Below are 288,358 nucleotides of genomic sequence, written 5' to 3'. Positions count from 1 at the left end.
TTCACAGCAGTGCCTTGTAAGGTACCCCACTATTTAGGTGGCATGTCTGGGTGTGCAGTCCATCACTTTGCAGACCCCTCCCACGTCCAACAGGGCTTGTTCTAGGCGTTTTGGACTTGGACGAAAAATTGGACGAAAATGTGGTATAAAGATGGACGATTTAGCGGCTTGGACGATCATATCAGCAGGACGTATAATTAGACGATTTTCAAAACGAAAAAACATTTGTACGTATTTTTCAAAAATGTGTCTTGAGCTGTTTTTTACTTTGGACGACTTGCGAGTTGGATGTAAACGGACTTAGACGTCCCTTTCGATTATGCCCCTCCACTTATTTAAAATTTCACAATACACTTCCCCCTCGGTATTCGCGGTTTCCGTATCTACGGTTTTGATTATTCGCGATTTTCTGCCAAAAAAATCATTTTCATATTTTGGGCTATTTTAAGCCCTGTGAAATCCCCCCTCCCCCCCCCCCCACCTTAAGCCTTACCTGGTGGTCTAGCGGGTTTTCGGGCAGGAGCGATCTTCCCACGGTCCTGCCTCGTGCAGATCGCTCACAGGAAATGGCTGCCTTGAGCTCCCTTTGTCGTCTTGAGAGACGACGGGAGCTCAAGGCAGCCATTTCCTGTGAGCGATCTGCACGGGGTAGGAGTGTGGGACAATCGCTCCTGCCCGAAAACCCGCTAGACCACCAGGTAAGGCTTAAGGGGGTGTTCACAGGGCTTTTCTTGGTTAGACTTAGATAGATGGAGTTACAATAGTCCAATCTGGAAAGAATGATTATACAAGGACAGCAAAATGTTGTTGGCAGAAGCAGGATCTCACTTTTCTCAACATGTGAAGACTAAAACAAAACATTTTTTTTTTATCAGAGAGTTGAGATGGTCATTAAAGGAAAGTGTAGAGTCAATAATGGTGCCCAAGACTTTGCTTGAGAATTCAATCTGCGGTGAGGGACCAGAAGGTAATGAAATGAGTGTAGGTAGCTGATCTAATTTTGGGCCGAGCCAAAGTAGTTTTGTTTTGGACTCATTCAGTTTCATTTGTACAGGGAGGGCCCAGGATTGGAGTTTCGTTATGCAAGCTGTTATTTTCTCGATGAGGTTAGTGAGGTTTGAATTTATCTCATAGTTACAGTGCAAAATTTTTAATACAAGTTTTTATCCTAACGTGACACATACTGGGATCTGGTACCAGTACACATTTCTTTGTAGTCCATCAGTCAAGGGCAGGAGAGTTAGGTGAAGAGGTCTGTTTTTATTGCTTTCCTAAAGTTGAGGAGCCCTTCAAGGGATCTGATCTGTGGGGGCAGTTGACTCCAATGGCTCGGTATGAAGTTGAAGGACACGAGACGTATTTCATCCTGGGAGCAAAGGGACCCGTTTGGTCATCATGTAGCCCGGCGCCGTGTCATGCAAGGGTTTGAATGCTAGCATCAGGCTCTTGAAGACACAATGTTTGGCTACAGTCAGCCAATGAGCCATCAATAGAGCTTGGGAGACAGGGTGGCGGGCATGGAGGTTTTTTAGTCCAATCGCTGCGTTTTGAATACACTGGAGGTGTCTTTTGTTCTTTGCCGTGAGACCGTTGCAGTAATCCACGCGGGAGAGTACTAAGGCATAGAGAAGTTGGGCGAAGTCAGACTCAGAAAAATAGTTCCTTATTTTTCGGAGCTGTCGCAGGTGGTAAAATGAGGAAGATACCATCTGAGAGAGGTGGTTTGAAAACGATAGGTTGCAGTCAAGGAGTATTCTTGGGTCTTTTGCAGTTATGGTAGTTGAGTCTCAGTGCAGGGAGGGACAGGCTCGGTTGCAGTGTTCATTGCAGATCCAAAGGAATTCCGTTTTGGAGGCATTTAGTTGCAGTTTGTTGACGGACATCCAGTTTTTGAATTCCGAGAGGCAGTTTAGGAGTTTTGTGATCTGGGCGTCCTAGCAGTAGGTAGAGTTGGATCTCAACCGCGAAGGAGTGAACCTGTATTTGATATTTGTGGGCTGTGTCTAGAACAGGTCTGATGTAGAGATTGAATAATAGGGGGATTGTAGAGCCCCCTGCCAAACACCGTATTTGATCGATTTTGGTTCGATAGCGCCTTATTGAGCAGAACGCTTTGGTATCTCATATTCAGGAAGGAGGCAAGCTATCATAGTGCAGTGTTTTGGATTCCAATTTCAGGGAACCATTCAATGAGGAGAGGATGGTCAATAATGTTGAATGCCGCACTGAGATCCAGCAGCACTAGAAGGTCATCATTACTCTTATCCGTGAGTTTCCAGCAGTCGTCGATGATGTCGAGAAGGACAGTTTCAATACTGCGGAATTTGCTGAATCTCGATTGGAAGGTGGATAGGACTCCTTGTTTGTCGATGAAGGAGTGCAATTGGTTTAATACTGGTTGCTTGGTTTGCCCAGGAACTTGGAGAGGAAGGGTAGGTTGGAGCCAGGTCTAAAGTTGCTGGGCCCATTAGAGTCGGGTGTGAGTTTTTTCAAGATCGGTCTGATGACTGCTGACTTCCAGTTTGCGGGCACTATGCCTGTTTCTAGAGAGGTGTTGATGAGGGAAAGGATGGAGTCTGCAAAGGCATCTTTCACAGCCATTAGGAGGTGTGGTGGACAGAGGTCTAGGTTGGAGCCGAAAAGACCAAATAGTTTCTAGTATATGTTCTCATTCTGAGCATTCGCTAACCTCGTCATAAACCCATATAGAAACATAGAAACATAGAAATAGATGGCAGAAAAGGGCCACGGCCCATCCAGTCTGCCCACCCTAATGGCCCACCCCCCCTAACTACCTCCATGAAGAGATCCCACATGCCAAATAGAAACATAGAACATGACGGCAGAAAAGGGCCACGGCCCATCCAGTCTGCCCACCCTAATGGCCCACCCCCTCTAACTACCTCCATGAAGAGATCCCACATGCCAAATAGAAACATAGAACATGACGGCAGAAAAGGGCCACGGCCCATCTAGTCTGCCCACCCTAATGGCCCACCCCTAACTACCTCCATGAAGAGATCCCACATGCCAAATAGAAACATAGAAGATGACGGCAGAAAAGGGCCACGGCCCATCCAGTCTGCCCACCCTAATGGCCCATCCCCTAACTACCTCCATGAAGAGATCCCACATGCCAAATAGAAACATAGAACATGACGGCAGAAAAGGGCCACGGCCCATCTAGTCTGCCCACCCTAATGGCCCACCCCCTAACTACCGCCATGAAGAGATCCCACATGCCAAATAGAAACATAGAACATGACGGCAGAAAAGGGCCACGGCCCATCCAGTCTGCCCACCCTAATGGCCCACCCCCCCTAACTACCTCCATGAAGAGATCCCACATGCCAATCCCATCTTTTCTTAAACTCTGGCACGCTGCTGGCCTCAATTACCTGTTGTGGAAGATTATTCCAGCGATCAACCACCCTTTCGGTGAAGAAATATTTTCTGGTGTCGCCATGAAATTTCCCACCCCTGATTTTCAACGGATACCCTCTTGTTGCCGTATGCAACATTCATGTCATCTATTCTAGAAGCATAGAAATAGACGGCAGATAAGGGCCACGGCCCATCTAGTCTGCCCACCCCAATGACCCTCCCCTACCTTTCTCTGTGAATAGATCCCACGTGTCTATCCCATTTGGCCTTAAAATCAGGCACGCTGCTGGCCTCAATCACCTGAAGTGGAAGACTATTCCAGCGATCAACCACCCTTTCAGTGAAAAAGAATTTCCTGGTGTCCCCGTGCAGTTTCCCGCCTCTGATTTTCCACGGATGACCCCTTGTTGCCGCGGGACCCTTGAAAAAGAAGATATCTTCTTCCGCCTCGATGCGGCCCGTGAGATACTTGAATGTCTCGATCATGTCACCCCTCTCTCTGCGTTCCTCGAGTGAGTACAGCTGCAACTTATCCAGCCGTTCCTGGGACGGGAGATCCTTGAGTCCCGAGACCATCCGGGTGGCCATTCTCTGGACCGACTCCAGTCTCAGCACATCCTTACGGTAATGCGGCCTCCAGAATTGCACACAGTATTCCAGGTGGGGCCTCACCATGGATCTATACAATGGCATAATGACTTCAGGCTTACGTAGTTATTTGAAAAGCTTTCAAAAAAGTTTTCTTTTCTTTTAAAATAGCAATCTATCATAAGTGGTTATCTTTAAATTAGTTTTGACCCGTAGCTGGCGTGCATATTTCACAACAAAATCTGCGTCAGGGCACGGTGTCCTAAAAAACTATAAAAAGTCTGAAATATATCCATCGATATATACATAAATAAAAAAAATTAGTACTCACAATCATTCTCGTAATCACACTCCTCATACCGCCAATCTGTTATAACATGGCGCCATGGTTGAATTTTAAGAATCTCATGTACATCCTTCTGAATATTTTTAATTTGTTTTATTTTGTAAAATATTTCTTGATGATATATTTTTCATTTGGACTGACACTGAAGAGAATTTACAATTATTTTTTATGTGACGTAATTCATTAACTGCCCCCATTTTTTTATCGCCGGCCATGGTTGCAAAAGCTCCGACGCTCATGGAACTCCTATGAGCGTCGGAATTTTTACCGCCGCAGCCAGTAATAAAAAACGTTAATGCCGCTTAATAAAGGGGTGGGGTGTAATACTCAATTGCAATATACTATCACATTTAGGATAGAAATAGGATTGATTTTTTGGGATGTTTATCTGTTTTGTTAGGAAAATAAGTTAGTTTTCACATTATATTAAAAACCGGTAGCATGTAACTCTTCTTTACATTAGGAGAGTTTTCATCCTATCCAATTAAAACAGTCTGCCAATAAGTCAATTTTTGTGAATTAGGTGGATTTGTTCATCCCATATAATTGTAATGTCGGAGTAATTTTTGGAACATAGTTATCCCACCTCAGTAATCAATCAGCCCAATTAGTAACTCATTGGGAAAAATTGGACACACCTTGTCAGATTTCAAATGGCGCATCTTGAAAGAAATTGTAGTTGAGTGGAGTGTTGCTACTCTCTGGGTTTTTGTAAGCTACTGGTGACCTGGATTGGCCACCGTGAGGATGGGCTACTGGGCTTGATGGACCATTGGTCTTGCCCGATAAGGCTATTCTTATGTTCCAACGTGTGCCAGTATAGGACAATCAAGCCATTGTGACATCACTGCTGAGGTTGGCTTTGAGGCACTGTGGAACGAGGCATTATGACATCACAATCTCAGCTCTGGAATGTTGCTCTCATTGGGGTTCCGGAATCTTGCTCTTCTTTGAGATGCTGGAATGTTGCTCTCATTGGGGTTCCGGAATCTTGCTCTTCTTTGAGATGCTGGAATGTTGCTACTCTTTGCATCTTGGCCAGGTACTAGGGACCTGGATTGGCCACCGTCAGAACAGGCTACTGGGCTTGATGGACCATTGGTCTGACCCAGTAAGGCTATTCTTATGTTCTTATGTTTAAACACTACTAAACTATAAAGAACAACACTGGATTTTTTTTGTTGCAGACACTTGAACCAAATGGATTAAATGCTAAACTTGACTGGATGCCCTCAACAGTATTATAGACTAGTGTTTAAGCCCGTTACATTAACGGGTGCTAGAATATATGCCTGTCTGTCTTTCTTTATTTATGTCTTTCTCCCTGCTCCTCTCTTTCTTCCTTTCTTTCTGTCTCTCTCCCTCCTGCTATTTTTCTCTCTCTCTCCCTAGCACCCTTTGTCTGTCTGTCTTTCTTTCTGTCTGTCTCTCTGGTCCCCTGTCTATCTTTATTTCTGTCTGTCTCTCTCCCTGGCCTCCTTTGTCTGTCTGTATTTCTTTCTGTCTCTCTCCCCCCCTTTCCTTTGCAGAAGCAGAAGCAGCAGCGGTATTTCCCTTCCCCTCCAGATCCCTGTGAAGTAGTAGCAGCATTTTCCCCCACCCCCCCCATTCCCTTCTCTCCCCCCCCCCCCCCCCACACTTTCCTTTACAGAAACAGCAGCGGTATTTCCCTTCCCCTCCAGGTCCCTGCTGAAGTAGTAGCAGCATTTTCCCCCACCCCCCCATTCCCTTCTCTCCCCCCCCACTTTCCTTTGCAGAAGCAGCAGTGATATTTCCCTTCCCCTCCAGATCCCTGTGAAGTAGTAGCAGCATTTTCCCCTACCCCCCCATTCCCTTCTCTCCCCCCCCACTTTCCTTTGCAGAAGCAGCAGTGATATTTCCCTTCCCCTCCAGGTCCCTGCTGAAGCAGTAGCAGAATTTTCCTCCACCCCCCATTCCCTTCTCTTACCGTGAGCTGTCCTGCTCCGTTCGGCCCCTCCCCCTTCCCTTCCCTTCCCGCGGGCTGGCCTGCTGCGGCTGAAGTTTTTTTAAAGTTTCAAAGTACCGGCGGCTCCTCTCACGATCCCCGTGGTGGCTGATCCTTCTGTAAAGAGCAGCCTGCGATGATGTCCGGCTTTAGCGAACTTCGCAGGCCGCTCTCCAACTCGGTAGCACGTTCCCTCTGACGCGATCCCGTACGTCAGAGGGAACGTGCTACCGAGGGTGGAGAGCGGCCTGCGAATACGGAGGGAGAAGTGTAAAGATAAGTGCTATGATTGATTGTTATTTTAACCCTTTATTTGTGTTTTCTATGGCTCTTATGGTAGATCTGCATTTCCAAACGCTCGTTACTTGGCAATGTTGATCTCGTTCAACATCAAGTTACATAAAGCAGCCATTTCACCATCTGCCAATTAAAGAGTTAAAAGAAAAGAAAAAGAAAAAACCTTTTTTTTTTAACAGCTTTTCGAATACTCGTCTACTTAAGGAAACACGACCACGTTACTGAAGCATTCATCAACTCACACTGGCTCCCAATCCAAGAAAGAATACTATTTAAAACTATAAATGGAGACAGCCCAACTTACCTGAACAATCAACTCATCCATAATACTTCAACCCATTCACACACCCTCCAATCAAAGAAATGAAATGACGGCCTCCTGGCCACTCAAGCTCCTAATAGCAACCTCAGACTACAAGTTATTCGGAAAATAAATAAAAACCATACTCTTCAAGAAATCCCTGAATAAGTCTTAACATCACGAACTCCTCCTTCCTCCCCGAAACTACCTGCCCTATTCTTTACCTTCTCTAGCCATGTCCAGGGCAGGATTAATTCATCGAGGGCCCCTAGGCACACAAGTACACTGGGCCCCCTGCCACGCCCCACCCCACCATGCGCCCAGGCGGAAACAGGAAGCTGCGTCAGAGGGAAGCTTTGGGCAAGCAACACCGCTTGCACAATTACAGTTCCCGTTGCCTTTCTTACCTGCGTTGCTTGCTTGTTACATTACATTACTGATTTCTTGCAGTTCTGGGCGGATTACAAAAGAGACAACTGGACATTTCCAGGATAATTACAGAGAGAATTCTGGTCATTTCCAGGAGAAGTTACAAGAATAATGGAGCTGTATATTTCAAGAGCTACAAGATGCTGTACAAATAGGAAATAGTGCAGATCCAGTATATATACCGTTAGGGAAGCAGTTGACATGCTTGTCTTACTTTCTGTCGAAGGGGGGGGGGGGCCCGTGTTGCCGATTGGGATGGGGCCCACGTTGCTGATCGGGGGGGGGGGGGGGTCCCGCGTTGCTGATCGATGCTGGAGGGGCCCATCGCCTTTTAGAAAAAACAATGTTGATGCCTTCCTTCATCGGGCCCTCCTGACCATTTCGGGCCCTAGTCACGTGCCTACTTGGCCAATTGGTTAATCCTGCCCTGGCCATGTCCACTGATCTCCTTCTATAACAGACCAATCGTAATTCTTTTGTAATCCGCCTTGAACCGCAAGGTAATGGCGGAATAGAAGTCTCTAATGTAATGTAATGTAAATATATTTGGGCTTATGAAGAAGCTTAGAGGTGAATGTTCAGAATGAGAACTTTTGAATGCCACTTCTGAAGCCTTTATTAAAACAATAGCTAATGAATATTGGATTCATCTAAGTATTTTTATTTGTTAGAGAATTTTCTTAAAGGTGTACCTCTGGCTTATATGTCTGTCCTGGTGACTTATAAGAAGCTGGTAGGAAACGACTTTGACCAAGTTTAAAGGATTTATCGGGATCCAAAAACAAAGACTTAAGACACTGATATGGAATATGATAGAAACATTCAAACCTTTTGAAGACTTTATATTAGGGCACGAAGCTTGATTCTTAATGAATTGCACTGAAGCTTTTGTTGCCTTTACTGTATCCTAGACCTGGCTGTCTTTGTCACCTTCTATCCTGGGAGGGAGGGGGGAATGGGAAGGGAGGGAGAGGAGATGGGGAAGGGAGGGGGGTGAATTAGGATTGGTCATAAAAAATATTTGGAGGAATGACTGTATTTAATAGAATATGTGGATTGAATTTTCAAAATGTATGAAGTCATTTGTAATAAGAAAATAAGAACATAAGAAGTTGCCTCCACTGGGTCAGACCCGATGTCCATCGTGCCCAGCAGTCCACACCCGCGGCGGCCCATCAGACCCATGACCTGTAATGTGATCCTTCTCTAATCCCTTTTTATCCTTCTATCCATACTCTGTCTAAAACCTATCTCTACCTCTATCTGTATCCTTCAATCCCCCTATTGTTCAGGAATTTATCCAATCCTTCCTTGAACCCCCTTAGTGTACTTTGTCCTATCACAACCTCCGGAAGCACATTCCAGGTGTCCACCACCTTCTGCGTAAAAAAGAACTTCCTAGAGGATGAATATAGGCTCCTTTTACTGAGCCACGGGAACTCACGGCAGCCATTTTCTATTGGCGATCTGCACGGGGCAGGCGTGTAGGAAGATCGCTCCTGCCCCGAAAGCCCGCTAGACCACCAGGTAAGGCTGGGATGCCGGGGGAAGGTGGGAGGGAGGCGGGGGTGGGTCAGAGCCTGATATTCGCGGTATTTCCCTATTCGCGGTCCGGCTCTGCCCCTATCCCCGTGAATAACGAGGGAGATGTGTAATCCCCTCATTAAAAATGATTTATTCAAAGAAGGATTCGATCTTTTCTGTTACAGCCCCACAAATTTGGAATTCGCTTCCATACAACATAAGAGAAGAAAAAGTACTTAATAAATTTAAAAGTCTCCTAAAAAGTTGGCTGTTTAAGGACGATTTTAACTGATTCATTTAAATCTTATAATTCTATATTGGACAAGGAGCACCGTCAAATAAAAATGAAGTAGGTAACATTCCCCAACCTTCTGTTTCTCTTATCCATCCCTGTTTTATTTGTTTTGCAATTGTATTTAATCCACTTTCCTTTGCAAATGTATCAGTCTGATATAATTAGTCTTTATTATACCGTTTGTTGGATTTTTTTGATTTTTAACCTAATTTATAACTAACTAGCTGATGCCCCGGCGTTGCACGGGTATTTAATTATAGCAATAACACTGTAAATGGATTCAAATAAAGATACTTTATAGTGGTGAATGAAATTATTTTTTTACAGCTTTATAAAAAGTACAATATTCAAATTATAATGTGAAATATTTGACAAAATGAATACAATACAACTAACACAAAACTTGATTATAAACAACATTTTTAGTTTCACCTCCAGGAGCAAGAGCATATAAATTCTTGGGTGAACCCACCCTTGAGCAAGCAACATAGAGTTGTCCATGGGAAAAACAGGGGGATCTTAAATCCACTCCACAGTATGTAATAGTCTGTCCCTGTGATTTGTTGATTGTGATAGAGAATGCAAGTCTCACTGGAATTTGCAATCTCTTAAACTGAAAAGGAAGATGTGTTGCAAGTTTCGTTCAAATCGGGCAAGCCGTTTTTGCGTTGGCAGCTTTTTACATTTTTTCCATTGACATGAATGGGTGAAATCTGATTTTCAGTTTGTAGCTCCGCCCACGTGTGCAGGTGGGCCGCGAGACCCCCAGAACATATCACCCCAGGTAGTGAGGGATCTGCATACCAAGTTTCGTTCAAATCGGTCAAGCCGTTTTTGCGTGATCGCGGCACATACACACACACATACATACACACATACATACCTCCGATTTTATATATATAGATGTAAATCACATTGGATTTGGATTTTGTGATTCTATCAAATATTTTGAAGAAACTTGAACCTTGAAATACTTGTTTAATGGCAGGTTGGTAGATGCTTGGGGCTCCTTTCACGAAGCCGCTTCGTAAAAAGAGCCCTTGGAATAGCCTATGGACAGTGGCGGCTACAGCCAAAACCTGCTGGTAAGGGAGACAGGAATCAACAGAAGGAATGAGGAAAAGGCCTGAGTCTTGGTATAATTAACTGGAATTTAAGAAGTAAAGCTGTTTCCAAATCGTACTCAGTTGTGACGAGGCGAAGTTTTTAAACTGCTTGTCGTGTCCAGATTCTCGATAAACAAGAAGGGCTCCTTTTACCAAGGTGCGCTAGTGTTTTTAGCACCCGCACCAGATTAGCGCGCTCTACCCAAGAGGAGGTGATAGCGGCTAGCGCGCGCGGTATTTTCGAACACGCTATTCCGCGCGTTAAGGCCCTAACGCACCTTTGTAAAAGGAGCCCTTAACTGAAGGTGTGTTTCAGATAGGGTCGGATTAAGACCCTTCGATGCCTTGAGATCCATAGCATTTGGGATTCTACCAGGACCTGGATGAGTGACCTGGACTTGGCACTGCTCAAAGCAGGATACTGGGCTTGAGGGACCATTGGTCTGACCCACTATCAGTGGGGTCGCAAAGGTGAGAGGCGCCCAGGGCGGTGGCACCTCTGCCCCACCCTCATCTCCGTCCCACCCATTCCTTCCCCGATCCCGCCAGCTGCGCGGCCTCCCCCTGCTCTTCCCCCGTACCTCCAGTTGAGGTGGTTGCTCATGGCGGTCAACAACTTGCTCCTCACGAACCCTGTCGGTTCTCCCTCTCCCTATGCCCGGCACCGGAAGTGACGTCAACGGGAAAGCCAACGGGGTCGCGAAGAGCTTCTTGTTGACCGCCACGAACAACAACTTCAACTAGTGATATGGGGAAGGGAAGGGGGGCGTGTGCGGGGGGGGGGCAGAGCGGAGGAGGGGTGCCGGAGCCCCCCACCCATGTGGCGCCCGGGGCGGACCGCCCCCCCTTGTCTCCCACCCTTACTACAGCACTACCCAGCATGGCTATTCTTATGTTATTTTATGGAATACCACTATTTACACATGTAGAAACTGAGAAACTGTGTGCAAGGCTTCCAAAATGACAACAATTCTCTCTTGAACCATTCAACTACTAGATCTATCATTTAGACTAGTGTATCTCAAACTGTGTGCCAAGACACACTAGCGTACCTCCTGAGATTTCAGGTGTGCTGCGGTACACTGAGGAGGAGGAGAGACGCCAGTGCCAGCTGACTGCCTACAGAACGTGCCTCTCCTGGCGAGAAGCACGACCTGTAGGCAATCAGTGGGCGCCAACACCTATCCTCTCTGGCCCTCTTCCCTTCTGGCACCCCCCCTCCCCCACTGGCATCTCAGGGCCCGCCTGGAGGGCCTTCACACACACGCGGACATCAGTATGATGTCATCACAACGATATCCGTGCACTTCCAGGTGCCTCGAGCCACGGCCACTCGAGCCGCGGCTCGAGAAAGTTTGCGGGACACTGATTTATACAGATGTAAGACAAAATAATGTTTTCCAACTAAAGTTATAGATCTAGTCCAAAATTATTATTATTATTATTATTATTTTTAAGACTTTTCCTATTTATCTCAGTCTATGTTCTTTGTTCCTTGTGCAAGTCCGCCTTACAAACACATCAGGGGTGACTTAATATCTCTTCCTCTTGTTCTCCTCTTTTGGCTGGTCCTCCCAAGATTCTCTCCTTGGTTCATGCATTTAACTAAGCAGGTCTTAGCTTGCCACGCTAAACTCCTGACATCCATCTCTGCTCCTGTTGGAGCAGCTTAGAGAAATATTTGAACATAGACATAAGTCGTTGGTCATGCATGAAACTCTAAAATGAGCACAGATGCAAATATTGGATAGAAAAGTGAATAACACTGCCGCTCAAATTTCAATCCACAATAAACTTTTTGTGCCTTCAGAGAGGTTCATGTTTCTCTCTATGTGCCAGTAAAATGAATGAACTAAGGGGACACAAGGACTTCACCTCTCATTTCGTATGCGACTGTGGGAAAAGGTTTCAGAGAGGCAATAGAGTTCAGCAAATACAAACTTAAGACACAGGCTGCATAGAACACATCTGGAAAATGCTTTAGCTAATACCGTTCCAGTGGTTAAAATTTACAAAACTAGAAATATGATAAACTAAAATCTGTGATTAGAAGGCTTATCTAGGAGCAACAGAACCAAAAAGAGGAAGGTCCAACCTTGTCTGCAGTAAAAAAACCAACCAGGAACAAACAAATCAAAACTGCAGATGTGTACAACGATGTAGGCAAATTTTATTGTGAGAAACAAACTATATATAAAACCTTTTTACCAAACAGGGGACCCAACACGGTCTGTGTTTCGGACAACCTTCATCAGGGGTCCATGGTAAGTAAAGGTAAAAACATACTCTAGCGATTTTTACTGCTTGCAGAAACTCTCGGCGTGACACATCATCTGTTTGGTTTTATATTATCCTTTTCAATATTTGTTGTGACATATGTTTTTACCTTTACTTACCATGGACCCCTGATGAAGGTTGTCCGAAACACGGACCGTGTTGGGTCCCCTGTTTGGTAAAAAGGTTTTATATATAGTTTGTCACAATAAAATTCGCCTACATCGTTGTACACATCTGCAGTTTTGGTTTGTTCCTAGAAGGCTTATCTAGAAATGGTCCTTGCCTTTTGTAACTCATTGAATTTGTAAAGGGCATAGTTACGAGGTCTGTTATAGACAATATTACAACTTATTCCATTAGGTCCCCTTCAAAGTACCCCCCCCCCCCGTCCCTACGTATACACTTTTCCCAACGTCATTTCCACTTCTGGAAACAGTCCTTAAATGCATCTTCAGGAATCGCCAAAAGTTGTTGCATCAAATTTTGCTTTGTGTTCGATGGTGTCAAATCGCTTTCCTTTCAGTGTGGATTTAAGTTTAGGAAACAAGAAGTCGGCAGGGGCCGAGTCAGGAGAGTAAGGAGGGCTGGGGAAGAACTAACATCACGGTTTTACGCATAGTTTGCGAGTTTTGACGCATTCAAAACACCTTCCGTGACCTTTCAACATTTCATACATTTCTGTAGTGGTGTTACCCAGTTTGAAACAGAATTTCACGCCGTAGCGCTGCTCGTTGAGGTTGCGCACGATGAAAAATAGCCGATCATGAAAACACACTTTCACAAAAACTGCTGTATCTCAGAGACGAAAACAGATATCAACAAACAGAAGAAAGGAGGTTACTCGTGAGGTTTCGAGTTACTCAATGCCGCCTAGAGTGTCTCAAAAGAACTTCCTGTTGGCGCACAATTCAAACTGTCCTGGAACATTTTGAACAGATCTCATATTTCCCAGTCAGGCTACAATAATGGGAGCATTGTATAAAATGGTGCCAAGCTGTAGACATAAGAACATAATAGCCTTACTGGGTCAGACCAATGGTCCATCAAGCCCAGTAGTCCGTTCTCACGATGGCCAATCCAGGTCCCTAGTACCTGGCCAAGATGCAAAGAGTAGCAACATTCCAGCATCTCAAAGAAGAGCAAGATTCCGGAACCCCAATGAGAGCAACATTCCAGAGCTGAGATTGTGATGTCATAATGCCTCAGAGCCAACCTCAGCAGTGATGTCACAATGGCTTGATTGCCCTATACTTGGCACACGTTAGAACATAAGAATAGCCTTAGTGGGTCAGACCAATAGCCCATCAAGCCCAGTAGCCCGTTCTCACGGTGGCCAATCCAGGTCCCTAGTACCTGGACAAAACCCAAAGAGTAGCAACATTCCAGCATCTCAAAGAATAGCAAGATTCCGGAACCCCAATGAAAGCAACATTCCAGAGCTGAGATTCTGATGTCATAATGCCTCATTCCACAGTGCCTCAGAGCCAACCTCAGTAGTGATGTTACAATGGCTTGATTGTCCTATACTTGGCACACGTTAGAACATAACAATAGCCTTACTGGGTCAGATCAGTGGCCCATCAAGTCCAGTAGCCCGTTCTCACGGTGACCAATCCAGGTTCCTAGTGCCTGGCCAAAACCCAAAGAGTAGCAACATTCCAGCATCTCAAAGAATAGCAAGATTCCGGAACCCCAATGAGAGCAACATTCCAGAGCTGAGATTGTGATGTCATAATGCCTCAGAGCCAATCTCAGCAGTGATGTCACAATGGCTTGATTGCCCTATACTTGGCACACGTAAGAGCATAAGAACAGCCATACTGGGTCAGACCAATGGTCCATCAAGCCCAGTAGCCCGTTCTCACGGTGGCCAATCCAGGTCACTAGTACCTGGCCAAAACCGATCCAGGGCAAGTAGTGGCTTCCCCCATGTCTTTCTCAGTAACAGACTATGGACTTTTCCTCCAGGAACTTGCCCGAACCTTTCTTAAAACCAGCTACGCTATCTGCTCTTACCACAACCTCTGGCAACACGTTCCAGAGCGTAACTATTCTCTGAGTGAAAAAAAAATTTCCTCCTATTGGTTTTAAAAGTATTTGCCTGTAACTTCATCGAGTGTCCCCTAGTTTTTGTAATGTTTGACGGAGTGAAGAATCAATGCGCTTGAACCCGTTTTACTCCACTCAGGATTTTGTAGACTTCAATCCTATCTCCCCTCAGCCATCTCTTTTCCAAGCTGAAGAGCTCTAACCTTTTTAGTCTTCCCTCATACGAGAGGAGTTCCATTCCTTTTATCATCTTAGTCGCTCTTTGAACCTTTTCTAGTGCCGCTATATCTTTCTTGAGATAAGGAGACCAGAATTGAATGCAATACTCTTTGGGTTTCTGCCAGGTACTTGGAAACTGGGTTGGCCATTGTTCGCTCTGTCCCAGTATGGCAATTCTTATGTTCTCTTTCTCCTTCCATCCCCTTTGCTGATGTCTTTACTAAAAACCCACCCCTGAGAGAAAGTCTGTGACCTTCCCAGAGAGCCTGTATTTTAGTACAATTTTTAATGAACATATTATTAGACCTTAAACTCTGACAAGAAAAAAAAGATATCCTATTGAAAAAAGAAACCTCAGCCAAAGGATATATTTTGATATTTATTCAATAAAAGGAGTCAGCTTTAAGTGTCTTTGTGTGAGAAGGTATGTGAACCCTTCAGTCCACATCACCCTGGAGGAATTTTGGCTCCAATACCAATCAGGGCTGTTTCTGTTCGATGGCAATTGTGGGGTTTCTTGCTTTGACAACTCACTTCATGTATTGCCACAACATTTCAACAGGTCATGACTTTGACATGGTCAGTCAAAAACATGAAATCTTGTCTACCGCAGCCATTCTGTGGTAGATTTACTTGAATGTTTAAGGCTGTTGTCTTTGTTGCATCACCTACATAGACAGATGGCCTGACATTCTCCTTTAGAATTTCTTGATATAAAGCAGAATTCATGATTCCTTCGACACCCTGATGATAACGATCATTTTTATACTGCCACCATAGAAACATAGAAGATGACGGCAGATAAGGGCCCTAGCCCATCAGGTCTGCCCACTCTACTGACCCACCCCCAAGTCTACTATTCTAGGGATCCCACTCCTGGTGACAGGTTCCCTTGGCTTAACCCTCTAAGGGATCCCACATGGGCATCCCATTTGCTCTTAAATTCTTGCACGCTGTTTGCCTCGATCACCTGCACCGGGAGCTCGTTCCAAGGATCAACCACTCTCTCGGTGAAGAAATATTTCCTGGTGTCGCCATGAAATTTCCCGCCCCTATTGCTGTAGAGTGTCAATAAATGTCCCTACCTTGAAGAGCTTACAATCTATCCCCCTCCCCATTTTACAAAACTGCGCAAGAGGTTTCTATCATTGGCCGGTGCGCTGAATGCGCTGCGCTGCTCCAACAGTCATAGAAACTCTATGACCTTTGGAGCAACGTAGCGCATTCAGCGTGCTGGCCAGCACTAAAAACCTCTTCCGCGATTTTGTAAAAGGGGCAGGCAGGAAACAGAGGGTTGGAATAAAAGGCCAATACTCAGACTGGCAATGGGTCACGAGCGGAGTTCCGCAGGGGTCGGTGCTGGGACCTCTACTGTTCAATATATTTATAAACGATCTGGAGACGGGGACAAAATGTGAGATTATCAAATTTGCTGATGACACCAAACTCTGCAGCAGGGTTAGAAACACGGAAGACTGTGAGTGTGAAGACCTGCAAAGGGACCTAACGAGACTGGAAGACTGGGCAAACAAGTGGCAAATGAGTTTTAACGTACAGAAATGCAAGGTCATGCATGTAGGGAAAAAGAACCCGATGTTCAGCTACAAAATGGGGGGAACACTGCTAGGGGTGAGTAACCTTGAAAGGGACCTGGGGGTGATGGTAGACACATCACTGAAACCATCGGCGCAATGTGCGACAGCCTCAAAGAAAGCAAACAGAATGCTGGGCATCATCAAAAAGGGTATCACAACCAGGACGAAAGAAGTCATCATGCCGCTATATCGCGCAATGGTGCGCCCGCACCTGGAGTACTGTGTGCAGTACTGGGCGCCGTACCACAAGAAGGACATGGCGGTACTCGAGGGAGTGCAGAGGAGGGCGACTAAACTGATAAAAGGTATGGAAAATTTTTCATACGCTGACAGGTTAAAAATGCTGGGTCTGTTCTCCCTGGAGAAGAGGAGACTTAGAGGGGACATGATAGAAACCTTCAAAATCCTAAAGGGCATAGAGAAAGTAAATAAGGACAGATTCTTCAAACTGTGGGGAGCCACAAACACTAGGGGTCACTCGAAGAAATTGAAAGGGGACAGGTTTAGAACAAATGCTAGGAAGTTCTTTTTTACCCAGAGGGTGGTGGACACATGGAACGCGCTTCCGGAGGAAGTGATAGGCCAGAACTCGGTACAGGGGTTCAAGGAAGGTTTGGATAGGTTCCTGGAGGATAAGGGGATAGAGGGGTACAGATAGAACTTGAGGTAGGTTGTAGAGGTGTTCAGAAACCACTTCACAGGTCGAGGACCTGATGGGCCGCCGCGGGTGCGGACCGCTGGGCGAGATGGACCTCTGGTCTGACCCAGTGGAGGCAACTTCTTATGTTCTTATTATGTTCTTAAGTGGGTACCTCAGGAAATGGGAGACAAAGACTTGATCAAGTCCACATGGAATATCAGTAGGACAAATAGAAACTACCCTGCCTTCCCTGGTTCTCAGCCCATTGCTCTAACCAAGGGTTTTCAACCCAGTCCTTCAGGTTTGCAGAATATTCCCAATGAATATATATGAGCTAAATTTCCATGCACTGCTTTCATTATATGCAAATCTAGCATATTCATGCAAATTCACTGAGGATATCCTAAAAAACGGCTAAGGAGGACTGCTCTAACCAATAGGCCACTTAGACCTGGATGGACACTAGTAACTCATGTGTCTGAGGAGACAGATGAGACGCTTAGGTATGCGCACGATAGAAGAACGGGACTTGGGCGTGATTGTATGTGATGATCTTAAGGTGGCCAAACAGGTTGAAAAGGTGACGGCGAAAGCTAGAAGGATGCTAAGTTGCATAGGGACAGGTATGTTCAGTAGGAAAAAGGAGATATTGAAGCCTCTGTATAAGACTTTGAGGAGACCTCATTTAGAATATTGTGTACAATTCTGGAGGCTGCACCTTCAAAAAGATATAAAAAGGATGGAGTCGGTCCAGAGGAAGGCTACTAAAATGGTGCGTGGTCTTCGTCATAAGGCGTATGGGGACTGACTTAAAGATCTCAATCTGTATACTTTGGAGGAAAGGCGGGTGAGGGGAGATGTGATAGAGACGTTTAAATACCTACCTAATGTAACTGCGCATGAGTCGAGTCTCATTTGAAAGGAAACTCTGTAATGACAGGGCATAGGATGAAGTTAAGAGGTGATGGGTTTAGGAGTAATCTAAGGAGATACTTTTTTACAGAAAGGGTGGTAGATGCATAGAAAAGTCTCCCAGAAGAGGTGATGGAGACAGAGACTGTGTCTGAATTCAAGAGGACCCGGGATAGGCACGTGGGATCTCTCGGAGAGAGAAAGAGATAATGGTTACTGTGGAAGGGTAGACTAGATGCGCCATTTGGCCTTTATCTGCCATCATATTTCTATGTTAAGCTCGCCTAAGGCCACTTCCTCCTCCTCTCCCTCCGGAACATACCGTGTACTGCACCCGTGGGCGCCCCAGCTGCCCTCTCCCTCCTTTTTACAGACTCAAAACCACATTTGCAGTTTTTCAAAATTCACGGGAGTTCCTGGAATGGAACCCCTGTAAATTTCGGGGGAGTACTGTACTGTAGTTTCTACGTTGCTATATGGCTCCAGAAAAAAGGAGGATGGACTGAGACATCCGGGTTTTACTTCCATCACTTTCAAAGGAAGTGAAAACCTGGATGTCTAAATCCATCCTCCTTTTTCTGGAGCCCCATGGTAACCCTATAACAGGGATCTCAAAGTCCCTCCTTGAGGGTCGCAATCCAGTCGGGTTTTCAGGATTTCCCCAATGAATATGCATTGAAAGCAGTGCATGCACATAGATCTCATGCATATTTATTGGGGAAATCAAGAAAACCCGACTGGATTGCGGCCCTCAAGGAGGGACTTTGAGATCCCTGCCCTATAAGTAGCACATTCACGGGTCTTTGTGTTGCTTCACAGTATCTGGCAGTGAAGGGATTTTGGTTTGCTGTTACTGAGGTGACACTGGAATTTGAATATATATATTTGTTTGGTTGAATAACAAGTAAGAGATGTGGAATTGATGTATTGCATACGGCTTTTTGATATTACATTACATTATTGTTTTGTAACCCGCCTATACCTTTCAGTTTTAGGCGGTTTACAAAAAGAATTGGCCTGGGCATTCCCAAAGTTGAACAGATGGAATGAGCTTACAAGAACTGATGGATTTGGCCCTAAATGTTTTTCATGCACACATGGGGCAGCAAAAATTAGAGAGAATATTGACCCAGGACCCCGTCTCTGGCAGATTTGATGAATCAGCTGTCTATGACTAAACAACTCCCAGAAGACTTCCTTACTGGAACTTTCATCCCAGTTCCAAAATCAACAGTGCTGGCACTGGCAAACACAGATTTCAGCCCAGCAAGTCTGATGTTGCGTACATCTTTATCATAGTTTTCTGGGTCACTGAAAACAGAATCACAGCAGTTGTTGAAAAGCTGTTAAGAACAGAGAAGAGGAAGAAACAGTATTTATTTTGATGAATCACAGGTGACAGAATGATTCCAAAGAAAAAATCATAAGAACACAAGAATTGCCATATTGGGACAGACCGAAGACAGACAGCGTGCCAGACTTTAAGAATAAATGGGATACCCATGTGGGATCCCTACGAGGGTCAAGATAAGGAAATTGGGTCATTAGGGCATAGACAGGGGGTGGGTAAGCAGAGTGGGCAGACTTGATGGGCTGTAGCCCTTTTCTGCCGTCATCTTCTATGTTTCTATGATGGGTCATTTGGACTTTATCTGCCATCATGTTTCTATGTTTCTATAATCAGAAAGTTCTATGACATCACAATGCAGGTGTAAAGAGCCTTAGCCTATAGGAAGAGGAGATGCAAATGTTAAGAGCCTTAGCCAATAGGGAGAGGAGGAGAGAATGGCTGCTGCAGACACCAGAAAGTATTTCTTCACAGAGAGAGTGGTTGATCATTGGAACAAGCTTCCAGTGCAGGTGATCGAGGCAGACAGCGTGCCAGACTTTAAGAATAAATGGGATACCCATGTGGGATCCCTACGAGGGTCAAGATAAGGAAATTGGGTCATTAGGGCATAGACAGGGGGTGGGTAAGCAGAGTGGGCAGACTTGATGGGCTGTAGCCCTTTTCTGCCCTCATCTTCTATGTTTCTATGAAGGTCCATTAAGCCTAGCATCCTGTTTCCATAGAGGCCAACCCAGGTCCCAAGTACCTGGCAGAAACCCCAAAAGTAGTAACATTCCAGAGCAGATATTGTGATGTCATAATGCCTCATTCCACCAATGCCTAAGAGCCAAAATGAGCAGTGATGTCACAATGGCTTGATTGTCCTATACTTGGTTCACATAAGAAACTTAAGGACATAAGAATTGCCATGCTGGGACAGACCAATGGTCCATCGAGCCTGGTATCCTGTTTCCAACAGTGGCCAACCCAGGTCCCAAGTATCTAGCTAGATCTCAAGTGGTAAAACAGGCTTTATGATGCTTATTCTAGGAATAAGCAATGGCTTTCCCCAGATCATCTCAATAATGACCTTTGGACTTCTCCTCCATGCTTCTTTTTTTCCATTCTTCTCATGTTATCATAGTCTCCTTGTTGTATTGGATTTCCTGTGTGAACTTATTCCAGGGATCTTTGTCTTTGGGTTTTTGGGTTTTTTGGTTTTTGGTTTTTTTTTTTTGTAATTTCAATTATACATATCAAGTATAGATATGCAAGAAAAGAATATGGATGACACCCAGGCCCATATGCCACCCTAACTAGCACACTTGGAGGGGAAAGTGTGAGCCTACCCAAAATCTACTGTACCTACATTTAGGTAATGCCTGTAGCCATAAGGGCTATTGGGGTGGTAGACAGATGGGTCCAGTAGGTCCTGTAGCCACCAACGGAGACGGTGACGAACTAACCTCCAAAGAGAAATAGGAGAGTCCAAATCATGCACCTGGGGTGACCACCGCTGAAGCAGAGCATGCTGAAGCGGGCGCAGGTGAGCCCAGACCCACTGAACCACGTCCAGGGCAGCCGCCGTCGACCTCAAGACCTGGAGAAAAACCTGCGCCAGAGGACACCGGGAAGCCATCGGAAGATGAATCTACGACTGCAACTTGACCACTCGGGCCTCTAGCAGGAAGACCTGCAAGGAGGCTCTAGTGAGATGCATATCTGGCATCTGCCCCACTGCTCTTTGTGGCCAGTCTAATATAGATGGTGGCCCCGCCTATAACCAAATGACTTAGTTTTGGACGTTTTGCATTTGGATGTTTTTGTATTCGGAAATGGCCACTGTTGGAAGCAGGATACTGGGCTTGATGGACCTTTGGTCTGTCCCAGTAAGACAGCTCTTATGTTCTTACTAGTCTTTAAGCCCGTTACATTAACGGGTGCTAGAACATATGTGTGTATGTCTGTCTTTCTTTCTTTCTCTCTCTCTCCTTAGCCGCTTTTTTTCTTTCTGCCTTTCTTTTTCCTTGGCTGTCCATCACCACCCTTTGCCTGCTCCCCCTATCCATTTCCCCTTCCTTTTACCTCCCCTGTGTCCACCACCACCCCTTCACTGCTCTCCTTATGTAGCAGCAGCCCTTCTCCCTTTGTTTTACCTCCCCCCTGTCCAGCAGCACCTCTTTCCTTCTCCCCCTGTCCAACATTAGTCCTCCGTTCCTTTTTCTTCACCCTCCCCTGTCCATCAGCATCTCTTTCCTTCTCCCCCTGTCCAACGGGTGCTAGAGTAGATGACTGGTTTTTTTTCCTTTCTCTCTCTGTGCTTGGTTGCTGTCTGTCTGTCTGTCTGCCATTCTTTCTGTCTGTGTCTCTCCCTTGCCCCCTGCCTGCCTGTATTTCTCCATTGCGCCATGCCTGCCTATCTCTCTGTGGCCCCCTTCTCTTCCCCGCCATGATTGGTGTGTGCCCCCAGCACACCCTTCCCCCCAAAGCAACCCCGATTCCCAATGCCCCTACCCCCTTTTGTGCCATGCCTGCCTGCTCCGTGGCCACCTTCTGTTTCCCCCCTATGATTGCTGTCTGGCCAGCAAACCCCTCACCCCAAAGCAGCCCCCTTTCCCTCTCCCCTTGTTGAGACATGCCTGCCTGCTCTGTGATCCCCTGCCCATGATTGCTGTGTGCCCCCAGCACACCCCTATCCCCAAAGCAGCCCCTTTCTATCTCCCCCTGCATGCCTGCCTGCTCCCTGTGCATCAGCATCAGCATTTCCCTCCCCCTCACCTGTTCCTTCGTAGCAGCATGCAGATAAAACGGCTCCCTTAGTTCTTTGTTGGATTTTTTTTTTAAGTTTAAAGATGCTGACGCGGCTCCTCTCACGATCCCGCCTGCCTCGGAAGCCTTCTCCGACACAGGCCAGGATCGTGAGAGGAGGCACGGCGGCAGCTTTAAACTTAAAAAAAAAATCCAGCAAAGAACTAAGGGAGCCGTTTTCAAAGCTGCCGCCGCGGCTCCTCTCATGAGCTGCACTTATATTATGTCGGAAGATGAGAGAGGAGACGTGGCGGCGGTGGCGGCAGATTTCAAATTAAAATAACTTAGGCCAGGTAGTTTAAGGGACAGGATTGTACAGCTGGAGCAAGTCCGTCCTGGGCCCGCGTCTGCCCTCCGCCGACAGCCGGCTCCCTCGAAGCCCTCCTCCCCCCCCCCTTTCCCTTCCCGCGGTCCGTCTGGCTGCGGTCCGGCCTTTGGAGGCGATCGGCTGGTGACGTATTAGCGTGCATGCGCACTCCTTCGGCCACAGACCTACACGCACGGAACACGCAAATAGGAGTGCGCATGCGCGGCTAGCTCTTTATTATATTAGATGTGAGCCAGGTATAGGACAATCAAGCCATTGTGACATCACTGCTGAGGTTGGCTCTTAGGCATTGGTGGAATGAGGCATTATGACATCACAATCTCATCTCAGGAATGTTGCTACTCTGGGTTTCTGCCAAGTAGTTGGGACCTGGGTTGGCCACTATTGGAAGCAGGATACTGGGCTTGATGGACCTTCGGTCTGTTTCAGCATAGCAGTTCTTGTGTTCTTAAGATAGATGCGCTAAGGGCCAAATTATCTAGATAGATCAATTTTGGAAAAAAAAAAAAAAAATGAACATTTTCTCCACCCGATTTTTTGATGTTTTTCTCACAACGTTCAAAGTCGGACTTAGACAATATATCAAAAATGGCCTTCTAAGCTTCTCACACAATCATTTGATCTGACAGAGACCCTGCTGCACCTTTGAGAACAGGCTCAGACTTTCAATAAGCATTACAGGAATCTAGGCGTGGCATTATGACGGCTAGACCACGATGATCAGGCTCCTTAATAGACAGAGAGACATTTCATAATTGCCACAGGTGATAGAAGCAGTTTTTAAAGGTAATAGCCTACAATAACTTAGAATCTGTGTAAGAAGCCTGTATCTGAATTCAAGAAAGCACAGGGTAAGCACGGAGGATCTTGAGGGAGAGGAAGAGATTGCAGAAATGAGCAATTGGTGTGGCCGGGCGGATTGTTTTGTCTATGTAGTTCCTTATAAATGATCCTCTTAATGGTTTATTGCACACTAAAAAGCAGAAATGCAACAGAGGAGTAGCCTGGCGGTTAGTGCAGTGGCCTGGGAACCTGGGGAACTAGATTCATATTCCCACCGCAGCTCCTTGCGACCCTGGGCAAGTCACTTAACCCTCCGTTGGCCAGGGACAAAATAAGTATCTGTATATACTCGAATATAAACCCATCCAAAAATAAACCTAGGTAACCTTTTTCCCCTCAGAAAGGGGGGGGGGGGGAAGGTTGACTTGAATATAAACCGAACTCACAGCAGTCTCACAAGGTTACTGTGGTGTGGAGGGGTGGCCTAGTGGTTAGAGTTGCTGTCTCCGGCACCCTGAGGTTGTGAGTTCAATCCCAGCGTGCTCCGTGTGACTCTGGGCATGTAACTTTACACTCCATTGCCAGAGGTACCAGAGCACACAGGGAGAATGCTTAGGGTTACCAGACGTCTGAATTCCCCCAGACGTGTCCGGGAGTCCGGATGCTTTTCCAGATTTTGTCCAGATTTTGAAAAGCTTTCCTTCAGGCAGGAGGGCATCGCTTATGCGTGGATATAACGCAATGATGTCACGTGCATGCGCCTGACGAGAACAGGCAGCAGGGGGGCGGGTCTAGGGGGGTCCTGATTTTCCAGATGGAAAATCTGGTAACCCTAGGGTTACCCGAGTACTATTTGATGTATTGTAAACTACTTTACTGTGTGAATCTCTTCATTAAAGGGCAGTAAATTAAAAAAAAAGAATTACACTTGTATCATCAGCCATTTTGAGGAGGGAGGATCATTCTTGCCCTGGCTCACCACTGGAGCAGCAGGGCTTAAGGCAGATCTGAGTAGAGGCCTGCGATGGGGTCCATGAGTCGGGTTACCAAACGTCCGGATTTCCCCAGACCGAAGGGTCTGGATGGCTTTTCAAAACCTGGCACTTGGTCTGGGTTTTGAAAAGCCTCCCTCAGAATCGCCGTCGTTCAGGAGGGCAACGCAGTGATGTCGCTCGCAACGCGTGTGCGCGCAACATCATCGCATCATATGCACGGATGCCCTCCTGCCCGACCAGAGCAGGCAGCAGGGGGCTTGGCTAAGGCAGGGCTGGGACGGGCCTGGTGGTGGGTTTAACCCTTTCAGGACCAAGGGACATATTTGTCCCATAACTTTAAAATCCTATAAATTTTGATTGGGATAGTCTACAGTTCTAAATTTGATATGTACGGATTCCATAGGATACTGCCTTTATGTAAACAAACTGGTTCCGACATTCATTCATTAGCGTCGTTGCCAGATTGACGAGAAGATTCACTTGCCACACTGTCCATAAGCCAGAAGTGTGATTTTTTTTAAATAAAAATAATGATATTTCACAAAAAAAATCTATTTCTTGGCATCTGCAAGCCCTTTTTACCATAAAAATGTCGTCAAAACCACAAAAATTGGCCTACGATCCTTATGGTCCTGAAAGGGTTAAAATCTAATAAATTTTGATTGGGATAGTCTAGAGTTCTAAATTTGATATGTACGGATTCCATAGGATACTGCCTTTATGTAAACAAACTGGTTCCGACATTCATTCATTAGCGTCGTTGCCAGATTGACGAGAAGATTCACTTGCCACACTGTCCATAAGCCAGAAGTGTGATTTTTTTTAAATAAAAATAATGATATTTCACCAAAAAAATCAATTTTTTGGCATCTGCAAGCCCTTTTTACCATAAAAATGTCGTCAAAACCACAAAAATTGGCCTACGATCCTTATGGTCCTGAAAGGGTTAAAATCTAATAAATTTTGATTGGGATAGTCTAGAGTTCTAAATTTGATATGTACGGATTCCATAGGATACTGCCTTTATGTAAACAAACTGGTTCCGACATTCATTCATTAGCGTCGTTGCCAGATTGACGAGAAGATTCACTTGCCACACTGTCCATAAGCCAGAAGTGTGATTTTTTTAAATAAAAATAATGATATTTCACCAAAAAAAATCAATTTTTTGGCATCTGCAAGCCCTTTTTACCATAAAAATGTCGTCAAAACCACAAAAATTGGCCTACGATCCTTATGGTCCTGAAAGGGTTAAAATCTAATAAATTTTGATTGGGATAGTCTACAGTTCTAAATTTGATATGTACGGATTCCATAGGATACTGCCTTTATGTAAACAAACTGGTTCCGACATTCATTCATTAGCGTCGTTGCCAGATTGACGAGAAGATTCACTTGCCACACTGTCCATAAGCCAGAAGTGTGATTTTTTTAAATAAAAATAATGATATTTCACCAAAAAAATCAATTTTTTGGCATCTGCAAGCCCTTTTTACCATAAAAATGTCGTCAAAACCACAAAAATTGGCCTACGATCCTTATGGTCCTGAAAGGGTTAAGGGGGTCCAGATTTTCCAAACGGAAAATCTTGTAACCTTATCCATGAGGGGGAGGACTCAAATATAAACCGAGACCCCCGTTTATGGCTCACTTTTTTGACCCCCAAATTTAGGTTTATATTTGAGTATTTACAGTAATATGTAAAGCACTTTGATTGTAGCCACAGAAAGGCAATATTATCAAGTCCCATCCCCCGTCACCCAAATAATTGTAAAAGAAAACCATGAAATGAAATGAAAGCTTTTCCAAAGCTTTATCTGGTGGATTTTGGAAAATATTAATGCCTGTTTGCACAGACCAGCCTCGTGAAAGTTGGCCAATGCAGAGTCAACAAATCCACCTGCGTGACTCATTGCATGTGTGTGGATCCCGACATTTGCCACAGAATGTTGTGATAAAATCAGAATTATAGCGAGACTATACCCATGTTTCTCGGTGAGAGGACTCCTTTAAAGGATGCCCTATTAGAAGGGGTAGTGAAAAGCATGGCACCCACTGGGTGGTAAAAGGCAGAGTACTACCACTCTCACCTTGATTACAAGCTGTAAACTACACTTCCCAGCATTCCTTGGAATTAGTGTGCTTCGCTGTTTACCCTGAGAACACAAGCAGAGCATTTGGTATTAGGGATATGTATTAGTTCGTGTGCATTTACCCCCCGAGTCTATATATGATGCCAGGATTTTGGTGATGGAATTTGCATTCAGATCAAAGATCCAGGTTCCAATTAATTGGGGTTTTTTGAGCCACTTAACTGCATTAAATTAATGTTAACAATTAATGCAGTTAATAGGCAGTAATTAATATTTGCGCATACATCTGTCCACACCCTACTTTATATCCCAGCGTGCCTAAATCTCCTGGCATACAACTCAAAATGGAGCATGGCCAGGGGAATTCCTAAAAATTACATATTACGCTAATACCCCTATTTCCGTACCAAGTGGACGCCAGCATTTACATTAAGTTTCAGCTGCTGTAAAAGCCAATACCCAACCAGACATAGGAGAACCCACAAACCATTCACGCATCCCCCAATCAGAGAAGCCAAACGAAAAAAACTGTACGATGGCCTTCTAGCCATACAAGCAGCAAAACTGGACTCTCCGATTTACTGATAATGACCCCAGACTACAAATCGTTCAGAAAAGAAATAAAAATCACGCTATTCAAGAAATCCTGGAAGACAAACTAACACCGCAAGACTCGTCCCAATTCTCTGAAACAACTTGCTCTTCAATTCCTCTGGAAATGGCCAGATAACTTCTTTTGTAATCCGCCTTGAACCGCAAGGTATTGGCCGAATAGAAATCACTAAAGTAATGTAATGTGAATGGGATCTAAGAGCTATTCTATAAACAGCATACAAACATTTACTGAATTTCCCCCTTAGTTCATTAGGGCTCCATGATAGACTCACTTTGCCTTGGCGATCTACCGGGCCGATCAGCCTTCCTCTCCCCAATGTCAATTCTGCCGTTGGAGAGGAAGTTCGGGCCAGCCAATCGCTGCCTGGCTGAGCTGGAACTTCCTCTCCGACGGCAGAATTGACTTCGGAGAGAGGAATGCTGGTCGGCCCGACGCAGGGAAGCAGGGAGAGCTTGGGGCGGCGGCGGCTTTAGGGTCTGTTACCTGATTGCGGCAGTGGCGGCGGCTTGGTGGCCTGTTCCCCGATGGTGGCAGCAGTGGCTTGGTGGAGGGCAGGGAGAAAGAAAGAAAGGGGCAGGCAGGGAGAAAGAAGGGAAACAGAAAAAAAGAAAGGGGGCATGAAGAGAGAAAAATAGAAAGGGAGTCAGGGAGAAAGAAAGGGCAGGGAGAGAGGAAGAAAAATTTGGGGGAGGGAATGAGGTCTGGAGGAGAGGAAGCATAAAGGCTGAAAGAAGGGAAGAAAGATTGGATGCACAATCAGAAGAAGAAAGTGCAACCAGAGACTCATGAAATCACCAAACAAGGTAGGAAAAATGATTTTATTTTCAATTTAGTGATCAAAATGTGTCTGAATTTATATCTGCTGTCTATATTTTACAATATGGTCCCCTTTTACTAAACCACAATAGCGTTTTTTAGCGCAGGGAGCCTATGAGCATTGAGAGCAGCGCTGGGCATTTAGCGCAGTTCCCTGCGCTAAAAATTGCTATTGTGGTTTAATAAAAAGGAAGGGGGGTATATTTGTCTATTTTTGTATGGTTGTTACTGAGGTGACAACGCATAGAGTCATCTGCCCTGACCTCTTTGAAAAAAACCCAGAATAGGAATGATAATTAACATTTTCTCAGCGTACAATATGCTTTGTGTTTTTTTGTTTAATTTTATTGTTGGTAGATCATTTTGACTTGGTCATTTTAAAAGTAGCTCGCAAGCCCAAAATGTGTGGGCACCCCTGTCCTAAATTATGAGCGCTCTTCTGCCACTGTAGCTGAAAAGAGTGATACAGCTCTCCCTCACTATTCGCAGTTTTCCTGTTCACGAATTCGATTATTCGCGATTTTTTTTTTTTTGCTTCTAAGTTTCTTCTAATTTTCATCTATTTGCAGGCTGCCTGAACTTCTCTGGACCTTACCTGGTGGTCTAGTGGTGACGTGGGGAAGGAGCGATCTTCATACGCTCCTGCCCCGTACAGAGCCATCATCAAAATGGCTGCCCTGAGTTCCCGTTGTAGTCTCGAGACTACAACAGAAACTCACGGCATGTTCTGGTTCAGCAGGAACTTGTCCAACTTTGTCTTGAATCCCTGAAGGGTGTGTTCCCCTATAACAGCCTCCGGAAGAGCGTTCCAGCTTTCTACCACTCTCTGGGTGAAGAAGAACTTCCTTACGTTTGTACGGAATATATCCCCTTTTAACTTTGGAGAGTGCCCTCTCGTTCTCTCTACCTTGGAGAGGGTGAACAACCTGTCCTTATCTACTAAGTCAATTCCCTTCAGTACCTTGAATGTTTTGATCATGTCCCCTCTCAATCTCCTCTGTTTGAGGGAGAAGAGGCCCAGTTTCTCTAATCTTTCACTGTACGGCAACTCCTCCAGCCCCTTAACCATCTTACTCGCTGGAACTTATTGCCAGAGGACGTGGTTACAGTGGCTAGGATATCTGGTTTTAAAAAAAGGTTTGGACAAGTTCCTGGAGGAAAAGTCCATGGTCTGCTATCGAGATAGACACGGGGGAAAGCCACTTCTTGCCCTGGAATTGGTAGCATGGAACGTGGCTACTCGTTGGGATTCTGCCGAGTACTTGTGACCTGGATTGACCATTGTTGGAAGCGGGGTTCCAAATTCTTGAGCTAGAATTTGGAAAAAGCGAACAATTAAAATCTAAATTGTTTCCCCCACCTGTCCCCAGCCAAATTTTTTAAATGATCCGCTTGAACCTGGATTATGACTCTTTCCTGGTGTCAGGTGCCATCTGATAATCTTGTGGTTGATACACTGCAGTTATTTCCAGCCATTGCCATCCTCTCTCTCAGGCTCAAGGGCTTGGAGAAATAACTTTTAAGTCTGCTCTACCCAGCAATATTTGGCAAAATGAAGTCATGAAAGTGGATGTTGTGCAAACATTTCCCACACACCGGCAAAGGGCCAAGTTTTGGCTCTTGCTGGGAATGTTTCTGCAGGTTTCTGCTTGTGGCAGCTTCAAGCCTGTGACCGTCTTTCAGTGGCAACCTGGATTCCCACAGGTTATGTCAGATCTCTGCAAGCGGCGAGATAATGCGTGTGTGTGAGTGATTTTTTTTTTTTTTTTTTTCATTTATCCCCCACCCCCCTTTATGAAGCCGCATTAGGCTTTTTTATCGCCGATGTTCCTATAAGCGTCGGAGCTAATACCACTTCTGCCGGTGATTAAAAAAAAAAAGTCTAACACGGCTTCATGAAAGGGGGAGGGGTTAATGTTTATGTGTGTTTTTAATCCCTCCCTCTTATACATAACTGTATGGAAACTATGTGACAGGGAGACTTACATGGCAGAGTACCCTGCAAGGGCTGTTTTGCAGAAAAACATGGTCCCATAGAACTCCTCTCGTATGAGAAAAGACTAAAACAGTTAGGGCTCTTCGACTTGGAAAAGAGACGGCCAATCGAAGTCTACAAAATTCTGAGTGGAGTAGAACGGGTACAAGTGGATCGATTTTTCACTCTGTGAAAAATGGCAAAGACTAGGGGACACTCGATGAAGTCACAGGGAAATACTCTTAAAACCAATAGGAGGACATTTTTTTTCACTCAGAGAATAGTTAAGCTCTGGAACGCGTTGCCAGAGGATGTGGTAAGAGCAGATAGAGTAGCTGGTTTTAAGAAAAGTTTGGACAAGTTCCTGGAGGAAAAGTCCATAGTCTGTTATTGAGAAAAACATGGATGAAGCCACTGCTTGCCCTGGATTGGTAGCATGGAATGTTGCTACTCCTTGGGTTTTGGCCAGGTACTAGTGACCTGGATTGGCCACCGTGAGAACGGGCTCCTGGGCTTGATGGGCCACTGGTCTGACCCAGTAAGGCTATTCTTATGTTCTAACGTGTGCCAAGTATAGGACAATCAAGCCATTGTGACATCACTGCTGAGGTTGGCTCTGAGGCATTGTGGAATGAGGCATTATGACATCACAGTCTCAGCTCTGGAATGTTGCTCTCATTGGGGTTCCGGAATCTTACTATTCTTTGAGTTGCTGGAATGTTGCTACTCTTTGGGTTTTGGCCAGGTACTAGGGACCTGGATTGGCCACCGTGAGAACGGGCTACTGGGTTTGATGGATCATTGTTCTGACCCAGTATGGCTGTTCTTATGTTCTTAAACCTAGAACTTGGATAAGGTAAAAAATAGAAAATGGGATAAGGTAAAAATAAGAATGAAAGAAAACACTACCCAACGGCTGTGAGAAGCCTGAGGGAAACTAAAACCATGGAAGGGGTCCCTATGGGGCACTAAAGAAACTAAATATCGTGAAGGTCACCATGTGTAGTGAACCACATACGTAACCGCTACACCAATGACTACAGAGCTTTCATCATATGCTTCTTGCAGCCAATGGGCAGTGGTCACTCTTACTCTTATTGTAATTTCAATGTTATTCTCATTTTTAGCCTGTCATAGTTCTAGTTTTCCAAACTTTCCAAATTCCGAATAAACTGTAAACCTTTAGTTCTTCTAGAAAGCCTCAGCCCCACCACTCCACCGCTAAAGTGCGTCTTGATAGCGGGAAGTATTACGAGGACTTCATCATAGGCCTTCAACTATTCTAATTTATCTCTAATTTTCTTTCTTCTTTTTTTTTTAATAATTCTTTATTGCTTTTTAAACAAGAACAGTGTTATATATAAAAGAACAGTATATTATTGCATTCAGTCATAACACTAATATCTATATAGATAACAGAACTATCCAATAATTACATTATTTTGCAGATAGTAATAACATAAGAACCAAGCAAATAATATAAAATGAAACCAAGTTACCTAAAATATCATTATCAATATTTCCTCCCAACCCCCCACCCTCCCTGGATGTGTAAAGATAAATAAACCAAGAAAAAAGTAAGACAAAATACAGTATTATATTTGTACAAATGTAGTCAATGGGCACCAAATTTAGTTGAATATTCCACTAAGTCCCCTACACTCTGCATTAATTCGTTCATATTTGTATATAGTACACACATTCACCCACCAGAAAGTATAATTTATTCTATCATGATTCTTCCAATTACTTGTAATCAATTGAATGGCTATACCCGTAAGAATTAAAAATAGACGACTTTTATACTTATCTAAAGTGGGTTTAACATGTAAAAATTGTTCCACAAATTATAGCCTCATATGTTAATGGAATATTTGAATCTAAAACTAGATTAATTTGTCCCCATATGGATTTCCAAAATGTTAATATAAATACAAAAATACAACAGATGATCCAAAGTCCCTATGTCAATATGACAATGACTTATCTCGAATTTTCTATTTATAAATTTTCATTTCTATTGTTATGGTCTTTCTTATTTGACTTCATTGTCATTAGACATGTTTTGCACCAACGTGCTTTATCAAGGGTCTCCCGTAGCCGCCTATGTCATCCGACTCACTGTTAACTTTAAGAGCAAGACCAAGTTCTAGTTTTGGCATGGGACCGAGTTTTTGTAGGGCGTTGTGCCGGGTACGTTTCTTTGCCACATCGTTTCCATGCTTAAGGTCCATACCGCTTTTGCTTTTCCACATTTTCTTGCCACACGGTTATCACATGACTTCAGGCAGCTGTTTCATACAAGAGCCCCATCCGCAATCTAGCATGAGTAGCCTCTACTTCAGAGACGTTTGCCATTTTTTTGATATGTTCTTTTTTTAAAAATTTAAATCTATTAATTTTCAAACTAATACAAAGGCCTCCTTTTACAAAGCCGCGCTAGCGTTTTTTTACACGTGTAATAGCGCGCTAAACCGCCGGCCGCGCTAGCCGCTACCACCTCCTCTTGAGCAGGCGGTAGTTTTTCAGCCACCGTGGGGGTTAGCGCTTGATGAAAAGTCGCCCGCGTTAAACCCGCTAGCGCGGCTTTGTGAAAGGAGCCCAAAGTGCCATGAATTATATATACATTAATAACAATTAAGTTCCATTAATAACAATGCAGAAAATAAATATCCCTCCCCTCCCACCCAACAAATTAATCAAGAAATGAACCAGAAAAATATCCCCCCACCCAATAAACTAAAGTTTTAACCAAGACAACTATGTCGAATTAACAAAGGATGTCAACGGGCCCCAAACCAGTCTAAATAATTTGCTATTCCCTAATATATCTGCATTCATCTTTTCGTATTTGTAACCTAAACATAAACTGTCCCACCAAAACGGAAAGTTGAGGCGGTCCCAATTTGTCCAATTGCTGGTTATCAATTGCATAGCAATTCCTGCCGTTGTAGCGATCCATGGGAGGCGTGATATGCAGCAATGTTCAAAGGGATTTACAGAGTTGTGCGGGGATAGAAATCCCACCCATCTCCGCCTGTCCCCGCCAGGATCCTCTCCGTCCCCGCCAGGATCCTCTCCGTCCCCACCCGTCCCTGCCAGGATCCTCTCCGTCCCCACCCGTTCCCACCAGGATCCTCTCCGTCCCCACCCGTCCCTGCCAGGATCCTCTCCGTCCCCACCCTTTCCCGCCAGGATCCTCTCCGTCCCCATCCGTCCCTGCCAGGATCCTCTCCGTCCCCACCCGTTCCCACCAGGATCCTCTCCGTCCCCACCCGTCCCTGCCAGGATCCTCCTCGTCCCCACCCGTCCCCGCCAGGATCCTCTCCGTCCCCGCCCGTCCCCGCCAGGATCCTCTCCGTCCCCGCTCGTCCCCGCCAGGATCCTCTCCATCCCTGCCCGTCCCCGCCAGGATCCTCTCCGTCCCCACCCGTTCCCGCCAGGATACTCTCCGTCCCCATCCGTCCCTGCCAGGATCCTCTCCGTCCCCACCCGTTCCCACCAAGATCCTCTCCGTCCCCACCCGTCCCTGCCAGGATCCTCTCCGTCCCCACCCGTCCTCGCCAGGATCCTCTCCGTCCCCACCCGTCCCCGCCAGGATCCTCTCCATCCCTGCCCGTCCCCGCCAGGATCCTCTCCATCCCTGCCCGTCTCCGCCAGGATCCTCTCCGTCCCCACCCATCCTCGCCAGGATCCTCTCTGTCCCCACCCATCCCCGCAAGGAAATACCTCCATCCCCGCCCGTCCCCATAAAAAGCAGCAATTACTTCTGACAGGATCATCAATTCCACAGTTTCTTTTGCTGATTTCCTTGTGGAATCTCTTTGGTGGAATCCTTTTTTGTTTTCTGTTCAGGTAATTAACTTATAAACCCCCTTTTTTACTAAGGCTGACGACATTGGAAGAATGGGCGAAAAAGTGGCAAATGAGCTTCAATGTTGGGAAATGCAAGGTCATGCATATAGGGAGAAGGAACCCGATGTTCACTTACAAAATGGGGGGATCAATGCTAGGGGTCAGTAATCTGGAAAGAGACTTGGGAGTGATGGTAGACACGACATTGAAGGCGTCGGCACAATGCGCCACAGCCTCGAAGAAAGCAAACCAAATGTTAGGTATCATTAAGAAGGGTATCTCGACCAGAACGAAGGAAGTCATCCTGCCACTGTACCGGGCTATGGTGCGCCCGCATCTGGAATACTGTGTACAGTACTGGTCACCGTACCTCAAAAAGGACATGGCAATGCTTGAGGGAGTCCAGAGAAGAGCAACTAAACTGATTAAGGGTATGGAAAACCTTACATACACTGACAGACTGAAGAAGCTGGGGTTGTTCTCCCTGGAAAAGCGGAGACTCAGAGGAGATATGATAGAGACCTTCAAGATCCTGAGGGGCATCGAAAAGGTTGACAAAGACAGATTTTTCAATTTGAAAGAAACCACAAGAACAAGGGGTCACTCGATGAAATTGAAGGGGGACAGGTTTAAAACAAACGCAAGGAAGTACTTTTTCACACAGAGGGTGGTGGACACATGGAACACCCTTCCGGAGGCCGTGATAGGAAATAGCACAGTACAGGGTTTCAAGGAAGACCTTGATAGGTTCCTGGATAGGTTCCTGGAAGACAAAGGGATTGAGGGGTACAGATAAGAGCAGTGGAAGGTTTAGAGATAACTGTAGAGGTAGGCAATAAAATTAGTCAGGGACCGCTGACCAGGCAATATGCCTGATGGGCCGCCGCGTGAGCGGACCGCTGGGCTGGATGGACCTCTGGTCTGCCCCGGCGGAGGCGACTACTTATGTACTTATGTACTTATGTATATGGACGAACCCTGCTTCCAAAGCCTTCCATCCCCGTGGGAGTCTCATGGGCCAGAGGGGGGTCCTCGTGGGAGTCCTGTGGGTTAGGGGGAATTCCCGTGGGACCCCCGCAGGACCCACGGGAATCCCGTGATCCCCGTTCCCGTGCAGACCTCTAGGGATTGTTGATTCCAGCATGAGGTTAATCTGTCCCCATATTGACTTCCAAAAACTGAGTAACTTGATACGTTGTTAAAATGCATGTGTGGGTCTTTAGCGCGCACATCCATTATATTCCCATGGGCATCTTGGCATGTGACACGTGCACTACATTGGTTAGCGCTCGTTAATATGAGGACCGCTAAGTGACTTGCCCAGAGTATGCGCATGCAAATAAGAGCCTAAGAATAGCCGCACTGGGTCAGACCAATGGCCCATCTGGCCCAGGATCTTTTGGAGATGTTTTGTATACCTGTTACGTTGCTCGTATCTTCTGGCTGTGTAACCCACGCAGGAGCTCCAGCTGTAAATACGAACTGACGAGTCCTGCAGTCGAGCCTTGGTTATCGACTTGCTGCTTGGACAGAATTCAATCAGGGCATGTTTTCTTATCATAGCCTCGGAGGTTTAGGGAAGCTGTAAAGATTTTACACGAGGTCATCCAGTCCATCCTTGTATTTATGATTCCATAGTCCAGAAAACATTTGGAGAGACTTATTTACGAAAGCCACCTCTCGTGCTGTGTCTGCTGGGGAAATGCTTCATAAATAGTAGCCTAGCGTGCTGTTTTGGAGCCCCTCTATGGCCATGCCATCCCTCAGATGCAGTAGCGGGGGAGGAGGTGTTGCAATCAGCTATGGTTCTCGTATTGCCCTCTCTGTCCTCTCTCTTTCACTGCTTTCAATCTTCCTCTTTCTCTGCCTTCCCTCTCCTCACTTCATCCCTATTGCTGAACTCCTCCTCTATTTCCGTTCCTTTTCTCTCTTTATTCTTTATTCCTTATCTCATGCTTTCATTCCTTCTCCCCTTTCTCTTTGTCCTTCATTCCTCTTCTGTTCTCTCTGCCCCCTTTCTCTTTTTCCTTCTGTCCTTTGTCACTCTCATTTTACTCCTTCCAAGTTCACTCTTTCTGCCTTTCCCTCTCATCCTCCCTTTATCTATCTTTCCACTTTTCTCTCTCTCTCTACCCTCTTTACTTCTTGTTTCTTCTCTTTCTTTCTCTTCCTCTCCCTCTTCCTTTCCTTTTCCATGTATTCCTTTCTTTTTTTCTCCTTTCTTCCTGTTTCTCTTTTCCCTTCTCTCTTTAGCTCTTTGTGTTCTTTTCTTTCTTTTTCTCCCTCTCCCTTCTCTTTCTGTTCTTTTTCGTTTCCCTTTCTCTGCTGTCCCTCTTTTCCTGCCTCTTTCTTTCCCCTTATCTCTCTTCATCACTTTTTCTCTCCTTTATCACTCTCTTTCCCTCCCTCTCCCTTGTTCTCTATTCTTTCCTTCTTCTTTTCCTTTCTTTTCTTCCTCCCTTTCTATCCTCCATCTTCTTTCTTCCTCTCTTTTCTCTCTTCTATATCCTTTTTTCCTTGTCTCTTTATGTCTCTTCCACTTTCTTTTTTACTTTCTGCTCTTATTCTTCCTTTTTTTTCTGTTCTTGCTTGTCTCTTTCCCCTTCTCTCTCTCTCTCTTCTTTCAAACCTTCTTCCTATCTTCTTCTTTTTTTCTCTCTGTCCTCCCTCTTCTCTCTTTCTGCCAGTCTCTACCCCCTTCTCTATCTCCTTCCTCTCATTATGCTTTTTGTCTTCTTTCTTTAACTCTTTTTCCCTCATTTTCTTTCCTTTGCTCATCTTCCATTTCTCTGTCCTTCCTCTCCTCTCTTTCTGCCTTTCTCCCTTCTCTCCTTTCCCTGTCTTTTTTTCTCTCTTCCTCCCTTTCTGCATCCTTTCTTTTCTCTTGAATTCATGTCTCTTTTCCCCTTCTAGATCTCCATTTATCCTTTTCCTATCTCTCTCCCTTTTTTTCTTTCTGCCCTTCCTCTTCTTTCCCACTATTTCTCACTCTCTCTGTCCTTCCTCTTTTCTCCTCCTGTCTCTTTCCTTTGCCACTTTATCCATCTTTTATCCCCTTTTCTTTCTCTCCTTTCTCTCTTCTATCCCTCCCACTCCCTGTTTCTCTCAGCCCTTCTTTTTTCCTTTCCTTTTCTTCCTCCTGTCTCAACTCCTTGTTTTCTGCTCCCCTCTCATTTCCTTTCCTTCTCACTTTGCATTGTTCCTCTTTTTCTCCCTCTTCCCTTTTCCTTTCATTTTCTCCCCCCCTCTCTCTGTTATTCATCTTCTTTCTCTTAATCCATTTCCCCTCTTCTTCTTTTTTCTTTCTCTGCTCTCCCTCTCTCTCTTTCTTTCCCATAATTATGATATTTCTATGGTCATTATTTAAAATAATAGTAATCAAGGTCAACTTTTTTTTGTCCTCATGGTTTGCTTAGATAGAACTGGCCTCTGTTGAGTTGTGAGGTTTGAAACCTTCATACATAGAAGTAAAACCTGGATGTCTCAATCCGTCCTCCTTTTCCTGGAGCCATACGGTAACCCTACATTTTGCTGGGCAGACTGGGTGGACACTAGAGCAGCCCGATTCAGGGAAAAATATTTCAATTCGATTCAGCCAATTGAATCAATTTTTTGATTTGATTTTCCTGCCCAAATGGGTGTTTTTTTCAAACATCCTGGTGGGTTTCTTTTATAGCCTCTTCACCCCTTTTATAGCCTTTTTACCCCCTTTGCCCTCTCCTGGCGCTGTGGGTGTAAACAAAATAAACAAAAAATACTTTTCCTCTCTCTGTTAAATCCTAGCTCACGTTCGCAGTCTAACACCACTTCTGGCAGGATACACATTTCAAATCTGACATATTGTAATCACAAAACAAAAAATAAAATTATTTTTTCTACCTTTTGTTGTCTGGTCTTTATTCAAATCATGTAGGTCCCAGGCTCTTGTTGTCTTCTGATAACTCGCTTTCCAGGGTCTCTTTCTTGGTGCTAACCATCCATCTTCTATCTCTGTCCTCCCCTCCCTCCCCCGGAGGCCTGGCATCTTTCCTTTTTTTGTCTCCATCCCCAGATCCACCTTTTCTCTACCCTTTCATTCAACATCTCTCCCTCCTTCCCCACCACCCCAGGTTCCACCAGCTCTCCCTTTCTCTTCCCAACTACCCTCATATCCAGTATCTCTACCCCCCCCCCGCACCATCCCTTGTGTACAACTTCTCTCCCTTTCTGTTCCTTCCCTCCCTAAATCCCATTGTCCACCATTTCTCTCCCTCTCCTGTTTTTAGATCCATTATTTCTTATATCTCTCCCCCCATTTCCCCTCTCCCTCTCCCTCCCCCATATCCCCTCTCCCCCAAGTTCATCTCTCCCTCCCCCAAGTCCATCCCCCTTCTCCATGATCTCCCCCAAGTCCATCTCCCCTCTCCACCATCCATCTTCCCCCTCCACCAAGTTCATTTCTCCCATCCATCTTCTCCCCATCTCTCCCTTTCCAGTCCACCAACTCCCCCAAGTCCATCTTCCCTCCATGATCTCCCTCAAGTCCATCTCCCCCCTCCACCATCCATCTTCCCCCTCCACCAAGTTCATTTCTCCCATCCATCTTCTCCCCATCTCTCCTCTAGTCCACCATCTCCCCCAAGTCCATCTCCCCTCTCCCTCCATCTACCTTTATTTTGACGTTACAACGTGTTGCTGGTGGTGGTAGTTATTTAACGATCCACTCCTGCCACCACTCCTTGCGTCTTCTCTCCATTGTGGCCTGCCCTCAGTGAAAACTTCCTGTTTCCGCCTGGGCGGCTGAATAGAGAGAAGACGCCCGGAGTAGCGGCAGGGTAGTGAATTGCATTCGCTACCGCCGCTTTTGCCAGGCCAGGGAGGAGAGGAGAAATATTAATGCCCGGGAAGGAGAGAGCTTTGCTGCCGCCGATCTGCACGCAGAGTCCCATTCGGGCTTTCCCTTTGCCACCGGAGTCCTTGCTTCGATGTAACTTCTGGTTTTGCAAAGGACTCCGGCGGCAGAGGGAAAGCCCGAATGGGTCTCTATCAAGGGGGCTGACGAATCGGTAAATCCGATTTTCTTCCAAAACAAATCGATTCTAATCAATTCACCCGAAGTGAATCGGTGAATCGATTCGAATTGTGAATTGGGCAGCACTAGTGGACACATCTTTATCTGTTATCAGCGACTATCTTCTATAATAAAACCCTAAGCGCACATGCGCATTTAGGATGGCGTGATCCCTGCCACCGTGGTCTCTGGGTCCGTACCGAATTCCATTTTCAAACACGAAGGCAGGGAAAACGCCGGCGACTCACCCCTACCGCCCTCACTCACCAACCGCTGCCGACACTGCTCCTCTTCAAAGCAGCCTGCTGAGACAGAAAGAAAGACAGACAGACAGAAAGCGGCCAAGGAGAGAGAGAGAAAGAAAGAAAGAAGGAAAGACACTCACACACATCTATTCTAGCACCCGTTAATGTAACGGGCTTAAAGACTCGTGTTACTATAATACCCAGAAAACCCGGCCAGTCGGGTATGTTCTGAAGACAGGGTAGAGAACCCCTGCCTTGGGGTGTGCTGCAGCCAGTGATATGAACCCTCCACCGGGTTCTCTTGTCAGTTTTAAGAACAGAAGAACATAAGCAATGCCTCCGCTGGGTCAGACCTGGGGTCTATCGTGCCCAGCAGTCCGCTCACGCGGCTCCCCAACAGGTCCAGGACCTGTGCAGTAATCCTCTTATACCCTTCTATCCCCTTTTCCAGCAGGAAATTGTCCAATCCTTTCTTGAACCCCAGTACCGTACCCTGCCCTATTACGTCCTCTGGAAGCGCATTCCAGGTGTCCACCACACGTTGGGTAAAGAAGAACTTCCTAGCGTTCGTTTCGAATCTGTCCCCTTTCAACTTTTCCAAATGCCCTCTTGTTCTTTTATTTTTTGAAAGTTTGAAGAATCTGTCCCTCTCCACTCTCTCTATGCCCTTCATGATCTTATAAGTCTCTATCATATCCCCTCTAAGTCTCCTCTTCTCCAGGGAAAAGAGACCCAGTTTCTCCAATCTCTCAGCGTATGGAAGGTTTTCCATCCCTTTTATCAGACGTGTCGCTCTCCTCTGAACCCTCTCGAGTAACGCCATATCCTTCTTAAGGTACGGCGACCAATATTGGACGCAGTGTTCCAGATGCGGGCGCACCATCGCCCGATACAACGGCAGGATAACTTCTTTCGTCCTGGTTGTAATACCCTTCTTGATTATACCTAGCATTCTATTTGCTTTCTTAGCGGCCTTTTGCTCCTCTCTGGTGAGAGAGACAACAGGCTTTATTCAAAGAGGACTTATTCCCAATCTGTGCAAATGAAAATTAATAGTTTTGGTTTGGTTTGGTTTGGTGTAACTGAAGAAAAGCAAAAAAGCATGGAGCAGATTAGGTTGTTTTTTTGCAGTAATGCATCAAACAGCCCCCGTGAAGCACCCTGCAGCACATCGCAGAATGGAAGGATATAACAGTGAAGTACAGCACAGAAGAAAGGAGTGTAAAATATTTTGCCTCAGGACTGCACCTTTGATAAGACAGTCCAGCTGGGGCAGGAGGTGCGACTCTGTTTGCAAAACAGCTGGCCTTGTAAAACTGCAAACTATAATTACAGGGCCAAAGGCAGAGCGAAAAGAACTGTTTGAAGGCGTGGCGCTTACGTACTTCTGAGCACGCCATGAAGCGAAAGGTGGATAAAACTATGCAGTTCTGGCCTGCCTACTGCAGAGCTGCCAAGCTGTCTGCTCCCAGGAGAGAGACGCTAGGTCCGTTCTGGCATGTCTCTTCTGAGGCGCTAAGCCAGGGCTTTTTAACCCCGTCCTTTGGCATAACCCACCAGTCAGGTTTTTGGGATGTCCACAATGAATATGCTGAGATACGCCCTGTCTCCTTGCTTTGCAAACGTACGAGGGGGTGCTGAAAAGTTCTCAGCCCAACTAAGAAGAGAATGACGCGGATACGGCCCAATCAATTATCTGAAACAATGTCAAAAACATAGCATTTGGTTTCTGCAAATTAGCACTTCATGAAATACGATAACACTCTTTTCAGCTACGGCGGCAAAATAACGCTCAGAATTTAGGAAGTTAGTCGGTTGGGCTGAGAACTTTTTAGCAGCCCCCTCGTATGTAATAAAAGTGAGCCAAGGACAATCAAGCCATTGTGACATCACTGATGAGGTTGGTTCTTATTGGTGGAATGAGGCATTATGACATCACAATCAGCTCTGGTTACCAGAGACTGAAACTCTTCACACTACGAGGGGATGTTGAGAAGTTCTCAGCCCAACCAAAAAGAGAATGATGTGGACGTGGTGTAATCAACGATCTGAAATGATGTCAAAACAGAGAATTTTGCTTCTGCAAATTGGAACTTAACACTCTTTTCAGCTACGGTGGCAAAATAACGCTCAGAATTTAAGAAGTTGGTCGGTTGGGTTGAGAACTTTTTAGCAGCCCTCTCGTATGTAATAAAAGTGAGCCAAGGACAATCAAGCCATTGTGACATCACTGATGAGGTTGGTTCTTATTGGTGGAATGAGGCATTATGACATCACAATCAGCTCTGGTTACCAGAGACTGAAACTCTTCACACTACGAGGGGATGTTGAGAAGTTCTCAGCCCAACCAAAAAGAGAATGATGTGGACGTGGTGTAATCAACGATCTGAAATGATGTCAAAACAGAGAATTTTGCTTCTGCAAATTGGAACTTAACACTCTTTTCAGCTACGGCGGCAAAATAACGCTCAGAATTTAAGAAGTTGGTCGGTTGGGTTGAGAACTTTTTAGCAGCCCTCTCGTATGTAATAAAAGTGAGCCATTGTGACATCACTGATGAGGTTGGTTCTTATTGGTGGAATGAGGCATTATGACATCACAATCAGCTCTGGTTACCAGAGACTGAAACTCTTCACACTACGAGGGGATGTTGAGAAGTTCTCAGCCCAACCAAAAAGAGAACGACGTGGACGTGGTGTAATCAACGATCTGAAACGATGTCAAAACACAGAATTTTGCTTCTGCAAATTGGAACTTAACACTCTTTTCAGCTACGGCGGCAAAATAAGGCTCAGAATTTAGGAAGTTGGTCGGTTGGGCTGAGAACTTTTCATATCACCCCTTCATATCACATGCATATGTTATGCTATGTTAATCAGGTTTTCTATTTCGCCTTTGCCTATCCAGTTGAAGGTCAGATTACATTACAAGAGGTTGGGTTAGTTATCCAGGAAGTTATGCGCTTGTGATATACCACAGAAAGGTGGTATATCAAATCCAGTCCTTGAGGTCCACAACCCAGTCTGGTTTTTAAGATTTCCACAATGAATGTATGAGATCTATTTCTTTCCACTGTGTGCAAATAAATCTCGGACATATTCGTGATGGAAATCCTGAAAACCAGGCTGGGCTGTGGACCTTGAGGACTGGATTTCAGGATCTCTGCTTTATAGAATACCAGTATAACCCAGTATCATTACAGCAAACATTTAGGCAGTGACGTGCGTGCCAGCTATAGAAGTGGCATAATAATAATAATAATAATTTTATTTCTTATATACCGCCAAAGACATAGTAGTTTGAGGCGGTTTACAACGAAGGAGGGCTGGACAATCAGCGAAAATGGTACAATGGTACAAACAGAGAAAATAGGAACAATCAGCGAACAGTGGTAGAATCAGCGAAAATAGGTACAATCAGAGAAAATAGGTGGCAGAGAAAAATGGTACAAACAGAGAAAATAGGAACAATCAGCGAACAGTGGTAGAATCAGCGAAAATAGGTACAATCAGAGAAAATAGGTGGCAGAGAAAAATGGTACAAACAGAGAAAATAGGAACAATCAGCGAACAGTGGTAGAATCAGCGAAAATAAGTACAATCAGAGAAAATAGGTGGTAGAGAAAAATGGTACAAACAGAGAAAATAGGAACAATCAGCGAACAGTGGTAGAATCAGCGAAAATAGGTACAATCAGAGAAAATAGGTGGCAGAGAAAAATGGTACAAACAGAGAAAATAGGAACAATCAGCGAACAGTGGTAGAATCAGCGAAAATAGGTACAATCAGAGAAAATAGGTGGCAGAGAAAAATGGTACAAACAGAGAAAATAGGAACAATCAGCGAACAGTGGTAGAATCAGCGAAAATAAGTACAATCAGAGAAAATAGGTGGTAGAGAAAAATGGTACAAACAGAGAAAATAGGAACAATCAGCGAACAGTGGTAGAATCAGCGAAAATAGGTACAATCAGAGAAAATAGGTGGCAGAGAAAAATGGTACAAACAGAGAAAATAGGAACAATCAGCGAACAGTGGTAGAATCAGCGAAAATAAGTACAATCAGAGAAAATAGGTGGTAGAGAAAAATGGTACAAACAGAGAAAATAGGAACAATCAGCGAACAGTGGTAGAATCGGTGAAAAATGGTACAATCAGCAAAAATAGGTGCAATCAGAGCAAAAAATGGTACAGGGAAGAAGGTCAAGACAATCTGCGTAAAGGATCAATCCAAGAATGTAGGTATAACAAAGGGGTACAGTGGAAGTGGGCATGTAGGTAAAAAAACAGGGGGTGCAGACATAAGAACATAAGAACTGCCATCTCCGGATCAGACCCATGGTCCATCGAGTCCGGCGATCCGCACATGCGGAGGCCCAGTCAGGTATACACCTGATGTAGTTTTAGTCACCCATATCCCTCTATGCCTCTCATAAGGAGATGTGCATCTAATTTGCCTTTGAATCCCAGCACAGTGGATTCCTTAATAACCTCCTTTGGGAGAGAATTCCAGGCGTCTACCACTCGCTGTGTAAAGCAGAACTTCCTGGCATTTGTCCTGGACTTGTCCCCCCTTAGCTTCAAACCATGTCCTCTTGTCCGTGTCGTGTTGGACAATGTAAATAATTTATTTTCCTGCTCTATTTTATCGATGCCTTTCAGCATTTTGAACGTCTCGATCATGTCCCCTCGCAGCCTCCTCTTCTCAAGGGAGAACAGTCCCAGTTTCTTGAGTCGTTCCTCATATTCCAAGCTCTCCATACCTCTTATTAGCTTCGTTGCTCGTCTCTGCACCCTCTCCAGCAGTTTTATATCCTTCTTTAGGTGGGGAGACCAATGTTGGACACAGTATTCCAAGTGTGGTCTGACCATTGCTCTATAAAGCGGCATTATGACTTTCTCCGATCTACTCGTGATTCCTTTCTTTATCATGCCTAACATTCTGTTTGCTTTCTTTGCCGCTGCCGCGCATTGTGCCGACGGCTTCAGGGTCCTATCTATCAGTACACCCAGGTCCTTTTCTTGTTCGCTCTTACCCAGAGTTGCGCCTGACATTCTATACTCGTATTCCTTATTCTTGCTACCTAAATGCATTACTTTGCATTTCTCCACGTTGAACTTCATCTGCCATTGCTCTGCCCATTTCTCTAACTGATACAAGTCGCTCTGGAGTTCCTCGCTATCCTCCTGCGATCTGATTGCCCGGCATAGCTTTGTGTCGTCTGCAAACTTAACGATCTCACTGGATACTCCTTCTTCCAGGTCATTGATGTAAATATTAAATAGGATCGGCCCAAGAACCGAGCCCTGGGGCACACCACTAGTCACTTTCTCCCAGTCTGAGACAGCGGGTGAAGATGCGGTTTAAAGGGAAGCAGTTTAATGGGGAACGGGACATGGTGAGATAGAAGGGGCCAGGGTAGGGCGTAGGGGTCTTGGGGTGTGAATCGGGTGAAAAGATTAGTTTTTAGTAGTTTCCTGAAGTTTAAGTAGGATGAAGTGCGTGAGATGATGTGGGCCAGCCAGTTGTTGAGCTGACCTGCTTGGAAGGCAAGAGTTCGATTTAGATATCTTTTGAAACGGCAGCTTTTAGGGTAGGATAGCTAAACAGGTGGGTTCTGCGTGTGTGTTTGGATGGGCGGTCTAGGATAAAATGGGGTACCAAGTAAAGGGGGGCCGAGCCAAGGATGGATTTGAAACAGAAACAGGCGAACTTGAATTGCACTCTTGCTTCCAGGGGTAGCCAGTGAAGTGGGTTCAAATCCCACGCTGCTCCTTGTGACCCTGGCAAGTCACTTAATCCCCCCATTGCCCCAGGTACATTAGATAGAGTTTGAGCCCACCAGGGCAGACAGGATAAAAGGCTTGAGCACCTGAATAAATTCATATAAACCATTCTGAGCTCCCCTGGGAGAATAGTTTAGAAAATTGAATGAATGAATAAATATTTTTATATCAGGGTACTTATAAAAATGTACTGTGTTATACCTGCTTTTTGAATTTTTGGAAGGAAAGTTTAGTCCTGAGGGAAAGGGGAAGGGTTCCATAGAAAACAGAAAATTCATAAAATTGCATTCATTCAGATATATTTCAACACGATGGAGGGGATTAATTAACACTTCTCTGCTGTATTCATGGACGATTCCACCCCTCCCCCCCACATACACTCCTTTATGGTCTTCTTTAACCCTAAGGTAGGAGCAGTGGCATATAAAAAGGGATTGAAGGAGCACCCCCTAGGAGCTGTACCCAGAGCGAACAGCCCCCCCCCGCCCTGCTCCCCCGCCCCACCCCCCTTGGTACACCACTCTCTGAGGTCTCCAAAAGTTAGTTTAAAAATGTATTAAAATTAGTCCAATAAAAAGATGACCTTATTCCCATTTTCTGTTTATAAATGTTTATCAATACAGCTACAATACTACTTTATTCTAAAGCAACAAAAAATATTTTTTCTACTTTTTGTCATCTCTGGTTTCTGCTTTCAACATCTTCTCTTCACTCTCCATTCCATCCAGCGTCCACCCACTTTCTCTGTCTCTTTTATTTTTCTCTGTCTCCACTCCGTTTGACAAGCTCTGGCATCTCTCTCTTCTTCTTTCCTTCCCTCCTTCCCACTTAATCTCCTTTCCTTCCCTGCCCTCATGCCCTGGCATCTTCCTCCTCTCCTACCTTTCCACCTCACCCTCCCCGTCCATGCTTCGGTATCTCCTCTCTTTCCTTTCCCTCCCACCCTTCTTTCTCCCTGATCTGGCATCTCTGTCACCATCCCTCCCCCCCATGACCTGGCATCTCTTCCTCCCCCTCCGTGGCCTGGCTTCTCCTTTCTTCCCTTCCCTCCCTCTTTCATCTCCTCTCCCTTCCCTGTTCTTCCTTCTCCATCCCTCTCCTCCATTGGGTGCAATATTTTTCTCTCCCTCCCCTCCCCTCCCTTTGTCAAACTGCAGTCATCAGTGCAACATTCACAATTCACTGCCCTTGCCGGCGTTGGGCTTTCCTCTCTGCCGGGTCCTGCCTTCACAGAAACTGGAAGTAGGTGGGCCCCAGCAAAGAGGAAGTCCCGACGCCAAGCATGACCCGGCAGAGAGGAATGCCCAATGCCAGCAAGACCAGCAAATTTTGGATGCTGCTGCTGCTTGGATGAAGTTCTTAATGGGTGCCGGCCCTCAGAGGAGTCGTCATAGCAACCCCTTATGGGGGCGGACCCCCACCCCCACCGCCCCTTGGTATGCCACTGCATAGGACCTTACTTCATGCACCAGTACCTTCCATACTAGAGTGCAATTTGGCCTCATCAATTTTGCTCTCCAAGTGGTCCCTCTACCCTCAACTTCTCCTCTCCTCACTCTCTCTTTGATTAACATTCAATACCTGAACTTTAGTTCTTAATCCCAACGTGTTATTCATCTGTCCTGACTTGGGTTAAATCTGCTGTGTGAGATGCTCTGTGGTCCCGTCTGTGACTATATCGAAATCCGTTTCTAAAATGAGATGAAAACACAGTTACTAAGCAGTGATAGTGGCGTAGGAAGGGGGGGGAGGTCCGCCCTGGGCGCTTTCATGGTGGGGGCACCTGCACCCATCTTCCTCTCCACCCCTCCCGCCCCTTTCCTTCCCCCGCACCCCTTTAACGTTCTGGGCGCCAGCAGCATCCTCAGCCTGCTGCCAGCGTCGGCTCTTACTCTGATGTTGCGTCCTGGACCCGCGCCTAAGAAGTGAAGAAGCTGATGCTGGTGCGAGCAGCAGGTTGGGGTTGCTGCTCGCGCTGGGAATGTTAAAGAGGTACGGGGGGGAAGGGAAAATAGCTTGCGTGCGGCAAGAGGGGACGAGGAAGGAGCGGATGGGGTGGGAGAAAAAAAAGAGGGCAGGGGAGAGGCGCCACCACCCCAGGCGCCTCTCAACCTCGCCACGGCCACTGTTGATAGTGGCTGGGGCCGTGGATCTCCCACATGTGAAATGTGTATGGGAGAAACAGAATAGAGGCCCTGATTCTACAAAAGACAAGTACGGTTAGGCGCCTAGATTGGCACGCCTAACCGATTGAAGCGCCTAACTTAATTTTTTTAATTGGCGTAATCAGCGCTGATAATTGAAAGCGCCATTAAGAAAGCAATTTAAAAAAATGAATTAGTTGGTAGGCGCCTACCACTTCAAGGTAGGTGTCAACACCGAGGCATCTACCAATAAATAAGTGTGGTTAGGAATAGATTTTGGGTGAACTTTGGGGGTGGTTTGACTTAGGCGCACTCATCTAGGCCGAGAAAACCCTGGCCTAAATGGGAGTGCGCCTAAGCTTTTAACACCTAAAAAAGCGATTCTATAAGCGGCGCCTAGTAGATGATTTGCAATCGTACTCAATGGTACCTAGGACCTAGGCGCTATTTATAGGATCAGGGCTGCCCAGTTATAGAATTGCTCCCTAAATAACTTTATTAAAATTACCCCCACGATGTTCAGTATGTTATCTGTTATTTTCGTATGCAAAATTAACGTGTTTTTTTCCCTATTCTTTTAAAGAGAATGACGAACTTCCCCACAACACTCTCATGGATCAGACTCGCACCAAACGCAACAAATTCCACTGACGAAGAGAGTCCCTACAAGTGCATGTTTGATGAAGATTTCAAGTACATTCTTCTTCCTGTGTCCTACGGCATTGTGTTTTGCATTGGACTGATCCTCAATGTCCTGTCTCTTTACCTGTTCATCTTCAGGATTAAACCATGGAATGCCTCCACCACATACATGTTCAACTTGGCCCTATCGGACACGTTGTACGTTGTGTCCCTTCCACTGCTGATCTATTACTACTCTAAGGGAGACCACTGGCCCTTCAGCGTGGCCTTGTGCAAAATAGTTCGGTTCTTATTCTACACCAACCTTTACTGCAGTATATTCTTCCTCCTGAGCATCAGTATTCACCGCTTCCTGGGTGTCTGCTACCCCATTCAGTCACTGCGCTGGGGACTTGTCCGCTACGCGAGGATTGTTTCCGTCATCGTCTGGGTCACCATCGTTGGGTTTCAGTCCCCAATGCTCTACTTTGTCAGGACCAGCACGAATGGCGATGACATCATCTGCCATGACACCTCCAGCAAGGAACTGTTTGACCAATTTGTCGACTACAGCTCGGTTTGCCTGGTTGTGCTGTTTTGCGTCCCCTTCGTTGTCATCATCATTTGCTACAGTTTAATGGCTCGGACACTCATGCGGCCCAGTTCGGCAACCTCGACGCCTTCCAAATCCAAACAAAAGTCCATCAAGATGATCATCATCGTTCTCGTTGTGTTCATCGTCTGCTTCTTACCTTTCCATGTCAACCGCACTCTGTATTATTCCTTCCGGAAACTTGACCTTAGCTGTAGCACTCTAAATGCCGTCAACATTGCCTATAAAGTAACGCGGCCCTTGGCCAGTGCTAACAGCTGCCTGGACCCTATTTTGTACTTTTTGGCGGGGCAAGCCTTTCGGAAGAATCTCCCAGTTAGAAAAAAGGTCAGACACATTACAAATCGCTTTGCCCCACCTGGAAAACTGGGAGTGCAACAGGACAACAACAGACCATCAGTCATAACTAGGATGTGAGAGGAAAGACCCCCTTCCAGTTGCCCTCACTTGCTCGTGACCAACCCTTTGGTTGCACAGTGTGTTGACTTTCAGCCCAAAAGGAAATGGTACTCCTGAGCCTGTGGATAATCCTATGTGTCCGTGGTCACTGGGTTGATGACTAGGGTAGCTGCCCTTGGACCTTTGTATGCATTCATTATTATGTACTAATTGTCTAGCTCCTATGTTCTAACCCTCATCTCTTTTGTCTGAGATGGGAAATGGTTCAAGTTTACTGAAGCTCGTACATGCACATTGCGCCACCATATTGAAATGCAAACATACCGTCCAAGCTCTCGGAAGTGCATGTTCCACACGTTTACTAAGCACATATAAGTGCAAAAGCAAGGTAAATGCACAAGTTCACTTTGCAAACTGGGTCGATAAGCATGTAACATATGGACACGTGAGGTTACCTGGTTCAACATATGGTGCAAAGATACATAGGTAAACAGCAAACCCTGTATGAGGGTAACTTTATATCAGGTCACCTAGGTGGAGAGGGCTCAAAGATACACGCACAGCTTTCTAAGCACATTCTATAAAGTGGTGTGTGTAAATTTTCAAAAGGAGGCGTGGCCAGGGGAGGAGCAAGTATGGATCCTAGGCGCTCCTAAAAGTTTAAGCGCACTGTTATAGAATATGTCCGATCCGCGCACAACTCAGGCAATGGCATTTAGGCCTGCTTTTCATTGGTCTAAATGGGTGTGCCTAAATAGTAGCCATGCGTACGGGCACTACGCATGATTTTATATACGGCGAATGGCTTTTATAGAACTGTGGTCGGTGCTGATTTTTTTTTTTTTTAGGCACCGTATATTGAATTTGGGGGTGAAGGACTGCTTCCGTGACGAATAAATGGCCAAATGAAAATGAATTAAGCAAATCTGTTAAGCTGATTACAAAGTTGTAAGCGTAGCTGGTTTTAAGAAAGGTTTGGACAAGTTCCTGGAGGAAAAGTCCATAGCCTGTTATTGAGGAAGACATGGGGGAAGCCACTGTTTGCCCTCTATTGGTAGCATGGAATATTGCTACACCTTGAGTTTTGGCCAGGTACTAATGACCTGGATTGGCCACCGTGAAAACAGGCTCCTGAGTCCTGAGCTTCATTGACCATTGGTCAGACCCAATATGGCTGTTCTTATGCTCTTATGTGTGCCAAGTATAGGACAATCAAGCCATTGTAACATCACTGATGAGGCTGGCTCTGAGGCATTATGACATCACAATCTCAGCTCTGGAATGTTGCTCTCATTGGGGTTCCGGAATCTTGCTATTCTTTGAGATGCTGGAATGTTGCTACTCCTTGGGTTTTGGCCAGGTACTAGTGACCTGGATTGGCCACCATGAGAATGGGCTTGATGGACCATTGGTATGACCCAGTATGGCTGTTCTTATGCTCTTACGTGTGCCAAGTATAGGACAATCAAGCCATTGTAACATCACTGATGAGGTTGGCTCTGAGGCATTATGACATCACAATCTCAGCTCTGGAATGTTGCTTTCATTGGGGTTCCAGAATCTTGCTAGTCGTTGAGGTTCTGTATGGAATGTTGCTACTCCTTGGGTTTTGGCCAGGTACTAGTGACCTGGATTGGCCACCGGGAGAACGGGCTACTGGGCTTGAAGGTCCATTGATCTGACCCACTGAAGCTAGTCTTATGTTCATGTTGAATCTTGCTTGCTGTACACCACCTTGGGTGAATTAATCTCTTCATGAAGGCGGTTAATAAATCCCAATCAATAAATCCATGTTCCCGGAAATGACTCAGAAAATTATATGAAAGAAAAATTTTCCAGCTGCTCAAACCTGCTTGCAAAAGACTCCGTACCCAGCAGGTGTAGCAGGTGTCCCTCAAACATAGTCAATAACATGAAACATATTTGGTTCTTTGGGTGAGTCCAGGTCAGTTTTACTTTGTCAAATCAGCACCGAGTTCTCTGCATTATATATTTGGTATACAGTGCTCCCCCACGAATTCGCGGTCGATAGTTCACAGTCCCGGTTATTCGCGGTATTTTCCGACCGCGAACTGCCAACCGGGAGAGGACAGCTGGAGAGGCAGGAGAGGGCAGCCGGAGCGCTGGTGAGTGCAGGAAATCACTCGCTGTACGCTCCGACCGCCTCTTCCTGTACTAAAGTCGGGCATTACCCATCAGGAGCTGCTTTGACACGTACCTCCTGATTGGTAAGGCCCGACTTTAGTACAGGAAGAGGTGGTCGGAGCATACAGCGAGTGATTTCCTTCACTCGCCGGAGCTCCGGCTGCTCTCTCCTCCCTCTCCCGCTGCCCTCTCCAGTCTCCCCCACGAAAAACCATATTTGCGGTTTTTAAAGATTCGCGGGGGTTCCTGGAATGGAACCTCCGCGAATATCGGAGGAGTACTGTATAGTTGTTTACCCCCTCTTCTACGAAACCGCGTTAACGTTTTTTAGCGCAGAGAGCCGCGCTAAATGGCCCGCACTGCTCACGACGCTCATTGATTTTCTACGGGATTTAGCGTGGCTACCCACGCTCGAAGCTGCTAGTGCAGTTTCATAGAAGAGGGGGTTAGTCAGTTTTACAGGCTTAGAAGGGCAGTTTATAAATAACTAAATTATTTTTAATATTGTTATTATTTTGCATGATAGAAATATTTTAAAAACTATTGCAATGTCACAATTCTGACATGTAACAGCTCTTCTCTAATATCTGAAAAGGTACCTTTGAATGGATTTGCTCAGTAATTTTACAAAAGAATAGCCATACTGGATTAGACCAATGGTCCATCTAGCCCAGTATCGTGTTTTAAGAGTGGCCAGTCCAGGTCACAAGTACCTGGCATAAACCCAAATGGTAGCAACATTCTAGAACCCCAAAAAGTAGCAGGGTTCCAGAATCCCAAAGAGTGTCAAGATTCCCTATTAGCAACATTCCATGCTATCAACCCCAGGGCAAGCAGTGGCTTCCCCTATGTCTGTCTCAATAGCACATTATGGACTTTTCCTCCAGGAACTTGCCCATACCTTTTTTTAAACCCAGCTATGCTAATCACTGTTACCACATCTTCTGGCAACAAGTTCCAGAGCTTAACTATTCATTGAATATTTCCTCCTATTTGTTCTAAAAGTATTTCCATGTAAATTCATTGAGTGTCCCCTAGTCTTTGTACTTTTTGAAAGAGGAAAACATTGATTCACTTCTACCTATTCAACGCTACTCAGGATGTTGTAGATCTCAATCATATGCTCCTTTAGCTATCTCCTTTCTGAGCTGAAAAGTCCCAGCCTTTCCTCACACGAGAGGCGTTCCATCCCCTTTATCATCTTAGTCGATCCTCTATGAACATTTTCTAATTCCATCATATCTTTTTTGAGATATAGTGACCAGAATTGAATGCAGTACTCAAGGTGAGGTCGCACCATGGAGCGATATAGAGGTATTATAATATTCTCGGTCTTATTTACCATTCCATTCCTAATACAAATAATTCCTAGCATACTGTTTGCTTTTCTGGCCACTGTTGCACTCTGATAGTGCTGGCCCCTGACACTATCTAGATCAGGGGTGTCAAAGTCCCTCCTCGAGGGCCGTAATCCAGTCGGGTTTTCAGGATTTCCCCAATGAATATGCATTGAAAGCAGTGCATGCACATAGATCTCATGCATATTCATTGGGGAAATCATGAAAACCCGACTGGATTCCGGCCCTCGAGGACCGACTTTGACACCTGTGCTCTAGATTGTAGACACCCGCATAGCTAGCAAGATCAGCCAAATCAATTGTGTCAGGGCAGAGCAAGAGCAATATTCAGCTTTTAACTTATGGGGCTCCTCATAAAGACAGGACTGACTTTAATGCAGTCCTGTTTATGTGGTGACTACTGTTCCCTCTAAACCAGGGATCTCAAAGTCCCTCCTTGAGGGCCGCAATCCAGTCGGGTTTTCAGGATTTCCCCAATGAATATGCATTGAAAGCACTGCATGCACATAGATCTCATGCATATTCATTGCGGAAATCCTGAAAACCCGACTGGATTGTGGCCCTCAAGGAGGGACTTTGAGACCCTGCTCTAAACTGAGCGGGGGTCCTCCAACTGCAATGCTGCCAGTAGGTGGTGGTGTTTCAATATTATGTTTTCAATTGCTAGAGAGAGGCAGGTCCCTTGGAGTCCTGCAGAGTTTTTCTGTGCCTCACTATTTAAAAAAAATGATAGTGAAACAGCACCCTCCACTGGCAGGACTGTAGGTGTGGAGTTCTGCTCAGCTTCGAGAGAACAATGGTGGTGGCCTTGGCTGAATATTGGCACGTAAGGGGCTAAATGCTGACTCCGTCCCCAAAGTAGCTGATTTTGCTTTAGGCACTATGTGGTCATTTCAACAGCACTACTAGTTAACCCTTTCAGGACCAAGGGACATATTTGTCCCATAACTTTAAAATCCTATAAATTTTGATTGGGATAGTCTAGAGTTCTAAATTTGATATGTACGGATTCCATAGGATACTGCCTTTATGTAAACAAACTGGTTCCGACATTCATTCATTAGCGTCGTTGCCAGATTGACGAGAAGATTCACTTGCCACACTGTCCATAAGCCAGAAGTGTGATTTTTTTTAAATAAAAATAATGATATTTCACCAAAAAAATCAATTTTTTGGCATCTGCAAGCCCTTTTTACCATAAAAATGTCGTCAAAACCACAAAAATTGGCCTACGATCCTTATGGTCCTGAAAGGGTTAAAATCTAATAAATTTTGATTGGGATAGTCTAGAGTTCTAAATTTGATATGTACGGATTCCATAGGATACTGCCTTTATGTAAACAAACTGGTTCCGACATTCATTCATTAGCGTCGTTGCCAGATTGACGAGAAGATTCACTTGCCACACTGTCCATAAGCCAGAAGTGTGATTTTTTTTAAATAAAAATAATGATATTTCACCAAAAAAATCAATTTTTTGGCATCTGCAAGCCCTTTTTACCATAAAAATGTCGTCAAAACCACAAAAATTGGCCTACGATCCTTATGGTCCTGAAAGGGTTAAAATCTAATAAATTTTGATTGGGATAGTCTAGAGTTCTAAATTTGATATGTACGGATTCCATAGGATACTGCCTTTATGTAAACAAACTGGTTCCGACATTCATTCATTAGCGTCGTTGCCAGATTGACGAGAAGATTCACTTGCCACACTGTCCATAAGCCAGAAGTGTGATTTTTTTAAATAAAAATAATGATATTTCACCAAAAAAAATCAATTTTTTGGCATCTGCAAGCCCTTTTTACCATAAAAATGTCGTCAAAACCACAAAAATTGGCCTACGATCCTTATGGTCCTGAAAGGGTTAAAATCTAATAAATTTTGATTGGGATAGTCTAGAGTTCTAAATTTGATATGTACGGATTCCATAGGATACTGCCTTTATGTAAACAAACTGGTTCCGACATTCATTCATTAGCGTCGTTGCCAGATTGACGAGAAGATTCACTTGCCACACTGTCCATAAGCCAGAAGTGTGATTTTTTTAAAAAAAAATAATGATATTTCACAAAAAAAAATCAATTTTTTGGCATCTGCAAGCCCTTTTTACCATAAAAATGTCGTCAAAACCACACAAAAATTGGCCTACGATCCTTATGGTCCTGAAAGGGTTAAATGCCACTGAAGAATAAGTGGTTAGCCAAAAATAAGTGATTTATCCAGCCAGGAAACCATTTTGAATATCCATCTCCAGGGAATTTCTTGACTCCCCTAGCAGAATCCCTGGCAATTGCTTTTAAAAAAAATTGTTGGCACTTAAAAAGGACCAGATTTAGATTGAGATGGCCCTAATTAGATAATGTTTTGATTTTATTTTGGAGACCGTGCAAGATCTTACTGTAATTTTGACCATTGTGCTTCCTGTGTAAGCCTCCTTGAATGTTAACCTCATCCTGTGCCAAATTAATATTATTTTCTTAATCACGGACATATTATAAAAGCCTATTTTCTGTATATGATGTTTTTAAGTTGTGTACTTTGCGGTCTGTGTTGCTTTGGACCTCAAGAAGAATTTGCCAAAAATGATGCAAATGAATTTTGACACCCCCCCTTCCCTCCTCCACCCCCGCCTATGTCTTTTCTTCTTCTGTTTGATTCTTGTGCAATGATATCTTTGAAATAATCTTATGCTTGGCCAAGAAAAGGTATTATGTCATACAAAGCAGTTTTCCCTGTGGCCAACCTGGCTAGTTAAAACATGTTAAGTCTAAGAAAAAAACAAAAAAACCACCCTACGTGCTCTGGAAGGCATCAACAGTGTTGGCCACAACTCAACCTTGAGCTAGTAATCCTTCTAGATTATAGGAGGACAACCGCCAACTCGCACTGCAATTGGATGCGTTTCAGACCGTATTTGCAGCATGACTAGCCAACCTCCATCTGCCTGACCGGGAGCAAGACATTTTGTTGAATAATCTTGGCATCGGTGGCATGCCCTGGCTCGCCTTCAGTACAAGCCTCTTGGAGAAAGGAGTCGTTTACCGGTTCAGTCTTGCTCTGGTTGTTTCCTCCGAAGCAGTGAACGTGTGCAAGCTTGAGAGAGGAAACAGGACAGTGGCATTGCAACGGGCATGTCCTGAAGTAAAATAGAGAATGCATGCTGTCAAAATGGCATTTTTTTGGTGATACCTAAGTAGAGAATGACACGGGGACAATCTTCCTCATCCCCATGGGATCTCTTTATTTATTTACTCAATTTGATATCCATCCCGCTCTCCTCAACGAGCTCAGAATGGGGTACAGGTTATTTGCGGGGGATAGGGGCAGAGCCGGACCGCGAATGGCGAAAAACCGTGAATATCCGGTGCTGACCCACCCCCGCCTCACCCCGGCATCCCGGCCTTACCTGGTAGTCTAGCGGGTTTTCGAGGCAGGAGCGATCTTCCTACGCTCCTGCCCCATGCAGATCGCCAATAGGAAATGGCTGTGGGGAGTTCCCGTAATCTCTCGAGACTACGACGGGAACTCCCCACAGCCATTTCCTATTGGCGATCTGCACGGGGCAGGAGCGTAGGAAGATCGCTCCTGCCCCGAAAACCCGCTAGACTACCAGGTAAGGTCGGGATGCCAGGGGGGAAGGCAAAAATATGGGTTGTTTTTTTCCCCATCCCCCCCCAAAAAAATTGCGATTATGTGAAATCGCGAGTGTGGAAACTGCGAATGGGGAGGGGGAAGTGTAATATACTGTCAAAACAGGTTAATTTGCCATATTTAATACAATGTTCTTCCTAACTCAGCATATACAGAGAATCTAGTTCCAACATACATTTCTTTTTTTCATTATTATTATTATTACGGTAATCATACGGCAATAGGCAAGGGATTAGGTGAAGCAAGCTCTGTCCCTGTCCCTTTCCTGCAAGCTCGGCCCTCATCTGCACAAGCCCCGAAAACTTTAAAATCATAAGTGATCGAGGCTTGTGCAGTTAAGCAGAGCTTGCAGAGACAGGGCAGGAATGAAACTCGTGGGGACGGGTCGGGGATATTAAGATCCTGGGAGGACAGGGACCAATATGTCCCCGTGTCATTCTCTAATACGTAGTTCCATTCATTATACCTACATGGCGAAAATGCGTATGAGTCGAGCCTCTTTCATTTGAAAGGAAACTTTGCAATGAGAGGTCACAGGATGAAGTTAAGAGGTGACGGGCTCAGGAGTAATCTAAGGAAATACTTTTTTACAGGAAGGGTGGTAGATGCGTGGAACAGTCTCCCGGAAGAGGTGGTGGAGACAGAAACGGTGTCTGAATTCAAGAAAGCCTGAACTTTTCAAACCGATCTTGTGCTTAAGTATACATAGAAACATATAGAAACATAGATGATGGCAGAAAAGGGCTACAGCCCATCAAGTCTGCCCACTCTGCTTACCCACCCCCTGTCTATGCCCTAATGACCCAATTTCCTTATCTTGACCCTCGTAGGGATCCCACTGGGTATCCCATTTATTCTTAAAGTCTGGCACGCTGTCTGCCTCGATCACCTGCACTGGAAGCTTGTTCCAATGATCAACCACTCTCTCTGTGAAGAAATACTTTCTGGTGTCTGCAGCAGCCACTCTCTCCTCCTCTCCCTATTGGCTAAGGCTCTTAACATTTGCATCTCCTCTTCCTATAGGCTAAGGCTCTTTACACCTGCATTGTGATGTCATAGAACTTTCTGATTATAGAAACATAGAAACATGATGGCAGATAAAGGCCAAATGACCCATCATAGAAACATAGAAGATGACGGCAGAAAAGGGCTACAGCCCATCAAGTCTGCCCACTCTGCTTACCCACCCCCTGTCTATGCCCTAATGACCCAATTTCCTTATCTTGACCCTCGTAGGGATCCCACATGGGTATCCCATTTATTCTTAAAGTCTGGCACGCTGTCTGCCTCGATCACCTGCACTGGAAGCTTGTTCCAATGATCAACCACTCTCTCTGAAGAAATACTTTCTGGTGTCGCCATGAAATTTTCCGCCCCTGAGTTTGAGCGGGTGCCCTCTTGTGGCCGAGGGTCCCTTGAGAAAGAAAATATCATCTTCCACTTCGACACGTCCCGTGAGGTACTTAAATGTTTCGATCATGTCTTCCCCTCTCCCTACGTTCCTCGAGAGTGTAGAGCTTCAATTTGTTCAGTCCCTCTTCGTAGGAGAGACCCTTTGAGCCCCGAGATCATCCTGGTGGCCGTCCACTGAACCGATTCAATTCTGCGCACATCTTTACATTTACCCGTGAAAGTGTCAGTATTTGGTACATTTTCATGCACAAGTGATGTGTAAAAGCAGGTGTGCACTTATAGAATTGGACTTCATGTGTGTTTCTTCCATGGCTGGGTGAGTACCTTTTGTTTGGTCTGATTTCTGTATTTTATTGTTGCATGATCTAATTATAATAGAAAGACTCACTACTGAGCTTAATTTCATTTTCTTAAACAAACATAGGCGATAGCATTACAACATGCCATAATATTTTACAGCTTGGGTATTGATCATCAGCAGACACGAATAGAGCGGATTTTTCCTTTGCCGGGGAAAAGGGCACTACATTATTGATACAATGTTCAGTAGTTATTTTGTACACTTAATAAAATGACAAAAAAATAAAGCAGACTGCTACGATGTAAACTGATGGGATCCACAGAGAAAAATATTGAAACTAAAGACAGAAGCATCAGTGAGCAGGGTCAGCCTTGACTTGGTTCCTACACTTTGGCTTAGAAGCAGGTGGAAGTCCTCTGAAAGAAGCGGTCCCAGCCCTGAGAGGAGAGGGCCCCCTAGCGATCAAATAACAGCGACATCTACTGGTCAGGACAGGGAGTTTGTAAAGAAGCCATCTCTAAGCAACATTTTGCTGTATTGGTTCAAGCCATCATCATGGCTCAGTTAGATTATTGCAATTCTATTTACATGTGCTTGAGTAAAGGAAACCGGTTACAATTGATTCAAAATATAGCGGCCAAAATGTTTTTTGGAAAAAGGAAATTTGAACATGTATTTCCATTACTGAGGATCTTCACTGGCTCCCTGTTCATCTTAGAATTTGATTTAAATGTGCTTGTATGAAGTTCAAAATTATCCATGGTCTATTTTTGCCTATAGTCCCTCTAACATGGAATTCTCTTCGGTCTTTTGTTTCAAGGAATTCTCAGAAGTACAAACTTTCATTTCCTTCAGTGAAAGGGATAAAGCTTGTTGGTAATATCTCTCGCTCCTTTTCCTATAGGTTTACAGTGATTTGGAATGAAATTCCTAGTTATATTAGAAGAACTCTTTTCTTTGTCCAGATTTTTCGTAAATCGATGAAAACAAAAGTGGTACTAAGGAGTGTTAATTGTCTTTTGTTTAGTAATTCACATGTTAGTTAAACTGAAGTCCTATGATACGGTATATAAATCTAAGGCTTAGATTAGATTATACTTTTACTTAAAGAGTTCGGTAGCCACCAAGGTTGGATTATCCCTTTGGGAGACCCTAAGCAAAATGTGCTGGGGTTCTCATCATTATATAAATACATTTTTATACCTACACAAATATGAATGCCAATATGTTAGCATTTTCATCTAATTACATCCCATTAATGTAGGCATTTAAAATATCCCTAGATGCCAACAAGCACATTCGTAACATGTTGGCTGTGACGGGTAGGATTGCAAAGAGAAGGTGGTTCAAACACAACCATGATGCCCTTTAAAGTCTCCTGTTAGCTCACAGGTTCACATTTGCCTGACACACAAGTTTAACATAGTCTGCCCAGCACAGGGTCTAGCTCTAGCCAGAGCTGGAATAAGAGTGCACACTTCAATATATCAATGGCTTACCTCAGCCATGCAAAAACCACTCAGTCTGCTTCCCAGGGCTCTGCTTGCCCATTGCTAGGAAACTGGAAGTCTCTCTATCTGGGACCTCTCTCTCGGGAGCTCTCTTCCCCTGGGATCTTTTTTACTCACTGCACTCTGGGGCATTTACACTCCTCCCTACCTGAGGCCCACCCCTGTGACTCCGCAGAATTACCCTTCCTCCACTATGATGGCTTATTATTAGACCAAAGCCTTCTGCTGTCCAGTGGCCTATCTGCAGCCTCAGTGAGAACATGTCTGGATTTTCCTAGACGTCTGGTAATACTAAGCAGCACCAACCTATCAGTAACTACTGTATATGGATTTCATTCTCTTTTCCTTTACCACCACTCAGAACTGGGAAGGAGTGACTAACAAGACCCTGCCACACAATTGAGGGGTCTGCCGGGTAGCGGGGAGAGGCGGAGCAGAGAAAAGGATCCAATGAGCGAGGAAAGGGAGTGGTGGGTCTCTTTAAATGGGGTCATTACCTGGCATGGCCATTTTCATTGGTGCACCAGGAGGAGAGGCCACCCGCCCTCCCACCTGCCGCGCTAGCTGCCGGCGCAAACACCAGGGCTCGTCGCAGCAGGCAGGACTTGCAGGAGTAGGATTGGTGACCCAGGGGGCCATGAGATGAATGGGGGTGGGCCCATGTAGGAGGAAGGGGACTAGGATTTGTTCCACTTTAAAGTGAGGGCTCCTACCCTCGATGGCTAATGAGAAACCCCTCTTTGATGGAGGGGCACACCAGAGAAGTGACCAACGGCTTCTCCTCACTTGAATGGTGAAAGAGAGACAGGGACAGTCAACGGGGCCCGAGAAGCTTGGACGGCGGCTCGGACCAACTGGAAGTAGAGCATGGTTTGAATGACAGTGCCTACTCGTAGGCAATCAGCTATGCACTCAAAGAGTGATTAGTGATATGGGCAGAGGCCCCGTCTTTGCCCGTTCGGTGTGATAGTATGGCCCCCAGGGTATAGATTAGGACAGCTATTAGCCACTGTAGGTATTAGGACAAGAGATAAGGGCTGTGGCCCACGGGTAGAGGTTGTGAGATTAAATCCTGGCGCTGCTCCCTGTGACCCTGGACAAGTCACTTAATCCTCCAGTGCCCCCCGCTTTGAATGTCGGCTTTGAAATGCCAAAGCAACAAAAAGGCAGCATACAAGTCCCCTTCCCCTTTCATCAAGCCCAGTATCCTGTTTCCAAGTACCTGGCAAAAACCCAGAGTAGCAGCATTGCAGAGCTGAGATTGTGATGTCATAATGCCTCATTCCACCAATGCCTAAGAGCCAACCTCAGCAGTGATGTCACAATGTCCTATGCTCAGCTCATATAAGAATTACCGTACTAAGACAGACTGAAAGTGAGGCTCGCTGGTAAAGCTGTTGCTTCTGCACCCGGAGTTTGTGAGATCAAATCCCAGTGCTGCTCCCTGTGACCCTGGGCAAGTCACTTAGTCCTCCAGTGCCCACTGTTTAGAAATGCCAAAGCTATAAAAAAAAAAAAAAAAAGCAGTATACAAGTCCCCTTCTACCTAAGTAGGGGATAAGTTGCATGTTAGCGATATTTGCTGTATTGCAATCAGCCTGTCATAAACTTCTCTTAGCGGAATTACCATGGACTTGGACTGTGTTCTTCTCAGGCATGGGAAAGGAGAGGGCAGGGGGGAGAGACCCAGCTGAGGCCTCCTAAATTAGCGTCTTCTGCCGCAGACCCTGGTTTCTGAGCCGTCAAAGCAGCCGACTGTATATGTAATCTTGTATCTTAATGTTCTTTTCCTAATACCTCTTTGACAATCAGTTTAGTTGAGCAAGCATGTCATAAATTACAAGAGAATAAAAATAAACCAGGCCACGAAGGGATGGAGGATGTAAAAATAGGAAAAGAAGAGACACAATGAATAGCAAGAGAAAACCCACAAACATCATAAAAACAAGTGTAGCCCCCCCCCCCCCCTTTCTCTCTTGATCTGGCACACCACAGGCATAGTTTTATTTGAAGGCAAGGGGGGTGGCACCTTTTAGGGGCTGCCACAATTATGCATTTCTGCTGTATCTGGAATGTGTCTTTTGGGATGGGACCAGAAATGCTGGGAGGCTTTACTGCTCTCGGAGAACTCTTCGTTCTTCACGTCGACCTTTGCTGATTGCGATTTCATTCAGACAGTTATTTTTGTTCATAGAAATTCGTCTTTTTTTAAATTATGGTACCAAAAGATTGATTGAAGATAGAATTAATTGGATTAAAAAATACAAAGGTTTTTTTTTCTTTTTGCCAAAGTGATTTGTCACGCTTTAAACCCCGATTGGGTAAACAGCGGGAAGGGGTAAAACGCGGACCTCACGGACCTCGAGGATCTAAAACCGCATGTCCTTAAAAGTCCGAGGTCCGTGCATTGACAAGTCCGCCTTCGCTCTCCCTGCAGCTCAGCTCAGGCCCCCGGCTCCCTCGCGGACCTCACGGATCTGAACTGCACGTCACATCCTTAAAAATCCGAGGTCGGCGCCACTTTTAGTCTGGCTCTGACAGAGCTCTATGACGATTTAACTCTGACGGATCCTAATGCTTTTCCCTCCCTATGCTAGGATCCGTCACAGTTAAATGGTCATAGAGCTCTGTCAGAGCCAGAGAACTAAAAGTGGCGCGGACCTCAAAAGTGGCGCGGACCTCGGATTTTTAAGGACGTGCAGTTTTAGATCCGCGAGGTCCATAAGGTCTGTGAGGTCAGCGTTTTACCCCTTCCGGTAAACAGCTCCAGGTTCTGAGGCTTTTTTCCCCTTACGGCAGTTCTTAAGATGAACGAGGTAGTAGGAAAATAAATTTACCCTCAACATATCACGATTTACTAGTGGGATATATTTAATGGTGTGCTACCTGGATTAGAACCACAAGACTGGATTACTGCTTTTTGTTAAGCGAAAGGCAGACAAATCTTGAAACACCGATTCAAAAAAAAATTTTTTCTATGTAGCAGAACAGAGTGGAAGATTTTGGTCTTGTAACCAAATTTAGGGACTGTTCTTCCGAAGGCAGAAAACTAAGTCACCTCCATTCCCTATTTTGCTTCATTAACTCCCTCCTTTACAAAGCCGTGCTAGCATTTTTAGCGCAGGCCGCAGCGGTAAGAATTCCTATGAACGTCGGAGTTTTTACTAGAGAATGACACAAGGACAAATTTTTCCTCGTCCCCACAAGAATGTAATCCCAATCCCGTCCCCGCGAGTTTGGTCACTCCCTGTCCCTGCCCCATTCCTGTAAGTTTCAAGTTTCAAGTTTCAAGTTTAATATTTATTTGATTAATCGCCTTGTCAGTATTCAAGGCGATTTACACATGAATAAAAGTTACAGAATAAAAAGAATTTTAAAACAATTTAAAAACTGACTAGACACAGACGATAACTAGACTAACTGGAAACAAAAGGAAGGTAGGGGAAGAAGTTACAATGTAATTGAGCAGAGTGGGAAGCCAAAAATGGAAAACACAAAAGGATGGGATGAAAAATAGTTGAATGCGTGGAATGTGTGGAGAAAAAACAGTTAGGTCCAAAATTTTATTGAATATTGATTAAAAGGAACCAATGATATTAGATTACAAAAGCATCGTTAAATAAGAAAGTTTTCAGTTTATTTTTAAATTTTTCTAAATTGATTTCTTCACGTAAATAGATGGGGAGAGAGTTCCAAGTTTGGGGTGCTGTCACTGAGAAAATATACTGCCGGCGTGTATTTATTATTTTTAATGAGGGAATCATTAGTAAATGCTGCTGGTCTGATCTTAGGGTTTTATTGGAGGAATAAGGGATTAATAATTTATGAATAAAGGCCGGAGTTTTAAACAGAAGAGATTTAAATGTGAGCAAACAAAGTTTGTACGTTATTCTGTGGGCTACTGGAAGCCAGTGAGCTTCCTTAAGAAGAGGAGTTATATGGTCGAATTTTTTAGCTTTTGTAATAAGTCTGATGGCTGTATTCTCTACCTTAACCGCACAAACCTCGAACACTTATGATTTTAAAGTGTTCGAGGCTTGTGCAGGTGAGGATGAAGCTTAAGCATTGGTGGAATGAGGCATTATGACATCACAATCTGAGCTCTAGAATGTTGCTACTTAGGATTTGAAAGCGTTTGAGGCTTGTGCAGATGAGGACGGAGCTTAGGCATTGGTGGAATGAGGCATTTTGACATCACAATCTGAGCTCTAGAATGTTGCTACTTAGGATTTGAAAGCGTTTGAGGCTTGTGCAGATGAGGACGGAGCTTGCAGGAATGGGGCAGGGACAGGAAAAGAACTCATGGAGACGGGATGGGAAAATGAGTTCCCGCAGGGACAGGGAAAAATATGTCCCTGTGTTATTCTTTAGTTCTTACCATCGCGGCTGGCGCTAAAAACGCTGATATTGAATGTGTATTAATTTGTCATCAAGGCACAACATTCTCACTTGCTCTGGTGAAATTTTCATGGAACATTGCTATTCCACTAGGTGGCAGCAGAAGTGAAGCAATCTCCAAGACCAGGAACTAGCAACCGACTGCAACCCACCATTTCTGCTTTCTCCAATCTATTTTTTTTCCATCATAATCAATGATCTTCTGCAACCTCTTACCTTTCATTTTTCCCTTTAATTGTTCTTCTTTCCTAGCACAAATTCTATTTCTTCCCTTATCTCTTTCGTGTCATGTTAGTCCGTCTGTTTTCATTTATGACTTTTTTTAAAAAAAATTGATGTTTACTACCCCCCCTTTTTTTTTTTACTTGTAACTCACTTAGAAGTCCAGATAAGCGATTGTATCACATTTTTTAAATAAAACTTGAAACATTAATAGGAACATAGTAAATGACGGCAGATAAAGAGCTGTGTGGTCCAATCCAGTCTGCCCAACGGCTACATGCGTTTTTGAGGCAATGTTAAACCAGTAATTATTCATTTTATATCCTAAGTTCCACTATTAGATGTCATTCTGCTCTTCCCTGAGATAGTCAAGACCTCTGGCTATAATAAAAATAGAATTGGAATCACAACAAGCATAGAAACAAACCACATTGTCAGTTTATAGCAGTGGTCTCAAACTCAAACCCTTTGGAGGGCCACATTTTGGATTTGTAGGTACTTGGAGGGCCGCAGAAAAAATAGGTAATGTCTTATTACAGAAATGACTCTTCACAGTTTCTAAATCTTTCCTTTTGGCTACGTCTTAATAATAATATTGCAATTTATAGCTAAAGAGACATAAGATCAAGAAACTGTTTTATTTTACTTTTGTGATTATGATAAACAGACCGAGGGCCTCAAAATAGGACCTGGCGGGACGCATGTGGCTCCCGGGCCGCGAGTTTGAGACCACTGGTTTATAGGGTTGATTTTGTAGAGCATCTAATGAGACATTGAGACATCCAGGCTGGCAGGTGCATAATTCCCCCAGTACTTCACAAAACGTTTGCTGAATGCAGAATCTTTTTCAAATACGTACGAGGAAACTGGGAACAGTTGTGCGCATGTCCAAAAACAGAAAGCGCAGTGTCACCTGGGCCTTTAAACAGGGATGGGCAGATTTTTACAACCTGCGAGGGTAATTATCTAAAGGAGAGGAGCTCCATCCCCTTTATCATCTTGGTCGCTCTTCTTTGAACCTTTTCTAGAGCCACTATATCTTTTTTGAGATAAGGAGACCAGAATTGAACGCAATACTCCAGACGAGGTCGCACCATGGAGCGATACATGGGCATTATAATATTCTTAGTCTTGTTAACCATCCCTTTTTTAATTATTCCTAGCATCCTGTTTGCTTTTTTGGCCGCCGCCACCCATTGGGCGGAAGGTTTCATCGTACTGTCTACGATGATACCCAGTCCCAGATCCTTTTCTTGGGCGCTAATCCCCAAGGCGGGCCCCAGCATCCGGTAACTGTGATTCAGGTTATTCTTCCCAATGTGCATCACTTTGTATTTGTCCACATTCAATTTCATCTGCCACTTCGACGCCCAGTCTTCCAATCTCCTAAAGTCCACCTGCAAGTTTTCACAATCCGCAAGCGTTTTCACAACTTTGAACAGTTTAGCGTCATCGGCAAATTGAATCACCCCGCTCGTCGTTCCAATGTCGCAAGGAACACGTTGGAAGTTGTTTATCGCGGCGGTGAACAACTAGAGCAGGGGTGTCAAAGTCCCTCCTCGAGGGCCGCCATCCAGTCGGGTTTTCAGGATTTCCCCAATGAATATGCATGAGATCCATTTGCATGCACTACTTTCATTGTACGCTAATGGATCTCATGCATGTTCACTGGGGAAATCCTGAAAACCAGACTGGATTGTGGCCCTCGATGAGGGACTTTGACACCCCTGAACTAGAGGCACGGGAAAGAGAAGGGGAGGCTCGCTATTCCCCCTCCCCCCTCCCCCGCTCTCCCTTATTATGCCACTGAGTGGAACTCAATTCAGTATTATAGCCAGAATATAAACTTTCTTAAGGCTATGAAAACACCTTGTACAATTTTACCCAACCCTCAGTGGCACCACTCAGGACTCAAACTTCTCATTGTCCTAAGCTTGTCTCATTGTCACAGCGTGGAGTGGACACCTAGGCATCTTTACTATTTCCATCAACCCAGCAGGATAGCAATACAGAAGACAGACTATAAAAACACTGCCACAGATCTCTACGATAATTCAGGGATTGAGCCTTGAAAAAGCAAGCGAGGTGAAACATGGCGGCTTTGACATCCCTTACTAGTGCTGACATCTCTAACCAAGAAGACAGCCATATTTTAAGCTAAGTATTTTCCTTTATAAGAAAATATTAAATAGAAATACAAATAAGATTGAGCTCTACTAAACAGTAAACAGACCCGATGACGAGCTGACACATAAAGCTTAGGACAATGAGAAGTTTGAGTCCTGAGTGGTGCCACTGAGGGTTGGGTAAAATTGTACAAGGTGTTTTCATAGCCTTAAGAAAGTTTATATTCTGGCTATAATATTGAATTGAATGAATTGGCACCTTGGTAAAAATCAAAAATTAGTGCATTGACTTGATTTACTGAGTGGAACTCATGCACAGACAAATGCAGTCACTTAAACTGCTCAAATGCAGCCTATCCAGTAATGAGTTCCACAAGCTTGAACCTCGTACAGAGAAGGCAGCTTGGCTGGTTGTTGCATAATGTCCTGTATCTACCTTGAGTCTCACAGCTCTTTCTGACTAGAGGTCTGCACAGGAATGGGGATCGTGGGAATCCCGCAACCCAAGGGACTTCCAAGGGGACCTCCCCTCTGGCCCACAGGACTCCCATGGGGACCCCCCTCTAGCCAACAGGATTCCCACAGGGATGGAAGGCTTTGGAAGCAGGGTTCGTCCATATAATATAATGGACACGTCAGCCTTAGTAAAAGAGGGGGTTTATAAGTTAATTACCTGAACAGAAAACAAAAAAAAGGGTTCCACCAAAGAGATTCCACAAGGAAAACAGCAGCGCAAACACAAAAGAAACTGTGGAATTGATGATCCTGTCAGAAGTAATTGCTGCTTTTTTATGGGGACGGGCGGGGATGGAGGCAATTCCTTGCGGGGATGGGTGGGGACAGAGAGGATCCTGACGGGGATGGCTGGGGATGGAGAGGATCCTGGTGGGGACGGGTGGAGATGGAGAGGATTCTGGCGGGGACGAGTGGGGACAGAGAGGATCCTGGCAGGGACGGGTGGGGACGGAGTGGATCCTGACGGGAAGGGTGAGGACGGAGAGGATCCTGACGGGGACGAGTGGGGACGGAGAGGATCCTGACGGGGACGAGTGGGGACGGGGAGGATCTTGGCGGGGACAGGTGGGGATGGAGAGGATCCTGGCGGGGACGGGTGGGGACGGAGAGGATCCTGGCAGGGATGGAGAGGATCCTGATGGGGTCGAGTGGGGACGGAGAGGGTCCTGATGGGGATGGGTGGGATTTCTGTCCCCACGCTGATCTGCTGAGCATGTACAGTATATAGAAGAAATATAACACAGGAGAGTCAAATCCACAAACACAAGATCGCAAGCCAAGGAGTGGAAATGTCCAAAACAGACTGGTGGACTCAAAGATTATCAAACAGGTAACTCAGTGTCTCGACATGTACGTTTCGGCCAAGATGGCCTGCCTCAGGAGTCTTTTGTTTGGGGAAGGGGTAAAATGCGGACCTGATGGACCTCGCGGATCTAAACCTGCACGGTCTTAAAAATCTGAGGTCCGTGTCCGTGCCACTTGTAGTTTCTGTCTCTGACGGACCTCGATGAGATTTTAGCGCTGACGGATCCATCTCAGCATAGGGAGGGAAAACTATTAGGATCCGTCAGCGCTAAAATCTCATCGAGGTCTGTCAGAGCCAGAGACTAGTGCTGGAGCGGCGGAGCAGAAGCCAAGAGAGCGGGGACATAGGTTTGGGATGTGCGTTATGGAAAAGAAGTCTCCAAACGTAGCTGGGTGCTGCCGGGGGTCAGTCTGAGGATCGCAGGCATGAGGCAGAGCCTCGGCTGCTTTCCTTCCTCTGAATTGCTCGATGTACCCCTCTGCTCTGCCTTTCTTGGGGAAGGGGTAAAACGCGGGCCTCGATGTCTGACAGACCTCTATGAGAGTTTAGCACTGACGGATCCTAATACTTTTCCCTTCCTATGCTGAGACGGACCCGTCAGCGCTAAAATCTCATAGAGGTCTGTCAGAGACTGAAACTACAAGTGGCACAGACACGGACCTCAGATTTTTAAGGCCATGCAAGTTTAGATCCGCGAGGTCTGTCAGGTCCGCGTTTTACCCCTTCCCTTTTGTTTGTTTAAGAGGTCCTCTGAAATACTTTAAATCTTCGGTTTTGAAAAGTATTCTTACTGTTTATGATTTATGATCTCTCTCTCACTTTTCCAACAAGACAATTGAAGAGGAAAAATAAAGCACAATTTCTTCTCTGGCTTTTGCTTTTCTCCTCCCACTTTCCAAATATTTGTGACTCTGCAGAGGTTCCAAAATTTCCACTCCTTGGCTTGCGAGCATGTATTTAGACAATACCTAACTGACTGAGCCGTGCCATCAAATAATTTTCATACTGCAGTAGCTTTACTGGGGGGAGGATTCTCCAAACTTGCCGATTGTCAGGACGGCTCACCGGGGTCTTTCCTGAGCTTCCTGGTAGACTCCGACTCTGCCGTGCAAATGCATTACAGCGAGCTCATAAATATTAAATTGGTAGTACAATGGGCTCATCAATATTTAAAAGAGCACTCCAAGTGATTTTCTAATGATTAATCTTTGGACTAAAGAAATTCGATTATGTATCACCCTACTACCGGCAGTTACATTGACTACCGATGGAAGCACGCATAAAGTTTAAATTCGCCTGCTTCTGCTTTAAAGCGCTAAACGGACTTGCCCCTAAATACATAATTGACCTTTTCTCCTTCTCTGCCAACAGACACAAGAGAAGCTCTCATTCCTACTTCGTTTCCCCCCCCCCCCAGTTAGAGGTTATAAACTGAAAAAACACCATGAACACCTTCTCTCACATCAAGCAGCATCGTGGGTTAAAGACCTAGATCAACTGCTTTCGCCCACTACTTATGAGGAATTCAGAAAATGTCCAAAAACTCAACTGTTTCTAAAGTATCTGGACAACTGACCCACTAATCTTCTTTCTCCTCCATAGTGATTCCTCTGTCCTATTAATCTCTTTCTCCTCAACAACGCTTTTCCGGTCCTATTAACTCTCCTCTTCCCCCCTCTTAAATTCAATCAATTTGTACCTCGCTTAATCTATTGTAAACCGCATAGAACTTAACGGTATTACAGTATATAAACTGTTATTATTAATATGATAAGAATAGTCTTACTGGGTCAGACCAATGATCCATCAGCTCACGGTGGCCAATCCAGGTCACTAGTACCTGGCCAAAACTCAAAGAGTAGCAACATTCCAGCATCTCAAAGAATAACAAGATTCCGGAACCCCAATGAGAGCAACATTCCAGAGCTGAGATTGTGATGTCATAATGCCTCAGTCCAGAGAGCCTCAGAGCCAACCTCAGCAGTGATGTCACAATGGCATCATTGTCCTATACTTGGCACAGATAAGAACATAAGAACTCAATTGTTCCTAAAGTATCTGGACAACTGACCCACTCATCTTCTTTCTCCTCCATAGTGATTCCTCTGTCCTATTAATCTCTTTCTCCTCAACAACGCTTTTCCGGTCCTATTAACTCTCCTCTTCCCCCCTCTTAAATTCAATCAATTTGTACCTCGCTTAATCTATTGTAAACTGCATAGAACTTAATGGTATTACGGTATATAAACTGTTATTATTATTATTATTATTATAAGAATAGTCTTACTGGGTCAGACCAATGATCCATCAGCTCACGGTGGCCAATCCAGGTCATTAGTACCTGGCCAAAACTCAAAGAGTAGCAACATTCCAGCATCTCAAAGAATAACAAGATTCCGGAACCCCAATGAGAGCAACATTCCAGAGCTGAGATTGTGATGTCATAATGCCTCAGTCCAGAGAGCCTCAGAGCCAACCTCAGCAGTGATGTCACAATGGCATCATTGTCCTATACTTGGCACAGATAAGAACATAAGAACTCAATTGTTCCTAAAGTATCTGGACAACTGACCCACTCATCTTCTTTCTCCTCCATAGTGATTCCTCTGTCCTATTAATCTCTTTCTCCTCAACAACGCTTTTCCGGTCCTATTAACTCTCCTCTTCCCCCCTCTTAAATTCAATCAATTTGTACCTCGCTTAATCTATTGTAAACTGCATAGAACTTAATGGTATTACGGTATATAAACTGTTATTATTATTATTATTATTATAAGAATAGTCTTACTGGGTCAGACCAATGATCCATCAGCTCACGGTGGCCAATCCAGGTCACTAGTACCTGGCCAAAACTCAAAGAGTAGCAACATTCCAGCATCTCAAAGAATAACAAGATTCCGGAACCCCAATGAGAGCAACATTCCAGAGCTGAGATTGTGATGTCATAATGCCTCATTCCAGAGTACCTCAGAGCCAACCTCAGCAGTGATGTCACAATGGCTTCATTGTCCTATACTTGGCACAGATAAGAACATAAGAACTCAATTGTTCCTAAAGTATCTGGACAACTGACCCACTCATCTTCTTTCTCCTCCATAGTGATTCCTCTGTCCTATTAATCTCTTTCTCCTCAACAACGCTTTTCCGGTCCTATTAACTCTCCTCTTCCCCCCTCTTAAATTCAATCAATTTGTACCTCGCTTAATCTATTGTAAACCGCATAGAACTTAACAGTATTGCGGTATATAAACTGTTATTATTATTATTATTCCCCGAGTGCAGCACCGGCTGGTCTAGGGGTGCCGGTACTGTGCAAAGCGCATTTCAGGCATGTGTTTCTGGCTCATTGTAAAAAAATTTTTAAATACACCATTCACAGAAATTATAGTAGTTTTGGAGGGGGGGGGGAAGACCTCAAAAGCACACTTCTGTAATGTAATGTAATGTAATGTAATTTATTTCTTATATACCGCTACATCCGTTAGGTTCTAAGCGGTTTACAGAAAATATACATTAAGATTAGAAATAAGAAAGGTACTTGAAAAATTCCCTTACTGTCCCGAAGGCTCACAATCTAACTAAAGTACCTGGAGGGTAATAGAGAAGTGAAAAGTAGAGTTAGAGGAAAAATAAAAATAAAATAAACATTTTAACAAGACAGCATTGATCTAAATACTTTGGAAGGTAGAAGAGAGGAGAGAAAGGAATAGAAGCAGAAGGGGGAGCCGTTGAACAGTAGAATTCTGGAGAAATTTAAATGATAGAAATAGAACAAAACAAAGACAAAAGGCAAAACAATAGATAAGATTAAAGATAAATCATAAGCTGGAAAGAAAAATAAAATAAAACTTTGTCTTCAATCCACGGTTTCAGCGTCAGTGATGAAGTGGAGCAAGTAAGTTTAGGAGGAGCGATTGACGTTTCCAGAAAGGGCTTCTGGAGTGTTTGTATTAAAAGCGTGTCTTATGCGCGCTTGTTGGAATCAACCGCCAAACAATCTCGTTCTTCAACTCCAGGAGCCAGAAGTCAACATGAAAAGGAAACCGCTGTAAAAGGGATGGGCTTTTATCTCTTTTGTGACACGAGCGCCTAAAGGCTACAGCCGCGTGTCTCGCGCACCTATGACGCGACATGTGCATATGTTATGCCCCAATAAGGCACGCACATGATATGTGTGCGCGCATGTACACCTCTCACCGTGGTCTATTCTATACATGTGCCGATCGCTTTCACCAGAGAGTCTTCTCATGCAGATTGGGTGACCTTCCATGAACCTCATTTGCATGTGCAGATTTTTGAGAATAATCTAATCTAGTCATCAATTTATATAGCGGGTCATCTCCCAACGGAGCTCGACTCGGTTCACGTGTAATTAAGACTAGAAGCACATAAGAAAGAGAGCGTAAAAGAAAAACAAAACAAAACCTGGATTATCGTCAATTCTTTGATACTATAGTTAAGCCATTTACATTTTGGGTAAACAGCAGAGTTTTCAGGGCTTTACGAAATTGTTGTAGCCTTGTCTATCAGTCTAATGGAGTCAGGAAGTCCATTCCACATCTCTACCAGCTTGGAGGCAAAGGATTGACTAAGCTTTCCTATAGATTTAATACCCTTAAAAGAAGGGAAAGATAGTCTTTTTGAAATTGTTTCACTTACGGCCGTGACAGCGGCCTGTTGGATTTTACCACCAATATTAGAGAAGTTTCAAGTTTCAAGTTTATTAGGTTGCTTGTTGAATCGCTTAATCAGATTTCTAAGCGATGTACAATAAAATATACACATAAGAAAACGAAAACATTACATACAATTTATCAATTATAACAAAAACAAAGGGAAAGAGGAAGAGAAATACATTTTTTATAGTAAAGAAAGAACATAAAGGGAAAACACATAAGGAAATTAAAAAATGAGTAAAAAATAATTAACTAGAGTAACACTGTATAATAAAATTTAATTAATTTGCAAATGCATCTTTAAACAAGAAGGTTTTTAATTCGCTTTTAAATTTCCCAAACACTTTCTCCTCCCGTAAAAACATAGGAAGCGCATTCCAGATCTGGGGAGCTGTACATGAGAAGATAAATTGTCTTCTTGTGCCGATTACTTTTAACGTAGGAATTGATAAAAGATTCCGTTCACTAGATCTTAAAGTTCTTTTAACAGAATATGGAATAAGTAGTCTGAATAAAAATGCTGGAGTCTTATTTTCTAATGTTTTAAAGATAATAGTACATAATTTGTGTGTAATTCTGTGTATGACTGGAAGCCAATGAGCCTTTTTAAGGAGTGGTGTCACATGATCGAATTTTTTAGATTTTGTTATTAATTTAATAGAAGCATTTTGAATAATTTGTAAACGTTTAATTTCTTGTAACGTAATTCCTGTAAATAATGAATCCTCCCCTGAAACTGGCTGGTTGTTTCAATGTGTATATAACACATAAGAACATAAGAACATAAGCAATGTCTCTGCTGGGTCAGACCTGGGCTTCATCGTGCCCAGCAGTCCGCTCACGCGGTGGCCCAACAGGTCCAGGACCTGTGCAGTAATCCTCTGTCTATACCCCTCTATCCCCTTTTCCAGCAGGAAATTGTCCAATCCTTTCTTGAACCCCAGTACCGTACTCTGCCCTATTACGCCCTCTGGAAGCGCATTCCAGGTGTCCACCACACGCTGGGTAAAGAAGAACTTCCTAGCATTCGTTTTGAATCTGTCCCCTTTCAGTTTTTCCAAATGCCCTCTTGTTCTTTTATTTTTTCAAAAGTTTGAAGAATTTGTCCCTCTCTACTCTCTCTATGCCCTTCATGATCTTGTAAGTCTCTATCATATCCCCTCTAAGTCTCCTCTTCTCCAGGGAAAAGAGCCCCAGTTTCTCCAATCTTTCTCTATCTGTCTCTCTCTATTTCTGTCTCTCTCTCTCTTTCTTTCTATCTCTCTCTCTATATATTTCTCTCTGTCTCCATTTCTCTCTCTCTTTCTGTCCCTCTCTACTCTCTCTATGCCCTTCATGATCTTATAAGTCTCTATCATATCCCCTCTAAGTCTCCTCTTCTCCAGGGAAAAGAGCCCCAGTTTCTCCAATCTTTCTCTATCTCTCTCTGTCTCCCTTTCTCTCTCTCTCTTTCTGTCCCTCTACACTCTCTCTATGCCCTTCATGATCTTGTAAGTCTCTATCATATCCCCTCTAAGTCTCCTCTTCTCCAGGGAAAAGAGCCCCAGTTTCTCCAATCTTTCTCTATCTGTCTCTCTCTATTTCTGTCTCTCTCTCTCTTTCTTTCTATCTCTCTCTATATATATTTCTCTCTGTCTCCATTTCTCTCTCTCTTTCTGTCCCTCTCTACTCTCTCTATGCCCTTCATGATCTTATAAGTCTCTATCATATCCCCTCTAAGTCTCCTCTTCTCCAGGGAAAAGAGCCCCAGTTTCTCCAATCTTTCTCTATCTCTCTCTGTCTCCCTTTCTCTCTCTCTCTTTCTGTCCCTCTCCACTCTCTCTATGCCCTTCATGATCTTGTAAGTCTCTATCATATCCCCTCTAAATCTCCTCTTCTCCAGGGAAAAGAGTCCCAGTTTCTCCAATCTTTCTCTATCTGTCTCTCTCTATTTCTGTCTCTCTCTCTTTCTTTCCATCTCTCTCTCTCTCTCTATTTCTCTCTGTCTCCATTTCTCTCTCTCTTTCTGTCCCTCTCCACTCTCTCTATGCCCTTCATGATCTTATAAGTCTCTATCATATCCCCTCTAAGTCTCCTCTTCTCCAGGGAAAAGAGTCCCAGTTTCTCCAATCTTTCTCTATCTGTCTCTCTCTATTTCTGTCTCTCTCTCTTTCTTTCCATCTCTCTCTCTCTCTCTATTTCTCTCTGTCTCCATTTCTCTCTCTCTTTCTGTCCCTCTCTACTCTCTCTATGCCCTTCATGATCTTATAAGTCTCTATCATATCCCCTCTAAGTCTCCTCTTCTCCAGGGAAAAGAGCCCCAGTTTCTCCAATCTTTCTCTATCTCTCTCTGTCTCCCTTTCTCTCTCTCTCTTTCTGTCCCTCTACACTCTCTCTATGCCCTTCATGATCTTGTAAGTCTCTATCATATCCCCTCTAAGTCTCCTCTTCTCCAGGGAAAAGAGTCCCAGTTCCTCCAGTCTTTCTCTGTCTTATCTCTCTCTATTTCTGTGTCTCTTCCTTTCTCTCTCTCTTTCTTTCTTTCCATCTCTCTCTCTCTCTCTATTTCTCTCTGTCTCCATTTCTCTCTCTCTTTCTGTCCCTCTCTACGCCCTTCATGATCTTGTAAGTCTCTATCATATCCCCTCTAAGTCTCCTCTTCTCCAGGGAAAAGAGCCCCAGTTTCTCCAATCTTTCTCTATCTGTCTCTCTCTATTTCTGTCTCTCTCTCTCTCTTTCTTTCTATCTCTCTCTATATATATTTCTCTCTGTCTCCATTTCTCTCTCTCTTTCTGTCCCTCTCTACTCTCTCTATGCCCTTCATGATCTTATAAGTCTCTATCATATCCCCTCTAAGTCTCCTCTTCTCCCTGAGATATTTCCTCAAAATATCTTTATATCCGCTTTCTTAAAAGTGACATACAGGGCTCCTTTTACTAAGCTGCGTTAGCGTTTTTAGCGCACGCAGCATTTTAGTGCACACTAAACCCATGCTACGCGGCTAGAACAAACGCCAGCTCAATGCTGGCGTTAGTGTCTAGCGCGCGGGGCAATTTAGCACGTGCTATTCCGCGCATTAATGCCCTAACGCGGCTTAGTAAAAAGAGCCCATAAATGTGGTATATAAATAGAGTGCTCCCCTTGCCCCTCCACCCATGTCAATCTGACCTCCCTACTGCTCCTCCCAAATTAAAGCCCCACCCTTCTTATCAAGCTGCGCTGCTGAGCGGCACAGGCTAAATGCTGAGTCACCCATTCTAATCCTATGGGTGGCGCAGCATTTAGCTTATACCGCTCAGCAACGCAGCTTGCTAAAAGGTGGGGGGGGGAGGTTAAAAGTTAAACTATGTTTATATTTTCAAAATAAATGTTTTATTTGCCGTTTTGAGGCTTGTCTCCAGTACATGCAGCTGTGGATCAAATCAGACCCAAGAAGTCTGGATAACGTTTGTTAAAATGATGCACCAAAGTTAACAACATCTTTTCCAGACTGTCAATCAAGGTGAAAGAATCCAGAGATCTCAGGAGTATGGATTTTTTTATTTTTTTTTTTTACAGCAAAGCTTGATAAAAATGTAAAAGAAATAAAAATTGTGTCCAGTAACCTAGCAACTACAGCGAGTGATACGTTCTGTTGGCGCTATCTTCCAACTCGTGACAACAAACAGAAAAAAGTAGATGAATCCCAGATGCAGACATTAAGCTAACGGCAGACTTGAAGTTTGTGTTTTTCATGGTATGAGTTTGTATATATTGTCTGAGATATAATGGGCTGAAATTGTGCAATATTAGAGCAATCTTTCCTGTTTTTGATACAGAAATGCCCGTTTGAGCAGGTAAGTAGCTGATCCAAATGGTGGCACCAGGGACAGTAGTTGTCATCCTGCGGGACGAAGACATGGCCGCTTGACACTACACTTCTCCCGCAGTATTCGCTGTGATAGGGGATTAACAGAACCGCAAATAACTTTTTCATATGTTATTCTCTGTTTTCTATTAAAAACCATCGTGAATAGGGTGAAACCGCAAATAACATGGTGGGGAACATAAGAACATAAGAACTGCCATCTCCGGATCAGACCCATGGTCCATCGAGTCCGGCGATCCGCACACGCGGAGGCCCAGTCAGGTATACACCTGATGTAGTTTTAGTCACCCATATCCCTCTATGCCTCTCATAAGGAGATGTGCATCTAATTTGCCTTTGAATCCCAGCACAGTGGATTCCTTAATAACCTCCTTTGGGAGAGCATTCCAGGCGTCTACCACTCGCTGCGTAAAACAGTACTTCCTGACATTTGTCCTGGACTTGTCCCCCCTTAGCTTCAAACCATGTCCTCTTGTCCTTGTCGCGTTGGACAATGTAAATAATTTATTTTCCTGCTCTATTTTATCGATGCCTTTCAGCATTTTGAACGTCTCGATCATGTCCCCTCGCAGCCTCCTCTTCTCAAGGGAGAACAGTCCCAGTTTCTTGAGTCGTTCCTCATATTCCAAGCTCTCCATACCTCTTATTAGCTTTGTTGCTCGTCTCTGCACCCTCTCCAGCAGTTTTATATTCTTCTTTAGGTTGGGAGACCAATGTTGGACACAGTATTCCAAGTGTGGTCTGACCATTGCTCTATAAAGCGGCATTATGACTTTCTCCGATCTACTCGTGATTCCTTTCTTTATCATGCCCAACATTCTGTTTGCTTTCTTTGCCGCTGCCGCGCATTGTGCCGACGGCTTCAGGGTCCTATCTATCAGTACACCCAGGTCCTTTTCTTGTTCGCTCTTACCCAGAGTTGCGCCTGACATTCTATACTCATGTTCCTTATTCTTGCTACCTAAATGCATTACTTTGCATTTCTCCACGTTGAACTTCATCTGCCATTGCTCTGCCCATTTCTCTAACTGATACAAGTCGCTCTGGAGTTCCTCGCTATCCTCCTGCGATCTGATTGCCCGGCATAGCTTTGTGTCGTCTGCAAACTTAATGATCTCACTGGATACTCCTTCTTCCAGGTCATTGATGTAAATATTAAATAGGATCGGCCCAAGAACCGAGCCCTGGGGCACACCACTAGTCACTTTCTCCCAGTCTGAGAACTTCCCATTTATGCCCACTCTCTGCTTTCTGTTTTCCAGCCATTTGCCTATCCACCTGTGTATATCTCCCTCTATACCATGGTTTTGTAGTTTCCTGAGAAGTCTTTCATGTGGAACTTTGTCGAACGCCTTCTGGAAGTCCAAATATATTATGTCCACCGGCATTCCACTATCAATTTGCTTGTTCACGGTCTCAAAAAATTGAAGTAAATTCGTTAAACATGATTTCCCTTTCCTGAACCCATGTTGACTGGGTTTCATCAAGTCGTGTGTATCTAGGTGCCGGACTATGCTATCCTTGATCAGTGCTTCAACCATCTTTCCAGGGACAGACGTAAGGCTCACAGGTCTGTAGTTGCCCGGTTCCCCTCTCGATCCTTTTTTGAAAATTGGCGTGACGTTCGCTATCTTCCAGTCTTCTGGTATCTGTCCAGTTCTGATTGTCAGATTGGCAAGTTTTTGCAATAGCTCTCCGATTTCAACCTTCAGTTCCTTTAAAACTCTCGGGTGAATTCGGGAGACATGGCCTGTTCCTGAAGGAGAGGCAAAACACGGTGAAGAAAGTGCCGGGAATCAGAGATTTTTCTCTGTAAACGCTTGGAATCAGCGATTTCTCTATGCAAGCTGAGGTAATTTGGGGGGAGGAGCCAGCAAGCTAAAAAACCGTGAATAATCGAAACCGCGATTGCTGAAACCGCAAATACGGAGGGAGAAGTGTATAAATAATGCACAAGAAACAGACATGCGTGGCGAGAAAATTCTGGAGCAAGAAATCATGGTAAGTGAGTAGATATGGAATTAACTTCAGAAAATATTCCTTCACAGAAAGCGTACTGCCAGCACAGAGGAGAGGAATCGATGTAGGTCAGGCACTGAATCCTGAAGGAGACAGAACTACAGGTCCTGACAAAAAATCCTTTATTGACTAACCTGACCCAGCCGTGTTTCAGCAGAATGCCTGCATCTGATCTCAGTGGGAAACAAATGTCTGTGTGTGATCACTTGAGCGACTGGAGGGACGGATGCTTCATAAAATGCAGAGCGGTTAGTGAAAAGATTGAAAGAAAATCTTGTTTCTTCACCTAAACATAGTAACATAGTAGATGACGGCAGATAAAGACCCGAATGGTCCATCCAGTCTGCCCAACCTGATTCAATTTAAATTATTATTATTATTATTTTTTTTTTCTTCTTAGCTATTTCTGGGCGAGAATCCAAAGCTTTTCCCGGTACTGTGCTTGGGTTCCAACTGCCGAAATCTCTGTTAAGACTTACTCCAGCCCATCTACACCCTCTACACCTATTCTGCACTCTCAATCAAATCTCTCAACTCTTTGTACTCTGTCCCTGAAAGGTTCCTCGCTTCGTTCTACACTGCTTTTCCCTCATGAATCAGAGATCCCTGTAGATCGCACAGGATAAGATAGTCACTTCTTGGTCTCTCCACTCCCCTTTCCATTGCAAATGCAAGCAGTGTCTCACTTCCGGCTCACCACACAATTGTTTCCGACGTATTCACCTTTATAGGACCCCCAGGGACCCCTGAAGAAGACTTTTTGTCGAAACGCGGACCGTGTTGGGTCCTGTATCCCTAGCGGACTAGGTCCTTTAAGGCTCTTATGTGGATGGAATTATTTTATGTGGATGATTTTAGTGTACCTTTGGAACTTTGACACTTTCAAATAAAGTCCATTTAGGAACATCGTCACTCCACAGAGTTTTTTTTTGTTTTCTCCACTCTCTCGGGGCATTTTAAGTTGCGTTCCCTCTCATGAACTGAGCATGTGCAAAACGTGAGCACACACGCAAGGTTGCCAGGGTCAGCAGCTGGATCTTTGGACACCCAATGCCACAAAGTTCAGGTCTTCCACAGAGGATCTGCCAGCAAGGCTTGGAGATCCCTCCCAACTGAAAAAAAAAGATGTGTGGGCTGGGCCTCTGCCCACCCAGGCCCACTCTTGGCTACACCGCTGATATATAGAACAGTGTTTAGAAAGATTTTCAGCATTTATGTGTGTTCCGCCACTAATTTCTGTCAAGTGGGATGATCAGTGACACTCAGAAAAGCACACAGACAATATGAAGCATAAACAATAACACTTTATTATACATATATAAAAATTAAATATAAAATATCATCACCTTGACCCCATATAACGACCATCTTCACCATTGGGAATCCGTGCAATAGATAGATGGGTGGACCAAAGGACTGTCCCTTTAGACGTTGTGGCTTCTCCCTACAGACATCATGGATTCTGATGTCAGGGTCAGAATCCCGGTCTTATATAGGATGCACACTGCGGAGTTCATAGTAAAAGCATAAACAGCTGGTCCTGCTGTTACAATTAGTCCTACTCTTTTGTTCTGTGTTTTGACAACACCCAGGTCAGGATGTCAGAAGGAGGTGTTTGCAGAAAACCGGCTTTCCATCTGGTTTCACTCTCCCTTTGATGTGGTTTTGTCAACATTCAGGTCCCATCTGGCGTTACTGTCCTTTTGAGGTTATGAATGAGGTGTTTGCAGAGATTGTTTTCCCATGAGACTGGTTTCACTGTCCCTTTGAAGATCAAGGAGGTTAGGATGTTTACTGTCCCTTTGAGGCTGTTTGGGCAATTCCTAGGTCAAAAAGGTCAAGTTAGCAGATACTTGTCAGTGTTCCCTCTAAGCGGGCGGGTGTTGTGAGCAAACTTTTTTCACTGTGAGCTAAAAATATCGGGCGCCAGCAAGTTATGAGCCAAATAAATATGTTGCTTTCTACCACAGAACTTCCTTACGTTTGTATGGAATCTATCCCCTTTCAACTTTAGAGAGTGCCCTCTCGTTCTCCCTGCCTTAGCTACTAAGTCTATTCCCTTCAGTACCTTGAATGTTTCTATCATGTCCCCTCTCAATCTCCTCTGCTCAAGGGAGAAGAGGCCCAGTTTCTCTAATCTTTCGCTGTACGGCAACTCCTCCAGCCCCTTAACCATTTTAGTTGCTCTTCTCTGGATCCTTTCGAGTAGTACCGTGTCCTTCTTAAAGTACCAGTGCTGGACGCAGTACTCCAGGTGAGGGCGTACCATGGCCCGGTACAGCAGCATGATAACCTTCTCTGTCTCTTCAGTCCAGCATCTGCCCCTTCCATTCACTGTCTGTCTTTCCCTGCCATCTCTCCTCCTGCCCCCCCCCCCCACCCCCCAATTTGGTCTAGCATCCATCATCTTCCTTCTGTTCCCCTCATGGTCTGGCATCTCTATCCTTCCCTCCCCCCTGTGGTTTTTAGCATATCTCTCTTCTCATTTCCTCCACTCAGATCTGATCATTCTCTGCTCTCTCTTCCCTTTTCTTCTCTGGTCTTCCTTCTCTATTTTCTGCCTCCATCTAAATTAAATTCTTTCTTACTATTTAGTCCCGTTTCCCTCTTTTCACTGTGTCTACACACAGCTTGTCACCCCTTTCCCTCACCCCTCCATTATCTTACTATTTTCTTCCCCCTTTATTTATCTCCTCCTTCCATCCAGTATGTGTTCTTTCCCCACTTCCATTCAGCATCTGCTCTCCCTTCTCAACTGACATCCATCTGCCTTCTGCTCTCTCTCCCTTCTTCTCACTTCCATCTTCTGTCCCCTTCTCTCTCTCTCTCATCTCCTCCCTTCCATCATCTGCCCCTTCTCTCTCTCTCTCTCTCCCCCCCCCCAACTTCCATCATCTGCCCCCCTTCCCCTCACCTTTGTGGGTCACTTTCTTTCCCCTGAGGGTGGCTCATGTCACAGGGGAAGCTTTGGCCGAGCAGAACCGCTTGATTGACAGTGGAACTTACTTGATTGATGTCGATGCTGGGGCCCGTTGCCGTTTGAAGGAAAAAAAAAAAGGTGGAAAAAAGGAACCTGTAAAGGCGAGAGGAAGGGAAACCTCCAGGACAGCTGCTTTTTGCCCTCCTTCAGCGGCCCAAGAGTTCAGACCAGCAGCGGCAGCTCTGTATGCTTTTAACTTCGGCACAGAGCTGCCCCTAATCAATAGTTTAGCGCGGTTTCATGAGGCAGCCTCGGGGCCTTTGATAGCCGGCCCGCTTCGATGATGCGATGTGGGCCGGCCTAGCAAAGGCCCCGAGGCTGCCTTATGAAACCGCGCTAAACTATTGATTAGGGGCAGCTCTGTGCCGAAGTTAAAAGCATACAGAACTGCCGCTGCTGGTCTGGAGGTGCGGAGACAAGGCAGGAGGCAAACGCGGTGGAAGGCAGGAGTCCCGGCACAGCGACTGCAACAGGAAGTTGCAAGTCAGCTGACGCCGGCCTTTCGTTGCGGCGGGGACCGAATCCTTCGCGGACCGGCAAGATTTTGTTTGCGGACCGGCGGTTGAAGAACTGTGCTCTACACTGTGTGCGCTGTGATGAGAAACTTGTGCGCTGCGAGGTAATATTTTGTGCGCCAGCGCACCCCAGCGCAGCTTAGCGGGAACACTGCGGACTGTCCCCTTCCTTTTGATATAGTCTTTAGTTATTTGAGCAGCTTGCCTGCAAAGGAAGTCAGGTTCATGTGCATATGTGGAAGATACACTGGTAGATGCTGGTGTGTCTATGTTAGTATCCACAATGCCACAAGACAAAGACCATAACTAGCAGTGGAGGAGAAGGGCTCAGATGAGAGGTCAAGTGAAATACGAGTTTGAACTAGCTGTGGAAGCCGAGTGGAAAAGGGAGGGGGCGGAGGTAACATGATTGTAATGATGAAGGAAGCTGAATTTTGAACAGACTGTGCAGTAGGGGGAGAGTTTTGGTAACGCATTCAAAAAGAAAAACTCCTGAGGAACACGAACCCTTTCATATCGATAGCAGATTCCGGTGTGAAGCAACATAGCGAAGGGTCCAGATAAAACCCAGAAATGATGTCAAATGCATCTGGCATCCTTTTCTTTATAAAGCCCATAATCATGGCTATCGTATCATTATAACAGCAAGCCTTTGTGCTTAATGGCACAACTTACTAGAGAATGACACAGAGACAAAATTCATCACCGTTCCCGTCCCCGCGGATAACCACATGTCATTCTTTAAGGAGAGAGGGAAGAATCAGAGCATGAATGGCCACAATTACTGACCCTCAAGCTTTGCGTTGAAGAATGCTGGTGTAGAAGGACTGAGGTTGAAACAGACACTGAAGAATGACAGTCTCTGGTATCCAGAGCAGATATTGTGATGTCATAATGCCACCAGTGCCTAAGAGCCAGTCACATCAGTGATGTCATAATGGCTTCATTATCCTTGGCTCACATAAGAATCAGAGTATGAATGGCCACAACTATTACCCTCAAGCTTTGCGTTGAAGAATGCTGGGGTAGAAGGACTGAGGTTGAAATAGACACTACAAAATTACATGGGATTATTTCCCGCAGTTATCCACGGGGACGGGAATGGTGATGAATTTTGTCTCCGTGTCATTCTCTACAACTTACGTCTTCCAAAGGGAAGTTCCTCTCAGATTAGGCATAAACATATCTTCTTTACCACCTGATTATAAGTGCAAATATAAAATCTACATTTAAATCAGCTATTTTCTGAGGCTATGGTCAATATGTCAAATTAATTGTAACCCTTTCCTGTCCAGATTAGTATTAGCCAGGACACTTACAGATAATACAGGGTGTCCCAAAAGTCTCTACACACTTTTTTTTTCCTATTTCGTTCCAGGTATCTTTCGGAGAGACTTCAGGCCATCGGCAAAAGAATAAGCCCCGTAACCTGTCACAGCTTGAGGAAAGAACACGCACGGCCTGCAGCGAGGTTGGGGATGTCGGAGAGGCTCGCATCCGAAGGTGGCTGAAAGTTATCGAAAATGGAGGCGCTCATGTGGAAGTATACAGCTAGTCTTCGAGGCGTTGGAACGCGATGGCAAGTCTAGCAAGTAAAATCGCGACGACTCTTTTGTTGATGCTAAGAATATGAATAAATTCAGTTACTTGCGTAACTTTTAAGAATTTATTAAAAGTGTGTAGTGCCTTTTGGGACACCCTGTATATTTGTTTTTGTTGGTGGGTCTAGGTCAGGAACGCTATCTGCTGAGAGGCCATTGGCAAAACCATTCATAGCCTCCTCATTCCACAGGCACGATGCTTCAGTCCCGACTAGAATTGGGGTTCTGAACCAAAAACGTTTCCTTAAAATGAGTGTTTAAGAAAAGGGACAAAAATCAAGACAAGCAGAAGAAAACAAAATACGCATCAATTTGTTTTTTCTGGACTTTAAACTCTCTTTATCCCTTCATCCCAGATGGGGGCAGTCGCTTTTTCTTTATAGATCCTCAGGATCTTCGTCCCCCCTCCTGTTTCTCAGGTAAGCGCTTCAGACGTGTACAATATGTATAATATTCAGCGGAAGACGGCTGATTATCTCCGCTGTATATTCGTGACTTAGCCACGTGACTTAGCCAGCTAGCCATGAATATTCAAACTCTAAGGTAGCCCGCCTACCTTTGGCCACTATTGACTTGGCCAGTTAAGTTAACGCTGGCCAAAAACCTTGGATATTCAGCGCCAGTCACCAGAAACATCTCAACATTAAATATCTAGGCTCACCACCACCCATGGGACTTAGCCGAACTACCTCTTGCGGTCTGAATATCAGTCCCTTACCCTCTTAGGGCTTGGGAAAGTCCCTTCTCTTCAGCTTAGAAATGAATTCTCATTCTTTAACACATTTTCCTCATGTTCAGTCTCTATGGACAAGAAAGCGGTAAGGACCCAGGACTTGGGTCTCATGTCCAATCACTTGGGCGTCCAACCCTTTCCCTGATTTGAATGTGGAACTAGTTGCAGCTTTTCTCTCTTCTTTCTGAGGACAGGAAGTGATCTCCGGGATGATTGTTCCTTTCTCCTCCTTAAGGCATCTTGTGCTTCTGGATTCAACTGGTTTTCAGATTTACAACAAGTCTCCACTCTTTACTTACGGGAAGAGGCCCCACTCATGGCCTTTCCCTTCTCCTCCTTAGTTCTTGCAAAAAAGACTAAGGTCCTAATAGACTCCAGAGCAGGAAACCACTACTATGTGGACCACTTTGTGCCTCCTTACTCAACTCCTATAGTTCTCGAAAAACACAAAACCCCAACCATAACAAACGTAGTAATAAACTCAATCACATACCCCATTCAACCCAGCCTAAAACTACTAGGAGTGGTGATAGACAGATGCTGTACCATGCAACCACAAATCCACAACACAATCCAGAAATCATTCGTGGTCATACAAAACTTAAGGCAAATCCAAAAATTCTTCGACAGAAAACAATTCCAGCTCATGGTCCAATCCCTAGACCTAGGACTTCTAGACTACTGCAACATCCTCTATCTTCCCTGCCCTGCAGTCATGATAAAACAACTACAAACAGTACAAAACATAGCCCTGAGACCGATCTATTCACTGAAGAAATACAACCTCATCACCACCGCATATCTCGACTCACACTGGCTCCCAATACAAGCAAGAATACTATTCAAATTTTACTGTCTACTATTTAAAGTCATGAATGGAGACAGTCCTCCCTACTTGAACAACTGCCTTATCCGAACTACCACAACCAGGCAAAGGAGAACTCAGACACCATCCAGTCACCCCCCAATCAGAGGCATCAAAAGCAAGAAAATGTACGATGGCCTACTGGCCACACAGGCAGCAAAGTAGACCATCAACTCTCCAATCTACTGATCACGACACCAGACTACAAAACTTTCAGAAGAGAAATAAAATCCCTGCTATTCAAGAAATCCATCAAGACAAACTAACACTGCAGGAAGCATTTCAATCTTCCCCAGACCCCACAACCTTCTAACTAAATTATCTATCTTGTAATGACCCTGGTACAATGTCCAGATCTCCCCCAAAGTAACCCGCTCTACTTTGTAACTCTCCTGGAAATGTCCAGATAACCTCTTGTGTCATCTGCCTTGAACCGCAAGGTAATGGCGGAATAAAAGTCACTAATGCAATGTAAAGATAAACAAAGGTTCCTTCCAAAACAGACCACACTTTAGTTTGAGTGGCAGGACTCCGAAGCAGGCATCCAGAATATTCCTCTTTCCATTGTGACAACCTGTTACACAAACCTTTGAGTAATGTCTCATGGTCATTTCCCAGTATGGGGGGTAGCTTAGGAAGCAGGAGACCTGGTTTTCACATACAGAATGACATGGGGGACAAATTTTCACCGTCCCTACGGGATCTCTCTCTATCCCTGTCCCATCCCCCACGAGTTCTGTCCCTGTCTCTGCCCCATTCCTGCAAGCTCTTGTCCTCATCTGCACAAGCCTCAAACACTTTAAAATCATTAGTGTTCAAGGCTTATGCAGTTAAAGCAGTGGTCTCAAACTCGTGGTACACCAGGTACTATTTTGGGTTCATAGACAACGGCGCGAAAGACAAAGGCGCGCCCAGACAATTGAGCGCAGCGCGGAGGTGCGCGCCGCTCAAAATTACTGTTTTTAGGGGCTCCGACAGGGGGTTTTGTTGAGGACCCCCCCACACTTTACTTAATAGACATCGCGCTGGCGTTATGGGGGGTTTGGGGGGTTGTAACCCTCCACATTTTACTGTAAACTTAACTTTTTCCCTAAAAACAGGGAAAAAGTGAAGTTTTCAGTAAAATGTGGGAGGTTACAACCCCCTACACCCCCCACAATGCCCTCACAATGCGGTGCGATGTCTATTAAGTAAAGTGGGGGGGGTTCCCCCCCACACCCCCCCGGTCGGAGCCCTAAAAACAGTAATTTTGAGCGGCGCACACCTCTGCGCTGCGCTCAATTATCTGGGCGCGCCTTTGTCCCAGCGTGCTTTTGACCTGACACCACTATTTTGAGGCCCTCGGTATGTGTATCATAATCACAAAAGTAAAATGAAACAGTTTCTTGATCATATGTCTCTTTAGCTATATTAGCCAAAAGGAAAGATTTATAAACTATAAAGAGTTTTACCTCATGCAAAATTGTCATTTCTTTAATAAGACATTACATTTTTTTTCTGCGGCCCTCCAAGTATCTACAAATCCAAAATGTGGCCCTGAAAAGAGTTTGAGTTTGAGACCACTGGGTTAAGAAGAGCTTGCCAGAAATGAGACAGGGACAGAACTCGTGGGGATAGGACGGGGATATTGAGATCCCACAGGGCCAAAGTTGTCCCCGTGTCATTCTCTGTGGCCTGCAAAAGGGCAGAGATGCTTCCAACCGTCTAGCTGAAGACGGCTGGGGCCAGAACAGGATTTCAGTCTTTTGGCTGGAGCCGACTCCAGCCAGGTAAGTGAGAGGTAGCGGCTCCAATGGCATAAAAACTGTTGACGAGGGGGGTGGGGGGGGGGGGGCACTGCAGAAGCCATAGTCCCGCTGGAGCTCTGAACCCAGAGGTAAGGAACTTTTTTTCATGGCGCTCTCACTATTTATTTGGGAATTTCTGTTGTTAATGTTTTGGTTTTCTAGTGCTATGAAAGTGCCAAAATAAATGCTGTTTGAACTGCTTGGTATTTCACCCTCCCCAGTCTCCCACTGATGCTTTTCGATCATTTTATGTGGTCAATGATGGGGGCCGGTGTGCTGAGTGAACACAGTGTCATGACCTGTGTCGCGGAGTCCAGCGTCCAGTACAAACAGATGATGAGCTGGACATGGTCCCATCCCAGCCTGTGGTCACTAACACTTGTCTCAGATTCGGAGCCAACATTTAATCATTCTCATCTCTTGTTTACTCCAAATTCTTGGTCTGTGAGTCAAATTGCCTTGAAACAGTGGTGTAGTAAGGCCCGGGAGGGGGGAAGGGGGCAAGGGAGCGGATTGCCCCGGGCGCTGTCTTGGTGGGGGTGCCGGCACCTCCCAGCCCCCTCGTGGCACGCTTGTGCCCTCCCTTCCCCCTACCCCCAATCTCTTTAAATCTTCACCAGTGTGAGCAGCTTCTCAGGTCTGCTGCGCGCGTCAGCCTAGCTCCTCTCTGAAATCACTTCCGGGTCGTGGAGCCACTTCAGTCTGGCACAGAGTAAACATGGCCTGTTCGGTGCTACCTGAATTCAATTTTAAATCCATTTGTTGACAGGTCAGGAAATGCTTCCTGTCACTGTAGCAACGACCTGCAAACGGTGCCATAACTTCTAAGATGTCAACTGCTGGAAAACGCAGGCGTGAAAAGGTGGCAATGAGTACAGGGTTGCCAGACGTCCTCCTTTTCGAGGACGTGTCCGGCAGTTCGGACGGCTTTACAAAATCCGGCATTTTGTCTGGGTTTTGATAAGCTTCCCATCAAAATCGCATCGGGAAAGGGCATGCGCGGATGCTTCTGGGGTGTGGTTGGGGGTGTGGCCATGGTTCCATAACTGGGCGGGCCTAGGGACGTGCATGTGACATCATTATGTTGCGTCCACGCATGTGTGGATGCCGGCTGGGGGCGGAGCCAGGAGGGCCTGGGGCGTGGCCATGGTTCCGGATTTTCCTTTGGGAAAATCTGGTAACCCTAAATGAGTAGTTTGAGGACATGAGAGCCGGGAGACTCTGTCATGTTCTTTCAAGCATGCTCTAATCTCATGGAGCTTAGTCCATTACTTTCCCTTTCATTATTGTTAAAATCCTCTTATTGCGACAGACTTTTCCACGCTGTTACTGCATCGCAGATCCATCTGCTGCCTGCTAATGGGGATGGCTTGAGAGTCGCATGCCTTAAAAAAAGAAATCACAGGCGGTTATGGAGTTTTGCAGAACTGGGTATGCCATGTCCTCCTGGTGACGCATGCATCTTTAGGAATTTCAGGCAGATGAAAGGTATATTTGGAAATGGAAGAGCTGTGAAAGGTGTAGAGATTAATAAATTAAGAAACGTAGGTTGTCATTCCCTAGGCTTGAATGTGGAAGGTTTGAAGATTAACACATTCATTCCTGGAAATTGTCATTCACTGGCCTTGAACATTAATTTAACATAAGCAAAAGCGCACCAGGTCGCAGGGCTGTTGATGGGGAAAGGTTAAAAACAAAAACACGAGGAAATCCCGAATTTGATTTGACAGGTTGGGTTTATTAGTCCAGGATAATAACATATGAACTGCCTGGTACGTAGACCAAGTGCTGCTTGCCAGGATGAGAAGAAATAAGTTCTTGTGAAGATATCTACAAAAACACCCTGCCACCCATGGTGCCAGGGCATGAAACCTCAAGGGTTCCAAAAGCCTGCCTCACATACTCCCCTGCCATGAGCAAAACTTGCTCCTATGACTCATGCAATTTAACCCACACCTCCAGCTTATTTCTCTCCATCCCTAGGTCATTAAAAAAAGACTTGGATAATTTCCGAAAAGTCCATAAGCTATTATTAAGATGGAGTGAGAATGACCCGTGACAAAATTCATCACCTTTCCCGTCCCGGCAGATAACCGCGGGAAACCATCCCTTATCATTCTTTAGTGTCTATCTCAACCTCAGTCCTTCTACACCAGCATTCTTGAATGCAAGGCTTGAAGGTCAGTGGCTGGGCCCGTTCATACTCTGATTCTTATGTGAGCCAAATATAGGATAATCAAGCCATTGTGACATCACTGATGAGGCTGGCTCTTAGACATTGGTGGAATGAGGCATTATGACATCACAATCTCAGCTCTGGAATGTTGCTATTCTTTGAGTTTCTCCCAGGGTTGGCCACTGTTGGAAACAGGATATTGGACTAGATGGACCTTCAGTCTATCCTAGTTTGACAGCTTGTATGTTCTTATGTTAGCCAAGTATAGGACAATCAAGCCATTGTGACATCACTGCTGAGGTTGGCTCTTAGGCATTGGTGGAATGAGGCATTATGACATCACAATCTCAGCTCTGGAATGTTGCTATTCTTTGAGTTTCTCCCAGGGTTGGCCACAGTTGGAAACAGGATTTGTTCTGTCCCAGTATGGCAACTCTTATGTTCTAACAACCCCCCGAACCCCGTTTCACCTAATGCTACCTGCTCCAGTCCCAGTGTCTTCCCTTTTCTATGTCCCTGAAGAAAGAAGTTATGTCACAGGGATCATTAAGCAAAACAATGCAGAGCTTGGGAAAGAGAAACTGTCTTTAAACAGACTGGGGGAGAGTGATCTGAGAGAGAAGGGGGGGAGGTGTACATTGATGGGAGGTGCCAAACCAACAGTGGCTCTGGGTTCTTAGTCCCTTGAGCTGGCCCTACGTGGTGCAAATGCATTTTCATCAGCTTTACTTATAACTGCGCCAGCCAGTTAAATGGAGTAAGTGGAGCCTCTGCGAGAATACCCTAGTTCCAATGGCAAGCGGTGCGGTCCTTGCAGACGCTACAGTATATTATTTGTATAATTTCAATGCCGGGTTAAGTCAATGTTGACATATATTTGTCATGTTGATCTCATAAAAAAGGATTATAATCTGCAAACAATTTAGTATGTGGAAGGAAAAGTCACATATTTTGGAAATTTCTAGGAGTCTGTATATAAACCATGATGTGGCAGGATTAGTCTGCGTGTTTTCGCTTCGCCACCGTGGCTTGGTCTCCTGGCTGAAGAGTTTGGTGAGTTAAGGTGTGTGGTTGAGATGATTCACAGAGGAGAAGGAAGGCTTACCAGCAGAAAAGAGGCCTGAAACGGTTCACCCTGGATGAGGAAGCTCGATTTCCGTCTTCGATCCCTCAGATAGAGGCATGAGCCCGAGATAGCAGTAAGCTCAGGAAAAGAGCTGTTAAGTTGCTAGAAGGCACCACCGTTAACAGCAGTTGAATGCGCTGGGATCACGCGCTGTTATGTACAGCCTACGAATCCCAGGAGGCTGTGCGGCTCTTTCAGCCGTGAAGTACAAAGCAACCAAAAGCGACTCCGTGACGTCAGATGCACGCGACAATCTAGCTGGAAGGAAGGGGGGGGGAGCGATAACCTTAAAAGTTATTTTTTATTTATTTATTTTAATTTGGCATTGATATATGAAATGTACAATACGCATGGAGAGCGCGGGGTTAATCCGTTATTTTCTCTCCATGCGCATTACAAATCCAAGATTCACTCCCGCGCATGCTAATAGCATTCCAAAAAAATATTTCTAACGCTTATGTACATGAAAGTTTACATATATTTAAAGTTTAGATATATTTTGAATTTTTTGCGGGGTAGATATATATTTTTAATGGGGTTCTTAACATGCACGCGGCAGTTGCTAGGCAGGAATAGAGAGGCGGCTTTTAGCGCTGATTCTGATGCTGTAGATGTGGAGGACCCGGTGGGGCAGGTAAATAGCTGAGCGTGGGGGCGGGGAGGTGCCAGACCTCAGCGTGTGGAAAGGAGGGTTCAGCTGCAGGTGGCCCCCTATCTTTGGGCAACCTAGGGCATTTTACCAGGCTCGCTCAACGGTAACTACGCCCCTGCCCCAGGTCCGCTGTTGTTTCATGTCCAGCGTTTCTTCCGTGTATTGTATAGTACCATTTCTTTGCATTTCTGCAGGCAACATTTTTCACCCTGAATTTCCTTACATTAAAACTTAGCTTTACGTTACTCAAACTCAATTGTAAAAAAAAAAAAATATTCAATTAGACCAATTAAAACATAAGAGCAACATATAAAACACTTTTTATGGCACCTCTTGGTTGATGTGGTCCACCAGGGCCCTGCAGTGACTAATGTTGGCCCCGACCTGCTGCATGAGCCAGAGGTCTATAATTGACCCTATTGGCCCTGTGTGTTAAAGTTGTGAGACAAAAGATGCAGTGCAGGGAAAAGCCTCTCTCAAAATCATTTTCAAGAACGCTAAAATAAATGTATTATCAAATTAGACCATCTAAGCTCTTTATAAGAATAGCCTTAGTGGGTCAGACCAATGGTCCATCAACCTCAGCAGCCCGTTCTCATGGTGGCCAATCCAGGTCCCTAGTACCTGGCCAAAACCCCAAAAGTAGCAACATTCCAGCATCTCAAAGAATAGCAAGATTCCGGAACCCCAATGAGAGCAACATTCCAGAGCTGAGATTGTGATGTCATAATGCCTCATTCCTCAGCAGTGATGTCACAATGGATTTATTGTCTTATACTTGGCACACGTAAGAACATAAGAATAGCCTTATTGGGTCAGACCATTGGTCCATCAAACCCAGCAGCCTGTCCTCATGGTGGCCAATCCAGGTCCCTAGTACCTGGCAAAAACCCAAAGAGTAGCAACATTCTAGAACCCCCAAAGAATAGCAGGGTTCCGGAATCCCAGAGAGTAACAAGATTCTAGAATCCCAAAGAGTAGCAACATTCCATGCTACCGATCCTGGTCAAGCAGTGGCATCCCCCATGTCTTTCTCAATAACAGACTATGGACTTTTCCTCCAGGAACTTGTCCAAACCTTGCTTAAAACCAGCTACGCTGTCCGCTCTTACCACAAAGCAACATCATCAAAGTGTGACATCAAATGAATAGAATCTTGTTCTAAGAACTAGTTACTATTCTTTCTGCTCAGCTAAAATAATCATGTGCTTCAACACCGTAAGACTCGTGGGAGAGATTAGCATTTATTAGCATATTTATTTAATCACATTCTGGTCTGTTGGCTCGCCCTCCTTGTGCTCGTTTGAAACATCTGTATGATCTCAGTTCAGAATCACTTTACACAATCAATAGAAGCTTGCGTATTTTGCTGGAAATGGTCCCATTTGATTTATAGCTTGCTCGGCTCAATTATTTTTGGCACTGCACTTGGGTACCTTCCAGATGACAAATGCTCTCTGCTCCACTCAGCGCTTCCTGCTCTCACTGCTGGACGCGGGAGTTAATCCAACACTCGGCCATTAGAGCCTGGCAACAGCCTGCGTTATAACAGAAGAATGCGACAAAAGACGCAGACAAAATACAGAAAGTACGGCTGTCTTCTAAGGATATATAGAAAGGGAAAATGTTAAAGTTTCTTTGCAGTTCTTTTGGCCTGGTGGGTGGAAACATTTTCAGTGCGTTCCACACACATTCCTTGTTAATTTATGGGTTACTGCGCATTAATCCACTAATTCTGGGAACGCGTGCACCCAACTGCACGCTAAGCGCTAGATTCGCTAAAGTCCACAAATCGCTCCGATTCGTGTCCTATCCATTTCCGAGTCATTCAGGCCGATCGAGTCAGTAAAAAAGCTTGTTCATGCAAATGGTCAAATCGTAAACACGGCCCCCCCCCCCATTCGCGCACACGTCTCGCTGTATCATCGATCGACCCGCGTGCGCACTGTATCCTTGTTGGTTTTGAAGCACATAACGCACGTGCTAGCTCTTTAGAACGGCACTGCGTAGATGTGGGGCGGGGTTTAATCGCAGACGTCATTGGCGGGCTCCGAATGCGCCTGCCGCAAAGCATTGTTGTCGTAAAAAAATGCAATATAAGAACTAGTTTTTACCAACCTCTCCTCGGCATACTCGTGTTCCAAAAGAAGCAGATAGCGTAGCCGACGAGCGCCGTCCATTTCTCTCAGGAAAAGAGCTGTTAAGTTGCTAGAAGGCACAACCGTTAACAGCAGTTGAATGCGCTGGAATCACGCGCTGTTATGTACAGCCTACGAATCCCAGGAGGCTGTGCGGCTCTTTCAGCCTTGAAGTACAAAGCAGCCAAAGGCGACCCCGTGACGTCAGATGCACGCAACAATCTAGCTGGAAGGAAGGGGGGGAGCGATAGCTGGCCCTTAAAAGTTATTTTTTATTTATTTATTTTAATTTGGCATTGATATATGAAATGTACAATGCGCAAGGAGAGCACAGGGTTAATCCGTTATTTTCTCTCCATGCGCATTACAAATCCAAGATTCACTCCCGCGCTTGCTAAGCGCATTCCAAAAGATATTTCTAACGCTTATGTACACGAAAGTTTACATATATTTAAAGTTTAGATATAATTTTGATTTTTTGCAGGGTAGATATATATTTTTAATGGGGTTCTTAACATGCACGCGGCAGTTGCTAGGCGGGAATAGTCGGCGAGGATGTAAAGCGACTGGTCCTCAGAAGTCGAAACTTTTTGGAACGGAAAGGCCAGTCGGTTTGGACGAAAATGGTTTCATGAATCGATGCCTTAAGAAATTCACATGCCTTTTTACTCATTTGCATGCGCAGATCGGATCGGGTGCGGATGGGGTCTGGAGGAAGGTTAGTGAAGCGAGCCCTAAGTTGTGCACACACGTCGTAGAATACTATCGGTGGCATGTGAGAATTTACACCGGCCACTGAATTGGCTCATGCCTAAAGTCAGACACACAACTGTGGACTGTTTGTATAATTGCATGAACAGAATATTATAATGCCCGTGTATTGCTCCACGGTGCGGCCACATTTCGAATACTGTGTGCAATTCTGCTCACCGTATCTAATATATATATATATATATATATATATACAGTGGTGCCTCGCATAACGAACGCTTCGCACAGCGAACGCTGCGCACAACGAACTTCATGTCTTGCTTCCCACAACGAACTTCGTTTCACACAACGAAGTCGCCCGAGCTGCATCCTCTCTCCGCCTGGCTCCCTGTGCAGTGGCGGACCGTCGGCTCGCAGGGGCCCGGCGCCTACTGCTGATGCGTTGGGGGGGGGCGGAGCTACTCTCGCCACTTCCCCGCCAGTAGAGCAGAGATCTGCCTTGCAGAAACAACTGCCCTCTGACCGGCCTTTATCGCTGAAACAAGCACTGGCGCTACAGCCGACACCCCGCCGAGAAGAGAAAGTGATGTCGGCAGGGAAAGAAGCACGGTATCAAGCAGCTGTGGGTCCTGCACCGCCGATGCGGCTGCATCCACTGAGAGAGCCAGCGAAACTGAATGCGCATCATTCGGGCGGGAAAATGCCAACTCAACCGGCGCCATTACTACATCTTCCCCCCGAAGCGTCCACATACCCTGCAGCGCATAACCCCGATGGTGTTTGCCGCTTCCCACACCGGAAACAACTTTTAACCACCTCTGCTGCCATGTTACTGCACCGAAAAAGAGAAAAAACTAACACCACAGAACATGAAAACCACCGGGCCAACCAAAAATAAGCCAAGAAAAAAAAAATGAACAGTTAAGTCCCAGTTTTTGCCGCTGAGACTCTGCCCTCTCTAAAATTAGACTCTACTTAGTCTGTCTTTAAATTTAAAAACAATTATAACAAAAAATGTATCTTTTTTTATGTCATCTTAGCATATTTTATGCTACAGAACGAATTATTTTTTTTAACATGTATTGTTATGGGAAAACGCGTTTCACATAACGAACTTTTCGCATAACAAACTTGCTCCTGGAACCAATTAAGTTCGTTGTGTGAGGCACCACTGTATAGCGGAAATAGAAAAGGTACAGAGAAGGGCGATGAAAATGATAAAAAGGATGGGACGACTCCCCTATGAGGAAAAGCTAAAGCAGCTAGGGCTCTTGGCTAAGGGGTGATATGATAGAGGTCTATAAAATACTGAGTGAAGTAGAATAGGTAAATTTGAAGCGTATAAGTAGCAGATCTAAAACAAACTGGAGAAATATTTCTTCACTCAACCTATAATTAAACACTGGAATTCTTTGCCGGAGAATGTGGTGAATGCAGTTAGCTTAACAGGGTTTAAAAAAAGGTTCGGCTAGATTTCCATAAGCCATTATTGAGACGGCTTGGGGAAATCCACTGCTTCTTCCTAAGATAAGCAGCATAAAACCTGTTTTACTCTTTGGGATCTTGGCAAGTCCTTCTGACTTGAGTTGGCCACTGTTGGAAACAAGACACCGGGCTTTGGTCTGTCCCAATATGGCAACTCTTATGTTCCAATAAGGAATTTGCGCTTAGTGTACATCATCCCAGCACCTAACTTTAGGCAAGATATAGAGAATTACCCTCTAAATCACCCCTATTCCCTGTCCACCCATCATACTCCTCCTGCTTTATAGCCTTCTAATTCAGTCAGAACGGAACTTTACCGGACCTTTGGCCGCAGGAGTCTTCATCCACAACTACACCTAGATTTTGTCTGTGTTCAGTTCTTTTCTCCTCCTCTCTAGCCCAGCTGTTGCAGCTGTAGCACTGGATAGAGGCCAGAAACAGCAGCTCCTTCTGCAACCCAGTATACATGTGCCAAGAATCATAGAGACACAGAACATGACGGCAGATAAAGGCCTTGCGGCCTATTTGTTCTGATCATCCACACCAGCTGCTAAGCTCTACAATCCCTTCCTTTCTCTTTGAGATCTTTCAGGCTTGTCTGATGCTTTCTTAAATTCATATACAGTGCTCATCTCAGCCACCTGGGCCGTGAGGGAATTCTACACATCTTCTGTAAAAGAAATACTTCCTTAAATTAACTCTAGGATCAATATTTAAAGTGATTGAAGCCAGCTTTAGACCTCACCAACTTGTCCAGAACTAAAATTCCAGTAGTTGCCTCCATCTTCCAGGTCTACCTTAACTTTTGTGATGATCCAGTGAGTAAATGGGACAGGAACAAAACCTACTCGCTCCTGCCCCTGGTGGCACTGGCTAAATTGCCATCACAGCCTCTAGTGGTCGTCTCTCAGTACTACCTCCAGGGGCTGACCCTAAAATAGTACTGCCATTTTTAAGCTGGAGCTGCCAGGAACAGAAGCGAGTGGGGTTCACTCCTGCCCTACTTACCCACTGGATCTTCATGGAATTTAAGGCAAGCCCAGTGGAAAATACTGGGACTCTAGGTGGTCCAGGAATGTTTGCAATAGCAACAAAGGTCAATGAGAGAATGAAAAAAAAATAAGAAGGACAATGGGAAAAATATAACCTGCCCTTCCCCAAAAGAAATCAATTAATGAGAGGGAAGGAGAGTTATCCGTTGAAGGCCTGATGGAAAGAGTAGGCTTGAAGTTGTGCTTTGAATTTTGAGAAAGAACCCTCGACCTGGCGATAGAAAGGAAGAAAGTTCCACAGGGTGGGGGCCACAACTGAAAATTATGAAGTCCTGGGAATGTCAAGAAAATACAGCAGTAGTCTTAAGGAGGGCACGGTCAGTAAATGCTGCTGGGACGAATGTGGTGAATATTGAACCAGAAGGTTGAACAAAAAAAGATGGAAGACCGTAAGACTGAATTTGATAAGAATATTACATTTGAAAGGAATTCAGTATGTGTTCATCTTTCAGACCAGGTGTAACGATCAAATTTAGAGCGATGATAAAGGAATCTGACCGCTGTGTTTTGCATTAGAGAATGACACAGGGACAAATTTCTCCCCGTCCCCGTGGGAACTCTTTTTCTGTCCCTGCCCCATTCGTGCAAGCTCCGTCCTCATCTGCACAAGCCTCAAACACTTTAAGATCATACGTAGCAACATTCTAGAGCTCAGATTGTGATGTCATAATGGCTCATTCCACCAATGCCTCAGCTCCGTCCTCATCTGCACGAGCCTCAAACGCTTTAAAATCCTAAGTAGCAACATTCTAGAGCTCAGATCGTGATGTCATAATGCCTCATTCCACCAATGCCTAAGCTCTGTCCTCATCTGCACGAGTCTCAAACACTTTAAAATCCTAAGTAGCAACATTCTAGAGCTCAGCTTGTGATGTCATAATGCCTCATTCCACCAATGCTTAAGCTCTGTCCTCCTCTGCACGGGTCTCAAACACTTTAAAATCCTAAGTAGCAACATTCTAGAGCTCAGATTGTGATGTCATAATGCCTCATTCCACCAATGCCTAAGCTCCGTCCTCATCTGCACGAGTCTCAAACACTTTAAAATCCTAAGTAGCAACATTCTAGAGCTCAGATTGTGATGTCATAATGGCTCATTCCACCAATGCCTCAGCTCCGTCCTCATCTGCACGAGCCTCAAACGCTTTAAAATCCTAAGTAGCAACATTCTAGAGCTCAGATCGTGATGTCATAATGCCTCATTCCACCAATACCTAAGCTCTGTCCTCATCTGCACAAGCCTCAAACACTTTCAAATCCTAAGTAGCGACATTCTAGGGCTCAGATTGTGATGTCATAATGCCTCATTCCACCAATGCCTAAGGTCCGTCCTCATCTGCACAAGCCTCAAACGCTTTAAAATCCTAAGTGTTCGAGACTTGGGCAGAGCTTACAGGAATGGGACAGGGACAGGGGCAGCAGCAAAAGTTGCAGGTTCAGGATGAGGAAACAGTTCCTGCGGGGACGGGGAAAAATTTGTCTCCATGTCATTCTCTATTTTGCATGAGCTGGAGTGGTTGGAGCTGATAGTTTGGAAGACCGATGAGACGAGATTTATAGTAGTCGAGCTTAGAGAAGACTGAAGAATGTAGGAGAATACGAAGAGATCCAGTGTGGCGTAACGGACGGACAGAACGGATACGACGGAGGGCAAGAAAAGAGGAGGATATACAGTGGTGCCTCGCATAACGGACGCCTCGCACAGCGAACGCCGCGCACAACGAACTTCAGGTCTTGCTTCCCACAACGAACTTCGTTTCACACAACGAAGTCGCCCGAGCTGCATCCTTCCGCGCAGGCACCGCGCTTAACTGCCCTCTCTCCGCCTGGCTCCCTGTGCAGTGGCGGACCGTCGGCTCGCAGGGGCCCGGCGCCTACTGCTGATGCGTTGGGGGGGGCGGAGCTACTCTCGCCGCTTCCCCGATGCTAGAAAAAAAAAAATGTGTGGGATCGGGAAGTGATGGATGTATTAGCAGATGGCTACAATTTGCACTATGGAGCCCGATCCATAAAACATGAGGTTGAACGCCGGGTTGTGAACCAGTTAGCTGCAGCCTATGAGCAGAACCTCTTGCCCTGGGGATGCACGCTGCGTATCGCTGTGGACGATTCAGACAAAAATCTCCTGAAGACCAAAGACAATCTCCCTCTGGGGCTAGAATCAAAGAAAGCCCCAACACTGCGACTGGAAATTGTGGACAAAGACAGTAAAGGCAGGAAACTGAACATCCAGACCCCTTTACAACCTGAGAATTTGAGCTTCTTCTAAATACAAGAACAATCAGCAGAACCTTATCCATCCAAAAGATAGACTATTCCATCTGTCGCCTTGTTTACCAGAGAGAGGATTTTGAGAAACAGCAGAACGACATGGACAAGGGAGAGAGAAACAGCAAAGTTGTCCTTGATTTCTGAGCTCATAATTTGATTTCATAATAAAATATTCTCCCTTCCCTCCCATTCATACAAAAAAAAAATAAAAAATAAACAGTTAAGTCCCAGTTTTTGCCGCTGAGACTCTGCCCTCTCTCACTGTATACAGTCGTCCTTTTAAGATAAACTCAATATTTTTTATATATCATGGCTTCTAAAAAAAGCAGGAAGGTGATTTCTGTTGAAATGAAACGGGAAATAATTAGAAGGAGTGAATGTGGGGTAAAACAGTGTGACCTCGTCAAAGAGTTTGGCCTCAGCAAGACCACCATTTTCACCATTTTGACAAATAAGGATGCAATCAAATCAGCCAAAGTAGCCAAAGGAGTATCAAAACTATTTCATGAAAAACATAGGTCTTCAATCCACGAGGAAATGGAGAGGCTATTAGCAATTTGGATTAAGGACAGGCAGGTGAAAGGTGATGTGTTGTTTTAAAAAACAAAAATAATAACCAAAAATGTATCTTTTTTTATGTCATCTTAGCATATTTTATGCTACAGAACGAATTCTTTTTTTTAACATGTATTGTTATGGGAAAACGCGTCTCACATAACGAACTTTTCGCATAACAAACTTGCTCCTGGAACCAATTAAGTTTGTTGTGTGAGGCACCACTGTACTTCATTTGAAACGTGAGCATGGAAAGATAAGGCGTTATCCAACAGTACTCCTAGAATCTTAGTTGATGTTTCAACCGAGAGGATACGCCTTTCATTGTAAAGCAGGGTGGATTCTTGGGGGGGGGGGGAGAGGAATGAAAGAAAAGACAATGACCGCTGTTTTTGATGGATTGATAATTAATCTGTTTGGTTTTATCCGGTCAGCAATTCTGTCAAATTTTTCTGAAATAGATGATTAACTGGAGGGGTTACGTGAGTCAAGCAGAAGAAGCTGAACATCGTTACATAAATGAAAAAATGGAACCCAAGAAAACATAGGTACGACGAGCAAGGTGATTTAATTTGTGGATGATATGAAGTTATTCAGTGTAGTAAGGATGCAGGGGGATTGCGAAGATCTGCAATGTGATATAATCAAGCTCGAGGAATGGGCATCGACATGGCAGATGAGGTTCAACGTGGATAAGTGTAAAGTGATGCATGTCGGGAACAAAAATCTCATGCACGAACACAGGATGTCCGGGGCGGTACTTGGAGAGACCTCCCAGGAAAGGGACTTGGGAGCTATGATCGACAAGTCGATGAAGCCGTCCACGCAATGTGCGGCGGCAGCAAAAAGGGCAAACAGAATGCTAGGAAGGATAAAGAAGGGGATCACGAACAGATCGGAGAAGGTTATCATGCTGCTGTACCGGGCCATGGTACGCCCTCACCTGGAGTACTGCGTCCAGCACTGGTCGCCGTACATGAAGAAGGACACGGTACTACTCGAAAGGGTCCAGAGAAGAGCGACTAAGATGGTTAAGGGGCTGGAGGAGCTGCCGTACAGCGAAAGATTAGAGAAACTGGGCCTCTTCTCCCTCAAACAGAGTAGATTGAGAGGGGACATGATCGAAACATTCAAAATACTGAAGGGAATAGACTTAGTAGATAAGGACAGGTTGTTCACCCTCTCCAAGGTAGGGAGAACGAGAGGGCACTCTCTAAAGTTGAAAAGGGATAGATTCTGTACAAACATAAGGAAGTTTTTCTTCACCCAGAGAGTGGTAGGAAACTGGAATGCTCTTCCGGAGGCTATTAAAGGGGAAAACACCCTCCAGGGATTCAAGACAAAGTAGATAAAGACAGGTTGTTCACCCTCTCCAAGGTAGAGAGAACGAGAGGGCACTCGCTAAAGTTGAAAGGGGATAGATTCCGAATAAACGTAAGGAAGTTCTTCTTCACCCAGAGAGTGGTAGAAACCTGGAACGCTCTTCCGGAGTCTGTCATAGGGGAAAACACCCTCCAAGGATTCAAGACAAGTTTCTGCTGAACCAGAACGTGCGCTGGTAGGGCTAGTCTCAGTTAGGGTGCTGGTCTTAGACCAGAGGGCCGCCGCGTGAGCGGACTGCTGGGCATGATGGACCACTGGTCTGACTCAACAGTGGCGGTTCTTATGACTACACTGGCAACTGTTGAAACAGTCAAGGATACTGAAAACTTCACAATGGATCTGCAATTATAGGAGAAAAGAATGACAACGAGAAACATGTTAACTATAGAAACCCCCCCAAAAGTGACTTGATTTCTGAACATCTTTTAGAGTCCAACTGAATGAGCGCACATCTCCGCACTGAAGATCGACATACTTCCTGTGAGACTTCACAATGAATTTCGCATCTGGATGATTCAGTTTCACTGTCTATTGTTTGCCATTTTTTATTTTTTTTTTGTAATCTTTGCAGCCTTCCCACACGTGCATTTCCACAAATACTGTATGTCTAAATTAAAATAGTAGATTTTAGACCCATGTGTCAGAGCAGTTTCCACATTGCCTGCCAAGACAGGATTCTCAATTGTTTCCTGACCATTGTCTAATGTTCCATCAACAAGTAACAAATTAACTTTCTTTGACTAAATTACCATAGAAACGTGGCATAGAGATGGGTCAATTTCCCAAATAAAGTTGTGCGTCCTTGAAACTAGGACCAGAATGTTAGCCTGAGAGGAGGAGTTAGTGACTAAGTCTTGCCAGCAGATGGCAGAGCATGATACAAAAATTGAACTGAAAGAGAGTCGTTCTCAGGGTAGGTGATTCCAGTCCATGAGGGCATCGGGCAGGTCAGGTTTTCAGGATATCCACAATGAATATGCAGAAAATGGATCTGCATGCACTGACTTCCTGGTAGAGAGTGACACAGGGACAAAGATTCATCCCCATTCCCTGCCCGCAACCAAAGATTTTTTTTCCCATTCCCACCCCATCCCGCAGTGAAGAGCGTTTTTCATCTTTCCCGTGCCTTCACCATCCCCACAGTCTTAATTTTTTCCCTCGCATCAACCACTCAAAGCAGAAAGATGATTTTATGCAATTTTATGGGCCTATGGCAGGGGTGTCAAACTGAAATCACATAAGAGACCGAAATCTAAAACACAGGCTAAGTCGCAGGCCAGATATTTTATTATGATACTTACCCCCTCCTTTGCTGACGTATTGTAATCACAAAATAGAAAATACAATTATTTTTTCTACCTTTTGTTGTCTGATCATTTTGCTTTTGGTCCCAGTTTCTCTTTCTGATTTTGTCTATCTTCTAATTTTCTTTCCAGCGTCTGCTGTCCATTTTTTTCTCCTCTTCTCTCTTGCTCCAGTCCCTGTCTCCAACATATCAATTTTTCCCTTTCAACTTTTCTCCGTTTTTCTTTTCTGCTTCTGTCCTCTCTCTCTCATCCTTCTTCTTTTTAAATTTTCAGCTACCTATCAATTCTCCAACTTCTCTTATTATGTAGCTCTCCCATTTCCCATCCCACTCCTTTCCCAGCATCCTAATTCCTTCTATCTCTCCTCCTCTCTCCTCTTGGTCCAACATTTTGCTCCATCTCTTTTCTGTTCTTCTTCTTCTTTCCCCCCTTGATGCTGAACTTCGTATACTTGAATATAACGTGTCTTGAGCTAAAAAAAAAAAAAAATGCCATTCAAATGAACAGGTCCTTACCTGAATATGTCAATTCCTTCAACCTTGCAAGAGCAAAGTGGAAATGTCCAATCAGAATGGTGCACAAAAAAGTGTCTTTCATCTCATCTGATAAATCCAAATGTCTTTATTCATCCAAAGTAACTCAATCACTCGACATGATCATGTTTCGGCCACCCAGCCTGCATCAGGAATCTTAAGAGTCTTTGGGTGTCAAATGGATAAATATGATCTATAACAAAACGATCAAACCGTTGCTCCGAATCTTGTGACACTACAAAACACAAGCAAGGCCGTGTTGTTTTGTAGCGTCACAAGATTCGGAGCAACGGTTTGATCGTTTTGTTATAGATCATATTTATCCATTTGACACCCAAAGACTCTTAAGACTCCTGATGCAGGCCGGGTGGCCAAAACATGATCATGTCGAGTCATTGAGTTACTTTGGATGAATGAGTTATTTTGGATGAATAAAGACATTTGGATTTATCAGATGAGTTGAAAGACACTTTTTTGTGCACCATTCTGATTGGACATTTCCACTTTGCTCTTGCCTGTTTGATTCTTGTGGATTTGTTTCCCCTGTTGTAGAATTCCTTCAACCTTGACACATTCACGAAATCTTCAACACCACTGAGCCGTTGGCTTAATGAATTCTGGGTTTTCATGAATTAAGAGCTAAATTGTTTTGCGAGCTCAATGCGCTGGAGCTCCTTCCTGTTGAAAAATAAACTTCAGTGTAAAAGAGGGTTTCACATATGCCAAGGGGAATGACTGCTAACAGTCACGGAGGAATCTACTGCTTGCCCTGGATCGGTAGCTTGGAATGTTCCTACTCCTTGGGTTTTGGCCAGGTACTAGGGTCCTGGATTGGCCACCGTGAGAACGGGCTACTGGGCTTGATGGACTATTGGTATGACCCAGTATGAGTGTTCTTATGTGAGCCCATAGGATAATCAAAATCATTGTGACATCACTGATGAGGTTGGCTCTTAGGCATTGGTGGAATGAGGCATTATGACATCACAATCTCAGCTCTGGAATGTTGCTCTCATTGGGGTTCCGGAATCATGCTATTCTTTGAGATGCTGGAATGTTGCTACTCTTTGGATTTTAGCCAGGTACTAGGGACCTGGATTGGCTACCGTGAGAACGGGCTACTGGGCTTGATGGACTATTGATATGACCCAGTATGGCTGTTCTTACGCTCTTACGTGTGCCAAGTATAGGACAATCAAGCCATTGTGACATCACTGATGAGGTTGGCTCTGAGGCATTATGACATCACAATCTCAGCTACTGGGCTTGATGGACCATTGGCCTGACCCACTAGGCTATATTTATGTTCTTATGTAAAGTGAAGGGTCAGCTTGAGGCACATATTGTGGAAACACCTATCATGCTGCTATTTAAGAACATAGGTTGCCAAGTAATTCTCTTTTCCGTTTTCGCTGTTTGCTTCTGCACTGTGTTATTAAATGTTGTTCAGAATACCACTGGGAAATACTCAATTAGTTCCAAGGTTTAATCAAAGAGATCATTTGGCTAAGAGCTTTGCTGCGATGACCTTTGTGGTGTGGTTTTAATGGTCCCGCTGTGAGCAGAAGCAAGGAGCACGGAGCATAATTTAATCAAATCAAAATAAACGCCATTTGGTAGATAGATGTGGAATGCCTGTTTCCAGCGCTGTTAATTAAGCTGCTAAGTCCCTTAAACTGGTCGCAAAAATTCAATCTGGTTTATCTGTATAGTTTGAACCAGAGAACAATCTAATGGAGCAGTATATGCTTGTAACAGATGACTTTATTCTTCCAGATATAACACACCATGCAAATTTGCAGAGCCCTCAGAAGCGGCACTCAGCCCCTCTTCTACGAAACTGCGCTAGCGGTTTCTAGCGCAGACAGCCGCGCTGAATGGCCCGCGCTGCTCCCGACCCTCATAGAGTTAAGGTTGGTACAGCCCAGACACTAGGGCAGTGGTTCCCAAACCTGTCCTGGAGGAGTCCCGGCCAGTCAGGTTTTCAAGATAGATTTGAATGCATTACCTCGGCTTCTAACTCATGTATGTTCACTACAGATAATCTTCACCCAGAGAGTGGTGGAAAACTGGAACGCTCTTCCGGAGTCTGTCATAGGGGAAAACACCCTCCAGGGATTCAAGACAAAGTTAGACAAGTTCCTGCTGAACCAGAACGTACGCAGGTAGGGCTGGTCTTTGACCTAAGGACCGCCGTGTGAGCGGACTGCTGGGCAGGATGGACCACTGATCTGACCCAGCAGCGGCAATTCTTATGCTCTTAAGTCTAAAAAGGACCGATTTGGGAATCACTGCACTAAGGAAAAACAGTCTCACCTGAACCAGCAGAAGGCGCTTCCTTTCTGTTCAGAATAGCTCGCTACGCTCATGGTGAAACCTGGACTGCCCCAAACTGCTATACAGGCAATCTTAAAATAGCTCCCAACAGAATGAAAACATAGAGCGTCGGGAGCAGCGCGGGACATTCAGCGCGGCTCCCCACGCTAGAAACTGCTAGATAGAAGAGGCCCTCTGATTTGAAAATTTTTTTAGAGTTATCGCCGCTATGCTTCAAGTTTAAAGTTTGATATACCGCTTTGGTACCAAAGCGATTGACATGATAAAACAATTTTATAAAATAAACAAGCACGGATAATTTAAAACAAGGGAAAGGACACACGTATGAAAATTTGAAATGTTCAAGACCTGGCACGGACATGGGGAAAGTTTACAATTAATCTAATAAAAAATTGAGAAAGTAATGAGTAGAACGACATCGAGATGGGGAAGACTTAGGTGATCCATTGATCTGAATCTCAAAAGCTCGATGTTTTGCTCATTATAGGGATATCTTTGAAATACTTTTATACAATTGTAGTCACTTATCGGCGAGCACAGTGTATACTCCAGTTGAACGTCAACATGCATATTTTGCCAATGAATGTCCGCTTCAGGGTGCGTTATTCTCACTTGTTCACATTCTTTTCATAGCAAATGCAACAGCGTCGTTACTGTAACGTCACCAGAAAAACATATCTGGTTAGAATAGTTAGATCATCGACTTGCTCGGGGTCATCGTAGCTTAATTTGATTTGGTTTGATTTTAATACAGTGTCTGGTTAGAACTCCTTAAGAGTAAACAAGCGATTCACGTCTACCCTTTCCACTCCACTCAGTTTTTTATTGACCTTTGTCATATCACCCCTGAGCCGTCTCTACTCCAAGCTGAAGAGCCCTAGCCTCCCCTCATAGCGAAGTCGCCCTATCCCCCTTTGCCATTTTTCATCACTCTCCTCTATACCTTTTCTAATTCTGCTGTATCTTTTTTGAGATATGGTGACCAGAATTGCACACAGGATTCGAGGTGCGGTCGAATCATAGAGCAATATAAGGGCATTAGAACATTTTCATTGAGCTGAGGGTTTCAACGTATCCTCAACGATGACACCTAGATCCTTTTCCTGGGTGGTGACGCCATCGCGTAGCTGTACTTCGGGATCCTCTTTCCCACATGCATCACTTTGCACTTGCTCACATTAAACGTCATCTGCCATTTTGACGCCCAGTCTCCCAGTCTCACAAGGTATAGTGCTGGTGACATCTGTTAATGGCAGTATATCAAGTGTGCAAATAAATAAATAAATCCTTCAAAACATAGCTATTTAATCAAGCATTTGAAACATCCATTTGCTAACATAAGAATTGCCGCTGCTGGGTCAGACCAGTGGTCCATCGTGCCCAGCAGTCCACTCCTGCAGTGGCCCTCTGGTTCAGCAGGAACTTGTCTAACTTTGTCTTGAATCCCTGGAGGGTGTTTTCCCCTATAACAGACTCCAGAAGAGCGTTCCAGTTTTCTACAACTCTCTGGGTGAAGAAGAACTTCCTTACGTTTGTACGGAATCTATCCCATTTCAATTTTAGAGAGTGCCCTCTTGTTCTCTCTACCTTGGAGAGGGTGAACAACCTGTCTTTATCTACTTTGTCTTGAATCCCTGGAGGGTGTTTTCCCCTATAACAGCCTCCGGAAGAGCGTTCCAGTTCTTCACCACTCTCTGGGTGAAGAAGAACTTCCTTACATTTGTACGGAATCTATCCCCTTTTAACTTTAGAGAGTGGCCTCTCGTTCTCCCTACCTTGGAGAAGGTGAAGAACCTGTCCTTATCTACTAAGTCTATTCCCTTCAATACCTTGAATGTTTCGATCATGTCCCCTCTCAGTCTCCTCTTTTCAAGGGAGAAGAGGCCCAGTTTCTCTAATCTCTCACTGTACGGCAATTCCTCCAGCCCCTTAACCATTTTAGTCGCTCTTCTCTGGACCCTTTCGAGTAGTACCGTGTCCTTCTTCAAGTACAGCGACCAGTGCTGGACTCAGTACTCCAGGTGAAGGCGCACCATGGCTCAGTACAGCGGCATGATAACCTTCTCCGATCTGTTCGTGATCCCCTTCTTTATCCTTCCTACCATTCTGTTCGCCCTATTCGCCGCTGCCGCGCATTGCGCGGACGGCTTCATCGACTTGTCGATCAGAACTGATATTCTGCGCTCCTAACACCCTACTCCCCCCTCCCACCCAATCCAACCTACAACCCATTCAGTTCTTCTCTTATATATAGTGCCTCACTTAATAGGGTGGTTTCAAGAGATGTCACCACAGTCCATTAAGTCATCGATGCCGTCAATGAGTATTTTGCAGAGTTTGGCAAAATCTATTTTTCCGACGGAACAAAAAACAAACAAACTAGAAACTCCTGGACTAAGAGACTACAACTAGCTCCCAATTGCCTAAGTTAAGTGAAAAATGCCATTTTAAATGATATTTCGCTACACTTTCAAAGTGCCTCCTGGCGCCTAAACAAAAAGGGCTGGAATTGCGCCTCTGGAGGTGCTTACCAGCGTCTGATGCCACTTTAGGCATGGTTAATGCCGGAAGTGGTGTTAGGCGCCTCTGGAGGCACGATGATGTCAACGATAGGCGCTGGAAATGTAGGCATGGAAATCCGGGGCCTATCTTTGCCGGGGTATCCTGACAATTGGTAGGATGACAATTGGAAGAATTTTCCTACCAATTTTCATCCTACCAATTTTCCTACCCAATTGTCCTACATCTACTAATCGCCCTACCCTGTCAGAAATGTCAAAATTAAAAATCTAAATAGTCCACGACTTGCCATCAACCAATCACAGCGAATCATCTAAGCCAACAGGACTCCCTGAAACCACAGTTTAGGGGAGTCCTGCCAGCTCAGCTGTTCAAGGATTCCCTTGCCACGGTCAGCTGATGGCATGGCATGGACTATTTAGATTTTTTATTTTGACATTTCGGACAGGGTAGGACAATTAGTAGATGTAGGACAATTGGGTGCATCAATTGGTAGGAAGATCCTACCAATTGTTGTCCTACCAGTTGTCATAGACCCCTTTGCTGGAGGCACGACTCTCTAACCAGCACTGTCGCGTGATTTACACATGATTCGCAGCTGCTTTTAAGGCAGCTGCCGACATCAGCACTGGTTAGAGAACCTGGGTAGAAGTGTCTAGCCCTCGATGGGGATGACGTTGTTTAACATGCTTCTTTACCAAACTTCTCAAACCACCCTTGTACTTGCCTTCCCCTTAGTCCTTTTGCAATTGTCAGTTCTCTTTGAGATCAGTTCCCCTCTTCCTTCCTTTCTCGTTCAAAACTGTTGCACAGGGGATCCTCAACACCAGTCCTTGAGGTCCACAACCCCGCCTGGTTTCCAGAGTTTCCACAATGAATATGTTTGAGATCTATTTGCCTGCAAGGGAAGCAGCAAATGCCTGGGATAGGCACATGGGATCTCTCGGAGAGAGGAAGAGATAATGGTTACTGCGGATGGGCAGACTAGATGGGCCATTTGCCCTTTATCTGCTGTCATGTTTCTATGGGCCTTTTATTAAGGTGCGCGAACCGATTTTGTGCGTACTAAATGCTAAGGCGCCCATAGAATATAACATTTAGGGCTCCATATAGGAAGGTGCGCTAAGCGTTTTAGCGCACGCACCGGATTAGCACATGCTATAGCACGCGCTAGCCGAAAATCTACCGCCTGCTCAAAAGGAGGCGGTAGCGGCTAGTGCACGTGACAATTTAGCGTGCGCTATTCCGCGCATTTAGGCCCTAACGCGCCTTCGTAAAAGGAGCCCTTAAAGCAGTGACTTATATACCGCTAAGTCTCCCAAAGGATTTGAAGAGGTTTACAAAACAATTAAATTGCCTGAACTAATGGCCACAATTCTAATCAGGTACTTTGAATTTCCCTCTCTGCCCCATAATATAGCTATAGGGCTCCTTTTACGAAAGGTGCGCTAGCGTTTTTAGCGCACGCATGAAATTACCGCGCGATACGCTTTTAGAATAACGCCAGCTCAATGCTGGCGTTAAGGTCTAGCGCACACGGCAATTTAGTGCGTGCTATTCCGCACATTAAGGCCCTAACGCACCTTAGTAAAAGGAGCCCATAGTACCTATGAAAGAAAGAATTACTTACATTTACCTATATAAAGAGAAGGAAGAGGGATAATCCAATGAACTCAATACTATAGGTGTGTAAAAGGCTCAACAGAAGGGAAAACTTTAATATCAAAGAACCCCTAAAGAAAAATCCTAAAAATAGAAGCAGGGAAAAAAAAAATAGCAAAACGAAACAAGCCCCAACAAAAGAAAAGCAAAAAATAAACCCCGCGTCATAGCTCTCAAACATCTTCATCGTGGAAATCCTGAAAACCAACCCGGGGGACGGATCTCGAGGGCTGGATTTGAGGACCCAGGTCGTAGCATTCTAAACTGCTGAAAGATGCTATTGACATCATCACAAAGGTGTAACAAACTCCCCCCGTTTACTAATCCGCGATAGCATTTTATTTTTTTTTAGCGCAGGGAGCCACGCTGAATGCTGTGCGCTGCTCCCAACGCTCATAGTGCTCCTATGAGTGTTGGGAGCAGTGCACTGCATTCCGCACGGCTCTCTGTGCTAAAAAACGCTATTGCAATTTAGTAAAAGGGGGTGAGTTTTTAAAGCATTTAATAGAAATTATAGAATAAATTACAGAATGACTTCTTTCAAGTATTACCCTTTAGACGTTACAATTTAATTCCTGAGAAAGAACAAATTCTGCCGACTTTGCCATTAGGGCACCAGGTGATATGAATCCAATCATGCTGAATATAAGTCATCTACCTAGAGGCAACTTCTTTTAAATGGAGCTTAATGTAATAAGGAAACCGGATGGTATATTAGTTAGGGAGGATAATCTTATTGTGCAACTCTATGGCACTTTACAGGAAATTGTGTAACACGCATCCTTCTTTCCTCCATCTCTTTACAGACTGACCCTCTCTACAAGGCTAGGTCACTTATAGGTCACAGTGCCTTTCACTGGATTGTGGGCGGCTGTAGAAATGTGGGGAATGTGCCAGCTGGTCAGTTTATCAAGAAAATGCAATCTTAACCAAGGTGCGCTAATCGATTAGCCTGCGCTACACGCCAACGCGTGCATGTTAGTCTACGGATGCGTTAGCGCACCTTAGTAGAAGATCTGGCTTCCGAACAAATGACAGCACTGAAACAGTTTTGGCCTCCATGACCGACCATCTTTTCCATTTGTTTTCCCGGGAAAAAAGCGCACTGGTACTGCAGTTCGACCTGAGCAGTGCCTTCGACCTTGTTGATCATGACCTTCTGCTTAGGTGTCTTGATTCCATCGGCATTTCCAGACAGGTACTAAGTTGGTTCACGTACTTACCAGGTCTACAGCAAAGGCACCTACTCTCAAGCTTGGTCCAATCCCTGCAGAGTGCCACGGGGCTCCCCACTCTCCCCCTCACTTTTACATTACATTACATTATATTACATTAGTGATTTCTATTCCGCCAATACCTTGCGGTTCAAGGCGGATTACATAAAAGTTTTCAGAAATTGCATAAAAGTGTACAGGAATAGTATAAGAGATGTCATAAGAGTTACATATGAATTACCAAAGAGTTGTCGAGATCTTAAGGTGATAAATGTTGGGTAATAAGAATTACCAAAGATTTGTCGAGATCTTAAGGTGATAAATGTTGGATAATAAGAATTACCAAAGAGTTGTCGAGATCTTAAGGTGGTAAGCGTTGGGTAAATAGAGGCATTTTAGCATTAGTTGGGTAGTTGGGGCATATTAGAGTATATTAAGGGTATAGAGTGGATAGGTGGGGTTTGGGTAGGAACTGGTTGTGTTAGATAGGTTTTATGTATTTTATGAAGAGTAGGGTTTTAGTATCTTTCTTGAAGGTTTTGTAGTCTGTGGTCGATGACAACAGAGTGGTGATTTGTCTGTCCAGTTTAGCTGCTTTGATGGCTATTAGGTTGTCATATAATTTTCCTCGTTTAACATTTTTGGTTGCTGAGTGTATGAATAGTGAGTGGGTTCTCCTCTACCTGGTTGAGGTGGATTGGGTTAGTCGGTTATTCCAGTATGTTGGGCTTTCTCTGTTAATAGCTTTTAATAGTAGGCAGTAGAATTTGAAGTGTACTCTTGCTTGTATTGGGAGCCAATGAGAGTCATCATGGTATGCTTCTGTGATGTGGTCATATTTTTTCAATGAGTAGATGAGTCTTAGGGCTGTATTTTGTATAGTTTGTAATTGTTTTATCATGGTCGCTGTACATGGGAGGTATAGTATGTTGCAGTAGTCTATTAATCCAAGGATAAGGGATTGTACCAGAAGTAGGAATTGTTTCCTGTCGAAGAATTTTCGGATTTGTCTTAGATTTCTCATGGTCACAAATGATGTTTTAATTACTTTGTTGATTTGTGGTTGCATGGTATAGCCTCTGTCAATAAGTATTCCCAGAAGTTTTAGTGTGGGTTGAATAGGGTATGAGATCGAGTTTATTACTAGATTTGTTAAGGTAGGAGTTTTATTGTTTTCTATATGCGAATGATATAACAATTATTATTCCCATAACCTCATTGACCCAAGAGACAGAACAATAAGAACATAAGAACATAAGAAATGCCTTCACCGGATCAGACCGAGGTCCATCTTGTCCGGCGATCCGCGCACGCGGTGGCCCATTTAAGTACTCCTTTTAGGAGACCCGGATTTCCCATGTCCCTCAATATGGTTTTCAAGAAGATGTGCATCCAACTTGCGCTTGAAACCCGGAACAGTAGTCTCCGCCACAACCTCCTCCGGGAGAGCATTCCAAGCGCCAACCACTCGCTGTGTGAAACAGAACTTCCTAACATTTGTCCTAAACCTGCTGCTACTCAGTTTCAGGCTATGACCCCGTGTCCGTGTCACCTCCGAAAATGTTAGTAATGCTGTTTCCTGGTCTATTTTATCAAATCCTTTTAATATTTTAAAAGTCTCTATCAAATCCCCTCGCAATCTTCTCTTTTCGAGGGTGAATAGTCCCAGTTTTCTGAGGCGTTCTTTGTAGCTCAAATTCTCCATACCTTTGACTAGTTTCGTGGCTCGCCTCTGCACCCTCTCCAGCAGAGTTATATCCTTCTTAAGGTATGGAGACCAGTGTTGGACATAGTATTCCACGTGAGGTCTGACCATTGCTCTGTAAAGTGGCATTATGACCTCTTCCGATCTGCTCGTGATCCCCTTCTTAATCATGCCCAACATCCTGTTTGCTTTCTTCGCCGCCGCCACACATTGAGCCGAAGGCTTTAGGGTTCTGTCTATCAGTACCCCCAAATCCCTTTCTTGTTCGCATTTGGCTAATGTCACCCCCAACATCTTATACTCATGTTCTTTGTTTTTCTTTCCTAGATGCATCACCTTGCTTATGTTCTTGTGAAAATAACCTGCACTGTGCAGAGGATAGAACCCCCCCCATAAAAAAATAAAACACAGGCATAGGGAAAGTCACATGCATTACACCAGTGATCTCAAACTCGCGGCCCGGGGGCCACATACGACCCGCCAGGCCCTAGGTATGTTACCATTGTTCTGGAACGTTGCTCGCCTACAAGCGCTTTCCTGCGTCTGTACACGATTGTGAGATGGAGAGGAGAGGACAGTTGCAGGAAAGCGCGTGAGCGAGGTTACAGCAGTGAGGCGGGCAATGCTCCAGAGCGTAAGGTAACCATTGGAGGCAGTGCAGCTTGTGTGTGTGTACGTAATCTCGTGAACTCCTGGCGGTGACTGCTTGATGCAAGATGGCGGTTGTGTCCGGTGCTGGAGGAGGTGAGAGCTGAAGGCGGTTGCGGACGCGACCACCGCACACTTAAGGCACAGGTTTTCCAGGCACAAGTCGGATATTGATTCTCCCCCAGAGCACTCCACCAAAATCTTGTCTCTTGCAGTTGATACTTTAGAATCTAAATCACAATTTTGCATGAGGTAAAACTCTTTATCTATATATATAAAATCGGAGGTATGTATGTGTGTGTGTATGTGCTGCGATCATGCAAAAACGGCTTGCCCGATTTGAACGAAACTTGGTATGCAGATCCCTCACTACCTGGGGTGATATGTTCTGGGGGTCTCGCGGCCCACCTGCACACGTGGGCGGAGCTACAAACAGAAAATCAGATTTCACCCATTCATGTCAATGGAAAAAATGTAAAAAGCTGCCAACGCAAAAACGGCTTGCCCGATTTGAACGAAACTTGCAACACATCTTCCTTTTCAGTTTAAGAGATTGCAAATTCCAGTGAGACTTGCATTCTCTACCACAATCAACAAATCACAGGGACAGACTATTACATACTGTGGAGTGGATTTAAGATCCCCCTGTTTTTCCCATGGACAACTCTATGTTGCTTGCTCAAGGGTGGGTTCACCCAAGAATTTATATGTTCTTGCTCCAGGAGGCGAAACTAAAATTGTTGTTTATAATCAAGTTTTGTGTTAGTTGTATTGTATTCATTTTGTCAAATATTTCACATTATAATTTGAATATTGTACTTTTTATAAAGCTGTAAAAAAATAATTTCATTCACCACTATAAAGTATCTTTATTTGAATCCATTTACAGTGTTATTGCTATAATTAAATACCCGTGCAACGCCGGGGCATCAGCTAGTAGTTTATAAATCTTTCCTTAATTGCTTCTGATCATTTCAGCTATACACAGCTGAAAGCAATGAAAAACTATCTAAACTTCACTTTCTGCATGTTGCACTGCTTTCAGCTGTGTAAAGCTGAAATGATCAGAAGCAATTAAGGAAAGATTTATAAACTATAAAGAGTTTTACCTCATGCAAAGTTGTCATTTCTTTCATAAGACATTAACTATTTTTTCTGCGGCCCTCCAAGTACCTACAAATCCAAAATGTGGCCCTGCAAAGGGTTGGAGTTGGAGACCGCTGCATTACATAGTGTGTAAAACTCTTCCCTCCCCCCCAAATAAAAATAGGCATGGAGAAAACATCATGCACTGCATAGCAGGCAGACCCCCCCAAAAAAAATCCCATGAAAAGTAATATGCACCATGCAGCAGATAGAAACTCCTCCCCCACCAATAAAAGCAGGCATTGCAGATAGACGCCCCCCCCCCCAAAAGAAAATAATCATGGAGAAAGTAACATCCAGGTCTGTTTCTTCCGCATTGTCATAAGCCTCTTTGCAACTAAAGATCCAAGCCCAAGTCATTACAAGGCTGCGCACGTATCAGCCGCTGTTCTGTAACTTGCCCAGTGCCCAGTGACGTGTTGCCAATTTGAAATTAAAATGCTGCCCCTCCGCTCCGTTTCAGAACGTTGGGAACTCGTTGCTCTCGCAAAGTAATTTAGCAAAGAGCTCTCAGAACACCTCTGTCGGCCCCAATTAGGACAAGTCCGGCAGACAGACTTAGAGACAGGTTTCATCAGGAACTCAGCCGTGCGTTGCAAAATCCCAAGTGGCATAGAAAAGGCCACAAACAGATACGGATTCAAAATTCTTTGGGGCGGGGGTTTATAAAGGGATTTTAATATTACAGTTTGAAGAACAACAAAAAAATACATCAATAAATTTACAAGTTCAAGACAAATAAGAGTAAAGCTTCCAGCCCACATTAAGGAGACTTTTTACCAAACAGAGGGACAACGTGGCCTTAGCACACCCTTAGGCAGGTCTTTCTCACACATTCTGGGCTAGATTCACTAAGCTCACCGATCGTGTCCCGACCAGTTTGCGAGCCTTCTCCGACCCGATTCACTAACCTTCCGCCCGATCCGATCCGCACATGCAAATGAGGGGAAATGGCATGTGTTCAGTTTTGGAGACCGTATCTGGCGAAAGACGTAAGAAGACTTGAGGCGGTCCAGAGGAGGGCGACGAAAATGATAGGAGGCTTGCGCCAGAAGATGTATGAGGAGAGACTGGAAGCCCTGAATATGTATACCCTAGAGGAAAGGAGAGACAGGGGAGATATGATTCAGACGTTCAAATACTTGAAGGGTATTAACGTAGAACAAAATCTTTTTCAGAGAAAGGAAAATGGTAAAACCAGAGGACATAATTTGAGGTTGAGGGGTGGTAGATTCAAAGGCAATGTTAGGAAATTCTACTTTACGGAGAGGGTGGTGGATGCCTGGAATGCGCTCCCGAGAGAGGTGGTGGAGAGGAAAACTGTGACTGAGTTCAAAGAAGCGTGGGATGAACACAGAAGATCTAGAATCAGAAAATAATATTAAATATTGAACTAGGCCAGTTACTGGGCAGACTTGCATGGTCTGTGTCTGTGTATGGCCGTTTGGAGGAGGATGGGCAGGGGAGGGCTTCAATGGCTGGGAGGGTGTAGATGGGCTGGAGTAAGTCTTAACAGAGATTTCGGCATTTGGAACCCAAGCACAGTACCGGGTAAAGCTTTGGATTCTTGCCCAGAAATAGCTAAGAAGAAAAAAAAAAAATAATAATAATAATAATAATTTAAATTGAATCAGGTTGGGCAGACTGGATGGACATTCGGGTCTTTATCTGCCGTCATCTACTATGTTACTATGTTTAAAGTAGGAAGGCAGCGATTCACTAAACAGAAGAAGGAACACCGACTGGGCTGGCTGATCCGAAAAGAAACGACTGCTGAGGACCCGTCGCTCACGTCCTTGACGACTGTCCTGCTCTCTGAAATCCCAATATCAAAACAAAAATAAAACCAACAAAAATAAAACATTTTAAACACATCTCCCTTGTGCAAAAAAGCACAAGAAGGCAAGCTCTGCCGACTCTCTTGCTCTGTGCTGCCCTGTCCCTGCAGTGCGAGCCCGCGCTTTTAACCCGCAGCTTAAAAGCGTGTTCTGTTCTTCCATTAAAGCTCCCCCTCTCCTTGTTTTTAACCTCGCTTGTGCGGAGAGCAAGCGCATGCACGGACCGCATCTACAGGCAAAGAAGATGGTCTGCGCATGCGTCAGTATAGCTCTGCAGCGATCCATGGGGTTGCCGTGGGACGTGCCTCCGAGCGCATTAATTTGGATTTTCTGAGTGGAAAATCTGGCAACCCTAGGAGCACCACCACCCCCGGGTACCTCCTACCCTCACTAAGTCACTGTCTGGGCTTAGTTCTCGGCAGGGCAGGATTAATGAATAGGCCTAGTTGGCATGTGCCTAGGGCCTGAAACAGACAGGGGGGTCCCCTGAAGGACTTACCAATATGCCAATTTTTTTTTTCAGATGGCAATGGGCCCCCCTCCACAGCAACAGGACCCCACCCAACAACGACGACAACACCGCCCCCCCCCCCCAAGAATCAACGGACAGCAACGCAGCCTTCCGCCGGCATCAAAGGCAACGTGGCCAACGCAGCTCCAAGAAGGTCCCGCAATGACTGCGTCTGCCGGTCCATCCCCCTCCTACGTCACTTACTTCTTCCAGCAGACGCAGTCATCGCGGGATCTTCATGGAGCTGAGCTGGCCGCGTTGCTGTTGATGCCGGTGGAAGGCCGCATTGCTGTCCGTCGATGCTGAGGGGCCCCGTTGGCATTGCTGGGGGAGGGGCGTTTCCGTTGCCATGTGGAAAGGGTGGTGGAGGGAGAGAATTGGTATGCAGGGAAAGGAGGAAAACATAAGGGGGAAGGATACTGAATGGATTTAGGTTGGAGGGAAAGAAAGGGGGCAGATGCTGATGAAAGTGGGGGGGGGAAGGGAGAGGAGAATGAAATGCCAGACCATGGGTGTGTGGGTGTGAGAGAGGGAAGGGAAGAAGAGTAGAGGAGAGAGATGCCAGACCATTGGAGGAGGGAATGGAAGACGATGGATGCCAGACCAATGGGGGTGAAGGGAAAGATGGAAGGGGGAGGCATACAGTTTCTGGAAGTGGCACAGAAGGACAGAAGATGAAAGGAAAAGAGAGACAAGAAGATGAGGAGAGCTGAAACCAGACAAGACAAAGGTAGAAAAAAAATTTCTATTTATTTATTTTTTTGCTTTAGGGGACATGGGCAGGGCGGGGCAGGGGCCCAGTGTACTTGTGTGCCTAGGGGCCCTCGAAGAATTAATCCTGCCCTGGTGCTCAGTAAAATTCTATGTTACCGTTCATTAGGATTTTAGCGCATTTTTGTAAATGGCCCCTGTGAGTAAAAAAAAACTTGATGAAACAGGCCCAAAATGACACTGCATTTCTCAGTTTCATTCAAAGCGCCTACAAATTGTCAGTGAGCAGACACCCTCCTCCTTGGCTGCCACTTCTCTGGGATAAATCACTTCTCGTTCATTTTGCGCTGTTCTCTCTGACTCATTGGCCTCTATCACTCGTTTCTTAGGAAAACAGACTTCTTTTGGGGGGGCTTTGTAGTACTTTCTGTGGAGCAGTATCTCCAGTGAAGCAAGCGGCTGGTATCAGATAGGAAAAGGGCCCAAAGCAACGCTCCGTGACACCAGCCCACTGTTTATGACTGGGAAAGCTACATTGTCCCCTGGCAAGGAAAGAAAGAAGTCTTTATGCAGAGATTGGGAAATGCTAGGGATAAAGGGATGATTATACAGTATTTCACACAGGGCGATAACAAGGAAAGCGTCTCCTGTTCCACTTTAGGTAATATTTAATCCTGAAATGTTTGAAAGAGGAGAAACTTTTCTAACAGCAAAGTGTTGGCCTCCTTGTGCGCGTGTTTGTTTCACGAAGAACGTTTTCAAATTGCGAGTGCATGTCAGAGAGAGGGGTTAGACCTGGGTAACGTTTCCAGATCTTTCTATTCCTTGAAGATGTGCATAAATTGTAACCCCACATCGAGGATTTTCAAAAGGCAGAGTGGTCCACGAGGATTACGCAGCCACCTAATAACTATGACTATTATACAACCCCATATGTTGTTTTTTTTTTGTTTTTTGAAGCTATATGAGGGAGGAGGATCTGAGAATTCTGGCCAGTGTATTTTATTTTGGAGGCACCCGTGCCACAAATTCAAGAACTTATAATTGTACCATCCAAAGGATCCATGGGGATCATGGGGATCGCTTGGAGACCCAAGTTTCAAGTTTTATTAAAATTTTATTTGATCGCTTATCACGTATTGCTAAACAAAGTGCAAAAAAAATTTTTTAAAAAAAATTTTTTTTTGTAAAAATAGTCATACAACTTAAAAATTATTCTCACTAAACTATTGTAGACAATACGAGTACATGAAGGCAGCGGGGGAAAAACTACAATTTGTTTATAGAAAAGAGAAAGGTAACACATATATGGAGGAGTTATAGGCTGAAGGCGTCTATAAACAGAAAGCTTTTCAGGGAATTTTAAAAATGCGTTATCTTCCTCTCTCAAGTATGTTAGCGTGTGCGTTCCAGAGTCTAGGTGCGTTCACGGAAAAGATATCTAGCCTTCGGGTTCCTATTATTTTCCATTAACAGCTTTTGGTCCAAAGATCGGAGAGTACGTGACGTAGAATAAGAAATGAGTAATTTATTGATGAATTGCAGCTTTTTTTATACAACACAAATAGGTGTGTAAAATTTTACTGACAGATAACTTCCTTGCAGTTACACTTCCCAGCATCATTTTGCGTTTTCCATCTGTCCCACATCAACGTTTTAGGACATGAAAGGGGGTTCGCAAGGATCATGACAGGACTATATTTCAGGGATCCACTTATTTCATGACTTCATGCTACAATGAGACCAATTAATAGCTCGTGGACTTGGCATCTCATCCAGGCCAGGTTTTCAGCAGATGTGATGTATCTGCATGGATCGTATCCACAGAATACCCCCAAGAGGAAGCAAAGGAGCAGAGAAGGTCAAAGAGTGGAAGCGCTGACACAGGTCAAAATGCAAAACACCTATAATGACGAGATAACCTAAGTTAGGGTTACCAGATTTTACTTTAGTAAAATCCGGTCCCCTAGACCCGCCCCCCTGGTCTGCCCAGGTCCACCCATCCCCGTCCCATCCGGCCACAATTCTGCCCCCCCCCCCCCCCCCGCTGTCTGCTCTTGTCAGATAAGAGGGCATCTGTGCATGCACATGACATCATTCCGTGGCATCCACACTGGCGTAGATGCCCTCCTGCCCGACATGATTTTGAGGAAGCTTTTCAAAACCCGGAAAAAGTGCTTTTTTTAGGCCTTGTATTTCCACATGAGGCAGCTCCCCTAATAGCAAGCACAAACTAAGAAAGAAACTGCAGGCAATTTGTACAAGATGCAGGCTGGGTTTATTCTACCCAATATTAAAAGCGGTAACTAATACCACCTTTTTACAAACCAAGATATCCAACACAGTCCGTGTTTCGGAAAACACGCCTTCTTCAGGGGTCCATGGTTAGTAAGATAAAAAAAACAAACCGCAATTTAAATGGATAATGAACTCCTGGGTATGCAATAAGCCGACAGTACAGTGCAAAATGAATGCCGGAGTAAAAGCTCCCCCAATAACCGCATTTTTAAGCACAGTGTTATTTTTTGAACTACCTCCTTCACAGAAGTTAAAAAGATTGATCGATGGTAATGCAGTTGGTTTTTTATAGCAATTCACGAAAAATGGCAAACTATTTGTAAAGAGCACTTGTGAAGTTAAAGCAATTTTTCATATGTTCACTTTTAAGATTGGTAGCTCTTCGGTGAAGCTTGGCACTACCCAAATATTTGCAGGGTGCCTCTTGTTGAAAAAGCGGGGTACAGTATTTCCATGTGATGCAACTTTTCTCTACTGAACACAGTACTCCAGATGTGGGCGCACCATCGCACGATACAGCGGCATGACGAAGGAAGTCATCATGCCGCTGTATCGTGCAATGGTGCGCCCGCATCTGGAATACTGTGTCCAGTATTGGTCGCCGTACCTCAAGAAGGACATGGCGATACTTGAAAGGGTCCAGAGAAGAGCGACGAAATTGATAAAAGGTACGGAAAACCTTTCATACGCAGACAGGTTAGAAAGGCTGGGGCTCTTCTCCCTGGAAAAGCGGAGACTCCGAGGAGACATGATAGAGACTTTCAAGATCATGAAAGGCATAGAGAAGGTGGAAAGGGACAGATTCTTCAGACCATTGGGTACCGCAAGTACAAGGGGGCACTCGGAGAAACTGAAAGGGGACAATTTTAGAACCAATGCTAGGAAGTTCTTTTTCACCCAGAGGGTGGTGGACACCTGGAATGCGCTTCGGAGGTTGTGATAGGACATAGTACACTACGGGGGTTCAAATAAGGATTGGATAAATTCCTGAAGGATAGGGGGATTGAGGGATACAGATAGGGGTAGAGATATGTTATAGAAAGAGTATAGACAGAAGATAGGAGGGATTAAAGGGCTTAGGAAAGGATCACCATACAGGTCATGGGCCGCCGCGGGTGCAGACTGCTGGGCGCGATGGACCTCTGGTCTGACCCAGCGGAGGCAATTTCTTATGTTCTTATGAATAATTAGGGATATCTTGAAAACCTGACTGGCTGATGGGTCCCTTAGGACAGGGTTGCAGCTCTACACTCTCGAAGAGCGTAGGGAGAGGGGAGACATGATTGAGACATTTAAGTACATCACGGGACGGGTCGAGGTGGAAAATGATATCTTTCTTCTCAAGGGACCCTCGACCACAAGAGGACATCCGCTCAAACTCAAGGGAGGGAAGTTTCGTGGAGACGCCAGGAAGTACTTCTTCACGGAGAGAGTGATTGAGCATTGGAACAAGCTTCCAGTACAGGTGGTCGAGGCACGCAGCATCCCAGACTTCAAGAACAAATGGGATACCTATGTGGGATCCCTACGAGGTCATGCCAAGGGATAGGGTCACTAGGACTTGAATGAGCGGGTCAGTAGAGTGACAGTATAATTAAATTGTACTTTAGGGGGTCAGTAGACTTAAGAGGGCGGGTAAATGGTGTGGGCAGACTTGATGGGCTATAGCCCTTATCTGCCATCAACTTTCTATGTTTCTATGTTTTTATGTTTCTAGGGTTGAGAACCACTATTCTAGGCAACGGGTAGGCAATTCCGCTCCTAGAGAGCCGGAGCCAGGTCAGGTTTTCAGGATCTCTACCAAGAATATGCATGAGATAGGTTTGCATCTCAAGGAGGCAGTGCATGCCAATCCATCTCATACATATTCATGGTGGAGATTCTGAAAACCTGACCTGGCTCTGGCTCTCGAGGAGCGGAATTGCCTCCCCCTACACTAGGCTAGTTCAATCACTAATCTAGATATTAACTCAAGTAAAGTTTATCTGCTAGGAAAACCAGAAGTTGTCAATTATGGAGGGAGCAAAATTTAAACTAAGAATTTTGTATATTCTCACTGTTCACGTCTTGTTCTCTGCATTGAACGCCTTAAGATAAATGCAGGACAAGGCAAGACAAATCATGGGCTGCATACGAAGGGTTTTCGTCAGTCGTAAGGCGGAAGTCATTATGCCATTGTATAGATCCATGGTGAGGCCCCACCTGGAATACTGTGTGCAATTCTGGAGGCTGCATGATCGCAAGGATGTGCTGAGACTGGAGTCGGTGCAGAGAATGGCCACCCGGATGGTCTCGGGACTCAAGGATCTACCATACGAAAAACGGCTTGACAAATTACAGCTATACTCGCTCGAGGAGCGCAGAGAGAGGGGGGACATGATCGAGACGTTCAAGTATCTTACGGGCCGCATCGAGGCGGAGGAAGATATCTTCTTTTTCAAGGGTCCCACGACAACAAGAGGGCATCCGTGGAAAATCAGGGGCGGGAAACTACGAGGTGACACCAGGAAATTCTTTTTCACTGAAAGAGTGGTTGATCGCTGGAATAGTCTTCCACTACAGGTGATTGAGGCCAGCAGCGTGCCTGATTTTAAGGCCAAATGGGATCGGCACATGGGATCTATTCACAGGGCAAAGGTAGGGGAGGGACATTAGGGTGGGCAGACTGGATGGGCCGTGGGCCCTTATCTGCCATCTATTTCTATGTTTCTATGTTTCTATGACAGAAGTGTAGTGTTGATGCTGTTGCACTCTGAACATAATTTGCACATTCCTCTCAGGTACTATTCAAGGACTGCTTATCGCAGCCTGAAACTTAGTGGCAGCAGGTTCAGGATAAATGTCAGGAAATTTTGTTTCACACAACAAGTGGTGGGCGCTTGGAATTCTCTTCCGGAGGATGTTGTAGCGGAGACTACTGTTCTGGGTTTCAATCGCAAGTTGGATTCACATCTTCTTGCAAATCATATTGAGGGATACGGTAATTTCAGGTCTCCAAAAAGGGAGTACTTATTTGCCTGATAAAGAACAAAATCAACAACTAAAAGAAAAACCTTCAGATCAAGAACTTCCAAATATATCGCAGATCTTAGAAACATCTGAGAAGGATTTAGCATCACCAGCCACCATGATTATTACTTTAGCTTTGCCAATTGATAAAACATGGTTGTTAAAACTTTTCTTTAAAAATAGACAAAAAAAGTTTTCTTGGTTATAAAATACAAATGTTCCCAGATTTGGCACGGGAGACGCAAAGGCGTCGCCGTGAATTTCTTCTTTTGAAACCTGGGGTTTTATCTTTGGGAGCAACTTTTTATTTGAGACATCCGTGTAAATGTATTGTATATCACCGTACTCTTAAATATGTGTTTTTTGAACCATCACAATTGACAAACTTTGTGGCTATGTCTCGCCTAAATGTTAACAATCTTTGAGCCCTATATTTAGGATATTGTGACCTCATCTCAGTGCTATAGTTCTCAGCTTCTTTTACAATTTTCTTTTTAGATAATTTCGCCAATTTTCAATAATTCTTGGATCCTAATTGTGGACTTGAGCATAAATAGTATATTTGTTTAATTTAAGATTTATATTGCTTTGTATTTAATATCTATCCTATTCTTGCTTTCTGTACAAGTGTAATACTTGAAATTTAAGTTGAAAATAATAAATAAATAATAATAAAAAAAAAAAGGAGTACCTAAATGGGCCTCCGCATGTGCGGATCGCCGGACTTGATGGACCTCGGTCTGATCCGGTGAAGGCATTTCTTATGTTCTTACTGGCTCCAGTTCTTAAGCCGCTGTTTTGAAGAATTTGTCTGAGCTGTGTTTAAGTCACTTCAATACAGCTCTCCTCAAAACTCTACCTCCTTTCTTGCAGACAGAATGATTTATTGATTTATTCATTCATTCCATTTTCTATACTGTTCTCCCAGTGCTTTACATGAGTTTATTCAGGTAATCAAGCATTCTTCCCTGTCTGTCCCGGTGGGATTACAATCTATCTAATGTGCCTGGAGCAATGGGGGATTAAGTGGCTTACCCAGGGTCACAAGGAGCAGCACAAGTTTGAACCCATAACCTCAGTGGTCCAAGGCTGTAGCTTTAACCACTGCACCATTCTAGAAATCAAAATGTAGTAGAAGAGAGCCAAGTAAAGAACAATGAAGCCATTGTGACATCACTGATGAGGTTGGCTCTTATTGGTGGAGTGAGGCATTATGACATCACAACACCTGCTCTGGTTATCAGAGGCTGAAACACTTCACACTATTTCCTCAATTTTCTATACCATTCTCCCAGGAGAGCTCAGAACGGTTTACCTGAATTTATTCAGGTACTCAAGCATTTTTTCCCGTCTGTCCTGGCGGGCTCACAATCTGGGGCAATGGGGGGATTAAGTGACTTGCCCAGGGTCACAAGGAGCAGCGTGGGTTTGAACCCACAACCTCAGGGGGCTGAGGCTGTCGCTTTAACCACTGCACCACTCTAGAAATCAAAATGTAGTAGAGGTGAGCCAAGTATAGGACAATGAAGCCATTGTGACATCACTGATGAGGTTGGCTCTTATTGGTGGAATGAGGCATTATGACATCACAATACCAGCTCTGGTTATCAGAGGCTGAAACTTTTCACACTATTTATTCACTCAAATTTCTATACTGTTCTCTCCCAGGGGAGCTCAAAACGGTTTACATGAATTTATTCAGGTACTCAAGCATTTTTCCTTGTCTGTCCTGGCTCACAATCTATCTTATGTACCTAGGGAAATGGAGGGATTAAATGATTTGCCCAGGGTCACAAGGAGCAACGTGGATTTGAACCCACAACCTCAGGGTGCTGAGGCTGTAGCTTTAACCACTGCGCCACACTCTTATCAAAGAAGCTGCTCCATCAGATCAGCACATTCAAAGTACATAAATCTTTCTCTACGGAAAAGGAGGCAAATGTTTTTAAGTGCTAACTCCAACAATTAGTAGGTTTTTTGTTTGTTTATTCGTTTATATCCCGCCCTTACCCATGGTGGGTTACAAACATAGAAACATAGAAACATAGAAATAGACGGCAGATAAGGGCCCACGGCCCAGCCAGTCTGCCCACCTTAATGTCCCTCCCCTACCTTTGCCCTGTGAATAGATCCCATGTGCCGATCCCATTTGGCCTTAAAATCAGGCACGCTGCTGGCCTCAATCACCTGTGGTGGAAGACTATTCCAGCGATCAACCACCCTTTCAGTGAAAAAGAATTTCCTGGTGTCACTTCGTAGTTTCCCGCCCCTGATTTTCAACGGATGCCCTCTTGTTGTCGTGGGACCCTTGAAAAAGAAGATATCTTCCTCCGCCTCGATGCGGCCCGTAAGATACTTGAACGTCTCGATCATGTCCCCCCTCTCTCTGCGCTCCTCGAGCGAGTATAGCTGTAATTTGTCAAGCCGTTTTTCGTATGGTAGATCCTTGAGTCCCGAGACCATCCGGGTGGCCATTCTTTGCACCGACTCCAGTCTCAGCACATCCTTGCGATAATGCGGCCTCCAGAATTGCACACAGTATTCCAGGTGGGGCCTCACCATGGATCTATACAATGGCATAATGACTTCCGCCTTACGACTGACGAAACCCCTTCGTATGCAGCCCATGATTTGTCTTGCCTTGGACATAACTATAACATTGCATACACCATCGACAATACCCCCCCCCAATACAAAACCCCCATGCAAAACTCCCATTATACAAGAAGTACAAACCTTATTATCTTCTTCTCCTTTTCATTACTAATACAGTCTCAAACCTTATCTTTCATCTGGCAAAAAAGGTGTCACTTCAACAGTTTTTTTTAAAGTTCTGTATATTCTGCTGCCGTTGAATACACTCGAGAAGCTTGTTCCATTCCTTAGGCCCTGTCAGCCTGACGGATGGAATTTGCAACTCCAATTAGGTTTGTTTCCTTTAGTAAGGCTATAGTTTCCTGTCTGTCAGACAGCCACTTTTTTTCCCTCCATAAATCAGTTTCTGAGAATTAAATCACTGTCTCACGCACCCTACAATCAAGTACTCATTTTCTGATTACACTCTTTCTCGGTGCAAGGAAAAAGCCTTTGAGTGTCCTGCCATCAGTCTTCAACTCATTCAGCAGATGTTCTCACAGAGGTACAACTTCAGCACGTTCCAATAACACTTCATCTTCTCTAAAGCTCTCACACTCTCCAGCTGTTGTAATTTATTAAAAAATAATAATTTATTACTTTTATCAGGCATCCTTAATAATAAAACCCTTACCGCACATGCGCAGTAGAAAATCTGTGATCCCTGCATCCGTGAGATCTGACGCTGTGCTGAATTCAATTTCCGGTGCATGGGGCGGCTTGCGGCGCATGCGGGTGGAGTCTGGCGGTTTGATTTGCTGACGTCGCTTCCAGCCTAAGGCCTTCCTTGCTGCCGGGTCCTGCTCCTGCCTTCCCCCAAAAAGAAAGTAGGACTGAATCGAGCAGGAGCAGTGACCTACCGCTGCCAACCGCTGTGTGAGACCCAGAAGGAGAGAGGAGGGAGGGGATGAGAAATGCTACTGATGGCTGGCCTACTACAGGACAGGGGGAGCAGTGAAAGGGTGCTGCTGGACAGAGGGGAGGTAAAACGAAGGGAGAAGGGCTACTGCAGGACAGGGGTAGCAGGCAAGGGGTGCTGCTGCTGCTGCACATGGAAGTGGAGGGGGGAGAGAGAAAGGGGGTCAGGGAGCAAACTTGCTATGCTTTGGAGGGGAGGGGATGTGCTGGGGGGCAGGCAGCAATCTTGGTTTGCTCTGGGGGGGAGACAGAAGGGGGCCATGGAGAGAGACAGAAAGAAAAGCAGGCAGGCAGGCAGGGGGCCAAAGAGAGAAACAGAAAGACAGGCAGGTAGCGCACGAGAACGAAAGACAGACGCACACAGAAAGACAGTGGGCAGGGAGAAAGACAGAAAGCAAGAAAGACAGACAGGCAGGGGGCCAGGGAGAGAGACAACAGAAAGAATGACAGACAGACAGGGGGCCAGAGAGACAGACAGACAGTCAGCGGCCAAGGAGAGAGAGACAAAGAAAAAAAGACAGACAGCCAGCGGCCAAGGAGAGAGAGGGAGAGAAAGAAAAAAAAAAAACCAGACAGCGGCTAAGGAGAGAGAGAGAGAGAGAGAGAGAGAGAGAGAGAAAAGACAGACAGACAGTAGCCAAGGAGAGAAAGACAAAGAAAAAAAAAATCCAGACAGACAGACAGACAGCGGCCAAGGAGAGAGAGAAAAAAAAAAGACAGACAGACAGCAGCCAAGGAAAGAGAGAGACAAAGAAAAAAAACAGACAGACAGACAGCAGCCAAGGAGAGAGAGAAAGAAAAAAAAAAAAAGACAGACAGCTCACACAGTAAGTTTTCATTAAATTTTGTGATCTGTTAAGCCTACACATCTGTTCTAGCACCCGTTAATCTAAAGGGCTTAAACACTAGTTCAGACATAACAGAGAATCTCCATGAGTACTTTCAGTTCAACTGCATTCTTCCAACTGAACTTCTGACTGCCTTTTTTTTATTATTCATTTTTTTGGGGGTGATGATAAAGCAGTCATGCTGGGACATGAGCACAAAAATGTTTCCAAGCTTAGTACTGTTATCTGCTCAACGGGAATACCTCATTGGGCCAGAAAACCTGGACTGGAACATATATGTTGAGATAGTTATGTATAAGTTAAACTGAAGAGTATTAGGATAATAAGTAGATGGACCTATCGAAATTTATTGCAGAGGTGAAATAACTCGGTGAAAACCTGAAGCGGTCGTGGCTCCTGAAGACGGTGATCCAGCGAAACACATCCCTGTGTTAAAAATGGTTTCAGTTCAAGTTTTCTGGCCCAACGGGGTATTCCCGTTGAGCTATTTTATAAAGAAAACAGTTGTGTAGTGTGATTTGGTCACAGAGAGTGTGGTTTGGTGATTTGTTGTTCAAATCAGTGTGATATAAATATATTTATTATGTGGTAATTAAATAAAAAATGATAAGTCCAATAGAAGGCTTCTAAAAGTTAGTAGGTATTTTATTCTTGAGTTAGCTGAAGCCATTTTAAGTGATTTAAAGCCCTGGTTGTACTAATTGGTCATCTTTCATTTCCTGTCGCGAGCAGTATCACGAACTTGCATTGATGTCAGCTCTCCGTGACATCACTTCTGGGTCCCACGCCTAGGAAGGAGCAGGGGCAGAGAAGAGGGTGGGAAGGATGCTACCGCTCCGGGCACCATTCACCCTCACTACGCCACTGCCCCCATGATATATCAGTCTTTCAGCTGTGAGTGTTATACTTTATTCAAAATTCAATTCTTTTTTCTACCTTTGTTGTCCAGCCATCTAATTTTTCTAATCATGTTGGTCCCAATCTCCGCTTTCTGCTCTCCTCTGTCTTCTCAACTCTCACAGCAGGATTTTTGTCATTTTTCTCTTGTCTCCTATCTTCTTCATATCCTCCACTACTACATCCATCGCTATCATTAAGAACATAGGAATAGCCTTACTGGGTCAGGCCAACGGTCCATCAAGCCCAGTAGCCCGTTCTCACGGAGGACAATCCAGGTCCCTATTACTTGGCCCAAACTCAAAGAGTAGCAACATTCCAGCATCTCAAAGAATAGCAAGATTCCGGAACCCCAATGAGAGCAACATTCCAGAGCTGAGATTGTGATGTCATAATGCCTCATTCCACAGTGGCTCAGAGCCACCTCAGCAGTGATGTCACAATGGCTTGATTGTCTTATACTTGGCATATGTAAGAGCATAAGAACAGCCATACTGGGTCAGATCAATGGTCCATCAAGCCCAGTAGCCCGTTTTCACGGTGGCCAATCCAGGTCTCTAGTAGGCCAAAACCCAAGGAGTAGCAACATTCCAGCATCTCAAAGAACAGCAAGCCCAGTAGCCCGTTCTCACGGAGGCCAATCCAGGTCCCTATTACTTGGCCCAAACTCAAAGAGTAGCAACATTCCAGCATCTCAAAGAATAGCAAGATTCCGGAACCCCAATGAGAACAACATTCCAGAGCTGAGATTGTGATGTCATAATGCTTCATTCCACAGTGTCTCAGAGCCAACCTCAGCAGTGATGTTACAATGGCTTAATTGTCCTATACTTGGCTCATGTAAGAACATAAGATTAGCCTTACTGGGTCAGACCAATGGTCCATCAAGTCCAGTAGCCCTTTCTCACGGTGGCCAACCCAGGTCACTAGTACCTGGCCAAAACCCAAGGAGTAGCAGGGTTCTAGAATTCCAAAGAGTAGTCACATTCCATGCTACCAATCCAGGGCAAGCAGTGGCTTCCCCCATGTCTTTCTCAATAATAGACAATGGACTTTTCCTCCAGGAAAATGTCCAAACCTTTCGTAAAACCAGCTACGCTACCTGCTCTTACCACAACCTCTGGTAACGCGTTCCAGAGCTTAATGTTGCCATCGGCACTCTCTCTGATGTCACGTTCGGGATCCACGCCTAGGAAGTGACGTCAAAGGGTGAGCTGGCACCGATGTGGGTATGCTGCTCACACCGGAAAAGTTAAAAAGGTATGGGGAAAGGGAAGAGGAGCGCGCGGTGGGGGGGGGGAGGGGCACCACTGCCCTGGGCGCTGCTCACCCTAACTATGCACCGTATTTGTGCCAGGGTTTTCTTGGCCTAAATACCGGCGCCTAAGTCCAACACAGGCATCTATAGGTTAAACACGCCTACAAGCTGCTTGCTAACCATGTCTACTTCAACGCCTACTTGATCTAGGGGGCAGAGTCCTGTTATACCCCAATATTCAGACCTAACTGGCCATGTTTAGTGCCTTAATAGGACCACATAGGGTTACCGGATTTTCTTTCAGGAAAATCCCAGTTTTGCCTCTTTCCCGCCCATTTTCGCCCTGCCCTAGACGGCATCCGTGCATGTGCGGACATGATACAACGATGTCACGCGTGCGTGAGTGCGTGATGTCACTGCGTTGCGCATGCGCAGATGCCCCTGCCCGACACGATTATGTTGGGACAAAGTGCTGGGGTTTGAAAAGCCGTCCAGACCCCCGGACGTGTCCTCAAAAGGAGGGCATGTCCGGGGGAATCCGGGGGTCCTATCTTTATGCACAAACCCATGGCTGGTTAAGCCTGAATTGTAACTGGTCATGCATTAGCCGCTTTTTATAAAAACACAGGAATTCAAAGCCCACACAGGGTCTGGAATCAACTTTAGCTCCAGCAGTGGACAAAAAACCACTGTTTGCTGTCGACTGAATATCAGCTGGTTTGGAGTTTTTTTTACTGTGTTTCACGGGAATGACTAATTACCAAATCCACAGTGAAAGCTGAAAAGTTAATCTGCTCTTTCCAAGCATCCTTAGAGAATAGAATCAGTCAGGCTTGGAACACATGCAGGACATGCAGAGAGTGACCTCATGGTATTCTGCCGGGAAGCCAGCTGGAGATGACATCAGAAATAGAAGACTTTTCTACAAGCAATGAAATATTGAAGCCGCTGCTGGGTCAGACCAGTGGTCCATCGTGCCCAGCCGTCCGCTCATGGTCAAAGACCAGCGCCCTAACTAAGACTAGCCCTACCTGCGTATGTTCTGGTTCAGCAGAAACTTGTCTAACTTTGTCTTGAATCCCTGGAGGGTGTTTTCCCCTACGACAGACTCCGGAAGAACGTTCCAGTTTTCTACCACTCTCTGGGTGAAGAAGAACTTCCTTACGTTCGTACGGAATCTATCCCCTTTTAACTTTAGAGAGTGCCTTCTCGTTCTCTCTACCTTGGAGAGGGTGAACAACCAGTCTTTATCTACTTTGTCTTGAATCCCTGGAGGGTGTTTCCCCTATAACAGCCTCCGGAAGAGCGTTCCAGTTCTCTACCACTCTCTGGGTGAAGAACTTCCTTACGTTTGTACGGAATCTATCCCTTTTCAACTTTAGAGAGTGCCCTCTCGTTCTCTCTACCTTGGAGAGGGTGAACAACCAGTCTTTATCTACTTTGTCTTGAATCCCTGGAGGGTGTTTCCCCTATAACAGCCTCCGGAAGAGTGTTCCAGTTCTCTACCACTCTCTGGGTGAAGAACTTCCTTACGTTTGTACGGAATCTATCCCTTTTCAACTTTAGAGAGTGCCCTCTCGTTCTCTCTACCTTGGAGAGGGTGAACAACCAGTCTTTATCTACTTTGTCTTGAATCCCTGGAGGGTGTTTTCCCCTATAACAGCCTCCGGAAGAGCGTTCCAGTTCTCTACCACTCTCTGGGTGAAGAACTTCCTTACGTTTGTACGGAATCTATCCCTTTTCAACTTTAGAGAGTGCCCTCTCGTTCTCTCTACCTTGGAGAGGGTGAACAATCTGTCTTTATCTGCTGTCTATTCCCTTCAGTATTTTGAATGTTTCAATCATGTCCCCTCTCAATCTCCTCTGTTCGAGGGAGAAGAGGCCCAGTTTCTCTAATCTACGGCAGCTCCTCCAACCCCTTAACCATCTTAGTTGCCCTTCTCTGGACCCTCTCAAGTAGTAACCCATCAAGCACGTTGGTCATACATTCTAGATTGATACTATAACAGGGCAGCCGTTTTATATCTTAATATAACATGACTATCCACATTTTAAGGGCCAGGGTCAGGACATGCAAACTCTACTGTACCATCCCACTACATTCAATCATCTGATCATTGTCTGATCCTGAAGGGAATTGGAACTTATATTGCTAAGTAAACAGGACCGTCGGATGTGAAACAGAGCCAGTGCATGGCAGTATGTCATCAGCTCATTAAACATGGATTTTGCAATGCATATGTAACTCATTATTTAATCCTGGTGGTTTATTTTACAGAATATGCAGCCCCGTCCATCATTCTCAGAGCCAAACGGACTGCGCCCTCTGCCAAGTACACAGCGCAATCATCTGCTACTTGTAATTTCAGTCAGGCCCTCGGCCTTGCTGTGTGGTCTAGAGAGCAAGACTTTCAGCCCATTGTAGCTCTGAATTGAAACCACCAGGGGTGACTGTAAAAAATGTTATAGAGAGCAACCAAAGGATTTTCCGTTCTGTTTACCTAACGTTATGGCTTAATGGCTGTCGGCTAGATTTGTCTTAATGACCCACAGGTGCTACATTTCCTCCAGAAACAATTGTTCCATGGTAGTATTGCCACATTGTGCTGACTACATCATACTATGCAGCTACAGCTCACTGTATACTTAGGTTTTTGTGCTGAAAGCAAGGACCTCGCTGAGCTATATTAACCACTGAAAGAGGTTCCTATTCAGCCAACCCCTAATAAGAGGACATAGGATGAAGTTAAGAGGTGATAGGCTCAGGAGTAATCTAAGGAAATACTTTTTTACAGAAAGGGTAGTAGATGCGTGGAACCGTCTCCCGGAAGAAGTGATGGAGACAGAGACTGTGTCTGATTTCAAGAAGGCCTGGGATAGGCATGTGGGATCACTTAGAGATATGGTTACTGCGGATGGGCCATTTGGCCTTTATCTGCCATCATGTTACGTTTCTCTAACCATAAAGCTCTATGACCTCACAATACAGGTGTAAAGAGCCTTAGCCTATAGGAAGAGGAGATGCAAATGTTAAGAGCCTTAGCCAATAGGGAGAGGAGGAGATAGTGGATGCTCTGGATGGGCCATTTGGCCTTTATCTGCCATCATGTTTCTCTAACTATAAAGCTCTATGACCTCACAATGCAGGTGCAAAGAGCCTTAGCCTATAGGAAGATGAGATGCAAATGTTAAGAGCCTTAGCCAATAGGGAGAGGAGGAGATAGTGGATGCTGTGGATGGGCCATTTGGCCTTTATCTGCCATCATGTTTCTCTAACCATAAAGCTCTATGACCTCACAATGCAGGTGTAAAGAGCCTTAGCCTATAGGAAGAGGAGATGCAAATGTTAAGAGCCTTAGCCAATAGGGAGAGGAGGAGCTAATGGTTTCTGCGGATGGACCATTTGGCCTTTATCTGCTGTCATGTTTAGGGTTACTACAGAATAAAGCCTTTAAAACATCAGACCCTTGTCTAGAACTTTTATAGCAAAAAATGGGCCACCAAGATGATTAATTAAAATTTTTTATGATGAATTTTCAATCATCTGATTGTCATCATAACTAATAGACTGTGATAACTGTTTCCTGACACCAATTTCTACTACAACTTCCCCCTCCGTATTCGCAAATTCCGTATCTACGGATTCGCTTATTCGCGGTTTTAAACCAAAAAATGCATTTTCGTTTTTCAGGCTATTTTAAGCCCTGAAAGCCCCCCCCCCCTTAAGCCTTACCTGGTGGTCTAGCGGGTTTTCGGGGCAGGAGCGATCTTCCCACGCTCCTGCCCCGTGCAGATCACTCACAGGAAATGGCTGTCTTGAGCTCCTGTCATCTTTCAAGCCATTTCCTGTGAGCGATCTGCACGGGGCAGGAGCGTGGGAAGATCGCTCTTGGCCCGAAAACCCGCTAGACCACCAGGTAAGGCATAAGGGGGGGCTTGCAGGGCTTAACGCAATCAGAGTCCCCTTCCTCTACCAATTTTATATCCCAGAAAGCCCTTTCTCTCCCCCCCACCCTTCCCCCATTACATGTATATTGCTGTAAACCTCTCTTATTCTCATTGCAAGTATCTTCCTGTAAACCGCTTTGAACTCTTGTATCCTGTTGTAAACCACTTTGTACTTCAGTATCCTGATCTAAACATTTGCTTCGTGCTGCAAACATCTCATTTTCTCAATGCATGTATCTTCTCACAGGCCACCCTGAACTTATGTATTCTGTTCCAAACATATGTATCTTGTTGTAAACTTATGTTCCTTGCTGTAAACATCGCAGACTCTCATTGCACGATTCTTGTTGTAAACCGCTTTGAACTTATGGTATAGCGGTATATAAGAAATAAAATTATTATTATTATTATTATTAAAATAGCTGGGGGGAAGCAGGGATTAGGGGCAGAACCGGCCCAAATATTATTCACGGTTTTTTAATATTCACGGGCCGGCTCTGCCCCTAACCATCGCAAATACGGAGGGGAAAGTGTATTTGTTTTCACCAATGCTCCTTTTATTTCCCCTTTTGAGTAATTAAGCTGGTGGCAGGCACATCATAACTATACAGACGTCGATTTTCAGAACCTCTAATTATATATTTGGTGACGGGACTAAATCGCGCGAGACAACGGCACGCCGACAACTGAGCGCAGACAACTGAGCGCAAGGTTGACGGCGCGCCGAAGAAAAGCACTATTTTAAAGGGCTCCGACGGAGGGTGTGAACAGACACTGCGCTGGCGTTGTGGGGGGTTTGGGGGGTTGTAACCCCCCACATTATACTTAAAACTGAACTTTTTCACTAAAAAACAGGCAAAAAGTTTGGTTTCAACTATAATGAGGGGGGTTACAACCCCCCAAACCCCCCACAACGCCAGCGCGATGTCTGTTAAGTAAAATAGGGGGGTTCCCCCCCAACACTCCCCATAGGAACCCTTTAAAATAGTGCTTTTTTCGGCGCACCATCAACCTTGCGCTCAGTTGTCGGAGCGCCGTTGTCTCGCGCGATTTTGTCTATGAACCGATATATTTATATCATTTCAAGTCCCCATCTTGTAGGTCTTTGTAATCATTCCCTATTTTGTCTTTATTTTTAATGACTAAACTTTTAATTTATAATACCCATAAATAATATCTCTAAAAACCATTTAAAAATTTAAATTAATCATCTTGGTGGCCCATCACGTTTAGGGTTATCAGGCTTGCAGATTTACCCAGACACGTCCTCTTTTTAGAGGGCATGTCCGGGAGTCCAAACGTCTTTTCAAAACCCGACATTTTGTTCGGGTTAACAAAAAGCTTCTTCTTTGGGACAAGAACAGGTTGAGGGGGTGGGGCTACAGATCCGGATTTTATTTAACAACAAATCTGCTAACCCTAATCATGTTTCTACGACATCAATTAAAGCAAAAACCAGGTTAAAATCTCACACATCGTCCCTTAGAATTAAACTCTTCCAATATCGGCGGGTGCGGTAAATTTTCCAAATTTTTGTAGGTATCATCAAGCCTTCATTCTGCGTCAGGGTATGTATTGGATCCTTCCTGAACTCATGGAACATCTTCCGGACGGTGGCGGGATAATCACGCGTCAGACGCCAGCGCGCTGACAATCCAGCGCCGACAATTCGGCGCAAGACAGAAGCGCGCGGGGGAAAAAATAATTTTTAAAGAGCTCCGACTGGGGGTTTGGGGTGGCAACCCCCCACTTTATTGGTTAGTGTTCGTGCTGCCGTTGGGGGTGGGTGAAACCCCCCCACATTAAAGAGAAAATGGAACTTTTCCTGAAAAAAATCAGAAAAGTTCCGTTTTTGCTATAATGGAGGTTTCCAACCCCCCCCAACCCCCCTCCAACAGCAGCGCGAACACTAACCAATAAAGTGGGGGAGTTACCACCCCCAAACCCCCTGTAGGAGCTCTTTAAAAATTACTTTTTTCCCCGCGCGCTTCTGTCTTGCGCTCCACTGTCTATGAACCCTTCCGGACTGGCTGATATTAGAAAGTCAACTTATGTCCCCATTACGATTGTGCCATATTTTGAGTATCAAGCTGCCTAGGAATTCTAAGGACAATAGTATTTTATTTTCCACCTGGAATACATTCAAATTTATTAATAATTGAACACCTATTCCGATTCAGCAATCCACGTGTCAATCTCTATGGTTAAACTCCAGGATTCAAATTGGCGAGTCTAAAATCCTCTGGAAACATTGGTTGCAGGCAGGCGTACGTACTTTAGATGATGTGATCTCTAATGGGAAAATGCTAAATTTATTACAACTGCAACAATCATTCGGCATGACAAAGTCTCAAGCTTATAAATGGTTGCAGTTGAAACAGGCCATTCAGAAGGGGCTTCCTGGTTGGCGCAACTTAAAAAATCAGTACAGCTTGCCGGGCCTATATTTCCAGACAGATTAGCAAGGGCATCAGGCTGCCAAGTGGTACAAATTAATATCTGAATATCTGAACAAAAACCCCAAAACAAGCTGAAAAGATATTTGGAGCATTGAGACAAAGCAGCAGATTTCTGCGTCTCAATGGCCACGGGTTTGGACTTGGAGGATGAGATGTACAGCGTCAGCATCTATGAGACAAACCTGGTTCTTTTTGTTACATAGAATTTTTTGGACCCCAGTTCGTTTGCAAAAGTTAGATAGTTCAAAATCTAGTAGATGCTGGCACTGTCATCTTGAAGTAGGGACACTGGATCACCTGTTGTTCTATTGTCCCTTGAAACTCAACTTCTGGAAGTCTATCTGGGGAAAAATTAATAGGATACTGAAAACTTTTATCCTAATGTCATATGACATTGTTTTATTCGGTACCTTGTTACAAACTAAGGGGCTCATAATCGAAAAAGAAAAACGTCCAAAAACCGGCCAAAGTCGGCACTTGGACGAACATTTCTCAAAAACGTTCAAGTGCCGATAATAAAAATGGGTTTTGGACGTATTTCTAAATGACCTAGGCCTTCATAGTGCCGCTGAACGACCAAAGCTAAACGGGGTGTTTCGGGAGGTGTGTCAATGGCGGGAGTTGAGCGGGACGTGGGCATGTATAGCCAAAAGCTTTACAACAGAGCCTAGACGGAACTTGGATGTTGTGACTTAGACCATGTAAAACATGGTCTAAGTCACAAAAAAAAACATAAAGTCACCAGATAAGCATTGCAAACACATAAAACAGACCTCCACACACTACCCCAGTGATCACCAACCCCCCTCTACCCCCATAAAAATTTTAATCCTAACTTTAAAATTCAGCCTCCAGACCATCATCACCTGTCCGAGTGGCATAGGAAAGCCTAGTCGTCCAGGACAGAGGCAGCTTAAGTCATCTTGGGGGTGGGTTAGAGACCCATAGAGAGGAAGACCCATGCCCATAAGCCCCTGTAATCACTGCATTGATACTTAAACATGTACACTCCCCTATACACCCCCAAAACCCTTTTTTACTGGCATATAAGTGGCTCCTGCAGCCATAAGGGCTATTGGGATGGTAGATAAGTGGGTCTAGGGGATTCTGGAGGTGGTTTGGGGGCTCACCATGACCTATAAGGGAGCTGTAGTGAGGAGAAGACATGGCACCCTTTTTGTGAAGTTCATAGCAGTGTCCTGTAAGGTACCCCACTATTTAGGTGGCATGTCTGGGTATTCAGTCCATCACTTTGCAGACCCCTCCCACGTCCAACAGGGCTCGTTCTAGGCGTTTTGGACTTGGACGGAAAGTTGGATGAAAATGTGATATAAAGATGGACGATTTAGTGGCTTGGACGAGCAGATCGGCAGGACGTATAATTAGACGATTTTTGAAACGAAAAAAAAGTTGGATGTATCTTTCGAAAATGTGTCTTAAGCTGTTTATTACTTTGGACGACTTGCGAGATGGACGTAAACGGACTTAGACGTATATATATAAATTTTATTCTTATATACTGCCATACTGAAAAAGTTCTAGGCGGTTCACAACAAGGTGACCTAATACATGGGATACAGATAAAATACAAATTAGAATAATGGACTTAAAAACAGATAAAGACAGAAAGCATTTACAATATAATGGCAGGGAAAGAAGTAATACATAGAACAGATCAAAATCATCAAGTTGAATCTAAGGAACTTGATTGAAAAACTGAAGCAGAATGCATTAAGATACCAGCCTATCAAAGAGTGCAAGCCAGAATAGATTACGTCATATTATGACAGGGATAGTGATGCGGTTATTTACAAAAAATTGGATAGACTAAATTTTAACTTCTGGCGGGAAACCCTGTGCCAGTTTTATAGATATGAGCGAAAGAATTCGGAACAACTGGGACATTGCAAAAAATTTAATGAGACTTGGGGACTATTGGCGACATCTGTAAAAACTGATCACTAGTATAAGCCTTTGATTTCTAAAAGGAGGTTCACATACATCCAGGGAGGGTGGGGGGGAAATATATATTGTATTATTCCTTGATGGAAGGGAGGAGGGGAGAAAATATATTTTGTATAGTTATTGATTGATTGTAAGTGCTGTCTATGATAATAACTGTATGTAAAATTTAATGCACTTTGTTCTTGTTTTGAAAATTAATGAAGAAGTTTAAAAAAAAGAACAAAAAAAGAATTAAACTCTTCCAAAGATTCTCCACTTGAGTCCATACTGTAAAGCACATTTCTGCAGGCTGATGTCCCTTATAAAATTCCTTCTAGCCCATGTGGACAAATAGCCCCGGAGCTTAAGAATGACCTGCTCAGTTGCTTTGGAAGCCAGAGACCAGTAAGATTTGTAAAACAAAGACTCCCCCAACCCCCACCCAATTGTCCTTTTCTGATCTTCCTTCTCAGGGAGGTTTTATGTTTTGTTGGGGTTTTTTTTTTTTTTAGCAATGTAAGTTCTGAGGTTTCCTTTATGTGGGTTTTTTAAATGGTGGAAACCCTAAACGTAGCTTTTACAGAGAATAAGGCTGTGTTTTGCAAGTGAAATGTGTTTGGAAACAACCAGTCATGCAGAAACTTTACTAAAAGTAAAAAAAATTAAAATATAGGGGAAAAGGCAACATAAATTACAACTATAACTGACGATACATGGGAAATGGATGGGATGCATTTCATAAAAATAAAAAGGAGGGGGGATGGGAAAACCAAAAGGGGAGAGTGTGGTGCAGTGGTTAAAGCTATAGCCTCAGCACCCTGAGGTTGTGGGTTAAACCCACGCTGCTCCTTGTGACCCTGGGCAAGTCACTTAATCCCCCCATTGGCCCAGGTAGATTAGATAGATTGTGAGCCCACCAGGATAGACAGGGAGAAATGCTTGAGTATCTGAGCTCCCATGGGAGAACAGTATAGAAAATTGAGTAAATAAATAGTGTGAAAAAATTCAGCTGGTATTGTGACGTCATAATGCCTCATTCCACCAATAAGAGCCAACCTCATCAGTGATGTCACAATGGCTCCATTGTCCTATACTTGGCTCACTTCTGCTACATTTTGATTTCTAGAGTGGTGCAGTGGTTAAAGCTACAGCCTCAGCACCCTGAGGTTGTGTGTTCAAACCCACGCTGCTCCTTGTGACCCTGGGCAAGTCACTTAATCCCCCCATTGGCCCAGGTAGATTAGATAGATTGTGAGCCCACCAGGATAGACAGGGAGAAATGCTTGAGTATCTGAGCTCCCATGGGAGAACAGTATAGAAAATTGAGTAAATAAATAGTGTGAAAAAATTCAGCTGGTATTGTGACGTCATAATGCCTCATTCCACCAATAAGAGCCAACCTCATCAGTGATGTCACAATGGCTTGATTGTCCTATACTTGGCTCACTTTTACTACATTTCGATTTCTAGAGTGGCGCAGTGGTTAAAGCTGAGGTTGTGGGTTCAAACCCAAACTGCTCCTTGTGATGCTGGGCAAGTCATTAAATCCCTCCCCCCCCCCCCCCCCCCAATTGCCCCGGTTACATTAGATAGACTGGGACAGACAGGGGAAAATGCTTGAGTACCTGAATAAATTCATGTAAATCGTTCTGAGCTCCCCTGGGAGAACGGTATGGAAAATTGAATTCATAGTAGTAGGGAACAAATTGGGATCAAACTCACAACCTCAGGGTGCTGAGATAAGAGCTCTAACCAATAATATTGCAGGCTGCCCAGGGAAAGAGGTGCATCTGGAAAGCTTCCTTGCTTTACAAAAAAGAAAGTCTCACAGCATCTAAAACAGGGGTCTCCAACTCCGACCCTTTGCAGGGCCACATTTGGGATTTGTAGGGACTTGAAGGGCCTCAGAAAAAATAGTTAATGTCTTCATAAAGAAATGACAATTTTGCATGAGGTAAAACGCTTTATAGTTTATAAAGCTTGCCTTTTGGCTACGGGCTGCTTTTACAAAGCTGCGCTAGCGGTTTTAGCGCACGCTAGACGCTAACGCCAACATTGAGCCGACATTAGTTCTAGCCACGTAGCGCGGGTTTAGCGCAAGCTAAAATGCTGCATGCGCTAAAAATGCTATCGCAACTTTGTAAAAGGAGCCCTAAGTCTTAATAATATTGTCATTTATAGTTAGAGACATATGATGAAGAAACTGCTTTATTTTACTTTTGTGTTTATGCTAAACATACCGAGGGCCTCAAAATAGTACCTGGCGGGCTGCATGTGACCCCCGGGCCGCAAGTTTGAGACCGCTGACCTACGCTATCCGCTCTTACCACATCCCCTGGCAATGCGTTCCAGAGCTTAACTATGCTCTGAGTGAAAAAAAAATGTCCTTTGACGTGTTCCACAATTTTATTTTTTAGAATTATATATTAAAAGGAAATGAAATGGCATAAAATGAAAAATTGTCTTTATAGTTTATAAAGCTTTCCTTTTGGCTAAGGGCTCCTTTTACAAAGCAGCGCACGCGCTATACGTTGACGCCAGCATTGAGCTGGCGTTAGTTCTAGCCGCGTAGCGTGTGCTAAAATGCTGCGTGTGCTGAAAACGATATCGCAGCTTTGTAAAACATTGGTCTCCCTACCTAAAGAAGGATATAAAACTGCTGGAGAGGGTGCAGAGACGAGCAACTAAACTGGTGAAGGGTATGGAGAAACTGGAATATGAGGATCGACTTAAAACACTGGGATTGTTCTCCCTTGAGAAAAGGAGACTGCGTGGGGATATGATCGAGACCTTCAAAATACTGAAAGGAATCGACAAAATAGAGCAGAGAAGATTATTTACAATGTCCAATTTGACACGGACAAGAGGACATAAAATGAAGCTAAGGGGGGGCAAGTTCAGGACTAATGTCAGGAAGTTCTGCTTCACTCAGAGAGTGGTTGACACCTGGAATGCCCTCCCAGATGAGATTATTGCGGAATCGACCGTCCTAGGCTTCAAGAGCAAACTAGATGCATATCTCCTTGAGAAAGGCATATAAAGATATGGTGGCTATAAAATAAACCAGGTGTATACCTGGCGGGGCCTCCGCGTGTGCGGATCGCCGGACTTGATGGACCGAAGGTCTGATCCGGAGATGGCGCTTCTTATGTTCTTAAGTCTTAATAATAATATTATTGTCATTTATAGCTAAAGAGACTGTTTTATTTTACTTTTGTGACTATGATAAACAGACCGAGGGCCTCAAAATAGTACCTGGCGGGCCGCGAGTTTGAGACCGCTGCTCTAAATAGTCGTCTGCTGAGGCCCCTTTTCAGCTAAAAGTTAAAAAGGAAATAATTTATTCTTAAAGAAAACCCCAAAGAAGTGTGTTTTTCAAGCTCCCTAGCAACCAAACATACACACAGCCACTTAAAGAAGTAACCCCAAGCCGTGTCTTATATCAATATTTGCGTCTCCAAGTTGATTCCAGTGTGATGCAGTTGAAAGTGGTGGCCGAAGTGTTAAAGCCGGTCCCCGTAGTGAGGCGAAACAGAATGCCACAAAAAAAAAAAACCCTTCATTAGAGAGCAGAGCACGGCACAGCTGGATTAATGCCGTCTGGTAGATTTTTGTGTCGCGCCTGCTAGAACTGAAAGGGCTGGATGCCCTGATGAGATTGGAGGGACCCTGTTCAATCTTATTGTAGAAAATACCATTGATGTATTAAGGGTTCAGAAGAGAGCGACACGTTTGATCAAAGGTATGGAAAAACCTTTCATACGCTGAAAGATTAGAGAGACTGGGGCTTTTTTTGCTGGAGAAGCGGAGACTTAGAGGGGACATGATAGAGACTTACAAGATCACGAAGGGCATAGAGAAAGTGGAGAGGGACAGATTCTTCAAACTTTCGAAGACTACAAGAACGAGAGGTCATTCGGAAAAATGAAAAGGAGACAGATTCAGAACCAATGCTAGGAAGTTCTTCTTCACCCAACGGGTGGTGGACACCTGGAACGCGCTTCCAGAGGGAGTGATATTGGAGTTCAAGAAGGGATTGGACAATTTTCTGAAGGAAAAGGGGATAGAGGGGTATAGATAGAGGGCTAGTATACAGGTCCTGACCTGATGGGCCGCCGCATGAGCGGACTGCTGGGCATGATGGACCTCAGGTCTGACCCAGCAGAGGCACGGCTTATGTTCTTATGTGTCATTCCTTCAAAATTTGACTTAAGAACATAAGATTTGCCGCTGCTGGGTCAGACCAGTGGTCCATCGTGCCCAGCAGTCCGCTCACGCGGCAGCCCCTAGGTCAAAGACCAGTGCCCTAACTGAGACTAACTTTACCTGTGTACGTTCCGGTCCAGCAGGAACTTGTCTAACTTTGTCTTGAATCCCTGTAGGATGTTTTCCCCTATAACAGCCTCCGGAAGACTCTCTGGGTGAAGAAGAACTTCCTTATGTTTGTATGGAATCTATCCCCTTTTAACTTTAGAGAGTGTCCTCTCGTTCTCTCTACCTTGGAGAGGGTGAACAACCTGTCTTTATCTACTAAGTCTATTCCCTTCAGTATCAGATGGAATTTTTACTGGATTTATTTAGGTCGATTTAACTGAGACTAGCCTTACCTGTGTACATTCTGGCTCAGCAGGAACTTGTCTAACTTTGTCTTCAATCCCTGGAGGGTGTTTTCCCCTATAACAGACTCTGGAAGAGCGTTCCAGTTTTCTACCACTCTCTGGGTGAAAAGAACTTCCTTACATTAGTACGGAATCTATCCCCTTTCAACTTTAGAGAGTTCCGTCTCGTTCTCTCCACCTTGGAGAGGGTGAACAACCTGTCTTTATCTGCTAAGTCTATTCCCTTCAGTACCTTGAATATTTCGATCATGTCTCCTCTCAATCTCCTCTTTTCAAGGGAGAAGAGGCCCAGTTTCTCTAATCTTTCACTGTACATCATAGAAACATAGAAGATGACGGCAGAAAAGGGCTACAGCCCATCAAGTCTGCCCACTCTGCTTACCCACCCCCTGTCTATGCCCTAATGACCCATTCCTTATCTTGACCCTTGTAGGGATCCCACATGGGTATCCCATTTATTCTTAAAGTCTGGCACGTTGTCTGCCTTGATCACCTCCTCCAGTTCCATAACCATTTTAGTCGCTCTTCTCTGGATCCTTTTGAGTAGTACCGTGTCCTTCTTCAAGTACGGTGACCAGTGTTGGATGCAGTATTCCAGCTAGGGGCGTACCATGGCCCGGTACAGCGGCATGATAACCTTCTCCGATCTCTTTGTGATCTCCTTCTTAATCATTTCAAGCATTCTGTTCATCCTTTTCGCTGCCGCCTCCACTGCTGCGCATTGTGCGGACGACTTCATCAACTTGTCGACCAGTACTCCCAAGTCTCTTTCCTGGGGGGTCTCTCCGAGTACCGCACCAGACATCCTGTATTTGTGTATAAGATTTTTGTTACCGACATGCATCACCTTACACTTATAGTAACATAGTAGATGACGGCAGATAAATATGTTAAACCTCATTTGCCATGTGGCGGCCCATTTCTCGAGCGTGGTTATGTCACGTTGCAGATCTTCGCAGTCCCCCTGTGTTTTCTTTAATCCCTGAAGGGTGCTTTCCCCTATAACAGCCTCCGGAAGAACGTTCCAGACTTGGCTGATTGTTATTACGTGGTGCTTACTGGGGAACCCCTCCTCCCCCCTTCTTTTTTTCTACTACTATTCCTGGTGATATATTTTTTGATAACATTTTAAGCTGGTTTTGTGCTACGCGTTTGACATGTTTAAAACCCTGTTATTTACACAGATTTTAATGTAGCTTGTCTGTAACATGTCCTGCTTCCATTTCTGTACTTTCAGTTTTTGTTATGTTTGGATTTATATCATATCTATGGTATAATGTTATGTTATTTTACTGTTCTGACTTAAAATTTCAATTTTTTTAAAAAAAAGTTAGTTAAAAAAAAAAAAGAAAAGGATGATTCTGCCGGCAAAGGCGAGATTCCTCAGGGACCCTGTTTTCTGCTGACCAAACTCTTTGTTTTGTTTTGAAACTACTTTGGGCTAGATTCACTAACCTTACCGCTCCGTGGATGATCTGATCCGATCCATGGCCGGGCGACTGATTCACAACGAGTCTTCATACAAATTGACTCGATCGGAGGCACGCCCCACACCGACCACACGGATCGCTGAAGAGCGATCCCGACGCATGCGCAGACCATCTTCTTTGCCTATAGATGGCCTGCGCATGCTCTTCGCACAAGGAAAAACTGGAAACTTGTACTTCAATCAAAGCTGGAAACTTTTCTACTTTTTTTCGCGAGCCCGCCGTAGTGCAGCCCCGCTTTAAACCCATGGGTTAAAACCACGGGCTCGCACTGCAGGGAAGGGCGGCAGAGAGCAAGAGAGTCCTTCCCTGCAGTGCGAGCCGGGAGAGTCAGGGAGGCAGAGAGCAGGGTGGTTTTGGGGGGGAAGTATGGTTGGGATTTCAGGGCTGCTGGGCAGAGAGCAGAGAGGCAGAGAGCAGCTGGGATTTCGGGGCGGCAAAGAGCAGGACAGTCGGCAAGGACGTGAGCGACTGATCCTCAGCTGTCGCTTCTTTTTGGATCGGCCATCCCAGTCGGTGTTCCTGAAATTGTTTAGTGAATCGCTGTCTTCCTCCAGTTGGATGATCTGCAGGAACGCATCGCTGAAGCTATAAACGCAATCACGCTGGTCCGAGCTCGATTATCACATCGACGTTTGCCGAGTAACAGATGGGGCACACATCGAGTGTATGTAATCCACAGATGCCATATGAAACTTTATGAGTTGATGAAACTGTAGCCTCAAAGGTGAAAGAATATGCCAAATAAATTTTGGTTTTGTAACCATTTAAAATCAAGGAGTGTTTTCGTGGGCATCCTGTATATTGTTAACCAATTCTGAGTACAGAGAAAGAAGATAAAATTCTTGATCCAGCTATAACCGTTTAAATCTCCAGATCAACTATTTTCCCTCCCCAATGATAACAAAGGATGGAAGGAGGATGCTTTAACTCCTAACCCCCTCCTTATCTTGTTTGCCTGTTTGATTATATTGTAAGCTCTACTGAGCAGGGACTGTGTCTTGAATGTTTTTAATGTACAGCAGTGCTCTGGCTCTGGGGGCTACATTTCTTGTTAAGTATCCTGCAAAATGTTATGTTTCTTATCAGAATAAGAATTTTCTTTTTTTTTTTGGAGCCTCAACAACTCTTGGAATTTGTTGAGCCGAAAGAAGGACTGGTAACTGTGCTTAATGATATCTGACTTGCCATTGGGCTGTAGGAAGGTGTATCTAGTACCGTTTCTCTTGCAATTAGTTATTTGATAATTTCCACTGTGATTAATTTCTTTTCTTGAGTTCCTAAATTGTGGACTAAAGAGTTTACTTTCTTTTTGCTTTGTATGCTTAAATTGTATTTACTCGATCTGTATCAAGTGTTATTGTATACTTGTAAAATTGAAAATCTTATAAATAAAAAAATATATAATAATAATTTTATTCTTATATACCGCCATACCCGGTGAGTTAAATTAGGATCCGCGTTGACAAGCAGATTTACAACAAATTATCAGATATATAACAAATTTTAACCGAACTTGATAGAGGAGGAGGGGAGATTGGGGAAGATCGGGAATAGAGAAGCTATCATGGAGGAGGAGAAGAGTGTGGGGGGGGGGCGAAGTGTAATGAAATCTGGGGGGGACCCTTAGGGGTCTTGTTTGCTGAATAGGTAAGTTTTGAGTGATTTTCTGAAGCCGAGGTAAGTGGGGGCCTCGAGTATCTTTTGGGCAAGCCATGAGTTCAGCTTGGCTGCTTGGAAGGCGAAGGTTTCAAGAATAATGGACGCCTTAGCGTTTAGCGCTCGCTAATCTTTAGCGTGCCTTAATAAAAGGACCCTTAAATTTTTGTGAGTGGACTTCAACATAGCACGCTTACTCTTTTCCATAACAAGCACGGTGGTATAAGTCATCATTAGCCCGTGTGAAATGTTTGTGTTCGTATTTAAACCTTTCAACTTTAAACGGAGACAACCCAACCTATTGGAACAATCGACTAATTCAATCCACCTCAACCAGGCATAGCAGAACCCACGCACCATTCACACGCCCTCCAACCAAAAACGTCAAACGAAAAAAACGGTTCGACAACCTCCTAGCCACTCGAGCTGCTCCACTTGACGTCCAACTCTACAACCTATTGACTACGACCACAGACTACAAAACCTTCAAAAAAGAAATGACCGCGTTTGCATTAAGGATTGTTCCACATCCCAAAGCAGTCTATGAAAATGTGATCACGTCAATGGTGGGGATTCTGTTTATGGGTTTGCTGCTTAAGGACTTACGGTGAAGAACTTTGAAAATTTTTATATGTGAGCATCGATATTTCACGTGAACTAATGATGATATTATGGCACTGTGCTTGTTATGAAAAAAAAAAAAGGTAAGGCATGCCTTGTTGAAGTCCACTCAATGAAGTTACAGAGAAATACTTTTAAAACTAATAGGAGGAAATATTTTTTCACTCAGAGAATAGTTAAGCTCTGCAATGCATTGCCAGAGGATGTGGTAAGAGTGAATAGCATAGTTGGTTTTAAGAAAGGTTTAGACATGGGTCGGTAGCATGGAATGTTGGTACTTCTAAGGGTTTGGCCAGGTACTAGGGACCTGGATTGACCATTGTGAGAACGGGCTACTGGGCTTGATGGACTATTGGTATGACCCAGTATGGCTATTCTTATGCTCTTACGTGTGCCAAGCATAGGACAATGAAGTCATTATAACATCACTGCTGAGGTTGGCTCTGAGGCACTGTGGAATGAGGCATTATGACATCACAATCTCAGCTCTGGAATGTTGCTCTCATTGGGGTTCCTGAATCTTGCTATTCTTTGAGATGCTGGAATGTTGCTACTCCTTGTGTTTTGACCAGGTACTAGTGACCTGGATTGGCCGTGAGAATGGGCTACTGGGCTTGATGGACCATTGGTCTAACCCAGTAAGGCTATTCTTATGCTCTTACATGTGCCAAGCATAGGACAATCAAGTCATTATAACATCACTGATGAGGTTGGCTCTGAGGCACTGTGGAATGAGGCATTATGACATCACAATCTTAGCTCTGGAATGTTGTCCTCATTGGGGTTCCGGAATCTTGCTATTCTTTGAGATACTGGAATGTTGCTACTCTTTGGGTTTTGGTCAGGTACTAGGGACCTGGATTGGCCACCGTGAGAAAGGGCTACTGGGCTTTATGGACCTTTGGTCTGACCCACTAAGGCTATTCTTATGTTCTTATTTAATCATTTAATTCTATTTACATTGTCAGAACAGCATTTTAATGAGATAGGTGTTAGTCTACAGAATAAGATTTGGTAAAGCATGCACATACCTAGAGTTCTTCCAGTTGTGCAACTGAAATCTCGAACACATCCTATTGTAGTCCAGAATACTATATCTTGTCATATGTACCAAAGCTTACAAAGAACTGCATAATACTAATTACACGCAGGGGATATCTCAGAACGCTACTCTGATAAACATATGTCAGTGCAGCAGCAGTACTCACTGACTCCACCCAATGCGTGAAAAATATTTATTTATTTCTATTTTTAAGCTATCTCTTAAATTTCATGTAGACTTATTTCTTTAAAAGTCCATTATTCATTTGCTCATGCTGGGCAGGATGGACCACTGGTCTGACCCAGCAGCGGCAATTCTTATGCTCTTATAGTCCCCAATCCCCAAGATCCCCCCTCCCAAGGGTTACCATATGGCTCAATTGAGCTATTCAGGTTTTACTTTCTTTGAAAGCAATGGAAGTTAAGGAGGCCAGATTGAGACATCTGGACTTTGCATCAACATGCATAACCTCCCAAGTGCCCAAGCTCCCCTTCTACAACATAAATACCCTTCTGCTGGACTCCACTGACCTCCTGAATATCTTTCCCCCAAAACCCTGGACCCCCACCTGGCGCTTACTGGAGGCTCTCCCTGGTGGTCTAGGGGAAGCGGGAGTGATCTGTCAAGCACCTGGGATCCTAATGGCACCCCTGATCCCTAGCAGTAGTCTGACAGTATTTCTGCTAGGACACAGTTCGTCAACCGCCGGTCCGCGGACCGGTGCCGGTCCGCAAAAAAATCTTGCCGGTCCGCGAAGGATTCAGGACCCCGCCGCAACAAAAGGTGCCGGCGTCAGCTGACGTTCAACTTCCTGTTGCCGTCGCTATGCCGGCACTCCTGCCTTCCACCACCGACTTCTCCGCACCCCCGGAAAAGCAGCGGCAGGTCTGTGTGTTTTTAACTACGGCACACAGCTGCCCCTAGGCAGTATTTTAGTGCGGTTTCATGAGGCAGCCTCGGGGCCTTTGGTAGGCCGGCCCACATCGCATCATCGAAGCGGGCTGGCCTACCAAAGGCCCCGAGGCTGCCTCATGAAACCGTGCTAAAATACTGCTTAGGGGCAGCTGTGTGCCGAAGTTAAAAGCACACAGAGCTGCTGCTAGCCTACATAGAGGAAACATTTGCTGGAGAGGGAAGGAGGGAAGGGAGAAGGGGTACTCCTGGACAAGGGAGGGGAAGGGGCTACTGCTGACAGGGGAGAAGGGGAAGGGAAGAGAGTTACTGTTGGATAAGGGGAGGAAGAAAGGGAGAAGGATTGCTGGACAGGGGAGGAGGAGAAGGGAAAGGGAAGGGATGAGAATTACTGTTGGATAAGGGGAGGAGGAAAGGGAGAAGGGGTACTCCTGGACAAGGGAGGGGAAGGGGCTACTGCTGACAGGGGAGAAGGGGAAGGGAAGAGAGTTACTGTTGGATAAGGGGAGGAAGAAAGGGAGAAGGTATTGCTTGACAGGGGAGGAGGAACATTGGAAGGAAACAGCTGGCAGGGAGATTAGAGGAGGGGAAGGAGTCAGGATAGAATGGAGAGATCAGATGAGGGAAAGGGGAGAGACAGAGAAATGACAAGGTAGAGAGAGATTGATGCTGGGAAGGGGGGGTCAGATGAAAAATAAGGAAAGAGGGACAAAGATGCTAGATCTGGTGTAGGAGAGAGGGGCATAGAAAGAACGCAGATACCATATGGGAGGGGGAGGGGTAGAGGGCAGACAGTGGATGGAAGAGGCAGATGCTGGATTGAAGAGACAGAGGGCAGACGCTGGATGGAAGAGAGTGAAAAGACGATGAAAGCAGAAACCAGAGACGACAAAAGGTAGAAAAAAATAATTTTATTTCTATCTTGTGATTAGAATATATCAGATTTAAAATATGTATCCTGCTAGAGCTGATGTTAGACATAACTGGGGAGTGCATAGCCCAGGCAGTGCGTCTTTAGCTTCCAGCTGGCTTAGGGCTCTCTCTGACCAGGAGGCAGTTGCCCTAGTTGCACTCCCCCTAACACCATTCCTGCCATGTGTGACTGTGGTATTCTGTTAGCATGATATTTGTGTAGCATTCTGTAATAATTTGGCTTATTCAGTTTTCTTGATAGTAGAGGGGATATATGTGAAGGGGAGGGGAGACGGGGGTTTTGTTGATCCTTGCCCTGTATTATTTATATTTATAAAATGACAATTGTACAGAATATTGTTTCTTTTTATACTTTAATAAAATATGTTCAATATAAAATCATAACTATTTGAGGCTTGTGCGGATGGGATCAGATGGTTAACGGGACCGAGCTCAGGGGGACAGGGCGGCAATGGGGTTTTTAAAAATTTCAGTCTTATTAGTTTGCCGGTCCACGAAATAATTATTTTATTTCCGCCGGTCCATAGGTGTAAAAAGGTTGAAGAACACTGTGCTAGGAGTCAAGCTCCCAAATTAGGGGCAGGTGCGTTTGGCAGAGCCTTAAGTAAACTGTAGGTGGGGATTAAGCGAGTTCTGACCCGAACAATTCATTTCCATTCTTGCAAATCTATAAAAAATGAGGCTTCTAGCATGGTAAACCAAGCCAAGAGGAAGTCCATGTGTTAATGACCTCTGGTTATGTTTGCTTGTTCTTTACCTCAGCAAAAACACATTACAGCTTATGATTAATACATGCAATTAATTATAATCCCATTAAGGCACTCAATTTCACTGTCAATTCAAATAAACCAATGTTGGAAAAACTGCCTTTGGGTGCAATAGAGCAACCAAGACATCTGGCTGATCTTTTGGTTCGGCAGGTAAGTCTCTAGAGCAGTGGTTCCCAACCCTGTCCTGGAGGAACACCAGGCCAATCGGGTTTTCAGGCTAGCCCTAATGAATATGCATGAAGCAAATTTGCATGCCTATCACTTCCATTATATGCAAATCTCTCTCATGCATATTCATTAGGGCTAGCCTGAAAACCCAATTGGCCTGGTGTTCCTCCAGGACAGGGTTGGGAATCACTGCTCTAGAGCACAAACATTTTGGGAAAAGATATAGCATGAAAAAAAATACTATCGGGAGAAAAATCAAATATAGAATGGATCTTCAAAAAGTTTAATACTCATACTAGGAAGATCCAGCCCTTAATAATATCTCAAACTCATAAAGATAATAGTGAGAAAAGTGTTCGGTTAAGATTTACACCATCCAAAACTGGTGTAATCACACACATCATAGCCCTGAAATAAACCCAAGATGTTACTTATCCTGTTTGATACTGTAGATTGAGTTCCAGCAAGGAGATGAAGGTGTAGATTTCCACTATAGCGTGCTGCCAGTATTTGTGCCTTCTCCAAATTCACGACTCCCAAGTGAAAAATGTGAAAAGATCCAAACAATTACCAAATGGGTCCATAAGGCACCCAGGCTCGGATTCTGTATAGGACACCCAGTCTCAGAAGCCGCCTAAGTGGCTTTTGAGAATCGCACAAGGGTATCCTATAAAGAATCTCTAACCGACGTCCATGTCACAGGTGCCAGTTACAGAATCGGGTTGCCGCTGAGCTTATCGCGGCAAGGAACCCCCCCACCAAACATCGCGCAGCAGACGGGATGCCCAGTCCCTTCTACCAGAACCTCCACCCCCCGCTGTACATCACCGGTAGGAGGGATGCCCAGTCACTCCTGCCGGAACCCTTCCAACCCTACTGAACATAGTGGGCACCCTCCACCAGAACCCTCCACCCCCCCGGACCTCCTTCCACCCCCCAGACCACCCCAGCCCCCTTAGATCTTTGGCTGGCTGGAGGCATCCTTCCTGCCTCCAGCCATCTGGCCTGCCTTCTCAAGAATGGCAGGCCTGCCCCTTCCCAGTGCATCATGAGATGCACCATGGAGGGGCCTTAGGCCCTGATTGGCCCAGGCACTTAAGGCCCATTCCATAGGATGAGCCTTAGGCACCTGGGCCAATCGGAATCTGAGGCCCAATTCGCAGTGCATTCTGGGATGCACTGGGAGTAGCCTAAGATTCTGATTGGCCAGATTCTCACAATGCACCGGGAAGGGGCAGGCATGCCATTCTTGAGAAGGTAGGCCAGCTGGCTGGAGGCAGGAAGGATGCCTCCAGCCGGCCAACAATCTAAGTTAGGGAGGAGTTGAGGGGGCTGGGATGGTCCGGGGAATGGAAGTGGGTCCGGGGAAGGCTGGGGGGGGGGGGGTCTAGTAGGGGGATGTCCGCTATGGTCGGTAGGGGTGGAAGGGTTCTGGCAGGAGGGACTAGGTATCCCTCCTGCCGGTGATGTAAGGGGGAAATGAGCGGCCACAGCCGTTGAACTTATTGCTGCAGGGAGATCCATTTTGCTGGCCTACATGTCTACCGCAGGCCTAGGGAGATGTGTAGGGTCACCTAGGTCCTCCTAAGGCTACTTCCAGGCCAAGCCACGCTCACGCCTAGCCTTAAGCAAGCTTAGGCGGGCTTGTGTGCCTCCCTAGTCTCCTGGAGGCACCTCCAATGTAGGCGGCCTGCCTCAGGTTTGTTGTTTTTTTTTATTTTAGAAAACAAGCATCCTGATTGGCTGGTTAGGCAGCAGTTGGCAGCCTACAATCGGGATGCCGTTTATAGAATCCGGGCCCCAAGGTCCACATTCAACAAGTATATCTCACAAATATAGAAACTCAGTTTTCTTCCTCCATATATATATACTAGTCATATATATATATATACTAGTCTTTAACATTAACGGGTGCTAGAATAGATGTGTGTGTCTGTCTTTCTTTCTTTCTCTCTCTTTCCTTGGCCACTTTCTGTCTGTCTGTCTTTCTGTCTCTCTCTCTCCTTGGCTGCTGTCTGTCTGTCTTTCTTTCTTTCTGTCTCTCTCTCTCTCCTTGGATGTCCACCACCACCCCTTGCCTGCTCCCCCTGTCCAACAGTAGCCCTTCTCCCTTCCTTTTACCTCCCCCCTGTCCAGCAGCACCCCTTCCCTGCTCCCCTGTCCAGCAGCAGCCCTTCTCCCTTCGTTTTACCTCCCCCCCCCCTGTCCAGCAGCACCCCTTACCTGATCCCCCTGTCCAGTAGTACCCCTTCTCCTTTCTCTGCTCCACCTGTCCAGCATCCGCTAGCCCGGGCAGCCTCGGGGCTTTTGCTAGGCCGGCCCACCTCGCATTATCGAAGTGGGCCGGCCTAGCAAATGCCCCGCGGCTGCTGCGTTTGCTGGTCCAGGGCTGAGAAGAGGCGTCCCGGCAGCGCCGCTGAAATCACTGCACGCGCCGCAAATAGAATGCGGCCAAGGAAGCAGACACCACGCTGTCAGAGATCACGGCCTCCTAAGTGTGCATATTCTAGAGGATATATAATGCCACAAATGCACGCTAGAAAAAGAAAGTGATCAATAGCTTCTATTTTTGTAGATCCTGGAAGAATACAGTATATATAAAGTCTATACGGTATATAAATGATATATCTTTTTATTTTTCAGTTAGGCACATTTGGCAAAAGTAAAACACACCAAAACAGAAGGTTCAGTGCAGTGTTTGTGAGAACTAATGAACTTGCTCTGTGATGTATTAAAAGTGGTAAAATCAATATTTAATGGCTTGTAATGGAGAACTCTGCTGGGGTCATGCTGAAGAGAGACTTGGCATGTGCTTTCCAAGCTAATGGCTCCGTTAGGCCACGTGAATATGAGGAAATAAAGGTCAAGCTTTTTAAAGACTCAACTTGATACATTTGCAGCTGGGGGGTGAGAGCGGTGCAGCGGTCACAGCTGACAGTGTGGGCCCAAATCCTGTGCTGCTCCTTGTAACTCAGTCCTCCAATGCCCCAGGTACATTAGATGGACAGACAGGGAAAATGCTTGAGGACCTGATTGTAAACCACTTTGATAACCTTGATAGGAAGTACATAAATGTCTAATATAAATGAAGCTCACTCTGTCCTTGCCTTTCTTTTTGAAGAGTATTTTCACCAGCAGGAGGCGCTGGTGCAAGAGAAACTGTTTGCAAGTGAGCATGAGTTATCTGCTTGGCAGGAAGGTGCATATGTACAAGTATTCCGCTTTTAAAAAAATATATTTTATTGAGTTTTCAAAATATTTAACAGTGCAATGTACAAATTTAGAAGCATACAATAAAACAGGAAAAGCACATACAACTTACCAATGCCCCCAAATCATCTTTTTACCCCACCCACCCTTTCAGTGAATAATCTATAAGACACAAATAAATATATACTTTCAAATCCTTCCCTTATTTAAATAATAAAGTGATCCCTCCTTCCCACCCACCCTGGAAGTGAATAGAATTAAACCAAATTAAAGAGAAAAATCAAATATTGCACCTTAAATAAAACACCATATGATCAAATTTCCCCTTACTCCAGAAGGAAATTTGAGTTTTAATTTGGTGATCGTTTCAAGTTTATTCATGGCTTGATATACCAACCATCACATGTATCTGGGCGGTTTGCGATATTAAAAATGAAAAAGGTCTAATATAATTTTTGATTTAGGCGGGGTAAAAAAAAAGAGGGTAAATCTAAAACTATAACGAATTAGGACTGATTAGAAACGAGAGGTTTTGGGGGATAGGGAAGTTGTAATTACAATGATAAATAAAAGGAAAAGGAAGGGGGAGTAACGAGAGGGAGACAGGGATGTCACTTCTTAAAAGTAAAAAGGTAGGACGACTACCGAGTTCTCAAGAGCTCCGCTTCAAATATTTATAACCTCATAATACTTGTGCGTGCTCCACGCCCTATCCCCTCGAAGGTCAATGAAACGAGAGCAGTGCCAGAAGTCAAGGGCTGCACTGCGGGGCTAGAATCTGAGTGACATATTCCTCAGCTACAGAGGACATGACCACTCCAAGTTGTGGATAGCTCGTCGGCTGGAACAGGCTGGAAACACCGAAGAGCCAAAGCAGAGAGGCTCAGGGTAAGGCCATGCACGGATTGAACATAATACCACAGCATGCAAGAAGCTAACTGCATGCAAATTTCATGCAAATCTGCAGCAAAGGTGGGAGGAGTATTTCAGACACCTACTACTACTACAAACCTTATCATCTCTAGAACACTGCTAGACATATGCAGCACTATACATTAAAACATGCAAGAGACAGTCCCTGCTCAGTAGAGCTTACAATCTAATCAAGGGACAAACAGGACAAGTAGAGGGCTAGGGAGTTTCTCAGGCAGGCATGTGTGCTTTACCATATCTCTCCAGAAAAAGAAGGATGTTTGAGACATCCGGGTTTTACTTCCATTGCCTTCAATGGAACTAAAGCCCAGACGTCTCAATCTGTCCTCCTTACTAATGGCACAGGGACAAATTTGCCCCATCCCTGCAGGAACCCAATTTCCCCATCCCGTCCCCACAAGTTTTGTCGCTGTCCCTGCCCCATTCCTATAAACTCTTAACCACAGAAGCCTCGAACACTTATGATTTGAAAGTGTTTGAGGCTTGTGCAGATGAGGACGGAGCTTAGGCATTGGTGGAATGAGGCATTATGACATCACAATCTGAGCTCTAGAATGTTGCTACTTATGATGTTAAAGCGTTTGAGGTTTGTGCAGATGAGGACAGAGCTGGCAGGAACAGGAAAAAAAACTTGCCGGGACTGGGAAAAATTTGTCCCTGTGTCATTCTCTACTCCTTACTTCCATTGCTTTCAGTGGAAGAAAAACCCAGATGTCTCAATCAATCCTCCTTTTTCTGGAGCCATATGGTAACCCCACTTTACCAGCGAGTGGGGTCAGGAGTTAAAAGCAACTTTTGAAGAAGGTTTTGTGGTAAACGTGGCTTCTTGTGCCTGTGGCCAAACCAAAAAAATGAAAGTGTCGGCACATATCATCGCTTGTTTTTCTGCACCTAAATGTGAGCCTTGTGCAAAGTGGTTGCGTTAGAAATTTCTGAGAGAACAGGTGCTGATGTGAGCTTTCACTCTCAGTTTTGTTCAAGCACGCACACGTGTTTGTTACTTACTCACGTTAAACTTTGCTTGCATAAGAAGACAAAGCCAGCATTTAAGTGTGAGAGATTGAGAAGAAATCCTCTCCACAAAACCGTCTACACCAGCGGTCTCAAACTTGCGGCCCGGGCGCCACATGCGGCCAGCCAGGTACTATTTTGAGGCCCTCGGTATGTTTATCATAACCACAAAAGTAAAATAAAATAGTTTCTTGATCAAATGTCTCTTTAGCTATAAATGACAATATTATTATTAAGACTTAGCCAAAAGGAAAGATTTACCTCATGCAAAATTGTCATTTCTTTAAAAAGACATTAACTATTTTTTCTGCAGCCCTCCAAGTCCCTACAAATCCAAAATGTGGCCCTACAAATGGTTTGAGTTTGAGACCACTGGTCCACACCAACCCAGACCCTCGTAGAAAATTCTCATATTGTGCACACATAAAAAGTGAGCTTTGCACTCTTTGCAATGCACAGAATGCCTTAATTAGCTTGTTGGCATACATTTGAATAGAACATGTGCTCTGTCTTCCCATGCAAGCTAACACCCACACAAATTCCTCTATGCATTGCCCGTTACGTGCCCATGTTAAACCTGCAGAAACCCTACAGATGGGTCTGCGGTTGCTTCCTGCATCGGCCCCTGAATGAACAAGACGAGGAAAATCCTTTGTCACAGTGTGACTGCCTTGCAGTTGAATATATCCTCTGCATTCCTGTTAGATCATCATCCTTTGAAAGGACCGGTTCTGTCACGATTTTCAAGTTTTCTAAAACGCAGAGGTTGCCCTGGGTGCACACAGAAATTTCTCCAATCCAAATTCTTTCTAGCTAGTCCTAATGAAAAAATTACTGAAACAACTTTACTTTTAAACGGTCAATCTTATTCGTTATCTCCTACGCTGAAAATTTTAGGGGTTATTTTAGATCGGTCCTTATCTTTTAAGGCCCATACAGATTCTCTGGTTAAGAGATGATTTATTGTCCTCTGGAAGCTGCGTACTATTAGGAAATATTTTGATTTTATATCATTTAAATTCCTGGTTCTATGTTCAATCCTTTCAGTATTGGATTATTGTAATGTTATTTATCTGGGATCTTATAAAATAACCACTAGCCGACTATTAATCGTACAAAATACAGCTATTCGTTTGTTTTTAATCTGAAAAAACACGATCATGTCAATGTATATTATCAAAAACTTCACTGGCTACGGTTTGAAGGAAAAGGGGATAGAGGGGTATAGATAGAGGATTACTACACAGGTCCTGGACCTGTTGGGCTGAAGTGATGGACCTCTGGTCTGACCCAGCAGAGGCACTGCTTATGTTCTTATGAGTGTTATTTAAATTTGGATGCATTTGTTTTAAAGTTTTCATTGGCTTAGTGCCGGCTTACCTTGTTTCTCATTTTAGTTTTTTTATTTCTAAGAAAAATATTCGTAGATCTGGTTGGTTTTATTTTCCTTCAGCAAATGCATGTCGTTACAAAAAACTTTTGGATAGGACCTTAGCATTCCAAGCAGGATTAATGAATTCATGTTTGAATCTTCTCGTTTCTCCAGTTCTTACTTACTATCTTAAAACCCACTTATTTAAGACATATAATATATTGCATTATTGATTTTCATATTATCATGTAGTTATCATGTACTTTTAATCTTTTTATCTATACTTATTTTAGTTATATTGTGTTTTCCTTATTTATTAGTTATAATGCTTATATTAGTTACTTAGAATTTTATTATATATGATGTTATTATTATATTGCATGCTGAGTACCTATTGTGTAAACCACAATGAACTCCTGGTTAGGCGGGATATAAAAATATATTATGATTATTATTATTATTATTAATCGCTCAGTTGCGGAGTGCCAGAAGGGTCTCCACTTTCTCCAGTTTTCTTTAACATATTCTTCAGCTCTTGGCGGGGAAAGATTTGAGGGACATGTGATTATCATATTTCATTTCTGCAGACGATATTTCATCATCTGTCCCTTTGAATGCTGTTTTCAACTAATTTTAGCCTGGATGAGCTATCACATCTGAAAAGTGGATGCTGGGAAGCCTATTTTGTGCCTTAGGCATGTGCCTACTAGGCCTATTGATTAATCCAGCCCTGATTAGCACGTGCTAATCCTTAGCATGTGCTAAATCAGTTAGTGCACCTACGTCGAAACTGGCTGATTTGTGGATGCTCCGGGAGCAGAGATGGCAGTTATGCGGTTAAGTGGCAAAATTCAGCCCTTTACCACATAAGATACCTGCATAAAAAGATGTCCCCATATAAATGCACATGAGTCGAGTCTCTTTCATTTGAAAGGAAACTCTGCAATGAGAGGGCATAGGATGTAATCAAGAGGTGACAGGCTCAGGAGTAAGTTAAGAAAATACTTTGATAGATGCGTGGAACAGTCTCCCGGAAAAGGTGGTAGAGACAGAGACTGTGCCTGAATTCAAGAGGGCCTGGAATAGGCATGTGGGATCTCTTAGAAAGAGGAAAAGATAGTGGTTACTGCAGATGGGCAGCTCTATGACCTCACAATGCAGGTGCACAGAGCCTTAGCCTATAGGAAGAGGAGATGCAAATGTTAAGAGCCTTAGCCAATAGGGAGAGAAGGAAACAGTGGATGCTGCAGATGGGAGACTGGATGGGCCCATTTGGCCTTTATCTGCCATCATGTTTCTATGTTTCTATAACTATAAAGCTCTATGACCTCACAATGCAGGTGTAAAGAGCCTTAGCCAATAGGAAGAGGAGATGCAAATGTTAAGAGCCTTAGCCAATGGGGAGAGAAGGAAACAGTGGATGCTGCAGATGGGAGACTGGATGGGCCCATTTGGCCTTTATCTGCCATCATGTTTCTATGTTCCTATAACTATAAAGCTCTATGACCTCACAATGCAGGTGCACAGAGCCTTAGCCTATAGGAAGAGGAGATGCAAATGTTAAGAGCCTTAGCCAATAGGAAGAGGAGATGCAAATGTTAAGAGCCTTAGCCAATGGGGAGAGAAGGAAACAGTGGATGCTGCAGATGGGAGACTGGATGGGCCCATTTGGCCTTTATCTGCCATCATGTTTCTATGTTTCTATAACTATAAAGCTCTATGACCTCACAATGCAGGTGTAAAGAGCCTTAGCCAATAGGAAGAGGAGATGCAAATGTTAAGAGCGTTAGCCAATAGGGAGAGGAGGAGATAGTAGATGCTGTGGATGGGCCATTTGGCCTTTATCTGCCATCATGTTTCTATGTTTCTATAAAAATTATTTCAATACAAGCTGAATATCTTCAATAAATATAATCACACCAAAATGATTTTCATCCACACTCTTAATATCAGGAATTATATGCCACGTTTCTTTTAATTTTTAGCCATAAAGCTCTATGACCTCACAATGCAGGTGTAAAGAGCCTTAGCCAATAGGAAGAGGAGATGCAAATGTTAAGAGCCTTAGCCAATAGGGAGAGGAGGAGATAGTGGATGCTGCAGATGGGTCATTTGGCCTTTATCTGCCATCATGTTTCTATAACCATAAAGCTCTATGACATCACAATGCAGGTGTAAATAGCCTTAGCCTATAGGAAGAGGAGATGCAAATGTTAAGAGCCTTAGCCAATAGGGAGAGGAGATGCAAATGTTAAGAGCCTTAGCCAATGGGGAGAGAAGGAAACAGTGGATGCTGCAGATGGGAGACTGGATGGGCCCATTTGGCCTTTATCTGCCATCATGTTTCTATGTTTCTATAACTATAAAGCTCTATGACCTCACAATGCAGGTGTAAAGAGCCTTAGCCAATAGGAAGAGGAGATGCAAATGTTAAGAGCGTTAGCCAATAGGGAGAGGAGGAGATAGTAGATGCTGTGGATGGGCCATTTGGCCTTTATCTGCCATCATGTTTCTATGTTTCTATAAAAATTATTTCAATACAAGCTGAATATCTTCAATAAATATAATCACACCAAAATGATTTTCATCCACACTCTTAATATCAGGAATTATATGCCACGTTTCTTTTAATTTTTAGCCATAAAGCTCTATGACCTCACAATGCAGGTGTAAAGAGCCTTAGCCAATAGGAAGAGGAGATGCAAATGTTAAGAGCCTTAGCCAATAGGGAGAGGAGGAGATAGTGGATGCTGCAGATGGGTCATTTGGCCTTTATCTGCCATCATGTTTCTATAACCATAAAGCTCTATGACATCACAATGCAGGTGTAAATAGCCTTAGCCTATAGGAAGAGGAGATGCAAATGTTAAGAGCCTTAGCCAATAGGGAGAGGGGAAATATGAAAAGAGACATTCAAATACCCTATGTAATGTAAATGCACATGAGTTGAGTCTTTCATTTGAAAGGAAACTCTGCAATGAGAGGGCATAGGATGAAGTTAAGAGGTGACGGGCTCAGGAGTAAGCTAAGGAAATACTTTGATAGATGCGTGGAAGAGGTGGTGGAGACAGAGACTGTGTCTGAATTCAAGAGGGCCTGGGATAGGCATGTGGGATCTCTCGGAGAGAGAAAGAGATAATGGTTACTGCAGATGGGCAGATTAGGTGGGCCATTTGGCCTTTAGCTGCCATCATGTTTCTATGTAAACTTAGAAACTGGCATCTGAATCCCAAAAGGATTTGCATAATAGGAGGAGAGAAAGCGCATAGCCATGAGGGAGACTCAGGGGTCTGGGCCTCCTCACCTCCGGCTCCGACCCACTCTGCTTTAATGGCCGGCGGTGATACCAATCCCCGCCAGCCAAAGACGTCTCCTGCTCGAGTCCCGCCTGTACTGTTTGAGCAGCACTTGTCAGCCGTCGTGTTTCGGCCGCCAATGCCAGCTCTCATGCACACGCTCAGTTCAGCATCTGAACTAATTATAGGTGAGTGCCAACTTTGGCGGCTGAACTGTACCACTGGCATGAGGACAGGATTTGTGTTAGGATACGTCTTCAGCTGGCAGAGGAAGGGAGGAGAGACTACCTGGCCCCCTCAGTCTACCTTTGGGATCCCCCTAGAAATGGACTTCTGGCTATGCCCCTGGTGGCATGCTCAAGGGGATTAGGCCCTGCTATATCGGTGTAGTATAAACCCCGAATTAGACAGAGAGGTTAAATGGCCTTTCTAATCCTACTCCTCTGATTCTAGGCAGGCTCAAATACTGGGGAAATAGTTGGACACCGACAGGAAGACAGCTTGGGAAGTTTTTTTTTCTGTCAGCAAGGGAGAATTTTAATCAGAAGAGATCTGAATTGCCCTGTCACGGAAGTATGTCGAGGAAGCCATGCAGAATTGTTTCCTGGTGGAGATTTAGATTGTTTTCACAGCGCTGGTTGTTCTGGCTGAATTCCTGGACAGTCCAAAAGGAGGTAAATTAAGAAAGCAGGGAGCGAAGGTTTAGGGTCCCATGCTACCAACCATGCGCTTCTTATGCTGGCACAGAGAATATATTAGGAAGTATTCTCCACCTCTTGAAAGTCATCACTTCAGTAAGCTCAAGACGGTACAGGATTTGATGTGAGCGGGACCTTTGGCTGAGCGAGGCAAACCTGGGACTGGGACCTAAATAGGATCTAAACAAACAGTGCAGTGTGTCGTGTGGGAGGAGTTATGTGGCGACAGCTAAGAAAGCGAATAGAATGTTAAGAATTATCAGGAAAGGCGTGGACAGCAAAGAGGAAAATGTTATATTCATTTCGTATCGTTCTAGGGTTTATTGTTTATTGAGAGCTTCTAGACCGCTACTGATGACTAGGGAGTCAATTCAGAGCGGCCTACATGTGGGCTTTTTATTGAAACACACGGAGCTCTGTTGTGGTGTTACAGAGTTATATCCATATGTAATACTAGGTTTACTAATGCAGCCAAATACTCTGGCCCGGATTCTGCAAATGGCTTCGCGATTGTAGGCAGCGGTAGGCGTCCTACCACTGTCTAACCAGCCAATCGGGATGCACATTGGTTTTTAAAAATAAAAAGCTCCCAAGTGAATGTCATTTTCAATCAAAAGAAATAATTAAAAGCTAGAAATTGTCAGTTAAATGAGAATAACAAGAGTATTATAGTTGCAATAAATAAAATAATGTGGCTGAACGGTCAATAGCCAGGCTCCCTTTAGAAAACAACGGGAAGCCATATCAAAAGACTAACACGGGTCAGTGAATGGCCCTCATTGTAAGTAGGCGGGGCCACTAAGCTTATTGCGGCAAGGGATCTCCCTGCTGTGGTAAGATTAGCGCCTTCCTGCCGGCGATCTTCAGGGGGTGTTCCGGCAGGAGGGATTGGCCACCCTCCTGCCGGTGATCTTCAGGGGGGGTGGGGAGGACTGCTGCATTCGTTCAGGGAAGGTGGGGGGACTGGCGGCCGCAGCTGCAACCGCTAAACTTATTGCGACAGGGCGATCCCTTGCCACGATAAGCTTAGCATCCGCATCTACAATAACCCAATTCTCTAACCGGCATCTGTAACATGGACGTCGGTTACAGAATTGGGTTTATTTTAGGCGGCCTTAGGTCCGATTCTATACAGGACGCCCGTTGGCTTCTGAGACCGGGTGTTTTATACAGAATCCGGCCCTCCATATACTTTTTCACACACCTCTTAAGGAGGTTGGCCATTTCAACTAAATATAATCTATGTACATCCCTGAAAGTTCTAGTTTCCTTTTTTCTGTCATAATTTCAGTTGAAGTAGTTTGAGAAAAGGATAGTCTTAATTTTCTGGTGTTCTTTTTGCGCTTTAATTCCTTTGGTAGGGCATTCCACCAGAGGTCGTGGTAAGAGCAGATAGCATGGCTGGTTTTAGGAACGGTTGGAACAAGTTCCTGGAGGAAAAATCCCCACTCTGTTATTGAGAAAGACATGGGGGAAGCCTCTGCTAGCCCTGGATCGGTAGCATGGAATGTTGCTACTGTAGGATTCCGGAAATCTTGCTGTTTCTTTGGGATTCTTTATGGAATGTTGCTACTCTTTGGGTTTTGGCCAGGTACTGGGGTCCTGGATTGGCCACTGTGGGAGCGAGCTGCTGGACTTGAGGAACCATTGGTCTGACCCAGTAGAGTGAAAGTAGAAAGAACACATTTATATTTTTCTCTTGCTCCTCAACATGTTTGACTGGAGCATCCATGTTCTTCCTCTTTTCCAGCCCTGACTGCACAAGCTGCTAAAATCTGTCAAAGTAGATTTTATCACGCTTTCATAATTACTTTGCACATCCTTGGAGACCCCATTCCCTCTGGCACTCTCACTTATCGTAAAACAGAGCTATAATTCTATGTTCATTCTAAATATTAAAGAGCTCTCGAATGACTGTGTGATTCCGTGATAGGAATTATCATTCTGCATATTATTTCTTTCAGCGAAATAATCTAGGCAAATCTCTCTCTCGCTTTGGCTCCAAGTACTGCTGAGTTCAGATTTAAAAGATTTACAAAGAAATTAAAAAGTTGCCTTTTATACCAGCAGAAATTTAGAGCAAATAAAACTGAATCGTTAATTATTAAACTCTGCAAAATAGAAAAAGAAGAATGTGGGGCAAGCAAAATTCACATTTTTTTTTTTTTTTTTGCTATCATGGCAGTTGTTTTTTTTTTTAATATTATTTATTCATTTTCAAAATTACATTAAGTGTAAAATATATTCATTCACAGTAACAATAAATATATCACTTATAAACAATCATTGGTACATTATATAAATTTTTATCCCTTCCCCTTTCCCATCCCTCCCAACCATATATTCCACTATTATATAATATATTTAATAATAAAATACCCCCCTCCCTACATCCTGAACTGATAAATAAAAGGGAAATAATTTTACTTAATCCTGACAATATTTTGTTAATGGTTTCTACACATCCTGAAATTTCTTAAAGTATCCCCTTTGTAAAGCAATAAATCTTTCCATTTTGTAGATATGGCATAAAGAATTCCACCAAAAGTTATAGTTTAATCTCCTCCAATCCTTCCAATTATATGTAATCTGCTGAATGGCAACACCAGTCATTATTAGTAATAATTTATTGTTGTTAGCAGAAATCTGACTTTTTGCTCTCATTTCCACACCAAATATCACAGTATCATAAGATAATGCCACTGGGTTATCTAATAAATTATTAATTTGGTCCCAAATTGATTTCCAAAAATTCATAATATATGGGCAATGAAACAATAAATGATCTAAAGTTCCTAATTCTAGATGACAATGCCAGCTTCTATTAGACAAAGAACTATCTAATTTTTGCAACCTAACAGGGGTCCATAATGCTCTATGTAATTTTTAAATTCTCCTCTACCCTTTCCCTCTTCTTTTACAAAGCCACAATAATGGTTTCTAGCACAGGACGGTGAGCTGAATGCTCTGCGCTGCTCCTGACACTCGTAGAGTTTCTACAAACGTCAGGAGCAGCGCAGAGCATTCAACACACTGGCCTGCACAAAAAAACATTATTGTGGTTTTGTAAAAAGGGAGGGGGGGTTAATGTCTTCATGAACTCTGAAGGAGCTTAGCATAGCTGAGTTCCAAAGCAATGATGGGGGAATGAATCTTTAATTCAGGGGTTCTTTATCTGGGGAGCCATGGATGGGTTTCAGGGGGTCAGATAAAAATGAACATTTATATTCACTATACAGCCAGGTATTGTTGATTTTTCTCGCAGATAACGAGAGAGTCGACATAGTAGTGATAGCACTGTTTCAATTTGCACAAGAGAATTGTAGTTCATAATTATAATGAGTGGCCATTACTTTTTGCATAAAAAAGGAGCCATTTTTCTTAGATTGTTTAAGTTGAAGAATTCGTTGTGTATGTCATACATGTATGAGACAATCAGATCTCGATTAAAAAAAAAAGTATTTTATATTCATTGCATGCAAAGTTGTGTTTATGTGAATATTTCTGGGGGACTGGGTAAAACGAGGACCCCGTGGATTTTAACCGCTCAGCCCCTATTTCTGGGCAAGGGAATCCATAGTTTTCATCAAATTCTTAAGAACATAAGAATTGCCGCTGCTGGGTCAGACCAGTGGTCCATCGTGCTCAGCACATGGCGGCCCCCAGGTCAAAGACCAGTGCTCCAAATGAGTCTAGTCTCACCAGTTTAGCAGGAACTTGTCTAACTTTGTCTTGAATCCCTGGAGGGTGTTTTCCCCTATAACAGCCTCCGGAAGAGCATTCCAGTTTTCTACCATTCTCTGGGTGAAGAAGAACTTCCTTACGTTTGTACGGAATCTATCCCCTTTTAACTTTAGAGAGTGCCCTCTCGTTCTCCCTACCTTGGAGAGGGTGAACAACCTGTCTTTATCTACTAAGTCTATTCCCTTCGTTCTAAGCGGATTACAAAATAGTAGTCTGGACATTTCCAGGAGCGTTACAATACAAAGAATCATGTATATAGCAAGTTACAATTGATAGTCTGGACATTTCCAGGAGAATTACAAAGCAAAGAGTAGTATATAATAGGTTACTGTGATGAATAATAACACATTCGGGATACAGTAGTGAGTTGTACAATGTTGAAGGTGTTGCTGTGGTGGTGGTGGTGGTGTTCATGAGAGTATTTTCTAGTGCTATAGTGAGGTTAGAATGATGGGAAGTGTTTTTTGAAAAGATGAGTTTTGATTTCTTTTCGGAATACTTTAATGTCTGTTGATTTGATCAGTAGATTGGAGATGGTAGGGTCAATCTTTGCTGCCTGTGTCGCCAAAAGGCTGTCGTATAGTTTCTTGCGTCGGGTACCGTTGAGAGGGGGGTAGATGAATAGGCTCTGAGTTCACCTTATTCTGGGTGAGAGGTTACGGTATAGTCGATTGTTTAGGTAGCTGGGTGCAGTTCCATGGGTTACTTTATATAGCAGACAGTAGAATTTGAATTGGGATCTTGCTTTTATCGGTAGCCAGTGTGAGTCTAGGTATGCGTTGGTGATGTGGTCATATTTGCCGAGGGAGTAGATGAGTCTGAGGGCTGTGTTCTGAACGGTCTGTAGTTGTTTTATCATGTAGTTTGGGCATGGTAGGTATAGGCTGTTGCAGTAGTCTACAATACTTAGTACAAGAGATTGTACTAAGATCTTGTATTGGTCTTTGTTGAAGAATTTTCTTATTTTTCTTAGGTTTCGCATGGTGAAGAATGCTTTTTGGATGATTTTGTGGATTTGAGTCTGCATTGTGCAATTTCTGTCTAGTTGTATTCCCAGAATCTTAAGTGTGCTTTGCATTGGGTACTTGATTGTGTTTAATTCAAGTTCGGTGAAGGATGTTTTTTTTTTTCCTTCTCTAGTAGTAGGAATTTGGTTTTATCCGAGTTTAGTTTCAGCTTATGGTTTGACATCCATTTTTCTACCGTTTCCATTGTTATTTTCAGGCGTTCTGTGGATAAGGGGTCTTGAATGTCAAAGGGGAGGAGGATAGTTATATCATCCGTGTAGCTGAATGATACTGTGTTTAGGGCATCTAGGGTTGTGCCAAGGGATGCTATGAAGAGGTTGAATAGTATGGGCGATAGTGGTGATCCTTGTGGTACTCCACATGGGTTTGACCAAGGGTCGGATAGATGATCTTTTGACTTGACTCTGTATGTTCGTGTTTTAAGGAAACCTTGGAACCAGTTGTGAACATTACCTGAGATTCCTATTGCGTCTAGTATCTGGAGTAGTGTGGGATGGTCTACTAGGTCGAATGCAGCAGAAAGATCGAGTTGGATGAGAAGCAACTTGTTTCCTTTGCTGAGGTGTTGTCGGACTATGTCTAATAGTGATACTAGTAGAGTTTCTGTTCTATGGTTAGTTCTGAATCCAGATTGTGATGGATGCAGTATGTGGTGGTCTTCAATGTAGTTGGAGAGATGATGTGCGACAAGACCTTATGTTAGTTTGATGTATAGTGGGATAGAGGCGATTGGTCTATAGTTTGTAGGGAGAAGAGGCCCAGTTTCTCTAATCTCTCAGTGTACGGCAACTCCTCCAGCCTAAAGGGGTCCATGACTCCAAAAAGGTTAAGAATCACTGCTTTAATTGTACATATAAGTTGGGGGGGGGGGGTTAAGTGATTGAATGAATCAAGAGCATTTATGAAAAACACACCACAAGGAACAACAGCCGCTATCAGGGCGGAAGCCTTGATGACAGATGCTTGCTAAACTGCTCAGAAGTTCCAAAACTTGCTTTAATTCAGCCCTAACCTCTGATATGTTCTCTATAGGGATGAATTTTGTTAACAGGGCACTTATGTGAAATAGCCACAAAAATGTCTATTTTATCCTGATATGCTTTTTTAAATAGACTTTTTTTAAAATGACCGCAGCAGCGCTTAAATCTGGGCCCCCCACCAATGTACACCTTCTGCAAAGGTACAACTCATGCGTATACTCTGTGGAAGCTAATTTCTAGAACAGGGCGCCTATGTTTAAAATTCAAGAAAGCTAACATAGGAGTCTGGGCGTCCAGCAAACATCGTACCCACCACATTGCATTTCCATCTACTCGAGAGCAGGCATGAAAATCCCCATGGATTATTGAAATGCGCGTGTAAATGAGTGTCTCTCCCTCAACGATCACCTCAATTCCTTGGCAAAATCATGCTTTTTCAGCCTCCACGTGCTGAGGAAAGTAACATAGAAACATAGAAAGATGACGGCAGATAAGGGCTACAGCCCATCAAGTCTGCCCACACCATTGACCCACCCTTATAAGTCTACTGGCCCCCTTAACTCTACTGACCTGCTCTATTAAGTCAATATCCTAGCGACCCTATTCATTGGTATGACCCTCGCAGTGATCCCACATAGGTATCCCATTTATTCTTGAAGTCTGGGATACTGCGGGCCTCGATCACCTGTACTGGAAGCTTGTTCCGATGCTCTATCACTCGTTCCGTGAAGAAGTACTTCCTGACGTCTCCACAAAACTTCCCTCCCCTGAGTTTGAGCGGATGTCCTCTTGTGTTCGAGGGTCCTTTGAGAAGAAAGATATCATCTTCCACCTTGACCCGTCCCGTGATATACTTAAATGTCTCAATCATGTCTCCCCTCTCCCTACGCTCCTCGAGAGTATAGAGCTGCAATTTGTTCAGTCTTTCTTCGTACGAGAGACCTTTTAGCCCCGAGACCATCCTGGTGGCCATCCGCTGAACCGACTCAATTCTGAGCACATCTTTACGGTAATGTGGCCTCCAGAATTGCACACAGTATTCTAGATGAGGTCTCACCATGGCTCTGTACAATGGCATCATGACCTCAGGCTTCCTGTTGACGAAACTTCTCTTGATACAACCCATCATCTGCCGTGCCTTAGATGAAGCCTTCTCCACTTCATTGGCAGTCTTCATGTCTGCACTGATGAACACTCCCAAGTCTCGTTCTGCCATAGTCTTGGTCAAAGTTTCTCCATTCAAGGTGTAATTTCTGCATGGATTTCCATTTCCGAGATACATAACCTTACATTTCTTGGCGTTGAAGCCCAGCTGCCAGATAGAGGACCAACTTTCTAAAGAACGGAGGTCCTGTTCCATAGTATTCTGTAGATTGTGGCCGTTTACGATATTGCATAGTTTGGCGTCATCAGCGAATAAGGTTACCTTACCTTGAAGCCCTTGAGTCAAATCCCTAATGAATATGTTGAAGAGAAGTGGACCCAGGACAGAGCCCTGCGGCACTCCGCTGGTCACTTCCGACGTTTTAGAGAGGGTACCGTTAACCATCACCCTCTGAAGTCTGCCACTTAGCCAATCTTTAACCCATGTAGTTAGTGTTACTCCTAACCCCATCGATTCCATCTTGTTCAGCAGTCTGCGGTGTGGGACACTGTCAAAAGCTTTGCTGAAGTCAAGGTATACGACGTCCAAGGACTCTCCCGAGTCCAGCCTTCTTGTTACCCAGTCAAAGAAGCTGATAAGATTGGACTGGCAGGACCTACCCTCGGTGAATCCATGTTGACTGGGGTCCCGGAGATTTCCCTCATTCAAGATCGTATCTAATTTATGCTTAATTAGTGTTTCCATGAGTTTACACACTATTAAAGTGAGACTCACCGGTCTATAGTTCGCAGCCTCAGCCTTGCAACCCTTTTTAAGCAGAGGAACAACGTTGGCTGTTTTCCAGTCTAATGGAACTTTCCCCGTGCTTAGTGAGAGATTGAAGAGCACGGCCAACGGTTCCGCCAGAACATCTCTCAATTCTCTAAGCACTCTTGGGTGTAAATTGTCCGGTCCCATGGCCTTGTTCTCCTTGAGCCTTGTCAGCTCGCTGTAGACGTCTTCAGGTGTGAACTCAAAATTCTGAAACGGGTCTATCGCAATTTGTTTTGCCTTCAACTGTGGTCCGTGTCTCGGTGCCTCACAGGTGAAGACTGAGCAGAAATATTCATTTAGTATTTCGGCTTTTTCGGAATCCGCCACCCCGTAGTTTCCGTCCAGTCTCCTAAGGCATACTATGCCGTCTGTGTTCCTTTTCCTATCACTAATATACCTGAAGAAAGACTTGTCCCCTTTTTTAATGTTTTTTGCCAAAGTTTCTTCCACTCAAAGTTTGGCCTCCCTAACTGCTGCTTTGACTGCTGCAGACCTGGTTTTATATTCTACTTTAGTTTCCCTTCTCTGCGTATGTTTGTAGGAAAGAAATGCTGTTTTCTTCTCCTTAATGAGGTGCGAGATCTCCTCAGTGAACCATTGGGGTTTATTGTTTCTTTGCCATTTGTCTACCGATTTTATGTAGCGATTAGTAGCTTTGTGTATTGATGATTTCAGGTACGACCACATAGCTTCCACATTACCGGTCTCTGCTTGGTCCTGCAGCGTCTGATGGACGAAATCTCCCATGCGTGTGAAGTCGGTGCCCCGGAAATTAAGTACCTTTGTTTTTGTGATTGATTTAGGGAATCCTTTCCTAAGGTTGAACCATACCATGTTATGGTCGCTGGAGGCTAGCGAATCCCCTACCGAGACCTCTGAGACGCTTTCACCGTTGGTGAGTACCAGGTCAAGGATCGCCTGGGCCCTAGTGGGCTCCGTTACCATCTGTTTTAGTTGTGCACCATTTATGGAGATCAAAAGCCTCTTGCTGCCACTGGTGGTTGCTGAAAATGTGTTCCAGTCTGCATCAGGCATGTTGAAGTCCCCTAGCAGTACAGTGTCACCCCGTAGAGTGATATTCTCTATGTCTTCAATTAATTCCATGTCCATGTCTTCCAGTTGTCTTGGGGGTCTGTATACCACACCAAGATACAGGCATTTATTGCCACCTCTTGCCAGGTTAACCCAGAAGGACTTCCCGGTATATTTGACATCAGTGATCCTGGTGGTTTTGATGTCTTCTTTAATGTATAGTGCTACCCCACCACCTAACCTGCCCTCTCTGTCACAACGAAGAAGATTGTACCCCGGTATAGCCATATCCCACCCATGTGAGTCCGTAAACCATGTTTCGGTTATTGCTACCACGTCTAGGTTGGCATCCCTTATTTCAGTTTCCAGCTCTAGAATTTTATTGCCTAAACTGTGAGCATTAACATACATGGCCCTCCACACTTTGTGTTTGCTAGGTCGCTGTAAGGCGTTTTCCACCTGAGTCAGTGTGGCACCTAGAGAACTGTTTGCTATGTGGGCCCTTACCTCGGAAGCAGAGTGTCGACTCATCCCATCAGGATAGTTCCTTTCCGCACCAGTACATGAGTAGGTACCCTCCCCCAACTTACCTAGTTTAAAGCCCTACGAAGCAGGCGGGCTAGTCGGTGTCCGAAGATGTTCTTACCTCTGCTGGTCAAGTGGAGTCCGTCTGGTCCCAGAAGTCCTTGTAACGCCTCTCCATGATTCAGGAATCCAAAGTTCATATCCCGACACCATCCTTGTAGCCATTTGTTGGTTCTTAGGATACATTCATCTCTGGCTCTTCCCTTGCCTCTAACTGGGAGGATTGAAGAGAAGACCACCTGCGCACCCGTCTGCTTCAGCCTCACACCCAAGGCTTCGAAGTCTCTGGTGATGGTCTCCTGGGTGTTTCTTGCAGTGTCGTTCGTACCTATGTGGATAAGAAACATAGGAAAATGGTCATTAGGTGTGAGTAGTTTACCCAGGTTGGTGGTGACGTCCCGTATCCTGGCTCCAGGTAGACAGCAAACCTCTCTCTCGAGTGTATCCGGCCTGCAGATTGGTCCCTCGGTGCCCCTCAGCATGGAGTCCCCAATGACTATTACTCTGCGTTTCTTTCGTTGTGGGGGGGGGAGTCGGTCATCAGATGGAGCTGCTTGTTGGGTCTTCTCCTGTTCTTCGTGTCGGGTCTGTTCTTGTTCGTCGTCGGCAGCTTCTTCTTGGAGAATCTGGAATCTGTTCCTCAGGACGAGGTGAGGGGTTGACGTAGGGTTGGCCTGTTGGGAAGAAAAAGAGGAGGATGAAGAGATTGAAAAAGAGGGGGGGGGATCTCCTTTGTTTGCCTTTGCCTGTGGAAGAGGTCACCAGCTGCTAGGTGTCATTGTCGCTGGCCATTGCCTGTATCCCAAATGTTGGTTTCAAAGCTGATGATTTGGGCGTCTCGAGAATGGACTTGTCGTGGGCATGTTCTGTGACTTGAGACAACTCCTGAACGACTCCGTCGATGTAGGCTTCATCCTCACGGATGCTCCTCAGGCGTTCCACCTCCTCCCTGAGGCTCCACAGTTCCTGCATGAGGGCCCCATCCAGCTGAGCGGCCTCCTCTGTCTGCGTGGAGACTGTAGTGTAATGCCGAGGGATGGACTCAGTCTGCACGGAGAACCTCTGTCCATCGTCCTGGATCCTCCTCCCTCCGCACGCCGTCCGTGATCTCCTCCTGGATTCCCATGGTGGCTGGAATGCTGGAATTGATTGTAGCCTTGGCGCTTCTAGTCCTCCCTGCCATTTCCAAGTTGTGATTTAGGTCTGCCTGTCAGTAAAATAGAAAAAAAAAAAAAAAAGAGAGAAAGTTAGAAAAAGCCGACTGAGAGTTAGTGTGAAATTGCGAAAGATATTGATGTCTGAGAGATTAGGGTGTCTGAGAGATTAATGCGAGATTGTGAAGGTATTGATTGTCTGAGAGATTAAGAAGTTAAGAGCTGAGGGTGTATGAAGGGGTGGCTGTCTGTGAGTTAGTGTGAGAGTAGCGAGTTAAGTACGAGGGTTTGTGAGATTAGGGGGAGGGTATAGGGTAAAGGGATAGGTTGCTGTTCTAAGATATCCTAGTTGAGTGTAGTTCGGCTCTCCTCAAGGCTCTTCGCAAAGGCGCTCTCGCTAAGGCGAGCGCCTTTGCCGCTCGCCTTCGCTGCACGCCGAACGGCTGCGCGCCGTTGGCCCCTCCCCTTTTAAGGGGGAGTTTCGGTGGCTGATGTCAGGGGTGGGTGGAGCTAACTCTCGCCGATCCCCTTAGTCTCCTACCTCTTCTCTCCCCTTCTCAGCTTCGGTTTGCCTCCCTTTCTTCTGCTTTTGTCCTTCTAAATCCTCTGTCTCTCTCCTCTGCTTTCTCCTGCTTGCCTGCTTGCCTACTTTCACCAAAAACATTTCACCGTCCTTGTACAATCCATCATCCTCTCCAAACTCGACTACTGCAATGCCATTTATTGATGCCTCACAAAAAAAAGTCTTCACAGACTCCAGCTTATCCAAAATACAGCAGCCAAGCTGATTTTTGCAAAACGCAAATTTGACCATGTCTCCCTTCTCCTTACCAACCTCCATTGGCTCCCAGTGCTTTCCAGAATTCATTTCAAGTGCTCCTGTCAGGCTTTCAAGATCATTCACGGCATCCTCCCTCCCCTAATCCCACTATCCTTTAACGCCTCGAGGCCTGCTACCACCAGAACCGCCCACAGACATAAACTATCCTTCCCCTCTCTACGCGGTATTCTCTACGCAGGCAAACTGGGAAATTCCGTCCTCTCCAAAATCACGGGCCTTTGGAATGATCTCACAATCCCGCTGCGGAATCTGGGCTCCCTCCAATTATTCCGCAAACAACTGAAAACCTGGCTTTTTTCTAACATATAACATTTCTTTCCCTCTGTTCATATGCTTTTGTAAATCTTTCTCCTCTCTCTCCTTATATTTTTAAGCTTTGTAAACCGTGCCGAGCTCCACTTCCGGGGAGATGATGCGGTATATAAACTTAAGGCTTAGTTTAGTTTAGTTTAGTGTATTTTATCGTGCACGTGCACTTTGCCCGTATTTCTACCCCGCACTTCCCTGCTGCCAGAGTGCCAGCGTCAGGACAACGCATGTACATTTTCAACCGTTGTCTGCATACGCACGAAAGTGACTTTGCAAACGTGCCCCCTTTGGTGTCAGTTCTACGTATCAGTGCCGCCTCGGTTGTCGTGGCTATTTGAATATCTTCATACGCATTCATAAGTCAAACATAGACTGGATGGACCGTTCAGGTCTTTATCTGCCGTCATTTACGATGTTACTATGTATAAGAAAAAAAATTCTCGAACATGACAGTACCCTGTATCCCCCTGCGGAGGCAAAAGCATCCACAAAGACTTGCTTTGACAAATTTCAATTTCAATAGGAAAACTGGTTTGTAAGGGGGAAATGACTGTCTTGGAGGGGGGGCTTTGAGAGCAATAAAGTTTACAAGTTTGACAAAGTAGCTGAAGTGCTGATTTGGAAATGGAGGCCAGAATGGCAGAATAAACCAGCAAGAATCGAGGAGCCTGGTAGCTTCTGCCTATATAAATTCCCAGACTTGCTTTGTAAGCTTTTTGAGACTGTGCAATCTTATTAAAAGTACTTCTGGCTCTCTCACAGCCATCTGGATCTCAGCCACTCAGAGGATCAGATCTTTGGGTCTGAACAGCTGGCATTCAATTTTAAGTTTATTGCATAGGCACTTCCAAATGACAAACTAATTTAAATAAAACAGCTTTTGAATCCAATAAGAGGCCGTGACAATTTGTCCTTGGACCACATGCAGTATGGGGGGGGCGCTGAAAAGTTCTCAGCCCAACCAAGAAGGGAATGACCTGACTCCAAATACTCACCCCTAAGTTTAACCCAATTGGCGCATGTGTCTGAAGTTTTCTGTAACCCTTCCAAAACGCACTCTGATATCTGGTCTCTGAAATACTGCTCCGCTGCTGCAATCACCTCTGAATACAGTGGTGTAGTAAGGGGCAGGGGGGCAGTCCGCCCCGGGTGCAGCCTTGGTAGGGACACTGGCACCCAACCGCCTCGCTGCCCCACCCCCAGTTCCTTTCCAACCCCCCTGCCGCGGGTGTGCGCCCCTTCCTTAACCTCCCCTCGTATCTCTTTAATTTCCCCTGCACGAGCGGCATTACGAACGCGCTGCCTGCGTCGGTGTCGCCTCTCTCCAATGTGACATCAGAGGGATAAGGACACGACGCGGGCAGCAAGTTTGTGAGGTTGCTCCTGCCTGGAAGGCTACTAAAATGGCTGGTGGTCTTCGTCATAAGACGTATAGGGACATTCTTAAATATTGCTTTCGCCCACTACTTATGAGGAATTTAGGAAACGTCTGAAAACACACCTGTTCCTAAAGTATCTGGACAACTGATCCTCTCTTCTCTCTCCCCTCAATAGCGATTAACTTGTTCTGTTGATCACTCTCTCCTCAAAAATGGATTTCCTGTCCTATTAACCCTCTCTCTTCCTCCCCTCTTAAAGTCAATCAATTTGTACCTTTGCTTAATCTTTGTAAACCGCATAGAACTTCACGGTACTGCGGTATATAAGCTGTTATTATTATTATTATTATACTTTGGAGGACGGGGGAAATATGATAGAGACGTTTCATTTCTAACATTTTTATTGAAGAAATCAGTAAATATACAATATTATAATACAATAAAATAGTCATTAAATTAAAATTCATCATATTCATTTCCATCAAATATCTCATATTACAGACCTATTCAGGGCGATGGAGATTTTCAACCTGGAATGATGTCTAGAGTTTTTAGAAATTGGGGATTTAAAGATAGAGACGTTTACATGCCTATGTGGCGTACATGCGCACGAGTCGACTCTCTTTCATTTGAAAGGAAGCTTCGGAATGCAAAGGTGATAGATGCGTGAAATAGTCTCCTGATAGAAGTGGTGGAGACAAAGACCGTGTCTGAATTCAAGAAAGGGTCGACAGGCACATGGGATCTCTTAGGGAGAGGAGGAGATATCCACGCTTTCCTCACCTCTTGCGTAGACTACTGCAACATACTTCTCTCAGGTCTTCAGTGCAGCCATCTCTTCAATCCGCTCAAAATGCTGCTGTACGACTCATATTGCGCGAGAGCCGCCACGCTCGCATTATCGCTCTTTTCAAGTCATAAGAACACAAGAACAGCCTTGCTGGATCAGACCAATGGTCCATCATGCCCAGTAGCCCGTTCTCACGGTGGCCAATCCAGGTCCCTAGTACCTAGCCAAAACCCAAAGAGTAGCATCATTCCACCATCTCAAAGAATAGCAAGATTCCGGATCCCAATGAGAGCAACATTCCAGAGCTGAGATTGTGATGTCATGATGCCTCATTCCAGAGCTGAGATTGTGATGTCATAATGCCTCATTCCACAGAGCCTCAGAGCCAACCTCAGCAGTGATGTCACAATGGCTTGATTGTCCTATATCCAAGGAGTAGCAACATTCCATGCTACCGATCCAGGGCAAGCAGTGGCTTCCCCCATGTCTCTCTCAATAGCAGACTGTGGACTTTTCCTCCAGGAACTTGTCCAACCCTTTCTTAAAACCAGTTCCATTCTCTGCTCTTACCGCAACCTCTGGCAACGCGTTCCAGAGCTGAACTATTTCTCTAAGTGAAAAAAAATTTCCTCCTATTGGTTTTAAAAGTATTTCCCTGTAACTTCATCGAGTGTCCCCTAGTCTTTGTCATTTTTCACGGAGCGAAAAATTGATCCACTTGTACCCGTTCTACTGCACTCAGGATTTTGTAGACTTCAATCATATATCCCCTCCGCCGTCTCTTTTCCAAGTCACTTCATTGGCTCTCCATCCATTTCTGAATTCAATTGAAACTCCTCTTACTGACTTACAAGTGAATTCACTCTGTAGCCCCTCACTCTCTTTCCTCACTTGTCTTCCCCTATGCCCCCTCTGTGAACTCAGTTCATTGGGTAAATCCCTCTTATCTGTGCCCTTCTCCTCCACTGCCAACTCCAGACTCCGTCCCTTTTTTCTTGCCCCTCTGTATGCCTGGAACAGGCTGCCTGAATCAACAGGTCATGCTCCGTCTCTAGCAATATTGAAATCCAAGCTAAAAGCCCACTTTTTTTGAAGCTCCTGCTCACCATCAGATACCTTCTTCTAACAGGGGTAGGGAACTCCAGTCCTCGAGAGCCTTATTCCAGTTGGGTTTTCAGGATTTCCCCAATGAACATGCATGAGATCTATGTGCATGCACTGCTTTCAATGCATATTCATTGGGGAAATCCTGAAAACCCGACTGGATTGCGGCCCTCAGGGAGGGACTTTGAGACCCCTGCTTTATGGGAAGTTCACACAGCAGTGTCTTCTAAGGTGTCCCACTGCTCTTTTGGCATGTCTATATGGCAAGAACCAGGGGTCTCAAAGTTCCTCCTTAAGGGCCGCAATCCAGTCGGGTTTTCAGGATTTCCCCAATGAATATGCATGAGATATATGTGCATGCACTGCTTTCAATGCATATTCATTGGGGAAATCCTGAAAACCCGACTGGATTGTGGGCTATTTGGCCTTTTTTTTTTTTTGCCATCCTGTTTCGATGACAATGTTAAGTGAAATAGTGTGGCGACTGTGTTAGTCCACTTTTTACGGTAATATTTAGAAATAAAATAAAAACAAAGGGAATAAGGAAATACCTTTTTTATTGGACTAACTCAACGCATGTTATAATTAGCTTTTAGAACAGGGGTGTCCACAATACGGCCCACAGAATTGTGCGGAAATGCGCCAATTGGACTAATTTTCCAGTGAGAATCCACACCAAAAAAATCCACGGGGTGTTGATAGATTTCAAATGCGTTCATTAAAATTGGGTTCAAAATATATTGCTAGGCCATATTATGTTAATTTTAATGTTCACAACTTTATTTAATAATAAATCGTAACTGTATACTTCGCGCTATTTCTTCCTACTTGTTCGGCCCCGATCGACTGTGTCAATTGGTGGCGTTGCAGGTCGCTCTGGCGCTGCGACTCGTCTTTCAATTGAATCTGGAAGTTCGTTACTAGTCACTACGATTAATTGCCCATAAGAATACTCGCAGTGGTGCGATGTAACACTCAGGTGCGTTAGCATTTTTAGTTTAAAAGGAGGCGTAGCGGCTAGCACGTGGGGCAGTTTAGCACGTGCTATTCTGCGCATTAAGGCCCTAACGCACCTTTGTAAAAGGAGCCCTCAGTTTGTAATTGCATAAATTTATATTAATATAGGATAATTTAATCTCATGTACTTTGTAATTAGTTTATACAATTTTCTGCTTTCAAATTTATTTTTTTTTTACTATGGCCGCTGAAAAGTGCTGAAATACCTAATGTGGCCCTGAAAAGTTTGGAGACTCCCAGATTTAGAAGGTAACCCTTTCTTCTTCAGATCAGAAAAATGTTGAAGAAGAATAAGAATAAAGCTTTGTTTATATCCTGTCATACCTTTTCAGTTCAAGACGAGTGGATAGTTACAAAGTGGGATTGTGGGGACAGTTATCAATACAAGGGGATAGGGGGAAGAGGGAAAGAGAGGGGGGAGGTAGAAGTAGAGGGGGGAAGAGGAAAAGAGAGGGGGAGGTAGAAGTAGAGGGGGAAGGGGAAAAGAGAGGGGGAGGTAGAAGTAGAGGGGGAGGGGAAAAGAGAGGGAGAGGTAGAAGTAGAGGGGGAAGGGGAAAAGAGAGGGGGAGGTAGAAGTAGAGGGGGAAGGGGAAAAGAGAGGGGGAGGTAGAAGTAGAGGGGGAAGGGGAAAAGAGAGGGGGAGGTAGAAGTAGAGGGGGAAGGGGAAAAGAGAGGGGGAGGTAGAAGTAGAGGGGGAAGGGGAAAAGAGAGGGGGAGGTAGAAGTTGAGGGGGGATGGGGAAAAGAGAGGGAGAGGTAGAAGTAGAGGGGGAAGGGGAAAAGAGAGGGGGAGGTAGAAGTAGAGGGGGAAAGGGAAAAGAGAGGGGGAGGTAGAAGTAGAGGGGGAAGGGGAAAAGAGAGGGGGAGGTAGAAGTTGAGGGGGGATGGGGAAAAGAGAGGGAGAGGTAGAAGTAGAGGGGGAAGGGGAAAAGAGAGGGGGAGGTAGAAGTAGAGGGGGAAGGGGAAAAGAGAGGGGGAGGTAGAAGTAGAGGGGGAAGGGGAAAAGAGAGGGGGAGGTAGAAGTAGATGGGGAGGGGAAGAGATGTGGGGAAGAGAGGGGTGGAGAGGCTAAACCCTACCCTCTGTATTTGCAGTGGGAGCAGAATAACTGCACCCCCTCACTGCTGGAAGCTGAGAGTGCTCCGAACCCCTCCCTTCTCCCCATGACATTTGGCTGCATGACTCTGAGAGACAGGGACGCTCGAGAGTGAAAGTGACTGCCCGAGTGTGTATCAGCAGGGGAGGGGAGGGGGGGGGTCTCAGAGTGATAAGCAACGAGGAAGAGGAGGCGCAGGAAGCAATAAAGAAGCACTAAAGCCGGCTGCTACCCCGCCCCGGCACCTGCTGCGGACGGATAATCCGGGAGCGGAGCTGCGCCGACAGCGCCCCCACTGCCCCGCGCGGCGAACTGCAGGTGGCGGAGCGCCTCTCCTCCGCTGAGTCGTATTCAGACGGCAGAGTGAGGGCTGGCCGGGGGTTCGGCCGGGCACCCGACAGAAGATTCGACCAAGCTCTGCTGGCGCGCGAGTGGGGAGATCGCCGAAGTCAAAGTAAGTGGGAATCACGATCAAATCCACGCAAAACGGGGTTTCTATGGTGCATGGTAGCTTAAGTAGGGGGTTTTGCACTTGGGGGGGTGCATTGGATGGCTGATATGGAAGTGACTGCAGAGTTCCAGTTCATTTCAATTTTTCCCTAAATCTTTTAAAAACTACTCTATGTGCCAGACATTTTGAAAATTAATTCTTGTGAAATTTTGCTCTTATCTTCTATTTATCATTTGTAAATCATTCCCTGTTTGTTTAATCGCTGCAAACCGAGTCCAGAATGATAGTTAAGCTTTAGTTTAGTTGGTTTGCGGTTGGACCGCTTTCCTTAAACCAAAAGTCAAGCCCAGACTCTTTAGAACGTTCTCAACTAGGCAGAGTGGTCCTTCTGGCAAGCAACTTCGGGTTGCCCTTTGCCATATTTAGGCTACAATGTGCTTATTGCTCTAACTGGGTCTCCAAACCAGACTGAAATCTTGTTGATATTGGGGGAGCTTAAGGCATTGACAGAGAAAGGTTTGTCCTTTATTGGCCAGCTCCTGAAGATAACTCCTTAGCTCCGGTGGTCCCAAATATTACCCTATCTAGGATGGCATAAGAACATAAGAATTTGCCGCTGCTGGGTCAGACCAGTGGTCCATCGTGTCCAGCGGTTCGCTCCCACGGCGGCCCCCGGGTCAAAGACCAGTGCCCCAACCGAAACCAGCCCTACCTGCGTACGATCCGGTTCAACAGGAATCCGTCCAACTTTGTCTTGAATCCCTGGAGGGTGTTTTCCCCTATAACAGCCTCCGGAAGAGCGTTCCAGTTTTCCACCACTCTCTGGGTGAAGAAGAACTTCCTTACGTTCGTACGGAATCTATCCCCTTTCAACTTTAGAGAGTGCCCTCTCGTTCTCTCTACCTTGGAGAGGGTGAACAACCTGTCCTTATCTACTAAGTCTACTCCCTTCAATACCTTGAATGTTTCGATCATGTCCCCTCTCAGTCTCCTCTTTTCGGGAAAACTGTTTCTGCAAAGCTGACGTTTTTACAATTACAGTATATGTAATTCTGTTGTGGTTTTGGGTTGGGGTTTTTTAAGGGTGTTTATTTTTTTGTCGGCATTATTTTTTTTTGCCTCCAAATTATTTGGCAAATGTAATGGATTAGGCTGCAATCGATGGTCCGTTTCGCATCTCACCCCACCCCCTTCAATTAAGATTCTTTACCACCAGTGTAGAATGCCAGTCCATGAGAAAGGGGGAAGAGGTCACTGCGAGTCAGGCTTAGACTATTGTCAGCTGTGAAAGAGAGGCAGACGTATGAATGGGCATCAGCACAGCAGGGAAGAAAATGGGTAATGCATCAAGATGGCAGATAAAGGAGACAAGAGCTTAGGAATCTCAGTGGGCAAGGGGGTGGGAAGAAAGACTAGCAAAACTCTGAGAGCTCACCTGACACCCTTCTGCAGACAACAAGCTGGTATGCACTTATTTTAAATATATATTTTTTAATGGTTTCTTAACCGGAATTCCAGTGTCATTAGATCAAATCTCAGCTGTGTCCAAATGTGCACTTTTGGTGTTCGAGCAAACTTTCAGGTTTATTGAATCAAAGATGATATTTCCCTGCCCCCTTCTTGGGGGCAGGGAGGGATGTCGCTGGAGCCTGAAAGCCGTTGTCCTCCCTTACAGAAAATCAGGAACTCGGTCTGCGTGCGGGGGTGGGGCAGCGCCACAATTCTGTCATTTACAAAAACTCATGGTAGGGTTGTAGGGTCTCAGAAGTGGAAGTGGCACAGTGGTTAGAGCAGTGATTCCCAACCCTGTCCTGGAGGAACACCAGGCCAATCGGGTTTTCAGGCTAGCCCTAATGAATATGCATGAAGCAAATTTGCATGCCTATCACTTCCATCATATGCAAATCTCTCTCATGCATATTCATTAGGGCTAGCCTGAAAACCCGATTGGCCTGGTGTTCCTCCAGGACAGGGTTGGGAACCACTGCCCTAATGAATATGCATGAGAGAGATTTGCATATGATGGAAGTGATAGGCATGCAAATTTGCTTCATGCATATTCATTAGGACTAGCCTGAAAACCCAATTGGCCTGGTGTTCCTCCAGGACAGGGTTGGGAACCACTGGGTTAGAGCTACAACCTTGACATCCTGAGATGGTGGGTTCAAACCCTGTGCTGCTCCCTGTGACCCTGGGCAAGCCAGTTAATCTTCCACTGCCCCAGGTACATTGTTAAATAATATTTTCATATCTTATCTGAATATAGCCAATCCTACATTAAAGGCTGTGTCTCTGTTATCCTGTATGCAAACTTATCCGTTCCATGTAGCTATTTATTTAAAAATGTATATGCAGGAGGAGAATTTATACGAGGAGGAGAGTGTGGCATAGTGGTTAAAGCTCCAGCCTCAGCACCCTGAAGTTGTGGGTTCAAACCCACGCTGCTCCTTGTGACCCCGGGCAAGTCACTTAATCCCCCCATTGCCCCAGACTGTGACCCCGGGCAAGTCACTTAATCCCCCCATTGCCCCAGACTGTGACCCTGGGCAAGTCACTTAATCCCCCCCATTGCCCCAGACTGTGACCCCGGGCAAGTCACTTAATCCCCCCATTGCCCCAGACTGTGACCCCGGGCAAGTCACTTAATCCCCCCATTGCCCCAGACTGTGAGCCCGCCAGGACAGACGGGGAAAAATGCTTGAGTACCTGAATAAACTCATGTAAACCGTTCTGAGCTCTCCTGGGAAAATGGTATAGAAAATTGAGGAAATAGTGTGATAACAGAGCAGGTGTTGTGATGTCATAATGCCTCATTCCACCAATAAGAGCCATCCTCATCAGTGATGTCACAATAGCTTCATTGTCCTTTACTTGGCTCACTTCTACTACATCTTGATTTCTAGAGTGGCGCAGTGGTTAAAGCTACAGCCTCAGCACCCTGAGGTTGTGGGTTCAAACCCAAACTGCTCCTTTTGACCCTGGGCAAGTCACCTAATCCCCCCCATTGCCCCAGGTACATTAGATAGATTGTGAGCCCACCAGGACAGACAGGGAAAAATGCTTGAGTACCTGAATAAATTAATGTAAACCATTCTGAGCTCCCCTGAGAGAACAGTATAGAAAATTGAATGAATAAATAGTGTGAAAAGCTTCAGCCTCTGATAACTAGAGCAGGTGTTGTGATGTCATAATGCCTCACTCCACCAATAAGAGCCAACCTCATCAGTGATGTCACAATGGCTTCATTGTCCTTTACTTGGCTCTCTTCTACTACATTTTTGATTTCTAGAGTGGCGCAGTGGTGAAATGAGCCCACTGGGACAGACAGGGGAAATGCATGAAGTACCTGTATGTCAACCGCTTTGAGTGGGGTTGTAAAATTAGAAAAAGGCGATATACAAGTCCCAGTTCCTTTCCCTTTGTATGGCAGGACAAGGTTACACAAGAAAACTAAGCGCAGGATTCACTAACCTGCCAGATCGGGCCTGATCCGGGCAGGTCTGACTAATTCAGTAAACTTTAACATGCAGATGAGGGCAGTCGGAGGAACACCCCCATCTGTAGGCATGGATTGCGCTATAGCGATTCCCGTACATGCGCAGACCGTCTGTAGATGGTCTGAGCATGCGCGGGATCTCCGTGCTGTCGGAGTTGGGTTTTTATTTTTTTCTTCTTCTTAGCGCAGCCAGGGCCGCAAGAAAGCCTACAAAAATGCTATTGCTGGACCTCAGGGCCGGCAATAGATTTTATTTTTTATGGCGATCGAGGAGCCCGTGGTTTTGGGTTAAAACCATGGGCTTGCAGTGCAGGGAAGGGTGGGAGAGTTGGGGCAGGCAGGCGTGTTCGGGTTCGGGACAGGCCGGCAGGCACGTTCGGGGGTGCAGGAGGCGTTCGGGGCAGCAAGAGATCGGGGGTGACAGGGCAGAGAGCAGGGCTGCAGAAGGCAGGGCAGTCGCAAAGGGCTTCAGCAACTGGTCCTGAGCAGTCTCTTTTCGCGAGCACAGTCGGATAGGAAAAGAGTTTAGTGAATCGTGTCCCTGCCTACATTTGCATGGCCTTGCCCTCATTTGCATGCGCGGATCGGAGGATGGTCGGAAGACAGGTAAGTGAATCGGGCTGGGGTCGCTAACCGATCGGTTTGCTTTGTGAATCTAGCCCTAAGTTCTTAAAAAAGAAACCTATAAAAATCAAAAGAGGAACATCCTGAAAATCTCAGCTCTTGGTCATAGAGGTTCCGTAGGCATATGACTGTAGTTCCGAGGGAAAAGCCAAAACTGGTAAGTCCCTCCTATCTGTGCCCTTTTCTTCCTCTGCCAACTCCAGACTCCGTCCCTTGTACCTTGCTGCCCAAATCCCTACAGTACATCTCCGGCAGTGCTCAAAGGGCCAGTTAGAAGCCCACCTCTTCGAGAATGCTTTCAACTCCTAACTCCTCTCACCTTGGCTTCTGCATCCGTGTCCAAGGTAGATTGTAAGCTCTTCTGAGCAGGGACCGTCTATTAAGTGTCAAAATGTACAGCCCCGCGAACGTCTTACAGCGCTATATAAGTGATAAATAGTGGTAGTAGTCCTACATTTTGGATGAGCTTTCGAGACCACAAGACCCTTTTCGGGTGGCAGGTCAAAAGCGCGCCGGGACAAAGGCGCGCGCAGACAATTGAGCGCAGCGCGGAGGCGCGCACCGCAGAAAATTACTGTTTTTACGGCTCCAACGGGGGGGGGGGGCGTGGGGGGGAACCCCCCCACTTTACTTAATAGAGATCGCGCCGCGTTGTGGGGGGTTGTAACCCCCCACATTTTACTGAAAACTTTACTTTTTCCCTGTTTTTAAGGAAAAAGTTAAGTTTACAGTAAAATGTGGAGGCTTACAACCCCCCAAACCCCCCACAACGCCGGCGCGATCTCTATTAAGTAAACTGGGGGGGCTCCCCAACAAAAACCCCCGTCGGAGCCCCTAAAAACTGTAATTTTCTTTGGCGTGCGCCTCCGTCTTGCGCTCAGTTGTCGGCGCGCGCCTTTGTCTTTCGCGGGGTTGTCTATGAACCCCCTATTCGAAATGTGACTGCCAGCTCTCTGGGTGCCTAAACATCCCTGATACTGAGCAAAGTGCTTGACAGTGTCCAGGGAAGGGTTTAGCACTCACCCCCCTCCCCCCAGTCTATTCTGCCAAGGCTGAGGGAGTAAACATTTTGCAGTCCCATCTGAAGAAGGGGCCTAAGCCATCTCGGAAACAACCAGTCTTTGCCAGGAGGCAGCTGGCCACCAAAACAAAGCCATACCGAACTTGAAGAGCTAAACACCCTTATTTATTTTGTATTATATTTAGAGATTTTTTATGTCGGAATACAAAAGTCCTCTGGAATTCTTGTCCTGTTTAGCTTAGGTTAGGTTAACCTCCGAATGTATACAAGAACGTATTGAAATCAGTTTTTAGTAGCTGGACATCATTCACACCACATTAACAGAGACTTTGTAACTACACACCATCAATAAAATAACATATGAAAAATAATATAAATATAAGACAACGGAGAAAAATGAACCTCAATTGTGAGAGGCCAGGACTACACAAGTGCCTGAGCCAACTCACATCATCACGGGTTTTTTTTTTTTTTGTTTGTTTTTTTTATGAACCCGTGATGATGTGAGTTGGCTCAGGCACTTGTGTAGTCCTGGCCTCTCACAATTGAGGTTCATTTTTCTCCGTTGTCTTATATTTATATTATTTTTCATATGTTATTTTATTGATGGTGTGTAGTTACAAAGTCTCTGTTAATGTGGTGTGAATGATGTCCAGCTACTAAAAACTGATTTCAATACGTTCTTGTATACATTTTGATTTATTTGATTGAATCCCCTGTTATATCTAGGTTAACCTCCGAAACAGGTTCAGTTAAAAAAATTATATTAAAGACTTATTGGCTTTTGGACAGTTAAATATGTGATTTTTTTTTTTTTTTTTTTTGCCACGTCGCTATTTTGGCTGCTGTGTTTAATTTTGATATTCCATGTTGAGGCGTCTTCTTGATTATTTTTTTTATTTATTCAATTTTCTATACTGTTCTCCCAGGAGAGCTCAGAACGGTTTGCCTGAATTTATTCAGGTACTGAAGCATTTTTCCTTCTCATAATCTATCTAATGTACCTGTGGCAATGGGGGGATTAAGTGACTTACACAGGGTCACAAGGTGCAGCGTGGGTTTGAACCCACAACCTCAGGGTGCTGGGGCTGTAGCTTTCACCACTGCGCCACTCTAGAAATCAAAATGTAGTAGAAGAGAGCCAAGTAAAGGACAATGAAGCCATTGTGACGTCACTGATGAGGTTGGCTCTTATTGGTGGAGTGAGGCATTATGACATCACAACACCTGCTCTGGTTATCAGAGGCTGAAACACTTTGCACTATTTCCTCAATTTTCTATACCATTCTCCCAGGAGAGCTCAGAACGGTTTACATCAGTGGTCTCAAACTCGCGGCCCGGGGGCCACATGCGGCCCTCCAGGTACTGTTTTGCGGCCCGCGGTCTGTACTAGTGCTGCCCGCTCTTTGCAGCGTCCTCCGACTTCCCCCCTGGCCTCCAGCTCTTACCTTCAGATAATTACAGTAGCATGCAGAGAGGATTGCCAGTGCTGTAGCGATCCTCAGCATCATGTTCCCTCTGCTGCGATCCTGCCCCTGACGTTAGAGGAGGAGCAGGACCGCGGCAGAGGGAACATGCGGAGGCTGATGGCAGCATGCAAGGAATGTTACAGCACCAGGGATCCTCTCTGCAGGCATGCTAATTAGCTGAAACTAAGACCGGGAGGCCAGGGGAGAAGCTGGAGGACGCTGCAAAGAAGGGGGGAACATGCAGGCCTTTGGGGGGGGGGAGATTTATTAAATATAAAGAGTTTTACCTCATGCAAAATTGTCATTTCTTTAATAAGACATTAACTTTTTTTCCTGCGGCCCTCCAAGTACCTACAAATCCAAAATGTGGCCCTGCAAAGGATTTGAGTTTGAGACCACTGGTTTACATGAATGTATTCAGGTACTCAAGCATTTTTCCCCATCTGTCCTGGCGGCAATGGGGGGATTAAGTGACTTGCCCGGGGTCACAAGGAGCAGTGTGGGTTTGAACCCACAACTGAGGCTGTAGCTTTAACCACTACGCCATGAATATGGCCGGTGCCTGCGTATCATCTGGGTCCATCACTGCTGTGCCCCTGGACCGGCCCTGCACTGCCCTGAGCGTGCTGGGACAGTCAGTGCCAATATGAATATCAGCAGCCAGCCAGAAGGGCATGGTTTAAGTCGGGGGTGTCCAACCTTTTGGCTTCCCTGGGCCGCATTGGCGGAAAAAAATGTTTCTGGGGGCTGCGCAAACGCTGCTGCAAGACAGAGGAGGGAGCCGGCAAGACGGTAAAAACCCGGGGGCAGCAGAGGAAAACACTGCATCGCCCTTGACCTAGGGCCGCACAAAATACTTCACTGGGCCGCAGGTTGGACACCCCTGGTTTAAGTGATCAGGAACTTCTCCTCAATCTCGACCCCATAGTTTCAAAAATCTAATTAATGAGAAAATTCCTGCCATCTGCAAAGATTTTTCCCAGCCCGAATGACAGTACACATGGATATTTCACTTAGCGCGCATACTAAGAACTTGTTTTCATGCTGCCTGAGAGAAACCGGGGGGGGGGGGGGGCTATTTTAAGAGGGGTTTAAGCAAGTATTTTTAGCAATTTTATAGCTGGTTATATAAGACCGGTGTTAACTGATTACTTGGCACGTACAAGGGAGACAGCCATAGTCCCAAGAATCCCAGTGCTTTACCGCAGAAATACCAGCTGAGCTCTGCGCGGTCTGAAGCTGCGTCTCGCAATCTAGCTATTGCCCTGTTTATGCTATTATCTTCCATTCAGTGACAATATTTTGGGTGTCCTGCCCTGTCCTTTGATCTTTCAGTTCAGTGCCAGTGCACATGAATAAGTTATAGCCCCGATGCGCAGGGCGCTCGTGAAATATGAGTCTATGGAAATGGACAGACTTCTAACTTTACGTTATACAGGTCAGCAGTCTGAATCGGGGTGGGGTTTTTTTTTTTTTTCACAAGCTAAATTAATTTGTTTTAATTCCTCCTACTTGCATCTGTCATTTTTGGATTGAAGGACAATTTTTGATCTGGTGTTTGGCATCAAACACAGAGACTTAATGGTTATGCGGGACAACTGATCCTGCCAGGCAGAGGTGCCAACAGTAGGTACCTGTATACCTCAGCACCCGCTGAAAATCCCATTCAATCGGGTACTGGAAAAGAGTGAATTATTATTTTTGGAATGGTGGCACTTTGGGTGGAATGTAGACTCTAGTAAAAATAGGAGAAGAATCCCTCGATCATAATTCCATCGTTCTTCTGGATTTTAAATCATTTTTTACTTCTTTATAAAGAAATTCAGTTTCAAGTTTATTCAAATTATTTGATGAAACGCTTTTCAAATTACAAAGCGTTTTACAAAAATAAAAATGTAATCACTGATACATAATATTTATAACTAGACCAACAGGGGTAATTAAACTTGAGAAACAATAGGAATGGAGGGCAGAAATACAATTTTTCAAGAAAAGTACATAAAAGGAAAATACATTGGGAGGGTAAAAGAAAGTAGAAAGTGGTTATGAGAGATTGAAAGAGAGAGATACTGGTGAACTGGATACACGAATGAGATAAATCATAAGATGTTGTCTCATGATATACTTAGTAAATTCAATTGAAGGCTTCTTTGAAAAGTAGACACTTTAAACTACTCTTGAATTTCTGCAAATCTTGTTCAAGTCTCATGAACAAAGGGAGAGAATTCCAAATCGTTGGTGCTGTTACTGAAAAAATAGAGGCACGGCGTGTTCCGATAATTTTCAAGGAGGGAACGTTAAGGGTAAACTGAGAGGATGATCTAAGAACTCTCGATGAACTATATGGGATCAGGAGCCTATCAATAAAAGCCGGTGTATTGGTCTTAATTGTTTTAAAGACTAAAAGGGCTATTTTATATGTTATCCTATGTATTATTGGTAACCAGTGAGCTTCCTGTAATAAAGGTGAAACATGGTCAAATTTTTTTGAACCTGAAATTATCTTTATTGCTGTGTTTTGAATCAATTGAAGTCGCTGTATGTCTTTTAAAAATGCCCCTTTTTCAGTGCCAGAATGTAAAGCAATACATGATAACGTGCCTGCCAATGGACTGATTGGGGTGAAAAATGGGAGGGGGGGGCAAAGGTCAACCATGGTTTTGTCACCTGCCTTATTGAAAATGCCTCTAGGTAAAAGTGAGAAAAAGTGTTCCGAGGCCTAGTTCTCCCTTCTTTGAAAAACTTCTTTTTCAGCATGTCCTGGTGTTTCTCATTTGTTGCATTAATATTTATTTATTCAATTTTTCTATACCGCTCTCCCAGGAGAGCTCAGAACGGTTTACATGAGTTTATTCAGGTACTACAAACATTTTTCCCTGTTTGTCCTGGTGGGCTCACAATCTATCTAATGTTCCTGGGGCAATGGGGGGATTAAGTGACGTGCCCAGGGTCACAAGGAACAGCGTGGGTTTGAACCCACAACCTCAGGGTGCTGAGGCTGTAGCTTTTAACCACTGCACCACTCTAGAAATTAAAATGTAGTAGAAGTGAGCCAAGTATAGGACAATCAAGCCATTGTGACATCACTGATGAGGTTGGCTCATATTGGTGGAATGAGGCATTATGACATCACAATACCAGCTCTGGTTATCAGAGGCTGAACCTTTCACACTATTTATTTACTCAATTTTCTATACTGTTCTCCTACCGGCATGGGTGAGTGTGTGTGCAGTCCTTGGCGTACCGAGGGTGAGAGGTGCCTGGGACAGCGGTGCCCCTCCCTCGCTCTTGTCTCTGCCCCCGCTCCCCCCTGCTGCATGCGCACCCCCCTTCCCCGTCCCTCTAGTTGTTCACCGCTGCGAGCAACAAGAACTTCAAATGCTCCTCGCGCCCCCGTCGGCTCTCCCTACGACCTCATTTCCTATGCGTGGCACCCGAAAGGGACATCAGCGGGAGAGACGACATGGTCACGAGGAGCACTTTGAAATTGTTGCTCGCAGCTGTGAACAGCTAGAGGGCAGGATACTGTGTGTGACAAGGGGGGTATGGGAAGAAGCGGGGGCAGAGAGGAGGAGGGCTGCCAGCGCCCCCCACCAACATAGCGCCCGGGGTGGACCACCCCCTGCCCCCTCCCCTTACTACGCCACTGTGTGCAGTTTTTCTTACGAATCCAGAGTAGTTTGGTTTTGGGATGTATTTTGGTTTTTTACAATCATCCAATGCAATTTTTTAAATTTTTTTCCCGGTGCCTAACTTTGGGCGTGATCTACTAAATGCGCATATATTTTGCATTTTTCTTCATAGTGAAATGGGCTGATGTTGTCCAATTGCCTTATCATCGCTACTAAGCAAATGCAGTTCTTCTTATTTGTTCCACAAGGTGTGGAAGCATGTTTGGTTGAGAACTAAATCAACACAGCAGGAATAAGTCGACAGATTGGATAATATTGTATTTCATTGCCAGTCTGGCTGTAAGCACTTGGCAAGCGATGGGAAGAGGGAAACGGCAACAATCCGTTGACCCTACTGTTGCTTAGACACTGTACTAAAGACGCCTTTGAACTCGGTTGGACAGGACTGTGTACGTTCCAGGTTACATCATGCCACGGGGATAAACTAGGTAAATATTTGCTCCACCTCAAACAAATGGAAAATCCCAGGAAGGTCATTTGCTGAAGGCAAGAATAATGGTTTTTTATTGTCTCCGGTGTCAATTTTAGATAATGAATTTATGTAAGAGCAGAAAAGGTAGTATTTAAACGTGTGAGAAGAAAATGCAATCTAGAGCGATAGGGGAAAAAGCATGACCCTACAGAGAGAGAGAGGGAACTTAGAGAATGCATGATGCTAACAGCGGTAGCATACTAAACTAAACTAAACTAAACCTTAAGTTTATATACCGCATCCTCTCCACGGAAGGGGAGCTCGGCACGGTTTACAAGAACTTAAAATATAAGAAGAGAAAGGAAAAGGTTTACATGAGCTTATATATAGAAAGGAAGAGTAAGGGGGAAAATAGAATTACATGTTAGAGAAGAGCCAAGTTTTCAGTTGCTTGTGGAATAGTTAGAGAGAGCCCAGGTTCCGCAATGGGATAGTAAGGTTCCGTAGCGGGATAGTAAAGTTCCGCAGCGGGATAGTAAGGTTCCGCAGCGGGATAGTAAAGTTTCGCAGCGGGATAGTAAGGTTCCGCAGCGGGATAGTAAGGTTCCGTAGCGGGATAGTAAAGTTCCACAGCGGGATAGTAAGGTTCCGCAGCGGGATAGTAAGGTTCCGTAGCGGGATAGTAAAGTTCCGCAGCGGGATAGTAAGGTTCCGCAGCGGGATAGTAAAGTTCCGCAGCGGGATAGTAAGGTTCCGCAGCGGGATAGTAAGGTTCCGCAGAGGGATAGTAAAGTTCCGCAGCGGGATAGTAAGGTTCCGCAGAGGGATAGTAAGGTTCCGCAGCGGGATAGTAAGGTTCCGCAGCGGGATAGTAAAGTTCCGCAGCGGGATAGTAAGGTTCCGCAGCGGGATAGTAAGGTTCCGCAGCGGGATAGTAAGGTTCCGCAGCGGGATAGTAAGGTTCCGCAGCGGGATAGTAAGGTTCCGCAGCGGGATAGTAAGGTTCCGCAGCGGGATAGTAAGGTTCCGCAGCGGGATAGTAAGGTTCCGCAGCGGGATAGTAAAGTTCCGCAGCGGGATAGTAAGGTTTCACAGCGGGATAGTAAGGTTCCGCAGCGGGATAGTAAGGTTCCGCAGCGGGATAGTAAGGTTCCGCAGCGGGATAGTAAGGTTCCGCAGCGGGATAGTAAAGTTCCGCAGCGGGATAGTAAGGTTCCGCAGCGGGATAGTAAGGTTCCGCAGCGGGATAGTAAAGTTCCGCAGCGGGATAGTAAAGTTCCGCAGCGGGATAGTAAAGTTCCGCAGCGGGATAGTAAAGTTCCGCAGCGGGATAGTAAGGTTCCGCAGCGGGATAGTAAGGTTCCGCAGCGGGATAGTAAGGTTCCGCAGCGGGATAGTAAAGTTCCGCAGCGGGATAGTAAGGTTCCGCAGCGGGATAGTAAGGTTCCGCAGCGGGATAGTAAAGTTCCGCAGCGGGATAGTAAGGTTCCGCAGCGGGATAGTAAGGTTCCGCAGCGGGATAGTAAGGTTCCGCAGCGGGATAGTAAAGTTCCGCAGCGGGATAGTAAAGTTCCGCAGCGGGATAGTAAGGTTCCGCAGCGGGATAGTAAGGTTCCGCAGCGGGATAGTAAGGTTCCGCAGCGGGATAGTAAAGTTCCGCAGCGGGATAGTAAGGTTCCGCAGCGGGATAGTAAGGTTCCGCAGCGGGATAGTAAAGTTCCGCAGCGGGATAGTAAAGTTCCGCAGCGGGATAGTAAGGTTCCGCAGCGGGATAGTAAGGTTCCGCAGCGGGATAGTAAGGTTCCGCAGCGGGATAGTAAGGTTCCGCAGCGGGATAGTAAGGTTCCGCAGCGGGATAGTAAGGTTCCGCAGCGGGATAGTAAGGTCGTTCCAAAGACCTGTGATTTTGAAGAGAAGAGATTTTCCCAGTTTACCTGCATAGAGAATACCGCGTAGGGAGGGGAAGGAAAGTTTATATCTTTGGGTGGGTCTGGTAGAGTCAGGACTCGAGGAGCTAAAGGATAGTTAGCGTACCTAACTTAATTAATTAAAAAGCATAATTGGCACTGATAACAAGCAATGAGCACCTCATAATTCGCTTAAATGAAGATTAATTGGTTGGTAGGTGCCTAACTTGGTAAGTGCTTACCATGTTCAGGTAGGCGCCCAGTCCATGACACCTACCAGAAAGTGGACAAGGTTAGGGGTGGATCGTAGGTAGATCCTGAGCATGTTTTGCACGTAGGCACCTACAGTGGACTTAGACGCCAGTGTTTAGATCAAGAAAACCCTGTAATATATAGGGTGTGCCTAAGATTCAGGTGCCTAATGCCACCTACGTGTATTTTAGGTGCTGTTAGGTTTGATTCTGTAAACAGCATCTAATTAAGCTGACATGCACTATGTGCTGCGTTCCAAGTCGACGTTTATAGAATCGGTGCAAATTTTTTTTTTTTTTAAATGGCCTGCAAAGAGCTACATTGGATTTGGGCTTAGGCCTGGATTCTCTATGCGAGGCCAATATCGAAAGTTGCCTAAAAAGCGGCCACCGATCATATGTCAATCCCTCGACATGAGAGTGGTGGAGAAGGAGGAAGGAGAAATGTTACACTGGGAGGGAGGAGAGATGACTCAAAGAAGGGAGAGATGGGTTCTGGAGAAGGGTGATGGAAGGATAGAGAGAGTTGTGAGACCACTGGAAGGGGAAGGAGAGAGATGCCAGACCAGGGAAGGGAAGGAGGGGAGCGAGAGATGCTAGACTGTGGGAAGGTGGGAAGAGAAGGAGAGAGACATTAGATTAGACCATGGGAAGAGGGAGGGAAGAGAGAGATGCCGGACCATGGGAGAGGAGAGAGATGCTAGACCAGGGGTAGGGAACTCCGGTCCTGGAGAGCCGTATTCCAGTTGGGTTTCCAGGATTTCCCCAATGAATATGCATTGAAAGCAGTGCATGCACATAGATCTCATGCATATTCATTGGGGAAATCCTGAAAACCCGACTGGAATACAGCTCTCGAGGACCGGAGTTCCCTACCCCTGTGCTAGACCATGAGAGAGGGAGGAGATGGTGCACAGGGATGGAGGGGAAGGGGAGAGGGAGGGAGGAGATGGTGCACAGCAATCGGTGTGGCAGGGAAGAGAGAGAACAAATGTTTTTTATGGATAGATGGGAAGTAAAAGGAAAACATGGAAAAGTAGATTTTGAGAAGAAAGCAGAAAAATGGAAGAAAGTTGAATGTTAAAAGTTAATGCCAAAGATGGATGTAGTGTGAAGCAAAAAGCACGACCCTCAATTGAACTTCAATTGTTATTCAATGAATGCTATACATATGAAAGATCGGCTCAGAGACGGAGGGGTTTATGGAAGGGAAAAAAAAACCCTTGTACCACCTCGACACCCAATCATTGCTAGATCTTTCATACTTTTAAGCATAACTAAATACCAAATTAGTGCCAAATCAATATTAAGGTTCATAGACAATTGCGCGCAAGACAATTTCACGCAAGACAATCGCGCGCGGACAAAATCGCGCAGACAATCGAGCGCGAGACAACTGAGCGCAAGACAACTGAGCGTGAAGACAAATGAGCGCAAGACAATTGAGCGCAAGACAATTGAGCGCAAGACAATTGAGCGCAAATTATTTTCACAAATGTGCACGAGCGAGACAACTGAGCGCAAGACAACTGAGCGCAAGACAACTGAGCGCAAGACAACTGAGCGCGAGCAACTGAGCGCAAGACAACTGAGCGCAAGACAACTGAGCGCGAGCAACTGAGCTCAAAACAACTGAGCGCAAGACAACTGAGCGCAAGCAACTGAGCGCAAGACAACTGAGCGCGAGCAACTGAGCGCAAGAAATGTGGACGTTCGCTCTCACCAGAGGCGAGAAAAATCCGCGCAAGACAAATATTCGTTATAGATCAAGTACCAGCAAAACCAGATCTTTACCTATAACGGACACGGTCAGGCAGCGAAAGGAAGGCGGGAAAGGAAGGAGGACATATATAATGTAGAAACGTAACCATAGTAACGAAAATGCATTCACGTGACTTGTATTTAAATGCTGTTCGGAGAATATATATCATGAGATAACGTAACCATGGTAACGAAAATGCATTCACGTGATTTATGTTGAAAACGCAAAGAGTCAAGGGAATCATACATAACACATGTTGACGTGATGACGTGTTCACGTGCTGTACGTGCGCGTGTCCTCCGATGGTCAAGCGGCCTCTAGTGGCGCGCTGAGTTGTCTTGCGCTGAGTTGTCTTGCGCTGAGTTGTCTTGCGCTGAGTTGTCGCTGCGCTCAATTGTCTTGCGCTGAATTGTCTTGCGCGCAATTGTCTTTGCGCTTATTTGTCTGCGCTATTTTGTCTGCGCGCAATTGTCTTGCGCGTTTTTGACCTGTCACCAATATTAATTGAATATGAATAATTCAAGAGAATATTTAAGGTTCCTTAATTTAAAGCTTGGTTTCTTGGTTCCAACGTGAACACGTTTCGTGCTCCTGCCTCAGGAAACCAGTGTCAATTTCAGCCACACTGAGTGAAAAGTACTAGGCGGCACAGGTGATTGGAATTTTTCAGATCGTTGAAGTTTGCACCTTAAAGGATCTTATATGCTCAAAAGACGTCTTTCGAGGTGCAAGGGTTTTTTCCCCCCCCTTCCATAAACTCCTCCCTGTCTCTGAGCTGATCTTTCATATATATAACATTCATTGAATAACAATTGAAGTTTAATTGAGGGTAACGCTTTTTGCTTCACACAAAACGTGTTTCGCTACCTGTCTTTCCATATTAATGGTCTATATAAACACCTTTCCCTGAGTAATAATTGACTAAAGATGGATGTAGGTCAGAAAGCGAAGAAGGAAAGAAAACCAGCAAATGGATAGCACAGACAGAAGGAAGTGCAACCAGAGAAAAATAAAATTCCCAGATCACAAAGGTAGGGAATATGATTTTATTTTCAATTTAGTGATTGAAATGTGTCAGTTTTGAGAATTTCTATTTGCTGTCTATTGTATATCTTGCACTGTTCAGGAAGAAATGAATTGCTTTCTATTTCTCTGGTGTTATAATGCATGGAGAGTCTGGCATCTTAGCGCTTCGTTGTGTATATTAGTTCTTTTACAAAACCGTGGTGCGGTTTTTAGCGCTGGCTATGGCGGTAACAGCTCCCACACTATGAGCATTGGAGCTGTTACCACCACAGTCAATACTAAAAACCATGCTATGATTTTGTAAAAAGGGGGGGGGGGGGGGGGAGTTAGTTTGTGGTCCTGTGTTTGCATATGGGTTATCTGTGTTCTGCATGGTAGGAATGAACGTTGACAAACATAGTGTGCTTTGCCTAGATTAATTTTGTGGTTAACCATTATGCTTGATTTCTTTAAAGGTTTAAATAAACATGTGGATAAAGCTTTTCATAAAGTTCCTCACGAGAGGCTCCTGAGAAAATTAAAGAGACATGGGATAGATGGCAAAGTTCAGTTGTGAATTAGGAATTGGTATCGGATAGAAAAAAGAGAGTAGGGTTACATGGTCATTTTTCTAAATGCAGGAGAGTAAACAGTGGAGTGCCGCAGGGGTCTGTACTAGGACCGGTGCTATTTAAGTTATTTATAAATGATCTGGAAATTCGTACGGCGAGTGGGGTGATTAAATTTGCAGATGACACTAAACTGTTCAAAGTTGTTAAAACACATGCGGATTGTGAAAAATTGCAGGCGGACCTTAGGAAATTGGAAGACTGGGCGACCAAATGGCAGATGAAATTTAATGTGGACAAATGTGGGAAGAATAACCCGAATCTCCCAAGAAAAGGATCTGGGTGTCATCATAGACAATACGATGAAATCTTCAGCCCAATATGTGGCGGCGGCGGCCAAAAAAAGCAAATAGGATGCTAGGAATTATTAAAAAAGGGATGGTTAACAAGACTAAGAATGAAGTTGGTTGATTGGGCTGAGAACTTTTCAGCACCCCGTCGTAGAGCAGGGGGCATCCAACCTTGGCCCTTGGCAGATCAGGTTTTCAGGATATCCCAGTGGAAGCAGTGCATGCAAATAGATCTCATGCAAATTCATTGGGGAAATCCTGAAAACCTGACTGGATTGCAGCCCTCGAGAACCAACATTGGACAATCCTGCTCTAGAACATACTCCCTGAAAGGCTTTGCTTAATACAAAACTCGACTTCGGGAAGCGAGTAGAAGCCTGGAAGAAGCAACTGATTGGCTAGTCCCATATAAAAAGGACCTTTATGTGAAGAAAATCAATAAAAACAAGAGAAAAAGGAAGCCGATATGGTTCTCCAACCTAGTGGCTGAGAAAATAAAGGCGAAAGAGTTGGCATTCATGAAATATAAAAAAACCCAAGAAGAGGAGAGCAGAAAGGACTACAGGGTGAAACTGAAAGAAGCCAAGAGAGAGATACGTTTGGCGAAGGCACAGGCGGAAGAACAAATGGCTAAAAATGTAAAAAAGGGAGATAAAAATTTTTTCAGATATATTAGTGAAAGGAGGAAGATAAAAAATGGAATTGCTAGGCTAAAAGATGCTGGGAACAAATATGTGGAGAGTGATGAGGAGAAAGCAAATGTGCTAAACAAATACTTCTGTTCTGTGTTCACAGAAGAAAATCCTGGAGAAGGACCGAGATTGTCCGGCAAAGTTACACGAGAAAATGGAGTAGATTCTGCGCCGTTCACGGAGGAGGGTGTTTATGAGCAACTTGAAAAACTGAAGGTGGACAAAGCGATGGGACCAGACGGGATCCATCCCAGGATACTAAGGGAGCTCAGAGAGGTTCTGGCGAGTCCTATTAAAGACTTGTTCAACAAATCTCTGGAGACGGGAGTGATTCCTGGGGATTGGAGGAGAGCGGATGTGGTCCCTATTCATAAAAGTGGTCACAGGGATGAAGCAGGAAACTACAGGCCGGTGAGCCTCACTTCAGTTGTTGGAAAAATAATGGAAGTGTTGCTGAAAGAAAGGATAGTGTATTTCCTTGAATCTAATGGGTTACAGGATCCGAGGCAACATGGCTTTACAAAAGGTAAATCATGCCAAACGAACCTGAATTTTTTGATTGGGTGACCAGAAAGCTGGATCGAGGACATATGCTAGATGTAATTTACTTGGATTTCAGCAAAGCCTTTGATACAGTTCCTCATAGGAGGCTGTTGAACAAACTTGAAGGGCTGAAGTTAGGACCCAAAGTGGTGAACTGGGTCAGAAACTGGCTGTCGGAGAGACGCCAGAGGGTGGTGGTTAATGGAAGTCGCTCGAAGGAAGGAAAGGTGACTAGTGGAGTCCCTCAGGGTTCGGTGCTGGGGCCAATCCTGTTCAATATGTATGTAAGTGACATTGCTGAAGGGTTAGAAGGAAAAGTGTGCCTTTTTGCAGATGATACCAAGATTTGTAACAGAGTAGACACCGAAGAGGGAGTGGAAAAGATGAAAAAGGATCTGCAAAAGTTAGAGGAATGGTCTAATGCCTGGCAACTAAAATTCAATGCAAAGAAATGCAGAGTAATGCATTTGGGGATTAATAATAGGAAGGAACCGTATATGCTGGGAGGAGAGAAGCTGATATGCACGGATGGGGAGAGGGACCTTGGGGTGATAGTGTCCGAAGATCTAAAGGCGAAAAAACAGTGTGACAAGGCAGTGGCTGCTGCCAGAAGGATGCTGGGCTGTATAAAGAGAGGCGTGGTCAGTAGAAGGAAGAAGGTGTTGATGCCCCTGTACAGGTCATTGGTGAGGCCCCACTTGGAGTATTGTGTTCAGTTTTGGAGACCGTATCTGGCGAAAGACGTAAGAAGACTTGAGGCAGTCCAGAGGAGGGCGACGAAAATGATAGGAGGCTTGCGCCAGAAGACGTATAAGGAGAGACTGGAAGCCCTGAATATGTATACCCTAGAGGAAAGGAGAGACAGGGGAGATATGATTCAGACGTTCAAATACTTGAAGGGTATTAATGTAGAACAAAATCTTTTCCAGAGAAAGGAAAATGGTAAAACCAGAGGACATAATTTGAGGTTGAGGGGTGGTAGATTCAGGGGCAATGTTAGGAAATTCTACTTTACGGAGAGGGTAGTGGATGCCTGGAATGTGCTCCCGAGAGAGGTGGTGGAGAGGAAAACTGTGACTGAGTTCAAAGAAGCGTGGGATGAACACAGAAGATTTAGAATCAGAAAATAATATTAAAGATTGAACTAGGCCAGTTACTGGGCAGACTTGTACGGTCTGTGTCTGTGTATGGCCGTTTGGTGGAGGATGGGCAGGGGAGGGCTTCAATGGCTGGGAGGGTGTAAATGGGCTGGAGTAAGTCTTAACAGAGATTTCGGCAGTTGGAACCCAAGCACAGTACCGGGTAAAGCTTTGGATTCTCACCCAGAAATAGCTAAGAAGAAAAAAAAAAAAATTTAAATTGAATCAGGTTGGGCAGACTGGATGGACCATTCGGGTCTTTATCTGCCGTCATCTACTATGTTACTATGTTACTATGTAACATCAGCTTTACATATGGTCGCAGGAGTTGCTTATCCTCTCCTATTCTAGCTGGGATCGTTTTCCTTTATCTTTACTACGTTCCTGTGCAGCTCTTTCTACTTGTTTAAGAAATTCTTATGCGACTAAGAACTCACGTAACTATATCTGTGCCTATTGCTTACTTGTATTTGCTCACTGATTGTCCAGTTCTTGTCTGTAAACCGCCTAGAACTCTTTGGGTGTTGGCGGTATAGAAACTAAAGTTATTATTATTATTATTATAATGCCTCTGTAACGCTCCATGGTGCGACCCCATCTGGAGTATTGCGTTCAATTCTGGTCTCCTTATCTCAAAAAAGATATAATGGTGTTAGAAAAGGTTCAAAGAAGAGCGACCAAGATGGTAAAGGGGATGGAACTCCTCTCGTATGAGGAAAGACTAAAACGGTTAGTGCTCTTCAGCTTGGAAAAGAGACGGCTGAGGGGAGATAGGATTGAAGTCTACAATATCCTGAGTGGAGTAGAACAGGTACAAGTGGATCGATTTTTCACTCCGTCAAAAATTACAAAGACTCGATGAAGTTACAGGGAAATACTTTTAAAACCAATAGAAGGAAATTATTTTTCACTCAGAGAATAATTAAGCTCTGGAACGCGTTGCCAGAGGTTGTGGTAAGAGCGGATAGCGTAGCTGGTTTTAAGAAAGGTTTGGACAAGTTCCTGGAGGAAAAGTTCATAGTCTGTTATTGAGAAAGACACAGGGCTTGCTCTGGATCGGTAGCATGGAATATTGCTACTCCTTGGGTTTAGGCTAGGCACTAATGACCTGGATTGGCCACCATGAGAACGGGACCATTGGTCTGACCTAGTAAGGCTATTCTTATGTTCTTATCTATTGTTAATAAGATTATATTGTGTGTACTGTATATATGAAAAATGAATGGAAACAATGGCATTACAATTAGTACTATTATTATTGGGGTGGTTTCTGAGGTAGAGCTTAGGTGGGGTCTGGGGTGGAGCTTTGGGCCCATCCCCCCAACAAAAATGTGTTCCACTGCCTATGCTTCCAGGTGAGAAGTCATCTGTGTTACTCTACTTTTTTCTCTTTTTTTTTTTTTTTTTACTTTTTTTGGGGGGAAGGGTTCTCTAATTTTTGTTTTGTTGTGTACTAGCAAATATATGCATAATTATCAGAATTCAGACTATGATTTTATAACTAGGCACCTCCTGATTGGATAAGGCCCGACTTAGTGCTGGAAGAGGCGGTCGGAGCGTACCGCGAGTGATTCCCTGCACTCGCGGCGCTCCGGCTGCTCTCTCCCGCTGCCCTCTTCAGTCTCCCCCATGAAAAGCCGTATTTGCGGTTTTTCGAGATTCACGAGGGTTCCTGGAACAGACCCCCCCCCCCCCCCCGCGAATATCGGGGGAGTACTGTAGGTGCATTGTGTTGGAATTCCTCCCGAACTTTACCACCCAGCCGTAAAAAGGCCCCTAACTTAGTCTTTCTAGGGCTTGGCTGGCTTAGGCATGAGACCTGCCTCACTTTATTTAAAATTGTATTGGGTTTCTTGCATCTAATCGGTTTGGAGGCTAAAACAATGGGGCTAAAGCACCCAGGTCCAAGTTGCCCACCCTGAAACCATTATAGAACTGGCATCAAGTGCGCCCGATTGTGGTGCCTATATCTTGACACCAAGTTATAGAACTGCCCCCATAACTTTCAAAGCTCAGAGCATAGATCATTTGAATAATAGAAACCCCTCCCCCCCAATAAAAAAGACCGAAAGGTAAGCAAGTTCCATGTTCTGTGGGCAAAACAAAGAGGCTTTAACTTGGAATTACAAGCCACAGAAGAAAAAAATCATCTTTGCAAACCATGAGAATGATTCCCAGATAACACTAAGCAGAGCTCCAAAGGCCCTCCCCGTAGGTCGATGGTTCAGAAAACCATAGGAGAGAATCCATGCGTACCCAGGATAAGCTGTAGAATGTCTCGACCACAGTGTGTTTCCTTTTAGGTTTCTGGATTGTTTACAGATATGTTCACTGGCTAAGCAATTAAAGACATCAAAGGCACAGCGGAGGGATGCTCCTGCCAAATCCTGGTTGAGCCCAAATTAAATTTCTTGTCTAAAAATTCTTGAAAATGGATCGCAGCCATTGAACGAAACAAATCGACGAGTGAGTGGATTGGGTATTCCTTCTGACACGGTTCTTCAGTGGATTCAGTTTGCCTGGTATGATTTGCCTGGTGGGGAAATGTTTAATCCAGGCGAATAAAGAACTGGGATAACGAACACTAGGGACATTTTCTCTTTTTTTTTTTTTTTGTCCTTTCCTTTCTCATTGTGATGGTGTCTTCCCTTCAGAGCTGAATTTTGATAGGCAAGCTGGAGCTGCAAAAAAAAAGGAAAATACGCTTCTCCCTCCGTATTTGCGGTTTCAGCAATCGCGGTTTCGATTATTCACGGTTTTTAGCTTGCTGGCTCCTCCCCCCCAAATTACGTCAGCTTGCAAAGAGAAATCGCTGATTCCAAGCGTTTACAGAGAAAATCGCCGATTCCCGGCACTTTCTTCACCGTGTTTTGCCTCTCCTTCAGGAACAGGCCAGGTTTCCCACCATGTTATTCGCGGTTTCACCCTATTCACGATGGTTTTTAATAGAAAACAGCGAATAACATATGAAAAAGTTATTCACGGTTTTTCTGTATTTGCGGTTCTGTTAATCCCCTATCACAGCGAATACGGAGGGAGAAGTGTAAATTAAAGCCAGGAGACTTGCAGGAATATGTTAGCAATACTTATAACCTGCAAATCCACAATTCTAAGCGGGTAACAAAAATTGTATATACTTAATAAAACAGAATAAAAACACAAAAGGTACACACAGATTCGTAAAACACACCCCGCCCCCTTGACAACAAACACAAACAGTCAACAATATAACGCATAGAATACCTTAAAACAACAGCTCAAGAAAAAACCTGATCGCAAACTGCTTGCAGCTCACTTTACGTGACAAAACAACGTTCAAATAAAGCAGTTTGTAATCCCTTGAACTGCCATAAAGTTGACACCTGTCTTAATCCCAAGAAAAGGGATGTCCCTGCACCGAAAACATTATTTTGTGACTAACAGATAGCTTCACAGTGTTCAAGGATGGTACTAGCAACCATTTCATAGAAACATAGAAGATGACGGCAGAAAAGGGCTACAGCCCATCAAGTCTGCCCACTCTGCTTACCCACCCCTTGTCTATGCCCTAATGACCCAATTTCCTTATCTTGACCCTCGTAGGGATCCCACATGGGTATCCCATTTATTCTTAAAGTCTGGCACGCTGTCTGCCTCGATCACCTGCACTGGAAGCTTGTTCCAATGATCAACCACTCTCTCTGTGAAGAAATACTTTCTGGTGTCTGCAGCAGCCACTCTCTCCTCCTCTCCCTATTGGCTAAGGCTCTTAACATTTGCATCTCCTCTTCCTATAGGCTAAGGCTCTTTACACCTGCATTGTGATGTCATAGAACTTTCTGATTATAGAAACATAGAAACATGATGGCAGATAAAGGCCAAATGACCCATCATAGAAACATAGAAGATGACGGCAGAAAAGGGCTACAGCCCATCAAGTCTGCCCACTCTGCTTACCCATCCCCTGTCTATGCCCTAATGACCCAATTTCCTTATCTTGACCCTCGTAGGGATCCCACATGGGTATCCCATTTATTCTTAAAGTCTGGCACGCTGTCTGCCTCGATCACCTGCACTGGAAGCTTGTTCCAATGATCAACCACTCTCTCTGTGAAGAAATACTTTCTGGTGTCGCAGGAGGCGCTCCGGATGATAAAAGTGCAACATAGCATTGGATGCTGGCGCACTTTTCTGGCTCCAGCCCAACCAAAACACGAGTTTTTGGTGTAAGCAGAGCTTCCCAAGGGGGAATTTAGACAGCAGGTCTGTGCTAAGGCAAGCTTTAAGTCAGTAGTCTCAAACTCGCGGCCCGCCAGGTACTATTTTGAGGTCCTCGGTCTCTTTATCATAATCACAAAAGTTTAAAAATAAACAGTTTCTTGATCATACGTCTCTTTAGCTATAAATGGCAATATTATTATTAAGACTTTGGCAAAAGGAAAGATTTATAAACTATAAAGAGTTTTATCTCATGCAAAATTGTCATTTCTTTAATAAGACATGAACTATTTTTTCTGAGGCCCTCCAAGTATCTACAAATCCAAAAGGTTTCTATCATGTCTCCTCAAAAGCAGAGACTTAGAGGAGACATGATAGAAACCTTCAAGATCCTGAAGGGTATAGAAAAGGTAGACAGGGACAGATTTTTCAGATTATGGGGAACCACAAGTACAAGGGGGCACTCGGAGAAATTAAAAGGGGACAGGTTTAGAACAAATGCCAGCAAGTTCTTTTTCACCCAGAGGGTGGTGGATACATGGAATGCTCTTCCGGAGGCTGTGATAGGCCGGAGCACATTACAAGGCTTCAAAGAAGGTTTGGATAGGTTCCTAGAGGACAAAGGGATTGAGGGGTACAGATAGGAGTTGAGGTAGGTTATAGGGATAGTCTGGTACCACTGCTCAGGCAATGGGCCTGATGGGCCGCCGCGGGAGCGGACCGCTGGGCGAGATGGACCTCTGGTCTGCCTCAGCGGAGGCAACTTCTTATGTTCTTATGTGGCCCTGCAAAGGGTTTGAGTTGGAGACCACTGCTTTAAGTGGATCTGGGTCAATGTAATAGGAGTTATTTGTGCTGTGGTCCTGGGCTATCGTTCCTCCTCCTCTGTAGGGATCTCAAAAGTTGTTATGTTCCTAAAGGGACTTTTTTATCCATTCGGAACCCATCTTAACCCTTGAATATTCAGACAACCGCCAGGGGTCTGTGAGTTTGTCGGTTTCTCGTGACCCTAATCACTGGTTTTTTGTGAGCCCATAAACTCTGATGTGAACTTAAAGGATAGCATTGAACCCTCTTGTCTACTAGGACGTGGTTGATCAGAATTGATAGGACAGCTGTTAGAATATCTCTAAACTGCCTTAGGATGGATGCTTAGGACTCCAAATCGAGACGAGGATGGATAAGCTGCAATCTGTAGACTCACATTTAACTTTTACAGATCAGGCAGCAGAAATAACAAAAACAACTTTATTTTTCTATACCGCCATAGTCAAATGACTTCATGGCGGTTCACATTGAAAGAAGGCCGGACAATCAGCGAATTACAGAATGCAAGAAGAGAAATATTACATAAGAAATAGGAATTTGGAATCCTTAGCACTAAAATGCAATTTTTGGACACTTTCTACAGACATCTATTCAATAATAATAGCTTGCGTAGATCGAATCCAATCCATAGTCTTATATACCGAGTCGTTCCCACTAGGGACTCGATCCGGTTCACAAAATTAATTATAAATACAAAGGAAAACAATGATTGGACCAAAAAATTCATCTGTTACAGTCCCTTTTTTATCAGTTAAAAATTTCTGGAAAAGATACGTCTTCAAAGTTACCCTAAAGTATGTCAAAGAAGGAAGAAGTCTAATTTCTGAAGGGAGATCGTTCCAGATTTTTACCAAGGCAAATGACATGGGGTGAGAAAGTCGACCTAAGGTTTTTTAATACCCGTAATGGAAGCAGAATCCACCGTTCTAGGATTTAAAAGCAAACTAGACGCACATCTCCTTACGAGAGGCATAGAGGGATATGGGTGACTAAAATTACGCCAGGTGTACGCCTGGCTGGGCCTCCGCGTGTGCGGATCGCCGGACTTGATTGGCCAAAGGTCTGATCCGGAGATGGCAGTTCTTATGTTCTTATGGAATACGAATTTAAAATTGGTATTCCTCTAGAAGAAAGGGGTTGTTGGGAATTGAAAGGAATGAATTAGAAATGGATGTGAGTGCTCTTAAAATTAATGCATGGGGATAATGAATTTGCTCTGAGGCACCCGTATAATCATTTATCCCTCCAAAGAAGGGAATAAAAACACAAGAAATTGATTTAATAACCCCAAAGAAATGCAAAATAATGTTTATTTATCTTTAAACTTTATAAACCACTTAAAGCTAAGCAGTGTGCGTATCAAATACATAATTATAAAAACAAACAGCTTATTAAGAAGTAGTTGCAGAAATACAAGAGTATTTATAATTGCTGGTGACCACAAATTTAAATCATTCCTCCTCAGCCTTTCTCTACCCGTAAGATTGGAAACCACCCAAACCGGAGAATCAAATCCCACTAGATTTTTTTTAAAAAAGGATCTACAAATAGTTGTGTTTTCAGGATCTCTTTAAAATCATATGATCCCAAGAAGCGAGTTCCATCATTTTTTGTTTCTGCTATAGAAAACATAGCCACCTTTGATCTGACATAATAAACCCCATCTGCCTTCATGCCGATCAATCGCATCCCTCCCTCAGATCTCTGTTTTCTCACTGGTCGGTAAATCTCGGACAGATTTTGAAAACATAAAGGAGCAGATGAATATAGTGCTTGGCGAACCACCGATAGCACCTTCTAGTATATCCGCTGCTGTACTGGTAACCATTTGGGGAGGGGGTTGTTTTTATTCATTTATAACCTGCTTTTTACAGAGCGGCTCACAATAAAACACACAATCGTTAAAGACACCAACATACATAGTGCAAATCTGCATCAACAATTCAGCGACCATCGCTTACATCAGACTCTCTCAAAGTGTGTGCCACGGCTCAGTGGTGTGCCCTGAAGAGATTCTGGGTGTTGTGTTTACTCAGTTATTATCTTTTGCCACAACCCAATGATTTGGGTAGGAACCAATGTTGGTTCTGGCTGGGAAGCCATTAAGATAAGTGTTGCTGTTCTTTGGGTAGTTCATGACCCACCAACATTGGTTCTGGCTGGGAAGCCATTGAGATAAGTGTTGCTGTTCTTCGGGTAGTTCATGACCCACCAACGTTGGTTCTGGCTGGGAAGCCATTAAGATAAATGTTGCTGTTCTTCGGGTAGTTCATGACCCACCAACTTTGGTTGTGGCTGGGAAGCCATTAAGATAAGTGTTGCTGTTCTTCGGGTAGTTCATGACCCACCAACGTTGGTTCTGGCTGGGAAGCCATTAAGATAAGTGTTGCTGTTCTTCGGGTAGTTCATGATCCACCATTGGTTCTGGTTGGGAAGCCATTAAGATAAGTGTTGCTGTTCTTCGGGTAGTTCATGACCCACCAACGTTGGTTCTGGCTGGGAAGTCATTAAGATAAGTGTTGCTGTTCTTCGGGTAGTTCATGACCCACCAATGTTGGTTGTGGCTGGGAAGCCATTAAGATAAGTGTTGCTGTTCTTCGGGTAGTTCATGACCCACCAATGTTGGTTGTGGCTGGGAAGCCATTAAGATAAGTGTTGCTGTTCTTCAATATATGTAAACATATTGAATTGAATGAATCGATTCTAGGTTTGGATACTACAATTAAATTCACCAATATATTGATAAATTGAATAAGGTGACTTTAGGTCTGGATATCATAACTAATTTAAATCAATAACATATTTTTTAATCAATTAAATAAAAGATAGGTTACATTACATTACATTACATTAGGGATTTCTATTCCGCCATTACCTTGCAGTTCAAGGCAGATTACAAAAGAATTATCCAAGATGTATTACAAGAACTTACAAAAAAAAAAAAATTGGTCATTTTCAAAAAGAGTGAGAAATGGGTAAGGTTATTTGTTTGGGGTAGTTGGCTTTAGTGAGAGGTAGAGTTTGAGACTTGCGGTAGGTTTGTAATCTTAGTTAGTTAGTTAATAGTTTCTTAATTAAATTAATAAACAATAATTTGGGTAGGAAGGAGGTTTTGAAATAAATGATTATACCACGTGCATTCAGGATGAAGACTTGAAATAACATCCAAGTTATAAGAGGTCTCTTTACTGAGAACAATGCATCCTTTATGATACTTCAACCTCTCAGTTGACGTGCTGGGGTAAGCTTCTTGTTATGAAAGGGTTTCACTTGTATGATAAGAAGTGGGTTACCAGAAATAATATATTAACAAAACAAAGTTAGACACTAATGTGTAGAAAATGTATTGAAGTAGATTTTGTATAAATTATCCTTTATACCCCCCTTTCTCTTTGATTGACGACATTTTTGTGGGTTGGATAATTTAGGAACTGATCCGTTTTTTGTTAGCAAAACCCAAGGTGTAGCAATATTCCATGCTACCGATCCAGGGCAAGCAGTGGCTTCCCTCATGTCTTTCTCAATAACAGACTATGGACTTTTCCTCCAGGAACTTGTCCAAACCTTTCTTAAAACCAGCTACACTATCCGCTCTTACCACATCCTCTGGCAATGCGTTCCAGAGCTTAACTATTCTCTCAGTGAAAAACTAGTTCCTCCTATTGGTTTTAAAAGTGTTTCCCTGTAACTTCATCGAGTGTCCCCTAGTCTTTGTAATTTTTGACGGAGAGAAAAATCGATCCACTTGTACCCGTTCTACTCCACTCAGGATTTTGTAGACTTCAGTCCTATCTCCCCTCAGCCGTCTCTTTTCCATCCATCGCATTGATTAGCAATTCTATTCTTTCTTAGTTTCACCGTTCTTATAATTACCCATACATAGCTTAAAGAACTTTAAATAAATCGCACTCAAATTTAATTTTTTGCTGGTTTAGCAATTTTATAATTTCAGTTATAATGTGCCGCGTAAAACATTTGCTCCATTTAGTGTGCCAGAGCTAAAAATGTTTGGGAGACACTGGCGTACGTCATTATTCTAAAGCTCTGTGCCCGTAGTTCATGCTGCAAAACGAGTGCATGGAGTAATATGTTCAGTCCTAGGAGTACCCGCAATCAGTAAATATACCCCCTCCCCCCTTTTATCCAGCTGCGCTAGAGGTTTCTAGCGCAGGCCAGCGAGGTAAGTGCTCCGAAGCTCATAGGAATTTACCGCACAGGCTCGCTCTTAAAAACCTATACTGCAGCTTGATAAAAAGCGACCCTTAATGGGGGGGTTTTCCCCAGAAAGGAGGAAATGGCAAAAGATAATAACTGAGTAAACACAAAAGCCGACAGGGCCACAGTTCAAGAACTGGAGAGATTGAATCAATAAACATGTCAGAGATGTAACAGATCAACCAAGATATATGTTTCAATAACACCAGACTCAAAACAAAACTGAAGAAACCTCAGAGGTGAAAAAGAACACTTTAGACTAAGGAATCAAAGTAGCAGAGACACAGTATCTTGTCTAGTGTGACCATATGGCTCCAGAAAAAAGGGGACGGATTGAGACATCCAGGTTTTACTTCCATTGAAAGCAATGGAAGTAAGGAGAACAGATTGAGACATCTTGGTTGCTTTCAATGGAAGTAAAACCCGGATGTCTCAATCCGTCCCCTTTTTTCTGGAGCCATATGGTCACACTATTCCACCCCAACAAGTTTAGAATGGGCTACAGTTTATACACACTTATAATACACTAGTGTTAAAGCCTGTTACATTAACGAGTGCTAGAAAGCAGCCCCCTTTCCCTCTCCCCCTCCAGTTCCTCCCTGACTGTGTCTCCGTGGCCCCCCTTCTGACTTCCCCTCCCCCAAGCAAAGCTGTCTGCCTCCCAGCACACCCCTCCCCCAAAGCAGCCCTCTTTCCCTCTCCCTCTCCAGTTCCTCCCTGACTATGTCTCCGTGGCCCCCTTCTGTCTTCCCTCCCCCAAGCAAAGCTGTCTGTCTCCCAGCATACCCCTCCCCCAAAGCAGCCCCCTTTCCCTTTCCCCCTCCAGTTCCTCCCTGACTGTCTCTCCGTGGCCCCCCCTTCTGTCTTCCCCCCAAGCAAAGGTGTCTGCCTCCCAGCACACCCCTCCCCCAAAGAAGCCCCCTTTCCCTCTCCCTCTCCAGTTCGTCCCTGACTGTGTCTCCGTGGCCCCCCTTTTTTTTTCCCCCCCCAAGCAAAGCTGTCTGCCTCGCAGCACACCCCTCCCCCAAAGCTGCCTCCATATCGGGTCCTGTTCTCACCATTTAAAGATTTTTGAATGAATCTGCTGACCATTTCACTTCTTCATTTGATGATCACCACTGTTTGTTTGCCTTTGGTATCTTCGTGGAGACATTTCTCATGTTGATTCTTCTTGATAGTGCCAGAACAGTCAGTAAAGATTTTCAGCATCATTTCCAGAAAATCAGTGGCTTATCCCAGTAAGTGGCAGTTCATTTTCTATAGAATTACCTGTCGTCAAATGCTAGCTGAAAGAAATACTGTATATTTCAACCCTCTGCTCCCTTAGTCCCTTGCCGCCCCCTCCCGCGGTCCCGACAAACGTCCTTAGTCCAGCAGGGGCCGCAGCACTCTAAATACGCTGCTTCGCGGCCTTCTACTGGTCTGATTTGCTCTGCCGTGTCGGGCAGCGTGTTTAGAGTGCTGCGGCCCCTGCTGGAGTAAGGACGTTTGACGGGACCGCAGGGCGGGAAGAGAAGAGGAGCGGCGCCAAAGGACTAAGGGAGCCGAAGGTAGGGTCGGATGGGAGGCTGAACGGGGGTTCGGGTGTGCCGGGAAGAGAAGCGAAGACGCCGACGACGATCGGCCAGAGAGAGAGATTTGCGCGCATGTGCACTCATACCTGCGGTGCCCTACATCTCACGGAAAACGTACGCACGCAGGTGGGAGTGCGCATGCGCGGCTTAGGGTTTTATTATATTAGATATACATTGACATATACAGAGGATCTAGTTCAACATACATTTAGGAGTCCTTTTATCAAGCCGCGCTAGCAGGGTTAGCGCGTCGGACATTTCATGACGCGCTAACCCCCGTGGCCGGCTAAAAAACTAATGCCTGGCATTAGCGGCTAGCGCGGCAGGTGGTTTAACGCACGATATTACGTGCGTTAAATCCCTACCGCAGCTTGATAAAAGGACCCCTTAGTATACAGTACTCCCCCGAAATTCGGGGGGGTTACATATCTGGAGTGACTATGAATTGCGAAAAAAACGTCGTTCCCTTCCCTCGCTCTGCCGGAAACAGGAAGTCAATACAAGGAGGCAATTTATTTTTTCTTGTACGGCACCGCAAACATGGAACGCCCTCCCTATTACTTTACGGGAGGAGAAAGACCTTGGAAAATTTAAAACTGAGTTAAAAACTTTCCTTTTTAAAGATGCCTTTTCTACATAATTTTATACTTCATGAATTATATCTATTTGGTTAAACCTGTTTTAACTATATCCCTTTTGTATTTTCCCTCAATGTTTCTTCTTTACTTTAAAATTGTATTTCATCCCTCCTTCCCTTTGTTTAACAATGTTCAAATTTAGAGTATTTTAGCCATTATTTAAATTGTATGTATTGTAATGTATAGTATTGTTATTGTTCTTCGTTTTTACATTGTAAATTTTAAATGTAAATCGCTTAGAATATCCGATTAAGCGATTTATCAAGTCCCATAATAAACTTGAAACTTGAAAACTTGAAGTCACAGTAGAGATGGCAGGAGTCACACCAGAGAAGGGCACATGACCAGTCCTTGGAAAATCCTCAGGAGAAAGTCCGTCCCATGCCGCAGTTCATTATAGACCTGACTCGTACCCGGTAAAGAACATCACGAGCCTGTGAAGCATCTTCTAGGAAAGTGTTCCTGCAGCAGGACAATCATACGTGTATTACAAATTCAGACTTTTATTTGTATTTGTGAAGAGTGAATAATTAATCATCCACATCCAAAGTCTTTTGTTTCAGTCCAGTGAATAGTGCATTGCAGTAGTCTATGCGGGAGAAGACGAAGACATAGAGAAGTTGGGTAAAGATAACAAACCTCCAGTTGTGAACCGGGGAAGCCAGGGTTCAAATCCCATTTCTCCCACTGACACTTTTCATGACATTGAACAAGGCACGTTGTCCTCCATTATCTCGGTATAACTTAGATTACAGCACTAGGAGTCATGGTGCTATTTTGAAACCTGGTTCCAAACAAGGAAGGAGCAGAGAAGGATCCCCCCTCCACTCTGTTCCACTAGACAATCAGGGGTACCCTGTATAAATCGTGGGGGAGGGTCCATGAAGAATGGCTGAAGGGAGGATTGGATCAGGGGGTTCTACTCCTAGAGGGCTTGGTCTTGAAGAGGTCTTACTGGGGAATATGTGCCTGGGGGGGACGGGACTTGAATGTGTGAAGAGACCTTGATTGTAGGGCAGACACTCTTTGGGAGGGAAGGGTGCCACTTGGGTATCAGATCTGGAGGAGGCACAATTGGGGAGGAGTGGATCAGGGAAACTGTTTTGGAGATTGAGGCTTGATCATGAGGAAGGGCTTGACCATGGCTTCAATTAACACCACCTTTTTTTTCTTTTTTTGAACAACCATACCAGTTTTCTTGGAATTTTCCTTTTTCTGATTAACTTCATCAAGGCTTGGTGTGTATTGTGAGTTCCACAAAGTGAAAATCCCAGAAAGAATCAATTCAGCAATATCCCCAGAGTCATGGCATGCAACGTGGCCGTCTATATATCCCAAATCCAAAATGATAGTACAGAAGCATGCTCATAAACTAAATTACTCGTATATCAAAGCGAGTTTCCCCATATGAAGTAAGGGAAACTCGCTTGATTGGTTCCACCTCCCCTCCCCCCGGCCACCGACGCTGCTCCACCCCACTACATCCCCAAAAGACCCTCCACCCCCAAGGCCACTAGTGGGATTCTACATCTCCCCCCGCGAACCCCCCTGCCCACAAACACCGCCCCCCATGAACCGGCTTCGCCCCCCCATCGTGAATGCTCGCCCCCCCTGCCCCCCCCCCCATGAGAACCGGCATCCCATGCCTTCCCAAACTGAAGGCTTATCCCCAATCTGGCACCGGCATGCAGCACTAACCCACAGGAGGTGCCGGTGCCCGAAGATCCTGCCTCTTCCCGGACTGGACCTTGAGCATCTGCGCATGCTCAAGGCCTTCTGACTTCCACCTCTCTCCGAGATGTCAGTTCGCGGGCGGGGGGGGGACTCTCAAATCAAGTCAATGCTCGTTTTGCGAGCCACGATTTGCGAAAATGTTTTGCTCGTCTTGTGGTTAATGGAGGTTTCTTGCAGTGAGGCCATTTAGGAGCACATTGCAGTAGTCCATACGGGAGAGGACAAAGGCGTAGAGTAGCTGGAGAAGTCCGGTTCCGAGATGTATCATCTAATTTTCCATAGCTGTCAGAGGTAGTAGAAAGAGGTGAAAACTACTTGGAAGACATGATCAGAGAGTGAAAGGTCATAGTCAAGGATCACCCCTAGGCTGTGTACTTTATCTTTGGCTGTCAGGGTGGTTGAGTCTCAGATCGGTGGGCGTGCGAGTTCGGGGTCACCTCTCTGTATCCAGAGGAGCTCGGTTTTTGCCACATGTAATTGCAGCTTGTTTCGGGTCATCCAACTTTTTATTTCTGAGAGGCAGTCATGCAGTTTGGAGATCTGAGCATCTCAATTTGAGCCTCGTATTAGGTACAGTTATATGTTGTTGGCAAACAAGTGGATTTTTATGTGGTGTTTTAAGGCGATCTCTATCACCTGTCTGATATAGAGGTTGAAAAGGGAGGGAACTGGAGAGCGCCTTGTGGTATTCCATACTTTATTGATTGGGTTGCGATAGAGTGGATTTTAGGATGCTATGGGTCCTAGGGCTCAGGAACGACGAGGACCACCAGAGCGCTCGATTGCCAATTCCAATATTTGTGACCATGCAGTATATCTTCTAAATTGCTTAAATAAAACTTGGAAGAGAAATTGTCTTCCATAAAACTACTTCACAATGTTATAATTTTTATCATATTTCCAATACATTCATTAAGCTTTAAGTTGTCATACACCAAAGGAGAAGTCTCAGAAGTTACTAGAACTTCAGATGCATACTGAAGCCTTACTGGAGAAGGAGTTGAGATGATATAGCACCGTGTAGAAAATCCGGAGTACAATGAAGTCATCTTGCTCTTCCTTCTGTTTTCTACCACTCTCTGGGTGAAGAAGAACTTCCTTGCGATTTCATACAAACGTAAGGAAGTTCTTCTTCACCCAGAGAGTGGTAGAAAATTGGAATGCTCTTCCAGAGTCTGTCATAGGGAAAACACCCTCCAGGGATTCAAGACAAAGTTGAACAGGTTCCTGCTGAACCAGAGCGTACGCAGGTAAGGCTAGTCTCAGTTAGGGCGCTGGTCTTTGACCAGAGGGCCGCCGTGTGAGTGGACTGCTGGGCATGATGAACCACTGGTCTGACCCGGCAATTCTTATGTTCTAAGAGTTACGCTATGAAAATCCCAGATAAATGATCAGGATTCACTGCAATGAGTTCTATAAAATCACTCCCTCCAGCAATGGCTTCAGGGGCAGGGGATTGAACACGGCTGCCTACACTCCCTCCCTATGTCACAGAAAAGAGGCGTCACCCAGATTAACAATATTTTACATGGCTATCACAGAAGAGACTGTCCTGCTCTCAAAAGCCAGTACGAAGGTGGTTTGAAAAGTCTGGTAAAAAAAAAAGCAAGTTACACAACGCAGTCTCCACCGAGGGCTATATACACTTAGGGCTTCTTTTACTAAGCTGCGTTAGGGCAATAACGCGCGGAATAGCGCATTGAGCTGGCGTTCGTTCTAGCCGCGGTAATATCCTGCGTGCGCTAAAAACGCTAGCGCACCTTCGTAAAAGGAGCCCTCAGTCCGGCGAGTTTCCAGGATTTTCGTAAGCTATTTTTCCGACGATACGATAAAACCGGAAACTCGCCGGACTAAGGGCTCCTTTACGAAGGTGCGCTAGCGTTTTTAGCGCACGCACCAGATTAGCGCGCACTAGCCGAAAATCTACCGCCTGCTGAAAAGGAGGCGGTAGCGTCTAGCATGCTGTTCCGCGCGTTAAGCCCCCCGGCGCACCTTCGTAAAAGGAGCCCTAAGGGTTTAGCCCTCAATGGAGAATGCGTTGTTTAACGTGCTTTTTTTTTACCAAACCTTTGAAACCACCCTCATATATAACATCCCCTAATTTTTGCATTGCTTCAGTAAACGGTATCATGACCTGCAAACTTTTCCTTAACACTGATATGACCTCCAGAATTCAGCAGAATTCCCTGTACAGCGCAGGTCACTCTGTAGCATAACCATCCATGACACGTTAATAATAACACTGGCGGCTGCTACACAGGGAAGGGGGGTTAGTCGGTGACAGGTCAAATGCGCGCAAGACAACAGCGCGCTGACAAAAACGCGAAGACAAATCAGCGCAAAGATAATAGCGCGCGAGACAATTGAGCGCCAGGATAACTCAGCGCAATGACAATTCAGCGCGCCTCAAAATGGCGCACGGCGAATGAGATGTCTTGCGCTCAGTTGTCCCGCTCGTGCTTGTTGCTGAAAATGATTGGCGCGGAATTGTCTTGCGCTCAGTTGTCTTGCGCTCACTTGTCATGCGCCCATTTGTCCGCGCGCTGTTGTCTTGCGCGCATTTGACTACGAACCGGGTTAGTCTTCTGAAATGTCATGTCTTGATTACTCCTACACCATAATTAGTAATGGATACAAGTAGACAAAACATTTCAGAGCAAGCACTGATTACAATAACACGCACTTGATCAAGTTTCAAGGACCCCTGGAAGGAATAAACGTCTTTAACATAATTACAATTTCGAGGCAGAGCCATTCAAACTGATAACTTTTATCGTTCAGATCTTTATTGTGCTAAGGTGAAACAACTCGTTAAAATATAAGGGTAAGAGTGAAGGAGAGATTTATGTTTGACGAATAGCCTTAGTGCAGGGGTGTCCAATGTCAATCCTCGAGGGCCGCAATCCAGTTGGGTTTTCAGGATTTCCCCAATGAATATGCATTGAAAGCAGTGCATGCACATAGATCTCATGCATATTCATTGGGGAAATCCTGAAAACCCGACTGGATTGCGGCCCTCGAGGACCGACATTGGACACCCCTGCCTTAGTGGGTCAGATCAATGGTCCATCAAGCCCAGTAGCCCGCTCTCACGGTGGCCAATCCAGGTCCCTAGGACCTGGTCAAAACCCAAGGAGTAGCAACATTCCAGCATCTGAGGAAATACTTTTTTACGGAAAGGGTGGTAGATGCGTGGAACAGTCTCCCGGAAGAGGTGGTGGAAACAGAGACTGTGTCTGAATTCAAGAGGGCCTGGGATAAGCACATGGGATCTCTCTGAGAGAGAAAGAGATAATGGGGACTGTGGATGGGCAGACTGGACGGACGTCATGTTTCTAAAGAATAGCAAGATTCCGGAAGCCCAATGAGAGCAACATTCCAGAGCTGAGATTTTGATGTCATAATGCTTCATTCCACAATGTCTCAGAGCCAACCTCAGCAGTGATGCTACAAAGGCTTGATTGGCGAACATAAGAATAGCCTTACTGGGTCCATCAAGCCCAGTAGTCCATTCTCACGGTGGCCAATCCAGGTCTCTAGCACCTGGCCAAAACCCAAGGAGTAGCAACATTCCATTCTATCGACCCAGGGCAAGCAGTGGCTTCCCCCATGTCTTTCTCAGTAACAGACTGTGGACTTTTCCTCCAGGAACTTGTCCAAACTTTTCTTAAAACCAGCTACACTATTCGCTCTTCCCACAACCTCTGGCAATGCGTTCCCCAGCTTAACTATTCTCTGAGTGAAAGGCTATTCCCTCCTGTTGGTTTTAAAAGTATTTCCCTGTAACTTCATCGATTGTCCACTAGTCTTTGTAATTTCTGACGGAGTTTATTGATCTGCTAGTGGATTTGGATTTCAAGTTTTGGTTGTCAGATTGATTTCAGATACTCTCTTATAGTGAACTATCTGGGCAGTTTACATAAAGGCCCCCTTTTATCAAGCTGCGTTAGGGGTTTTGTATCGCCATCCACTGCAGTTAAAAGCTCCGACGCTCATAGGAATTCTGTGAGCATTGGAGGTTTTTCCGCAGCGATCTGTGATTTAAAAAAAAACCTCAAAAACCCCCCACTGACGCAGCCAAAAGGGGGCCAAAAATAATGTAACATAACATAGTAGATGATGGTAGATAAAGACCCGAATGCTCCATCCAGTCTGCCCAACCTGATTCCATTTAAATTTTTTAAATTTTTTCTTCTTAACTATTTCTGGGAAAGAATCCAAAGCTCTATAAATATATAACAGGAAAAAATGGAAAACAAATGCATATAAAAATATTAAAAAGATATTTAGGGGCCCTTTTTGCTAAAGAGTTTTAAGCTCTAATGCACACTTAGGACAGGACATGCAGGTAACTGGGAAGAGGAAGGCCCGCCATTTTGGACTGGCAGGCCTTGGAGCAGGAAAGACCGAGCATCCCTCCTGCTCTCAACTTCTCACAAAGGTCCGGGGGGGGGGGGGGGTGGGGGCACATGTGGTGGCAGGAGGGAGTGGGAATCCCTCCTGCCTTTTGCGGGGGGAAGTGGAGGGGGAGGGAAGGGGTGCAGCACTCGAGTCGAGGGAAGGCCATTTCCTTTATCCCCCAGCCTGGCTTCTCCTCTGCCGTTTCCCTTTCTCCCACTGGTGCTAGAATATATGTCTGTCTTTCTTTCTGTTTCTCTCCCTACCCCTGTCTTTTTCTTTCTGTCTTTCTTCCTCCCACTGTCTTTCTTTCTGTCTCTCTTCCTCCCTGACCCCCTTTGTCTGTCTGTCTTTCTGTCTCTCTCCCTACCCCTGTCTTTTTCTTTCTGTCTTTCTTCCTCCCGCTGTCTTTCTTTCTGTCTCTCTCCCTCCCTGACCCCCTTTGTCTGTCTGTCTTTCTGTCTCTCTCCCTGCTCCTGTCCCTGTGTCTTTCTTCCTATCTCCTTCCTACTTTTATTGACTGGCTATCCATTAAAACTCCCCATAGGCGTCTTTTAAGTTAAAAAGAAACTTCAGCCCGGCCTGTAGGTCAGGGGTTTCTCGGGCTGACCGCCACCCGCTGCTGGTGGCTCCGTGCCTCGGTTAAAAATCTTCAGTGACAGAATAACTCGAAACCCGTTCTCGCAGACCAATTGTCGCAATAAAGGTTTCATCGAAGACTCTGATTTTCAGCCCACTCCCGAAGAGTCCCGCGAGTTTCCGGTTTTTCATAAGCTATTTTTTTTATGGTATGAAAAAAAAAAAACCTGGAGACTCGCTGGACTAAGGGCTCCTTTTACAAAGGTGATTTAGGGCCCTAACGCGCGGAATAGCGCGGGCTAAAATGCCGCGTGCGCTAGCCGCTACCGCCTCCTTTTAATCGGGCAGTAATTTTTCAGTTAGTGCGCGCTATAGTGTGCGCTAAAAACGCTAACACACCTTAGTGAAAGGAGCACTAAACGACGGCTAACTTTGGGGACTAGTTAATGAATCTAGTCCATAGAGCCTGATTCTATATCCTACGCGTAAAATGTAGGCGCCAGGTTGCGTGGGGCTAAGGTGTGATTCCATAAAATTCTATTCTTATTTATTAACAGCGGGATCTGGATAAGGCCGACTGTCTGCCCACATATTCCCCACCTACCTTCATAACCTTCCTCCACCCCCTCATTATCACAAACACGCTACAATCAATATGATGGTAAAAATTAGCCGCGGCTCAGTTTATTAATCATCAACAGCTTTAACAAACATCTAATATAATAAAACCCTAAGCCGCGCATGCGCACTCCCACCTGCGTGCTCCCGTTTTCCATGCGCTGTAGGGCACCGCAGGTAGGAACGCGCATGGGCGCGAATCTCTCTTTCTCTCTTCCCCCGAGGCAAATGTCGGCCGCGGCAGCTGTCGGTGGCTGCAGACCGCAGTGGCTGTCGGAGGCTGCAGGCCGCGGCGGCTGTCGGCTGCAGAGCACGGAGCACGGAGCCACCAGCAGCGGGTGGCGGTCAGCCCGAGAAACCCCTGACCTACAGGCCGGGCCGAAGTTTCTTTTTAACTTAAAAGACGCCTATGGGGAGTTTTAATGGATAGCCAGTCAGTAAAAGTAGGAAGGAGATAGGAAGAAAGACACAGGGACAGAAGCAGGGAGAGAGACAGGCAGACAAAGGGGGTCAGGGAGGGAGAGAGACAGAAAGAAAGAAAGACAGCGGGAGGAAGAAAGACAGAAAGAAAAAGACAGGGGTAGGGAGAGAAACAGAAAGAAAGACAGACATATATTCTAGCACCAGTGGGAGGAAGGGAAACAGAAAGAAAAGAAGAAAGACACAGGGACAGGGAGAAACACAGAAAGACAGACAGACAAAGGGGGTCAGGGAGGGAGAGAGATAGAAAGAAAGAAAGACAGTGGGAGGAAGAGAGACAGAAAGAAAAGAAGAAAGACACAGGGACAGGGAGAGACACAGAAAGACAGACGGACAACGGGGGCCAGGGAAAGAGACAGACAGAAAGAAAGATAGCGGGACAGACAGAAATAAAGACAGACAGACATATATTCTAGCACCCGTTAATGTAACGGGCTAAAATACTAGTAACTTAATTAAAAGCAAACCAAAGAGCTCCTCCTGAGCTTCCACAATATACATTGTTTCATTGCCCTCGACCCTGCCACCTCAGCAAGGGTCAGAGGGGTGGCATGACCCACATGCTCCTTTACCCGGGTCACCTGACCCACCAGGCATGGCTCCTCGCCGTCCCCAGATGAGCCCCATGGCCCAGTAGCTCAGGAGATCCACACTCCCGAGCCACCATCACCAGCCAAGACAAAAAAGGGCCGGAAAACCGCCCCGGAAGGAGCCGAGTCCTCCCACGTCCTGCCTCTTAACACCTCGTCTCCCCCGCCCCTCACTGCCTCCCCCAATCAGTTTAAACCTGTTATTCCTAACCGGACCCGTGCCCAATCCTCTCCCCTAACTTCTTTCCTTCCTAACCTAACCCCCCCTCCCCCCCCGATTGGCAGCACACGGGCCCTACCAGTGCCGTGTTATATTCCGCCCATCGACACGCGGTCTCGGGCTCCCATTTATATTCTGCACTATTCTCACAATAGATTTTAGGCGGATAACAACAATTTAAAAAAAATGCTATGTCCATACAAAATTATTTATCTAACAATCATTAAAAAATAAAAAGGTTTAAACAATTTTCTACAGATAGCTGCACTTGGCCCCTCAGCTGCATACCAAAACTGTATTGCAGAAAAGCGTTACCTGAAGATACACCCAGCTGCTCAGGTTTTCGTCATACCTTCAATAATCATGCATGAGATATGTTTGCATACAACGGAGGCAGTGCATGGAAATTTACCTCCTATGTATTCCTTGTGGACATCCTGAAAACCAGACCGGCTGTGACTGGGAACCCAGTAATATTTATATTTTTTTTCTGGTGGGATAAACAAAGTCTAAGATAAGATTTCCCTGTCGCAGAGTGAGAAAGAAGGCAGGGGAGGCATGAGTAAATGGCCTTACAGTACATTTTAACATGTAAATTCTCCTTATCTACACTATGATTCACATCCCTTAAACTTTACAAGAGCCAAAACACAAAGTCAGATTGCACTGCGTTGTCCTGTCTAGTCTTTGTGGGTTTCCCCGTAGCTACACCTCTACCACCATAAAAAGGAGGGCCTCAGCCCCTGCACGTCTCAGATCTTGGTTTTAACTTAGGCGGTGGAGCTTGACTTTTGACCGAAAACCTTGGAAACCTCAGTTATCAGAGGAACCTTGAAGGACAGTGGAATAGTGAAAGTTAAGGGGACGCGTTTCACACCGAAGTTCCTTGTTGCACTACTGAGCCCTTGAAGACGTCTGAGAAGAAACTCCATATGCCCTCATTGGAAAACACAGAGAAATATTTGAATACTGAATGGAGCCCAAAGATGAGGGGGGAATGCAGGTAATGATCCCCGGGAAGTTCCAGGCAGCGGCTGGGAACAAGGCAGAGTTACTGGACAAAATCTATGAAATCCTGTGCTTCTCCGTGGAGTTAGACAGACGCGAACAAGCTCTCAAGGTAAGTCAGCCAAGGGATAAGATGGTTCCATTTACATTTTTTTAGGTCTAAAGTCTCTCTATCCTTTTCCGTAAATAACTATATTTCGCTATAGATCACTGAACCAGTTTCTCAGTCATTTTACTGTTGTCTAGCATAGCCGGTGATGCTGAAGGATGCAAGACTGTCCAGTATAATATGAGTGCCAGTGCTGTATGGTGACAGATGAGAGGTCTGGATTAGAAAATGGCATGGGGACAAATTAGCCCCCGTGCCCGCAGAAACTCAATTTCCATGTCCTTGCCCCATCCCTGAAAGCTCTGTCTTAACCACATAAGCCTCGAACACTTATAATTGTAAAGTGTTTGAGGCTTGTGCAGACGAGGACGGAGCTTAGGCATTGGTGGAACGTGGAATTATGACATCACAATCTGAGCTCTAGAATGTTGCTACTTAGGATTGTAAAGTGTTTGAGGCTTGTGCGGATGAGGACGGAGCTTAGGCATTGGTGGAATGAGGCTTTATGACATCATAATCTGAGCTCTAGAATGTTGCTACTTATGATTGTAAAGTGTTTGAGGCTTGTGCGGATGAGGACGGAGCTTAGGCATTGGTGGAATGAGGCATTATGACATCACAATCAGAGCTCTAGAATATTGCTACTTATGATTTTAAAGTGTTTGAGGCTTGTGCAGATGAGGGCGGAGCTTAGGCATTGGTGGAATGAGGCATTATGACATCACAATCTGAGCTCTAGAATGTTGCTACTTAAGATTTTAAAGTGTTTGAGGCTTGTGCAGATGAGGGCAGAGCTTAGGCATTGGTGGAATGAGGCATTAAGACATCACAACCTCAGCTCTAGAATGTTGTTACTTAAGATTTTAAAGTGTTTGAGGCTTGTGCAGATGAGGACGGAGCTTAGGCATTGGTGGAATGAGGCATTAAGACATCACAACCTCAGCTCTAGAATGTTGCTACTTAAGATTTTAAAGTGTTTGAGGCTTGTGCAGATGAGGACGGAGCTTAGGCATTGGTGGAATGAGGCATTATGACATCACAGTCTGAGCTCTAGAATGTTGCTACTTAAGATTTTAAAGTGTTTGAGGCTTGTGCAGATGAGGACGGAGCTTAGGCATTGGTGGAATGAGGCATTATGACATCACAATCTGAGCTCTAGAATGTTGCTACTTAAGATTTTAAAGTGTTTGAGGCTTGTGCAGATGAGGGCAGAGCTTAGGCATTGGTGGAATGAGGCATTAAGACATCACAACCTCAGCTCTAGAATGTTGCTACTTAAGATTTTAAAGTGTTTGAGGCTTGTGCAGATGAGGACGGAGCTTAGGCATTGGTGGAATGAGGCATTATGACATCACAGTCTGAGCTCTAGAATGTTGCTACTTAAGATTTTAAAGTGTTTGAGGCTTGTGCAGATGAGGACGGAGCTTAGGCATTGGTGGAATGAGGCATTATGACATCACAACCTCAGCTCTAGAATGTTGCTACTTAAGATTTTAAAGTGCTTGAGGCTTGTGCAGATGAGGATGGAGTTTGCAGGAATGGGGCAGGGACAGGAAAATAACTCTCTGGAATGGGACGGGAAAATGAGTTCCCGCGGAGATAGGGAAAAATTTGTCCCCCTGTCATTCTCTAGTCTGGATTGAGCTCCTTGCCCTGGCTCCTGTTCCTTTGTCAAGGAGGGCTCAAGGATGCTGTTGAGTCAGTGTTCACAGACTGCTGAGTCCCGAAAGGAGCGCTGGCTTGTGACCCCGCATTGTTAGGGTTAGATTTTAAATTCTGATCTCTTGCTTGGCAGCGTACGGCCGTGACACGGAGCCGCCAATTTGACTTTTGAAAATCTCTTATCCTTAAGCTTTACAGCAATGTTAAAAGGAAAGACATGAACATTTTCATTTAAAGAATACCCAGTGCCGGGAAAATTAAAGCAGGGGCACATGGTCTGGAAGGAGCGGGGGCAGGGAGGAGGACCAGTGCCAGTGCCTCCGCTAATACTGGCACCCAGGGCAGACCGTCCCCTTATTATGCCACGGGGTGTACCCACTTATGCTTGTTATTGACGTGGAATGACTAAGCCTAATTGTAGGTGTGCAAACACTAATTTTGCTCGTATTCTCTAAGTTTAGGCATGCCACATTGCCATTGTAGAGTTTGCCCTCAACGCGCTGCATTTTGGCCAGTGGTGTAGCGAGGGAGGTTGGCACCAGTGGCGTAGCGAGGGTGAGAGGTGCTCAGAGAGGTGGTGCCCCTCCCCCCCCACACACAGGCAGGAGCGTAAATGGATCACTCCTGCACCGCTGGACTACTGAGGATCTAAGGTAGACCTGTAGGGGGACTGGGAGTGGAGGGCAGGGAAGGGCTAGTTGCACAAAGTTGCCGGGCGAGAGGCAATGACCGCAGCTCCGGTTCCCCCCCAGCACTGGACCACCAGGGCAGTACTGGAGGCCTGCGGTAGGTCTGGGAAGGGAGGGGGGCGGTTTGGCTGGCTTTTCGGCGGCAGACAGGACACCAGGGTAGGGAGGAGGGATCGTTTCTGTCCTCTACCGGTGCCAACCTTTTCTCCTCCTTTATTGGGGGTAAAAAGTTACCTGGGTTTATATTTGAGTATATATGGAACATGTTTACCTTAGTCTTCATGTCGTTTCCTTGACAGATCATCATCAGCAAAGCCCATTTATCATATAGAGTTGCTCCAATATAGGATTAATTATGGTATTTGCTTCCTTCTATGCGTTCTTTTGTATAGACAAGGTTCGCTTATCGGCATTTGAGATATTATTAACCAAGCTAGCATCAGATTACTGCAGCTGATTTTGTACACAGGGCTGGCTGTCTAATGTTTGTGGCCTAGAAGGAAACTTTAGTTAAAGGGGGAATAGGACTTGTGGACCACCTCTTTTCTGCTTACGCATTCAAAGCAGTTTAATATATATGCAGGTACTTATTTTGCACCCGGGGCAATGGACTGGTTAGGCAGTAATGATAGGAGTTAGATGACAAGTTGCCAGGCCCTTCTGCCATCTGAAGCATGGGTTTCGTCTGTTTTTACCTGGATGAAACTCTAAATTTGTATTATTCTTCCAATTCAATGGGATTACTTCAATGCCAAGGATAATAATATATGTAATACCTTAATATCAGCCTCTGGTAGTGAACTCAAAATGATAAGAGATTTAAGAAGAATAATCTTTCACTTCAGAAGTTCAGATATCCGTGAAATTATACCTATCCATTGCCAGATCGAGTTTCCAAAGGGTTTGAGATTTTCCTAGTGGAATATCATATGAGCCAATATACTACAGAATTTATTACATGTTCTGCAACCTGCTTTGTGTTGGGGCAACAATGCTCTGTGGGGGTTGTCCCGTGTTTTTCAAATATCCAGCAACACGCTGCTGTACCCAGAAGCCTGCTGCCTCTCGACGCTCCCTTTTCTTGTTGGTCAAAGGTCTCCAGATTCCAGAATCCCAATGGGGGCCTCCTCGACACTTTCATTCATTCCTCTGAATTTGGAGACCCTAGACTCAGGGCTCCTTTTACGCAGCCACGTTAGCGGTAATAGCGTGCGCTAATTTGCCGGCCGCACTAGCCGCTACCGCCTCCTCTTGAGCAGACGGTAGTTTTTCGGCTAGCGCGCGCTAAAAAGCTGCGGGCGATAAAGCCGCCCACGTGGCTTCGTAAAAGGAGCCCTTAGTGTGATTCAGTTCAGGCTGGAGTATAATATTAAACCATACACTATGACCATTAGACCATAAAATTTCCTTCAATGTGGGGTCGATGACACTGTATCAGTTGTCAGTACCAGATCTATCGTAGCCTTCCTTCAAATCCGTTGCCTGAGGAAAATTCCATGTAGGCAACTGGAACTTCTGCACTCCTTCCAGTAGGTGGCATTGCAGCATATAGGCTGTAGTCCATATCTGGTCGATGAAACTCACCTACAAGCAGGTCTCCTCTCTACGTGTCATGCCAGCAATGCCTCTTATGTCCAAATCCATCCTTTCTCTGTGCCTAGCTAGGTACTTGGGACCTGGGTTGGCCACTTACTGGGCTTGATGGACCTTCGGTCTGTCTCAATTCTTAGGTTCTTATGTGAGCCAAGCAAAAGATAATCAAGCCATTGTGACATCACTACTGAGGTTGGCTCTTAGGCATTGGTGGAATGAGGCATTATGACATCAGAATCTCAGCTCTAGAATCGTGCTACTATTTTGGTTTTTGCTAGGTACTTGGGACAATGTTCATGCCCTCCTTCATCGGGCCCCTGTGACCATTTTGGGCCCTAGGTACGTGCCTACTGGGCCTATTGGTTAATCTTGCCCTGCGTTCAGCGCGATTCACTAAACAGAACTCAATTATACTTGAATCACGCTGAACAGTGCCTAATTAGGGACCTAACTTTTGGGCGCTTCTTATAGAATTTGCCCTTTAGTGCCCCGGGGCTGCATCAAAAACCTTTACCGTGGTTTAGAAATGAAAGCCGTCACCAGGCCTGCACTATTAATCCTTTCCTTTCTTTGGCCATTCTGTGCGTCCCTCAACAATACCTGCTTTCACGTTGCAGATTTTGCAGATTTGTCAGTTAGTGGATAAAAAAAATGAGCAGATTAATTGCAGCGAGGGGGCATAATTGAAACGGAAGAATGCGTAACACAAACCCCGTTTTTAATCCGCTGAATCAGAGAACTGGGGTGGTTGGAGCCCTGTCCAGACTTAGAAATGGACTTAGCGAGATACATCAGTTTGGGATTCATGAAAGATGGGAAAACATCCCCACCCCGAACAAGAAAAAATCTCTCTATCAAAGGAAAGGAATAATGCAAAAAAAAAAAAAAAACCCCAACCTGTCTCCGAGGAAGGAGAATGCAAAGCCAAAGTGGCTGCAAAGACAGAGAGAGAGAGAGAGAGAATAAAAAGCCATTCCTCGCCAGACACTGAAAAATATTTTCGCTTGTAAAAGAACCCCCCCATTTGTCAAAGGGTTTTTTCTTGAAAAATCAGGCTAGATGTCTTTTACGGCAAAGAATGGGAATACACTACTCAATGCTGACAAAATGCATAGAAATGCTGGCTTGAGGGGGGGTTATTGTTTATTTTTTGGTGTTGGGGGGAGCTTTTTGGTTCCGTAGCTCATTGGAACCTGTTGCTGGGATTATTTTTATTTATTTGGGTTTTACACCCGTCCTCCTAGAAGGGCTCAAAATGGGCTTCAAGTTTACAAGCATAATAAAGCAACGTGATGGCAAACACGGCATCACAGAACATTGTCTAGCAAAGATGGCAAAATATAATATGAGAAAACATGGTATGGGGAGACATAGCATGGCAAACATAGGGGGGTCCTTTTATCAAGCTGCGGTAGGGGTTTAACGCGCGTAATACCGCCTGCCGAGCAGGCGTTAGTTTTTTAGCCGGCCGCGGGGGTTAGCGCGTGATGAAATGTCCGACGCGCTAACCCCGCTAGCGCAGCTTGATAAAAGGAGCCCTTATTTTTAGGCTCATTATGGGGTTGTTCTGTTGTAGATTCATCAAGGGGAGTAATTTTTGGAAAAGCTGCGGCTTGTGGGGTTTTTGGTAAAAAGAAGTGTCTCTTATTTCAAAAGGTAGGTGTATAATAGGACATAAATGTATTATGCCATTTTGGTTATCAAAAGAAGCTCCTAGTTTTTGGCATTGGAGGAATCAATTTCATCGTCTTTTGTTATTTGAGACTTGGGAAGTTAGGCGTTCGGCTAGGAAAATTCGTATGTTTACGGAAATTTGGGATCCGTATATTCAGAATCTTTCAACTAAGGCAAGAAATTTAATTCTTAATGATTTACATTGAAGCTATGATTATTTATTTAAAATTACCAGTTCTTTACTTTTATTATTCTTTATTTTTGTTAACTTTCATTGGGTTTGGGGGGGTTTAGTAGGATTCTTTCAATAAAAAAGTTATAAACTAAATTTTGGGGGAGGATGGGGGGCGAGTTCAAAAGGGAAAGGGGGTAGGAATTAGGGGGAGGGTATTGAGAGATGGAATGGGTATTTGGGAAATATATTTTGAACAAATGAAAGGTATTTGATGGAAATTAATATGATGAATTTTAATTTAATGACTATTTTATTGTATTATAATATTGTATATTTACTGATTTCTTCAATAAAAATGGTATAAATTAAAAAGGAGCCCTTAGTATGACATGATTGTATGACATGTAGAATGATAAAACCAAATAGAGAATGACACGGGGACAAATTTTCCCCCGTCCCCGTGAGTTCTTTTCCTGTCCCAGCCCCATTCCTGCAAGCTCCGTCCTCATCTGCACAAGCCTCAAACGCTTTAAAATCCTAAGTAGCAACATTCTAGAGCTCAGACTGTGATGTCATAATGCCTCATTCCACCAATGCCTAAGCTCCGTCCTCATCTGCACAAGCCTCAAACACAAGTGTTTGAGGCTTGTGCGGATAAGACAGTGCTTACAGGAATGAGGCAGGGACAGGGATAGTGACAAAACTCATGGGGATGGGATGGAGAAATTGAGTTTCTGCAGGATTGGGGAAACATTTGTCCCTGCGTCATTCTCTAGAACAGGGGTAGGGAACTCCGGTCCTCGAGAGCCGTATTCCAGTCGGTTTTTCAGGATTTCCCCAATGAATATGCATTGAAAGCAGTGCATGTAAATAGATCTCCTGCATATTCATTGTGGAAATCCTGAAAACCCGACTGGAATACGGCTCTCGAGGACCGGAGTTCCCTACCCCTGCTGTAGAACCAAGCACGGCAGACATAGTGCGAGAAATTGTAGCCTGGTGGACACAGTACGCCAAGTAGAGTGTGGAAGACTGTGACACTGAATCCTCATTCCTAGCTTCTCAGTCCCCCCACCCCCCACCCTTTTTAACTGACCCTCAATTCTCACTGCTGCAGAAACACGTAAAGGAGAGACCCAAATTTAATCTACAATAACGCCTGTGTGGAATTCCCAGTCAGAGATAATCAGAACCCGCGGGAAACTACGAGGTGACACCAGGAAATTCTTTTTCACTGAAAGAGTGGTTGATCGCTGGAATAGTCTTCCACTACAGGTGATTGAGGCCAGCAGCGTGCCTGATTTTAAGGCCAAATGGGATCGGCACATGGGATCTATTCACAGGGCAAAGGTAGGGGAGGGACATTAAGGTGGGCAGACTAGATGGGCCGTGGGCCCTTATCTGCCGTCTATTTCTATGTTTCTATGTTTATGTTTCTATTTGGCATGTGGGATCTCTTCATGGAGGTAGTTAGGGGGGGTGGGCCATTAGGGTGGGCAGACTGGATGGGCCGTGGCCCTTTTCTGCCGTCTATTTCTATGTTTCTATGTTTATGTTTCTATTTGGCATGTGGGATCTCTTCATGGAGGTAGTTAGGGGGGGTGGGCCATTAGGGTGGGCAGACTGGATGGGCCGTGGCCCTTTTCTGCCATCTATTTCTATGTTTCTATGTTTATGTTTCTATTTGGCATGTGGGATCTCTTCATGGAGGTAGTTAGGGGGGGTGGGCCATTAGGGTGGGCAGACTGGATGGGCCGTGTCCCTTTTCTGCCGTCTATTTCTATGTTTCTATGTAATATCCTGTTTTCCTTGGGACTAATAGAGCAGTCCGCATTTTAATCCAAATATCAGCTCCCCTAAGAGCTGGTCCCCCTCCCAAAAGACCTCCCCTGCATTCAGCAAGGAACTTATTTAAAAGACAGGGAGCTCAGATATCAAGTTTCAAGTTTCAAGTTTAATATATATTTGATTAATCGCTTTATCAGTATTCAAAGCGATTTACACATAATTAAAATTACAATATAAAAGAAATTTTAAAATAGATAAAGACTAACGAGACACAGACAATTACGACACGAACTGGAAACGAAGGGATAGGTAGGGGAAGAAATTACAATATATTAAAGCCGAGTGGGAGACAAAAATGGAAAACACATATGGAAGGGATAAAAATAGAGATAATTGAATAAAGGTTGTGGAGAGAAGAAAAGATTAGTTCCAAGACTTGTAAAATATTATTAAAAGGAACCAATAGTATTAAATTGCAAAGGCATCGTTAAAAAGGAAAGTTTTCAGTTTACTTTTGAATTTTTCTAAATTGATTTCTTCTCGTAGATAACTGGGGAGAGAATTCCAGGTTTGGGGAGCTGTGACGGAAAAGATATACTGCCGGCGCGTATTTATTATTTTTAGCGAGGGGATCGTTAATAAATGCTGTTCATCTGATCTTAAAGTTCTATTAGAAGAGTAAGGGATTAATAATTTATGAATAAAAGCCGGAGTTTTGAATAGAAGAGATTTAAATGTGAGTAAGCAAAGTTTGTATATTATTCTGTGGGCCACTGGAAGCCAATGGGCTTCCTTAAGAAGAGGAGTTATATGATCGAATTTTTTAGCTTTAGAAATAAGCCTAATGGCTGTGTTTTGTATAATCTGTAGACGTTTGATTTCTTTTTGTGCTATTCCCTTAAACAGAGCGTTACAGTAATCTAATTTCGAAATAACGAGAGAATGAATGAGAATTTTCAGAGAGTCGGTACTGAATAATTGTGAGATAGAGCGTATTTGTCTAAGTCTAAAGAATGAGGACTTAATGACGCTACTAATGTGGTCATGAAAGGAGAGTTTGTGATCCAGAATATCACAGCTTCGAGACTCAGCTACACAAAGGATTGACCTTCCTCTGGAAGGAACATAAAACCGGTCTTAACTCTGCTGTCTTGCCTTGCCTTAAGATATCCGTTGGATCTGCTAAAGCCGTCTTAATTATGCCATTTGCAGACGTAACGGTCTTTTCATATCTTCCTGCTCCTGCGGGCTTTTTGCATTGATTTTCTCTCTCTCGGAGAAGTGTGGCGGCTGTTTATCCTGACACTAGTTTACTGTAAAAAAAAAATATTTTCTCCCGCCTCCATCAAGCTGGAATGATTTATCTGCGCTCAGACTCTCACTGGTGCATTACTGCCTCTCGGATCAAAAAGCCAGAATGATGCTGGCTAACACTTAATGCATTTAAAGAGACTCTTTTATTACAGAAAACCATTTAAGTAAATCTCCCCTGAAGGAGGCAACTGTCCATTTCAATTTTGGCATTAGGAAGGGAAAAACAAGAAATGTGCCAAGCCCTCTTCCTAGGGCTACCATACGGCTCTGGAAAAAGGAGGATGGATTCAGTCGAAGTAAAAGCCGGATCTCTCAAGCCGTCCTCCTTTTTCTGGGGCCATATGGTAACCTTATCTCTTCCACTGTCTCGGCAGGGATGTGAAATCCTCCAAGGCAGCTCGACTGCGGTGAAAAAGCGTGCGTCCATAGCGTTCGCCTTAAGTTCACTTGTCAGGAACTGTTTCTACAGGCTAAGGCTGATTAGATCACTATCCTCATTTCTGGATGAATCATCCCTAAACATCTTAATCCATCCATTAGTTATATCTAAAATTGACTACTGTAACGCTTGGTTCATAGACAAAACCGCCGAAGACAAAGGCACGCGCCGACAACTGAGCGCAAGACAGAAGCGCGCGCCAAAGAAAAAGAGTGTTTTTAGGGGCTCTGACGGGGGGTTTTGTTGGTGAACCCCCCCAACCACTTTATTTAATACAGATCGTGGCGGCGTTGTGGGGGGTTTGGGGGGTTGTAACCCCCCTCATTATACTGGAAACTTAACAGTTTCCTTGTTTTTTAGAGAAAAAGTGAAGTTTTCAGTAAAATGTGGGGGGTTACATCCCCCCAAACCCCCACAACGCCCCCACAACGCGGCGCGATCTGTATAAAGTAAAGTGAGAGGGGTTCCCCCCCATACCCCCCGTCGGAGCCCTTTAAAACAGTCATTTTCTTTGGCGCGCGGCTCCGCGCTGCGCTCAGTTGTCTGCGTTCGCCTTTGTCCCAGCGCGCTTTTGACCAGACACCGTAACGCTTTGTATAAGGTACAACCCTAAAAGAAATACGTAGACTACAAATACTTCTAAACACGGCAATAAAAATAATTACTAAAAGGAAAAAATTTGATCATGTGACTCCCCTCCTGAGGGAAAAATATTTAACCATAGAATCACATATAAAATAGCATTGCTCTCACACAAAATATTAATGAACAAAGACTCGTAATCCCTTATATTCCTACAAAATCTTAAGATCGGAAGAGAAATCGCTCCTCCTAGTCCCCTCATTAAGAGTCATCTATTCTAGGAGAGACACGATCTTCTCCGTCACGGCCCCCCAAATCTGGAATTTGCTTCCAATTAATATAAGGGAAGAAAAACTACTTGGTAAGTTTAAAAGTCTCTTGAAAAGCTGGCTTTTTAAAGATGCTTTTAAATGTCATACATACTTTATACTTTCAGGACGCTCGTTCGAGTAATAGTAGGAGATTAAGCAAAAATTGAGCGGGTAACCTTCCCCCATCCTTTCGTTTCATACCTTGCCCTTTATGATTTCATTTATAAATTGTATTTATTCCTTTTTTTTTTCTTCCCTTCTTGTGTTTGTCTGGTCCACAGTTGTCTTAATTGTCTTGTTTGAGCAATATGATTTTTCTTTTTTACCCCAATTTTACTAGAACTTGTAAATCGCATTGAATTAAGATTTTGCGATCAAATCAAATTTTTATTAATCTTGAAACTTGAAACGCCGCACATCCTTAGTCGTAAACCAAGTATCTCTCAACCCAAACATCTGAGAAAAGTTACGCTAGAAAAGGTTCAAAGAAGAGCGACCAAGATGGTTAAGGGGATGGAACTCCTCTCAAATGAGGAAAGACTAAAACAATTAGGACTCTTCAGTTTGGAAAAGAGACGGCTGAGGGGAGATAGGATTGAAGTCTACAAAATCCTGAGTGGAGTAGAACGGGTACAAGTGGATCGATTTTTCACTCCGTCAAAAATGACAAAGATTAGGGGACATTCGATGAAGTTACAGGGAAATACTTTTAAAACCAATAGGAGGAAATATTTTTTCACTCAGAGAATAGTTAAGCTCTGGAAAGCATTGCCAGGGGTTGTGGTAAGAGCAGATAGCATAGCAGGTTTTAAGAAAGGTTTGGACAAGTTCCTGGAGGAAAAGTCCATAGTCTGTTATTGAGAAAGACATGGGGGAAGTCTCTGCTTGCCCTGGATCGGTAGCATGGAATATTGCTACACCTTGGGTTTTGGCCAAGTACTAGGGACCTGGATTGGCCAAAAAAGTGTGGGCACCCCTGTACTTTAGAATGTACCCACTGGCAGCAGTTCAAATAAAGTCCATTTAGGAACATCGCCACTCCACAGAGGTTTTTTTTTTTGTTTTCTCTGGATTTTCTTCTTTGTGGATATTTTGGGGTCAATTCCTTTTGTTTTTAGCAGTTCAGCAGAACCAAATCTTCTTAAAGGCCATAAGAACATAAAAATAGCCTTACTGGGTCAGACCAATGGTCCATAAAGCCCAGTAGCCTGTTCTCACGGTGGCCAATCCAGGTCACTAGTACCTGGCCAGAACCCAGAGTAGCAACATTCCATGCTACCGATCCAGGGCAAGCAGTGGCTTCTCCCATGTCTTTCTCAATAACAGACTATGGACTTTTCCTGCAGGAACTTGTCCAAACTGTTCTTAAAACCACATAGGTGGTTCGGGATGAACTAAAAACAACACATAAATATCACCTTTAATTAGGGTTACTATATGGCTCCAGAAAAAGGAGGACAGATTGAGACATCTGGGTTTTACTTCCATTGAAAGCAATGGAAGTAAAACCCGGATGTTTCAATCCATCCTCCTTTTTCTGGAGCCTTATGGTAACCTTTATTATTGACTGCAGCTTCTTCTGCAATAGGATGGAGATTGAGCTGTACTGTCATCCTCCTTTAATTCTTATACAGGCAGTCCCCGGGTTAAGAACGAGTTACGTTTACTAGAGAAAACCATTTAAGCTGTTCTTAAGTGGGATTTGTATGTAACTCGGAACTTGTAGATTTTAGGATTCTTGCTGCTTTCCTCTGCTCCCAGCTGACAAAAGGGCCAACCGTCCCTACCAGTGTTCCCTCTAAGGTACAGCACGCACAACCACACACTGCTCTTAATGTGGCCGTGCGTCATTCCTGAATCTGCCGCAGGAGAAGTGGAGGCGTCTAGGCCACTGGAAATACTGCTCAGTGAAATCAAATGAGAACCATGTTCTTAAGTAGCAACATTCCAGAGCTGAGATTGTGATGTCATAATGCCTCATTCCACCAATGCCTAAGAGCCAACTTCAGCAGTGATGTCACAATGGCTTGATGATTCCTATACAGGCAGTCCCCGAGTTAAGAACGAGTTACCCTTTTAAAGCTGTTCTTAAGTCGGATTTGTATGTAACTCAGAACTTGTAGATTTTAAGATTCTGCTCCCAGCTGACAAAAGGGCCAACTGTCCCTAACCAGTGTTCCCTCTAAGGTACAGCACGCACAACCACACACTGCTCTTAATGTGGCCGTGCGTCATTCCTGAATCTGCTGCAGGAGAAGTGGAGGAGTTTATTCCACTGGAAATGCTGCTCAGTATGCCTGAACCAACAATATAGTGGACACAACGATGAAATCAACAGCACAATGTGCAGCAGCCGCGAAGAAAGCAAACAGAATGTTGGGTATTATCAAGGAGTGTGTGGCGCGGTGGTTGAAGCTACAGCCTTAGCACCCTGGGGTTGTGGGTTCAAACCCCGTGCTGCTCCTTGTGACCCTGGGCAAGTCACTCAGTCCTCCATAGCCCCAGGTACATTAGATAGAGTGTGAGCCCACCGGGACAGAGAGGGAAAAATGCTTGAGTACCTGATTGTAAAAACCACTTAGAAAACCTTGATAGGCGGTATATAAAATCCTAATAAACTTAAACTTAAGAAGGGTATTACAACCACAACGAGAGAAGTCATCCTGCCGTTGTATTGGGCAATGGTGCGCCCACACCTGGAGTACTGTGTCCAGTATTGGTCACCGTATCTTAAGAAAGATATGGCAATACTTGAGAGGGTCCAAAGGAGAGCGACATGAATGATTAAGGGCATGGAAAACCTTTCGTACACTGAAAGATTGGAGAGACTGGGGCTCTTCTCCCTGGAAAAGAGGAGACTCAGAGGAGACATGATAGAGACCTACAAGATCATGAAGGGCATAGAGAGGGTAGAGAGGGACAGAAAGAGAGAGAGAAAGGGAGACAGAGAGAAATAGAGAGAGAGAGACAGAGAAAGAAAGAGAGAGAGAAAGAAAGAGAGAGAGAAAGGGAGAGAGACAGAAATAGAGATAGATAGATAAAGAAAGATTGGATGAACTGGGACTCTTTTCCCTGGAGAAGAGGAGACTTAGAGGGGATATGATAGAGACTTATAAGATCATGAAGGGCATAGAGAAAGTAGAGAGGGATAGATTCTTCAAACTTTCAAAACATAAAAGAACAAGAGGGCATTCGGAAAAGTTGGAAGGAGACAGATTCAAAACAATGCTAGGAAGTTCTTCTTTACCCAACGTGTGGTGGACACCTGGAATGCGCTTCCAGAGGACGTAATAGGGCAGAGTACAGTACTGGGGTTCAAGAAGGGATTGGACAATTTCCTGCTGGAAAAAGGGATAGAGGGGTCTAGATAGGGGGCTACTGCGCAGGTCCTGGACCTGTTGGGCCGCCGCGTGAGTGGATTGCTGGGCACGATGGACCTCGGGTCTGACCCAGTGGAGGCATTGCTTATGTTCTTATGTTCTTATCGTAGCGCATGTCGGAGCAGTGAGGGGGCAAAGATGATGGAAGTAGGGGTAAACCGCTGGTGAGAGAGACCACGCAGGCGGGGTAAGGGGGCAGGGGCGTCAGGATGAAAAGTGGAGAGATGTGGGCCCTGGTTCTGGTAGCTGGGGACGACGGGTGTTGGTTGCAGAGCCTGGCTGACCCCAGATAACCAGATCTGCGAAGTGCATAAGGTGACTTGTCATGGAATGGAGCTGTGACGAAATGTCCCGTGATGGAACGGCCGCCATTTTGGGGGGAATAATCTTCCTTCGAGTATTCGGTTAGAACTTTTGTTTCCAAAGTTTAAGGGCTTCTTTTAGTAAGCTGCGAGAGCGTTTTTAGCGCACGCAGAATTTTAACGCGCGCTAAACCCGCGCTGCGTGGCTAGAACTAACGCCAGCTCAATGCTGGCGTTAGCGTCTAGCGCGCAGGGCAATTTAGGGTGCGCTAAAACCGCTAGCACAGCTTTGTAAAAGGAGCCCTAAATCTTTATTAGAAGCATTTTGTTTTTAAAAAGCCTTTAATATTTCTGTTATTTTTGCAAACTGCTGTGAACGTCATGGAGGTATTGGAGGTATATGAATAAAGATTATATTGATTGTATAGTAGCTGGATGACTTCAACTTTACAGTATAATCTCGTTATAACGGACTCGCTTATAACGGAGCCTCGCGTATAGCGGACGAGGTCCACTGGTCCCGGCCGTGCGCCTTTATAAACATGCAGAAAATCATCGCATATAGCGGACTCGCATATAACAGACAAACAATTTGTTCCCCAGAGCTGCTTATAGATGTAGTTTTGTGTGGCTGTAACAGACATGCAGGCTCCGCCTACAAGGTGCGTGGCATGCCGCTGATATAGTATCAAAATGCAGCCCAGAAGAAAATGACAGATTATATTTCTTTCCAGTACAGTGCGACATAATGCTTTAGAACAGTGGTCTCAAACTCAAACCCTTTGCGGGGCCACATTTTGGATTTGCAGGTACTTGGAGGGCCGCAGAAAAAATAGTTAATGTCTTATGAAAGAAATGACAATTTTGCATGAGGTAAAACTCTTTATCTATATATATAAAATCGGAGGTATGTATGTATGTATGTGTGTGTGTGTGTATGTGCCGCGATCACGCAAAAACGGCTTGACCGATTTGAACGAAACTTGGTATGCAGATCCCTCAGTACCTGGGATGATATGTTCTGGGGGTCTCGCGGCCCACCTGCACACGTGGGCGGAGCTACAAACATAAAATCAGATTTCACCCATTCATGTCAATGGAAAAAAATGTAAAAAGCTGCCATTCTCACAGTAATTCAAAAACGGCTTGACCGATTTGAACGAAACTTGGTATGCAGATCCCTCACTACCTGGGGTGATATGTTCTGGGGGTCTCGCGGCCCACCTGCACACGTGGGCGGAGCTACAAACAGAAAATCAGATTACACCCATTCATGTCAATGGAAAAAATGTAAAAAGCTGCCATTCTCACAGTAATTCAAAAACGGCTTGACCGATTTGAACGAAACTTGGTATGCAGATCCCTCACTACCTGGGGTGATATGTTCTGGGGGTCTCGCGGCCCACCTGCACACGTGGGCGGAGCTACAAACAGAAAATCAGATTTCACCCATTCATGTCAATGGAAAAAATGTAAAAAGCTGCCATTCTCACAGTAATTCAAAAACGGCTTGACCGATTTGAACGAAACTTGGTATGCAGATCCCTCACTACCTGGGGTGATATGTTCTGGGGATCTCGCGGCCCACAACTCTATGTTGCTTGCTCAAGGCTGGGTTCACCCAATAATTTATATGTTCTTGCTCCAGGAGGTGAAACTAAAATTGTTGTTTATAATCAAGTTTTGTGTTAGTTGTATTGTATTCATTTTGTCAAATATTTCACATTATAATTTGAATATTGTACTTTTTATTAAGCTGTAAAAAAATAATTTCATTCACCACTATAAAGTATCTTTATTTGAATCCATTTACAGTGTTATTGCTATAATTAAATACCCGTGCAATGCCGGGGCATCAGCTAGTTGAAAATAAAATCATTTTCCTACCTTTGTTTGGTAATTTCATCAGTCTCTGGTTGCACTTTATTCTTCTGACTGTGCATCCAATACTTCTTCCCTTCTTTCAGCCTCCTGTATGCTTCCTCTCCTCCAGACCTCATTCCCTCCCCCAACTTTTTCTTTCTTTCTCTATGTCTGTCTTTCTCTGATTCCGTGCCCCATTTTTTGCTTTGTTTCTGGTTCCCTGTCCCCCCTCCTTCTTTCTTTCTTCCTTCCTTCCTCCGTGCCCCATTTTTTGCTTTTTTTTTCTGGCTCCCTGTCCCCACCCCACCTTCTTTCTTTCTTTCTTCCTTCCTTCCTGCCCTCCCCCATGCCACCGCCGCCGCGGAATAGGCTGCTGCCGCTGCCACTATCAGGAACAGGCTGAGATCTCCCTGCTTCTCTTCTGCACGGGGCCGACCAACTCTCGCTGCCCAACGTCAATTCTAACGTCGGAAAGGACGTTCCGGGCAGCTGGGCAGCAATTGGCTAGCCAGAACGTTCTCTCGACATCAGAATTGACGTCGAGCCGCCAGAGTTGGTCGGCCTCGCAGGGAAGAGAAGCAGGGAGATCAAAGAACACGGTGCCGGCCTGATCCCCGATGGCAGCAGTGAGAAGGGAAGGGAAGCAGGTTGGGCACCACTGCTCTAGACGAGCCGCGAGCCGCACTCTAGGGAGAACAGTGGACCGCCCCCCCCCCTTGGTACGCCACTGGAGCAGCAGTGTGTCTGGCCGGCTCATTCGTTCAAAGCCGCGGGTGGCAGCTCCTTGTGAGATCTGTGCTTGCGTCTGAAGCCTCTCTGATGTTGTGATATCAGAGAGGCTTCCGATGCAGGAGTGGATAGCGCAAGGAGCCGCCAACCCGCGGCTTTGAGCGAATGAGCCGGCTGCTGCTCCAAAAGGAAGAGAATGATGCCTCCAGACCGCGGGCTGCAAATAAAACCTGGAGAGCCACATGTGGCCCGCTGGCCGCGTGTTTGAGACCGCTGCTTTAGAACATCTTGTAATGTTCTGGTTTTGCAATCATTTCGGGCCATACCAATGTTTTGCTGAGTTGTTCATTGATTGTATGTTGTTTCAAATTGACCTAAATAAAGTTTTTTTAAAAATGCAACTCTGGCTATAACGGACTCTGGATATAACGGACCGTTTTTCCAGGTCCCTTGAAGTCTGTTATAACGAGATTATGCTGTATTTGCAAACACGGTTATTTTATTTTTGTGTGTTATCTTAGATTATGTGGCGTTGATTTTGTTCTATAAATTTTTGCGCTTTTACTCGCTATAAAGGCGCTCCTTTCTTTTAATCTGGTTGTTTATTTGTAAGCCGCTGTGACTTTTTGCAATCAGTGGGGAATCAAGTGTTCTTCTTTGGATCGCTATAAAAGCCGGTTTTTCTTAATAATGACGGGAACAGCCATCCAGATGATAACACGCAACTGGAAGAGTTATGATCGACTTAATTATAGTTTCTGGGGGGCAAACCTATGTTCTAGCTGCAAATATGAAAGAATGAACGCTGAAATTTGAGGTTATAGTAGTGCATTTGAAAGGGGGTGGAGCCCATTGACATCATTTATCGAGTCACAATAGTTGTCGTGTACCTTTTCTTTTCATCTCTCCTCGTTACACATCCAGGGTGGGAGGGAGATGGGAAAGCATTATAATTATTATTCATTACAGTGGTACCTTGGATTACGAGCATAGTCCGTTCCAGGAGCACGCTTGTAATCCAAAATGCTCGTTTATCAAAGCGAGTTTCCCCATAGGAAATAATGGAAACTTGCTTTGATATGTTTCCCCCCCCCCGAGGCCAGCAGTGCTGCTCCCCCCTCCCCACTAGATCCGGCATTGCTCCCCGCGAAGGCCCCCCCCCGTGAACCGGTACCCTCCCCCCCGTGATCCGCACACACCCCCCGCCGCCATCGGGCACCCCCCCGCTGCCATCGGGCACCGCACCGCCGCCATCGGGCACCCCCCACCACCACGACCTGAGGTTCCCCCAACCCACCCGAACCCTCTTCTTACTTTGCTGTAGCCTCCGCAGCGGCACCGGCACCAGCATGTCCTGTGCGTGGTGCCGGTGCCTGAAGATCTGCTTCCTGACGTTCGACGTGAGAGTTCACATTCGACGTGAACTCTCAGGCCTTGAGCATGCGCACATGCTCAAGGCCCAGCACAGGAAGCAGATCTTCAGGCACCGGCACCACGCACAGGACATGCTGGTGTCTATTTTATTGAAATTATACGTGTGGTTTTATTTTCATTAGGTAAGGGGAGGAGGAGGGGTGAAAATGTTTGTTGTTGAAATATTTGTATATTTAAAGTGCTTTTGTTTGATTCGTTTATGTTTAAATTCACTGTATTGCACTGTTAATAATTGAAAACTAATAAAGATTAAAAAAAAAAAAAAAAGTGTTTAATAAACATAAACAGATAAGAAATGAAATGCAATCCTCAAGGAGGACAGTCTGTGCATGCTTTAATTTACGTAGACCTTCCTGAAATCCCCTTCAGCGTGCACGTAGACTGGCTCAGGGAGTGTTCTTTCCTGAGGACGATCAGGAAGCGTGCAGGAATAACAGTCGTCCTCTGAGCTCGTGGCATTGCACAGTGCACGCAGAAGCTGCCTTGATTTGAAAAGCTTTTCCAAAAAAACATAACTGTGAGCGAGGGGGGGGGGGGGTCATTCCAGGCATTTTCTCTGTCTTAGGCCACCCATTGATTCAAGCTGTGGTGTGGGCAGGGAAAAGAGGTCAGCTTTTCAATGTGTGTGCCAGATGATCAGAAAACCTCCCCAGTCCGAATCCGTAGCGAATAAATGCAAGATCCAGTGTTATAGCGAACGGGCCCAAGTGAAAGGCGTCTTTTGCTGTGCCTCGCTCTCCTCCTTCCACCCCTCGAGTCAGGTCCTTGCAAAAGACACATAATCAAAAGGGATCCATGCGGGGGAGCCTGGGAGCTCCATTTCACACAAAATGTCGAGATTGGAATTGAGATGTAAAGGGGAAGGGCATTGGAGCGTTGACTTGCCCAGGGTCACAAGGAGCAGCCCCACGATTTGATCTCACGACCCCTGGGTGCAGAGGCAGCAGCTGCACCACTGAGCCACACCTTCAGTCTGTCCCAGTATGGCAATTCTTATGTTCTTAAGTATAGGACAATCAAGCCATTGTGACATCACTGCTGAGGTATTGGTGGAATGAGGCATTATGACATCACAATCTGAGCTCTGGAATGTTGCTACTTAGGATTTTAAAGCGTTTGAGCCTGGTGCAGATGAGGACGGAGCTTAGGCATTGGTGGAATGAGGCATTATGACATCACAATCTCAGCTCTGGAATGTTGCTACTTAGGATTTTAAAGCGTTTGAGCCTGGTGCAGATGAGGACGGAGCTTAGGCATTGGTGGAATGAGGCATTATGACATCACAATCTGAGTTCTAGAATGTTGCTATTTATGAGTTTAACGTCTTTGAGGCTTGTGCAGATGAGGACGGAGCTTAGGCATTGGTGGAATGAGGCATTATGACATCACAATCTCAGCTCTGGAATGTTGCTACTTAGGATTTTAAAGCGTTTGAGCCTGGTGCAGATGAGGACGGAGCTTAGGCATTCGTGGAATGAGGCATTATGACATCACAATCTCAGCTCTGGAATGTTGCTACTTAGGATTTTAAAGCGTTTGAGCCTGGTGCAGATGAGGACGGAGCTTAGGCATTGGTGGAATGAGGCATTATGACATCACAATCTGAGTTCTAGAATGTTGCTATTTATGAGTTTAACGTCTTTGAGGCTTGTGCAGATGAGGACGGAGCTTAGACATTGGTGGAATGAGGCATTATGACATCACAATCTCAGCTCTAGAATGTTGCTACTTAGGATTTTAAAGCGTTTGAGGCTTGTACAGATGAGGACGGAGCTTAGGCATTGGTGGAATGAGGCATTATGACATCACAATCTCAGCTCTGGAATGTTGCTACTTAGGATTTTAAAGCGTTTGAGCCTGGTGCAGATGAGGACGGAGCTTAGGCATTGGTGGAATGAGGCATTATGACATCACAATCTCAGCTCTGGAATGTTGCTACTTAGGATTTTAAAGCGTTTGAGCCTGGTGCAGATGAGGACGGAGCTTAGGCATTGGTGGAATGAGGCATTATGACATCACAATCTGAGTTCTAGAATGTTGCTATTTATGAGTTTAACGTCTTTGAGGCTTGTGCAGATGAGGACGGAGCTTAGGCATTGGTGGAATGAGGCATTATGACATCACAATCTCAGCTCTGGAATGTTGCTACTTAGGATTTTAAAGCGTTTGAGCCTGGTGCAGATGAGGACGGAGCTTAGGCATTCGTGGAATGAGGCATTATGACATCACAATCTCAGCTCTGGAATGTTGCTACTTAGGATTTTAAAGCGTTTGAGCCTGGTGCAGATGAGGACGGAGCTTAGGCATTGGTGGAATGAGGCATTATGACATCACAATCTGAGTTCTAGAATGTTGCTATTTATGAGTTTAACGTCTTTGAGGCTTGTGCAGATGAGGACGGAGCTTAGACATTGGTGGAATGAGGCATTATGACATCACAATCTCAGCTCTAGAATGTTGCTACTTAGGATTTTAAAGCGTTTGAGGCTTGTACAGATGAGGACGGAGCTTAGGCATTGGTGGAATGAGGCATTATGACATCACAATCTCAGCTCTGGAATGTTGCTACTTAGGATTTTAAAGCGTTTGAGCCTGGTGCAGATGAGGACGGAGCTTAGGCATTCGTGGAATGAGGCATTATGACATCACAATCTCAGCTCTGGAATGTTGCTACTTAGGATTTTAAAGCGTTTGAGCCTGGTGCAGATGAGGACGGAGCTTAGGCATTGGTGGAATGAGGCATTATGACATCACAATCTGAGTTCTAGAATGTTGCTATTTATGAGTTTAACGTCTTTGAGGCTTGTGCAGATGAGGACGGAGCTTAGACATTGGTGGAATGAGGCATTATGACATCACAATCTCAGCTCTAGAATGTTGCTACTTAGGATTTTAAAGCGTTTGAGGCTTGTACAGATGAGGACGGAGCTTAGGCATTGGTGGAATGAGGCATTATGACATCACAATCTCAGCTCTGGAATGTTGCTACTTAGGATTTTAAAGCGTTTGAGCCTGGTGCAGATGAGGACGGAGCTTAGGCATTGATGGAATGAGGCATTATGACATCATAATCTCAGCTCTGGAATGTTGCTACTTAGGATTTTAAAGCGTTTGAGCCTGGTGCAGATGAGGACGGAGCTTAGGCATTGGTGGAATGAGGCATTATGACATCACAATCTGAGTTCTAGAATGTTGCTATTTATGAGTTTAACGTCTTTGAGGCTTGTGCAGATGAGGACGGAGCTTAGACATTGGTGGAATGAGGCATTATGACATCACAATCTCAGCTCTAGAATGTTGCTACTTAGGATTTTAAAGCGTTTGAGGCATGTGCAGATGAGGACGGAGCTTAGGCATTGGTGGAATGAGGCATTATGACATCACAATCTGAGTTCTAGAATGTTGCTATTTATGAGTTTAACGTCTTTGAGGCTTGTGCAGATGAGGACGGAGCTTAGACATTGGTGGAATGAGGCATTATGACATCACAATCTCAGCTCTGGAATGTTGCTACTCTTTGGGTAGTTTCTGCCAGGTACTTGGGATCTGGGTTGGCTACTATTGGAAACAGGATACTGGGCTTGATGAAAGGGAATGGGGACTTGTATACTGCCTTTTTGTCACTTTGGCATTTCAAAGCGAAGGGCACTAGAGGATTAAGTGACTTGCCCAGGGCCACAAGGAGCAGCGCCGGGATTTCTGCTGGGTGCAGAGGCAGCAGCTCGACCAGTGAGCTACTCCTCCCTGTGCTCAGCTCTGGTGGTCTTGTAGAAAAGGCTCTGTTGGCAATGCAACGAGAGCAGCCATTTTACAAATATGCACATTGAGAAATGAATGGCATCCTCTGCTTCTGCTCTTTATCACTTCTATGGTGCTGAAAGGTGCACACAGCACTGTACATTTTGACATTTAATAGATGGTCCCTGCTCGGAAGAGCTTACTGTCTAACTTGGACAGACAGACATGGCATGACATATATTGGGCGTGTGTGGTGCAGTGGTTAGAGCCACAGCCTCAACACCCCGAGGTTGTGGGTGCAAATCCCCTGCTGCTCCCTGTGACCCTGGGAAAGTCACTTAATCCCCCATTGCCCCAGATACATTAGAGTGTGAGCCCACCAGGACAAATTGGATTGGGGATGCATAACGTGACCATTTATTTTTTCATCAAAAGGGGACATCTATTAATTGTCAGTACCGCCCCCCAATCCCACCCTAGCCCCGCCCCAACCCTGCCCTAGCCCCGCCCCAATTGCTTTCATGTACACATAATTAATTCATAATGGTAACCATAAAATTTAAAAAAACTACAAAGCACACTATTCGCAGAGAAAATGTTAATTATCATTTATATTTGGGGGGGTTTCAAAGATGTCAAGGCAAATGACTTTAAAATATGCAATGTCACCTCAGTAACTATAGAAAAATAGACAAATATAGTGCAAAATATAGACAGCAGATATAAATTCTCAAAACTGACACGTTTTGATCACTTAATTGAAAATAAAATCATTTTTCCTACCTTTGCTGTCTGGTGATTTCATGAGTCTCTGGTTGCGTTTCCTTCTGACTGTGCATCCTTTCTTTCATTTCTTTCTGCACTCAGGCCCAACAATTGTCCCTTTCTATTCCCTACCTCCTTCCTTCCTATGTCCTTAGTGCCCTCAGTGCCTTCTTTCCATGTCCTTAGTTCCCCTTCCTATGTCCTTAGTGCCCTCAGTTCCTCCTTTCCATGTCCTTAGTGCCCCCAGTGCCTCCTTCCTATGTCCTTAGTGCCCCCAGTGCTTCCTTCCTATGTCCCCCTCACTGCCTTCCAGACTTTGTCCCACCCCCACCCCGGAAGCCAGCCTGCCTGCCTGCCTGCCTACCTACCTCCCTCCCTGCTGCACCAAAGCCAGCCAACTTGCCTGCCTACCTCCTTCCCTCCTTGCTGCACAAAAAAAAAAAAAGCCTCCCTCCAGGCCCGATTTAAAAAAACTCCAGTCCGCTGCTGCTCTGCTTACCTCCCTGCTGCTAATCGCACCCAGAAGCCTAATCTCTGTTTTTGGGCTCATTATGGGGTAGTCTTGTTGTGGATTCTCCAAGGGGAGTAATTTTTGGTAAAGCTGCGGCATGTGGGGGTTTTGGTAAAAAGAAGTGTCTTTTATTTCAGAAGACGTGTATGATTGGACATAAATGTATTATGCAATTTTGGTTATTGAAAGAAGCACCTAGTTTCTGGCATTGGAGGAATCAATTTCATCGTTTATTGTTATTTGAGACTTGGGAGGTTTGGCGTTCGTCTAGGAAAACTCATCTTTTTATGGAAATTTGGGATCCGTATTTTCAAAATCTTTCACCTAAGGCAAGAAATTTAATTCTTAATGATTTACATTGAAGCTATGATTATTTATTTAAAATTACCAGTTCTTTATTTTAATTATTTTTTTATTTTTGTCAACTTCCATTTGGTTTGGGGGGTTTAGTTTATGGGTTATTTTACTTCTTTAATAAAATGTTTATACATAATAAAGGGGGGTAGAGAAGGGAGGAGGAGGGAAGTGAGGAAATGAAAGGGGGGGGTTGAGTTTGGGAATGTATTGAGGTTCACTGTGGATAATATGGAAATATATTTTGGAGGAATAATAGAACTATGTTTGACAAATATTTTTATGAATTTAATTTTTATGAGTTTATTATGTATTATATTTTTGTATACTTGTATATTTACATGATTCCTTCAATAAAATGTTATAAACTAAAGTTCTATTAAAAAACAAACAAACCAATACACAGAGCTTATAAGTTATCCTAGCAGAAATTGGTAACCAGTTGGCGTAATCCTTTCATATTTGGGAAGATGTTGGTCTTCATGAGGGATCTATGATAGTCTAGTCCAGGGATGGGCAACTCCAGTCCTCGAGGGCTGGAATCCAGTCAGGTTTTCAGGATTTCCACAATGAATATGCATTGAAAGCAGTGCGTGCAAATAGATCTCATGCATATTCATTGGGGAAATCCTGAAAACCCGACTGGATTCCGGCCCTCGAGGACCGGAGTACTGGTCTAGTTTCACAACAAGCAGAATGTTTCTGTGTGTGAATACAAGCATTGTCACATTGTATTTTTTATTATACAGTACTCCCCCCGATATTCGCAGGGGTTCCGTTCCAGGAACCCCCGCAAATCTTGAAAAACCGTGAATACGGTTTTTCGTGGGGGAGACTGGAGAGGGCAGCGGGAGAGGCAGGACAGAGCAGCCGGAGCGCCGGCGAGTGAAGGAAATCACTCGCTATATGCTCAGACCGCCTCTTCCTGCACTAAGTCGGGCCTTACCAATCAGGAGCTGCATGTCAAAGCTGGAGAGGCAGGAGAGAGCAGACGGAGCGCAGGCGAGTGAAGGAAATCACTCGCTGTATGCTCAGATCGCCTCTTCCTGCACTAAGTCGGGTCTTACCAATCAGGAGCTGCGTGTCAGAGCATACAGCGGGTGATTTCCTTCACTCACCGGCGGTCCGGCTGCTCTCTCCTGCCTCTCCAGCTCTCCTCTCCTGGTCGGCGGTTCGCGGTCGGAAAATACCGCGAATGACCGGGACCACGAACCGCCAACTGCGAATGACCGGGGGAACACTGTAATTCCATTTTCAAGGCCCAACTTGGCCGCATTGATGACCCTCCTTTTATGATTGTGTCAAGAATTTAAATTTGCGTAAGGGTTTTTGTTTGTAACCAGGATTCAGCATCTGCAGTGTTCACATGTGTGGGCCGCAACAGAACCCGAGAATCATAAAAGCCCAGAGCCCAGGGTTCAGGTACTTGGAGAACTGGAGAGATCTTTCTTTTCGCTCTTGATTTTCCACTGCAGCTTCGACGTGGGACCCAGTCTTAGGCCTTCTGGAGCTCGCCACAGTTCTCTGCATTAGCACAAAGAAACCATTCAGAGTGCGAAACAGCCAAATTCAAATGATCCTCAGGGGGGCTGTGAAACCCCCCCCCCCCTCCCCCTCCCTCCCCCCCTTTCTCTATCTTCAGCTGTAAAAATATTTAGTGTCAGCAGTCTCTTCTGTTTGCCCTGCCTGCTGATTTTAATTACAATTTTCACTAAAAAGAATTTCTAAAACAGCAGAGAATATTACAAAAAAAAAAAAAATGGGGAGGGAAGTTTTGGGTCCTCCCCCCAGCAAACCCAAAGTCCTTGCAGTCCCGCAGGTGCATCTGCAAACTCAGATTCAAAATCTGAATGGTGTATACCACAAGTGTCAAACATAGGCTAAGTCGCGGGCCAAATTTTTTATTAAGATACTTAGGGCTCCTTTTATTAAGGTACGCTAACCGATTTAGCACAAGTTAAATACTCCTTAGTCTTAGTGGAAGTCTAGGGTTACAACCTCTCCAACCCCACGCCGGCTCCGTGATGTAAACAAAATAAATAAAAAAGACTTCCTCTCTCTTTTAGGTCCTAGTTCACGCTTGCTGCCTAACACCAGCTCTGGCAGGATACACGTTTCAAATCTGACATATTGTAATCACAAAACAGAAAATAAAATTATTTTTTCTACCTTTTGCATTATTCAAATCTTGTTGGTCCCAGGCTCTGGTTGTCTTCTGATAATTCGCTTGCCAGGGTCTCCTTCTTTCTCCTTGCTAACCATCTATCTTCCATCTCTGTTCTCCCTTTCTGTTTCCCTTCCCTCCCCCAGAGTCTGGCATCTTTCCTTTTTTTCGTCTCCATCACCGTAGCTGCCGCAATGGATCCCCACCATCCCCAGATCTACCATCTGCCCTTTCATCCAGCATCTCCCCCACCTTCCCCACCACCCCAGGGTCCACCATCTCTCCCTTTCTCTTCCCATCTATCCTCCTATCCAGTATCTCTGTCCCCCATCCACACCATACCTTGTGTCCAACTTCTCTCCCTTTCTGTTCCTTCCCGCCATCCCATTGTCCACTATCACTCTCCCTCTCCTCTGTTTTTAGACCTATTATTTCTTCCCCCCCCCCCCAGTCTGGCATATGCACATCTGTTTGGACCCCTCCTTCCCTCCCTCCGTGTACTTCTATACCAGGGCCTGCTGCCACTGCCTCGAAGACCTACATCTTATTTCTAGCACAGTCTTACCTTCAAACAGCCTGCAGAGAATCGCCAGTACTGTAGTGATCCTAAGTAGGTTGCCATCGACCTCCAAAGCATGTTCCCTCTGCTGCGGTCCCCGCCCCTCTTCTGACGTACGGGATCGTAGCAGAGGGAATGTGCTGTGGAGGTTGATGGTCAAACAGCCTGCTTTGGATCGCTAAAGCACCGGCGATCCTCTGCAGGCTGTTTGAAGGTGAGACCGGGATGGAGGGAGGGAAGGACAGAGGGCCAAATCGCGGACCACATCACGGGCAAAATCTAATTACCCCGCGGGCCAAATTTGACCGCGGGCCTGAGTGTTACACCTATGGTGTACACAAAGCAGGTACAAAGTGTCTGTGCACTTAGGGAGTAGATTCAAGAAACGTGCCACCATTTAGGCATTGGGATGATGTGCGCCAGGCACAGATTAATGGCAGTATCGCCAGCAGCCACAAGAGGATGCCACAGCCATTTTCGGAAGACAGCCACAAGGGTCGGCATTAGGGGGCAAACAGGGCAACTGCCCTCCGTACATAGCTCCATGGGGCCCCCGTGGGCCGAGATGCCCTTCCATTCACCCCACCCTGTTCCAAAGCCCCTCCCCCACCTTTTAAAATGCACAGGTGTTGCCGGCGTGGCAGCAATTCTTTACCACTGCTCGCGGCTTCCCCAGCGCTGTTCCTCTGCCATGGTCTGCCCAAGCAAAAACAGGAAATTGTAACATAGTAACATAGTAGATGACGGCAGATAAAGACCTGAATGGTCCATCCAGTCTGCCCAATCTGATTCAATTTAAATTTTTAAAATATTTTCTTCTTAGCTATTTCTGGGCAAGAATCCAAAGCACTACCTGGTACTGTGCTTGGGCTCCAACTGCCGAAATCTCCGTCAAAACCTACTCTAGCCCATTTAGACCCTCCCAGCCCATTCTCCCCCCAAACAGCCATATACAGACACAGACCGTGCAAGTCTGCTCAGTACTGGCCTTAGTCCTTCACTATTTACTATTATTTTCTGATTCTAGATCCTCTGTGTTCATCCCACGCTTCTTTGAACTCAGTCAGAGTTTTCCTCGCCAGCACCTCTCTCAGGAGCGCATTCCAGGTATCCACCAACTTCTCCGTAAAGTAGAATTTCCTAACATTGCCCCTGAATCTACCACCCCTCAATCTCAAATTATGTCCTCTAGTTTTACCTTTTTCCTTTCTCTGGAAAAGATTTTGTTCTACGTTAATCCCCTTCAAGTATTTGAACGTCTGAATCATATCTCCCCTGTCTCTCCTTTCCTCTAGGGTATACATATTCAGGGCTTCCAGTCTCTCCTCATACGTCTTCTGGCGCAAGCCTCCTATCATTTTCGTCGCCCTCCTCTGGACCGCTTCAAGTCTTCTTACGTCAGAGAAGGACAGACCGCAACAGAGGAATAGCACAGGGGAGGATCAGTGGCACCTCTTTGCGTTTTAAAAGGTGAGGGAGGGCTTTGGAACAGAGTGGGGAGAAGGAAAGGACATCTCGGTCCATAGGCTCCCCCTGATGCAGCTGGTTTTTAAATGAAGGGAGTCATATTGGATGGGAGGGCATGTGGTGGACCTGGGGGGGTGGGAGGGTTGGAAAGAGTAGGGTTATCATTTTCCAGGCTGCAAAAACCCGGACAAATGGCTCCGCCCTGTCCTGCTTCCGGCCCCACCCAGTTCAACTTCTAGCTCTGCTCCCCTCTCTTCCCTCTCTCCCCCCCCCCCACACAAATCTCCTTTCCTTCCTCCCCAACAAGCTCCGTCTGTAGGGCCTGGAGCATGCACAAATGTGTGTGACGTAATCTGTGCACGCTCAGATGCCCTCCAGGTGCGGTTGGAGCTCATCGGGGCTTTCCAAGACCCAGACAAACTGCCAGGTTTTAGAAAGTCCATCCGGGACTCTGGACAGCCCTCAAAAAGAGGAAAGAGGAGATGCCGAATGGTCATTCGGTGGGTGTGGAAATCGGGGGAGGGGGCAGGAAGGAGAGGAATTGGGGGGCCTCCTCCTTAATTTCTAACCTGGGCCCCAACGTGTCTAACACCAACACTTGAAGTGAGTAGGCATCATTCCTGCCTTAATTGCCCCTAATGGACCACTTCCACTTGGGCGCACCGCCCTCCCTCCCTCCCCATGTACCTCGTGAAACATTCACCAACACGAGAAGCATCTTTCACCTGCAGCTCACGCTGCCCTCAGCTCCCTTCTGATGTCATATCCTGGTCCCGTGACCAGGAAGTGATATCAGAAGGGAGATGAGGCTGGCATAAGCAGCAGGTGGAAGATGCAGCATTGCACTGAAGTATATTTCATAGGACTCTTACCGTGTTTCCCTGAAAATAAGACCTATCCCAAAAATAAGCCCTAGTTGAGAACAACCCCTGAAGGTCCCCCCTCCCCAAATGTCCCCGACACTCTCCGACTCCATCCCAGACACTGGTGCTGCCCAATTTGGGAAAAAAAAAAATAAAAATCAAACTCGTCAATTCAGCGATCCCCCACCCCAGTGAGACATGACATACCTCTGCTTCGAAGCCTCCTAAAGCAGCGGCGGCAGCAGCACTCTGAACGGGCTGCTTTGGGGCCTTCCCTCTGCCGTGTCACAGTGGGAGGGTGCTGCACAGGGGAATGGGAGGGATAGAAAGATGCTGCAGAGGGAAGACCCGGCCCCGGCGGGGAAGACCGCAGAGCAGCCCGTTCAGAGCCCTCCCTCCGCTGCTGGTTTTGGAGGTCTCGGTGGGAGGGTCAGTGGGTTCTGCACAGGGGGATGGGAGGGAGGGATAGAAAGATGCTGCACATGGGAGGGGGGAGAAAGGAAAGAGGAAGAATTGGGGTGGAAGAGAGAGATGATTGTTGTACATGAAAAAAAAAATAATAAAGATATCCCTCGAAACCAAAATTAATATAAGACACTGCCTTATTTTCGGGGACAATTATGTGACTTCTTTTCTACGATGGCATGTACAGCTTTCCTGGGGTTAAGATAGAAGCAGGTTTGACCTTATCTGTGAACTGTCCTCTCAGTATATTTAGGGCTGAATGTTAAGAGCCATTTTTTGTCCATTTGGAATATATATTCTATTTCTGTAACACAAAGGGGGGAAGAGAACGTCCCCCCTCTGGATAAGCTTTTGTAAAGGAAAGGGAAATAGGTGAGTAATTGTTCATTTCCTGACATTTCTGGTCTAAAGAAATCAAGGCCAAGCAACAAAAATATATTAGGTGACACCTTTTGATTGGATTAAATGCATTTGACGTTTTGGCTCTGTGTCACTGTAGAGCTTCTGATTTTAGGTTCTGACCAATAAGCACTGAGAAAACAACCCTGATGGGAGGAAAAAATGTTAAATTAGGTTTTCATTGGCTACACGGCAGAAAAGCACCAGTTCCCCTCGAGATCTCTCACTATGCTCAGTATTCGTTAACCTTTTCTGCACTGACTCCTAAGGGACACCCACCGTTTATTTCCACTAGCAGCGATCGTGTAAAAACACTGATAAGAACATAAGAATAACCTTATGGGTCAGACCAATGGTCCATCAAGCCTGTTCTCACGGTGGCCAATCCAGGTCCCTAGTACTTGGCCAAAACCCAAAGAGTAGCAACATTCCAGCATCTCAAAGAAGAGCAAGATTCCGGAACCCCAATGAGAGCAACATTCCAGAGCTGAGATTGTGATGTCATAATGCTTCAGAGCCAACCTCAGCAGTGATGTCACAATGGCTTGATTGTCCTATACTTGGCACATGTTGGAAAATAAGAATACAACAACAATACACTCCGGATTTGCCGAAAAAATCCTAAAATAGTGAGAACAAAAAGGCAACCGAGTCACATCAAGGTTTGTGTGAGGGACGCTCAGGATGCCAAAATTGGCTCACAACTTACAAACCAAAATGGGGAAATTTATATAATGGACGATATATGATTATATATAATACATTATATTATGTTATAGGGTGCTCTCAGTGTGAACCCTCAGTGATAGGAGCGCAGCTCCGACACTTCACCTCTGGGTCAAGGCGGTAAGCCTCCACCCACACACCATCATCGAGCACCCCAGGTGTGCTGAAATCAAACAAATCAACCAATCAAAAGTGAGTAAATCAAACTCAACACAAACAACAAGTGAGTTTGATTTACTCACTTTTGATTGGTTGATTTGTTTGATTTCAGCACACCTGGGGTGCTCAATGATGGTGTGTGGGTGGAGGCTTACCGCCTTGACCCAGAGGTGAAGTGTCGGAGCTGCGCTCCTATCACTGAGGGCTCACACTGAGAGCACCCTATAACATAATATAATGTATTATATATAATCATATATCGTCCATTATATATATTTCCCCATTTTGGTTTGTAAGTTGTGAGCCAATTTTGGTGTCCTGAGCGTCCCTCACACAAACCTTGATGTGACTCGGTTGCCTTTTTGTTCTCACTATTTTAGGAAAATAAGAATAGCCTTACCGGGTCAGACCAATGGTCCATCAAGCCCAGTAGCCCGTTCTCACGGTGGCCAATCCAGGTCCCTAATACCTGGCCAAAACCCAAAGAATAGCAAGATTCCGGAACCCCAATGAGAGCAACATTCCAGAGCTGAGATTGTGAGGTCATAATGCCTCATTCCAGAGCTGAGATTGTGATGTCATAATGCCTCATTCCAGAGCTGAGATTGTGATGTCATAATGCCTCATTCCACAGTGCCTCAGGCTCAGAGCCAGCCTCAGTTACAATGGCTTGATTGGCACACATAAGAGTATAAGAACAGACACACTGGGTCAGACCAATGGTCCATCAAGCCCAGTAGCCCGTTCTCACGGTGGCCAATCTAGGTCCCTAGTACCTGGCCAAAACCCAAGGAGTAGCAACATTCCATGCTACTGATCCAGGGCAAGCAGTGGCTTCCCCCATGTCTTAATAACAGACTAAGGACTTTTCCTCCAGGAATTTGTCCAAACCTTTCTTAAAACCAGCTACGCTATCCGCTTTTACCACAACCTCCAGAGCTTAACTAAATAATCATTCCCTGTACTCGCAATCCCCTTAATTAGCTTTGTGTATGAGATATATTTTATAGCTAGCAAGTTTATCAGCACCTACTTTGCATGTTTGGTTTTGGGGATCTTGATATGCATAAAACCTAACTATTTCATAGTTTACGTGCTCACTGGGTCTCTCGTGTTAGCTTACTTTTTCACCTTTTGATTTTACTCATGGACTGTGAAATCAAGGTCACAGTTAAGTCACTGAATAAGTGTCTTACCGCCCATGAGATGCCCTGTTCACCCCTGAGGAAGGTTCTGTGAATATTCAAGTTGCTTTGGACAAACTTGACGGCACGATAAAGCTATTTTGAAGCTATTTACGCAAGCGAAGCCTCGTCATTTTTACCCTGCTCTGACTTTTCTTATTTATGTTTTTCTCCCCTGCGGCTCCTTTGTGACTCCGGGCAAGTCGCAAGGAGCTGCAGCAGGAAGAAAAATTAATAAATACCATACTTTTCTGCAACGCATCACATGATTAATCGCAGTTACAAATTTTAATCAAAATGCAGCTCTAAAGAAGAAAAAAGTAATGAAAAGATAAGAAGTGCAAATTTTAACCTCCCCCCCCTTGTACGCTGAATGCTTTGTGCTGATCCCGACACTCATAGGCAGGGCAGGATTAATTCGTCGAGGTCCCCTAGGCACACAAGTACACTGGGCCCCCTGCCCCGCCCCAGCCCACCGTGCGCCCAGGCGGAAACAGGAAGCTGCGTCAGAGGGAAGCTTTGGACAAGCAACACCGCTTGCACAATTATAGTTCCCGTTGCCTTTCTTACCCGCTTTGCTTGCTTGGCTTACTTTCCGTCGATGGGGGAGCCGCGTTGCCGATCGGGGTGGGGCCCGCTTTGCCGATTGGGGGGGCCGCGTTGCCGATCGATGCTGGAGGGGCCCATCGCCCCAATGTTGATGCCCTCCTTCATCGGGCCCCCCTGACCATTTCGGGCCCTAGGCAGGTGCCTACTTGGCCTATTGGTTAATCCTGCCCTGCTCATATGGGTCCCTTTTACTAAGGTGGGCTAACCGATTTAGCACACGCCCAATGCTAAGAATATAATGGATGTCTTTAGCATTTACCACGTGCTAAATCATAGGACCCCAATAATAGGACCCCATAGAGTTGAGCATCAGGAGCAGCGCAGAGCAATCGGTGCGCCTGCCTGCGCAAAAAAACCGCTTCCGTAGTTTTGTAAACAGCATCTAGAATAGCCACATCAAAGTTTTCATTCGCCCCTCCCCCCCCCCCCCCCCACGCAGCCTGGTAATTTCAGATCTCAGCTTTCTGTGCATCTGAGTTTACTTTCTGAGGACCGTTTTCAAAGGAATTGAGCTGGGTAATTAAGTCGTTTTTCCGGCTAGATCGTCCTGGTACTAAATTGTCCTGTTCAAAACCAGCTGAAAGTACACACAGGCTTTCACAACATGCATAGATGCTGCCAGATTTTAAAAGAGGTGCTCCCGGGCTTGTGCAGATCGGAAGGGGTAAATGTCGGCACAGATTTTCAAGTGCATGGGAATAGTTTCGTCCCTTCGCCTGCCCGTGCAACGGGCAGAAACTAGGGGGGGCATTTTGCACACACCGGCTTCGTTGCACTGAATTTTCACAGTGACAGTGTCCAGCCGGCTCCACTTTGACAAGTCACTACAAGGGCAGCAGGTCCAAAGGTTAAAAAGAGCCGCGCTTGCCTGGCTGGTTGCCAGGAATTCTTGGGCAACTTAAATAGTGAAGACAAGAGATCAACTGTATAGGCCCGTGGGAAGTTGCCTAGGGCGGGGAGTTTTGACGGAGACTGCTTTAGCTGGATGTTCCCCACTGGCTCAGATTTTGGGATACTTTTATAAAGTTTTCATGCAAATACGTCCGTATAGGGTGGGCATGAGCAGCCTTAAGATTTTTTTTTTTCCTGGCATTTCCTGTGTCATTTCCAGGAAAGTTTATTTTTGCGTAGGAAAGGGGGGTGGTTTCAAATGTCACCCGTGCCTATTCTTTCAAAAGAGTGAACATTAATAACATCATGCAAAAAAAGTCATGCTTTTTTCTACTTCTCTTTGTTTGCCAACGACATGGGTAATGTTGACATTTCCTATGTTGTTTCAAACAAATGCACATCTCTAGTATAAATATGTAAAATTACCAGTCAGAATTCAGCGGCTTTTTTTTTTTTAATACTGGCTGCGAAGGATAGCATTAGGCCCCAGTATTAAATACTGCGTCACGTTTCAGCAGCAGCACTGAATATCGGAGTCCAGTCAGCAGGGTTTAAAAAAGGGTTGCATAATTTCCTAAAATAAAAATGTATATTTCTTCACTCTGTGCAATTAAACTGGAATTGGCTGCCATAGAATGTGTTGAAAAGCAGTTTGCTTAGCAGGGTTTAAAGAAAGGCTTGGCTAACTTCCTAAAAGAAAAGTCCATGAGCCATTATTAAGATGGACTACGCAGCATCAAGGTTTATTAAAAATTTCTTCTACCGCTTAGTCCAAATTCAAAGCGGCGTAAGATAAAATACATAATCAGCGTACAATAATACACAACAAAAGATTAAAAAACAAAAAAGTGTATCATCACTGGGGTTTGATTAGTAAAAAACAGAAACAAAAACGAACATCAGACAAACAAAATGGAAGACGCGAGGAAAAAAGGGAAGAACGACAATATGTCCAGGAAAAAACAAATAAGGAAAAAAAACTATAGGAAAAGGGTTGAATTTAACTTACCCCTTCTTTTACTAAGGGCTCCTTTTATGAAGGTGCGCTAGCGTTTTTAACGCACGCACCGGATTAGCGCGTGCTATAGTACGCACTAGCTGAAAAACTACCGCCTGCTCAAGAGGAGGCGGTAGCAGCTAGCACGCGCAGCAAGGCCCTAACGTGCCTTCGTAAAAGGAGCCCTAAGGTGCGCTAAATCGAATTAGCGCAGGCTAAACACTAACGCGGCCACGGACTAACATGCCCGCGTTAGCGTTTAGCGTGTGCTAAATAGATTAGCGAGCGCTAATGGGTTAGGGCCTTCGAGATTTTGCCCTTACGAGGGCAGTTTATGCATCAAAAGCGTCTAAGAACAGGAACGTTTTCAGCTGTGCCTTAAAAGAACCGAGAGGGGGGAGGGTTCTTCCCTTATATAATTGGGAATGGAGTTCCAAAGGGTCACTGAAAAGTTATTAGATCTGAACGTATTGGTATGTTTTAAGGATGGAATATTGAGGAGATTATGGGCTGCAGAACAGAGAGATCTGGATGGGCTATATGGGATGAGGAGTTTATTGATGAATTCGGGCTGATTACATAAGCGGGTTTTGGAGGTTAAGAGAACGATTTTGTAACCAATTCGGTGTTCGATAGGTAACCAGTGTGCCTTATGCAAGAGGGGGGGGGGGGGGGAGACGTGATCATATTTCTTTGCGTTAAAGTTGATTTTTACTGCAGTATTCTGCACAATTTGAAGTCACCTTAGTTCTTTTTTTGTTATGCCTATAAAAAGGGCATTACAATAATCTATACATGGAATAACAGGGGAATGGATTAGGACTGTGGTCTCAAATAGAGAATGACACGGTGACAAAATTCATCACCGTCCCCGTCCACGCGGATAACCGCGGGAAACCATCTTCATGTCATTCTTTAAGGAGAGAGGGAAGAATCAGAGTATGAATGGCCACAGCCACTGACCCGCAAGCTTTGCTTTGAAGAATGCTGGTGTAGAATAGAGAATGACACGGTGACAAAATTTATCACCGTTCCCGTCCCCGCGGATAACCGCGGGAAATAATCCCATGTCATTTTCTAGTGTCTATTTCAACCTCAGTCCTTCTACACCACCATTCTTAAAAGCAAAGCTTGCGGGTCAGTGGCTGTGGCCATTCATACTCTGATTCTTATGTGAGCCAAGGATAATGAAGCCATTGTGACATCACTGATGTGATTGGCTCTTAGGCACTGGTGGAATGAGGCATTATGACATCACAATATCTGCTCTGGATACCAGAGACTGTCATTCTGTAGTGTCTGTTTCAACCTCAGTCCTTCTACACCAGCATTCTTCAAAGCAAAGCTTGCGGGTCAGTGGTTGTGGCCATTCGTACTCTGATTCTTCCCTCTCTCCTTAAAGAATGACATGAAGATGGTTTCCCGCGGTTATCCGCGGGGACGGGAACGGTGATGAATTTTGTCACTGTGTCATTCTCTAGTCTCAAACTCAAACCCTTTGCAGGGCCACATTTTGGATTTGTTGGTACATTTCTCCCTCCGAATCCACGGTTTCAGTATCTGCGGATTTGGTTATTCACAATTTATTATTATTATTTTTTTTTTAATCGATTTTAATTTTTGGGGCTATTTGTAAGCCCTCTGAGACTCCCCGGAACCTTACCGGGTGGTCTAGCGGACTTTCGGGGCAGGAGCGATCTTCCTGCCCTGCGTGAGTTCCCGTAGTCTCTCGAGACTACGACGGGAGCTCGCGGCAGCCATTTCCTATGAGTGATCTGCACGGGGCAGGTGTGTAGGAAGATCGCTCCTGCCCCGAAAGCCCACTAGACCACCAGGTACGGTTCCAGGGAGTCTCAGAGGGCTTAAGGTAAGGTCCAGAATTCCGGGGGAAGGCGGGGGATGGGTCAGAACCAGCCCGAATAGGGGCGAAATAAAATGTCATGTGAATTAGCAATATATGTCTGAAAAAGCGTAAAAATATAATCATAATAAAAACCATTACGTGAAGCAGAGAAAACGAATAGGAATACGGAAAAACACTAGCACCGGAAAAGGATGAGTACCAGAAAACAAAACGCCAAAATTAGAATGTGATCAAAAGTCTATATACAACAAGGGATTAAAAAGAAGAAAAATTCAATACTTCCAAACAAGCAATTGCAGACGAGTGCAGTGCTACTGCGACGGAGTGTGAGACTGTGAAGAGAGCCGAAGAACGCCGCGGGAACTTGTAAAAACGTCAAACATGATGACGTGCCTAATGGGGACGTGAGCCAGTTGGGTCAAAAAACTGCCTACTGGCGGGCCAGCTTTGGAATTTTCTCCCGGGCCAAATATAATTACACTGCGGGCCTGAGTTTGACCCCCCCTGATCTAGGACAATTCATCGCGACCGTTTCATTGCGGCCAGTTCATCGCGGCTGTTTCAGCACTGAATCGTCCCATGAAACGTCCCGCAATGAAGATGCTATTTTTTTAAAAAAACAGACCCCCCCCCCCCACAACCACCACCAAATAAGCTGCTCTCGCACGTCAAGCACTCATCCTCACACGCATTCAAGGGCAGGGGCTCCGATCTCCCCTCCCCTCCCCATGGTCTCCCTCTGTTTTCCACTCTCCTATACCGCAGCTTTTCTTCTCCAGTGTGCCATCCCCTCTCGGAATGGGACGATTCAGCGTGGCCGTTTCAGCGCAGCGGCGAATAAATGTCCCACGATGACTTGTCCCATTCCACTGTTGGAAACAGAATTCTGGGTTTGATGGACCTTCAATCTGCCCAAGCTCTTATGTTCTTAACATTTCAGGTCCCGGTCTATATTCAGTCAGGCACCCACATTAGGGTATCAATCACGTTTCCCCCCCATTCGGATGCCACTCCCTCCTGACTCCACCCCCCCGAACAGCAAGTCGAGCAAGAGTCCTCCAATTGCATTGCTGCCAGCAGGAGGTGCTGCTTCATTTCCTGAAGTCCTGCAGAGCTTGCCTGTGCCTCACAATTGAAAAATGATAGCAAAACTACATCCCCCACTGGCGGCACAGTGGCTGGCGGACTCCCGAGAGAACAGAAATGGAAATCCCCCCCTCCTCCTTTTTCTTCCACCCATCCCCCGACAGCATTGATTCCACCCTGAACAGACCCTAGCCAGAACTTCTTGTAATTTCTCCCCTCCATGCTTACCTTTATAATTCATATGGTCCCAGGGCCAAAAGTGATGGCCAGCCCGTCACGTTTCCAACCTGAAAATGGCTGACACACCCTCTAGATGCAGTCTTGTGGTAATTCGCTTCACCAAGCTGGTGGAAATGTTTGTTGCCTGCGTTTTAGCCTCAATTTTCACTGCTTTGCTACTAGTATTTTATATATTTTTTATTATTTAATGTTTTTTTATATCCCGCTTATATCTTAAGCAGTTTACAATGAACACTAGAGGTCAGATGGAGCAAACGTGCTCAGATTTAGGCATCTAAGAAATACCGGTGGCAGGAGACTGAAAACAGACTGGTTTATCTGTTTCCATTTCTCTTAAGATCCTAAAACAGGAGCTGGTTTTACTGTTAATAGTTTTTTGGCAGTGTTTTTGTTCTTCTGGAGCCAAAATGCTGTGTTTACCAGAGTGCAAAAAATCCCAAAACCACACACAATGCAGCACTGAACATAAAGTGACCTCAGCTTGACCTTCATGGATCCAAACTATTTTCACTTAAGAACATAAGAATAGCCTTACTGGGTCAGACTAATGGTCCATCAAGCTCTGTAGCCCGTTCTCACGGTGGCCAATCCAGGTCACTAGTAGCTGGCCAAAACCCAAAGAGTAGCAACTGTGATTTGGGTTATTCTTCCCAACGTGCATCACTTTGCATTTGTCCGCATTAAATTCCATCTGCCACTTGGACGCCCAGTCTTCCAATTTCCTAAGGTCCGCCTGCAATGTGTCACAATCCGCATGCGTTTTAACGACTTTAAATTTGCAGATGACACTATACTGGTCAATCACCTCACTCGTCGTTCCAATTTCCAGATCATTTATAAATAAGTTAAATAGCACCGGTTCCAGTACAGACCCCTGTGGCACTCCACTGTTTACTCTCCTCCATTGAGAAAAATGACCATTTAACCCTACCCTCTGTTTTCTATCTGATAACCAATTCCTAATCCACAACTGAACACGACTCTTTAATTTTTTCAGGAGCCTCTCGTGAGGAACTTTGTCAAAAGCTTTCTGAAAATCAACCTGCTCACCTTTATCCACATGTTTATTTACACCTTCAAAGAAGTCAAGCAAATTGGTCAGACAAGATCTCCCTCAGCTGAACCCACGCCCCCACTTTGTGGATGCTCACCCAAACGGATGCGTGCATAGAGCAGCTTTTTCGTTCTCACAGTAGCTATAAATTCTGTCTTGGTTCATCGTGCTTAAACTATCGATGTAAGGTGTGGGGTGGGCAGTGAGCGCAAGGAAATGTGACTCGGATCCGCTGTGGCCAGTCAGTATATTCCCATCTTTGCCACTGACTGCCCATGTTAACTTGTGACCAGCTACAAGTTGCTGATAAAAAGGATCCAGTCAAATTCCAGCTCTGGATATTTAATGCTGAGCCATGTCCAGGCCCCTAGAATTGAATACCTGAGCCTAATGCAGCATATGCTAGCCGCCAAATCTTACGTGGATTCCAGACGATATTCAGCTACATAAGGGTATCTAATCAGGTCATGCCCTCCCCCTCCCCCCATTTCGATCCCACTTCCTACCTCCATACAAGATCAAGAAACACCCCCCCCTTCCGATTCCTCCATCCTCCCCCTCACCACTCTGGAGCATCAATAAACCCCTTCTAATACCTGCCTCCGTCCCACCCCCTGAACATCCCCTTCTGATCCCTCCAAAACATTAAAAACAAAAAACATGTTTGCCTGCCTGCTTGATCTCTGGTGGTCTAGCAAGGAACAGGCAGAAGCATTGCCTTCTTGCTACCACCTTTTGTGGCTTCCCCTTCAAAATGGCCACCACGATAGCCTTGCAGCAGCGGCTTTGCACGGCAGAAGTTCCATGAGTCCACTGATAGAAGTCATGGCAGCCATTTTGAAAGGGTAGGAGCTGGTGAGCATCACTCCGACCTAGGGAAGACAATAAAAAGGATGCTTGACCCCACCCACACCCCACCTCCACCATGCCCTGTCTCCCACTGGTCCCATTCCCAGTTTCACCCCTGCCCTACCCACCCATTTCCTTAGTCCTCCTTCCCATCCTCTTTTGGCCCTCTTCTATCCTCCAATAAATCTCTTCACACTTTCAGTCCCAGCTCCATCCCTCTCTCCTGCCTTCCCCAGCTTCGCTTCCTTCTTTACCCTTTCTCCTCTACCCTCACCTCAGGACCAGTCTCTCTTCTCTCTCCTGTCCCTCCTCATGGTACTGCAGCTCACCCCCTCCCCATTCCAGCATCGTCTGCTCTCTCCCTCTTCATTCATCCGCACCCCGGGATCTGTTACTAATTCCAACCCCAGTGGGATCTGCAGACCTCTCTCTCCAGCTCCCAACTCCTCCTACCTACCTCCTCCCCAGCCGCTGCATTCAATCTTTGGACAGGCTGGCAGCGGCAATGAGGGAAGCTTGCTGCCGCCAGTCTGCCCCAGAAGCCGCCTCTCTGCAAGTCCTGCCTACGTGGGAACAGGAAGTTGCTGCAGAGAGGCGGCTTCCAGGGAAGGTCGGCGGCAGCAGGCTTCTCTCACTGCTGCTGCTGGCCTGCCCGAAGATTCAATGCAGCGGCCGGGGAGGAGGTAGGTGAGGGGAGTCAGGAGAGCTGGCAAAACCAGGACAGACTTCCCCCTTTAAAAAAAAAAAACACAAAAAACTGTCCAGGCACCCGGACATGTCCAGGTTTTCTTGGTCATCAGGTCGCCTCCCATTCCCCACTAGAGCACCAGGTAGGCCCATGTTCAGCCGATGTGTCCATCCTGTTCATATGAAAACAAAGGAAAGGAGCGAGCAGAGTCCTCACGAGTGAAAACAATAACAAATAGTGCAGTCAAACCAAGGGAGCAAAAGAGTCCCAAGAGGTGAAAAAAAACCTCTTGAATTTGTTCTTCATATCATATACAAGAACGATCCATATGTCTGTCGTTGTAGAAACGGCAAAAGGAAAATGACTCGACACGGCCATGTTTCGGCAAACGTACCTGCCGCAAGAGTCAAATATTCTAAACTCACAAAGATAAAACAGATAAATGGATTACAATATAGAAAACATTAGTTTTCTATATTGTTGAGTCCTTTTCTACATTGATTTTGGAATCCCCACTGTCACTGTAATTAGCTTATAGTGATTTACATATTAAAATACCATGGATATGTTTAAGAACGTTGAATTTAAAATATCTAACCTTTTTAAAAAAACATTATATTTACATAAAGTCCCATTTTACATAGAGCATGGTGATCAGAATAAGGTTTCCGGATTTTACAACAGTAAAATCCAGGCACATGGCCCCACCCAGTTCCAGCCAAGCCACGCCCCTTTCTACCCAAGCCCCACCTCAAACCTCTTCTCGAGCTCAGAGTCACATTTGGCGGGCCTCTGAGCATGCACGGGTGTGACGCTAATGATGTCGCACGCATTTGCCCGCACGTGACCTCACCACCTTGCATCCATGCGCAGACGCCCTCCGGACGCGGCCCTGAGTGCAAAGATTTTCAAAACCCGGACAAAGTGCCGGATTTTGAAAAGCCATCCGGACCCCTGGGCAATCCCCTAAGAAGAGGACCTGTCCGGGTAAATCCGGACATCTGGTAACCCTAGATCAGAACCGAGAGGTCAAGGTCGGGATGCCCTTAACTGCAGTAGTATTTTGCAAAAAGATGCGCTGATGCAGAACATTTACAATAAAACCCTGCAAGGGTACGGATGCACTTGCCAGCACATACAGCGTGAGCAGCCATTTTACAAATACACAAATTCCACATGGAGGTGTTGGAATTAATACCAGGAAGTGACATCACTTCCACATGCAGTTGACCTGGGTTACAAACCTAGAAGTAGAAAATGACACGGGGAAAAAAATCTGTCCCCGTCACCGCCCCGTCACCGGCCCACCATCCTCTGCACGCCCCGTCACCGCCGTTCCCTTCACTGCCCCGTCACCGTCACCGCCATCCCTTACACCGCCCCGTCACCGCCACTGCCATCCCATTCACCGCCCCGTCACCGTCCCCGCTGCATCCATATAAGCCTTAGTACTGTAATATTTAGCTTATTCCTTTCTTATAAATCAAAGTTCCTGCTGCTGAACTAGAGAAAGAGATGTTCAGCTGGCAGGGCTTTGTTTATAAATTTTTATCAACACAACTAATATACTACTTTATCCTAAAGCAAAAAATAAATAAATATATAGAATTTTTTTTCTACCTTTGTTGTCTGGTTTCTGCTTTCCACATCTTCTCATTCAATTCCTTCCATCCACTGTGTGTCTTCTCTCTGCGTCTTCCATTTGCTGTTACTGTGCCTCTCCCTTCACCTCCCCCCCCCAAATGGTCTAGCACCCATCTTCTTCCCTCCACTCCCCCATAGTCTGGCATCTGTCTTCTTCCCACTCTGTCTTCCACATTTCCCTTCGGGGTCTGTTCCTCTCCACCCTCCTTCAATGTCTGTCCTATTCCTTTCCACCACCACCCTTCCCTCCCTCCTTTACCATCTGTTCCTTTCTACTACCCTTCAGCTCCTCTCGCGTGGACTATCTATCTACCTTCCTCCCTCTTATTTTCATGGCACGTTACAATGTAATTTGTGCAAGCCACTGGAGCCTGCGAGCTCGGTCCCTGTCCCATCCCCACAAACCATCTCGCTTCTGTGCTCCTATTTTCCCCATTTCTAATATCTCCCCTATGTATCTGCCATTGCCCCCCCCCCCTGTGTCCATATACCATCCCCATGGCATGTCCCCTTTATGTCTCTGTCCCTATGCCCCATGCACATAATTTCCCCTCTTTCTGTTACCTTCCTGTGTCCAGATTTCCCCTATCTTCCTCTTCCATACCAGTGTGTCTCTTCTTTTCAACCCCATCTAGCTTTTTTCCCTCTTTCTTCCCCCCCCCCCTTGCTTCTAGCATCTGGCTCACCTGCCTGTCCTTCCCTTTCTTTCCTGCTGTGGGTTTTTCTTTCCATCTTCATCCCCTTGGCCCAGAATCCTTTTCCCTTTCACTCCCTCCTTCCAATTTGAGCCGGGAACACGAGCGATCGCACGGTCCCCGCAGCCACCACTCGCCTGCCCAATGGATCCTACTGTTTAGCCAGCTCTCTCCCTTCTCCTCACCTTAGTTTGTAGGTTTTGTTTTTCGGCGACATGCACGCAGCTGCTCAGTGTTCAATCTTCTGCTCTGCTGCAACTTCCTGTTTCCGGTTGCGTCAGAGCAGAAGATCGAAACTGAGCAGCAGCGGGTGCGCGGCTCTCTGATAGCGTCCGGGTCGCCGAAAAAGAAAACCTACAAACTAAGGTGAGGAGAAGGGAGAGAGCTGGCTAAACACTAGGATCGATTGGGCAGGCGGGTGTGTGCTGCGGGGACCGCGCGATCCTTCATGCCTCACTGCGGGGACAAAACCATTCACCGCCCCACGGGCGGTGAATGACCTTGTCCCCGTCGCCGCAGCAACTGCTAGTTTTCGTTCCCCGTTTCGGCGGGTGACCCGCGGCTAAAATGCGGTGGCCGCGGGTAAACCGCCACCGTGTCATTCTCTACCTAGAGACCTAAAAACATAGAAAGATGGCAGAAAAGGGCCATAGCCCATCAAGTCTGCCCACTCCATTAACCCTCCCCAAACAACCCCCTAAGGGGTCGCTCACAGGTGGGATCACCTCTACACTGCCCTCGTAAAGATCCGACGTGGGCGTCCCATTTTTTCTTAAAATCTTGTGTGCTGCTGGCCACGATCACCTGCTCTGGGGGTTTGTTCCAATGGTCTACCACTCTTTCTGTGAAGAAATACTTCCTGGTATCCCCATGAAATTTCCCGCCCCTGATTCTTAGCGGATGTCCTCTTGTGGCCGACGGACCCTTGAAAGAGAAAATGTTGTCTTCCACCTCCATGCGGCCTGTGATGTACTTAAATGTCTCAATCATGTCTCCCCTCTCCCTATGCTCTTCGAGAGAGTATAGCCGCAATCTGTACAGCCTGTCCTCGTATGAGAAATCCTGAAGCCCCAAGATCATCCTAATGGCCGTGCGCTGAACCGACTCAACTCTCAGTACGCCCTTACGGTAGTGTGGCCTCCAGAATTGCACACAGTACTCCAGATGAGGTCTCACCATGGTTCTGTACAATGGCATTATGACCTCCGGCTTCCGGCTAACAAAGCTTCTACGGATACAACCCAGCATTTGTCTAGCCTTGGATGTAGCCTTTTCCACTTGGACGTTAAGTGCCACCAATTAAGCAGTGAGACTACAATTTTAATTTGATTTCCTTTTGGAAGTGGAGATAGACAAGACGATTAAAGGAGAATTACTCCTTTAATCCCTTGTGCAAAGTCCTGGCTACAAGGAGCACTTTTTAAATCCTTGTGCATGCCTTTGAGGTAAAACTCGGCATGGAATCATGCTCCCTTGACATCAATGCGTGGCCCAAATTCTATATATGGCATAACCAATGTACACACACAACTTGATTGGCCTAATTGATGCCGATTGGCAATTCACATCCAATAATTGATGTTAATTGGAGTTGATTGAAAGTTGCGCGGATAACTGAAAAAGTCATGCGTCATTTCAAGTGCGCACGGCTGAAAAGGAGGCATGTAGGCCAAGAATACCCTATCCTAAATGAGCGTAATTAAAACATATTGATTATTGAAACCTTCTGTACTGCTACTAATGACTGGGAAGTCAATTCAGAGCAATTTACATGAGCTTCAATAATGGTGTTACAATATAGAGAATGACACGGTGGCGGTTTAACCGCGGCCACCGCATTTTAGCCGCGGGTCACCCGCCGAAAACGGGGAAGAAAACTAGCAGTCGCTGCGGCGACGGGGACAAGGCCATTCACCGCCCGCGGGGCGGTGAATGGTCTTGTCCCCCGCAGTGAGGCATGAAGGATCGCGCGGTCCCCGCAGCTCACACCCGCCCGCCCAATCGATTCCAGTGTCCAGCCAGCTCTCTCCCCTCTCCTCACCCCAGTCCGCAGATCCTCCTCCTCGGCGACCCGCACGCTACCAGAGAGCCGCGCACACCCGCCGCTGCTCAGCCTCGATCTTCTGCTCTGACGCAACCGGAAACAGGAAGTTGCAGCAGAGCAGAAGATCGAACACTGAGCAGCCGCGCGTGTGCGGCTCCCTGGGAAAGCGCGCAGGTTGCCGAAAAAGAAAACCCACAAACCAAGGTGAGGAGAAGGGAGAGAGCCGGCCAAACACCAGGATCGACCGGGCAGGCAGGTAGTGGCCGCGGGGACCGTGCGATCGCTAGTGTTCCCGGCTCAAATTGGAAGGAGGGAGTGAAAGGAAAAAGGCTTATATGGATGCAGCGGGGACGGTGACGGGGCGGTGAATGGGATGGCAGTGGCGGTGACGGGGCGGTGAAAGGGATGGCGGTGACGGTGACGGGGCGGTGAAGGGATCGGCGGTGACGGGGCGGTGCAGAGGATGGTGGGCCGGTGACGGGGCGGTGACGGGGACAGATTTTTTTCCCGTGTCATTCTCTATTACAATACATGAGCTTCTGTAAAGGTGATACAAAACTCGAGTTAGCGTTTTCTGGGACGGTTTTCATTACTGATATAATTAAACCATAATCAATCATTCTATTTATTTGCACCTATATATACTATAATCCATCTATACTATAATCTATCTACCTGCTTGTATATACATGTATAATATGATGCATAGTAGCGCTTAGGTCTATACATTCTCACTAAAGATGGTCTCACCAATTTATGAACACATTTCAATTACCCAGATGGTATCATACATGAATTCTCAGTCCAACATCCGAATATCCAATCACTCAATTTAGCTTAATTTTTGTTTTTTTGTTTCATGAAATCAAACTCTATAATCGTACCAATATGTATTCTTGTATAGATAAAAGGCCTCGGAACACCTCCTTCGCCCTTGATAATGAATTTGTATCTGGCAGGAATTATGGTGTAAAATATTCCTCACCGGTCTTAAACTGTCCTGCACACAGCTTTTACGGATCAGTTTATTTCCGACTGGCATTTTTGGTTCATAGTCTAAAGCGCGCGAGGACAAAGGCGCGTCGAAAACCGAGCGCCGACAACTGAGCGCAGGACTTCATCGCACCGAAGAAAAACCTTATTTTAAAGGGCTCTGACGGGGGGTGTTGGTGGAGAACCCCCCCCCACACTTTACTTAATAGAGATCGCGCTGGCGTTGGGGGGGGGTTTGGGGCGTTGTAACCCCCCTCATTATACTGGAAACTTAACGTTTTCCCTGTTTTTTAGGGAAAAAGTTAAGTTTTCGGTTTAATATGGGGGGTTACAACCCCCACACCCCCCCAACATGACAGCGTGAGGCAGCGCGATCCCTATTAAGTAGAGTGGGGAGGTTCCCCCCCACACACACCGTCCGAGCCCTTTAAAATACGGGTTTTCTTCGGCGCAATTAAACCCTGCGCCCAGTTGTCCACGCTCGGTTGTCAGCGTGCCTTTGTCCTCGCGGGCTTTTTGACCCATCACCGGCATTTTTAACCACGTATCTTTATCATAGGACTTCGTAGGGACCCCTGAAGAAGAAATTCTGTCGAAACACGGACCGTGTTGGGTCCAGGGTCCAAAGCTTTTCAGCGGACTGCGTCCTAGAGGCTTTTATGTGGCTTGCCAAGTTTTAATATTATTTTAATATTAATAAAGTCCATCTCAGGAACATTATTTCTCCACATTGTTTTTTGTTTGTTCTTGGATATATAAAATTTGGAGCCTCTGTGTGTAATTAGCGTCATTTACATGTGTCTATTGCAAACATGTCCAGATATTGATTTAAGAAACCACCATTTACACATGAATATGTTTCTGATATAATGTCCACAGTATCATATGTTTACAGACCATGTATGCAAAGCAACAATTATTTAAATATATGAGGGCTGATTGAGAAGTAACGAGACTTTTTTTGTTTATTATTAAGAATCAGATGACTCCACAGGATCTGGTCATTTTTTTTTCTTTTTCAAAGCAGAGCCTTCAAATTCAGTACATTTTGGGCAGAATGTTTCAAAAACGATTCAAAGACACGCAGTAGATTGTTTCGTGACATCACTTGTAGAGCTGCGGCTATGGCGTTTTTCGCTTCATCATCTGAAGGGGACTTCTTTCCGCGCAATTGTGTCTTTCCGCAAATTTCATTACCGCTCTTTCAAAGTTTAACACACACCTCATCTGCTGTGACGAAACATAGGAAGTTCATCCTCTCGCCGTGACCCAACAGTGATGATTACGACAGTCCCAACTGCAGGTTCAGAAAACGTCGATGTAGGAGCTTCACGAAAACCAGCACAGCGTTGCCAAACCTACTTCTTGGAAACGAATATTGTCTGTTTTGGAAGATGCAATGCCGTCTTGTAGTTATTCCAATGAGGTAAACAAAGCAGCCTTTACTTCACAAGAAAACCGGGGGCAGTCGCAATTCCTTTTCAATCAGCCCTTGTATCCCTGACTGTAAGTAATCCTATATGTGACCCAGTGGGGGATATAGTCTGCCATGGGTATCATCTTCGTGGGGGGCACCAGAACCTCTCCGCCCTCCAACATTACGCTCGCGTCCTCCCTTCCTCCTGCTGTACCTCTTTAAATCTTCATCAGTACAAGCAACTTCTCGGGCCTTCTGCTTGTGCTGCTCTGGCTCCCCTCTGAAATCACTTCTGGGTCGCGGGGGCCAGGAAGTGACGTCAGAGGGAAAGCCTACGCCGGTGTGAGCAGCAGGCTGGAGAAACTGCTTCTGCTGGCAAAGATTTAAAGAGCTATGGGGAGGGAAGGGAGAGTGCGGGTCTGGCATAGGGGTGGGGAAGAAGCAGGGGGGTGAGGAGGGCATGGGGGGCACTATCATCCCAGGCGCCTCCTACCCTCGCTTTGCCACTGATGTGACCAGACAGCTGAGACATTCTGTGACCCGGAAGAGATTCAGAGAGGAACCAAGCTGGTATGAGCAACAGGCAGGAGAAGTTGCTCACGCTAGTGAGGATCTATAGAGGTGGGGGAAGGGATGGTGAGAGCAGGGCGGGGCAGAGAGGTGCTGGGCCCCTACTGACATGTGCCCGGGGCGGTACGCGCCCCCCCCCCTGACTACACCACTGGTTCTCGGCACTAAGCCCTAGTCTAAGCACCGCTTAACATGGAGTGATGTTTATGGACTACTGCCCAGCGCTGGTTTTTTTTAGGCGCCATTTATAGAATTCAGTCCTGTACATGTCAGCCTATATTACGAGTTTGGATTCAACACTGACACAAGCGGGTTAAAAGCAGCTGTACCCATCATGATCTCCAGTCATGGTACATGGGCTTGTCTTACCACTGGGACTTGGGCACATCTGAGAAGCTGAACTGTTAGTCTGTTATTGAGAGAGACATGGGGGAAGTCAGTGCTTGCCCTGGATCGGTAGCATGAAATGTTGCTACTCCTTGGGTTTTGGCCAGGTACTAGGGACCTGGATTGGCCACCGTGAGAATGGGCTACTGGACTTGATGGACCCTTAGTCTGACCCAGTATAGCTGTTCTTATGCCCTTACCTATGCCAAGCTTAGGACAATCAAGCCATTGTAACATAACTGCTGAGGTTGGCTCTCAGGCATTGGTGGAATGAGGCATTATGACATCACAATCTCAGCTCTGGAATGTTGCTCTCATTGGGGTTCCGGAATCTTGCTATTCTTTGAGATGCTGGAATGTTGCTACTCTTTAGGTTTTGGCCAATTACTAGGGACCTGGATTGGCCACCATGAGAAAGGGCTACTGAGCTTGATGGACCATTGGTCTGACCTAGTAAGGCTATGTTTATGTTCTTATGAATAAAGGGAAGACCAAATACATCTGCGTAATAACATTTGTGTGCTCTGTCTATACAGTATGTTGATATTGGTATCACTGTAGAGGGACCCCGATACAACAGTTATGTTTTGTGTATACCATGACTCATGCAAATATAATTAAATCTGAGACCTTGGTAAAGAGCCAGCTGTGGAGGTCTGCTGCAAAGGCCTCTTTTTTTGACGTGTTTCTAGTTTGGTAACTCTCTATTCAAACAGTATGTATATTGTACCACATGTTTAAACTTTGGGTTTGCCAATTCAACAAATAACTTGATTGAGTTGTTTGCTGTTCCTTTTCCCTAATGAATGCGTAAGCCTTCTGGAAGCACTGTTTGCCTTTCATAGTCTAAGAAAACAGATCTTATCTCTTAGATCTTGGCCTTGCAACCGTTCGGGTGGGAGGGTGCAGCGACATTCTGCATCTCTTTTTAAATGTGATGAGTTATTGCAGAAGTCCCCAGGGGCTCCCATTGGTGACTCATCTCATTTCAAGAGACTTGAATTTCTTATCATGCCTATGTCCGTTCATCCTTTGAAATATGAATATAATCACATGACTCAGTCACATACATACAAAAAAAAATGTATAATAAAGTATAAGGCAGGCCGGGTGCTTGCAATAGAATTTTAACTCACGTCTGACCTCAGCAGTTGATAGGTAGAGCTCTGCTTAGTACGTACATATGAGTAGACTTTGGAGCTGATTTTCAAAAACAAAAAAAACATTCAAAAAGTGACATCAAAGGGCGAGTAGACATTTTTCTCACCAAATCCCTCCAAACCACATCCTAATCCCACTGTACCTACATATATGTATCACCTGCAGGCATAGGGGCTATTGGTGTGGTGTACAGTTGGGTACTATGGGTTTTGGGTGGGTTTTGGAGGGCTCACCAAACGGGGCTATGGTGAGATGTGTACCAGGGACTTTTTATGTGAGGTTCACTGCAATGCCCTCTAGGGAGCCCCACGGATCTGCTGGGATGTGTGTATGGCCAGTCTACTAAGAATGCTGGCCCCTCCTACATCCCAACGGCATGTTCTGTGCATTTTTTTTTTCAATTGGATGTGTTTTTTTGAAAATGGTTGAAAAAAATACACACACTGAGCACAGACACATCCATTTTTGAGGAAAAAAACAGGAAAGGTGTTTTGCCGTTTTGAAAATGGGCATGTTTGGTACGGGTAGGGTTACCAGATTTTACTTATATAAAATCCGGATCCATAAACCAGCCCCCCCCTGGGCACGCTCAGTTCCACCTATCCTCACCTCGTTCCACCCATGCCACGTCTCAGCCTTGCCCCTAGCCCACCCCCTCAGCCTGCTGGTCGGGATGCCCCTCCTGATGTGATCTGCTTTTCAAAACCTGGACAAAGTGTCGGGTTTTGAAAAACAGTCTACAAAGAGTACGTGTCCAGGGTAAATCTGGAAGTCTGATAACCCTAGAAATGCCAATTTTTTGCATGTTCTGCACAACATCTAAACTCGGATTTAGACATCATATCGAAAATGCCCCGCCACAGAAGGAAGGAGGAATTAGTGACTTAATTTTGTAAACAGGGAGGAGAAATAAAACCCTGCCTTCTGTTTTTCCTCCCCAGCTGCTCAAGCGAGGTCTTAGCCATCTAGACTCAGTAAGGTTTCAGACTTTTATATCTTGTTACTCTAGCGGGAAGTCGAAAAGTGATTCAGGAGTACAAAGGAGACAGAAGTCACATAAGCATTTGTCTTCTTGGGTACCTGAGTAAACTAGGAAACCTTTAGATTCTGTCTAAGATACTTTCCTACCCTCCCCCCCCTCAGAATCCTATTCCCCTCCCACCTAGGGTTACCAGACATCCGGATTTACCCGGGTTTTGAAAAGCGGATCGCATCAGGAGTAGCAGGCTGAGGGGGTGGGGCTAGAGGCGTGGCTAGGGGGTGAGGCTTGGGTGTGATGTGGGCATAACGGGGTGAGGATGGCCTGGGGGGGGTGGGTCTATGGGTCCTGATTTTACAGACGGAAAATCTGGTAACCCTAGCTATAGAAATGATTAGTAGTGGTAGATTTTCAACACCGTTGGTTGGGAGGCTGTCAGGCCGTCACGGATGGATATTGTGCGCCATCTACTGACAAGAAATATAAATTCTAGAAGTCTTCTGGAGGAAAGGAGGGACAGGGGAGATATGATTCAGACGTTCAAATACTTGAAAAGTATTAATGTAGAACAAAATATTTTCCAGAGAAAGGAAGATGGTAAACCAGAGGACATAATTTGAGGTTGAGGGGTGGTAGATTCAATGGTAGGAAATTCTTCTTTACGGAGAGGGTGGTGGATGCCTGGAATCTGCTCCTGAGGGAGGTGGTGGAGAGGAAAACGGTGTCAGAGTTCAAAAGGGCATGGGATGAACACAGAGGATTTCTAATCAGAAATGAATGGTATATATTGAAGAACTAAGGCCAGTACTGGGCAGACTTGCATCGTCTTTGTCACGTATGTGGCCATTCAGTTGAGGTTGGGCTGGGTTGCTTGGGATGAGCTGGAGTGAGTTTCGATGGAGACTCCAGTATATGCATAATACCAGGCACTGGGTTTCTGGCCCAGAAAGATCTAAGAAAAAGAACCATTTAAATTAAATCATTGAATTATAGAGAGTGTAAGTTTGGGCAAACTGGATGGACCATTCAGGTCTTTATCTGCTGTCATCTAATATGTTACTATGTATAATTAGGAAAGCTTTCAAAGGAATTTGCTCAGGCTACCCAATAGTTAGCTGGGTAAATTCCTTGAGCTGAAAACCAGATAACAGGGGTATCAAAGTCCATCCTCGAGGGTTGGAATCCATTCGGGTTTTTAGCATTTCCCCAATGAATATGCATGAGATCTATTTGCATGCACTGCTTTCAATGCATATTCATTGGGGAAATCCTGAAAACCCGACTGGATTGCGGCCCTCGAGGAGGGACTTTGACATTATTTAACCTCATTATGGACATTTTACGTTGCATTGTATGTAACTTTAAGTGTGACTTTTTTGGTAGTAAAGCTGTGTACTGGTGTCATTTCAGTGACATATTTACAGTTACACTTCTCCCTCCGTATTCATGGTGGATGCGGGCTGCCAATAGGCGCGAATATGAAAAAACCGCAAATAACTTTTTTATGTTATTTGCAGTTTTAAAGAAACGCCATCATTTTTACTAATGAAACCGCGAATAACCAGTAATTTACATAACACTAAATGGAAAAAAAAATTGAATGATGACATTTTGGGGGGAGGCGGAGTCAGCGGCCAAAAAATCGCTAATACGGAGGGAGAAGTGTAGTACTGTTAGCAGCTAACAGCGACCTGTGTAACTTAGGCCTAGATCAGGGGTGGGCAACTCGGGTCCTCGAGGGCCGGAATCCAGTCGGGTTTTCAGGATTTCCCTAATGAATATGCATGAGGTTTATTTGCATGCAGTGCATATTCATTGGGGAAATCCTGAAAACCCAACTGGATTCCGGCCCTCGAGGACCCGAGTTGCCCACCCCTGGCCTAGATTCACTAACCTGTCCGATCCGTGGCCGATCCGAGGTAGACCGACGGCTTCACAAAAGGGGCAACGCAAATGAGGGCAATAGGAGGCACGCCTCCCAGTGACCGCACAGATCGCTAGAGAGCGATCCTTGAGCATCTTCTTTGCCTGTAGATGATCTGCGCATGCTCACCGCTAAGGAAGAACTGGAACCTTTTTTTTTTTTTTTGAGCTGGATACTTTCGCGACTCTGTGGTTTCAACCCGTGAGTTAACACCACAGAGTTAGGGTAGATAGCAGGAGAAGCAGAATCGGGGTAGCGGGCAGGAGAATGGGGGCAGAGAGCAGGGTTAACAGGTCCTCAGCAGTCACTTGTTTTTTGATCAGACAGTCCAGTCGGGGGTCTCTGAAATTGTTTTGTGAATCGCGTCCTTCCTACTTTGCATGCCATTCCACCTCATTTGCATGCGTGAATCAGAGGATGATCGGCACAGAGGTTAGTGAATCAGATCGGTACACAATCGGTGGGGTTAGTGAATCTAGCCCTTAGTCAGTGGTGGACATCTGGTTTAAGATTAGGGTACGAGGGTTTCATCGATCAGTTAAAGGAGCTGTGGGAACCAAAAAAAAAAGGTTAAGAACCGCTTCTTTAGAACTAGGACTTCATTTAATAACAGAAATGTACAGTTAAATAAGAGATTTCCTGAAAACACAAAACATTGCATCTTTGTTTTATTGTTTTAAAGAATGAACATGCGGAAAGAAATCGCAGTCACTGAAGATTTGTTGAGCGCCAAGCGTAAAAATGAAAACAGTCATTCGTTAAGCACGAACGCCGGTCATAATCAGTCAGGTAAGGCTTTCACTTGCGGAATATGACAACAGGGTGATGACAGCAAAAGAGCCCAGTCCGGTGGCATGTCCGGTGGCATGCGGTGAGGGGATTCGGGGGATTCAGTGAATCCCCAGCTCTACAGCCTTGCTTTTTTAAATTTTCTTTTGCTTACTTTTTGCTCGATGTAGTTTGTTCAATCAGTCAAATTGCATGAAACAAAAAGTAAACAACAGAGAAAAGAAGCCGGGCTCTTGGGCTGGGGATTCTCCGAACCCGGCAACAATTCACAGGAGAGAGTACGTTATAGTCGCAAACTACTACCATACATACGCTATAATCACTAATAGAGAATCCCATCTGCAATCACACAACTACACTGTGCTAAATGGTGGCAAATCAAATGCGCGCAAGACAAAGGCGCGCGGACAATTGCGCAAAGACAACTGAGCACAAGACAATTGAGCGCAACGGCAATTGCATAAAGTCCTGCGCACTGTTGTCTTACGCTATAATGACTTGCACGCTATTGTCTTGCGCTCTAAAATCCTGCGCGCTATTGTCTTGCGCTATGACTTCTGCGCTATTGTCTTGCGATCTAAAGTCCTGCGCGTTATTGTCTTGCGCTATGACTTCTGCGCTATTGTCTTGCGCTCTAAAGTCCTGCGTGCTATTGTCTTGCGCTATGACTTCTGCGCTATTGCCTTGCGATCTAAAATCCTGCGTGCTATTGTCTTGCGCTATGACTTCTGCGCTATTGCCTTGCGATCTAAAGTCCTGCGCGCTATTGTCTTGCGCTATGACTTCTGCGCTATTGCCTTGCGATCTAAAGTCCTGCGCGCTATTGTCTTGTGCTATGACTTCTGCGCTATTGTCTTGCGCTCTAAAGTCCTGCGCGCTATTGTCTTGCGCTATGACTTCTGCGCTATTGTCTTGCGATCTAAAGTCCTGCGTGTTATTGTCTTGCGCTATGACTTCTGCGCTATTGCCTTGCGATCTAAAATCCTGCGTGCTATTGTCTTGCGCTATGACTTCTGCGCTATTGCCTTGCGATCTAAAGTCCTGCGCGCTATTGTCTTGCGCTATGACTTCTGCGCTATTGCCTTGCGATCTAAAGTCCTGCGCGCTATTGTCTTGTGCTATGACTTCTGCGCTATTGTCTTGCGCTCTAAAGTCCTGCGTGCTATTGTCTTGCGCTATGACTTCTGCGCTATTGCCTTGCGATCTAAAGTCCTGCGCGCTATTGTCTTGTGCTATGACTTCTGCGCTATTGTCTTGCGCTCTAAAGTCCTGCGTGTTATTGTCTTGCGCTATGACTTCTGCGCTAATGCCTTGCGATCTAAAATCCTGCGTGCTATTGTCTTGCGCTATGACTTCTGCGCTATTGCCTTGCGATCTAAAGTCCTGCGTGCTATTGTCATGCGTGCAAATGACTATGAACCTTGCTAAATACATAAGAAGGAAGCACAAGCAAACAGGCCAGTCGTACACAAAATCATTCAAAAAAGAAAAAAAAGTGGAGAAAAAAACCGCAGATGAGCTTGCTGGGTAAAAAAAAACTCCACTCCCTGAAATCATATACAGACGATCATTCAAATAAAGCAATTGCCAGGAAGGATTCACGATGTCCAAAGGCAGAGCAGCGTGTACGCAAAGGCAAAGATTGCCACAGACACAACAAATACTTCGCTGCTGTCGCTGCCAATAGTCCCACAAGCCTAGAGTACACAAAGGCTCAACTTCATGCTAAACAAATGCCGTTAGCACAAGACCCGACTGGGAACTTCCATGTTTCGCCAGAGCTTCGTCGGTGATCTTGTCTCGGCAATAAGAAGCAAAGGCAGAAACTGCAAGAAACACACTGCACACAGAATGGCTCATCTGAGGGTTCTCCTCCACTTTTTTCCCTTTCTCATGTATTTTTTTTCTTTTTTGAATGATTGTGTGTACGACTAGCCTGTTTGCTTGTGCTTCCTTCTTATGTATTTAGCACAGTGTAGTGGTGTGATTGCAGGTGGGATCCTCTATTAGTGATTATAGATTCTCCGAACCCCCTGAAGGTCCTGACAGTGCTGCTCTGAATTTGATTGGCTGAGCAGCTTCTGCCTGTTGCATGCTCAACCAGTCAAATTCAGAGCAGTGCCCTCAGGGCCTTCAGGGGGTGGAGCGAATCCCCTGAAGGCCCTGATGGGCACGCCACTGGTCCAGTTGCTCTTGTCCACACTGCCGAGGGTCTGTCCTGTCTGCCAGTCATACAGTGCAATTTCCTCTAAAGCGGGGATCTCAAAGTCCCTCCTTTGAGGGCCGCAATCCAGTCGGGTTTTCAGGATTTCCCCAATGAATATGCATTGAAAGCAGCGCAAGCACATAGATCTCATGCATATTCATTGGGGAAATCCTGAAAACCCGACTGGATTGCGGCCCTCAAGGAGGGACTTTGAGACCCCCCTGCTCTAAAGCAAGGGGCCTCCAACCCTTTTCACATAAAGGGGCCACAAAGTTGTCACGAGAAAGCTCCGAGGGCTGCTAAGCAAATACGTTCAATGTGTAAGCCTTGGAGCTTTCTCTTTTAAGATAATTAAAATTATTCTTACCTTTCTTCCTCCTTCATCTGTAGATGCAATCACCAGCCTTCTTTTCCCTTCCCCTCCCCTTCATCCATAGACACGATGAAATCAGTATTAAGCGTAGTGGGAGATGAGGAAGACAGGAAAAATTGCAAGTTGCTTTGCCCGTGGGGTTGAGGAATTAAGCATGTCTCAGCCTGTCTCAAGTGCTACCTCACTGAAGACATGCTGATCTTCTTTGTCACCTGAGACCTTTCTCTGTAGTGGGGAGTGTGCGGTGCAGTGGTTAGAGCTATGGCCTCAGCACCCTGAGGTTGTGGGTTCAAATCCACCATTGCCGCAGATACATTAGGTAAAGTGTGAGCCTACCAGGGACAGGGACAAATACTTGAGGACCTGAATGTACACCGCTTAGCTTATAAGAGGTATATAAATAGGGCCCCACCTGGAAACAGGAAGTTCTGGGCAGAGAGAGACTGCAGGCTGCCAGAGAGATGGCATGTCTTCAGCGTGGGAGCACTTGAAGATTTGGCAGGATGGAGGTGAGAGTGAGAGACTACCTACCTCAGGGTGGGGGGTATTTGAGGGCCACAATGAAGGACGTCATCATGCCGACCTCTGTGCATGCACAGAGGCCCCTCTGGCCCTAAACTCTGTGAAGGAAACATGAGGTTTATCTGGGGCCCGGTATCCTCTTTTTTTTAAAGAGGAAATCAGGTAACCCTACTTAGGGCTTACCCAATGATTAATCCTGCCCTGGCTACACCCCCTTATGAGTTGTACATTAGGGGCTGTGAGGCACATGGGAGTATAGGATGGAGCAAGGCAAAGAGTGGATCAGAGGCGTACCTAGGGTATGTGACACCAGGGGCCCATTTTTTTTGACACCTCCTGCCGTCATTTTTGACACCCCCCCCCCCCCCATGTAAAAAATATTTTTAGTAATGAGGGGGTGTTCCTGGCCTAGGAGTCATGATCCGGGAACTTCCCTTCTCACAGCCCGGTGCCAAGGCTCTGGATGGTCCCCGTGGCCCAGCATGTTCCCAGCCTTCTCTCCCTTTACCTTCCTTGAAGCTGACAAAACTGCCGGCCTCGGCGGTGGTTCGGCTACGTCGCCGCAGGGTCCCCTTCCTGCTTTCCACGTCTGCCTCTGCGGAAACAGGAAGTTGCGTAGCTTTTCTTTGGTCGCCAAAATATGATGCCGCTTTTTGAAAATGACTCGGCATTTTTTAAGAATCCACCGAAGGCTCCTTTCAGTGTTGAAGAGCCCATTTGCATGTCAGTGTCGGAGACTGCTACAAACCTCGCTAAAGACGGAGATAATCCCTTTCGATGATCCGCCACTAAACTGCCAGAAAACAGTTGCCCTATGTTCCTCGTCTTGCATTCTTCTGTTATTTTGTAAATTCTACCTCTTTTGCTTTTAATTTTCAACCACTTCATTGGAGAATCATATGTTTCATTTTCCTCATGCTTTTATTACCTTAAGAGCCTAAGAATTGCCGAAGGTCCTTCAAGCCCAGTAGCCCGTTCTCACGGTGGCCAATCCAGGTCACTAGTACCTGGCCAAAACCCAAGGAGTAGCAACATTCCAGCATCTCAAAGAAGAGCAAGATTCCGGAACCCCAATGAGAGCAACATTCCAGAGCTGAGATTGTGATGTCATAATGCCTCATTCCACAGAGCCTCAGAGCCAACCTTAGCAGTGATGTCACAATGGCTTGATTGTCTTATGCTTGGCACACGTTGGAACATAAGAATAGCCTTACTGGGTCAGACCAAAGGTCCATCAAGCCCAGTAGCCCGTTCTCACGGTGGCCAATCCAGGTCACTAGTACCTGGACAAAACCCAAACAGTAGCAACATTCCAGCATCTCAAAGAATAGCAAGATTCCGGAACCCCAATGACAGCAACATTCCAGAGCTGAGATTGTGATGTCATAATGCCTCATTCCACAGAGCCTCAGAGCCAACCTTAGCAGTGATGTCACAATGGCTTGATTGTCCTAGACTTGGCACATATAAGAGCATAAGAACAGCCATACTGGGTCAGACCAATGGTCCATCAAGCCCAGTAGCCCGTTCTCACAGTGGCCAATCCAGGTCCCTAGTACCTGGTCAAAAAAACCCCAAAGAGTAGCAACATTCTAACATCTCAAAGAATAGCAAGATTCCGGAACCCCAATGACAGCAACATTCCAGCGCTGAGATTGTGATGTCATAATGCCTCATTCCACAGAGCCTCAGAGCCAACCTCAGCAGTGATGTCACAATGGCTTGATTGTCCTATACTTGGCTCACATAAGTGCTGCCATACTGGAACAGACCGAAGGTCCATCAAGCCCAGTATCCTGTTTCCAACAGTGGCCAACTCAGGTCCCAAGTAGTAAAACAGATTTTATGCTGCTCATCCTAGGAATAAGCAGTGGATTTCCCTAGGCCATCTCAATAATGGCCTATGGACTTCACTTTTAGGAAATTATCTAAATCTTTTCTAAACCCTGCTAAGCTAACTGATTTCACCAGATTCTCCAGCAAAGAATCCCAGAGTTTAATTACATGTTGTGTGAAGAAATATTTTCTCTGGTTTGTTTCAAATCTTCTGCTTAGTAGCTTCATCACATGCCCCCTTAGTCCTAGTATTTTTGGAAAGAGTGAACAAGCGTTTCACATCTACCCTTTCCATTCCACTCAGTATTTTATACACCTCTATCATATCACCCTGAGCCGTCTCTTCTCCAAAGTGAGGAGCTGTCGCTGCTTTAGCCTTTCCTCATAGGGAAGTCGTCCCATCCCTTTTATCATTTTCGTCACCCTATATCTTCCTCTGGGCTGTGGATGAAGGCTCATAGCAGAGTAGCCCCAGAGGACTCCAAATGCAGTTGAACAGGAAGCCCAAAGGAGCAGAAGGAACCTGTCAAGATATAGAAACCGCTAATTTTCAATCCCAGTGTGGATTTCCAAGGACTCTTTTACATTTCATGATGCAGAGGGGAGGACCAGCATTCTTTGATATACTTCGTATGCTACAGAGCAACCAATGGAGAGTGTGGTGCAATGGTTAAAGCTACAGCCTCAGCACCCTGAGGTTGTGGGCTCAAACCCCTCCCTGCTCCTTGTGACCCTGGGCAAGTCACTTAATCTTCCACTGCCCCAGGTAATTTAGATAGACTGTGAGCCCGCAGGGACAGATAGGGAAAATGCTTGACATACCTGTATGTAAACCGCTTTGAATGTGATTGGTGGTATACAATCCCTTTCCCTGATGTCATAATGCCTCATTCCACCAATAAGAGCCAACCTCATCAGTGATGTCACAATGGCTTCATCGTTCACTTCTGCTATTGTATTGGAGGAGAGTGTGGTGCAGTGGTTAGAGCTACGGCCTTAGCACCTTGAGGTTGTGGGTTCAAACCCTGTGCTGCTCCCTCTGATCCTGGGCAAGTCACTTAATCCTCCACTGCCCCAGGCACTTTAGATAGACTGTGAGCCCGCAGGGACAGATAGGGAAAATGCTTGACGTACCTGTATGCAAACTGCTTTGAATGCGGTTAGTGGTATATAATCCTTTTCCCTGATGTCATAATGCCTCATTCCACCAATAAGAGCCAACCTCATCAGTGATGTCACAATGGCTTCATCGTTCCATACTTCATTCACTTCTGAAATTGCATTGGAGGAGGGTGTGGCACAGTGGTTAGAGCTACAGCCTCAGCTCCCTGAGGTTGTGAGTTCAATCCCCACAATGCTCCTTGTGACCCTGGGCAAGTCACTTAATCTTCCACTGTCCCAGGTACATTAGATAGATTGTGAGCCCACCAGGACAGATAGGGAAAATGCTTAAGTACCTGAGTTGTAACCCATTCTGAGTTCCTTTGGGACGACGGGGCTAAAAAATTAACACTGGGCTCTACTGAACCACGGAAGAGCTTCTTACTGCGGGCCGGCAAGGTACATGTTTCAACGCTCAAAGGAATTGAATGAGCATTGGAGCATTTACCTCGCTGACCTGCAGTAAGAAGCTCTTCCGTGGTTTAGTAAAAAGAGCCCTAAATAAAGAATTTTGGGTGATAAACACTATGGTGGGTTTATATTAGCTGAGTCAGTCAAATCTTCTGAATGGAAAATGCTATTCTTTTTTTTTTTTTTTTCAGTTTGCTTTTCATTTCTGCTGCAAAAATATATAAAAGGGGAAGTGATCCTCTTTCATAATTATGTGACAACAGGCTGCATCTGCATTCAGCCATCCACAGTTACAGGCAGAGCTGTGGGTAAAAGCTCATGGCACAGAGAGGAGTTTCTTACTTGGCAGAAGTTTAATTCCAACAGGAGCGTGCAGGGCAGCTCAAAGAAAGATGGGGTAAGAACTGTGGTGCTGCCTTTTTTTAAAAATTATTACGAGGAGCATCATCCCGACCGTCTATAACCTTTCTGGTTATTTCTGAGATTGCTCAGTCAAACCTGCTAGCGTGTGATGTTTAAGGAGACCGCCTCGACTCCTTGGCAAAATCATGCTTTTTCAGCCTCCACATGCTGAGGAAAGTAAGATCCTACTTTCGCCAAAAACATTTTGCCGTCCTTGTCCAATCCATCATCCTCTCCAAACTTGACTACTGCAATGCCATTTACTTATGCCTAACAAAAAAAAAGTCTAATTCCTATCAGCCTAGGGTTACCAGATTTACCCTGACATGTCCGGGGATCCGGAGGGTTTTTCAAAACCAGGGGGCAAACTTTCAGGGGGGATCCAGAGGGGGGGGGGAGAACTTTCAGGGAGGTGGGGGCATCAGCAGGAGGGACTGGGAATCCCTCCTGCTGCCAATCATGGGGGGGGGGGGGTCATGGTGTGTTAGCAGGAGGGATTGGGCATCCCTCCTGCTGCGATTGTTAAGGGGGTGGGGGGTACGGGTTGCCTGGGTCACTGAGCTTACCGCGGCAGCCGCGATCAGCTCAGTGACCCGATCCGGAACTTATACCTGTTTTGACTTGGTCTAACTCAAAATGTATAAATTCCGTCCAGGCAACCTGGCAAACTTTTCGCTTATGGCTGCCAGATGACTAAGTGTAGGTCGGCCCACATCCCGCCCATCCCCCGCCTTACCCACTCCTCCAAAAACACCCCTTTTCACTCTGGGCGCACAGAGGCTGGGAAAAGACCTAAGCTGGTTTTAGATACGTCTAAACCCTGTTCGATTATCGGTACTTGGATCTTTTTGATCTTCCAAGTGCCGTTTTAAGTGGGTTTTTAGATGTATTTATTTTTTGATTATGAGCCCCTTAGCCAATATGAAGAAAAGGAGATAGTGGCTGCTGCGGATGAGCAGACTGGATGGGCCATTTGGCCTTAATCTGCCATCATGTTTCTATGTTTCTGAAACCATAAAGCTCTATGACCTCACAATGCAGGTGTAAAGAGCCTTAGCCTATAGGAAGAGGAGATGCAAATGTTAAGAGCCTTAGCCAATAGGGAAAGGAGGGGAGAGTGGATGTTGCAGATGGGCAGACTGGATGGGCCGTTTGGCCTTTATCTGCCGTCATGTTTCTATAACCATAAAGCTCTATGACATCACAACGCAGGTGTTAAGAGCCTTAGCCTATAGGAAGAGGAGATGCAAATGTTAAGAGCCTTAGCCAATAAAGAGAGGAGGAGATATTGGCTGCTGCGGATGGGCAGACTGGGTGGGCCATTTGGCCTTTATCTGCCATCTGGTTTCTATGTTTTAGAATTGTCCCCCTGGTGCTTGACAACTCTACCGGTAGGTGCCATTTGAAACATGCTTCTTCTCTGGCCCAGAATTTGCAATCCATTTTTCATTTAAACATAAAACATTTTTCATTTCCTACAAGAAGTGGAGTAAATATACATTCAAAAAGCTAAAACATGATAATTATAAGTGTTGTTTAAAATCTTGCATGTATATTTCATTCTGTGCCAGTCACCTAAATCTTGAAATTAAATTGTATTATGTGTTAGGTGCAGCATATTCAAATATTGAACTGAGATGTCTTGTAGCGCTATAGGAATGATTAGCAGCAACTGAGATTAAAATTGCAAAACATTTTTTGTTGCCTGTTTATCCAAAATATTTCACTATATGTGGCACCACCCGATCTGGTATGTTGCGGCCATAGAATGTACAAGACTTACAGTGTCGGCATCTATGAGACAGACTTGGTTCTTTTTGTTGCATAGAGCTCTTTTGACCCCAGTACGTTTACAAAAGTTTGATAGCTCTAGATCTAATAAATGTTGGCACTGTAATCTAGAAGCAGGGACTTTGGATCATCTAATTTTTTATTGTCCTTGTATTAACGCCTTCTGGAAGTCAATTTGGTCTCAAATTAATTATTTTCTAGAAAATCCAGTTGCTATGTCATATGATACAATTTTGTTTGGAACAATGATGAGAGCAAAGAGTCAAATTTCAGCAAATAATAATAAATTACTAATGATTATGACAGGAGTTGCCATTCAGAATATAGCTAGAAATTGGAAAGATTATACAAGACTTAACTATACTTTTTGGTGGAATTCTATATGTTATATTTATAAAATGGAAGAAATTCTTGCTATGCAAAAAGGAAATTATAACAAGTTTAAAAAAATTTGGGGGCCATTGATTGAATATTCGAATGATTAGACACTTTTTTTTTTATAGAAGAATAATATGATATGGGATTGGGAGGGTATAATGTGTGAGATTCAAATAAAATGTTGATATGTGTGGAAGGGAAGGGGGGAGGGGGGATAATATAAGATTTAATATTATATGAAGTATACAAGTGAATTGTATGAATATTGAATGATTATTGTATACTTGTTATGAGATATGAAAATGAATAAAGAATTGGAAAAAAAAAGAATGTACAAGACTTAACTGATCTTGGAATTATCATCCGCCCGGACTTAGCTGATTTGGGGAAGAAATCTTATTTTAATTTGGCCGCAGGTGAACGACAAACCAATTTTCATTTCAACAATGAATTACACTCCTAGATAATAACATACGAAACTATAGCTCTTTTTTTTTTTTTTTTTTGCAGAAAGTGGATTAGTGGGGGCACTTTTTTATTTTTGTAAAAAAAAAAATGTATTTATTCTTTTTCTTCTCCTTTCAGTTCTAACGTAACACCGCGGCAGCTCCCTCGGTCATAAATGCAAGATCAAGCATGACGAACCTGACGTCGGTCCCTGGGGGGAGAAACTCCTGCACTTTTCATGAAGAATTCAAGCAGATCCTACTGCCGGTGGTCTACTCCGTGGTCCTGGCTGTCGGTCTTCCCTTAAACTTGATTGTCATCCTTCAGATCTGGCTGTCCCATAAAGTGCTCTCCCGCACCACTATTTACACTCTGAATCTAGCCATGGCCGACCTCCTGTATGTCTGTTCCCTGCCGCTTCTTATCTACAACTACTCCAAACGAGACTACTGGCCTTTTGGGGACTTCACCTGCCGGTTCGTCCGTCTCCAGTTCTACAGCAATTTGCACGGCAGCATCATGTTTTTAACCTGCATGAGTATCCATCGTTACCTGGGCATCTGCCATCCCCTCTCTGTCTGGCACAAAAAGAGGGGCACAAGGTTCACCTGGATGGTCTGTGGGTTGGTCTGGTTGATTGTCATCGCTCAGTGCGTACCCACCTTTGTGTTTGCGTCAACTGGCATCCAGAGGAACCGGACCGTGTGCTATGACCTGAGCCCCCCTGCCCTCTCCGCCAAGTACTTCCCGTATGGCATCACATTGACGATCACGGGATTCTTAATGCCTTTCATTGCCATCCTGGTGTGCTACTGCTCCATGACCAAGATCCTTTGCCAGAAGGATGATCTGATTGGGCCAGTGGTGAGGAAGAAAAAGGACAAAGCCATCCGCATGATTATCATTGTGGTGATGGTGTTTGCAATCAGCTTCTTTCCTTTCCACCTCACCAAGACCATCTACTTGATCGTACGTTCCCTGGATAACGTGCCCTGCCTGGTTCTGCAGACCTTCGCTATTTCGTACAAATGCACCAGACCCTTTGCCAGCATGAACAGCGTTCTGGACCCGATTCTCTTCTACTTCACCCAGCAGAAGTTTCGCCAGAGTACGAAGACCCTGCTGGAAAGAGTGCACACCAAGTGGAGAAGCAAACGCTGAACTGCCCCCACCTTGGCGAGCAGAAGGAGTGACGAGGCCCAAATTTCTTTGGCGCAAGGGACTCTATTAGTGGTTGAACAACAAAGGTCAACTCAAGTAGAGTTCGTGAACCTGTCTTGAGCAATGCATCTGTCACTTTTCCTTTATCAGTAGCTGTGAATCTTCTTCTGTTCCTGCGTGATTGATCGGTTGACGTCCTCAGGGGCTGTAGCTGGGGACATGCTTCCAGACTGCGGCAGGGAATAGAACTTTTACGAGTTGGTACATTTGACAGTGCCATGTGTATTAGTGGAACTTGCACGAGGACCGTGTGTGACTGCAGTTTGCAAACCTACAGTATTATAGAATTCAATAGGCCACGGCTAACGTAAATCAGCTTTGCTAATGTAAGAACCGGGTGCCCCGATATTAATGCTAGAACTCGGGCACGTAATGTAATCTAATGTAAGCAACAGTGCACATTATTATTACCAGCAAATCCCACCCTTCCCTTCCCCCATCCACATTAAGTATAACGAAGAATTCAGTAAACGCAGCCCAGATAAAAGTTACCGCTTGTACTCAGAGAAGTCTTCAGTTAACACGCTGTGTATTTCTACGAATGTGTTTTGGATAGCATGCATTTGTTGGCAATTTTAAAATATCGTCACTGTGCTAGTGCAAACACTGTATATGTCACACACACTAGTTGACCTGAATCTTTAGCCAGTTTTTAGCCCTAGAAAATGTGACCCCCCCCCCCCTTTGTTAAGAAAATTGTCTCTGCAAAAGGCACAAGAATTTGCATACAATGTAAGTTATGTCTCAAAAATGAGCCCCTTTCTGCTTTATTTCGGGTCACTGACTTCCTGCAATCAGAGCAAGTTTGAAAAGTGCACAAAATGGCCCTTTGGGGGGGGGGGGGGTAGTGCATGCGAAAAGACACGATCAAGCATGTCTCATTAGGGTGACGGGGGCTATATGAAAATGGGGTGTAGATTTGTGAGTCTTTGTGCCAGCGCCTCCCCACCAGGTCCTATCACTGGGGTGAAATGTATCTAAAAGTGGGGTGAAATGTACCTAAAAGTGGGGAGCAGTGTTACCTGTAAGCAGTGCTCCCTCTAAGCGGGCGGGTGTTGTGGGCAAAATTTTTTTCGCTGTGCGCTACAAATATCGGGCGCCAGCGCCAACTCGCCCGATTCTCCTCTCGCCGCCCTGCCATCTCCGTACGCCGTGCGCTGTGACGTGAAACTTGTGCGCTGCGATGCAATATTTTGTGCGCCAGCGCACGCCAGCGCAGCTTAGAGGGAACACTGCGTAAGTACTTTTACTTTCTGAAATCTAATTCGAATCTTCTGGAGGCTTTGGCCGTCTACATTATTGATGTGTTCCATTGCAAAATTTGCCATACACTACTCCCCCGAAAATTCGCGGGAGTTCCGTTCCAGGAACCCCTGCGAATTTTGAAAAACCGTGAATACGGTTTTTCAGCTGATCGAAGGCAAGAGAGGGCAGCTGGGGAGCCGGCGGGTGCTTCAGTTGTACTTACGAAGCCAGGCACATTTTCCGACCGCCTCTTCCTGGTACTAAAGCCGTGGTTGCACCAATCAGGAGCTGCTTTGATACGCCAGATAGCGTGTCAAAGCAGCTCCTGATTGGTGTAACCATGACTTTAGTACCAGGAAGAGGCGGTTGGAAACTACCACGAATTACTGAGTCCTTGATTTGCGAACCGTGAATTCACGGGGGTTCACTGTATATTGTAACCCGTTCTGAGCTCTCCTGGGAGGGGTTCATAGTCAGTCGCGCGAGAGACACCAGCGCGCCGACAATGGAGGGCAGACAATTCAGCGCAAGACACCAGCGCACCGCGGGAAAACTTAGTTTTCAAGAGCTCCGAAGCGGGGTGTGAGTGGGGAACCCCCCCACACACACACTTTACTGCATAGTGTTCGCGCTGCTGTTGGGGGAGGGGTTGGAACCCTCCATTATAGAGAAAACGGAACTTTTTCCGATTTTTTCGGGAAAAGTTCCGTTTTCTCTATAATGGGGGAGTTGCACCATCCACACCCCTCCCCCAACGGCAGCGCAAACAGTATGCAGTAAAGTGGGGGGGACCCCCGTCAGAGCTCTTCAAAACTAAGTTTTCCCGCAGCGCGCTTGTGTCTTGTGCTGAATTGTCAGCGCTCGATTATCGGCGTGCTGGTATCTGGCGCGCGATTGTCCCATCACCCCTGGGAGGACAGGATATAAAACTAGGGTTACCAGATTTTACTTGCGTAAAATCTGGACCCTTAGGCCCGCCCCCCAGGCCCACCCAGTTCCACCCACCCCCTGTTATGCCCACACCACGCCCCAGCCACGCCCATCAGCCTATTCTCGTCAGTTGGCCGGGCATGCACGGATGCCCCCTCCAGACGCGATCAAAAGAAGCTTTTCAAAACCCGATCAAAGTGCCGGGTTTTGATAAAGCCGTCCGGATGCCCAGACACATCCTCTAAAAAAGAGGGCATGTGCTGGTAAATCCGGACGTCTAGTAACCCTATATGATACTAAATAAATAAATATATACAGTATATTATTGTGGTGGAGCTACCATAGTGTGCATTCAACAAGACTACGGTCCCTGTGGGAACCAAGGATTTAACCTAACCTAACGCTTTGCATGACGACTGGGTAAGTTGCAGCTGTACTCAGTCGATGAACGCAGAGAGAGGGGAGACATGATCGAGACATTCAAATACGTCACGGGCCGTATCGAGGTGGAAGAGGATCTCTTTTTCCTTAAAGGACCCACGGCAACAAGAGGGCGTCCGTTGAAAATCAGGGGTGGGAAATTTCATGGCGACACCAGAAAATATTTCTTCACCGAAAGGGTGGTTGACCGCTGGAATAATCTTCCACAACAGGTAACTGAGGCCAGCAGCGTGCCAGATTTTAAGAAAAGATGGGATTGGCATGTGAGATCTCTTCATGGAGGTAGTTAGGGGGTGGGCCATTAGGGTGGGCAGACTAGATGGGCCGTGGCCCTTTTCTGCCGTCATTTTCTATGTTTCTATGACCCAGAGTATTTTCCGGCCCAGCGCTATAAGTTGTGGAACACTAAAGGGGATGGAAATTCATATACCACCTTCCTGTGGCTACAATCAAAGCGGTTTTTACATATTATATCCAGGTCCTTATTTTGTGCCTGGGGCAAAGGAGGGTTAAGTGACTTTGCCCAGAGCCACCAGGAGCTTTGGTAGGAATTAAACCTGGTTTCCCAGGGTCTTGGGCCACTGCGTTACCTGCAGATACCCCTGGAAATAAATCAGGGCCGAGCCTCACTGTGCCTAAGTCCAAAAGAGGCGTCCCCCCTCCCCCGTTTCCTCCCCAGCCACACCTACTTTCCGATAGGCACCTTGGACTAGGCCAGGGGTCGACAATTCCGGTCCTCGAGAGCCGGAGCCAGGTCAGGTTTTCAGGATCTCCACAATAAATATGCACGAGACAGATTTGCATCTCAAGGAGGCAGTGCATGCAAATCCATCTCGTACATATTCATGGTGGAGATCCTGAAAATCTGACCTGGCTCCGGCTCTCGAGGACCGGAATTGCCCACCCCTGGCCTAAGGTTACCTCAAAGTGGTAGACGCCTACCAAGTGATGCGCCTACTAACCAAATAAGTGCAATTAACGTCAATTATGAGTTGTTAATTGCCTTTTCAACAATTGAGGGCTCCTTTTACGAAGCTGCATTACGCTTTTTTTTTATTGTCGGCCACGGCAGTATTAGCTCTGACGCTTGTAGATTTCCGCCGCGGCCAGCAAGAAAAAATCCTAACATGGCTTCATAACACAAATTAAATGCAAAAAAAATTTTTGTTCACACCTGGGAAAATTATATTAGGGTATTTTCATGACTGTGATGCACATACAACTGTGTCCCTGTAAGTTGCAGAGGGCTGGGAGGGATAATGGGGGGGGGGGGGGGGGGGAGGAGCGCAGGGGTATCGTTAGGAGTTGGAGTTGCAAGAAGGAAGTTTGAAATTCAGAAGGCAAAAGACTTCACTGATGGTTTCACTTCTGTGGTTTACGTACAATGGTGTACAAATCGATGTTGTAATGTCTAACAATTAATGTGATTAATCCAATAAACTCTCTGGAAAATAAATTCAAAAGAATTCCAGACAGTCCAAAAAGTGTCCAGGAACTCATTTCTACATTCCGCTTCCTTACTGATCCATCTCCAGCCTTTTCCTTAAACGACCAGACTCAAGTTCGATGGCAGAAGTCTGGGCTGAAAGCGGGCACGGGGATAAGATTTTCCTGTCCCATCCCCACGAGTTCTTTTCCTGTCCTGCCCCCTTCCTGCAAGCTCCTTCCTCATCTGCACAAGCCTCAAACCCTTTAAGATCATAAGTAGCAACATTCTAGAGCTCAGATTGTGATGTCATAATGCCTCATTCCACCAATGCCTAAGCTCCATCCTCCTCTGCACAAGCCTCAAACCCTTTAAGATCATAAGTAGCAACATTCTAGAGCTCAGATTGTGATGTCATAATGCCTCATTCCACCAATGCCTAAGCTCCGTCCTCATCTGCACAAGCCTCAAACACTTTAAAGTCATAAGTAGCAACATTCTAGAGCTCAGATTGTGATGTCATAATGCCTCATTCCACCAATGCCTAAGCTCCGTCCTCCTCTGCACAAGCCTCAAATCCTTTAAGATCATAAGTAGCAACATTCTAGAGCTCAGATTGTGATGTCATAATGCCTCATTCCACCAATGCCTAAGCTCCGTCCTCATCTGCACAAGCCTCAAACCCTTTAAAGTCATAAGTGGCAATATTCTAGAGCTCAGATTGTGATGTCATAATGCATCATTCCACCAATGCCTAAGCTCCATCCTCATCTGCACAAGCCTCAAACCCTTTAAGATCATAAGTAGCAACATTCTAGAGTTCAGATCGTGATGTCATAATGCCTCATTCCACCAATGCCTAAGCTCCTTCCTCATCCGCACAAGCCTCAAACACTTTCAAATCCTAAGTAGCAACATTCTAGAGCTCTTTGGGTTTTTGCCAGGTACTAGGGACCTGGATTGGCCACCATGAGAACAGGCTACTGGGCTTGATGGACCATTGGTCTGAACCACTAAGCCTATTCTTATGTTCTTAATAGTATGACTAACATTTTCATCTGTATTAGTAGAAGTCTCCTCATTAGACTCCAAACTGCCGATCTCTTCAGCTGAGGTATCACCAGAACTTTCCATTTCTTCCGTATCTTCGTCATCATCTTGTTCAAAGAGTTTCTCGAACCCAGCAGATTAGTATTAGAGAATGACACGGTGTAACCCGCCAAAACTGTGAGCAAAAAAAAAGGTCACTGCGAGTTTGGGGACAAAGCCATTCATTGCCCCGTGGAGCGGTGAATGGTAGCACGGGGCGGTGAACAAGTAGTGAACGCGCGGTGAACGAGCGTTCGATCCGGCAGCCCACGGCTGGCCGGCGGGAGGGAGCTGCAGGACCGCGTGAAGGGTGCTGGGGGTGGGGGGATGGAGAGGAGAAGACGGTGACGGGGCGGTGAGGTGGACAGCAGAGACGGGGATGAGGCGGTGAAAAGACCAGCGGGGACGGGGCGGTGCACAGGATGGTGGTCCGGGGACGGTGACGGGGACAGAATTTTTCCCCGTGTCATTCTCTAATTGGTATCTAAGAAAAGAGAGTGAAGCACCAATTTTACCTGGAGAGAGAAATGAAGGCAGTGGCAGAAAAAGACCAAATGCACTATCTGGTCCGCCTAACCCTGCCATCTCCTCTCCCTTAACCCTTTCAGGACCAAGGGACATATTTGTCCCATAACTTTAAAATCCTATAAATTTTGATTGGGATAGTCTACAGTTCTAAATTTGATATGTACGGATTCCATATGATACTGCCTTTATGTAAACAAACTGGTTCCGACATTCATTCATTAGCGTCGTTGCCAGATTGACGAGAAGATTCACTTGCCACACTGTCCATAAGCCAGAAGTGTGATTTTTTTAAATAAAAATAATGATATTTCACACAAAAAATCAATTTTTTGGCATCTGCAAGCCCTTTTTACCATAAAAATGTCGTCAAAACCACAAAAATTGGCCTACGATCCTTATGGTCCTGAAAGGGTTAAGAGATCCAACACACTTGTCCCAAGCTTTCTTGAATTCAGATGCATTAATGAGGTGTTTTGCATGCATTTCCAGTCTTTGTAACTGATTAGTTTATAAGAACATAAGAATCGCCGCTGCTGGGTCAAAGACCAGTGCCCTATTTGAGTCTAGCTTTACTTGCGTATGTTCTGTTCCAATAGGAACTTATCCAACCTTGTCTTGAATCCCTGAAGGGGGTTTTCCCCTATAACAGCCTCCGGAAGAGCATTCCAGGTTTCTATTTTCTACCACTCTCTGGATGAAGAAAAACTTCCTTACGTTTGTACGGAATCTTTTCCCTTCTAACTTTAGCGAGTCCTCTCTCGTTGTCTTCGCCTCGGAGAGGGTGGAGAAGGTAAACAGTCTCTCTTTCTCTACTAAGTCAATTCCCTTCAATATCTATGTTTCAATCATCTCCCCCTCTCTGTTGGTGCATTACAATGACATACCATACGTTAATGCTGATGAACGTACTGTAAAGGATGCGCTATGGCTGCAATGCCAACGCCAATGATTAACCCTCTAAACAGTGGCGTAGTAACGGTGAGCGGCACCTGGGCTGGTGGTGCCCTTCCCCCCTTCCTCATACTTTTTCTCAAGCATGAGCAAGATGCCCACGTCAGTGTCCGCTCGTCCTTTGACATCATTTCCTAGGCATGAATCCCAAAAATGGTGTCAGTTAAAGCGCCAATGCCGACGTGGGCAGCAACCTCGCGCCGGTGAAGAAAAAAGTACGGGAGAAGGCAGTGGGTGTGCGCACGCGGCAAGGGAGTGAGCATCCCTCTTGCCAGATTCTATGATAAAGTGTTGGGAGGTGCTTGAGCTGGGGGTGGTTCTGAGATGACTCCCCCCAGCCCACCAAGGCCTTCTTTTGAGTACTTGTTGGTAGGTTGGCGTGAGGGGGCCTTCATGTCAGGGGGGGGGTGGAGGGTGGTCCAAGTGGGCTGGATGCAGTACCAAAGGTTGGGTTACCGAGGCAGAAGAGAGTGGGCATCCCTCCCGTCTCTTATTTTGGGGGGGGGGGGGCGTCACTGTCATTGGAGGGGCCTGTCATTGTGGGGGATTGCAGTGGCTGTCATCGGGGGTTGTGGCTGTCGGTGGCTGTCATTGGGGGGCCCCCGGTTGTCATAGGGGGGGGCTCACTGCTGTTGGGGGAGGTCCAGCGTGACATTCTTTTAATGGGGACAGGTATTGTAACACATCTGTGCCCATTAAAAAAAATTGAAAAAAATATGGCAGACCTCTCGGCTTTTTAATATCATTTCAGGTAATCGCTAAATTTAGTGCACGGTGAAGCGATGTTAGGGAATCAATCGGCGGCCTAGTTTTGATATGAATGACCTTGTTGCAATACTAATGAGGTCGTTTGCATGGCAAAGTCAGAGAATGCATGAACGCGCAGAAAAGCATGCGCTAGGCCACTACGAACATTGGGTCGGCAAATTAGGTCATCGCTAGACCAGTCAAACTGATTTAGCGACCATCGTTACACGATCAGTTTACTGTATCCGGGCCTTAGAGCAGTGGTTCCCAACCCTGTCCTGGAGGAACACCAGGCCAATTGGGTTTTCAGGCTAGCCCTAATGAATATGCATGAAGCAAATTTGCATGCCTATCACTTCCATCATATGCAAATCTCTCTCATGCATATTCATTAGGGCTAGCCTGAAAACCCGATTGGCCTGGTGTTCCTCCAGGACAGGGTTGGGAATCACTGCCTTAGAGGGATCAGCAGAAAAATGCCATCTGCATAAGACAGCAGCGTCATCGGTTCTGGGTGAACAAATATGTAATGTAATGTAATGTAATTTATTTCTTATATACCGCTACATCCGTTAGGTTCTAAGCGGTTTACAGAAAATATACATTAAGATTAGAAATAAGAAATACTGCTTCAAAAGTTCCTTGAACCGACTCGGCCTCTTTTGTTGACATAATCCTGCTGGTAACGTGTTCCAAAGCGTAGGACCTGCCACCGAATATATTCAGTATAACAAGCGGACATGCATCTTCAGAGCAGAGAGATCTCCTTGGAACAGGGGTCTCAAAGTCCTTCCTTGAGGGCCGCCATCCAGTCGGGTTTTCAGGATTTCCCTAATGAATATGCACGAGATCTATTAGCATACAATGAAAGCAGTGCATGCAAATAGATCTCATGCATATTTATTGGGGAAATCCTGAAAACCCAACAGGATTGCGGCCCTCAAGGAGGGACTATGAGACCCCTGCCTTGGAACATACCAGCGAGTACCAGACAAATTGGCGCATCTACCTCAAGGCGCCCAGTTTCAGAACTGCTCTCCCCCCCGAGTAATTAGCGTTGTTTTGCCAAGACTCCAAAATCACAATATTCTAGTGCAGTGGTTCCCAACCCTCTCCTGGAGGACCACCAGGCCAGTCGGGTTTTCAGGATATCCCTATTGAATATGCATGAGAGAGATCTGCATATAATAGAGGTGCCAGGCATGCAAATCTTCTCCATGCATATTCATTAGGGCAATCCTGAAAACCCGACTGACCTGGTGGTCCTCCAGGAGAGGGTTGGGAACCACTGTTCTAGTGGGTTGTAAGTTTAACTGTTTTCCCATCATCCGATGGATAATAAAACAAAACAAAAATCAGAAAAGACAACCCTCAGAATCTGGTATCTGGCACCAGTGAACTTTAATTACAAAGAACTCACAGTGACATAAAACTTAACAGAAATATTGTGATAATCATAGCATCTCACTTGACTGGTAATACTTCAGCATAAAAGTGTTCATTGATTGTTTCTTGAATGCTCTGTAGTAGTTATAACTTAAACGTGATGGCAGACTGGCCATACCTTGTGAACTTAAACAAGTTTATAAAAATATGCCATTAAATTCATATGAACAATCAGAGACTTAGAACAGTTATGTACAGAAGAGGTAATATACAATATTATTTACATTACGTCACGGTGTCTTTTCTTGTGGACAGGCAGGTAAGTAAGAACAGAACAGCCCGGGAAGCAGTAGAAAGACCTTCTTGTAGAAATTAATCATATTTTTACGCCTTGGCTCTCTTGACCGTCTCCTGCATCGAGAATTAGCAGTAGAGAGAGGCTCGGGTTTTAAGGTTGTATATCCCAGAGTCGGTGACTCATTCCTAGCAACGATGGAGGAAGTGAAACGAACGGGCTGTGAAAGTCGGCCAAGTAGATCTTACTCTTGACTTTTCCCAAAGCTTTTACGGCCCCCAAACTCGTGTGCGTTTCTTCAAAATGCCGAGACCACCAAATGATTCCATGAACACCGGGACATTTTCTTTCCATTCTGTTTCCCCCAACTACCGTC

The 288,358-nt window shown here is 45.2% G+C and overlaps 2 protein-coding genes across 11 annotated transcripts in view; both read left to right on the top strand.

Annotated features, from left to right (window-relative positions):
- P2RY2 (purinergic receptor P2Y2) overlaps positions 1–82,488 on the top strand; it is a 92,021-nt gene extending 9,533 nt beyond the window's left edge. Inside the window, exons 1-2 of one of the 3 annotated variants that reach the window (XM_033949826.1) lie at positions 40,101–40,232; positions 47,335–49,646. In XM_033949826.1, coding sequence (XP_033805717.1) covers positions 40,221–40,232; positions 47,335–48,402 — 1,080 coding nt within the window. In that variant the 5' untranslated portion in view covers positions 40,101–40,220 and the 3' untranslated portion in view covers positions 48,403–49,646. Of the gene's footprint in view, positions 1–40,100; positions 40,233–47,334; positions 49,647–82,246 lie in introns of those variants that run through there. The other 2 variants (XR_004539936.1, XM_033949827.1) reach the window with 2 other exon arrangements.
- A 56,853-nt stretch (positions 82,489–139,341) lies between these two features.
- On the top strand, positions 139,342–280,733 carry P2RY6 (pyrimidinergic receptor P2Y6). Of its 8 annotated transcripts, none has more exons than XM_033950580.1 (3): positions 139,342–139,490; positions 268,090–268,196; positions 277,862–280,733. In XM_033950580.1, exon 3 carries the CDS (start codon positions 277,913–277,915, stop codon positions 278,882–278,884), a length of 972 nt encoding a protein of 323 aa, XP_033806471.1. In that variant the 5' UTR covers positions 139,342–139,490; positions 268,090–268,196; positions 277,862–277,912; the 3' UTR covers positions 278,885–280,733. The 8 variants fall into 8 exon arrangements, with proteins under 8 accessions (XP_033806471.1, XP_033806468.1, XP_033806466.1 ...); XM_033950577.1 differs by lacking the exon at positions 139,342–139,490 and adding an exon at positions 151,700–152,057; XM_033950575.1 differs by lacking the exon at positions 139,342–139,490 and adding an exon at positions 175,677–175,909.
- Positions 280,734–288,358: the final 7,625 nt, after the last annotated feature.

Source organism: Geotrypetes seraphini, chromosome 6, assembly GCF_902459505.1.
Source record: "Geotrypetes seraphini chromosome 6, aGeoSer1.1, whole genome shotgun sequence".
Lineage (NCBI taxonomy): Eukaryota > Metazoa > Chordata > Amphibia > Gymnophiona > Dermophiidae > Geotrypetes > Geotrypetes seraphini.
The sequence above is the reverse complement of the archived record's forward strand: the minus strand, read 5'-3'. Positions and strand labels throughout refer to the sequence as shown.

What these genes read in the sequence shown, in the direction of transcription:
- P2RY6 (XM_033950580.1), top strand. Translation starts at nt 277,913, where the DNA reads ATGACGAACCTGACGTCGGTCCCTGGGGGGAGAAACTCCTGCACTTTT.